General features: G+C 45.1%; 4 protein-coding genes and 1 non-coding gene across 11 annotated transcripts in view; 2 read left to right on the top strand and 3 right to left on the bottom strand.

Moving 5' to 3' along the window:
- The window catches only part of ARL6IP4 (ADP ribosylation factor like GTPase 6 interacting protein 4), a 51620-nt gene extending 30996 nt beyond the window's left edge, over positions 1-20624 (bottom strand). The window contains exons 1-3 of one of the 3 annotated variants that reach the window (XM_040416194.1): positions 20407-20624; positions 18461-18519; positions 8594-8784 (exon numbers count right to left, since the gene is read on the bottom strand). In XM_040416194.1, coding sequence (XP_040272128.1) covers positions 8594-8762 — 169 coding nt within the window. In that variant the 5' untranslated portion in view covers positions 8763-8784; positions 18461-18519; positions 20407-20624. Of the gene's footprint in view, positions 1-8593; positions 8785-18455; positions 18520-20406 lie in introns of all 3 variants that reach the window. The other 2 variants (XM_040416193.1, XM_040416192.1) reach the window with 2 other exon arrangements.
- Positions 20625-24838: 4214 nt separating this feature from the next.
- On the bottom strand, positions 24839-84339 carry OGFOD2 (2-oxoglutarate and iron dependent oxygenase domain containing 2). 2 transcript variants are annotated; one of them, XM_040416181.1, is made up of 8 exons: positions 84119-84339; positions 46562-46704; positions 32904-32960; positions 31383-31493; positions 30190-30289; positions 29769-29893; positions 27088-27345; positions 24839-25233 (listed from the first exon to the last, which is right to left on the bottom strand). In XM_040416181.1, exons 2-8 carry the CDS (start codon positions 46688-46690, stop codon positions 24958-24960), a joined length of 1056 nt encoding a protein of 351 aa, XP_040272115.1. In that variant the 5' UTR covers positions 46691-46704; positions 84119-84339; the 3' UTR covers positions 24839-24957. The 2 variants fall into 2 exon arrangements, with proteins under 2 accessions (XP_040272115.1, XP_040272116.1); XM_040416182.1 differs by lacking the exon at positions 46562-46704 and having other exon boundaries at positions 84134-84339.
- LOC120988608 lies at positions 46832-74630 on the top strand. Of its 4 annotated transcripts, XM_040416176.1 has the most exons (7): positions 58407-58630; positions 59141-59251; positions 59991-60137; positions 68298-68946; positions 69407-69648; positions 71823-71998; positions 72713-74630. In XM_040416176.1, the coding sequence occupies exons 4-7, from the start codon at positions 68595-68597 to the stop codon at positions 74391-74393; spliced, it is 2451 nt and encodes an 816-aa protein (XP_040272110.1). In that variant the 5' UTR covers positions 58407-58630; positions 59141-59251; positions 59991-60137; positions 68298-68594; the 3' UTR covers positions 74394-74630. The 4 variants fall into 4 exon arrangements, with proteins under 4 accessions (XP_040272111.1, XP_040272112.1, XP_040272114.1 ...); XM_040416177.1 differs by lacking the exons at positions 58407-58630; positions 59141-59251; positions 59991-60137; ... (2 more) ...; positions 71823-71998; positions 72713-74630 and adding exons at positions 46832-46889; positions 51663-51762; positions 52909-52991; ... (1 more) ...; positions 56177-56361; positions 56627-56904; XM_040416178.1 differs by lacking the exons at positions 58407-58630; positions 59141-59251; positions 59991-60137; ... (2 more) ...; positions 71823-71998; positions 72713-74630 and adding exons at positions 46832-46893; positions 51663-51762; positions 52909-52991; ... (1 more) ...; positions 56177-56361; positions 56627-56904.
- A 76064-nt stretch (positions 84340-160403) lies between the features above and the next one.
- On the bottom strand, positions 160404-160474 carry TRNAG-CCC. The gene has a single exon. It is a non-coding gene; the product is annotated as a tRNA-Gly (tRNA).
- A 4640-nt stretch (positions 160475-165114) lies between these two features.
- Positions 165115-288149, top strand: ABCB9 (ATP binding cassette subfamily B member 9). Its single transcript, XM_040419666.1, has 11 exons — positions 165115-165784; positions 168461-168575; positions 175804-175934; positions 236882-237087; positions 265037-265234; positions 266325-266453; positions 275063-275251; positions 278943-279116; positions 282499-282658; positions 283970-284106; positions 287520-288149. Exons 1-11 carry the CDS (start codon positions 165115-165117, stop codon positions 287799-287801), a joined length of 2391 nt encoding a protein of 796 aa, XP_040275600.1. The 3' UTR covers positions 287802-288149.
- The last annotated feature ends 209 nt before the right edge of the window (positions 288150-288358 follow it).

Below are 288358 nucleotides of genomic sequence, written 5' to 3'. Positions count from 1 at the left end.
ATCAAGGGTATTGGAGCAGCAGGTGGCAGGCCAACATAAGAAATTATCAATTCTAGTACCAATATGGATATATAAGAAACATAATGGTAAAAAAAAAAAAATTGTCTTGTAGCCTCAAACACAAGCGAAAAAAAAAAAAAAAAAGGTAAAAGAAAAATGTAATAAAATATATTTAAAAAAATTTAAATCACCCCCCGTTCCATAGAATAAAAAAAAATATACATAAATAACAAAAAATAAACATCATGGGCATCACCGCATCCGAAAATGCCCGTACTATTAAAATATAAAAATATTTTTACAATACAGCAAATGGCATAACTGAAAAACAGTCAAAATGGCCGATTTGCCTTTTTTTTTTATCGCTCCTCTTACCCCAAATTTTTTTTTATAAAATGTGATCAAAAAGTCACACACTCCAAAATGGAATCAATAAAAACTACAGATCGTCCCACAAAAATATATATAACTATAAAAAAGTTATGGGGGTCAATATATGGTGATGTAAACGAACAGTTTTTTTCAAAGTTTTAATTTAATTTATTTTTACACTATTTAGACAAAAAAAAACTATACATATGTGGTATCATTGTAATCGTACTGACCCAGAGAATGAAGGGCATGGGTCCGTTTTGCCGCAAAGGGAACGCTCTAGGGATAAAACCCATAAAACTGTTGAGTTGCGTTTTTTATTTCCAATTCCACCCCATTTGGATTTTTTTTTCCAGCTTTCCACTACATTGTATGCCATATTATATGGTGGCATTAGAAAGTACAACTTGTCCCGCAAAAAATAAGCCCTCGTACGGCTATGTGAACGGAAATATAAAAAAGTTATGGCTCAAGGAAGATGGGGGAAGAAAAATGAAAATGAAAAAACCTCTGTTATCTAAGGGGTTAACCCTGCTTCATATTCCCATTTGGTTTATAATGTTGTGCTGGTGTTTTATTTTATTGAGTGGGTGATCCCACATTTTAGCGATTTTGAGAAAAAGTTTTATAATAATTTTTCTAACCTCTATTTGAGCTACATTCTATTAGTCAATGAAAAAAACAAAGTTGGGACTACATTGCTGAGGTCCTCAATCCAGCATTCTCAAGTGGGCTTTGGGGACTGCAGTGTTCAACAGGTTGGTGGTGCTCAGCAACAGGTATACAATAGTCCACAAGTTGAAAGCGGCACTCACAAATGCTAAAAATAAATCCTTTATTGCTGTATACGTAACGACTGTTTCACGTCACAATGCTTCCAAGTTCGAAGTGCAGTGGCACGAAACGGCCATTGTCTATACTGCATTCCTGTAACTCTGGATTTTAATAGAGCAATAAAGGATTGATTTTGTAGCCGTAGAGTGCAGCACTTTGCCTCTTTCAAGTTGTGGACTAGATTTTTTTTGTGTTTAGAGGCATTAGGTTCTGCAGGCCAAATGCTAAAATAAAAATGTGCAAAAATAGGATTTTTTGTGCTTACCTGTAAAATTATTTTTTCGCTGAGTTCATTGGGGGACACAGGAGACCATTGGTATAGCTGCTGCTGCCCCTAGGAGGTGACACTAGGCAAAAAAAAGCATTAGCTCCTCCTGTCAGCTATATCCCTCCGGCATACACTGAGCTAATCAGTTTGTAAAAAAGCAGTAGGAGCAGCCAGGAGAAGCCAACACAAACCAAAATTGTAAGAAACAGAGCTGGAGATGGGTTAGAACCAAGAACAGGTGGGACCCACCAAAAAGAACCAGCAGTAAAGTTACTGGGTGGGTGCTGTGTCCCCCAATCAACTCAGCGAGAAAAGTATTTTACAGATAAGCACAAAAAATCCTATTTTCTCGCTCGTATCATTGGGGGACACAGGAGACCATGGGACGTTCCAGAGCAGTACCATGGGGAGGGAATAAAAGACTAGAACAAATCTAAAGCCGGTCATAAGGCCCCACACAGAAATGTGGGGAGAGGATGCACAGGAAACCGGAATAGGACAGGAAGAGCATGAACCAGGAAGGCTAGCCAGAGTGCGTAGAACGCACTGTGTCTTGGACTGGACAGGAAAACCCAGTTAAATGAAGCCCAAGGGCTCAAGAGGCTTCAGAAGATGTGGATAGCAGCACATAATATCCACAAGAAGGATAAGCATGTCTGACAACTGAAGATGATGTGCGGAAGGTACTTCCGGATAACGAGGACCACAGAATTGCTGTGGGGAGCCAGACTGGAAACCCAGGATGTCTTGCATGGCAATAGGCCCCATGGAAAACCGAGGGGCGTCTACGCAATAGAAATGAGCCTGTAGAATCTGTGTATGCACAAGACCTGGCGAACGAGCAACAGGAAAAGCCAGACACGACCTTACCCAATGTGTAAGCATCAGGATGGGATACTTCAACCCAGGAAAAAAAAAAAAAAAAGGGAAAACTGGAATGAATTACTGGGCAACTCGCAAAGGACTAGTCCTGTAGGGATCTCCCGTGAGACCCCTGTGGGCCAATTTGTAAAAGAAAATAGCGAGTAGCCACTCCCTTGTAAAGAATCCAGCAAGAGAAGAGACTAAGGCCTCATGCACACAACCGTTTTTTTTTTAAGGTCCGCAAAAACAGGGTCCGTAGGTCCGTGATCCGTGTCCGTTTTTTCTTCCGTGGGTCTTCCTTGATTTTTGGAGGATCCACGGACATGAAGAAAAAGTCATTTTGGTGTCCGCCTGGCCGTGCGGAGCCAAACGGATCCGTCCTGACTTACAATGCAAGTCAATCGGGACGGATCCGTTTGACGTTGACACAATATGGTGCAATTGCAAACGGATCCGTCCCCCATTGACTTTCAATGTAAAGTCAGGAGTCCCCATTATACCATCGGATCAGAGTTTTCTCCAATCCGATGGTATATTTGAACTTGAAGCGTCCCCATCACCATGGGAACGCCTCTATGTTAGAATATACCATCGGATTTGAGTTAGATCGTGAAAACTCATATCCGACAGTATATTCTAACACAGAGGCGTTCCCATAGTGATGGGGACGCTTCAAGTTAGAATATACTACGAACTGTGTACATGACTGCCCCCTGATGCCTGGCAGCACCCGATCTCTTACAGGGGGCTGTGATCCGCACAATTAACCCCTCAGGTGCCACACCTGAGGGGTTAATTGTGCGTATCATAGCCCCCTGTAAGAGATCGGGTGCTGCTAGGCAGGAGGGGGCACACCCCCCTCCCTCCCCAGTTTTAAATTCATTGGTGGCCAGTGTGCCCCCCCTCCCTCCCCTGTATTACATTCATTGGTGGCCAGTGGGCCCTCCCTCCCCTGTATTACATTCATTGGTGGCCAGTGGGCCCCCCCTCCCTCCCCTGTATTACTGTACATTCATTGGTGGCCAGTGCGGCCCCCCCTCCCTCCCCTGTATTACTGTACATTCATTGGTGGGCAGTAAGCCCCCCCCCTCCCTATTAAAATCCCCCCCCCCCATAATTGGTGGAAGCGGAGAGTTCCGATCGGAGTCCCAGTTTAATCGATGGGACTCCGATTGGTAACCATGGCAACCAGGACGCTACTGCAGTCCTGGTTGCCATGGTTACTTAGCAATTTTAGAAGCATTATACTTACCTTCGCTGTCTGTGACCAGCAGGGCGCTCCTCCTACTGGTAAGTGAAAGGTCTGTGCGGCGCATTGCTTATAGCACTGACCTGTCACTTACCAGTAGGAGGAGCGCCCGGCCGGTCACAGACATCGCAGGTAAGTATAATGCTTCTAAAAATTGCTAAGTAACCATGGCAACCAGGACTGCAGTAGCGTCCTGGTTGCCATTGTTACCAATCGGAGCCCCAGCGATTAAACTGGGACTCCGATCAGAACTCTCCGCTGCCACCAATGACAGGGGGGGGGGGGGGGGGATTTTAATAAGGAGGGGGAGGGAGGGTGGGCCCACTGGCCACCAATGAATGTACAGTAATACAGGGGAGGGAGGGAGGGCCCACTGGCCACCAATGAATGTACAGTAATACAGGGGAGGGAGGGGGGCCGCAATGGCCACCAATGAATGCAATACAGGGGAGGGAGGGGGGGCACACTGGCCACCAATGAATTTAAAACTGGGGAGGGAGGGGGGTGTGCCCCCTCCTGCCTGGCAGCACCTGATCTCTTACAGAGGGCTATGATACACACAATTAACCCCTTAGGTTCGGCACCTGAGGGGTTAATTGTGCGGATCACAGCCCCCTGTAAGAGATCGGGTGCTGCCAGGCAGCAGGGGGCAGTCATGTACACAGTTCTTAGTATATTCTAACTTGAAGCGTCCCCATCCCTATGGGAACGCCTCTGTGTTAGAATATACTGTCGGATCTGAGTTTTCACAAAGTGAAAACTCAGCTCTGAAAAAGCTTTTATGCAGACGGATCTGCGATCAGTCTGTGTGAAAGTAGCCTACGGCCACGGATCACGGACGCGGATGCCAATCTTGTGTGCATCCATGTTTTTTTACGGACCCATTGACTTGAATGGGTCCGTGAACCGTTGTCAGTCAAAAAAATAGGACAGGTCATATTTTCTGGACGGACAGGAAACACGGATCACGGCCGCGGATGAACAACGGTGCATTTTCCGAGCTTTCAACGGACCCATTGAAAGTCAATGGGTCCGCAGAAAATCACGGAAAACGGAACAACGGCCACGGATGCACACAACGGCCGTGTGCATGAGGCCTAAAAAGTATGGAATATGATCACTCATTAAGACAGAGATAAGGGATGGCCCAGACGGACGAAAAGCCACAACGGGAACCAATTAGAAGTAGAAAATGTAAAAACCATAGACAAATGGGGAGTAGTCTGAGAGGAAAAGACTGTGTCCTCGGGGATCAATAGCATCCCAGCCGTGCAACAGAGAGCAATGCGGCAGAAGAGTGCAGCCAAAGCAACCTCTGCCACTGGACAAAAGGCAGACTGAGTGATGCTGGATCCAGGACCATACCATGACTGGCATTAGACAGCCTGAGGAAACTGAGCAACTGCACTCTTAAAAGAGAGTAGGCTACAATACATGAGAGAGAGCACATACACTCACCGGAATACACTCATGGAAGCCGATCCAAAAGGTAAGGATCGCAGCATACATCTCTGCTTAAAAAGGAAACGTCCCCTAAGGAGCAGGTATTGTGAAAGACAGATGCCCCCAGAGCCGTAGAGGCTTATCGTGAGACTTAACAAAAGAAGCTGCTTGATACTTCACAAACTGCCTGGATCAGGCAGAACCAACTGCAGGCTGAAGAATAAAAATACCGTAGTGATAGGCAGAAGCAAGGCTGACTCAAAAAATATTGGAGGTGTGTAGATTCGTCAGAGACCATCTACTGTCACCAAGTAGTGACTCTGCCTGAAGGGAACAATGCAGTCATCAGCGGAATGCGCAGATTGGTCCGAGATAGGAGAAATACTTCTCCAGGAGAGAATGTGATGACTATGTCTAACGTCACAAAAACATCAGAGAAAATCTGGACCTATATGAAAAAATAGTGCAGGCGTTCCAGAATAGTAAGAACCCAACCTCAGGAGTATGGATACTGGCCTGGTAGACAGAAACATATCCTGGGGGGAGCGCAATCAGTCGTCTTGCGGAGGGGCATAACGTAGAAAGGGTGTTTTTGCCTTCCAGCAACGAAACATCTATTAAATTTATCATTGACAACATGTGACAGCACCATAGTCCCGTCCGGTGGGGGAAGCAGTTGATGCACAGTATGTGCCCTGAATAGGTGTGTCCCCTACATAAGGACATGTCAAATCTATTACTCATCTCTTAAAAGAGGCAGTGTTGATGGTGTCACAGCATCAACAGTTAGTGCCAATGTCCCACTTGAAAGGAGAACCATGTGGTAGACCAATGTCAAAGAAACTAGGGGGTTATGCCAACCAGGGAGAACCCTGCAATAGTGCGCACATGAAGTGAATGGCTCATCAGCTATAGCATACATACTAATGCAAATACCTGGTCAGAGAATGGAAGTACTTTAGATGAACATGTCATCAGGAATGAGTGGACGAATCAGCTAAAACTGCCAAAGTCGGGGTAGACACGTCACCTGGGAAGGAGGCGCTACAGTAGTAGCTATGATCTCTAGTGCTAGCGTAAACACTCCACCTGCGGAAGAGTAGTAGCCATGGAATGGAGTGCTAGCCTTAATACGCCACCTGAAAAGGAGGAGAGCTAGAAGTGGAAACATTATTCAGAGGCAGTGTAATATTCAATTCGCTTGGTAGTAACCACTGAATTCTCATCTAGGGCAGATACACCACCTAAAAGGTGTCGAGTATCATGACCAATCATGTATTGTGGAGTCCCTGTGGGGATACACCCTGGGAGGACAGGGACTGCCATGTCGGCACTCAAAACCAACAACCAAAAACAAAGGGGGTAATGCGGTTGTAGCTGCCGTATCCAGTGGTTGCACCCATATTCCGCTTGTGGGGGAGGACCGGGTAATAGTAGGTACCGTCTCTTGGCATACACCTCCATGGAAGAGTAAGAATATGATAGGAAATATAGCATCTGGTGCTGTGGTAGTAGACATATTATCCAGTGGTGGTGCAATTACTTCACCCGTTCATGTGAATACTGAACTTGTGGGAGTAGGTAACGCAGGATATACTATCCAGTGAGAGAGCAATTACTCTGCCTATGGAAGGGGGTAATGCAACTGGCTGTACTGTATCCAGTGGTTGTGCAATTACTCCACCTATAGAGGGGGGTAATGCGACCGGCTGAACAGTATGGAGTGGTAGTGCGATTACGCCACCTATGGAGAGGGGTAATGCGACAGGCTGTACAGTATGCAGTGGTAGTGCGATTACACCACCTACCACCTATGGAGGGGGTAATGCAACCGGCTGTAGAGTATGCAGTGGTAGTGCGATTACGCCACCTAAGAGAGGGGGGGGGGGGGCAATGCTACAGAGTGTGAGGCATCCAGTGGTAATTACTCCACCCGAGGAGTGAGTAACACAATAGGATGTACGGTATATGTGGGTAGTGCAATTAGTCCGTCTATAGATGGAAGGTCATATGACGGGACGCACGGTATACATTGGTAGTGCCATTACTCCATCTATGGGAGAAGGGGAATATGGATGTACGGATGTACAGCAACCAGTGGTAGTGCAACTACTCCACTTAAGGAAGGGGGAACGCGACAGGATGTACAGCGCCAGTGCGTGTCCGTGGAAGGGGGTTGCATGAAAAACATCCAGTGGACTTGTTGCAGGAAGTGCCGCAGTAACCGCATGAGGGAGAGCGCACATGGACCACCTTAGAGGGGGTTAATTCACCACACTCAGCACTTGATAGTGCCAGGGTACTTTTTATTTATTTATTTTAATACAAACGTATATTTGTGTATTCAAAAACTGACACCTCTGGCCCAACTGGAGGCAAGCCATGTAATGGAGAAGCCAGCCTCAGTGATAAGGGAGATGTCCGGGCGCGAAGATTGTCCAGGGACTCGCGTAGCCACGGGCCGACCAGCAGGACTTCCGGCCAGAACAGAAGGCCGGGAAGAACGGCCGTGGGATTCCTAACCCCAGACCGAGGAGACCTGGGACGGGGGTACTCGACGCCCGGTAGATGGATGCAGCAGTCGCCCCAGGAGCAAATGTGACTGCTGGGAAATGGTACCGGTAGGCCCCAGAGGAAGAGGGTGGAGAGGGGGGGGCACAAGGAGAGAACTCGGGCCGGGAGGGAATGCAGTAGGAAAACAGCACTTGGCCAAGGAATGGAGGGGTGGAGAGGGGAGGAATGGAGAGGGGAGCTGGGGGTGAGAGATTGGGGGAGGAGGTGGATGGAGGGGGTTATACTCACCCCATCTTCATCCCCATCTGTTCACCCCCTCGGGGTACCAGCAGGGTCACCTCTTCAGCCACTAGCACCGAGGTGGTAGTGAGGCTGGAGTCTAGGGGGGACTACCGAAATGCAGGTGACCCCATGGCTGGTGGGATGCAGGGGTGCTGAGCCGCCCTGGTCCACTTTTGCCTTCTTAGGGGAGGTCGGGCGGTGAGGGGAACAGACACCGGCCTTCCTCCCCGGGTAAACAGAGAGGCCGGGCGGTGAGGGGAACAGACACCGGCCTTCCTCCCCGGGTAAACAGAGAGGCCGGGCGTCTCTGTTTCCCGGCACCTAAAGGAAAAAAAAGGAAAAACAACAAAAGAAGAGGCCCAGCAAACCAGGGAGATTTGCCTCCTACAGACACTAAGCTAAAACTGATTAGCTCAGTGTATGCAGGAGGGATATAGCTGAGAGGAGGAGCTAACACTTTTCTTGCCTAGTGTCGCCTTCTAGTGGCAGCAGCAGCTATACCCATGGTCTCCTGTATCCCCCAATAACACGAGCGAGAAATGTGAAAACAGTACAGCAAACTCATAAGCATAGCTAGCTAAGGAGTCCACTGTAGCCATTAATCAGGCATTTCTGCCGCTTCTCAGGGCCATAACTACTCTACAACCAAATCTACTGCCACCCAGGAGGTCGAGGATCGCTGAAGCAGTGCCAGGTTCATGAACATGTGGTGTAGAACAAGGAATACATCCAGGTTGTGTGTGTCCTCTAACTATGTTATCACCAACCTTTCCTAGAGGTATCAGCATGATATTTGGAATGAGATGAGCTCTTCCGTGGAGGTGAAGTACTGCTGCTGCTAACTCGATGGCGAGAAGTAGATTTCTTCTTCACAGATTTATGAGACTCTGAACGACTTCTACTACGGTGTTTTCTCTTTGAATGGCTTTTGTCCATGATGTCTTCTCAGTAAGGATTGCTGCAAACCAAATATATTCTGTTATCAAACCACCATGGTTACCAGTTACCCATGTCACAGCTCCAATGGCAACATGAGACTAAATGCCGGCCCCAGGCGTCCGGGCATACATAAACAGCCAAGTGGGCTGTAGTGAATGATAGCAGAACAAGCTACCCTGCGTAGTACTCATTCACTACAATGGAAGTTACGGAGACAACGGCAGTTTTTTTAAGACTGGCCACCTGGGGCCGGCATTTAGTCCCATCTCGCCATGGAAACAGAGAGATGGAGACAATCCTTTTAATTGACCAGAAACGTCACTAATGACATCAGAAAAATCCATTCAAAAGCATTATTTACATAGCAAATCTAATGCTCTAAAATATTCAATATAGTTGCTACCCAGTTTTTATATACTAGGTACTCTATCAAGGAATGGTTATTGTGGCTAACAAAAGTTCATTTATTTTTCATATTATTTTGAAAGATACTATATAGCAGTGATAGCGAACCTTTTACAGACCGAGTGCCCAAACTGTGACCCATACCCACATATTTATCGCAAAGTGCCAACATGGCAATTTAACCTGAATGCTATATTCCAATCTAGTATATCTTCCATGTACAAACCGGATTCCAAAAAAGTTGGGACACTATACAAATCGTGAATAAAAACTGAATGCAATGATGTGGAGGTGCCAACTTCTAATATTTTATTCAGAATAGAACATAAATCACGGAACAAAAGTTTAAACTGAGAAAATTTACCATTTTAAGGGAAAAATATGTTGAATCAGAATTTCATGGTGTCAACAAATCCCAAAAAAGTTGGGACAAGGCCATTTTCACCACTGTGTGGCATCTCCCCTTCTTCTTACAACACTCAACAGACGTCTGGGGACCGAGGAGACCAGTTTCTCAAGTTTAGAAATAGGAATGCTCTCCCATTCTTGTCTAATACAGGCCTCTAACTGTTCAATCGTCTTGGGCCTTCTTTGTTGCACCTTCCTCTTTATGATGCGCCAAATGTTCTCTATAGGTGAAAGATCTGGACTGCAGACTGGCCATTTCAGTACCCGGATCCTTCTCCTATGCAGCCATGATGTTGTGATTGATGCATAGAAACATAGAATGTTTCTGCAGATAAGAACCATTTGGCCCATCAAGTCTGCCCAATATACTGAATACTATGGATAGCCCCCGGCCCTATCTTATATGAAGGATGGCCTTGTGCCTATCCCATGCATGCTTAAACCCCTTCACTGTATTTGCAGCTACCACTTCTGCAGGAAGGCTATTCCATGCATCCACTACTCTCTCAGTAAAGTAATACTTCCTTATATTACTATATGCAGAATGTGGTCTGGCATTATCTTGTTGAAAAATGCAGGGTCTTCCCTGAAAGAGATGACGTCTGGATGGGAGCATACAGGGAGTGCAGAATTATTAGGCAAGTTGTATTTTTGAGGATTAATTTTATTATTGAACAACAACCATGTTCTCAATGAACCAAAAAAACTCATTAATATCAAAGCTGAATATTTTTGGAAGTAGTTTTTAGTTTGTTTTTAGTTTTAGCTATTTTAGGGGGATATCTGTGTGTGCAGGTGACTATTACTGTGCATATTTATTAGGCAACGTAACAAAAAACAAATATATACCCATTTCAATTATTTATTTTTACCAGTGAAACCAATATAACATCTCAACATTCACAAATATACATTTCTGACATTCAAAAACAAAACAAAAACAAATCAGTGACCAATATAGCCACCTTTCTTTGCAAGGACACTCAAAAGCCTGCCATCCATGGATTCTGTCAGTGTTTTGATCTGTTCACCATCAACATTGCGTGCAGCAGCAACCACAGCCTCCCAGACACTGTTCAGAGAGGTGTACTGTTTTTCCTCCTTGTAAATCTCACATTTGATGATGGACCACAGGTTCTCAATGGGGTTCAGATCAGGTGAACAAGGAGGCCATGTCATTAGATTTTCTTCTTTTATACCCTTTCTTGCCAGCCACGCTGTGGAGTACTTGGACGCGTGTGATGGAGCATTGTCCTGCATGAAAATCATGTTTTTCTTGAAGGATGCAGACTTCTTCCTGTACCACTGCTTGAAGAAGGTGTCTTCCAGAAACTGGCAGTAGGACTGGGAGTTGAGCTTGACTCCATCCTCAACCCGAAAAGGCCCCACAAGCTCATCTTTGATGATACCAGCCCAAAACAGTACTCCACCTCCACCTTGCTGGCGTCTGAGTCGGACTGGAGCTCTCTGCCCTTTACCAATCCAGCCACGGGCCCATCCATCTGGCCCATCAAGACTCACTCTCATTTCATCAGTCCATAAAACCTTAGAAAAATCAGTCTTGAGATATTTCTTGGCCCAGTCTTGACGTTTCAGCTTGTGTGTCTTGTTCAGTGGTGGTCGTCTTTCAGCCTTTCTTACCTTGGCCATGTCTCTGAGTATTGCACACCTTGTGCTTTTGGGCACTCCAGTGATGTTGCAGCTCTGAAATATGGCCAAACTGGTGGCAAGTGGCATCTTGGCACTGCACGCTTGACTTTTCTCAGTTCATGGGCAGTTATTTTGCGCCTTGGTTTTTCCACACGCTTCTTGCGACCCTGTTGACTATTTTGAATGAAACGCTTGATTGTTCCATGATCACGCTTCAGAAGCTTTGCAATTATAAGAGTGCTGCATCCCTCTGCAAGATATCTCACTATTTTTGACTTTTCTGAGCCTGTCAAGTCCTTCTTTTGACCCATTTTGCCAAAGGAAAGTTGCCTAATAATTATGCACACCTAATATAGGGTGTTGATGTCATTAGACCACACCCCTTCTCATTACAGAGATGCACATGACCTAATATGCTTAATTGGTAGTAGGCTTTCGAGCCTATACAGCTTGGAGTAAGACAACATGCATAAAGAGGATGATGTGGTCAAAATACTCATTTGCCTAATAATTCTGCACTCCCTGTATGTTGTTCTAGAACCTGAATATATTTTTCTGCATCGATGGTGCCTTTCCAGACATGCAAGCTGCCCATGCCACACGCACTCATGCAACCCCATACCATCAGAGATGCAGGCTTCTGAACTGAGCGTTGATAACAACTTGGGTTGTCCTTGTCCTCTTTGGTCCGGATGACATGGCGTCCCAGATTTCCAAAAAGAACTGACAATGGTTTCTGGAAGTATTCCTGAGCCCATTCTGTGATTTCCTTTACAGTAGCATTCCTGTTTGTGGTGCAGTGTCGTTTAAGGGCCCGGAGAGCATGGGCATCCAGTATGGTTTTACGGCCTTGACCATTACGCACAGAGATTGTTCCAGATTCTCTGAATCTTGGGATGATGTTATGCACAGTTGATGATGATGGATGCAAAGTCTTTGCAATTTTTCGCTGGGTAACACCTTTCTGATATTGCTCCACTATCTTTCTGCGCAACATTGTGGGAATTGGTGATCCTCTACCCATCTTGGCTTCTGAGAGACACTGCCACTCTGAGAAGCTCTTTTTATACCCAATCATGTTGCCAATTGGCCTAATTAGTGTTAATTGGTCTTCCAGCTGTTCGTTATGCTCAAATTTACTTTTTCCAGCCTCTTATTGCTACTTGTCCCAACTTTTTTGGGATTTGTTGACACCGTGAAAATTGGAATCAACGTATTTTTCCTTTAAAATGATACATTTACTCGGATTAAACGTTTGATCTGTCATCTACGTTCTATTACAAATAAAATATTGACATTTGCCATCTCCACATCATTGCATTCAGTTTTTATTCACAATTTGTTTTGTGTCCCAACTTTTTTGGAATCCGGTTTGTACTTTATCATTTAGCTATAATAGCCTGCCTACATTCAGTGTGCTGTTCATAGTGTGCCCTGTGCTGATGAATGGCAGGAAAAGTCTAAGGCATATTGGTACACCATAGACTTCTTCCAGGGTGCGGGTGCCCACAGAGAGGGCTCTGAGTGCCGCATCTGACACACCTGCCATAGGTTCGCCACCACTGCTATCTAGAAACCACTTCTGAGACTAAACCTAAGAGCTCATGCACACGACCACGGTTTTTGTCCGCATTATTGGCGTTTCGGATGCGGACCCATTCACTTAAATAGGGCCCACAAAGATGCAGACAGCACACCGTGTACTGTCTGCATCTGTATGTCTGTTCCATAGCACCTCCAAAAAAACAGAACACATCCTATACTTGTCCGTTTTATGAACAAGGATAGGACTGTTCTATAGAGGGCAGGACATTCCGTTCTGCAAAATGTGGAAAGCACACTGCCGGTATCAGTGTTTTGCAGATCCACAATTTGCGGACCACGAAACAGGTTACGGTCACATACATGAGCCCTAACATACATCTGAGTTTCACCCTGGGGAGGTTGTAAGATCAAAGCATTTTATGAACATCAAGTTGGACTTTGTATTTCACTAGGGCTGCAATTGTAAATTACCTGACAACTTTAGTAAAATGTTGAACATGGTGGTACGATTGTGATATTTTTTAGCCCCACGGGTGGGCTTTAGCATACAGATTACAGGGGTTTTCTCCAGCCACATAAGACTTAAAAACACTTAGGCCCCTTGCAGACGAGCGTTCCTTCAGCAGCGAGTCCGCAACGCAGCTCCCAGCCTGACCTCCCAGTGCTGCCGGGGTTCATATAGCATTATATTGATTTATGATGCTATGTAACCCTTACAGTTCTGGAATGTATTGGATAACACCGGCATAATGCTCTTAGTGATATCCAATACATTCCAGAACTGTAAGGGTTACATAGCATCATAAATCAATATAAAGCTATGTGAATCCCATCAGTGCTGGCTGGGCAGGCCGGGTGCTGCGATGCGGACTCGCTGCAGGAAGAACGCTCGTCTGCAAGGGGCCTTATTAAGTGATTTATCAAACTGATGTAAAGTAGAACTGGCTTAGTTGCCCATAGAAATCATTCAGATTCCACTTTTCATTTTGCAAAGGATCTGAAAAAGAAAGCTGGAATTTGATTGGTTGTTATAGGGCAACTAAGCCAGTTCTAATTTACACCAGCTTGATAAATGACCCCATTATTATGGTGTAGAACAGGCATGGCCAACCTGTGGCTCTCCAGCTGTTGTAAAACTACAACTGCCACCATGCCCTGCTGTAGGATAATAGATGTAGGCAGTCTGGGCATGCTGGGAGTTGTAGTTTTGCTACAGCTGGAGAGCCTCAGGTTGGCCATCCCTGGTGTAGAATAAAAGAATTAATACATAGAAACATAGAATGTGTCGGCAGATAAGAACCATTTGGCCCATCTAGTCTGCCCAATATACTGAATACTATGGATAGCCCCTGGTCCTATTTTATATGAAGGATGGCCTTATGCCTATCCCATGCATGCTTAAACTCCTTCACTGTATTTGCAGCTACCACTTCTGCAGGAAGGCTATTCCATGCATCCACTACTCTCTCAGTAAAGTAATACTTCCTGATATTACTGTAAAACCTTTGACCCTCTAATTTAAAACTATGTCCTCTTGTAGCAGTTTTTCTTCTTTTAAATATTCTCTCCTCTTTTACCTTGTTGATTCCCTTTATGTATTTAAAAGTTTCTATCATATCCCCTCTGTCTCGTCTTTCTTCCAAGCTATACATGTTAAGGTCCTTTAATCTTTCCTGGTAAGTTTTATCCTGCAATCCATGTACTAGTTTAGTAGCTCTTCTCTGAACTCTCTCCAAAGTATCAATATCCTTCTGGAGATATGGTCTCCACTGTACTGCGCACAATACTCCAAATGAGGTCTCACTAGTGCTCTGTAGAGCGGCATGAGCACCTCCCTCTTTCTACTGGTAATGCCTCTCCCAGTATACACCCAAGCATTCTGCTAGCATTTCCTGCTGCTCTATGACATTGTCTGCCTACCTTTAAGTCTTCTGAAATAATGACCCCTAAATCCCTTTCCTCAGATACTGAGGTTAGGACTGTATCACTGATTTTATATTCTGCTCTTGGTTTTTATGCCCCAGGTGCATTATCTTCCACTTATCAACATTAAATTTTAGTTGACAGATTTTTGACCATTCCTCTAGTTTTCCTAAATCCTTTTCCATTTGGTGTATCCCTCCAGGAACATCAACCCTGTTACAAATCTTTGTGTCATCAGCAAAAAGACACACCTTACCATCGAGGCCTTCTGCAATTTCCCTGATAAAGATATTAAACAATATGGGTCCCAGAACAGATCCCTGAGGGACCCCACTGGTAACAAGAAAATGGTCTGAATATACTCCATTGACTACAGCCCTCTGTTGTCTGTCCCTCAGCCACTGCCTAATCCATTCAACAATATGGGAGTCCAAGCCCAAAGACTGCAATTTATTGATAAGCCTTCTATGTGGGACAATATCAAAAGCCTTACTAAAGTCTACATAAGCGATGTCTACTGCACCTCCTCCATCTCCTCCATCTATTATTTTAGTCACCCAATCAAAAAAATCAATAAGATTAGTTTGACATTATCTCCCTGAAGTAAACCCATGCTGTTTTTCATCTTTCAATCCATGGGATTTTAGATGTTCCACAATCCTCTCCTTAAGTATGGTTTCCATTAATTTCCCAACTATTGATGTCAGGCTTACTGCCCGATTCCTCCCTACTACCTTTCTTGTGAATGGGCACAACATTTGCCAATTTCCAATCTTCTGGGATGACTCCTGTTGCCAGTGATTGGTTAAATAAATCTGTTAATGGTTTTGCTAGTTCACCGTTGAGCTCTTTTAATAGCTTTGGGTGTATCCCATCAGGCCCCTGTGACTTATTTGTATTAATTTTAGACAGCTGACTTAGAACCTCTTCCTCTGTCAAGACACATGCATCAAAAGATTCCTTAGTCTTCTTTCCTAACTGAGGTCCTTTTCCTTCATTTTCCTTTGTAAAAACTGAACAGAAGTATTCATTGAGGCAGTCAGCTAGTTCTTTATCTTCTTCCATATACCTTCCTTCTTTTGTTTTTAATTTGGTAATTCCTTGTTTTAGTTTCCTTATTTCATTTATGTATCTGAAGAATGTCTTATCGCCTTTTTTCCCTGACTGAGCTAATTTCTCTTCTGCCTGTGCTTTAGAAGGTCTTATAACTTGTTTGGCCTCTCTCTGCCTAATCTTATAAATTTGCCTGTCATCCTCGTTTTTTTTTTTTTATATAATTCCTAAATGCTATCTTTTTTGTTTTTAATGATTTTGGCCACTTCTGCTGAGTACCACAGTGGGCTCTTCCTTTTTTTGCTTTTACTGACAAGCCTAATGCAATTTTCTGTTGCTTCAATAGTGCCTCTTTTAAGTAGTCCCATTTCTCCTGGACTCCAATGAACTGTTCCAATCTGATAGGGACTCGTATACTACTAATCTAATTTTAGAAAAGTCAGTTTTTCTAAAATCTAAAACTTTTGTTTTTGTGTGGTGTGACTCAGTCACTGTACTTATAGTAAACCACCCTGACTGGTGATCACTAGATCCCAAGCTTTCCCCTACAGTAATATCATATACCAAATTCCCATTTGTGAATACTAAATCTAAAATGGCCTCCTTCCGGGTTGGCTCCTCAACTACTTGCTGTAGAGATAATCCCAGTAGAAAATTTAGAATATCTGTACTCCTGGCAGAACTAGCTATTTTGGTTTTCCAGTTTACATCAGGAAGATTGAAGTCTCCCATAATGATAACTTCCCCTTCAATGTCATTTTAGCTATTTCCTCAACTAGTAGATCATCTAATTCTTTGACTTGGCTAGGTGGTCTATATATCACACCTACACGAGTTACCTTACGATTATCAAGCTGCAAGGTAACCCAAACTGACTCTAAATTGTTCTCGCTAACTTGTATCAAATTAGATTTTATGTTATCTTTCACATACAGGGCCACCCCTCCCCCTTCTTGCCTTTTCTGTCTTTCCTGTATAGAGAGAACCCTGGTATTGTTATATCCCAGTCATTACTCCCCTTGAACCACGTCTCAGTAACAGCCACTACATCTATATTCTCAGATGCCATTATAGCCTCAAGTTCATTGATCTTATTCCCTAAACTGCGAGCATTTGTAGACAAGAATCTGAGCTTTTCATTTCTTAACCTTTGTGCTACTGGCCTCTTCTGGCATTGTTCCGGGGGGCAGTTGGACTGCTGGATTATCACTCTTTTGCCCCCCTTTCCTAGTTTAAATGCTCCTTAGCAAATACTTGGAACTGTTCACCGAGGACATTCGTTCCCTTGAGAGAAAGATGCAAACCATCTTTCTTGTACAGTTCTTTTCCATTCCAACAAGAGCTAACATGAGACACAAAGCCAAACCCTTGGTACAGACACCATTCACCAAGCCATACATTGAATTCCTTAATGCGCATCTTCCTGTCATGCTGAAGGTTATGCACAGGCAAAACTGCAGAGAGTGAAACAGTTGATGCAACCTCCCGTATATCCTTTCCAAGTGTGTGAAAAGCTTCTTTCACCTTTGAAACCTCATTGCAAGCCAGATCGTTTGTCCCAAGATGGACAATAACATCCACCTCCCTTTCCTGCTTTGCTTGCCTAACAATATTAAGGATCCGTCGTCTATCCCTGCTAGCGGTAGAACCAGGGAGACATCTCAGAACACCATTTTCCTCAAACTTCACACCTCTTATGATGGAATCGCCCACCAACAGCTGCTTACTATCAATCCTCACCTTCTCCTTTTTGTCTTTGGCTGCAGTCTTGCATACTTTAGGCATGGGAGATGATTGTTTCTCACCCACTGTGCTTGAGCCATCCTCCATGTTGCTCTTGCACTCTGAAAGTACTGCAAATGCATTATGGAGAGCCACAGACTGTGGGACATGTCTTCTATCCACAACGCTCAGTCTACCAGAACCTACAGTAACCCATCTTCCATTTCTAGGGGGCCTCTGTGGCAGTGGCATTGCAATGTTCTCAGCCTGAGTTGGTTAATTTACAAATCTCATATTTCAAAAAGGTGATTTCCTGCTGCATTATGGAGAGCTGTCTACAGATCAGACAGTATCCAAACCTCTGAAGAGTGGAACCTGAAATAAAAGCACAACAATCCCTGCACAGAACCAGGTCTTACTTGTTTAGATTGTATCCACCTCCAGATTACCTCCTGAGTATCTCCTGAATATCTCCAATGTACTACTGTAAATCAGCACTTGGAATAGCAGCCTCTTTTAAAACACAGTGTCTGAGTATCCACCAGAAACAGCACTGAAGTTCTGCTACAGTGGAAAAACTCTGAGTTAGGCCTCATGCACACGGCCGTGTTCCATGGCCGAGAGCGGTCCGTGGTAACCCGGCCGGGATTCCTGCTGACAGCAGGAGCGCACGGGGTCATTGGTTGCTATGACGCAGTGCGCTTCATTCAGCCGCTGCTGTACAGTAATACACTCGTATAGATCATACCAGTGTATTACTGTACAGCAGCGGCTGCATGAAGCGCACGGCATCATAGCAACCAATGACGCCATGCGCTCCTGCTGTCAGCAGGAATCCCGGCCTGGTTACCACGGACTACTCTCGGCCGCGGAACACGGCCGTGTGCATTCGGCCTTAGACTAAGTTAGTCTCCTGAATATCTCCAATGCACTTGTAAATCAGCACTTGGAATAGCAGCCTTGGAAAAGCAGCAAGCTACTCACCTTACTGATCTCCTCCTCCTGTTCCAACAATTCCTGGGTCCCACCAATCTTTGCATTAGTACCCCTGGAAACAGATATGTGACACTAATCAATGGCCATAAAGTATGTTCAGATGAGAGCAGTGGGAGGTAAGGCTAGTGTTAATTTTTTTATTTTTCCAGCACTTTTTTTTTTTAAAGGTGTTGACAGCTTTAGTAATAGAAATGCGCTGGATATACAATTTTAACAAAGTTACTAATGTCTTTATCAGAAGCAGAGTTCTGTTTTTGCTCCCTGAGAAGCCACAGCTGCATCTTCCAAGCACATGCCGCTCCAGCCGTTATTATAGCTGCAGATGGGGGAGCTTGTAACCAGACACGTCCTCCAATTTTACACATTACATTCAGAAAACTAGCTCAGGCACAGTGTGTTACAATGGAGGATGAGGAGTGACGTGTCTGGTCACATACTTTCTCCATCTGCAGCCATAGAATGGATGGGAGCAGCATACCGTCTCAAGGAGAATTTCGGATAAAAAAAAAACACATTAGTACAATTATTAAAATAATGTTTCCAATGCATTTCTTAGTGGCCAAGCCCTTTAAAAGAGGTTGTCCTGCCTTTACTAAATAATGGCCTGTCTTCACAATACGCCATTACAAGCTGACGGGTGGGGATCCAACACCCCGGCGATCAGCTGTTAGGGTGTAGCTTTGTCACTGGAAGTACTCAGCACTGTCAACCTTGTAGTGCAGGGAGCATTACTACAGTGCTGATTCCACTGACGTCAATGGGAGCAAAACTGTAGAAACGAGCTCCCTCCACTACAAGGGTGACAGTGCTATGTAGATCCGGTGCCAACTTCCGGCAACAAAGCTACACACAAACAGCTGATCAGCAAGGGTGTTGGAACTTGGACCCCTGCCGATCAGCAAGCGATAGCCTATTGTGAGGGTAGGCCATCACTTAGTAAAGGCTGGACAACCCTTTTAATATTTAGTCACATGTTTTAAGAAGGTTCCAGTCATTCAGCAGTCATTCTAATAGGATCTTCCTATTTAAGTCATTTTTGGTATGCCATAAATCTCTGATCATAGGGGTCCCATTGCTAAGAACCCTGTTGATTGCAAAAAATTGTGGTAACTAGTAAAAAAAAGCGGTCAGTCAATCTCTGTTAAAAGAGTTTTTTTAATAGGTCATCAGTATCTGATCAGTGGGGGTCTGATAACCCGGGCCCCCACTAATCAGCTGTTTAAGAAGGCACTGGGGCTTGCAGTAGCACCGCGGCCTTTTCCGTGCTCACCAAGCACAGTGTCGTACATTATATAGCGGCTGTGCTTGTATCGCAGCTCAGCCCCATTCGCTTCTATGGGAACAAACGGATTTGACTATAATGGTGTCCACTGGCTTCCTGTTCTGGGGTCCGGCATTTTTACAGACAGCCTGTTGTACTATACTGTCCTGACTCCTGACAGAGGCTTTTGATGATGCAGATCTGAACATAGCCTTATACATTTCCCATAGAGCGGCTGCACCAGAAAGGAGGACAGGAAACCTGTGTTCTTGGGATCCCCACGATCAGACATTTACACAATACTAAATGTATTTGCCATAGATAGCTTTCATAGGAGAAGCCCTTTAACAACATACCGCGCCGAAGCAGTGGCTCTGAGCTACGTCTGGTGGACCTCACACATCTACTGGTTTGTCAAGCCTACAAAAAGCAGGCTATGGGGACAGACTGGAAGCTCTGTGCATCAGGTTCTCGCAGTAACTGCTCCTAACTGTACTTGTTAATGGAGAGCCTTTCCTATAATTGAATACAATACACATTCCTAATGACACAGGGCATAATGATGTAAACTAGGGGTCCAAATCATCAGAGACCTTCTTAAACAAACTACCCATGTGAAGAAAATGTTATACATAGAAATAACAGCAATGCTAATAAGCTGCACACTGCCGGCCTCACCGTCCTCTCCACAACACACTGACAACTATCAGCTTGTATCACCCTGCAAACAGGAACTCGGGACGGTCTCTAAGTGGTTCCCCCCGTACCACACAGCACGCATGCGCAATCATCGGCCTACGTTATAAATGCGCGCAGAGCAGCGGAACATGGAAGTAATAGACCCCTCACACCGAAGACAAAATAATGAGCGCCCAGCGTGAAAGGCAGCGTTATTTTGTGCCTTTATTTACCCGACGGAATCCTGGTGCAACATTCATTAATGTCCCCGGATACGTAACACCTTTCTTATAGTTCCGCAACATAAAGGTGTTCGGTTTGTTAAATACAATATTTTAGTGACCCAAGAACAGGGCAATGAAGGAAACTGTGTGGTGAAAATGAACAGCTGCACATTTTGGGGTAGGACTAGACAGTGTAATTCCCAGTTGCACCAAAGTTGTGGGTAAAATTTGTGGACACGATTTGGTTACTCCTTTTTGGCTCCACAAACAATGGATGCTGAAATGAAATCTGCAGACTACAAGGAGGCTGAAGTTGGTTTCTTATTCGCATCATTTGTGTGTATATAATTTTTTTAGGAGACTTTATCCCATACCTCCCAACTTTTGTAAATAAGGAAGAGGGGCACTATGTGCGGCACACAACGTGCGCTGCAGCAAATTTTTTCCGCACTAGGCCACGCCTAATTCCACCCAGTCCCCTAAATGCCCCCACATAGTACAGTAATTATTCCCTCTTTATGCCACCACACAGTAGTTATGCCAGCATTGTGCGCCCTTCAGATTATGCCCAGATATGTGCCCCCTCACAGTAGTTATGCCCACATATGTGCCCCCTTCACAGTAGTGACGCTCAGATATGTGCCCCCACACAGTAGTTATGCCCAGATATGTGCCCCCTCACAGTAATATGCCCAGATATGTGCCCCCTCACAGTAATATTCCCAGATATGTGCACCCTCGTAGTAATATACCCAGGATTGTGACCCTTGCAGTAATATGCCCAGGATTGTGCCACCTCACAGTAATATGCCCAGGATTGTGCCCTCACCTCGTTCCCCAGCAGCAGCAGAGGATACACGGAGCTCCCAGCCGGCCCTGCCTAGATCAGCAGTGTGGAGCACAGACAGGGAGAAAGAATGATGGAGCAGGGACATCATTACAGGCAGCTGTCTCTGCCTCCTATGGAAGCACGGACAGGTGCCAGAGAGCGGGACATACCTCCCCCGTATCGGGACAGCCACTGAAATCCGGGACTGTCCTGCTGGATCCAAGACAGTTGGGAGGTATGTTATCCCAAGTAATAGAAAAAGTTGCAGTCAGCTGTCTTTAAAGTAAATCAATTGAAAGAGGCATTAAAGGGAACCTGTCACCGGGATTTTGTGTATAGAGTTGAGCACATGGGTTGCTAGATGGCCGCTAGCACATCCGCAATACCCAGTCCCTAGCTCTGTGTGCTTTTATTGACTCATCTCACGTACAGGACACATCTCAGGTTAATTTACATATGTATCAAATCAGGTTTTTTTACACAATAAAAGCACACAGAGCTATGGGGACTGGGTATTGCGGATGTGCTAGCGGCCATGTAGCAACCCATGTCCTCAGCATTATACACAAATTCTCGGTGACAGGTTCCCTTTAAAATACAAATGACAGGCATAAAGTAGCCATAAAAGTGGGCACACAAAAGTGTGATTTAAGGAATTAAAGGGGTTTTCCGAGATTAAAAAAAAAAATGGTATCTGATTGGTGGGGGTCTGACACCCAGTACCCCTGCCGATCAGCTGTTCAAGAAGGCAGCAGTGCTCCTGTGAGCTCCGTGGCCTTCTCTCCGCTTTTACTAGGCCAGTGATAACACATTCATCGGTCTTGTGGCCTAGGAGCAGCTAAGCTATAAGCATAGCCGCTATACAATGTACGGCGCAGTGCTCACAGAAGTGCTGATGCCTTCCCAAACAGCTGATCAGACCGGATATCAGACCACCACCAATCAGATACTGATGACCTATCCAGAACCCCTTGAATTTTAAAGCGCTGCTGAATATGTTAGCGCTATATAAAGATTATTATTATTATCATCAGTTTAAAAAAATCTTGTAAAACCCTTTTAAATGATTTTGGGTCAGTGATCTTGCACTGCCAACTAAGAGGGTGTAGCCTAGCATCTGATACAGTTGAGTTCAGCCTGGGCCGAAAGGTTCTGGACCCTTTTCACTGATTTGAATAAGTGGTGTTTTTAAGGGGTTAAATTAATCAAATGCATTACCCTCTGTATGTTGGCAGTGTGAAATCAGAGGCCCGAAAAAGAAACCAACTTCAGCCTCGTCAGACTAGAGGTGTCGAGTGCAACTTTTTGAACCAGTTTTGTTGCTGTGGTATCTACAGTAAGAAAATCATGGGACACAAGTTACCCCTTATCAACATGTTAGTTTGGTGGAGATCTGACCACTGGAACCCCACTAATCAGAAGCAGAGGGTCCAGTACTGCTAAATAGAGCTGCTGGTCGAGCATGTGCTGCATAATTTATTCTGTATGGGACTGCAGAAAATAGCCCAGTGCTGATCTCCGCTATGTTCAGCAATCCCATAGAGAATGGATGCTGCGGCATGGTGCGTACTTGACCAGCTTCTCCATTCATGGGAACCATGTTCTTGTGATGACTGGGGTTTCAGTGGCTGAACCCCCACTGATCTAGTGTTTATCCCTGATAATGTGTTATAAGCAGAATACCACTTTAAAGGGGTTTTCCGGGCTTTATACAAAAACTGTCCTTTCTTCTGCCCTGTAGAAGATAGATAGTTTGGTTAATACTTACCTGTCCCTCACTCTGCCGTCTCTGCTGCACTCACACATTCTGCGGGCTCTTCCACTCGGGTCCCCACTGGATGTGTTCAGCTGCATGGTGCGATGGACATGTACATTTTAAGCAAACTATCATTCTTCTACAGGGCAGAAGAAACTACAGTTTTTTTTAAAAAGCCCAGAGAACCCATTTAAGTAACATTGCAAATAGTTAAGAAAGAATCATTGTAAAAGGGGGGGGAAGGTATTAAAATGATAAAAGAATGTTATACTCCCTATTATGAACCTACTGCGCTCCAGTGCCAGCTCTGGAACAGATGAGGTTCAGAATGCTAGGTATAGCCTATTTAATTTACTGTATTTTTCACTTTATAAGACGCACTTTTTTCCCTCCAAAGTGGAGGGAAAAAGTCAATGCGTCTTATAAACGAAAAGTGACCCCAAACATGCAGGCTGCAGCAGCAGAGGAGCTCTCACTGAAGGCCACTGAGCTGCCATAAAACTGTGGGCGGGCAGCCGGGAGTTAGCGCGGGCTGGCATCAGAAGTTAGCCTTCAGTGAAGCCTCCAGCCCGTGCATACATCGCGGCACCTTGGGCGGGCTGGCGGCTTGGCGGCTTGACCTTCACTAAATGCTAAATGATGCCAGCAGCCCGTGCTTCCGTTAACTATTACTATCGTTGGGCGGGGTGGCGGCTTCTCTGTATGTGCTGTACTGCCGTCAGCCCACACGTCCTACACTTACCTATAGCTCTTAGGGCCCCTGCACGTTTTTTTTTTTTTATCTCTAATAAAACGTAGAAACCACTTGCGTGATGCAGTTCTTGTGTGGGCCACATTTTTTTTTTTTTTCCCTAATAAAAAGATGCCAGGAAAATCACCAAAAGGTTTGGAATGCTGTGTTTTTAAAGAAACAACAAAACCACTAAATATGCCACCTAATTAATAAAAATTCCAGTACCCCAAAAAATCCTTGTGTCCTGTATTTAACATTTTACCTTGACGTTTAAAGAACATCTCGAGCTGATGTTTTTACTGCGAAAAGAACGCACGCACCTGGTGAGAGATAGCTGACTCCTAGACATATGCCCCTACAACACACTAGAAGACATTTTGCCCAGTTGACAGACTTTGGGAGAAGGGTTGCATCACTGGACTGAGGGAAGCACGATGGTCGTTTTGATGAATTGTCTGCCATCTAGGGTGTTCTGACCTAGCTGTTATGAGCTGTTGGGGGCAGTGGTTACATGAGAGCAGGCACACCAGGCTCCATATGGCCCAGACAGACCACACAGGGTTACATGTTAACACCCACCTGATGCTTGAAGTTGTCCAGTGGGCCACAAATGGTTAAAGAGAAATTAGAAAATAATGTCTATGGCTCCAAATTGCGAAAGTATAAAAGCTTATTGTGTGGCATTAATTCTTCTATAGTCAAGCCCCACAAATCCCTACTGCCTGTAGATATGATGACAAGTCATCTTACCCGCCTGGTGGTTGGTCACAATAAAAAACAAGAGAGCCCAGGCTTCACCCTAGGTCACTACTTGCCCGTCACAGCCTGAAGAGCACATAAACTATGTGCAAATTACATGAATTTATTTTAAACAAATCGGAACAATATAAATGTTTCAAAGGTGGACCTCCTCTTTATTAATTTGTTTTTAAAAAGTGCATTTAGATTATTTTAAGATGTAAATGTAAAATTAAAATGTTACATTAATATTTTTACTTTTTCTACATGTTTAGATTACAGTGCAAACATCCACAGTTTCTCCTCCGTCTTCCTTTTTTATCATTGTAAACCCATCTCCTTCTCCCACTGCCTCTACCAGTTGGGGTTCCTTGTTACACATGGGACACAGTTTATTGCGTATGGATGATGCTCTCATCCATATTATAAGATTCCATCTTTCCCCAGAAGTAATGGGAAGCGCTCCATGAACTTGCTGACCTCGGTGAAGTATTCCATGGCCAATGGTATGTTCAACCTCAGTATATCTTCTCTCATTGGATGGCACCTGTAATACGGTAGATAGAGACCATATCAGAAAATTCTGCACTTATAGAGGATGGTCCTCATTCGGTGTCACCCTCAATAGTGCTGTTAGGAACACTCTTGTCTATAATGCTCAGGGTTTTAGGTGCCACTTAATAATTAATTTCATAAATGTCCATTTTAATGATGCGATTCCTAGGAATTAATGAGCTAGTTGAGTGATAATACCTTAGGCTATTTTGGTCTCTATTGTCCCAGAGAGATATATGCATGGTGTGCAATTTGAAAGCAGGCCTTTCGGATATAACCGAAAATGTGCAAAAGTGAAAAATATGACATTGACATGCATGTTAAACGCCATTCTTAAATTCAGATACGCCAGTAATTTGGTGTAATCACACTGATAAAGCTCCCTAAACAAGGAAATTCATGGTAGTTTTGGATGGTGAGGGGATTAATGGCATTATCTGTGGGGTTGTAGGGCCACGAAGGGGTTAATGCACCTTAAAAGGGGTTGTCTCACTTCAGTAAGTGGCATTTATCATGTAGAGAAAGTTAATACAAGGCACTTACTAATGTATTGTGATTATCAATATTGCTTCTTTGGCTGGATTCATTTTTCCATCACATTATACACTGTTAGTTTCCATGGTTACAGACCACCCTGCAATCCAGTGGTCATGGTATAGGAAAAAGCATCAGTCTCTCTGATGGCCGTGATCATGGGAGCGCATATAAAGCTACAGTTTTTTCCTACAGTGTGCAAGCACAACCACCACTGATGGATTGCAGGGTGGTCTGTAACCATGGAAACGAGCAGTGTATAATGTGATGGAAAAATTAATCCAGACAGCAAAGGAAGCAATATGGATAATAGCAATATATTAGTAAATGCCTTGTATTAAGTTTCTCTACATGATAAATGCCACTTACTGAAGTGAGACAACCCCTTTAATTTCATTTTATTTCCTCTATATAGTATGCGTTAGGGTCCATTCACACGTCCGCAATTTCGTTCCGCATTTTGCGGAACAGAATTGCGGACCCATTCATTTCTATGGGGCAGCATGACGTGCTGCCCGGATCCGGAATTGCGGATCCGCAATTCCGATCCCAAAAAATATAGAACATGTCCTATTCTTGTCCGCAATTACGGACAAGATTAGGCATTTTCTATTAAGTGCCGGCGATGTGCGGTCCGCAAAATGCGAAACGTACATCGCCGATGTCCGTGTTTTGCGGATCCGCAAAACACACACGGACGTGTGAATGGACCCTAAGTCAAATATATCGTATTTTTCAGACTATAAGACGCACCTTTCCCCCCCAAAAGTGAGGGAAAATGGAAGTGAGTCTTATAGTCTGAATACTAATGGCTACTTCAATTATGGAAGCAGTCATTAGTATACAGGAGGCACGGGGAGCGGTGAAGGAAGCGCTACACTGGATCTACTCACCCTCCAGGGTCTTCTTCTGGGCCCCACTCTGCACTGTGTCCTGACTGAGTACAGCGTCAGGATGTAGTGCACATAATCATGCAGCATCACCTGACACTGTGCGATGTCAGATCAGAGTGCAGTGTGGGGCGGAAGACGACCAGGAAGCGGTGAGTCCCAGTGGAGTTTTCTGTTTTTTTTACGTCTGACAGGGGTCTAATCAGAGGCTGATGATGGCTCTGATAGAGGCTGGGGGTGTCTGATCTAAGGCTATGGGAGGTTGGTGTCTGAGCTGAGGTCTGATGGATCTGGGGGATCTAATTTTTGGGGTATGATCTTAGTTATTATGAAGAATGAGGGTCTGATGAGGATTGGGGGTGTGATCAAAATCCTAGGTGCATCTTCTAGTCTGAGAAATATGGTACATCTTGTACAATTACCTCTCTCATGTCAGAAAAATACAGGTTTCCATCAGTGAACTCTTTTCCTAGTGAAACATTCAGAGTGACCTCAGAGTTGTCATAGTGGCAACTCAAATCCAAGTCTTTATCCACAGAATACTGTACGACGAAAGCTTTGTGACTATCCAAGCAGCCCCCACCCCAGTCTGGATATAAAACAGAGGCAAGGGGACGCAGATATTTCTCACGAAGAGGAGTAGCAAAGGACTCATCTAAACTAAGCTCATTCAGAAGGACCTAGACACAAAAACAAAACAGGTGAAGTCTGGTATACATTCGACCGCAATTTTTTTTATGATGCATGTTTATACGTCGTGGTCATATTGTGTTTTTTGCTGCGATTTCTTCAAAAGGGTGGAAAAACTCAAATAATGACCATCACAAAAATAATAGTTAAAGAGTAACTACACTTTATAAAAACTTTTGGTATCTCATAGTAACATATCAAAGGTTTTGATTGGTGGGGTCAGAGTACTTAGCCCCCGCTGATCACTAATATGAAGAGTTAAAGGGCTGTCTCTCCTCACTTGTGAAGATGGAAATAAATGTGGCCTCATAGACTTCGGTATTCTGCAGCAAGGAAATACAGCTCTGAGCTGAACACTTCTAACTCCTTATATTAGTGATCGGCGGGGAAATCAGCACTCCGACCACACAAATCAAAACCTTTGATATGACATAGCAAAACTCTACCCTGGACTGAATGGTAGAAGTTTTAGTCCTCTTCATTTGGTCCCCTGCATGATAATCTAAGCATCCCCCAAAAAGTATCTTCTTAAACCTTGAGTTACATTGTGGATGCTTTCAGATGGCCGTAGTTTTGTGCAGTTCATCAGAATAAAAGTTTCGGCAGATCGTGCCGTGTAATCAGTACTCTGCTGTCGGCAGTGATTCAATATGGGAGCAATGGCATTAGTAGGGATGAGCGAATCGACTTGCATAAAACTTTTTTTTTGTGAGCTCCAAACAGTATTATAATGTATTGACTCCGATTAGCCAAAGTTATAACTTCGAGAAGTCTCGCGTACCACTTGGAACCGAACCAGGGTTTGGTACAAAGGTTTTTACAGTAATAATTAATTACCCAAGTTATTACACAAAGTCTCGTGAGACTTCGCAAAGTAATAACTTTGGCTCATCGGAGCCAATACAATCTAATACTGTACGGAGCACAGTCGATTCGCTCATCCCTAGTAATTAGCAATCGCTCCTCCCCATACTGTGGAGGAGATCGCTGCATGTAATAGCAGCGGTCTCCTCCGCTAGCGAGCAGGTGATTCTTGGGAAGGAACGCTTCCCTCCTGACAATCGCCTGCAGAATATGTGGGTGTAATAAGACCATTTATCTTTATTTCTGTTTTACAAAGAAGCCAGGATGATATTCTCCATCACTTTTAGTTCCCCAATCTGCGCCACTGTTGCACCTGACATATGAGCACTGCACCAATAGAACATGTAGTGACTGCTTACAGATTACCTGTCTATATTGTCTCATTCACACTATAGAATTACTGTATGTGACAAAACTACTGAAACTAAATACAGAAAGTAGGGTTGTTTCGATACCAATATTTTGATTTGGTTTCAATGCCATAAAAAAGTATTGCAATACTCAATACCAGGCAAAAATAAAATAAAACACAAAAAAAGCCTTTTGATTATTTAAACGTAAAACATTTATTGAATTAAACAGAAAAACCTGCACCAGATTGTCAGAGTTCGATATTGAATTTGACAATGTAACAATGCTAATGAGGAGCCTTCACCTCTCCTGCGAGACTCCTCTTTAGGCAAATAATTCTGGAGCATTTATTCTATGTTTTACAAACTTAACCCCAACTTTAACCCCATGTTGCCCATTATGTGAGATGGTACACTACTTTGTGGGGTCACTTACTATTAATGTAAGGCACATGGGGTCCAGTCCAAATGTGCCCAGCCTGACATTAAAAATAAGTGACTCCCATCATGTTTAAAACATGGCAGTGGCAAGATTGGGGTTAATGAGTCACATTAACCCCAATCTTGCTGGCTGCCTGATACAAATGTTTTTTGCCTGCCTTCATTTTGAGGCAGGCTAATCATCTAGACTTGCACTGTGCAGGTGTGGGGTACCTTCTATGCTGGCTGTTCAGGGCACTGACTCTGGCGCTCGGGCTGACAGTAAACTGTGCACTCAGGAGGAGGATTTTGCCGCTGCTACCGTTCGTTGAGCTCACTAACTCAGCCGGGCACAGCGGTAACTTTATTACCTCCCCCGCCCCTCCTCCTGCTTTCATTAATAGCCAAACATTCATTGGCGCACCGTGGAAGTGGTGCAGGCAGCTTCAGAGCCCGCTTACTTCATTGTTCTCACAGCGGCCGCGTCATAGGAGGGAGAGATTCCCTCCACCCTTCTCCACTGTCTGCCGAGCGTGGCACACGGCATATTGTCATATAAGAGGAGCGCAGTCTAGCACGGAAAAAACGAACATCCTGATACCGAATCTATACTGGCATAAATGTATTGATTGGGTATCGAAAGTTCGATACCCGAAACAACCCTAACAGAAAGTTTTGTCTGTATGTACCAGCATTCCATATTTTTCTTGATCTTTTTTTTTTTTGTTACTACATAAATAATTATAATTGACATAACCGTGGTAGTGAAAGTAAAATACCCCGTAGTTATTCATTGTATTTGGCCGTCCCTTTTCCAAGTGTGATTTCTCAAAGTGTTCAAGTTCTTCCACAAAGTCTCTGCAGAACTGAGGAACAAATATAGGGAAACTATATATCCTTTTACCTAAAAACAAAAAAAGGGTAATAAATATAAATGTCCACAGTTCCATGGAACTAAACACCTATTTATTTTTGCATCAATGTCGCAACATAGGGTCTTTATTTTCCAAGATGCCAGAGAACCCTGACTATTATGTCATGGTTCAGGAATGGGTCAAAGAAAACCCACTTTTCATTGACATACTGCTCAAAAGGATCTAAGAGGGTTTTAAAGCTTGTATTTTTCAGTAGAGGCACGCTTTCATGTTTTTCTTCAAAAGTTTTTTAAACTGGCATCACACATATCAAAAAGCACACTACCTGGGATTGAATACAGATGGTTTAAGAGACCTTCCAAACTTGCATTAGGAGACTCACAAAAACGAAAAGCTTCCAAAAATTCTTCAGTTAAAAAACACTCCTAAAAAATAAAGACAATTATTAGACAGAAATCCTGTTAGCACCGACATGCATTTGGCTGATAGAAGGTCTGTAACACGTAGCTCTTTATTATATATATTCAAGAAATCCTGCCAAAATAAGATATAGGGAATCAGGAAAAAACAGAAAAGAGTTTAGTTGTCCTTCAGTATGGATTTAACAGCTCACTTTACATTGTATGGCTATCATCCCAATTGCCACATGTGAAGATGGCATATGAAAAACTTACCAAGATCCTCTTTGTCTCTTCCTTAAAGGAGTTTGCCAGTGCTTTTAGGGTCTGGAGTGTTGGAGCTATGCCGATCAGATATCGATGGTCTATCTTGAGGATAAGCCTTCAATATAAGGGTCCGGCTACACGGGGACATGTGTCGTGTGACATCAAGGGGTATGGCTACACGCCTGTGTTGCACAACATTTCATGTAATGAATTTTAATGGTGTTGCTGTGGGACATGCTGCGACTGTGAGGCGAAAGTCACAAAAAAATCTAAGTAGGTTTTTTCTGTGACTGTCGCGTCACAGTCGCAACACCATTGAAATACATTATATTAAATGTCGAGCAACACATGTCACCATGTAGCCATACCCTTTTGTATTGCAAGACTTGATGTCACACGACACATGTTCTTGTGTAGCCGGATACTTATATTAAAGGCCTATCCTCAGGAAAGACCAGTAATATCTGATCGGCAGAGCTCCAACACCCCGAACCCCCACCGATTAGCTGCTCTGCAGTAGCTCCAGTGCTAGAACTACAGAGCTCAGGCCAGAGTGGATGGAGTTGGTTACTGCAGCTCCGAAGCTGTGTAGTTCTCCAACAGGTGTTACTGCAGAAAAGCTGATCGGCCTGGATGCATGCATCGATCACCCGACAATTAGATTTTGTTGGTGTATCCTGAGAATAAGTCATCAGTATAAAAAATACAATTTTTTGCCTTCCCACAGTCTACAGGAGATTATTTTTGGCCATTTAGGATGTCAAGATGCCACTCAAATGAAAAGAGTGTGTGCGAACTAAACTACAAGCATGGAAAAGAGATTTCCACTGCATGCACATGCTTGAAGAATTACCTGCAGAACATATACTTCTGGGTGTAATGGTTTATAATAAAGTGAAATTTCTGCCTTTCTTCGAATTGATTCTTCTGCCAATGTCATTCGTCTCTGTACCTCTTTCTTAACCTGAAACAAAGTTATATATAAATTAATATAAAAACAATGGGATCTTAAAGGGTAACTGTCATATTTTTTTTTTATGTAATTGGATTGGTCTGACTAAGTTTACCTTAGTTCTCTAGTTAATACTTTTGTATAGGTATTGAATTACCTAGTAATTGCAGCATGTTCTTTCCTCCCCCAGGCATTTCAGTGGTGCGGCTAAACAGCGTTGCTAGGTGTCCTCCGTCTCCTATCTTCTATATACATTAGACTGAGGACGTAGTCGTGGGCAGTCCCGAACGCTGCGTGTGCGCTCCCGTCGGACCGGGATAGTGCCGATATTCGCAATAGAATGTTTGCGATCAACTACTCAGGAGGAAGAGGGAGAGTTTAAGTCTGAAAAAGCCAATTGGTTAGGGGGAGGTTGCATGTTCCGGTGATGAGCCAAATGATTTCTGGGTAGTTAGGGAGGGAGGTCTTAGCCTCAGGATAAGGGCATCGGCGGCCATCTTGAGAAGATAATCAGAAAGAAGTCTTGTGAGGAGCAGATGCTATGGACAGAATCTTCTTAAACAAGTGGTATGTGAACACAATGATTAGTGATTATGGATTATCACCACAGCAGCAACAACATATATCAAAATTGAATTTTGAGTGAAAACATGACAGTTATCCTTTAAGTGAAAGGAAGCAGTGCCCTGGAGCTACGGCTGAAGTGCTGCTCGGAAATGGTTGGGGGGTCCTGAGGATATGCTATCAAAATTACAGTATGTTCACACAATGAATTTGTAGCACAGAATTTGACACAAATTACGCCCCCAAAAAAATGCCTAAACTTTTGCAAAAACAGCGCCTGAAGCACAGGCACGGTTTTAGGAGCAGTTTCATACCTCTCATTAAATTTATGGGAATTGTGGGCATGAATTCTGTGTGAAATCCAAGTCAAGAACGGACACGTCACTGCTTTTTTTCCTGTGATGCAGTGTTTAAAACCACGGGGGAGAAAAAGCTCTATATGAATTCACATGCAGATTCCTCATTGAAATCAATGAAGATCTGCATGCATTTGTGGCACGGAATCAGAGCCAGAAACCTGTTGTGTGAACATACTCTAGGAGGACCAGAAAACCCCTTTATTAGTAAATTGTCAACTGATCCAGTTGATTTTGGAAGGTTCCTCCACCATTTATCATGTGTATGGCTGACTTTAGGCAACTAGAGGATTTTAAAGAAAGAAAATTACGGTTTTTATTCACATTTTCACCCTGGTTCTTGAGCAGCACGGTATAAGCTGGTTGTATATCAGATTACACGCTGAATGTGCTTTATTTACATTTTCTGGGAGGGGGAATCTATTTTAAGTTTGTAAGAACCAGTAGCATGTTTAGATATCATTTCAGCAGTAAAAAAGTGTATACCGTCTTTCAGCCATACCGTTTCCAGTAAATGTGCAAACTTCTCGGCGCCATGACATCCTCTGCTTTGTAATGCCTAAAAACCAAATAAACACAGATTATTAAACCCACATTTAATAAAGCATTCAACACCTTAACTCTATGATAAATTGGCTTATGAGCTCCAACATTTTGTTCCTTTTTCTTTTAGATAACTTTTGTGTTAGGCTACTTTCACACTAGCGTTTTTCCTAGATCCGGCAGGGTTCAGCAAAAGCGCTTTCATTACTGATAATAAAACCGCCTGCATCCGTTATGAACGGATCCGGCTGTATTATCTGTAACATAGTCAAGACGGATCCGTCATGAACTCCATTGAAAGTCAATGGAGGACGGATCCGTTTTCTATTGTGTCAGTGAAAACGGATCTGTCCCCATTGACTTGCATTGTGGGTCATAACGGATCCATCTTGCTCCGCATCCCATGACAAAAAGAAAACCGCAGCATGTTCCTGTTTGCTCTCTGGTATGAGAATCGAACGGAATACATTTTGGAGCATTCTGTTCTGTTCAGTTACGTTTTGTCCCCTTTGACAATGAATTGGGACAAAACGGAATCGTAAATAAAAACGCTAGTGTTAAAGTAGCCTTAAGGGTTTGCTGCAGTATTTAATTCATTTCATGTATCCTGCTTACTACACAATTTGGAGGACCAAATTCCATTCAATTGAAGAATGAACCCTTGAATGAGGCCCTAAAGTGACCCTCTGGTTCAAGAAATAAAATTCACATTGACTTAGGAATGATCACTGACCTGGCGCCCTCCTCTTCATATTTTCAGCTGCAGATTTGCCAATTCTTAGGCTCCTATTATGTCATCCAAAATGGCCACCCCTCTTCTAAGAATGCTTGTCCAGTCCTGCTCTTGGATTGACCAATCCAAGGGCAGCAGGAAGTTTCCTGGACTACTAAAAGCATAATTTACATAAAGTAGTCTGAGAAGAGGTGCAGCCATTTCAGATGACAAAAGAGAAGCCCAGGAATTGGCTGGCCTGCAGCTGAAATGAATAAAGGGATTGTCCGTTAATATCAGATCGGCGGACTCCCAGCACCCATGCCAATTAGCTGTTTGAAGGGAATGCAGCGCTCCTATGAGCTCTGCATTCTTTTCACTGTTTACCCGCTCACTGTCAACACTGCAGCGGCAAGCTGTGTTAGGGCTCATTCAGACGGCCGTATGCTGTCCGCAAAAATACTGAATGCTATCCGTTTTTTTGCAAAAAAACGGATCTGCAAAAAAACGGATAGCATTCAGTATTTTTGTGGACCCATAGACTTCAATGGGGCCATGTCCTGATTTTCACGGACAAGTATAGGACATGTTTCATTTTTTTTGCGGATCCGCAAAAAAACGGATAGCATTCAGTATTTTTGCGGACAGTATACGGCCGTCTGAATGAGCCCTAAGGCTAGTTTTACACTGCTGGAGTGAGATCCGGCAGGCTTTTCCGCCAGAGAATGACAACAGGCAGAGATCTTGAAAACTGAGGGAATCCTGAAATGAGGCCAAAGGCTCAGTCATGCACAATTCAGTCATGCACAATTCAGAGTACTAATTGAGAGATTACTGCAACCATGATGTAACCCTGATAAAACACAAAAGAAAAACTCTCCATAGGATATGCCACACATGTCTATGGGTTTCCACCTCTGAAAACAGCACTTATCAGGTGTATGTAGATCTCCTGACCCCGTCCTGTGAGTCCAATCTGCATTTTTTGAGGATTGCACACTGACCCAATCATTGCTATGGGGTCCATACATGTGCTGTCCACATCCGAATGTTTGTTCTACAAATCACAGAACAAGTCCTATTCTTGTCCGTATTGCAGAAAACTCGAAAAATGTGGTTCATGGTTTGTGGACCGATTTAACACTGAGAAATGTAAGGTTATGCACATGGGAAGGAATAATGCAAGTCACCCGTACATACTAAATGGTAAAACACTGGATAACACTGACATGGAAAAGGACCTAGGAGTTTTAGTGAACAGCAAACTAAGCTGTAGAAACCAGTGTCAGGCAGCTGACAGGGGCAATAAGATAATGGGTTGCACCAAAAGGGGCATAGATGCCCGTGATGAGAACATAGTCCTGCCACTTTACAAATCACTAGTCAGACCACACATGGACTACTGTGTGCAGTTCTGGCCTCCTCAGAACAAGGCAGACATACAGTTGCAAGAAAAAGTATGTGAAGCCTTTGGAATGATATGAATTTCTGCACAAATTGGTCATAAAATGTGATCTGCTCTTCATCTAAGTCACAACAATAGACAATCACAGTCTGCTTAAACGAATAACACACAAATAATTAAATGTTACCATGTTTTTTTATTGAGCACACCATGTAAACATTCACAGTACAGGTGGAAAAAGTATGTGAACCCCTAGAATAATGACATCTCCAAGAGCTAATTGGAGTGAGGTGTCAGCCAACTGGAGTCCAATCAATGAGATGAGATTGGAGGTGTTGGTTACAGCTGCCCTGCCCTATTAAAAACACACACCAGTTCTAGGTTTGCTTTTCACAGGAAGCATTGCCTGATGTGAATGATGCCTCGCACAAAAGAGCTCTCAGAAGACCTACGATTAAGAATTGTTGACTTGCATAAAGCTGGAAAGGGTTATAAAAGTATCTCCAAAAGCCTTGCTGTTCATCAGTCCACGGTAAGACAAATTGTCTATAAATGGAGAAGGTTCAGCACTGCTGCTACTCTCCCTAGGAGTGGCCATCCTGTAAAGATGACTGCAAGAGAACAGCGCAGATTGCTCAATGAGGTGAAGAAGAATCCTAGAGTGTCAGCTAAAGACTTACAAAAGTCTCTGGCATATGCTAACATCCCTGTTAGTGAATCTACGATACGTAAAACTCTAAACAAGAATAGATTTCATGGGAGGATACCACAGAGGAAGCCACTGCTGTCCAAAAAAACATTGCTGCACGTTTACAGTTTGCACAAGAGCACCTGGATGTTCCACAGCAGTACTGGCAAAATATTCTGTGGACAGATGAAACCAAAGTTGAGTTGTTTGGAAGAAACATACAACACTATGTATGAAGAAAAAGAGGCACAGCACACCAACATCAAAACCTCATCCCAACTATGAAGTATGGTGGTGGGGGCATCATGGTTTGGGGCTGCTTTGCTGCGTCAGGCCCTGGACGAATTACTATCATCGTAGGAAAAATGAATTCCCAAGTTTATCAAGACATTTTGCAGGAGAACTTAAGGCCATCTGTCCACCAGCTGAAGCTCAACAGAAGATGGGTGTTGCAACAGGACAACGACCCAAAGCATAGAAGTAAATTAACAACAGAATGGCTTAAACAGAAGAAAATACGCCTTCTGGAGTGGCCCAGTCAGAGTCCTGACCTCAACCCGATTGAGATGCTGTGGCATGACCTCAAGAAAGTGATTCACACCAGACATCCCAAGAATATTACTGAACTGAAACAGTTCTGTAAAGAGGAATGGTCAAGAATTACTTCTGCCCGTTGTGCACGTCTGATCTGCAACTACAGGAAACGTTTGGTTATTGCTGCCAAAGGAGGTTCAACCAGTTATTAAATCCAAGGGTTCACATACTTTTTCCACCTGCACTGTGAATGTTTACATGGTGTGTTCAATAAAAACATGGTAACATTTAATTCTTTGTGTGTTATTAGTTTAAGCAGACTGTGATTGTCTATTGTTGTGACTTAGATGAAGATCAGATCACATTTTATGACCAATTTGTGCAGAAATCCATATCATTCCAAAGGGTTCACATACTTTTTCTTGCAACTGTAGCAGAGCTGGAGAGGGTTCAGAGGAGGGCAACTAAAGTAATAACTGGAATGGGGGGACTACAGTATCCTGAAAGATTATATAAATTAGGGTTAGGGTACTTTCATACTTGCGTTTTTCTTTTCCGGCACCGAGTTCTGTCAAAAAGGCTCAATGCCGGAAAAGAACTGATTAGTTTTATCCCCATGCATTCTGAATGGACATTAATCCATTCAGGATGCATCAGGACGTCTTCAGGTCAGTCATTTTGACTGATCGGGCAGAAGAGAAAACCGTAGCATGCTACGGTTTTATCTCCGGCAAAAAAAACTGAAGACATGCCGGATCTGTCCTTCCGGTCTACGCATGTGCAGACCAAAAAAAAGGTGAAAAGAATAAATGCCGGATCCGTTTTGCCGGATGACACCGGAACGACGGATCCGGCATTTCAATGATTTCAGGCATTTTTAAGACTGATCAGGATCCTGATCAGTCTTAGGCCTCTTTCACACTTGCGTTGTCCGGATCCGGCGTGTACTCCACTTGCCGGAATTACACGCCGGATCCGGAAAAACGCAAGTGTACTGAAAGCATTTGAAGACGGAGCCGTCTTCAAATTGCGTTCATTGTTACTATGGCAGCCAGGACGCTATTAATGTCCTGGTTGCCATAGTAGGAGCGGGGAGCGGTATACTTACAGTCCGTGCGGCTCCCGGGGCGCTCCAGAATGACGTCAGAGCGCCCCATGCGCATGGATGATGTGATCCATGCGATCACGTGATCCATGCGCTTGGGGCGCCCTGACGACACTCTGGAGCGCCCCGGGAGCCGCACGGACGGTAAGTATGCTGCTCCCCCGCTACACTTTACCATGGCTGCCAGGACTTTAGCGTCCCGGCAGCCATGTTAACCATTCAGAAAAAGCTAAATGTCGGGTCCGGCAATGCGCCGAAACGACGTTTAGCTTAAGGCCGGATCCGGATCAATGCCTTTCAATGGGCATTAATTCCGGATCCGGCCTTGCGGCAAGTGTTCAGGATTTTTGGCCGGAGCAAAAAGCGCAGCATGCTGCGGTATTTTCTCCGGCCAAAAAACGTTCCGTTCCGGAACTGAAGACATCCTGATGCATCCTGAACGGATTTCTCTCCATTCAGAATGCATTAGGATAAAACTGATCAGGATTCTTCCGGCATAGAGCCCCGACTAAGGAACTCTATGCCGGAAGAAAAGAACGCAGGTGTGAAAGAGCCCTTACACATGCCATCAGTTCACATACGTTTTGCCGGCGACAGAACTGCTTGCCGGATCACTCTGCCGCAAGTGTAAAAGTAGCCTTATTCACTTTATAAAAAAGAGGACTGAGGGGGAGATCTCATAACTATGTATAAATATATCAGGGGTCAGTACAGAGATCTCTCCCATCATCTATTTATCCCCAGGACTGTGACAAGGGGACATCCTCTGCACCTCGAGGAAAGAAGGTTTGTACACAAACATAGAAGAGGATTCTTTACGGTAAGAGCAGTGAGACTATGGAACTCTCTGCCTGAGGAGGTGGTGATGGTAAGTTCCCTAAAAGAGTTCAAGAGGGGCCTGGATGTATTTCTGGAGTGTAATAATATTACAGGCTATAGCTACTAGAGAGAGGTCGTTGATCCAGGGAGATATTCTGATTGGAGTCGGGAAGGAATTTTTTATTCCCCTAAAGTGGGGGAAATTGGCTTCTACCTCACAGGAGTTTTTTGCCTTCCTCTGGATCAACTTGCAGGATGACAGGCCGAACTGGATGGACAGATGTCTTTTTTCAGCCTTATGTACTATGTTACTATGAAACACAGACATGGCCATGGGCATGAGACCCAAGCTGGAGTGGCAAGCAGCAGCCATATTCAGACTATATGGGGGGAATTTATCATTAGGAGAATATTTGAAGTCAGTTTTGCTTCAGTCTGTGTTAGAGAACTTTGTGCCACATTTATCAAATGTCACATGTTGTTTGATAAATTTAGCTTATCCTTAAACCTAACACTTCTGTCTAGAGAAGCTACTCCACTATTCCTACTCTACCCTCCTCCTGGAGTGAGATTGCAACTTTTTAGCGACTTTTAAAAAAAGTCGCAATGATAAATCAGGAGTGAAACTCATTAACATAGCTAACCACACCCACTTTCCCACCCATATTACAAAACTGTAGAGAGTGGTGTAGAAATGCAAAATTTTGCGCAAGTGAGTGTAAAAAGTCGCAAATTTTTGCTCAAGTGAGTGTAAAGATTCGCAAATTTTTGCGCAATCGCATAAATTGTGCGCAAGCGAGTGCAAAAAAAGTCACAAAAGCCCTATTTTGCAATTTTTGGATGCCAGAATTCTGGAGTGAAGGTACGATAAATCAGGGCCAGTAACTTTACGCTCTACCTTATACATACGGGATCAACAGTTAAAGGGGTTATCCCACAGAACGTATTACTATGCAGTGACCAGTGCATTTCCAATGACGTATTATTGCAACATACACTCACCTAAAGAATTATTAGGAACACCATACTAATACGGTGTTGGACCCCTTTTGCCTTCAGAACTGCCTTAATTCTACGTGGCATTGATTCAACAAGGTGCTGATAGCATTCTTTGGAAATGTTGGCCCATATTGATAGGATAGCATCTTGCAGTTGATGGAGATTTGAGGGATGCACATCCAGGGCACGAAGCTCCCGTTTCACCACATCCCAAAGATGCTCTATTGGGTTGAGATCTGGTGACTGTGGGGGCCATTTTAGTACAGTGAACTTATTGTCATGTTCAAGAAACCAATTTGAAATGATTCGAGCTTTGTGACATGGTGCATTATCCTGCTGGAAGTAGCCATCAGAGGATGGATACATGTTCTCATTCTGTTTACGCCAAATTCGGACTCTACCATTTGATTGTCTCAACAGAAATCGAGACTCATCAGACCAGGCAACATTTTTCCAGTCTTCAACAGTCCAATTTTGGTGAGCTCATGCAAATTGTAGCCTCTTTTTCCTATATGTAGTAGAGATGAGTGGTACCCGGTGGGGTCTTCTGCTGTTGTAGCCCATCCGCCTCAAGGTTGTGCGAGTGCATGCTTTGCTGCATACCTCGGTTGTAACGAGTGGTTATTTTAGTCAACGTTGCTCTTCTATCAGCTTGAATCAGTCGGCCCATTCTCCTCTGACCTCTAGCATCCACAAGGCATTTTCGCCCACAGGACTGCCGCATACAGGATGTTTTTCCCTTTTCACACCATTCTTTGTAAACCCTAGAAATGGTTGTGCGTGAAAATCCCAGTAACTGAGCAGATTGTGAAATACTCAGACCGGCCCGTCTGGCACCAACAACCATGACACGCTCAAAATTGCTTAAATCACCTTTCTTTCCCATTCTGACATTCAGTTTGGAGTTCAGGAGATTGTCTTGACCAGGACCACCCCCGTAAATGCATTGAAGCAACTGCCATGTGTCATGACCGGCGTGCCGATCACATACGTGACGCAAAGGGAGGGAAATGGGAAGGCCCTGTCCAAGGGAGAGGGAAAGGTGGTGACCCCTAACTCACCTTGAGGCTGGCACCTGACTGCCCTGACGTCCCTAGACGGGTTTCTCACCCGTACGTCGATCACGTGCCTAAACCCTGGCTTTCCCTGAGATGAGCCCTAGGTAGTGAATAGGGCGGTGGGAACACTAGTCCGCACCACTAATACTAAAGGAAAACACCAAGGAGAGGACAGACAATACAGACAAACACATAATCCCAGGTGGGCGACAACAAAAGCCCAACAGGGATCCGGAGGGTAACACTCTGGAACAACAACCAGGGAACACAGCTACACAGCTCCAGTGGGTCAGTATAGAAGTCCAGGCAGGAAGCTCTATATCTGGCAACCAGAGAAGTGGGAGATGGGAATATAAGGAGGTTGGGATTGCTGGACAAGAAACAGCTGAGGAGAAGCTACGGATCCCTGAGTGAGCCAAAAAGGATTGCAAGGCAAACCCAGAAAGCTACCATTAAGAAACAGCACTATCTTTACACATAGAGCGCGCAGCCACCCGCTGCGACTTCCTGACCCCGGGTATAACGGAGTCAGACGTGGCTCTTGACACCCTCGTGACACCATGTGATTGGTTGACTAGATAATTGCATTAATGAGAAATAGAACAGGTGTTCCTAATAATTCTTTAGGTGAGTGTATATGAAAATAAATGTTAGGCCTCTTTCACACGAGCGTGTCCGGATAAGGTCCGGATGCGTTGCGGCAAAGTACGTACCCAATTGCATCAGTTTTGACTGTGATTGCGTTCCGTTGTTCAGTTTATATTGCGCGGGTTACCTCCCATATTTTTCAAGTTAGCTTGCACCTTCTGCCATACAGATGAAAGAGATGACGAAAACCGTTCCTCTTCGGGAACCCCAGAAGACCCCCCCTCTTTGAAAGTACAGAATTGTGGATGAAAACCATATGCACCAAGAAATGGTGACTTGCCAGTGGATTCCTGACGGCGATTATTTATAGCAAACTCGGCTAACAGTAAATATGATGACCACACCTCTTGGTTTTCAGACACAAAACACCTTAAATATGTCTCAAGGTTTTGGTTGGTACGCTCAGTCTGTCCATTCGACTGAGGATGGAAAGCTGAGGAAAAGGACAAGTGTACCCCCAAACGGGAACAAAAAGCTTTCCAAAACTTAGAAATAAACTGGGTTCCCCGATCCGAAACAACATCGGAAGGGACCCCGTGAAGCTTCATGATTTCACTGATGAATACCTGAGCAAGAGTCTTAGCATTAGGTAGTGCGGGTAACGCAAGAAAGTGTACCATTTTGCTAAACCTGTCTACTACTACCAAGATAACTGTTTTACCGCAGACAAAGGTAAGTCAGTGATGAAATCCATTGACAGATGTGTCCATGGCCTATTGGGAATGACAAGTGGCAATAAAGACCCTGTGGGACGTGTATGAGATATTTTCGCGCGTGCACAAGTAGACACAAAATCCATTACATCCTGACGCAACCTTGGCCACCAAAAACGACGAGACAATAGCTCCAAGGTTGCTTTACTACCCAGGTGCCCAGCAAGTGCCGAATTATGATGTTCCTTTAATAATTTGAGACGCAGGTTTAACGGTACAAACAATTTCTCTGAGGGGCAAGAGACCGGGGCGTCCCCCTGGGCCTCTAACACCTTCCCCTCCAGAACAGAGTGTACAGCCGAGACAACCACTCCTCTTTGTAAAATGGGTACCGGATCACCCACATTACCCCCTCCAGGGAAACTACGAGATAATGCATCTGCCTTGGTATTTTTTGCCCCAGGACGATAGGTGATGAAAAAGTTAAACCTGGTAAAAAATATCGACCACCTAGCTTGTCTAGGGGTGAGACGCTTAGCTGATTCGAGGTACAGAAGGTTTTTGTGGTCCGTAATCACCGTGACGGGGTGGATTGCCCCCTCTAAAAAGTGACGCCATTCTTCAAACGCTAGTTTAATAGCTAATAGTTCCCTATTGCCAATATCATAGTTCTTCTCTGCTGCAGATAGTTTTTTAGAAAAGAAAGCGCAAGGATGCCATTTGCCAGGAGACGGACCCTGAGACAGTACAGCCCCCACTCCCACCTCTGACGCATCTACTTCAACAATAAAAGGCTGGGAGACATCCGGTTGGATTAGTACAGGTGCCGAGGTAAACCTCTCTTTTAGAGAGGAAAATGCACCACTGGATTGTGCGCTACCTACCAACCAGGGAAGACCCAATACCACAGGAGTGGGAAGGCCCTCCAGAACATAACATGATAGACACTCGTTATGGTGGTCCCCTACCCGAAGGTGTAAGTTATGGACAATGTGAGTGAAGTTTCTCTGAGACAGAGGAGCATAAGCAATAGCGAATATGGGAATAGGTCTCTGTAGCGTACAGAGAGACAAACCCATAGTGCGGGCAAAATGGGCATCTATCAAATTTACCCCTGCTCCACTGTCTAGAAAGAAAGAATTAGTCTCCGTCTTAACACCAAAAACAACAACCGCTGGCAACACAAATTGAGATGTTCGTATGGAGGAAACGTATACCCCCCGGCTGACATCCTCCACACAGCCTGGGGTTAGTAGTTCTGACGGTCTTTTGTTTTTGAGAAAGGAAGGACAGACATTAATGAAATGACCCCCCACAGAAAAAACAAACCCCACGCCTACAGCGAGCCTCAGGAGGACGGACCTGACGAGTAGTTCCTCCTAGCTGCATAGGCTCGTCTAGGTCCGTACAGACTAACTGCTGCTTGGGAGGGGTTACCAATTGCTCAGGATTTTTCAATCTGTCCCTAAGACGTCTATCTATTCTGATAGAAAGGGACATAACAGCATCCAGGGAAAAGGGGGTCTCATACAGCGCAAGCGCATCCTTAACCCTTTCGGATAACCCAGAGCAGAACTGACTCCTGAGAGCCGGGTCGTTCCACTGGGTATCCGTAGCCCACCTACGAAACTCTGAGCAATACTCCTCTGCTGGCCTCTCTCCCTGTAGGAGTCTCCGTAATTTCGACTCAGCCAGGGCGACTCGATCAGGGTCATCATATATTAGACCCAAGGCCCCAAAAAATTCATCCACTGACCGGAGAGCCTGGGAATCAGTGGGTAAAGAGAACGCCCAGGATTGCGGGTCCCCCTGAAGCAGGGAAATAGCAATCCCCACCCGCTGTTCTTCATTACCAGAGGAGTAAGGGCGCAGCTTAAAATATAACTTACAGGCCTCACGGAACGTCACAAATTTGTCCCTTCCCCCAGAAAATCTGTCAGGAAGAACAACCTTGGGTTCCGCAGCAACCTGGTTACCTATAGCAACCGCTGGGCTTGCGGTCTGTTGCAATTGCTGCTGTTGCTGGAGGACTGACGCCTTCAATCCTGCCACCTCCAAAGAGAGGCCTTGAAGTTGCTTTGTCAAAGCAGCAATACGATCCATACTGGATTCTAGATAGGCAGAAAGAAATTTATTTTATTTTTTCTTTATTTTTTTCTTTCTACCTACGCAAAATAAAGGCCAGATATAATGTCATGACCGGCGTGCCGATCACATACGTGACGCAAAGGGAGGGAAATGGGAAGGCCCTGTCCAAGGGAGAGGGTAAGGTGGTGACCCCTAACTCACCTTGAGGCTGGCACCTGACTGCCCTGACGTCCCTAGACGGGTTTCTCACCCGTACGCCGATCACGTGCCTAAACCCTGGCTTTCCCTGAGATGAGCCCTAGGTAGTGAATAGGGCGGTGGGAACACTAGTCCGCACCACTAATACTAAAGGAAAACCCCAAGGAGATGACAGACAATACAGACAAACATATAATCCCAGGTGGGCGACAACAGCAGACCACCAAGGCCCAACAGGGATCCGGAGGGTAACGCTCTGGAACAACAACCAGGAATCACAGCTACACAGCTCCAGTGGGTCAGTATAGAAGTCCAGGCAGGAAGCTCTATATCTGGCAACCAGAGAAGTGGGAGATGGGAATATAAGGAGGTTGGGATTGCTGGACAAGAAACAGCTGAGGAGGAGAAGCTACGGATCCCTGAGTGAGCCAAAAAGGATTGCAAGGCAAACCCAGAAAGCTACCATTAAGAAACAGCACTATCTTTAGACATAGAGCGCGCAGCCACCCGCTGCGACTTCCTGACCCCGGGTATAACGGAGTCAGACGTGGCTCTTGACACCCTCGTGACACCATGTGATTGGTTGACTAGATAATTGCATTAATGAGAAATAGAACAGGTGTTCCTAATAATTCTTTAGGTGAGTGTATATGAAAATAAATGTTAGGCCTCTTTCACACGAGTGTGTCCGGATAAGGTCCGGATGCGTTGCGGCAAAGTAGGTACCCAATTGCGTCAGTTTTGACTGTGATTGCGTTCCGTTGTTCAGTTTATATCGCGCAGGTGCAATGCGTTTTGCACGCGCGTGATAAAAAACTGAATGTGGTACCCAGACCCAAACTTCTTCACAGAAGTTCAGGTTTGGGTTCAAGGTTGTGTAGATTGTATTATTTCCCCTTATAACATGGTTATAAGGGAAAATAATAGCATTCTGAATACAGAATGCATAGTACAATAGGGCTGGAGGGGTTGAAAATAAAAAATAATTTAACTCACCTTAATCCACTTGTTCGCGCAGCCGGCATCTCTTCTGTCTTCTTCTTTGAGGAATAGGACCTTTGATGACATCACTGCGCTCATCACATGGTCCATCACATGATCTTTTACCATGGTGATGGATCATGTGACAGACCATGTGATGAGTTTAATATCTCCTCGATTGATAAACCCCTATACACCTGCCTGCCCAAACTGGAGCACAGCAGCCTGTGTCAGGCTTTATGTTTTTGTGCCTATGTGCTGATTGTTGCCCATAACAGAGTGTGAACAGAGCCTTACCTGTAAAAGACAAATTCACACTCGACAGATTTGTTGCACAAATCCAAGTACATACTTCAGAAACAACCCCATTCGGCTGTATGGAAACGATTTTTAGGGTACGTTCACAATTGCGCTAAATGAATCTGGCCTAGCTGGACCCTATTGACTATAATGAGACCCGGGAGGATCCGGCAGCTTTCCGGCGAATTGCTATCTTACGGTCAGACAAAAACAGTTGCATGTAGGGGTGGGCGATATGGCCTAAAATCTATATTGTGATATCATTTTAAGCATGTGCGATATATATCGCGATATATTCTATATTTCGGGGGGGTTAAACTTCATATATATATTTTTTTTTAAGCTTTTTATTTAATAACTATTAGCCTCCTTAGGGGCTAGAACCCTTGTCCTAGTCACCCTGATAGAGCTCTATCAGGGTGAATAGGATCTCACACTGTCCCTGCTGCCCTGTGCATAGTGCACACAGCAGCAGGGAGCTGACTATGGCAGCCAGGGCTTCAGTAGCGTCCTGGCTGCCATGGTAACCGATCGGAGCCCCGCAATTACACTGCTGGGGCTCCGATCAGAAGCTGCCACCCTGGAGCCACTGCCACCAATGATTTAATCGTGTGGAGGGGGGGCCCACAATTAATATAATACTTAGAAGAGGGGGAGTAGAAGGGAGGGGCTGTGGCCACTGCGCCACCAATCAATATAGTTAATATGCCTGAATACAAACCTAGCCTGTATGTGCCGGCCATATCCCATACCTGGCCTCTATTACTGCACACCGTGATCCACCGCAATTAACCCCTCAGGACCTCTCTGTTCTCATTGGTGGCGAAGTGGCCATAGTCCCTACTCCTCCTACTCTGTTCTCATTGGTGGTCAGCGGGAGCCGCACACAGTGGGGATGGAGGGACTCCCTTCTTCTCCACTGTGTTGGCTCAGGAGAACATGGTGCGTGCCTAGAGCAGCGCATACCATGTTCTACCGCAATATAAACTAAATCTCTATCGTTGTCCAAATTTATATTGTTTATATTGCATATCGTGTATATCGCCCATGCAATGTTTTTTTGTTTTGTTTTTGTCCAGCCGAAAACAAGAACTTGTGCTGGTTATAGTCAATGGAGTCCGGGGGTTGAACTCTGGCAGGCTCTTCTCTGCTGGATCCATTTAATGCAGCATTATAGACCCCCCTATGGTCCCCTGGGTTTGTATTATTAGCCCTCCCCCTCCCAGGATTTGAGACTGTATTATACTAAAATGCGTCCACGTTACAATCGTCTGAATGAGGCTTTTACACACAACTGGCCATAGAACAGCCAATTATGACTTCTGGGCTCCTAAAACCTAAGATCCCCACAATAATAAGTAGAGAGATGGAATGGTGGGTCCTGTCCACACAGTGCATCTATGAGAAAGGAAGAGCAGAGGACTACTACCTCCTGATAGTCCCTGGTGAACTGCTGCACGTCTGTAAACCTGACATGAAGCTGGTATTCCTCTATGAAGATGTTATCAGTGAAGAAACAGGCGCAGGAATAAGATGGCGCAGCGCCTCCGCCCGACATGACACACAACTATGGTAGATGCTAGAGTGGAGTTGTTAGAACGAGGTCTGTGACGTCACTGGTCACATGCTCCTTCATGGTCACATGGTCAAGTGTGGGAAGTGCTTATAAACCCAGACTGCAGGAGCTTGTGAAGGAGGAGCTGGATGTGCCTGGATGAGCTGCAGAGCGAGAGTCCATAGGAGCTCATACAGAGGAGGCAGGTACAGATCTATGGGGGGGGGGTCAATCTGTGAGGAGGGCATGTGGTGTATTCTGGGGACATGGGGGTGCAGATCTATGGGGGGGGCATGTGGTGTATTCTGGGGACATGGGGGTGCAGATCTATGGGGGGGGGCATGTGGTGTATTCTGGGGACATGGGGGTGCAGATCTATGGGGGGGGCATGTGGTGTATTCTGGGGACATGGGGGTGCAGATCTATGGGGGGGGGCATGTGGTGTATTCTGGGGACATGGGGGTGCAGATCTATGGGGGGGGCATGTGGTGTATTCTGGGGACATGGGGGTGCAGATCTATGGGGGGGGCATGTGGTGTATTCTGGGGACATGGGGGTGCAGATCTATGGGGGGGGCATGTGGTGTATTCTGGGGACATGGGGGTGCAGATCTATGGGGGGGCATGTGGTGTATTCTGGGGACATGGGGGTGCAGATCTATGGGGGGGGCATGTGGTGTATTCTGGGGACATGGGGGTGCAGATTTATGGGGGGGGGGGGGCATGTGGTGTATTCTTGGGCCCTGAGGGTGCAGATCTATGGGGGGGGGGCATGTGGTGTATTCTGGGGACATGGGGGTGCAGATCTATGGGGGGGGGCATGTGGTGTATTCTGGGGACATGGGGGTGCAGATCTATGGGGGGGGGCATGTGGTGTATTCTGGGGACGAGGGAGAGGGGGGTCAATCTGTGAGGAGGGCATGTGGTGCATTCTGGGGACGAGGGGGTTATGGGGGGTGTATTCTGGTACCATGAGGGTGCAGATCTATGGGGGGGCATGTGGTGTATTCTGGTACCATGAGGGTGCATATCTCTGTGTGGGGGGGTCAATCTCCAAGGGGGGAGCATGTAGTGTATTCTGGAGCCATGAGGGTGCAGATCTATGGGGGGGCATGTGGTGTATTCTGGGGACATGGGGGTGCAGATCTATGGGGGGGGGGGGGCATGTGGTGTATTCTGGGGACATGGGGGTGCAGATCTATGGGGGGGGCATGTGGTGTATTCTGGGGACATGGGGGTGCAGATCTATGGGGGGGGGGCAATCTGTGAGGAGGGCATGTGGTGTATTCTGGGGACGAGGGAGAGGGGGGTCAATCTGTGAGGAGGGCATGTGGTGCATTCTGGGGACGAGGGGGTTATGGGGGGTGTATTCTGGTACCATGAGGGTGCAGATCTATGGGGGGGCATGTGGTGTATTCTGGGGACATGGGGGTGCAGATCTATGGGGGGGGGGGCATGTGGTGTATTCTGGGGACATGGGGGTGCAGATCTATGGGGGGGGGGGCATGTGGTGTATTCTGGGGACATGGGGGTGCAGATCTATGGGGGGGGGGGCATGTGGTGTATTCTGGGGACATGGGGGTGCAGATCTATGGGGGGGGGGGCATGTGGTGTATTCTGGGGACATGGGGGTGCAGATCTATGGGGGGGGGGGCATGTGGTGTATTCTGGGGACATGGGGGTGCAGATCTATGGGGGGGGGTCAATCTGTGAGGAGGGCATGTGGTGCATTCTGGGGACGAGGGGGTTATGGGGGGTGTATTCTGGTACCATGAGGGTGCAGATCTATGGGGGGGCATGTGGTGTATTCTGGTACCATGAGGGTGCATATCTCTGTGTGGGGGGGTCAATCTCCAAGGGGGAGCATGTAGTGTATTCTGGAGCCATGAGGGTGCAGATCTATGGGGGGGCATGTGGTGTATTCTGGGGACATGGGGGTGCAGATCTATGGGGGGGGGCATGTGGTGTATTCTGGGGACATGGGGGTGCAGATCTATGGGGGGGGGGGGCATGTGGTGTATTCTGGGGACATGGGGGTGCAGATCTATGGGGGGGGGGGCATGTGGTGTATTCTGGGGACATGGGGGTGCAGATCTATGGGGGGGGGGCATGTGGTGTATTCTGGGGACATGGGGGTGCAGATCTATGGGGGGGGCATGTGGTGTATTCTGGGGACATGGGGGTGCAGATCTATGGGGGGGGCATGTGGTGTATTCTGGGGACATGGGGGTGCAGATCTATGGGGGGGGCATGTGGTGTATTCTGGGGACATGGGGGTGCAGATCTATGGGGGGGGCATGTGGTGTATTCTGGGGACATGGGGGTGCAGATCTATGGGGGGGCATGTGGTGTATTCTGGGGACATGGGGGTGCAGATCTATGGGGGGGGCATGTGGTGTATTCTGGGGACATGGGGGGGCATGTGGTGTATTCTGGGGACATGGGGGGGCATGTGGTGTATTCTGGGGACATGGGGGTGCAGATCTATGGGGGGGGGCATGTGGTGTATTCTGGGGACATTGGGGGGGGGGGGGTCAATCTGTGAGGAGGGCATGTGGTGTATTCTTGGGCCCTGAGGGTGCAGATCTATGGGGGGGGGGCATGTGGTGTATTCTGGGGACGAGGGAGAGGGGGGTCAATCTGTGAGGAGGGCATGTGGTGCATTCTGGGGACGAGGGGGTTATGGGGGGTGTATTCTGGTACCATGAGGGTGCAGATCTATGGGGGGGCATGTGGTGTATTCTGGTACCATGAGGGTGCATATCTCTGTGTGGGGGGGTCAATCTCCAAGGGGGGAGCATGTAGTGTATTCTGGAGCCATGAGGGTGCAGATCTATGGGGGGGCATGTGGTGTATTCTGGGGCCCTGAGGGTGTAGGTCTGTGAGGGGGTTATGGGGGGGGGGGGGCATGTGGTGTATTCTGGGGACATGGGGGTTCAGATCTATGGGGGGGCATGTGGTGTATTCTGGGGACATGGGGGTGCAGATCTATGGGGGGGGCATGTGGTGTATTCTGGGGACATGGGGGTGCAGATCTATGGGGGGGGCATGTGGTGTATTCTGGGGACATGGGGGTGCAGATCTATGGGGGGGGCATGTGGTGTATTCTGGGGACATGGGGGTTCAGATCTATGGGGGGGCATGTGGTGTATTCTGGGGACATGGGGGTTCAGATCTATGGGGGGGCATGTGGTGTATTCTGGGGACATGGGGGTGCAGATCTATGGGGGGGGGCATGTGGTGTATTCTGGGGACATGGGGGTGCAGATCTATGGGGGGGGGCATGTGGTGTATTCTGGGGACATGGGGGTGCAGATCTATGGGGGGGGCATGTGGTGTATTCTGGGGACATGGGGGTGCAGATCTATGGGGGGGGCATGTGGTGTATTCTGGGGACATGGGGGTGCAGATCTATGGGGGGGGCATGTGGTGTATTCTGGGGACATGGGGGTGCAGATTTATGGGGGGGGGGGGCATGTGGTGTATTCTTGGGCCCTGAGGGTGCAGATCTATGGGGGGGGGGGATGTGGTGTATTCTGGGGACGAGGGAGAGGGGGGTCAATCTGTGAGGAGGGCATGTGGTGCATTCTGGGGACGAGGGGGTTATGGGGGGTGTATTCTGGTACCATGAGGGTGCAGATCTATGGGGGGGGCATGTGGTGTATTCTGGTACCATGAGGGTGCATATCTCTGTGTGGGGGGGTCAATCTCCAAGGGGGGAGCATGTAGTGTATTCTGGAGCCATGAGGGTGCAGATCTATGGGGGGGCATGTGGTGTATTCTGGGGACATGGGGGTGCAGATCTATGGGGGGGCATGTGGTGTATTCTGGGGACATGGGGGTGCAGATCTATGGGGGGGGGGGTATGTGGTGTATTCTGGGGACATGGGGGTGCAGATCTATGGGGGGGGCATGTGGTGTATTCTGGGGACATGGGGGTGCAGATCTATGGGGGGGGCATGTGGTGTATTCTGGGGACATGGGGGTGCAGATTTATGGGGGGGGCATGTGGTGTATTCTGGGGACATGGGGGGGGGGGGGGTCAATCTGTGAGGAGGGCATGTGGTGTATTCTTGGGCCCTGAGGGTGCAGATCTATGGGGGGGGGCATGTGGTGTATTCTGGGGACGAGGGAGAGGGGGGTCAATCTGTGAGGAGGGCATGTGGTGCATTCTGGGGACGAGGGGGTTATGGGGGGTGTATTCTGGTACCATGAGGGTGCATATCTCTGTGTGGGGGGGTCAATCTCCAAGGGGGGAGCATGTAGTGTATTCTGGAGCCATGAGGGTGCAGATCTATGGGGGGGCATGTGGTGTATTCTGGGGACATGGGGGTGCAGATCTATGGGGGGGGGCATGTGGTGTATTCTGGGGACATGGGGGTGCAGATCTATGGGGGGGGGCATGTGGTGTATTCTGGGGACATGGGGGTGCAGATCTATGGGGGGGGGCATGTGGTGTATTCTGGGGACATGGGGGTGCAGATCTATGGGGGGGGGCATGTGGTGTATTCTGGGGACATGGGGGTGCAGATCTATGGGGGGGGGGTATGTGGTGTATTCTGGGGACATGGGGGTGCAGATCTATGGGGGGGGGCATGTGGTGTATTCTGGGGACATGGGGGTGCAGATCTATGGGGGGGGGCATGTGGTGTATTCTGGGGACATGGGGGTGCAGATCTATGGGGGGGGGCATGTGGTGTATTCTGGGGACATGGGGGTGCAGATCTATGGGGGGGGGGGCATGTGGTGTATTCTGGGGACATGGGGGTGCAGATCTATGGGGGGGGCATGTGGTGTATTCTGGGGACATGAGGGTGCAGATCTATGGGGTGTGTGTGGTGTATTCTGGGGACATGAGGGTGCAGATCTGTGGGAGGGGGGGCAGATCAATAAGGGGGGGTGTAAGCCTCTGTGTATGGGGCTGGGTGTATCTTGTAGCTGCTGTGTGGTAACATTGATGTGCATTCACCCAATAGATTTTGTTCTTGAGCAGAATGGCCGAGCAGAGGGGTTGCCATCCAGCAGAGCCAGAGGAGCCGAGCACACCAGTGCTCCTCGCTGTACAGTCTGATAGCAGTAAGTATGCTGTATGCACCACTACAAACTATCTAAGGGGTTGTTGTGTCGCTGCTTGTCATGTCTCGGTGGCAGACAGTAAACAGCATGATTGTGTCAGAACAGCGGAAGTCCTGTGTAAGCTCCTTAGCTGGGATTCAAATTGGTGATGTCAGCTTAACGGCACAGCAGTGTTTCTATGGCGGTGCGGGTGCATTCCAGTGTGCCATTGGCACTTTACTTGTGTAATTCCCCTGGATTCCGATGGCATAATGGCCGGTGTGCTCATGTGCCCATACACCACAGCGTCTAGACTCCGGCCTTACAGCAGACACAGGCTAGCCCTAGTTTGGAAGCAGTGTCCTGAATGTGCTGTCCTAATCCAGCCTTGCTTCTCTACCTTAGGGTGCCCATACTCTAGGATTAGGGCGCCTGACCCCACTAGGCCACACCTAACCATGTTAGGCAATACTCCCTCCGATTCCGCAGCCAATACAAAATAAACTTCATGTCATCTGCTGTGAAGTGACTGAAATATGAGGGATGTCGTTTTTAAACCAAGTTCAGTCGCTGTATTCACAGTGCGCACCCCGCCCATTGGGGAGACGGCACAGACAAGCCAGGATACCTTTCTACTAGGTCATCTAAACTTGGCTTTAGAAAAATACAGCCCCCAACCCCCGAACACATTGGCCTGTCTGTTCTTCTGCTTATCAGTTCATCTGTCTGTGTATGCTCTCCAGAAGGACACAGACAGGCGTTATCTGGCCTGTAATAAACTTTCATGCTGTTTGCTACTTCAGCAGGTAATTACAGGCCAGATAACGCCTGTCTGTGTCCTTCTGGAGAGCATACACAGACAGATGAACTGATAAGCAGAAGAACAGACAGGCCAATGTGTTCGGGGGTTGGGGGCTGTATTTTTCTAAAGCCAAGTTTAGATGACCTAGTAGAAAGGTATCCTGGCTTGTCTGTGCCGTCTCCCCAATGGGCGGGGTGCGCACTGTGAATACAGCGACTGAACTTGGTTTAAAAACGACATCCCTCATATTTCAGTCACTTCAGCTGTCTTGCGCATGGAGGCAGGGTTACCAGGAACAAGAGGCAAATAGCCAATTTTATATACTTACAGTATCATTAACTTTATTTTTAATTTATTTCTTGTAGGTAAAGAAACTGATCAAATTGGTGAAAGTGGCATTACTCGTGCAGAGACTGAAAATGTAATTCTGGAAAAACAGTGTGACATGGTATGTTTTAATTATAAGCAAATTATTTTTTTTTTAAAGCAATTTTCTTTATTTGGCAAACCTATATAGCATACAATACAGAAAACCAAAGCAAGGGGGCACACAATGTAATGAAAGCCAGAGTGCAACCATGACCTGAACAACATAGACTGCAAAGCAGTCAGAGGGACACAAAATGAATGCACATCAAAAATTAATAAGAAATTTTAAAGCAGGTTTATTAAGACGACACTGACACACAAACACGTTTTAAAAGAATTGTATACAATATGACCAGGTGCTGGCATAGAATATAGCCAGCACCTAAGCAGGATCCACAATTGTCTAAGATCATGAGATACAATATGTACCCTGGCTACACAGAATGGATGTCAATGAAATAACATGATATATAACATGGCATCAAGCAAAAAAAGAAAATCAGCAAGTGTAAGCCCTAACCCCTGAGGAAGCCGGACTTACTGGCAATACTCGTGGGACGTATTTTATCTCACATGGATCCACTGTTTCAGCCTTGATTTCAGGTTATGGCTTATACTTGATGATTTTTTTTCCATGTATGTGTTATTTTTGTCCAAATCTGCTTTATAATTTCACATAAATTTTGGATGTGCATTCATTTGGTGGCCCTCCTGACTGTTTTGCAGTCTTTCTTTTCCAAACCTATAAAACATAAGGCTTATTGCCCACTACAACCAATAATGGCTCGTCTTTTATTGAAACGGAAAGCTGTACTACAGTGAGGGTGCTTTCACATTAGCATTATTATTTTCTGGCATTGAATTCTGTCCTCGGGGCTCAATACCATCAAAAAGCTAGTCACATCCCTATGCATTTTCAATGGAATGAAATCTGTTCAGTATGCATCAGGATGTCTTCAGCTCAGTCACTGGTATTTTGGCAGCATGCTGCAATATTATCTCCGTCCAAAAATGCCAAACATGCCAGAAAGATGGATCCGGCGGCATAAATTCCTATAGACATGCATTGTGCTTGATCCGTCTAAAAAAAAAAAAAAAAATCTATCGTTGCATTCTGCACATGTATAGACTTTTAGAACTGTGAAATAAAAATTACGGACGGATCCGTCTGCAAACGGAGAGACTGATCCGTTCTTGCAAAGCATTTGGGAGACTGATCAAGATAAATCTACAAATGCTTTCAGTTGTCATGTGGTATGACAGATCTGGCGGGTAGTTCCGATGACTGAACTATATGCTGGATCATCACAACGCAAGTGTGAAAGTACCCTCATATAAGAAATTTAAAACAATAGATCTAAAAAAATTATTTTTTGTTACATGAGCTTGCACCCAATGTATCACCATTAATTAATGAGTATCTCTAATTAATTCAAGTTCATCTGATGCCAACAGCTTGGAATTTTTAGACTGTTGCGCAAGTCTTTTTAAATATGGGCCAGTATTTTTTATTTAAATTTTTATTCGCTTTAAGGGCTAGAGGGAGGGAGAATTATTTATTATGATGCAGTATACTTTTTTTTTTTTTGTCAAAACTGCTTACTTATGTTCCCGTTAGATGGGGTGACTTAGATTGTTGTGAGGGAAGTGTTAATTCCTAACAATCTGTTGGTCGCTTGAGGAGGAGACTGGTGTCTTTAGGGCGGCTTCACACGGGCGTAAGGCTCCCGTGCCCATATTGTGGACCGCATTTGCGAATCCGCAATATACGGGCACGGGTCTGTAGCCCTTCCACATCACATACAGTCCCATTATTTCAATAGGTCGGCAAATCTTGAGATACGGAAGGGAACACTACTGAAGCACTACTGTCCTTCCACACCGCAAAAAGATAGAGCATGCTCTATCTTTTTGCGGAACGGAGGAATCGCGGACCCATTCAAATAAATGGGGCTGCGATCCCCTTGTGGCTTCCACACGGTATGTACTCGTGCCTTGTGGCCAGCAATTTGCGGGCCACCGCATGGGCGACATACACCTGTGTGAAGCCGCCCTTAAACTGATCTCCAGAGTATGGGGTGCGGTGATCGCTTATGTCATTGTTTTTCCACATACAGACCTGTCTCCCAGCATGAGATATTGTGTACACGGCACAATCTGCCACTGGGAAATAATGATCTTTTGTGCAGCACAAAAGATACAATTACACAATGAAGCATTTTCTTTCTTTATTTTGCTCATTTAAAGATCATTGCTAATGAGCATTCCTAGTAATGCTGTTCAGTGATATTTTCAATTGTCACCTGTGTTAAGGGCCCATTACTCAATTTTTAAATGAATAAATTAAAATGGTTATCCCACAATGTTGCCTCAACTATGACTTTCAAAGCAGTCCTTTTATGTAGATGTAATTTAGTAAACCGATTTCTCCAGTGTGTTCATGTGACCTTGAGTCTGGAAACATTACCCCACTTGTTTGGTTCTTTAACTTTACTTGGGGTCATCTCTATGTGGAATCCTCTCGCATATGAACAGTTCTAATTACCTTAACATATATTCTCTTGCAGCTATTAAATTTCAATATACTAGTTAAATTACTTTATGTTCTACATATTTTTAAAAAATTCCTTCCGTAGGACTTTACAGATGTAACTGATACTCATGTATTGAAGAGATTTGATTCATTACAAAGTGCCACGCAAGCTGTTGCTGACTATGAGGAATACACCATATCAAACTTTGTTGTGTTAGAAAAAAAGAAACTTTTTGGAAATGAAGGTAAACCCCAAAGGCTGCCTAAATTAGATGCCTAGATTTAGATTTTCTTTTTTAAAAACTGCTTTGGTGAGTTTAATGAGACAACATAAACTCTACTGACCAGAGTCGGGAGTGGTTTGTTTCTGGGCTTCGTAAACATGACACATGGTCAACAGAGAGGATCATACATGATGGGCTGAGAGCCAATGATTTAGTAGACACGATCTCACAACTAAATACTTAGATATAACTGGTCATCTGAATGTTATATATGATGGGTTTGTATTTAGAAGACCAATTATTAGGACATGTAAAAGGTTTTATTGTTCAATTAAATGGCGTGCTGTAAACTGAATTTGTTATGGGCCTTTTAGGAAAGTTTTCCTTCATCACTTATTCATGAATACTACATTTTGTCTTGAATTGTGAACTGCATTTTATTCTCATGAATGTGAAGTGAATTACAATTTTATTCCAAATCTTTATTTTTTTATTTTTTTTTTAAAGCATGTCCAATAAGTTCAGCATCCAAAATATACTGGAATGGACCAGTTGTGAATAATGCATCTATTGTAGAATATACTGGGGTCCCTTATATAATAATAGGCAGAAAAGTATTAAATTGTCACCTTGGAAAGGATTTGGCTATCTCCCAAAAGAGACGATATGTACAGAAGCGACAGATAACACAAGTAAATATTGTTTTGTTTACAGTTGATTTTTATAGTGCATTGAATTAGAAGAATACCTTCAAGGTAAATCTTATGTAAACGTGCTAGTAATTTGTATTGGTATATAATACCTAATTTTTGACTTCTTGTTTTATTTTATATTTTATAATATCTGTATGATTAAGTTGAGATTTATGTTTTATATCAATAATTGTTTTTGTTCTTTTCTCTTTTGCTCTTCCCTCTACCTTTTTTGTTTGCTTTTTGGTTATTTGGTCATTTATAGCTAATTGCTTTGTGCTTACAATGTTTCTTTGCATTTGTAATCTACCATCACTTTTATTTGCTGACAAAAGGGTGTGCCTCATTAAAGGAACGTAAGTCTCTGAAGTCATACATTTGTGTGGATGCGTCCTAAAAGTAAAATGTCCACTAACCCTTTATGTTGGATTTGTGGACATGGTTGATTTAGAAAGCGCATATCCCTTTTATCAGCAATTAATTTAGAGTGACTCACCTCGTGTTTCTGCATCTATCATGATCATGCACGTTTGTCTATTTGGAACTTGGTAATTTTTTTTTTTTTTTTTTTTTTTTTTTTTTATCACATATTGGGGAGATTTACAAAGGTAAATGTGCCAGCATTCAGACACAAAATGTGTCCCAAATTTGCCTTGGATGCCTTGCCTCAATTTATATGGTTTTATGCCTTATATGGCAACAGTTGTGGCTGAAAATGCTACAAATTGTGCCTAAATGTTGGTTTTTGGTGCTAATTAAGCCAACATCTTGGTGTTATAAAGTTACACAAGGCAGACCAAATATGCACAAAGGTATCAACTATTCCGAGGCACTGTGATACCTTTGGTCAATTTTTAGACTGCCTTGTCTAAGTTTGTGTTTATATATTAGTAAATTTGCCCCAATATACTCAAAATCCACACTACAATCATGCATGCCCATGCCTTTCTACCTACTATTCTCTACATGTGTGCTGTGTACAAATTCATTTCCTCGCCATGCACTCTTTTCTGTCATACCCCTCTTGAAACAGATTTATACTACATGGGACAACATTTACTTGCAAAAGCACTGCCTCTACATGTGGCAGACAACCAGAGGCATCAGCAGCATCTCCAGTGAATTCTTTATAGGAACAGCTTCATAGCAATTGTTCAGAAAAAATATAGCAATGTTTTGGCTAAGTTCTTAGGGCTCTTTCACACTTGCGTTGTTTTCTTCCGGCATAGAGTTCCGTCGTCGGGGCTCTATGCCGGAAGAATCCTGATCAGGATTATCCTAATGCATTCTGAATGGAGAGAAATCCGTTCAGGATGTCTTCAGTTCCGGAACGGAACGTTTTTTGGCCGGAGAAAATACCGCAGCATGCTGCGCTTTTTGCTCCGGCCAAAAATCCTGAACACTTGGCGCAAGGCCGGATCCGGAATTAGTGCCCATTGAAAGGCATTGATCCGGCCCTAAAGCTAAAGGTTGTTTCAGCGCATTGCCGGATCCGACGTTTAGCTTTTTCTGAATGGTTACCATGGCTTTCGGGACGCTAACTTCCTGTTTGCCATGGTAAAGTGGAGCGGGGGAGCAGTATACTTACCGTCCGTGCGGCTCCCGGGGTGCTCCAGAGTGACGTCAGGGCGCCCCAAGCGCATGGATCATGTGATCACATGGACACGTCATCCATGCGCATGGGGCGCTCTGACGTCATTCTGGAGCGCCCCGGGAGCCGCACGGACGGTAAGTATGCTGCTCCCCCGCTCCCCACTACTACTATGGCAACCAGGACTTTAATAGCGTCCTGGGTGCCATAGTAACACTGAACGCATTTTGAAGACGGGTCCGTCTTCAAATGCTTTCAGTTCACTTGCGGTTTTCCGGATCCGGTGTGTAATTCCGGCAAATGGAGTACACGACGGATCCGGACAACGCGTGAAAGAGGCCTTAGTAGAAACGTTCTTAACCAATATGTTGCTATATTTTTCTACGCACCAAGAACAACTTTTATGCTAAGAAATTAGCCAAAATGTTGCAGTGTCTTTTTTTTTTTTTTTTTTTTCTGTGAAGCTGGTCCAATAAAAAAAACACTGGAAATGCTGCCGATGCCTCTGGTTGCTTGCTGTTCATTGGACTGCTGAGGATCTGTGGTCGTGGTTCGGGCTGATGCATTCTGGTGTGGTCGTGAGGTCCGGTGGTGCTACTCTACACTTTATAGTTCTACTATTTGCATCCACATGTGGGTCCACATGTAAAATGAAGACCGTTTGGGGACATTGAAAAGGTAAAAATCTTTGTATTTTAACAGGCTGCTTAGATGTTGGTTAATATGGTAAAATAAATGCTATAATTACTGCTTTTGATAACTTTTTTAGAAGTGGTACCTCTTGCTCTATAATTTAAACATGCAGAAATAGTTAGTTGTGGTTATAGCCTTCTCAGTTAATCCATGGTCAATTTTATTGCTTGCATAACTGTCTCCTATAGTCTTTAACTTTGTCTTCACACACAGCGGCTACTTCACTGGAGCTGCCCTATGGGTGTCTTCACACAGCATGACTTGCTAATATGCATATGGGATCCCACCCTGACCCTTGTCATGATGGCATAAACTTGCCCTGTCCTACAGATCTGTGACTCAGTAGTCCCCTGTTATTATGCTAACAGCCAGGCTGAGATTCCACCAACGTATATATGCATTGGTAATACACTGTATGAAGGCACCCTATGAATGAAACGGTTTCAAACCTATAACTGTAATTTTTTTTTTTTTTTTTTTACCCAAACATAAAAGATGGAAGACCACAATTTTATCAGAACCAGGAAACTGTATCAAATTACAAAAAAAATGGACTGTCCAGCCAAAATTTATGTGTACCACTTACTCACATTTCCAGATTTTCAGGTATGGACAGTTTCTTGTTTAATATACTTTATAATACAAGATAAGTTAATGTATTCTTGTCTATACAATGTTTGTGATGAAAAACATATTTGCTGTTTCCCATGCCATAATGGCAAACAGGATTCTGTAAGGTCGGAATTATAAGGTGTATTTGTGGAATAGAAGTGCACCAGACTGGTCACCCGCAAAACATCTTGAACTTGAGCGGTCATAGAGATCTGAGTGATTTAGAAAAAAACACATGCTCTGGGATCGATGGCAACAGACTTTCAAAAAACTGAAATACAATTGTGACAAATGAAGCTGCATATCAAGGTTATGTATAATGGAACCATGTCAGTTTATCATGATGGCCTTTGTTAAGGCACCATGAACTGACTGTTTCCTATTCAATTTTCATCTGAACAAGTTTGGTGTACAAAAAAATGGCTAATTTTATATGAATTATGTGACTGTACCTTTGCTCTAATAGGAAACATTCATAAGAGCCTTGAAATGCATATCTGCAAAGGTGCATAGACACTTTAGAGTGCACCAACACATTGTGAACAATGTGTGTGAATTACAATCTTATCTGACAAAAAATTTATCCTAACAAAGCTTTGTGTATTTAAATGGAATCTCTTCCAATGTCATTAATCTGTAGGATTGGACAGATAATCTACTGTTTGTTGGGTTTCTTCCCCCCCCCCCCCTTTTTTTTTATTTTGCTTAACATCGCTCTGTGTTCTTATTATAGATAAATAAAAACACTGAGTGGCTAAAGAGAAGTGCATCAACGAAACTTAAAAATTACATTCAGAAGGAGGACGCCAAAGGAATTAATATCTACATGGTTTTATTCCCAAAGTTGTCTGACCACACCAATCACATCACTTCTGGAGAGGTTGATTTAAATTCTTTTTATTTTTCGGTGATTAAGTATATGAATTTTCAACATATTTGAATGAAGAAAGATGAAAGCGGCACTCCAACATCTGCTGTATTTCTTCGATTTATTGGATCACAAAATCGAAAACATGTGAAATAGAGGACATCGGGTGGACGCCTCCAGCATGAGGCACGCCGAGTAGCTACTCGGCGTGCCTCATGCTGAAGGGGTCTGCCCGGTGTCCTCTCTGTTTCCCAACCAGCGTGCCTGCAGCTGTTGCAAAACTACAACTCCCAGCATGCCCAGACAGCCTTTGGCAGTGCAGGCATGCTGGGAGTTGTAGTTTTGCAACAGCTGGAGGCACACTGGTTGGGAAACAATGCTCTATCTCACATGTTTTCGATTTTGTGATCCAATAAATCGAAGATATACAGTGGTGAGTGCCGCTTTCATCTTTTTCTTCCTTCGAATACATTATAACTGGTTCTTCATTTGGCTGAGCACCACCGTACTTCGTGGTTACCAGTGGTCGCAAGGGACTGAAGCTTGTTAGTGCGCATGGCGTAGTGCTGCCCCGCTCACTCTTCTATGTATTTATATGAATTTCTCGCCCATATTCCTTGGGGGACACAGGAAACCATGGGTATAGCTCTGCTCCCTAGGAGGCGTGACACTAAGTGAAAGCTGTAAGCCCCTCCTCCATCAGCTATACCCTTCAGCCTGGAGAAGAGACTGCTAGTTTTTGCTTAGTGTCCAAGGAGGCAAGACACCCCCTGCTTATGCAGGGTTGTTTTCCTATGATTTTTTATTTTTGCGTTATTTGTTGTTTTTAATTCGATTTTTTTCTACCTACAGGGACAACAGAGGCGCATTAGACCCCTCTGTTTCTCCCGGGGTTGAGTTGCGCCAGTGCCGGTAATTCCGCACTGCCGCCTCCCCCACAGAAGACAAGGTGGACCAGGGCAGCCTCGCTCCCCTGCGTCCCGCCAGCTCAGGGTCGTCCGCACGCCAAGTCCCTCCCCCGGCTTCCTGCCACTGCGGTGCCAGGAGCTGAAGGGGCGACCCCCGCTGGATGGACTGAGGGCGAAGACAGCGTATGGTGAGTGGCTGCTCCAGCCTCCCCTTCCTCCCTCCCACCGCTGCTACAGGCCTCCTGGGCTCCCATGGCCACTGCTACATCCCCCTTGGCCACTGCTACATGGCCACTGCTACATCGTGCAGACACCCCCCCCCCCCCCCCATCGGGACCGTTACCGGGCAGGGGAGTTTATCTGGGCAAGTCCTTGGCAGGGACGCTGCCTTCAGGGGATGGCTGCAGGAAAAAAGCAAGCCGTCTGCCACATCCAGGCGCGGCGGGGGCCGCTTACTTGAACGGCGCCATTTCAGGCCGGCACTTCATCATCCTTGGGGGTTAAAATCATTTTGCCGCGCGCGCGGCTCTGCTTCTTCTTCAGCGCGGCAGAGGGGGGGCGGAGCTTCCTACATGCGCTCCACTACTTCCGGTTTCATCGGGCTCCACTTCTCAGTGCTGTGTGGAATCCTCTCTGCCGTGCGATCCTGAAGCCATTCATCTCCGTGCTGCTGCCTCTCCTCCACAGCCTCCTCAGTCTGTTTCCCTTACCGCTGCCACTTGCATCATCCGGGTCTGGTAGGACTGTTAACCCCCTCCGTGCCACCACTTTTCTTGGGGTCTCCCACTTAAGTGCAACATCCTTTTTTCCACCATGTCAGACCCTTCTGCAGCCGCCAAGCCTTGGTACCATGCCTGTACTGCTTGTAGGGAACCCTTTCCCCGGGGGCAGTCTGATCCGCACTGTACTGCATGCCGAGCTCCACCGCAGCCTCAGTCGCCCGCTGTGTCGCTCCCTGCTTCCTCTGACCCGCCTGACTGGGCTAGATCCCTGTCCCAGGCCGTGGAAAGCCTCACTCATGTCGTGGGCCGCCTAATAGACAGGCCACCTACCCCGCAGGACGCCTCTCTGACTGTCGCGCCCTCCGGGTCCACTGCTTCTGCCGCTGCAGCGGGTTCACTCTCTCTTAGTGACCCCTCCCGAGCTAGGCACTCTCAGAAGCGTTTTAGAGTAGAGCGAGCCTCCTCCTCTGAGGCCTCACTCTCCCCGCCACGCGTGCGCACCCAGACGAGCCTCTCCTCTCCAAAGGATTCGCTCTCTGAAGGTGAATTGGCGGTTTCAGATTTGGAAATGGACTCGGCCCTGCCGTCCAAGCTAGCCTCAGCGATGGGTCAGCTCATCTCTGATATTCGTGACACCTTTAAGGTGCAGGATGATCCCCCTAGCTCTGACGCAGCTAGCGTCTCCTTTATCAGACCCAGGCAGGCCTCAAAAGTCTTTCCAATCCACTCTGATTTCTCCTCTGTAGTGTCTAAGGCTTGGGCTCACCCGGACGCCCGTTTTGTCAGCCCCAAGAAGCTGGACATTTGCGATCCCTTTCCAGCCGATGTCATGGCCACATGGTCTTCCCCACCCAAGGTGGACCCCCCTGTGGCCCGGCTGTCAAAGAACACGGCCATCCCTGTTCCCGACGGGTCCTCTCTTCAGTCAGCGGAGGACCGTCGCATGGAGACCCTTTCCAAGGGCATTTTTGCTGCCTCCGGTTCTGCTCTCAGACCGGTTTTTGCCTCTGCTTGGGGTGCGCAGCTGGAACAGGAGTTGGACTCGGATATCCCCATCCAGGACCTACGTTCCTTGGCCCAGCTTATTATTCGGGCCGGGAATTTTGTTTGTGAGGCCTCCCTTGATGCGGGAGCCCTTATTGCACGCTCCTCCGCCCTGGCAGTTTCCGTCAGGAGGGAGCTCTGGCTGAAGGTTTGGAAAGCGGACGCTGCCTCCAAACGTTCCTTGGCGGGGCTACCGTTTGCGGGTTCCCGCCTTTTCGGGGTCCGCCTAGACGAACTTATTTCGGAGGCCACGGGTGGTAAAAGCACCCATCTTCCTCAACCCCAAGCAAGGGGCGCCCCCCGCGGACGCCCTGGTGCGTCTCGTTTTCGGTCCTCCCGCAGGGCCTCTGGGGCTCCCACCACAGCTGCCGCTTCGGCTCCTCCCCAGGACAAGCGTAGGAAGCCGTTTTTTCGGGCCCAGCCCTCCTGGCGCAAGCCGCAGGCTGCCCGCACACCCGCAGCAAAGCAGTCCTCTGCCTGAAGGCGCGCCCCCACCCACCCGGGTGGGGGGCCGGCTCCTCCTTTTCAGGGACGTCTGGATGGCTCACGTCTCCGACGCCTGGGCCCTCGAAATTGTGTCCTCCGGATACAAAATCGAATTTGCATCCTTCCCTCCAGATCGGTTCTTTCGCTCCCGCCCGCCGCGGGACCCGAAAAGCGCGGCTGCGTTCTCCGCGGCCGTTCAAGCATTACTGGACAGGGGGGTGATTACCCCCGTTCCTCTAGAGGAAAGGTTCCAAGGGTTCTACTCGAACCTCTTTGTAGTTCCCAAGAAGGGAGGTTCGGTGCGGCCCATTTTGGACCTCAAAAAGCTCAACCGTCTTCTCCTCCTTCGACGCTTTCGGATGGAGTCCCTCCGTTCCGCGGTGGCTTCCCTGGAGCAGGGAGATTTCATGTCTTCCATCGATATACAGGATGCCTACCTCCATGTTCCGGTAGCCCGGTGTCACCATCGCTTCCTCCGATTCGCCGTGGGGGACCTCCACTTCCAGTTTGTCGCCCTTCCCTTTGGGCTGGCAACTGCCCCCCGGGTGTTCACCAAGGACCTGTCCCCGGTTTTGGCCTTACTTCGTTCCAGGGGTGTTTTTCTGCTACCGTACTTGGACGATATCCTCATCAAGGCTCCGTCCCTTTCTCAAGCGGTTGCCAGCGTGGATCTCACTCTAGAGACTCTGGCGAGGTTCGGTTGGGTCATCAACTTCCCCAAGTCCTCCCTTCCCCCCTCCAGACAGCTAGTCTTCCTGGGAATGCTTTTAGACACAGGAGCGGCGGAGGTACGTCTTCCCTCGGAAAAACGTCTGACCCTCCGTGGAGCGGTTCGGGGTCTCCTTCTCGACCGTCCTTCCGCTTCTGCATGCGGGTCTTGGGGCAGATGGTTGCCTGCTTCGAGGCGATCCCATTTGCGCAGTTTCACTCCCGCCCTCTCCAACGGGCGATCATCTCCTCCTGGGACAAATCGCCGGAGTCTCTGGATCATCCCTTCCGTCTATCGCCTCCGGTGCGGTCATCTCTCCGCTGGTGGTTACAGTCCCCTCTTCTGGGCAGGTCCTTTCTGCCACTCAACTGGTTGGTGGTTACAACCGATGCCAGTCTCTTGGGCTGGGGAGGCGTGTTTCCTCCCCGATCCGTCCAGGGCATTTGGTCTCCATCGGAGTCCAAACTCTCGATCAATGTTCTGGAGCTGAGAGCGGCCCTTCTGTCTCTACGACACTGGACTCATCTGCTGAAGGGTCATCCTGTTCGTGTACAATTGGACAACGCCACGGCTGTGGCGTACATAAACCACCAGGGGGGCACTCGCAGCGCTGCGGGAGGTCACCAGCATTCTCCGTTGGGCGGAAGCCCACGTCCCGGCCCTATCTGCAATTTTTATTCCAGGGGTGGACAATTGGGCGGCGGACTTCCTCAGTCGCACCACCGTCGACCCCGGCGAGGGGTCTCTTCACCCGGAGGTATTCGAGGCCATTTGCCTTCGTTGGGGCATACCGGACGTGGACCTCATGGCCTCAAAATTCAATCACAAGGTCCCCGCCTATCTGTCCAGGGCCAGGGATCCGGGAGCTTGCGGGGCCGACGCCCTCGTTCTTCCTTGGCGAGGCTTCGCGCGCCCATACATATTCCCTCCCATCCCTCTCCTGCCCAAGGTCCTTCGGAAGATAGCGGCGGAAGGCGTCTCGGTGATTCTGGTCGCTCCGGACTGGCCCCGCCGGTCTTGGTATGCCGACCTCATGCTGCTCCTGGCAGACGCGCCCTGGCCGCTGCCCGCCAGGGAAGATCTTCTCTCTCAGGGACCGATCTTCCACCCGCGTTTAGGGTCCCTACGTTTGACGGCGTGGTTGTTGAGACCACCGTCCTGACGCGTAGGGGTTTTTCTGCGGACGTCGTCCGCACCATGATCCACGCCCGTAAGCCGTCCTCTTCTAGGATCTATTATAGGACCTGGAGGACCTTTTTGGGGTTCTGTGCCGATCTGGGGATTCCTCCGCTCCGCTTTTCTCTCCCCACCGTTTTGTCCTTCCTGCAGAGCGGACTGGCCCAAGGGCTGGGCCTTAGTTCTTTGAAGGGTCAGGTGTCTGCGCTGTCCATTTTGTTTCAGCGCCCACTGGCCCCCCTTGGTCCTGTCAAGACCTTCCTTCAGGGCGTGGCTCACGCGGTTCCCCCGTACCGCCCTGGGACCTGAACCTGGTTCTCTCAGCGCTCCAGGCTTCTCCTTTCGAGCCTCTGCGGACGGTTTCCTTGCGACTTCTGTCCTGCAAGGTTATTTTTCTTGTAGCCGTCACCTCTCTTCGGAGGGTGTCCGAATTGGCTGCACTCTCCTGTCTGGAACCTTTCCTAGTGTTCCACCAGGACAAGGTGGTTCTTCGTCCGGTCCCTTCCTTCCTTCCTAAGGTGGTCTCCGCCTTTCATCTGAACGAGGACATCGTTCTCCCCTCTTTGTGTCCTTCCCCTTCCCACCCGCGGGAGAGGAAGCTTCATCGCCTGGATGTTGTCAGGGCGCTCAAGATTTACCTGGAAGTAACCAGCTCTTTCAGGCATACTGACTCGCTCTTTGTGGTCCCGGAAGGGTCGCGCAGAGGGATGGCGGCATCCAAAGTTGCTATTGCCCGTTTTGTCAAGATGGCTGTTACTGAGGCTTATCTCGCCAAGGGCAAGGTTCCGCCCCTTGGTGTTACCGCTCACTCCACTAGAGCGGTCGGGGCTTCCTGGGCTCAGAGGAATCGGGCTTCTACGGAGCAGATTTGCAAGGCGGCCACTTGGTCCTCCTTGCACACCTTCACCAAGTTCTACAGGGTGCATACTCATGCGTCGGCTGACGCTGCTTTAGGCCGTCTGGTGTTGCAGGCGGCAGTTGATTGATGCCTCTGGTGTTGGTCTAGTTTGTTCTGGTCCCTCCCTTCTGGGACTGCTCTGGAACGTCCCATGGTTTCCTGTGTCCCCCAAGGAATATGGGCGAGAAAAGGAGACTTTTGTATTACTTACCAGTAAAGTCTCTTTCTCGCTCTTCCTTGGGGGACACAGCACCCGCCCTTCATTTGGGTTACAGTTGTGGTTCCGGCTTGGTTGCCCCCGTTGGGGCTCGACAGTTCTTTTTCCGGTTGGTGGTTATCTTTCACTACTTGGACACGCAACTGGCAGTCTCTTCTCCAGGCTGAGGGGTATAGCTGATGGAGGAGGGGCTTACAGCTTTCACTTAGTGTCACGCCTCCTAGAGAGCAGAGCTATACCCATGGTTTCCTGTGTCCCCCAAGGAAGAGCGAGAAAGAGACTTTACTGGTAAGTTATACAAAAGTCTCCTTTTTCAACACCACATGCAATTGTGCTGCCTGGTAGTGTGAGGGTTGTAATGCCGCTACATGAGTATACATTTTTCTATGTTGTAAAGGAATTGTGATGTAAATTAAGACTAGGGGTGGGCGATATGCGATATAAATTTGGGCCACGATATGGATTTTCGCCAGACTGCGATATGATCGCGCTCTCTGCGCGCACCATTTTCTCCTGATGAGCCGGCCGGCACAGTGGAGGGAGAAGGAGAGAGTCCCTCCCTCCCCACTGTGCGCGGCTGCCGCTGAACACCAATGAGGACAGAGTAGGAGGAGGAGAGGGACTGTGGCCACTGCTCCACCAATGAATGTGCGGCCATATCCCACAGGGTCCCCATCCTTCCCCCCCATCATTAGTGGCAGTGGGCAGTTCCGATCGGAGTCCCAGCAGTGTAATGCTGGGGCTCCGATCGGTTACCATGGCAGCCAGGAGTCACGCTACTGAAGTCCTGGCTGCGATGGTATGTTAGTGAGCAGCATTATACTCACGTGCGCTGTGGCCGCTGGTCGCTCCTTCTGTCTGTGCGGCGCATTGCTAATGCTTATAGCATTAGCAATGCGCCGCACAGACCTATGAGAAGGAGCGCCCGGCGGCCACAGCGCACGTGAGTATAATGCTGCTCACTAACATACCATAGCCGCCAGGACTTCAGTAGCGTCCTGGCTACCATGGTAACCGATCGGAGCCCCAGCATTACACTGCTGGGACTCCGATCGGAACTGCCCACTGCCACCAATGATGGGGGGGGGGGGGGGGGGAGGGGGACCCTGTGGCCACTGCCACCAATGATTAATACTGGGGAGGGAGGGGGGTGGGTTTGAGTTACCAAAGGGGGCGGATCAGAGGCTGGGGGGGGGGAAGCACATCAGAGGCTGGGGGGGGGGCAGATCGGAGGCTGTCTGCCATGGTAATCTCCCTGCTGCTGTGTGTACTATGCACAGGGCAGAAGGGAGAGTGTGAAGTCCTATTCACCCTGATAGATCTCTATCAGACACTATTGAAGCGCTGGCTGCCATAGTCGGCTCCCTGCTGCTGTGTGTACTATGCACGGGCAGCAGGGAGAGTGTGAAGTCCTAGTCACCCTGATAGAGCTCTATCAGACTCTACTGAAGCCCTGGCTGCCATGGTAATCTCCCTGCTGCTGTGTGTACTATGCACAGGGCAGAAGGGAGAGTGTGAAGTCCTATTCACCCTAATAGAGCTCTACCAGGGTGAATAGGACAAGGGTTCTAGCCCTTAAGGAGGCTAATAGTTATTAAATAAAAAGAAAAAAATAAATAAGTCTAAACCCCCCATATAGAAAACAATATATCACATATCACACATGCTTTAAATTATATCGCAATATAGATTTTAGGCCATATCGCCCACCCCTAATTAAGACTATAGCTCCCTGTTCATAAATCTATTAATCACTGTCCATGATTATTTCACCATTGTAGTCATTGGGTGTCTGAAGAAAAAAAATACCTTGCATGAACTAAAAACATCTGCAAAATTGATCAGTCATGCCGGTTAGTTGTATGGAATAGGCTCCAAAATGGGTAGCTTAAGAATAATATAGCTATCATTCCCTATTGCTTATTGGTAGATTTAAAATTAAAAATTTTGCTGAACAATGACGACCAATTGTGTGTATGTGTATTGATATATTTTATATTTTAATTTTTTAGGTAGCACATTTGCGTGAGAAAATTGATCCTAGAGTTCGAAATAAAATTCAAGAATTTTACCGCACTGGTATCAGAAAAAAAAGTGAGCTGAAAAGATTGGTGGAACACTTTGTTAAAAAAGATTTATTTCTGAATGTTGAGGTTCCAGAAGACACAAGACGGAGATATTATCCCACTATAAAAGACATTGCCAATATAATTTCACGATCAAGGCATGATGGACATAGCTCATTATTTGATCAAGGGTAGCTACTGCAGCTTATAGAGGAATGGCAACACGAAAATCCTTCTTACAGTATGTTTAGCAGGCCTCATACAGTTTCTGAAGAGCCAAAAGCAGAGCAAAATTTTTTATTTTGCTACCAGTCTGAATGGCAAAAAAAAATACTTGTTCAGTATGGTAATGAAATGACATTACTGGATGCCACATACAGAACAACCAGATATGCGTTACCACTGTATTTCCTTTGTGTGCGCACAAATGTGTGCTATGCAGTGGTAGGGGCATTTGTTCTCCAGCAAGAACGAACTGAGGACATTGTGGAGTCATTAAAAATTATCGCAGGTTGGAATACAGCCTGGGCCCCATCATGTTTTATGGTAGATTTCTGCCTCGAAGAAATTAACGCTATTGAGCAAGTGTTTCCAGGTAAACTTATTTAGCTATTTTAAAATTTAAGTTCAAGATAACTATACTTAATGTTGTCTTTGTTATGGAAGGTGTTCTGTATATAAATTGAAAACTCTAGCACTGTGCGTATGCGTCAAAGAATTTTTCATTTATTAGAAAATGCGGCGTCGTGATGTGACATTTCGGCCACTTTGGCCTTTATCAAACTGTGTGGCAAAACAATACAAAGGGAGGGTGATAATTACAATCATGTCAGGTATCCAACACATGGTGTACAAAATATCTGTAGTAGATACAGGATAATAGGGAACACATATGCCCCACAAATCAATTCAACATATTGCAATCCAGAACATGTTAATTAGGAAAATTGTACGAGAGAGAGAAAAGCACATTAGAGGGAAAGGCAAAAAAATGAGTGATTCTGTATAGAAATTTAAATGTAGAAGTTATAATATTGTTTCTGTTCCTTTTTTAGATGCTGATATTAAACTATGTGACTTCCATCGAGAAAAGGCATGGACCGAATGGTTAAACAAAAAGGACCATGGTGTCCGTGCCCATAAGAAGGAAATTCTTGCCTTACTGCGGAATGTTGCCCTTACAACAAAAATGGAAGATCATGAGCTAGCGTTAAAGGTCCTAACCAGCAGTAACATTTGGAAACAATCGAAAACATTAAGAGCTTGGCTTTCACATAAGTGGTTACCAGACATCAAGGTAATTTTTTATTTTTTTCCGTGCTAAAGACCATTGCAAGTCTTAATTTTATTCCCAGTTTTATGTAATTGAACATTGAAAAGTTTATTTTTTTTTTATACTTATAAGGGATGAACAAAGACTTACAAAATTGGATGATGCATCACTATGATGTGTCAAAAGAGCTGATTAGACTGAAGACTTAAGTTGCTGCTGATTTCCCCCCCCCCCCCCCACTCCCCCCAGCAGTCATGGCAGTTGAACATAATCATAAAGGGCCCCCAGTCAGACATTCATGAGGATGGGCGATGGTGCAGATACAGTAGACGGCTACCAAATGACTCCATAGGATTTCTGCACAGTACTTGAGTTTATCATCCCTCTCAGGTGTAAAAAGTCACATTTTGGCACAAAAGCAAGGGTTGAACATCGTGCAGAGTCAGTAGTTATCCCTCTGTCAAACTCAATGTGTCTGGACATTACCACAAGGGAAAACTGAGGGACTCCCGGCCTCCACTGTATACCGCCACAGTGTGTTGGGGGTCATCAGCCTGGTCTTTCTCATGCTCCTCCTGTTCCTCTACTTTCATTTGTGCAGATAAACCACCTATTTCTTTATACAACTCCTGGTTGAGGGCATGGAGCTGGTTTTAGGGACATGCAAATTAAGTGTGGGGTCATAGGAACCCACCAATTCCTGGATGTCAGCTGAGATGTTTAACTGTGTGACCCATTTCAGGATGGCAGGATTGTTGGTCAAAACATCACTGGACTAGAGCTACTACTGACATTCAGCAGTCGCTCTAGTCCAGTGATGGTGAACCTTTTAGAGACAGAGTGCCCAAGCTGTAACCCAAAACCCATTTTTTTATTTTTTTTATCACCAAGTGCCAACATGGCAATATAACCTGAATACTACAGTCCAGTATAGTGTATCTTCCATGTCCCTTATCATTTAGCTATAATAGCTGCCTACATTGTGTTCTGCCTATACTGTTCATAGTGCGCCGTGTGCTGGCTGATTAATGGTAAGAAAAATCGAAGACCTATTGTTACACTAGACTTTTTTTCCAGGGTGTCAGGTGCCCAGAGAGGGCTGTGAGTGATAATTCTGGCACTACCTGTTCCTTTGGAGGTACCTGCCACCTCTGGACATTCTGTATGGTAACAATAACTTAATAATTTAATTTATTCTGTGTCAGTGTACACTACAATAAACAAGTAGACAGCCTATTCACCCCAATTTCTGATGCAATAAGTAATGAAATTGCTTATCCTATTAAACAAGGTGGACAGTGTTCAATGACATAGCTCTGTGCACAGGGATTAATGCAAACTGCTCTCTTATGGATCCTACCAGCTTCAGATTGGTCTCTGCACTGTCCCTGCACTCCCTTTCCAGTGTTCCACAATTAAAGGCTTCTTGAACACTCTCCCTGGCGCTTGTCACATCTCTCCCCAAGCTCAGCTCACAGTGAAATGGTACCGCATGGGATGAGGCTTTTAAAATGGCTGTGATCTCACAGGAACTGGCTAGCTGCTGATTGGCTATCTGCAGTGCAGTATGGGCGATCTTGAGCTCCCAGGCTTCTTACTTTCCCATGTAGTTGCCGTTTTAGGAATAAAACTAATCTCTTAAAAATTCAGATTTATTGCAGATCGCATTTTGCCTAATCTTCAGCTTGATTTCCACTTAACTTCTATTTGCTCAATACTGTTCATAAGTATAAACTTTTTTGAATCATTTTTGGTACTGTATAACATTATTTTATATTTTTATTTTATAGTCATAAGTCAAGTTAAAGATAACCGTGTAAATGTATTTGGCCTTGATGAGCCCTATAGTGGCCGGTGGATCCTCCAAAGGTATGTATAGGTGAAGGCCTCTACATAACTTTGGTGTATCCAGCTCCAAACTAAATGTGAGCCAGCTTCCTTGCAGTCTTACATTTAGACCATTTTCCACACCGAAGGCGTGAATGGCATGAGATACCTGCCGGCCATCACCACCCAAACCATTTTTATTTATTTATTTTTTTCTTAAGACCCGGCCTGAGCAGGGAATTCAGATTCTGCCATACTATGGTGTGACAGAATCCACACCAGATATAAGACACAAGTGGTGTATATCTGGTAATAAATTAACCACAATATGTGTACTATTTATTTGGATTATTTCTTTAATCTTTTCTAAGAAATGGGCTCACGTGTATAGAAAAAGTACCCAAGTGATTGGTGTTAATACGAATAACGGTTTGGAGCGGCAACATGAGACCTTGAAGTATTCCTATTTGGATGGCTACAGAAACTGCTTGTTAAGCGACATGATCAGTGTTCTTCACCACGGATTCTTTCCAGATACCTTCAAAAAGTAAGATTGAGTTTTCACAATATATATGTATATAGAGATTAATTTTAAATAGGAAATCTATGTAGAATTAAAAGTTTGCTCAAACTTTGACATTTGTCATATCTGTAGATGTGCACACTGCAGCGTGTGGGTCACAAAGGTGGATCCATAACCATCAAAATAATGGCACACATTGTGGTTATGCCATAAATTCCCATGCAAAAAAATTACTAATAGAAATTTAAATTTGGTGTCAAATCAATAGATTATACAGGGTGGGCCAGTAAAAAGGAACCCTGCTCCAGTGATTGTATCATAAGATGAATGACTTCATCCAGGGGATGTGAATGGTTAGTGGACACTCTGGTTTACATTTCCCCATAGATGAGGTGGTTGTAAAACTGTTCAATGATATCCTGTTAAACTGCAGTATTCACAGATCTGAAAAAAATGAACAGCTATTTTTGCTCATGACACTGTACAAACGCCTAAGATTTACTATTGGGCACTTTGATTTGAAAATATTGGAGGTGGGCTACTTTGTTCGGACACCCTGTGGTATGTTTACAGTTACTCCACGTTACAGGTTTTTCTGTACATTTATTATATTGAATTATTTTACTTAAGCAGTTTAACATGTATAGCATACAATGTTAATATAGTATTTTAATATAGTTAGAGATTTTTATATGAGAAAGCATATTGTTATAATTGACTTACTGATTTCTGTTATAGGTATATGGAAAAGAACCTACGCAGTTGTGAGCACTACCGAAAATATGCAGTCAATGTTCCAAACTTCCTCAAAAACCGCCCGCGAGAGATGTTATCACATGTCATGCAGCGCTACTTTAGTAGCTTGGATGAGACTCACATTCTACAAAGGGATGAGCAACATGGGATATTCAAAGTTCAAAGTGAATCGGATAGCAATTTATCTTACAGTCTTGACCTTTCTGGAGAGTTGCCAGACTGTGGCTGTAAGGACTGGCAAAGATACTTGTTGCCATGTAAACACATGTGTGCTGTATTCAGGACAACCTCTTTTCAGTGGGAAAATTTAAACCCTGCTTACACTGGGAACCCACTGTTTGCACTTGACACCGAGTGCTTTAAGACTGTTATCAATCAAACCCCTAAAAAACACAATGTTGGCTTAACTCCTGGGCCATATCCAGAGCTGGCATCTGATTTTTCTGGTGAAGTTTTGCAAGGGTTACCACCACGGCGAAGGAGAAAACGCACAGGTGTCATTAGAGAATGTCGTAAAAGCTTAAAACGACTAGAGGATTTGACATTTGTTTTGGATGACCAGACATTGCAAGACTTTAGTTTGCATTTAAAAAATTTGGTGGTGGATTTAAGTGAAAAGACTCCTAAATCACATGGATTGATCCTACTGGATTCCACCCTAAATATGGATACGACAGGATTCAAAGATCTACCAGAAAGAAGATATGGAAAATCCAAGCAGCCAGAGTTGAAACGGTTTGGCAAAAAAGCTGATCAAATCAAAGAGGATCTTTGTCAGAGAATTGGATTATCTGATGAGCCAGATAGGATATCGTCAGAGGAGGAGACATCACAGTCAATCTGGCTAACTGTGAATAAGTTTAAGTTGACACTTCAAGATAGAGATGTAATATCTAAAGGCCTGTGGTTGGATGACCAGATAATTAATGCTAGTCAGATCATTCTGTCCCAAAAACATGTGGATGTGTCAGGATTTATGGACACTGTTGTCCTTGCACACTCAGAGGTAGCATTGTCTAAGTGTCACCAGGTCATTCAGATACATCATGTTGGCATGCACTGGTTGCTGTCTCATCAGTTTGATGATAATGTTACAATTTATGATTCTTTGGCCACAACCTCTTTTTCAGACACCCTAAAAGAACAGCTAATCAAGCTGTACAGACCATTATTTACTGGTGAAAACAAAACACTAGAAATAAATGCAACCTGTTGTCAGACACAGAAGGGGGCCAGCGATTGTGGTGTATTTGCAATTGCAAATGGCCTAGCTTTGCTGGAAGGGGTCAATTTAAGAAATATACAATTCATCCAGGATGAAATGCGGCCTCACCTTATTTCCTGCCTAGAAAGGGGAGAATTTAGCATGTTTCCCTATGAGGAACAAACAAGGAGGAGAATACCTACAAGCAAGGTAGTACTCACAACATATTGCATTTGCCACATTTATAAAAGTAGAGAGCCCATGATAGAATGCTCTGGGTGCAAGTCGTGGTACCACTTTTGTTGTTTAAATCTTCAAAAAAAATGCAAATATGTTAGTTCCAAAAAGCGTTTTTTTTTGCTCACTTTGTACGAAATAGTACAAGTTCGGCTGTCTGGTCCCTTTTTCTTGCCTTTATTGATGTCCCTTAGGCTGGGTTGTCACTACAAGCGCACCTGATTTCTCATTCAGATATGTCGTCATAAGCCAACATGAAAACAGTGCTCCCTCACCTCCTATTTCCCTGACACTCCAGTCACTGATGCGGTTATGTTGGGTACCAGTCTGTGTGTCAAAGTACTGTCATAGCACTGGAACTAGGTGCTTAGCTACAGTGAGTGGCCAATTTCCTAATTCCTGTCCAAGGCTACTTTCACACCTGCGTTAGGTGCAGATCCGCACCTATAATGCAAACGCTTAGATCCGTTCAGAAGGGATCCGTTTGCATTACCATGATAATGCAAACGGATCCGTTTTGACTTTACATTGAAAATCAATGGGGGACGGATCAGTTTGAAAATTGAGCCATATTGTGTCAACGTCAAACGGATCCGTCCCCATTGACTTACATTGTAAGTCTGGACGGATCCGTTTGCCTCCGCACGGCCAGGCGGACACCCGAAAGCTGCAAGCTGCGTTCAGGTGTCCGCCTGCTGAGCGGAGGCAAAAGGTGCCAGACTGATGCATTCTGAGCGGATCCGCATCCATTCAGAATGCATTAGGGCTGGACGGATCCATTCGGGGCCGCTTGTGAGAGCCTTCAAAAGGAACTCACAAGCGGAGCCCTGAACGCTAGTGTGAAAGTAGCCTTAGTCAATGGGGACAGATCCGTTTTCTATGACCCTATCAAAAACAGATCAGTCTTGAACACTCCTTGCTTTGTTAAAGATAGGGCTACTTTCACACTCGTGTTTGGTGCAGAGCTGCACAAACGGATCCGTTCAGATAATACAACCGTCTGCATCCGTTCAGAACTGATCTATTTGTATTATCTTTAACATTGCCAAGACTGATCCGTTTTGAACATCATTGAAAGTCAATGGGCAACAGATCCGTTTTTCGATTGTCAGAGAAAACGGATCCGTCCCCATTGACTTCCGTCCTGACACACAATGTATTAGTTTGGCTCTGTTTTGTCAGACTGACAGCAAAATGCTGCAGGCAGTGTTTTGGTGTCTGTCTCCAAAACTGAAAGGATACTGATTGGAAGCAAACTGATGCCTTCTGAGCGGATCCTTTTCCATTCAGAATGCATTTGGGCAAAATGGATAGGTTCTGGATTGCTTCTGAGAGCCCTGAACGGATCTCACAAACGGAAAGCCAAAATGTCAGTGTGAAAGTAGGCTAATACAAACAGGTCCGTTCTGAGCGAATGCAGGTGTTTGTATTATCGGTGCGGGTCTGTCTGTCCATGACAAATCCGCACAAAATGTGAGTGTGAAAGCAGCCTAAGCTTCCTTCATATATAAAAGACTGGCGCCGGACACAACCACATTGTGGACTAGTGCACCCAGAAAACAGAAGACAACGAGGAAGCAGTTTATGTACCTTTTTTGAGGTATAGTTTAATAGAAGTGTTTTTTATCTTTAGTCTTATTCCCAGTGCCTTGTTGTAGTTGAGTTCTGTTATTTTTGCTAAACTTGTAATTTTTTTTCAAATGCAAGTCTGTATTTAATGTATAAAACTGTAAATGGTTCTGAAATGTTGGAAAACAAACACTTTAACGGTTTCTCAATTTTTTTCCTCTTTGGTGTTGGGGGGGCTGAAAATAAACAACCAAATGTTATAATTGGTCTCTCAGAACATGTCAACAATTGACATGAAGGTGCAGTGTTCTCAGATATACAGACGCCTGCAGTTATATCTATGCACACACAGGACAAATGGTATTTATTGAAAAGTTTTAAAATAAAGCATATATTTAATAAATAAAGTATGTGACTTTAATTTGTGTGTGTGTATATTGGCTTGACTTCGGGGGTAATTCTCGCATATCTCTGCCTATACAACATATACCCCTACCTTACAGTGTGTGAACACATATGGCTTTCTCAGCCTCACAGTCCTGTAAACTACATGCCAGGTACCTGTTCAGTACCTTTTGGGAAGGGGGGGGGGGGGGGGTAGTGGTAGTAATCCTCCCAACTCTGACCTAGGGACCCTTCCACTGCAGGTGTCACGGCGCCCATGAAGCCGGCTAGAATGGAGTTGTTAGGAGGCGGTTCTCCTGCTCTTGATATTAAATTCTTTACATTCTCAAGGAAACTTTTTTAGAACAATGATTCCAAGAGGAGGAACTCCTTCTAAAAACGCTACAGCTTATACTACTGGCTTCTGACCTCTACAGCTTATATTACTGATAATAGAGGAGGACCTCCTAACACAGGCATCCTCCAACTGCGGCCCTCCAGCTGTTGAAAAACGACAACTCCCAGCATGCCCGAACAGCCTACAGGTATCAGCCTATAGCAGGGCATTATGGGAGGTGTAGTTTTACAACAGCTGGAGGGCCGCAGTTGGAGGATGCCTGTTTTAACACCTTTACAACTTATATTACTGATAATAGAGAAGAACCTCCTAACAACTCTGCAGGTCATATTAATGATAATAGAGGAGCAGCTCCTTCTAACAAATAGTTAAGGCTGCATGCAGCCTGTAATTGTGGGAGGGGCCAGGTCTCCCTTCTTAAACCCCATCGGCCAGTTCATTACACCGCGCTCGGCTACACGTACTTCCGGTGACTCCCGTCACTTCCGGTAAGCACGCCTCCCAGGTAAGCAGCATCTCACGCCTCTCGTCTCTCCGGCCGTCCACCCGCGGGTCCGCTCCTTCTTGCCGCCTCCTGGTCCCCTGCACCTGCGAGCCCCCACCGCCGGCCGGGCCTCTCCTCCATTCCGGCGCATCCAGCCTCTCGCGAGAGGTCGTGTGCATGTGCTGCCGGTTCCGTCTGCCGCACAGCGTGCTGGCCGCCGGGGGGGGATGGGGGAGGGGGAGAAGTAACGCACACCATCTCCGTCCCTCACCCCAAGCAGAGCCACACATCGCTGCATCCCCGCTCCCTGCACAGCTGTGCTGCTGGAAGCAGGAGTTATGTCCCTGCCTTGGTTGCTCAAGTGTTGGGTGACACTGGGTTACATGTGGCTACCACATAATGGGCTCAGCTTGTCTTCACACTACCCTTGCATGTCAATGCTTGACACCTGCACCGTTTGGCATCACTGTCCGCAGAGTCGTCCGTGCCCCCAGATACCAGGTTCCTAACATCGGTGGGAGGTCAGTCCTGTGTTGCATTCAAGAATCGTTTAGTTCCCTTGAACCTGGCTCCTGTGTCTCACCACCTTGCCACCCGCACATAGACAGGTCGGTCCGTGGCGCAGGCTCCACCCGCCTCCGCGCCCACCCAGGTTTGGATCTGTGGCCCTTGGGGCCCTGTCAACGCTCCTGCCAGCCGCACACAATCACGCAGTCCTGCGACCTTCCAGCCTGGCCTTCGCGGGGGTTCCGGCCCTTGCTGCTCCCATCCTCCGGCGCTCACACCTGGCTACACGGCCCTACTTTTTCCCGGACCCAGCAGGCCCGGCCCTCACTCTGTCAAACTCTCACATTTGTGTTCCTTTACCAGGTGCCCGTAGCGTTCGTGGTCCCCGCCGTGTCGTGTCTCGACCTCCGGACGTCAGGTTTAGGTATTGGGCGGGTGTCTTATGTTCTTACAAAAAAAAATATATATTTTTTTTTCAACAGGCTCGGCAGAAGGTCCCTGCCGGGCACTCGAGGGAATTCTCAAGCTTGAGGGTTTTCAGGTAGGTAATTCTGGGCTGCATCCCGTGCTACCTCCCCGGAGGCGTTCTGGGGATGTTTCTATCCTGCTCAACCTGAAGCATTCAGGTTGTCTTCTCTGTACGTCTTAGCCTGGAGCGTTCAGGTGTCTTCCCTGTCAATGTACCCTGAAGCGTTCAGGTGTCTTCTCTGTCCATCTTAGCCTGAGGCTTTCAGGTGTCTTCTCTGTCCATTTTAGCCTGAAGTATTCAGGTGTCTGCTCCGTCCATCTTAGCGTGAGGCGTTCAGGTGTCTGCTCCGTCCATCTTAGCCTGAGGCGTTCAGGTGTCTTCTCTGTCCAGCTTAGCCTGAGGCGTTCAGGTGTCTTCTCTGTCCAGCTTAGCCTGAGGCGTTCAGGTGTCTTCTCTGTCCATCTTAGCCTGAAGCGTTCAGGTGTCTTCCCTGTCTACCGTTGCCGGAAACTTCAGGGTCTCGTTCCTGTTTTCTTCAGCCCACTGCGTGCAGCCGTCATTACTATCATTAGCCGATACGTCAGGTGTCTTCCCGGTCCTACGTAGCCTTCAGCGCTCAGGCAACCCTACTCACATACCCAACCTGAAACGTTCAGGTCGCTCCTCGCCACTCATCCTGGAACATCCAGGCCTCCTTCTCGCCACAGTCTACGACTCCGCCTCCTGGCTCTCCAGACACCCCTCTGTTCTTTGTTTCCATTCATCCACGTCTCTGTTTCCGTTGTTAGCCGGCACAGCGGTGTGTACGTCCGCGTCATCATTGGTTTTCAGATCCCGCTCCGCAATTCTCTCACGTTGCTCCTAACTTTTCCAGTCCTCAGGGCCAGTCGGGTCGTTTCCGTCGATCCTCAGGCGGTAAGGCAAGGGTATTGAATCCACGCTCTCAGGTACGTTCTCAAATACGTTGCTCACGGCCTTAGTAATTACGGTACACGGTCCTCGTGACCTCTCCAGCTGCCATATTTTGTAATTCCAGGTCTGGCGCAAGGTCACTACAATCTTCGGAGCCATGTCACAAGTTTCGGACGTCGACGACGCTTTGTCCCTCCCGGGAACTTCGGTCTCTGGCAAAGGCGGCCCAGAATCCCTCCGAAGATGGACCGTACCAAGGCTCATCGCGGAGTTAAGCAGAAGGGGCATCAGGCACCCAGCATCAGCCGGAAGGCTGAAGGAAAAAAAAAAAGAGAAAGGAAAAAAAAAAATAATAAAATAAAAATCAGCGCCCCAGCGGTCATCCACTACCTGGACGACTTTCTCCTCATAGAACCTCTGCTATGTCAGCCATCCGGGCTGCACTCCCTCCTGGAGCTCTTTGCCGCCCTTCACATCCCAATATCGCAGGGCAAGACCTCGGGGCCGGCCACTTCCATCACCTTCCTGGGTTTTGTCCTAGATTCCGACAGGATGGATGCCAGGCTTCCGGAGGCAAAACTGTCCCTAATCGGAGAAGTCGTTGCAGGGGCCATCACCTCTTCCCAGGTGACCAAGGTCGAGCTTCAGTCCATTCTGGGTAGATTAAACTTTGCCTTAAGGGTGATGCTCCAGGGCAGGGCCTTTATTTCTCGCCTGCTCTCGCTCCTTCCTGCAGCCTCTGATCCCAACAGCATTGTCCACTTGGACAGGGCTGCCATGGCAAACTTGCGCATGTGGGACAGCTTTCTTTCAGCCTGGAACGGGGTCAGACTGTTCGTCCCATCAAGGACCCAGTCCTACGCCAGGGTGTTTTCCGATGCCGCGGCGTCCCGGGGGTTCGCTGCCATCTTCGGGTCCCACTGGTTAGCTGGTCCATGGCCGCCTCAGGTCAGTTCTGACCCTCAGGCCCTCAGTCCGTCTCCATTTCTGGAATTTTATCCCATCGTGGCAGCCGCCTCTGTCTGGGGTCACCTCTGGGCTAATTCCAGTGTCATGTTAATTTCAGACCGTCAAGACTTGGTGGACAACATCTCCAAAGGCCGAGCCAAGTCTGCCAAGATCATGTCCCTTTTGCGCAAACTGGTCTGGCTGTCCTTGATCAATAACTTCCATTTCTCATGTTCCCATATTCCAGGTGTCAGCAACACGGCAGTTGATGCCTTATCTCGTTTCAACTTTCAAACGTTCTTTCAGGTATGTCCAGAAGCAGACCAGACCGGGGCCCGGATTCCTGGCTTCAGCAACCTGATGTTGGATTGAGGTCTCTGCTGGCAACCGCCAAGGACCTCATGCACCGATCCCTCTCCATCAACACTGCCCGCAATTACAGCACAGGTTGGAACCTCTTTTTAAAATTTTCCAGGGACCATCCCCAACAAGATACAGCCTTCGTTTCCAACATCATGGCTTTTATGGCCCATTGCCATGTCAACCTCAAGCTGGCACCCAACACCATCCGTTTGTACCTAGCCGGGGCGCAACATTTCTTAGTTCTGCAGAATCCAGAGGTTCGCTTGGCTTTCACATCTCAAGCCCTTCAAGGCCACACTCGGGGGCATTGAGAAAAGCAGCAAGGACTCAACTCCTTCCCGACGGCCGGTCTCCGGCGAACTATTCAGGCTGCTGTCAGCAACCCTAGATGGCAACCCATTTTGGCCCTTCCTTTAGTCTGGTCATCAAGGCCGCAATGTATTTAAGCTTCTACGGCTTCCTACGCCCAGGAGAATTCTCAGTTTCTTCCCAAAGGGCGACCTTTCTGAAAAGTAAGCAACTATCCTGGAGCCAGGATCACCTGGTGTTAAGCCTTCCTTCCACCAAGACATCCCAAACCGGTCCTCCCGTACAGATTCGCTTCTTTGAGTCCGAAAACGCCTGGTGTCCGGTTCTGGTGCTCCGACGTCTCCTAGACTCCACGCCATCTCCAGATCCTGAGTCTCCTTTGCTTCCATTCCAAGGGAAACCCCTATCCACGCCACAGTTCATCTCACACATCAGATCCCTGGTCGCAGGGGTGGGGATGGACCCCAAAACAATATCTGGTTATTCCTTCCGCATCGGCAGCTTCCAAGCACGGGATGCCTCCGCACGTCATTCGTCACATGGGTAGGTGGAGATCTGCCTGTTTCTCCCGGTACATTCCGGATCCGCTAACTGAAACCCGCCAGGTATTCCGTTCCTTGGCTTTGTAAACATGTTCTAAACATGCTTAAACGACAGCACTTTCCCTACCCGGTGTCTTTTTGGCCCTCTTTTAGGCAGGCCCACGTCCCGTGGCTCCAGGCACACACCAGCCACTGTTAGGGCCCCTTCCAGTCACCTTACTGACCGTGGCCGCGACCACAACTCCATTCTAGCTGATTCTATCGTGAACAGGTTAGATTACTGACTCCAGGATGAGGACCTCCTGCTAACAACTCTACAGCTTATATTACTGATAATAGAGAAGGACCTCCTGCTAACAACTCCATTCTAATATATTACTGACTACAGAGTGTGGACCTCCTCCTAACAACTGCATGTTAGGGCCCATGCACACAGACGTGTGCCTTCCGAGACATAGCATTCATGAGCAGGCCATATGTCCCAGAGCGGCATCAATCATGTCCCATGATAATACGAGTCTGGGATGGTAGTCCCGCAGGTGGCCCGATGTGCACTGCATTATAGTAAACTATGAAGCTATGCGCTCTGGGACATATGCCCTGCTCATGGACTGTATATCTCAGATGGCATATGTTTATGTGCATGGACCCTTATTAGAATAGTGGGTGAAATAAGGTACTCCTTCTGGAGCCAGTAATATGGTAGAATAGGAATGTTAGGAGGAGGGCCTCCTCCTGGAGCCAGTAGGATATGCTTTAGAGGTGTTAGAAGGAGGTCCTCCTCCTGGAGTCGGTAATCTAGCCTGTTCACTATAGAATCAGCTAGAATGGAGTTGTTAGAAGGAGGTGCTCCTCTATTATCATTGCTAGAAGCTGCAGAGGTGTTAGAAGGAGGTCCTCCTCTATTATCAGTAATATAAGCTACAGAGGTGTTAGAAGAAGGTCCTCCTCTATTATCAGTAATATAAGCTTTAGAGATGTTAGAAGGAGGTCCTCCTGGAGTCAGTAATCTAGCCTGTTCACTATAGAATCAGCTAGAATGGAGTGGTTAGAAGGAGGTTCTCCTCTATTATCATTGCTAGAAGCTGCAGAGGTATTAGAAGGAGGTCCTCCTCTATTATCAGTAATATAAGCTGCAGAGGTGTTAGAGGGAGGTCCTCATCCTGGAGTCAGTAATCTAGTCTTTTCTATACAGAGCAGGCTAGAATGGAGTGGGCAGAAGGAGGTCCTCATCCTGGGTCCTCATCCTGGAGTCAGTAATCTAGCCTGTTCACTATAGAATCAGCTAGAATGGAGTTGTTAGAAGGAGGTCCTCCTCTATTATCATTGCTAGAAGCTGCAGAGGTGTTAGAAGGAGGTCCTCCTTTATTATCAGTAATATAACCTGCAGAGATGTTAGAAGGATGTCCTCCTCTATTATCAGTAATATAAGCTGTAGAGGTGTTAGAAGGAGGTCCTCCTCTATTATCAGTAATATAAGCTGTAGAGGTGTTAGAAGGAGGTCCTCATCCTGGAGTCAGTAATCTAGTCTTTTCTATACAGAGCAGGCTAGAATGGAGTGGGCAGAAGGAGGTCCTCATCCTGGAGTCAGTAATCTAGCCCGTTCACTATAGAATCAGCTAGAATGGAGTTGTTAGAAGGAGGTCCTCCTCTATTATCATTGCTAGAAGCTGCAGAGGTGTTAGAAGGAGGTCCTCCTTTATTATCAGTAATATAACCTGCAGAGATGTTAGAAGGATGTCCTCCTCTATTATCAGTAATATAAGCTGTAGAGGTGTTAGAAGGAGGTCCTCCTCTATTATCAGTAATATAAGCTGTAGAGGTGTTAGAAGGAGGTCCTCATCCTGGAGTCAGTAATCTAGTCTTTTCTATACAGAGCAGGCTAGAATGGAGTGGGCAGAAGGAGGTCCTCATCCTGGAGTCAGTAATCTAGCCCGTTCACTATAGAATCAGCTAGAATGGAGTTGTTAGAAGGAGGTGCTCCTCTATTATCATTGCTAGAAGCTGCAGAGGTGTTAGAAGGAGGTCCTCCTCTACTATCAGTAATATAAGCTGTAGAGATATTAGAAGAAGGTCCTCCTCCTGGAGTCAGTAACCTAGCCTTTTCTATAAAGAGCAGGCTAGAGTGGAGTGGGCAGAAGGAGGTCCTCCTGTATTTGCTGTGGCTTATTGAGTTAATATTGGTCCTCTCTGAGAAGTCCTTAATCTAGTCGGCTGTGGAAGATAAAACTGTGAAATTAAAATACATGAAGGGCGTGCTCATGTGGTCGGCGTGGTTTTATAAGTGGCATTTTGATTGACACTTGTGTGTTTTATTGGCAAAACCACACAGCCATTAATGAGAGTGTTAACAGAAAATGGCCGCGCTGTGTGAACACAACTGTAAAACTCTGAATTTGATCATGTCGGCTCAGAATTACATCATTGGTGTAGGAAATTATAAACCAGCCGGGCCACCCCTTCCCCGCCATTCCTCCTTATTTAGAACTGGTGTAAGTGACTTGGAAGGGGAAGAAGTCTTAGATTTTGCCGCAAATCACATTTGCGAAAAAATCTGCACCAAAAATACACCAAAAGGTCGTATATATTTAAAAATAAATGACCCCTTAGTTCTATTTTTATGTATTTGTAAAAACAAGCAGAATGGAATTTTTTCTATTGCATCAATAAATATATATATGAAAAAATTATATAGGGAATTCATAAATCTAGTAAAACAGTTTCCAGAATTAAGAATGCAAAGAATTTAATAAGTAACATGAAGAACAGGAGGACCTCCTCCTAACAACTCCATTCTAGCCTGCTTTCTAGTGAACAGACTAGATTACTGACTCCAGGGGGAGGACCTCCTCCTAACAACTCCATTCTAGCCTGCTCTACACTGAACAAGCTAGAATACTCACTCCAGGGTGAGGACCTCCTCCTAACAACTCCATTCTAGCCTGCTCTACACTGAACAGGCTAGATTACTGACTCCAGGGTGAGGACCTCATTGTAACAACTCCATTCTAGCCTGCTCTACACTGAACAGGCTAGATTACTGACTCCAGGGGGAGGACCTCATTGTAACAACTCCATTCTAGTCTCAACCACACAACTATGAAGACCCCCTGTAACCTGTAGACTCCATTGCGTGTGTGCACAGCCACTTCCGGACACAGCAGGTGACTGCCCCGCCTCCAGGTCCAGAAACCGTCTGCAAACTTCCAGTGCGGAGGTCCAGTCACACGCAGCCTACTTCCCCTGCGCCCGACGAAGCAGCGGTGGAGTTTGACACGGTCCCTTAGGGTTTCCGGTGTTACAGTAAAAGAGGTCCCCCGGAAACATGTTGCGGCTGTCTGCGCAGGGGACATGTCTCGTCGCCTGTCAGTCATTCTACTGTATGCGTTCAGGTACCACTGAGGAGCAGCCATAGGGTGTGCTAGGCATGGAGCCCCTGCAGGTGGCGGAGGAAGTGGTGGAGACCAGTCCTAACAAGCTGGAGGATATCTACAGGCTGCTGGCTGAGGGAGCCTTCCCATCATCCTTCTGCTCCAGCAAGAAGAAGAACCTGAAGAGATACGCCCGCAAGTTTATCCTGGAAGGTGACATATTCCCAGTGGTTCTAGTCATCCCTCTTCATCAGTTCTATACCATACATGGAGGGGGAGGTCTATCAAAACAGGTCTGAAGTAGAACTGGCTTAGTTGCCCTTAGCAACCAACCAGATTCCACCTTACATTTTCCAAAGAAACACTGAAAACTGAAAGATGGAATCTGATTGGCGGCTGTGGGCAACTAAGCCAGTTTTCCGTTACATCAATTTTCCCAAGAATGTATCATACACCACAGTTCTAGTGCACAGGTATGTGCAGGGGCAGTTACTAATCTAGTGTGAGGGTGCATCCCACAATTTTCACAGGCGCGACTGAAAAAATGCCTATTGTCTTCAAAACGGACAAGAATTAGACATGTTCTATAATTTGCCCACATTTTTTGCAGCCCCATAGAAATGAATGGGTCAGCGTGTGATCTGTAAAAAAAAAAAATGCCGATCTGACGCGGTGCAGCAAAAATACGTCTGTGTGAATGAACCCTAAAATGTAGACAGGTCTAAAGAGCCTCCATCTGGTGCAGGGGGGGCAATTTGTCCAACTTTATACTGCCTGTCGGTTTTACAACAGAATTTTGTGCTACACCCACTCACCCAGATAGGAGCAGAATATATATATATGTGTGTGTGTGTGTATACAGTGCTGCCCATAATTATTCATACCCCTGACAAATTTTGACTTCAAGTTACTTTTATTCAACCAGCAAGTAATTTTTTGACGGAAAATGACATGGGTGTCTCCCAAAAGATAATAAGACGATGTACAAGACGTATTATTGTGGAGAAAAAAAACATTTCTCAGCTTTTATTTACATTTGAGTAAAAAGTGTCCAGTCCAAAATGATTCATACCCTTCTCAATCATCAATAGAAAAGCCTTTATTGGCTATTACAGCAATCAGACGCTTCCTATAATTGCAGACCAGCTTTTTGCATGTCTCCACAGGTATTTTTGCCCATTCACCTTTAGCAATGAGCTCCAAATCTTTCAGGTTGGAGGGTCTTCTTGCCATCACCCTGATCTTTAGCTCCCTCCACAGATTCTCAATTGGATTCAAGTCTGGACTCTGGCTGGGCCTCTCCAAAACGTTAATGTTGTTGTCTGCTAACCATTTCTTCCCCACTTTTGCTGTGTGTTTTGGGTCATTGTCATGCTGAAATGTCCACTGGTGCCAAGGCCAAGTTTCTCTGCAGACTGCCTGATGTTGTCGTTGAGAATCCTCATCTATTGCTCTTTTTTCATGGTGCCGTTTACTGTGATTAGGTTCCCTGGTCCATTGGCTGAAAAACACCCCCAAAGCATTAGGTTCCCACCACCATGTTTGACAGTGGGGATGGTGTTCTTTGGGTTGAAGGCTTCTCCTTTTTTACGCCAAATAAGGGAAACCTCATTGTGACCAAACAATTCAATTTTTCTTTCATCTGACCATAACACAGAAGACCAGAAGTCTTCTTCTTTGTCCAGATGAGCTTTTGTAAAGGCCAAGCGAGCTTTTGTGTGCCTTATCTGGAGAAGTGGCGTCCTTCTTTGGGCTCATGCACACAACAGTATTTTGCGTTCAGTATACTGACCGTTTTTTGAGTTCAGTATGCGGTACATATACTGAACCATTCATTTCAATGGTTCAGCAAAAAAAACTGAAGTGTCTCCGTGTGCATTCAGTTTCAGTATTTCCGTACTGTGAAAAGATAGAACATGTCCTATTCTTGTCCGCAAATCACGGTGCTTGGCTCCATTCAAGTCAATGGGTCCGCCAAAAAAAGGAACACATACGGAAATGCATCTGTATGTCTTCCGTATCTGTTCCGTTTTTGCTGAACCATCAATTGGAAATGTTATGCCCAGCCCAATTTTTTTCTATGTAATTACTGTATACTGTATATGGCATACGGAAAAACGGAAACAAAAAACGGAACAACGGATCCGTAAAAAACGGACCGCAAAACACTGAAAAAGCCATACTGTCGTGTGCATGAGCCCTTGGTCTGCAGTGTCCGCTGGATTGTCTGCCTTGAGACATTGCCACCAGCAGATCCCAGATTCACCAGGATGGCCTTGGTGGTGATCCTTGGATTCTTTTTCACCTCTCTAACTATCCTCCTGGCCAGCACAGGTGTCACTTTTGGCTTCCGACCACGTCCTCTGAGATTTTCCACAGTGCAGAACATCTTGTATTTTTTATTTAATACTTTGCACTGTAGCCACTGGAACTTGAAAACATTTAGAAATGGCCTTGTAGCCCTTTCCTGACTTGTGAGCAGCCGCAGGTCCTCACTGAGCTCCTTTGTCTTAGCCATGACTGTCCACAAACCAACTGCAGAGAGCTGCTGTTTTTCACCTGTTGAGTTAATTAAAACAGCTGTTTCCAATTAATCGGGGTAATTAGGATGCTTTAGAACAGCTTGGACTATTTGGAATGGTATAGAACAGGCATGGCCAACCTGCGGCTCTCCAGCTGTTGTAAAACTATAACTCCCACCATGCCCTGCTGTAGGCGGATAGCTGTAGACTGTCCGGGCACGATGGGAGTTGTAGTTTTGCAACAGCTGGAGAGTCTCAGGTTGGCCATCCCTGGTATAGAACTTTGGATTTTCCCACAGACTGTGACAGTTTGTGAAGGGTATGAATCATTTTGGACTGGACACTTTTTGCTCAAATGTAAATAAAAGCTGAGAAATGTTTTTTTTTTTTCCACAATAATGCCTCTTGTACATCGTCTTATTATCTTTTGGGAGACACCTATGTCATTTCCCGTCAAAAAATTACTTGCTGGTTGAATAAAAATGACTTTAAGTCAAAATTTGCAGGGGTATGAATAATTATAAGCAGCACTGTGTATATTATATACACTCACCTAAAGAATTATTAGGAACACCATACTAATACGGTGTTGGACCCCCTTTTGCCTTCAGAACTGCCTTAGTTCTACGTGGCATTGATTCCACAAGGTGCTGATAGCATTCTTTAGAAATGTTGGCCCATATTGATAGGATAGCATCTTGATGGAGATTTGAGGGATGCACATCCAGGGCACGAAGCTCCCGTTCCACCACATCCCAAAGATGCTCTATTGGGTTGAGATCTGGTGACTGTGGGGGCCATTTTAGTACAGTGAACTCATTGTCATGTTCAAGAAACCAATTTGAAATGATTGGAGCTTTGTGACATGGTTCATTATCCTGCTGGAAGTAGCCATCAGAGGATGGATACATGTTCTCATTCTGTTTACGCCAAATTCGGACTCTACCATTTGAATGTCTCAACAGAAATCGAGACTCATCAGACCAGGCAACATTTTTCCAGTCTTCAACAGTCAATTTTGGTGAGCCCGTGCAAATTGTAGCCTCTTTTTCCTATTTGTAGTGGAGATGAGTGGTACCCGGTGGGGTCTTCTGCTGTTGTAGCCCATCCGCCTCAAGGTTGTGCATGTTGTGGCTTCACAAATGCTTTGCTGCATACCTCGGTTGTAACGAGTGGTTATTTCAGTCAACGTTGCTCTTCTATCAGCTTGTATCAGTCGGCCCATTCTCCTCTGACCTCTAGCATCCACAAGGCATTTTTGCCCACAGGACTGCCGCATACTGGATGTTTTTCCCTTTTCACACCATTCTTTGTAAACCCTAGAAATGGTTGTGCGTGAAAATCCCAGTAACTGAGCAGATTGTGAAATACTCAGACCGGCCCGTCTGGCACCAACAACCATGACACGCTCAAAAATGCTTAAATCACCTTTCTTTCCCATTCTGACATTCAGTTTGGAGTTCAGGAGATTGTCTTGACCAGGAGCACACCCCTAAATGCATTGAAGCAACTGCCATGTGATTGGTTGACTAGATAATTGCATTAATGAGAAATAGAACAGGTGTTCCTAATAATTCTTTAGGTGAGTGTGTGTGTATATATATATTACATACACAATCAATATAATACATTTTTTGTTCAAGTTGTGCCAAATTGCTCCAAGATTTTTGGACACATTTTAAGACAAGGTCTTGATTAACCCTTTTTCATGTATATTTTAATTTATTTTTGCACATAATATGTCCCCCCAGGAGTTCATTAAAAGACCCGCTGATCAGCATGTGCAGATAGGACTTATATGCCCAGTGGGCAGTCGGGAAGGGGTTAAGTCACATTTATAATGTGTAGACTGATCCTGCATTACTATACTCATAGTATGTGATTACATTTTTTTTATTTTTAATGGACTTTAGTAAATGATTAGAGTTGAGCGGACACCTGGAAGTTCGGGTTCAATGGGTTCGGCCGAACTTCGCAAAAAAGTTCGAGTTCGGGACCCGAACTTGACCCCGAACCCCATTGAAGTCAATAGGGACCCGAACTTTTAGAGCGCTAAAATGGCTCTAAAAAGTAATGGAAAGGACTAGATGGCTGCAAAAGGCAGCAAAATGTGGTTAAGAGTATGGCAAGTGCTCTGCAAACAAATGTGGATAGAGAAATGACTTAAAGTAACATAAAATATGTAAAAATAAAAAATAATAATCTTGATCTAGGAGGAGGAAGTCCATATGGAGTATGAGGTTGAGGAGGCGGTGGATGTGGCGGTGGAGGAGGTAGCCTACACTGTTTTTTTATTTTTTTATTATTTATTTATTTATTTTTGTTTCAATTTGGGTAGACACCAAAACATTGGGAAATATAAAAAATAAAACAAAGAGAAAGTGCGCTGGAGTACAACAATGGCTGGGTGAGGCCGGTATACATGTCTATTCTTCACAAGGTACGAACAAGTCCTGTGGGATCCATGCCTGGTTCATTTTAATGAACGTGAGCTTGTCCACATTGGCTGTGGACAGGCGGCTGCGCTTGTCTGTGATAACCCCCTCCTGCTGTGCTAAACAAAAGTTCAGACAAGGGGGGGGGGGGCGTGGCTTGCTCATGGCGGAGTAGGACGCACGGCAGAACAGCTCTCCCGCCACGCTGGTAAATTAGACTGTTCTCTCTATCAACAACCTCACTAAACAGTCGGAATGGGGAGGAAAACAGCCAAGGGCCCGGTGGAGACCGACCACCAGCCAGACCAGCCAGGCATTCAAAAGCTCTCAGCCCGGGACCGAGGGACCACAGGCTGCTCCCAAGATGGCCGCCGCTCCTTCTCTTCTGAGTATGGAGGTTGCCGCGCGCACTTCTCCTTCAGATCGGAACTCATGCAGTCCCACTTCGTGTACTTCTGATAGCAGCTGGGATATACGAGCATACCTTCAGGCCTTACCTACGAAGACGGACTTGGAGAACTCCGTCTCCAGACTGGAACAGACTTACAAGGTAGAAATGGAGGCCTTGAAGGGTGAAATTAAACATCTGGGCCATAGGGTGGAGGCCTCTGAGCGCGCCCAGGAGGCCTTTCAGGGTCATCTAGAGGAGCACCATAAGGTGCTGGTTGCTCATTCTAAACACATCTCCCAGCTATTATCTCATCTGGATGACATTGACAACCGCCATCGCAGGAACAATCTGTGGATCAGGGGGGGTCACAGAGCTGGTCCAACCAAGTGACCTGGAGCATACCATCCAAGCGCTGTTTCACTCTTTATTAAAGGAAGAGGCTCCCCCCCCCCCCTATTGAACTGGACCGCGTACATCAAGCCCTTGGGCTGAAATTGGCTGATCCAAGCAGGCCACGTGATATAGTATGCCGCGTCCACTTTTACAAAGTTAAGGAGGCCATCCTGAAAGCAGCTCGCCAAGCAGACAAAGTGGAAGTGGATGGATCCCAAGTCCAGATAATGCCGGACCTCTCTAGGAGAACCCTCCAGCTACGCAGGGCAGTCCGCTCCATCCTTACCTTACTCAGGGGCAGAGACGTCCAATATAGGTGGGGGTTCCCCTTTCAGCTTCATGCAAAGAAGGACGGCAAATCAGCGATTTTCCGAGATCCGGAGGACCTTCCCAAGTACCTTGAGACTTTTTCACTGCCATCAGTCTCCCTTCCGGAATGGCCATCTGTATCTTCTCCACCGCAGCTACCACCCAGGGAGCAATGGTCTTTGATTTCTCCCAGATCGACGAGGCAGAGGAAGGCACCGTGATGGCTTATGTGTCCACTTACCTTTGTTTCTTCTTCTTCTGGACTTCCACCTCCACCCGCAGTTAAGAGGCCCATCCTGACGTCCTTGTTGATGGCCACTGCAGAGGACCTTCTGTGCACATGGACGCCTCGCGCGGGCAGTTGGTTGGGGGTTTGTTATTTTCAGTTCTCATTCATAGTACACATTTATTAGAGTGAGGTTTAATTCCTATATTGGGTTTTTTTTTTCTTTCCTTTTTTCTTTCTTTTGTCAGACAGTCTTAACTGTAATTTTGCTGATGATTTAAGGTGGTGGGAGGGTTGTGGATTTCGTCTGGGCTTTCACTTCTCCCTCTCTAGTTAGGGTAGTGGGATTCGGTCCCATTATTGTAGTTTAGTTACAGGGCCACAGGTTGATGGCTAGCTGGTGTTTTGTTCGTATCCCGTCTTGTCTTGTTTTGTCTGTCTGGCCCATCTCCCCTGGTGTTTTCTCCCCTATGTCCTATTCTCAGACCTCAGGACGCTGCGTTTGTTCTCTTCTTGTAGCATATGATGTACCCTATTAAGATCTGTTCCTTCAACGCCAAAGGGCTAAACGAAACCAGGTTTTATATAATCTTCATAAACAGAAGGTTTCTATGGCCTTCCTGCAGGAGACCCATTTTAAGTCGGGTAATATTCCCTCTTGCAAGAACAGATAGTTTACATACTGGGCGCATAGCACGTTCCCGGAGTCAAAATCTAGGGGCGTGTCTATCGCTATACATAAATCCGTACCGCGTGAGGTCTTGCATGTATCTCCCAATGACATGGGGCGCTACATTTTTTTCAATGTGTCTCTATGTGTCACGGAACCATGAACCAGACGTACAACAAGCGATAAGTGAAAATAAGAAGGCTTTATTGAAAATAAAGCTGTAAAGCAAAAGTCCAAGCGGATGGCGAAACCGAAGCAGAGTCTTTGCGAAGCCAGAGGTCAGGAACCAGAAGGGTAGTCAGACGAGGCCAGGATCAGGAACCAGCAGGGTAGTCAGACGAAGCCAGGATCAGGAACCAGCAGGGTAGTCGGACGAAACCAGGATCAGGAACCAGCAGGGTAGTCGGACGAAACCAGGATCAGGAACCAGAAGCAGCAGCAGTCTAGAAGCATGTGAACACAGGAGGACCAAGCAAGGAACTGAAGCCACAGACCTCCTATATATATGAGCAGGCATCCAGCTCCTCCCAGTGGGAAGGAGAAGCCGCAGGGTGGGAGGCTACAAGAAACCCAGAAACCAAGATGGCCGCCAGCACATGTCAAACGAAGGAGAACAGCAAGAAGGTAAGACCATGACAGTACCTCCCCCTCAAGGGCCCCTCCTCCGCGGAGTAAAGAACGGTTTCTGAGGGAAGCGTGCGTGGAAGGCTCGGAGCAAGGCAGGAGCATGGACATCTGCGGAGGGAACCCAGGAACGCTCCTCTGGACCATAACCACGCCAATGGACCAAAAACTGCACCCGACCGCGGACCAGGCGTGAGTCCAGGATATTGCTCACCTCATACTCCTCACGATTACCCACTTGGACCGGACGAGGCCGAGGAACCGAGGAAGTGAAACGATTACACACCAGTGGCTTCAACAGGGAGACATGAAACACGTTGGAGATCCGCATGCCAGGAGGAAGCGCAAGGGCATAGGCTACCGGGTTAACCCTGCGAAGCACTCGGAAGGGACCAACAAAGCGAGGCGCCAGCTTGGGAGTGGGCACTCGAAGGTTGAGGTTGCGGGTGGACAACCATACACGGTCTCCGACCTGGTAGGAAGGAGCAGGCGCTCGTCTGCGATCAGCCTGGAGTCTCTGGCGCTGCGCAGAGACCTCAAGGGACTTCTGGATCAGTACCCAAGAAGCACGTAGAACGGAAAGGTGATCCTCCACAGCCGGAATATCCTGGGGAGAGAATACCTCCGGTAACACGGCAGGTTGGAACCCATAATTGGCCATGAAGGGAGACGTCCCAGAGGAAGAGTTCACCGCCGTGTTCCTGGCAAACTCAGCCCAAGGCAGGAGGTCAACCCAATTGTCTTGGTGATCGGAGACATAGCAACGAAGGAATTGCTCCAAGGCCTGATTGGATCGTTCTGCGGCCCCATTGGACTGAGGGTGGTAGGCCGAGGAGAAGGAGAGATGAATCCCCAACTGGGAGCAAAAGGCGCCCCAGAACCTGGACACAAACTGACTCCCCCGATCCGACACAATCTCCTTGGGCAAACCGTGCAACCGGAAGACCTCCCTGGCAAAAATCGTGGCCAACTCTTGTGCAGAGGGTAACTTCTTGAGAGGAACACAGTGGCACATTTTGGAAAACCGATCCACAATCATGAGAATGACCGTATGGCCTCGGGATGCAGGGAGGTCCACAATGAAATCCATCCCCAGGTGTGACCATGGGCGCTCCCCGGTGGCTATGGGTTGCAGAAGGCCCAACGGAAGGTGCCGAGGGGACTTACTCTGGGCACAAATGGAGCATGCCGCTACATATGCGGCGATGTCGGAACGTAGGGAAGGCCACCAGAACAGACGTGAAACAGCCCAGGACAGCTGATTCTTTCCAGGATGCCCCGCGGTCTTGGAGTTATGGTAGGTTCGCAACAACCGAGTGCGCAACTCCTCAGGCACAAAACATCTGCCGTTGGGTCTCCCAGAGGGAGCACCAGATTGAGCCGCCAAAATCTGCTCACCCAGGGGAGAGGTCAGGCTGGTGCGAATGGCGGCCAAGATCTGATTCGGAGGTATGACCGAAGTCGGAATCGACTCCTCCCTGGACAGCCCTGATGTTCTTGGAACCGGGTAGGTAGGAGACCACGTAATTAAAACGTGACAAGAACAGAGCCCATCTGGCCTGACGTGGTGTCAATCTCTTGGCCTCAGAAAGGTAGGTCAGATTCTTGTGGTCCGTCAGGATGAGGACCGGAACCACCGAACCCTCGAGCAAGTGCCTCCATTCTTTAAGGGCCTGCACGATGGCCAATAACTCCCTGTCACCAATCTGATAGTTGCACTCCGCGGAAGACAGTTTCCGGGAGTAAAACCCACAAGGAAGCAGAGGACCCTCTGGTGTTCTACGCTGAGACAGAAGGGCGCCTACTCCCGTCTCAGACGCGTCCACCTCGAGGACAAAGGGCAACCCAGGGTTGGGATGCGACAGAATCGGAGCCGACACAAAGGCGGACTTTAGAGCCTCAAAAGCTCGGATGGCCTCGAGCGGCCAGACCTGGGAATTACTGCCCTTCCTGGTCAGATCCGTGAGAGGCTTGGCTAGCATGGAAAAGTCCCTGATGAACTTCCGATAATAATTGGCGAAGCCCAAAAAGCGCTGCAGGGAACGAAGACCACTGGGCTGGGGCCACTGTAAGACAGCCGAAACCTTCTCAGGATCCATGGAGAACCCCTCAGCGGAAATGATGTAACCTAAGAAGGTTACCTGGGATTGGTGAAATTCGCATTTCTCAAGCTTACCGAACAGCTTGTTCTCTCGTAACCGTTGCAACACTCGTCTGACATCCAGAATGTGGGCCTCCATGGATTCAGAATATACCAAGATGTCATCCAAATAGACCACCACACACAGCTGCAACAGGTCACGGAAAACATCGTTGATGAATTCCTGAAAGACTGCGGGCGCATTGCACAACCCAAAGGGCATAACCAAGGATTCATAATGACCGGTCCTGGTGTTAAACGCGGTCTTCCACTCATCGCCCGCCTTGATCCTTACCAGGTTATATGCCGCCCTCAGGTCGAGTTTGGTAAAGACCGTGGCCCCTTTAAGGCGATCAAACAGCTCGGAAATCAAGGGTATCGGGTAAGCGTTCTTGATCGTGATGCGATTGAGACCCCTGTAATCGATGCAAGGCCTCAACTCACCGCCCTTCTTTTTCACAAAGAAAAATCCAGCCCCTGCCGGGGACGAGGATTTGCGAATGTGTCCGCGTGAAAGCGCCTCCCTCACGTACTCCTCCATGGCCTCATTCTCCGCTACCGACAGTGGATAGACTTTGCCACGAGGAGGAACGGCACCAGATTGTAACTCTATGGCACAATCGTATGGGCGGTGCGGAGGTAGGGCAACCGCGCGCACCTTATCGAATACATCCCGGTACTCCTCGTATTCAGGAGGCAACAGAGAGTCCGAGGAAGTACACAGCAACTTGACAGACCCATGGATGCAACTAGCCCCACACTGCGGTGACCACGAGAGGATCTCGGCCGATCTCCAATCGAAAGTCGGATTATGCTTCCGGAGCCAGGGGTACCCCAAGACCACCGAGTAGTGTGGAGACGAAATAACCTGGAGGCAGACCGACTCTCTGTGAACGGGACCAATGGCTATCCCCACTGGAAGGGTCTCATGAGTCACGTGTGGCGGCAGAAGGGGTCTGCCGTCTATCGCCTCAAGAGCCAGTGGGGAACCTCGAGCCTGCAGAGGAATGGAATTGGCGGCAGCGAACACATTATCAATGAACAAACCACCAGCACCAGAGTCCACCAACGCCTGGGTCGTCACCGAGCCCCCGACCCAGGAGAGGACAACAGTGATCAGTGGTTTGTCAACACGGGAAACCGGGGACGAGGAGACTCCACCCAAGATCTGCCCCCGACAGGATCTCAGGGTACGAGCGTTTCCCGGACGGTTCGGACATGCCAACCGAAAATGCCCACCGAGACCACAGTACATGCATCGGCCCTCGCGTCTCCGGAGTACCCTCTCCCCCTCGGACAGGCGAGCAAACCCCAGCTGCATGGGTTCACCCCCAGACAAGTCATCCCCAGGAGGCGTGGGAGGAGAGGGAGGCACGGGTGGGACAGCAAACGTAGGCGCCAATCTGTTAGAAAACCTCCGCAGGCTCTCCTTAAAGGAAGGTCTCTCCCTGAGTCTGGTGTCAATCAAAATCAGGAAAGAAATAAGAGACTCGAGCTCCACTGGTAGGTCCTTAGCTGCAACCTCATCCTTCAAGGCATCCGAGAGACCATGAGAGAAAGCAGCGACCAGAGCCTCATTATTCCAGCCCACCTCTGCTGCCAGGGTACGAAACTCAATGGCGTATTCAGCTACGGATCGTGAACCCTGTCTGATGGACATAAGGAGCTTCGCAGCAGAGGCAGCACGAGCCGGCACATCGAATACCTTCCGAAGAGAAGCAACAAAACCGGAAAACTCGGCAACCACCGGATTGTTGTTCTCCCATAAAGGGCTGGCCCAGGCCAAGGCCTTGTCCGAGAGCAGCGAGATCAAGAAGCCCACCTTTGATCTCTCAGTAGGAAAGGCATGTGGCAGCAACTCGAAATAAATGCCCACCTGGTTAAGGAAACCTCGGCACTGAGTTGGCTCTCCCCCAAAGCGCTGTGGAAGAGGGGCAGAACCGGTCATACCCCGAAACACCGCAGGTGCAACAACAGGTGTCGGGGTAGACTCTGGCGCAACAACCGGAGCGGCAGTAGGAGCGGGCCCAGGAGCGACAACCGACCCATCGGCAACGGGAGCGAAATGAGCCGTGCGTTCAAGCAGGGTTTGCAACGCCACAGCGAACCGACCCAACAGGTGATCCTGCTGATCAAGTCTGGCAACCAGCGTGGGTAGCGAGGATGGCCCTGTACCGTCAGAATTCATGGCTTGGTCCTAATGTCACGGAACCATGAACCAGACGTACAACAAGCGATAAGTGAAAATAAGAAGGCTTTATTGAAAATAAAGCTGTAAAGCAAAAGTCCAAGCGGATGGCGAAACCGAAGCAGAGTCTTTGCGAAGCCAGAGGTCAGGAACCAGAAGGGTAGTCAGACGAGGCCAGGATCAGGAACCAGCAGGGTAGTCAGACGAAGCCAGGATCAGGAACCAGCAGGGTAGTCGGACGAAACCAGGATCAGGAACCAGCAGGGTAGTCGGACGAAACCAGGATCAGGAACCAGAAGCAGCAGCAGTCTAGAAGCATGTGAACACAGGAGGACCAAGCAAGGAACTGAAGCCACAGACCTCCTATATATATGAGCAGGCATCCAGCTCCTCCCAGTGGGAAGGAGAAGCCGCAGGGTGGGAGGCTACAAGAAACCCAGAAACCAAGATGGCCACCAGCACATGTCAAACGAAGGAGAACAGCAAGAAGGTAAGACCATGACACTATGTTCTCAGGTGCTGATTTTAGCTAACATGTATTTTCCTAACACAGGACATTCTCAGTTTGCTTCCACGGTATTGTCAGCCCTGGATGCCTTTGCTGATGGCGCTCCAATCGTCCTGGGGGGAGATATCAATTTCCCATTGGATGCCTCGCTAGATTCCTCATCAGGTAGGTCCTCTTGCCCGGCTGGGGTGGCCCGAGGTTTCCGGAGACACTTACACTCTCTCAGATTAGTAGACATATGGCGTATCTTACACCCCACTGATAAGGACTTTACATTTTATTCTACATCTCACAATGTAGATCACCGCCCAGCGCGTCCCTCCAGCCCGCCCATGTCCTCCTCCATGTGACGCAGCGGACGAGTTCTCGCGCATGCGCCGTGCGCGGCTGTATTCGGCGCATTTGAGATGTCTCAGCTCGGAGCGGTCAGACATTCAATGCGCATGCGCCGAATACAGCCGCGCATGCGCATTGAATGTCTGACCGCTCCGAGCTGAGATCTCAAATGCGCCGAATACAGCCGCATGAGCGAGAACTCGTCCGCTGCGTCACACGGAGGAGGACATGGGCGGGCTGGAGGGACGCGCTGGGCGGCGGCTGTGTATGAAGGTAGACGGAGCCTCTAGGTGCTAATGACGCCCACATAGCACCTAGAGGCTCATTAGCATATTTATAAAAGTTAGTTTTTTAGCAAAACCGCTGCCCCACAAGTGATTATAGTAGGATGGTTGGCCAGAGCAGACACTAGCAGATCGCTAGTGTCTGACAACTAATTATGTCATACGAAGTGATAGAAACCCTTTAATTCTCTGACCACTCCCTGGTGTGGGTGACCCTAGCCATTGGAAGCCGTACTCACTCACAATACTCCTGGAAGCTGAATGACAATATCCTTAGGGACCCGGTCTGTTTAGCTGATATCCGTTCAGCTATCTCGGACTTCTTAGCGGTACATGAGACGGACAACTCTAGTCCCACGATTCAATGGGAGGCGCTAAAGTGTGTGGTGCAGGTGCGGTTCCTCCTTCATGCTTCTAGGCTGAAAAAGATTAGGGCTGGGGAGATGGGTGAGCTCTTACAGAAACTAGTTGTGCTGGAGCGGAGACATAAAGGCTCCCTCACTGGGGTCGTGTACCAGGAACTGTGCGACACTCGACTAGCCCTCAGGAAATTGATTGACCAGAAATATCTGGGCACTAGAGACAGGTTTCACAGACTTATGTACTGACAGGGAGACAAGAGCGGTAAACTGTTGGCCAGAGCTCTGAGACCAAAGCATAGCTCCTCCTATATTCCATCCCTAAATCGGAGGGAAGGGGGTAAGGTCCATTCTACTGGGGACATCCTGAGGGAATTCCATGCCTATTACACTGAGTTATATAACCTGAAAGGAAAGTTTGCCGATCTTCAACCCGAGGCCCGGCTCCAAAAGATCAGAGACTATATCTCTGCCCTTGTTGGACCCAAGTTAACCTCGGGCCCGTAGGGAGGCCTTGGAGGATGTAATCACGACCCAAGAGGTTGAGAGAACCATTAAAGGTTTAGTGGTCGGTAAAAGCCCAGGACCAGACAGGTTCACATCCCGTTTTTATAAGACTTTCCTTGAAGATATATCCTGTCCCTTCACCAAAATGTGCAATTCCCTGGTGGAGGGTTCTTTCTTTCCACCACAGGCTCTAACAGCACATATTTGTGTTATCCCTAAGCCTGGGAAGGACCCCCTGGCCTGTAGTAGCTACTGCCCGATATCACTGATCAATATCGATGTTAAGATTTACACCAAAATATTGGCTGAAAGGTTAAAGCCTTATATGCCCTCGCTGATACACGAGGATCAGACAGGTTTTTTCCCTGGGCGAGAAGCCAGAGACAACACCATCCGCTCTCTGGCCTTAATTTCCCGAGCCACTACGACAAAGTCCCCCCTCTGCCTTCTTTCGGTTGATGCCGAGAAGGCATTTGATCGGGTAGATTGGTCCTTTATGTCGGAAGTCCTTAAGGCCTTCGGTTTTGGTCCCAATATTTTATGTAGAATCACTGCTCTCTACCACAATCCGAGAGCCCAGGTAAGGGTTAATGGCTCTCTGTCGGCCCCATTTCAGATTCATAATGCTACGAGGCAGGGGTGCCCTCTCTCGTCCCTGCTATACATATTAGTTATGGAATTCCTGGCTAGAGCTCTCAGAGCTAATGATTCCATCAAGGGCTTTCAAGTGGGGGGCCTAATATCCAAGATTGCCGTATACGCGGACGACCTTTTAATTTTTTGTTCGGATCCGAGGATCAGTCTTCCTAATGTCTTGAAGGAGTTTGCACTCTTTGGAGACCTCAGTAACTTTAAGGTTAACCTACATAAGTCTGTGATGCTAAACATCAACCTTCCTGAGTCTCTGGTACACGACCTGCAGTCTTCATTCCCATTTCGATGGTCCTCTAGTCACCTCACTTACCTAGGTACGGCTATCCCCTCACTCTTGACAGATATATTTTCCCTCAATTTCGCTCCCCTGTTAGAGGAAGTTCGAAGAGATCTGGAGGCAACTACGGCTGTCGTGGTTTGGGAGAATTCATGCGATTAAAACGAATGTCCTCCCTCGGATTCTATATCTATTTCGCACCATACCGAAACCCTTACCTTGTGGTTTCTTTAAGGCCTTCAGATCACTGTTTCTAAAGTTTATTTGGGCTGGATCCAACCCCCAGATTAGGTATGCGCTTCTTGGTTCGCCATGCTTAAAGGGGGAATGGGGGTCCCTGATCTCCCCAACTATCACAAAGCTGCAATCTTCTCGTACATTTTAGACTGGTTTCACAGTGGTTCTTCTAAGAGATGGGTTCAGCTCGAACGGACGGAAACAGAATTTCCAACCCAAAATTTGCTCTGGTTAGCCAGAACTCAAAGGCCTTCGAAACTCCCCTTTCTAACGGAGTGCATTCTGAAGGTTTGGGACAGGCACGCGGTAACCCTAGGGCTTACCACTTTCCCGGGACAGCTGATCCCCATATTTAATAATCCAGGGTTCCCACTGGGGGAGGGTAATCGGATGATGTTGGGGCTCTGAAGCAAAGAAAACCCACAGGTTAGGCAGTTGATAGCTAGTGGGGCCGTTAGACCTTTGGAATCGTTTGCTGACCCAACCTCTGGGGGGGCGTGGTTACAATATCACAGCATAAAGAAGTTTCTGCACACATTAGTCCCCTTGGAAATCCTTTCTAGAGATCTTACCTCCTTCGAGTCTCTTTGTCTCCAGAATACGCCACCCACACATTTAGTGTCTCTGGTCTACGGGCTACTCCAGGAGGGGGGAGGACCCCTTTCATTCCTACCCTATGTGGGAGCATGGGAGAGGGAGTTGGGTAAATCCTTTTCTTCCGAACAATGGGAGAAGGCGCTCATACTGTCACACAAATCGTCCGTCAGTTGTAGTTTACAAGAAAATAATTTCAAGATTCTTTCCAGATAGTACAAGACCCCTGTTTTGTTGCATTCCTACTACCCCACATGTCCGGATATTTGCTGGCGTTGTGAGAGGGAGAAAGGCACTATGGCTCACGTGTGGTGGCAGTGTGAGGGCGCATTACTGTCCATGTTTCCCGGCTCCCTCTCCTCCCTGAAGGGAGGTCTCCTGAGATTTTTGTGCAGGCTGCCCGCCTGGTTATCCCTAGACATTGGAAGTCTACGGAGACTCCACGTTTCGGGGAATGGCTTAACACATTTGAAAAGATTCATAGAATGGAAGAGGATGGGGGTCATGTGGCTAAATATCTTAAGATCTGGTCTCCTTGGTTGCTCTTCAAGGGTTCCCAGACTTATCAAACGTGGCTGAGCAACGTTTCTACCAATGCATGATATTGTTTGTCCTGTACTGGTTTAGGCATCCTTCCCTCTCCCTTTCCCTCTGTCCTTGTCGTGTCTGTGTATATGTTTCCTTGTGTTCTTGTCCTCTTTTGGGGTAGGGGTCTGATTGTATGCGAATTGTGATACCTTATTGACGGACCGCCTTATCTTTGGTATGCACGCAACCACTCTCTGTATTTTCATACTGCTATGTCATTGAACTGGTATGTTATCTTGGCTTGTGGTTGTATGCCTTTGCACTTACTTTTTGTCCTTAATAAAAAGATTGAACAACAAAAGTTCAGACAATACACTGGCTGCAGGGCAGGCCAGCACCTCCAAGGCGTAAAGGGCAAGCTCAGGCCATGTGCCCAATTTGGAGACCCAGAAGTTGAAGGCGGCAGACCCATCAGTCAGTACGTGTAGGCGTGTGCACACATACTGCACCACTATGTCGCACGTCCTTGTGATGTCCATGATCCAATTGGATATTTTCCCTATTAACTTTCGATGTTCTTTTATGCGCCTACCATGGTGATCACGGGTAACGGGGAATCAGGGTTCAATTCCGGAGATTGAGCTGAAGGGAGGTCAATGGCTGAAATCTGATTGGGTGGAGAGGGTGGGTCAAGTTATTAAATTAAATTCAGCACATGCGCCAGGCAAGAGATGTGCATCAAACCGGCTAGGCCCAGAGCTGCTACGAGATTTCGCACATTATCGCACACCACCAGGCCGGGCTTGAGGCTCACTGGCACCAACCACTCATCGGTCTGTTGTTCCATGCCCGTCCACAGCTCCTGCGCGGTGTGGGGTTTGTCCCCCAAACAGTTAAGTTTCAAAACTGCCTGCTGTCGTTTACTCCTGGCTGTGCTGAAGTTGGTGGTGAAGGTGTTACGCTGACCGGATGAGGAGGCGGTAGAGGAGGAGGAAGCAACAGGAGGCAAAGAGAAACGCCCTGAAATCCTCGGTGGTGGAAGGTAGGGTTGAGCGATATACCGGTATCCACGATATACCGCAATATTAAAAAGCGGCGATATCGCCGTTTCCGAAAAACCGCGGTATTTAATGACGTCATAGGAGTGGTCGCATGTGTGCTGACCTACTTCTAAAATATCCGATTCCACCTACTTATGTTCCCTGGTCACTGGCCTCTGCCTCCTGCATTACTACTAGCACGCGGAGGGCTGAACCTGGCTGCAGGGACGAGCAGGCTTTTTTTTTTTTTTTTCTTCACTTTATTTAAACCTGGGATGGCAACTTTACCAAGACATTGTACAAACATTAACCACCTCAGTCCCCCTAGCTTAAACACCCTTAATGACCAGGCCACTTTTTACACTTCTGACCTACACTACTTTCACCGTTTATTGTTCGGTCATGCAACTTACCACCCAAATGAATTTTACCTCCTTTTCTTCTCACTAATAGAGCTTTCATTTGGTGGTATTTCATTGCTGCTGACATTTTTACTTTTTCTGTTATTAATCGAAATTTAAAGATTTTTTTTGCAAAAAAATTACATTTTTCACTTTCAGTTGTAAAATTTTGCAAAAAAAAACGACATCCATATATAAATTTTTCTCTAAATTTATTGTTCTACATGTCTTCGATAAAAAAAAAAATGTTTGGGTAAAAAAAAAAATGGTTTGGGTAAAAGTTATAGCGTTTACAAACTATGGTACAAAAATGTGAATTTCTGCTTTTTGAAGCAGCTCTGACTTTCTGAGCACCTGTCATGTTTCCTGAGGTTCTACAATGGCCAGACAGTACAAACACCCCACAAATGACCCCATTTCGGAAAGTAGACACCCTAAGGTATTCGATGATGGGAATAGTGAGTTCATAGAACTTTTTATTTTTTGTCACAAGTTAGCGGAAATTTTTTTTTTTTTTTTTATTTATTTTTTTCTTACAAAGTCTCATATTCCACTAACTTGTGACAAAAAATAAAAACTTCCATGAACTCACTATGCCCATCACGAAATACCTTTGGGTGTCTTCTTTCCAAAATGGTGTCACTTGTGGGGTAGTTATACTGCCCTGGCATTTTAGGGGCCCGAATGCGTGCGAAGTAGTTTGAAATCAAAATGTGTAAAAAATGGCCGGTGAAATCCGAAAGGTGCTCTTTGGAATGTGGGCCCCTTTGCCCACCTAGGCTGCAAAAAAGTGTCACACATGTGGTATTGCCGTACTCAGGAGAAGTTGGGCAATGTTTTTTGGGGTGTCATTTTACATATACCCATGCTGGGTGAGAGAAATATCTTGGTCAAATGCCAACTTTGTATAAAAAAAATGGGAAAAGTTGTCTTTTGCCAAGATATTTCTCTCACCCAGCATGGGTATATGTAAAATGACACCCCAAAACACATTGCCCAACTTCTCCTGAGTACGGCGATACCACATGTGTGACACTTTTTTGCAGCCTAGATGCGCAAAGGGGCCCACACTCCTTTTATGAGGGCATTTTTAGACATTTGGATCCCAGACTTCTTCTCACGCTTTAGGGCCCCTAAAATGCCAGGGCAGTATAAATACCCCACATGTGACCCCATTTTGGAAAGAAGACACCCCAAGGTATTCAATGAGGGGCATGGCGAGTTCATAGAATTTTTTTATTTTTTTTGGCACAAGTTACCGGAAATAGATTTTTTTTTTTTTCTCACAAAGTCTCCCTTTCCGCTAACTTGGGACAAAAATTTCAATCTTTAATGGACTCAATATGTCCCTCAGTGAATACCTTGGGGTGTCTTCTTTCCAAAATGGGGTCATTTGTGGGGTGTTTGTACTGCCCTGGCATTTGAGGGTCTCCGCAATCATTACATGTATGGCCAGCATTAGGAGTTTCTGCTATTCTCCTTATATTGAGCATACGGGTAATGAAATATTGTTTTTTCTTTCAGCCTCTGGGCTGAAAGAAAAAATGAACAGCACAGATTTCTTCATTCGCATCGATCAATGTGGATGAAAAAATCTCTGCCAAAAAAAAAAAAGGAGGGGAAAGGCGTCTGCCAGGACATAGGAGCTCCGCCCAACATTCATACCCACTTAGCCCGTATGCCCTGGCAAACCAGATTTCTCCATTCACATCAATCGATGTTGATGAATAAATCATTGCCGGGATTTTTTTTTATATACACAAAGTGTTTGCCAAAGCATATGAACACCGCCGCCTCCTCAGCTCATATGCCTCGGCAAACGTATCTTTTACTGCAGAGGAGAAATCTCGTCTTGCAGCGCCGCATACACTGACTTGTGTGTAATCTGACAGCAGCGCAATGCTTCTGTCAGAATGCACATCAGTGCTGCAGCTAGTCGATCGGTTGGTCCACCTGGAAGGTAAAAAAAAAAGAAAAAACCAGGCCGCAACGCAATTAATTTTATTAACTTTATAATAACTTTTGAACAGAACATATAAACTTTATTTAACTTTTCGAACTGAAATTTAACTTTTTTGCTTACTGGTGTTTTTTTTTTTTTTTTTTTAACCTTTTATAGGACAAACCTCTCCTTCCCCATGGGACAATGTGCAAAGCGCAAATCGCCCAAAGATGTGGCTAAGTACATTATGCACTTTATCCCAGGTGAAAGGAGAGGTTTGCAGCAGCTGTGAGAGAAAGGGCCCTAATAGCCCTGTGTGCCTGTCCTGTGCGATGCAATCTCTATGCTAAGTGTACCTGTGTGTGGTACTTCCGGAAACACTCTCCAAAGCATAGGGCAGGGTGGTCAGGACAGAAATAGCGGGTGTCACGCCTTATTCCACTCCTGCTACAGACACAACATTTTTTTCGGGGTGGCGGTCGGTTTGAGGTACCAGCAACGACACTGGGGAAACGTCGCTCGTGTAGACGGCTCACTACACTGGTGGATGGGGCCACGGAACCTCCTGGATACAGGAGGTTCTCGATGATCTCTTCCTGAAATTTGAGGAAGGATCCTGTTCTCCCAGCCTTACTGTAGAGAACAAAACTATTATATGCAGCCAATTGAATCAAATATACAGACACCTTCTTATACCAGCGTCTGGTGCGTCGGGAAACTAAATAGGGAGCCAACATCTGGTCATTGAAGTCCACCCCTCCCATGAGCGCATTATAGTCGTGGACACAGAGGTGCTTTTCAATGACACTGGTTGCCCGTTCAATTTGGATTGTCGTGTCTGCGTGAATGGAGGAGAGCATGTAAACGTCACGCTTTCTAGGAACAAATGCCTGAAGAGGGGCACACTTGTGTAAAAATTGTCCACATAAAGATAGAAACATAGAAACATAGAATGTGTCGGCAGATAAGAACCATTTGGCCCATCTAGTCTGCCCAATATATCTGAATCCTATTAATAGTCCCTGGCCCTATCTTATATGAAGGATAGCCTTATGCCTATCCCATGCATGCTTAAACCCCTTCACTGTATTTGCAGCTACCACTTCTGCAGGAAGGCTATTCCATGCATCCACTACTCTCTCAGTAAAGTAATACTTCCTTATATTACTTTTAAACCTTTGCCCCTCTAATTTAAAACTGTGTCCTCTTGTGGTAGTTTTTCTTCTTTTAAATATGCTCTCTTCCTTTACCGAGTTGATTCCCTTTATGTATTTAAAAGTTTCTATCATATCCCCTCTGTCTCTTCTTTCTTCCAAGCTATACATATTAAGGTCCTTTTAACCTTTCCTGGTAAGTTTTATCCTGCAATCCATGTACTAGTTTAGTAGCTCTTCTCTGAACTCTCTCTAGAGTATCTATATCCTTCTGGAGATATGGCCTCCAGTACTGCGCACAATACTCCAAGTGAGGTCTCACCAGTGTTCTGTACAGCGGCATAAGCACTTCACTCTTTCTACTGCTTATACCTCTCCCTATACATCCAAGCATTCTGCTGGCATTTCGTGCTGCTCTATTACATTGTCTTCCCACCTTTAAGTCTTCTGAAATTATTACTCCTAAATCCCTTTCCTCAGATACTGAGGTCAGGACTGTGTCAAATATTCTATATTCTGCCCTTGGGTTTTTACGCCCCAGGTGCATTATCTTGCACTTATCCACATTAAATTTCAGTTGCCAGAGTTCTGACCATTCTTCTAGTTTTCCTAAATCCTTTTCCATTTGGCGTTTCCCTCCAGGAACATCAACCCTGTTACCTATCTTTGTGTCATCAGCAAAAAGACAAACCTTACCAGCGAGGCCTTTTGCAAGATCACTTATGAAGATATTAAACAAAATCGGTCCCAGTACAGATCCCTGTGGAACCCCACTGGTAACATGACCTTGTTTTGAATGTTCTCTATTGACTACCACCCTCTGTTGTCTGTCACTCAGCCACTGCCTAATCCACTCAACAATATGGGAGTCCATGCTCAATGACTGCAGTTTATTGATAAGTCTTCTATGTGGGACAGTGTCAAAAGCCTTACTAAAATCTAGATATGCGATGTCTACTGCACCTCCACCGTCTATTATTTTATTCACCCAGTCAAAAAAATCTATAAGATTTGTTTGACATGATCTCCCTGAAGTAAACCCATGTTGTTTTTCATCTTGCAATCCATGGGATTTTAGATGTTCCACAATCCTATCCTTTAATAGGGTTTCCATTAATTTGCCTACTATTGATGTCAGACTCACTGGTCTATAGTAGCTCGATTCCTCCCTACTACCTTTCTTGTGAATGGGCACGACATTAGCCAATTTCCAATCTTCCGGGACGACTCCTGTTACTAATGATTGGTTAAATAAATCTGTTAACGGTTTTGCCAGCTCACCACTAAGCTCTTTTAATAATTTTGGGTGTATCTCATCAGGCCCCTGTGACTTATTTGTCTTCACCTTAGACAGCAAACTTAGAACATCTTCCTCTGTAAAGATACATGCATCAAACGATTTATTAGTCATTCTTTCTAGTGGAGGTCCTTCTCCTTTTTCTTTTGTAAAAACTGAACAGAAGTATTCATTAAGGCAGTCGGCTAGCCCTTTATTCTCTTCTACATACCTTCCGTCCTTTGTTTTTAATTTAGTTATTCCTTGTTTTAATTTCCTTTTTTCATTTATATATCTGATGAATGTCTTATCCCCTTTTTTCATAGACTGAGCTAGTTTTTCTTCTGCCTGCGCTTTAGAAGTTCTTATAACTTGCTTGGCCTCTCTCTGCCTAATCTTGTAGATTTCCTTATCTTTATTGCTCTGGGTTTTTTTATAATTACAAAATGCTAGCTTTTTATTTTTAATGATTTGGGCCACTTCTGCTGAGTACCACAGTGGTCTCCTCCTTTTTTTGTTTTTACTGACAAGTCTAATGCAATTTTCTGTTGCCTTCAATAATGCACCTTTTAAGTAGTCCCATTTCTCCTGGACTCCATGTAATCCGTTCCAGTCTGATAAGGACTCATTTATGACTAATTTCATTTTTGAAAAGTCTGTTTTTCTAAAATCTAAAACTTTTGTTTTTGTGTGGTGGGACTCTTTCACAGTTCTTATATTAAACCACACTGACTGGTGATCACTAGATCCCAAGGTTTCGCCTACAATGACATTATATACCGAATCCCCGTTTGTGAATACCAAATCCAAAATGGCCTCCCTCCGGGTTGGCTCCTCAACCACTTGTTGTAGAGATAACCCCAGTAGGGAATTTAGAATATCTGTACTCCTGGTAGAACTTGCTATTTTGGTTTTCCAGTTTATATCTGGAAGATTGAAATCTCCCATAATGATAACTTCTCCTTTCATTGTCATTTTAGCTATTTCTTCAACTAGTAGATCATCTAGTTCTTTAACTTGACCAGGTGGTCTATATATCACACCTACACGAGTTACTGCATGGTTAGCAAACTGCAACGCAACCCAAACTGACTCTATGTTGGCCTCACCAACTTGTATTAGTTTAGATTTAATGCTATCTTTCACATACAGGGCCACTCCTCCTCCTGTCTTGCCTTCTCTGTCTCTTCTGTATAAAGAGTACCGATTTGTTTCTGCCACAACTAAGTCCAAGAGCTCCGCAGCCAAGAACAGCTCAAAAAATCCCAGGGCTGAACCGATCTGAGCTGTCTCAACCCGAACTCCAGACTGGGTGGTGAAAGGGGGAACTAATGGTGCGGCTGAAGTTGGGGACTGCCAATCAGGGTTTGCCAGCACCTCAGGGACTCTAGGGGCTCTACGGGCCTGTCTTTGCGGTTGCTGCGACGGGGTAACTATTTCACGTGCCACTGTACCAGCTTCAACTGCCCTTCTGGTGCTCGCCACTTCACCATGTTGTACGGCAGTGCTGGTACTAGGTCCAGGATGGGCTGCGCTGCTGGTGTATGCCTCACCACGTGATCCGACAGCGCCAGCCCCACTCTGCTGCCCTTGAAACGGATCCTGCGCAACCTGTGGTCTAGCAACAAGGGGCCGGGTACGCCTGGTGCTATCAGGGACCTCAACCTCCTCGTCCGAACTTTGGGTCAGACTGCCACTGCTTTCTACAGGTTCATATTCTGACCCGCTAGATTCGTCAGCTGAGGGTTCCCATTCCTCATCCGACTGGGTCAGAAGCCTGTAGGCCTCTTCAGAAGAATACCCCCTGTTTGACATTTGGACTACTAAATTTAGGGGTATTCCCTGAGTCTACCTAAGAAAAAAAGCAAGCCTGTCTTACAAAGGGGAGGCTAGCGAAGTACCGGAGGCCGCTGCGATTGATAAAAAATATCAAAACTGATTTTTTTTCGCCGCAGCGCTTGTAAAGTGATTGTGCAGTGATCAAAAAACAAAAAAAATTTTGTCACTGCGGCGGGGCGGGCGTGGGTGAACGCACGTGTGGGCGACCGATCAGGCCTGATCGGGCAAACACTGCGTTTTGGGTGGAGGGTGAACTAAGGTGACACTAATACTATTATAGATCTGACTGTGATCAGTTTTGATCACTTACAGATACTATAAAAGTACAAATACTGATTAGCAATACGAGATCAGCGAATCAGTGAGTCCGGTGGGCTGGGCGCTAACCAACGCTAACTACCTAACCAAGGGACCTAAACTATCCTAAAACTATAAATCAATACCAGTGAAAAAAAAAAGTGACAGTTTACACTGATCACTTTTTTCCCTTTCACTAGGTGATTGACAGGGGCGATCAAGGGGTTAATTGGGGTGATGGAGGGTGATCTGGGGGCTAAGTGTGGTGTTGGTGGGTACTCACAGTGATGTCTGCTCCTCTGCTGGAACCAACCGACGAAAAGGACCAGCAGAGGAGCACAGAATCCATTTAACACATTATATTTATAAGTATAAGGTGTTAGATGGCTTCTGATTTGATTTTTTAAAAATCATCAACCTGCCAGCGACGATCATTGGCTGGCAGGTTGATGACGAACTTGTCTTTTAAATTTTGCCAGCCCGCGATGTGCATGCGCTGGCCGGCTTTGCCCGAAATCTCGCGTCTCGCGAGAGGACGCACCGGCGCGTCCACCCAGAGTAACAGGACCCCCGCAAAGACGCAATTCTGCGTACGGCGGTCCTGAGCAGGTTAAAGAGGACCTTTCATGGGTCCAAAGAATATGAACTTAGTAGCAGGCTGCATAGACCGGCGCCCAGGGATCTAAGTGCACTTACTATTATTCCTGGGCGCCGCTCAGTTCGTCCGCTGTGGCCCCCGGTAATTTCTCAACATTCGGTGCAAGTAGGAGGAGTCGCCAGTGTCCCTCCTTCTCCCTGACAGCAGCGCTGTCCAATCACAGAGGTTTTTTTTTCTCCCTGACTCTGAGCTCTGTGCTGTGATTGGACAGCGCTGCTGTCAGGGAGAAGGATAGACACTGGTGTCTCCTCCTACTTGCACCGAATGTTGAGAAATTACCGGGGGCCACAGCGGGCGAACGGAGCAGTGCCCAGGAATAATAGTAATTGCACTTAGATCCCTGGGCGCCGCTCTATGCAGCCTGCTACTAAGTTCATATTCTTTGGACCCATGAAAGGTCCTGTTTAATATGTGTCACCAACGCATGTGTCTTCACTCCAGTGTCCACCTGTGATATAAATAGAGATGTCATTGTGTACATACATGACGTGTATATATCATGTGTACTGGGCTTCGGTAGACTGATGTTTTACATTGATGGTGTTTTCTGTGTTTTCATCTGCGTCGCCCTTTGTGACCGACAGCCCACTACTGACTGCTAACATAACCCCTGGCTATTTCACTACTCCTCCTTCAGATAATGACTGCAGTCACTGTCTATGGGGGTGATTTATAGGGGTAGGAGAACTTCATATTTGAAGTCAGCTTCCTCATGTAGTGCTATTTTGAGGGTGGAGAGTGACATCACCACAGAATGACCCCCCCCCCCCCCCCACATTACCAGTTGTCACTTCTAGCCAATGTGGAGCCCTGTTCTCTTCTTTAAAATCTCCCAAAGAAGACTTCCTCCACGAATTATCCTAATAGGATTTTACCCCAGTTAGATGGATCATAAGAGGCGTCCCTGCACTATCACACACCACCCCATACAGTATAACGTCTCCTTGTGGCCCACCGCCCCATATAGTATAATGTCTTCTTGTGGCCCACCGCCCCATACAGTAAAACATCTCCTTGTGGTTGCACTATACAGTGTAACGTTTCCTTGTGGCTGCCCCATACAGTGTAACGTCTCCTTGTGGCTGCCCCATACAGTGTAACGTCTCCTTGTGGCTGCCCCATACAGTGTAACGTCTCCTTGTGGCTGCCCCATACAGTATAGCATCTCCTTTTGGCCCCAAGTGTTTTTTTCTGCTAAATGGGTATTTATCGCAATATATATCGTTATCCCGATAAATTTCTTAATATCGTTATCGTGGGAATATTTTTGATATCGCCCAACCCTAGTGGAAGGACATGCGCCAAACTGCTATACGCCTCAGACCCAGCCGCCACTGCATTTACCCAGTGTGCTGTTAGGGAGATATAACGTCCCTGACCGTGCTTACTGGTCCACGTATCCGTAGTTAGGTGGACCTTGCCACAGATGGCGTTGCGCAGTGCACACCTGATTTTGTCCCCCACTTGGTTGTGCAGGGAAGGTATGGCACGCCTGGAAAAGTAGTGGCGGCTGGGCATGACGTACTGTGGGACAGCCACCGCCATCAGATTCTTTAAACTCTCCGTCTCCACCAGACGGAATCACAGCATTTCAAAGGCCAGTAATCGCAGGTGGGTAGGGGGGTACTTCCTCTTTCGTTCCAGTGTTTGGGAGATAGACAGCTGAACGCTTCCATGGGACATTGTGGAGATGCTAGGTGGTGGCGTTCCTGGCACATCCTCTGTTTGAGGGGTGGCAGGTGCCACTTTCACTGCAGCAGAAGAGGAAGCAGAAGGAGCCAGAGACCTTTCTTGGTTTTTGAGGTGTCTACTCCACTGCAGCTCGTGCTTTGCACTTAGATGCCTGGTCATGCAGGTTGTGCTCAGGTTGAGAACGTTTATGCCTCGCTTCAGGCTCTGATTACACAGCTTGCAAACCACTCGTGTCTTGTCGTCAGCACATTGTCTGAAGAACTGCCACTCCAGGGAACTCCTTGGAGCTGGCTTTGGTGGGCTCGGTCCCTTGCTGCAGTGGGCAGTAGGAGGTGTACTGTATAGGGGATGGCTGCTCTGCTTTTGCACCCTGCTCCCTCTTTTGCTGTGCTGGTGGCTCTGTGCGACCACCGCCTCTTCCTCCGAACTACACTGGTCACTCGCATGTCCTTGATTCCATGTGGGGTCGAGGACCTCATCGTCCCCCACATCATCTTCCATCCAGTCTTCACCCCTGCCCTCCTTGTCGGTCTGCACACTGTAGAAAGCCACAGCAGTTGGCACCTGTGTTTCGTCATCATCCAAGACGTGCTGCGGTGGTCTTCCCATGGCCTCATCCTGAAACATAAGTGGTTGGGCATCGGTGCACTCAATCTCTTCCACTTCTGGGGCTATGTGGATGGCCCTGGGAACCCTGCTAGCAGAGTCATCAAAAAGCAGAAGAGACTGCTGCATGACTTGGGGCTCAGACTGCTTGGCTGATTTTCAAGGGGGTGAGGTGAAAGACTGATGGCCATGGGCTGCAGGTGCCAACTCTGAGCTTTCAGCAGGGGACTGGGTGGGAGACAATGTGAAGGAACTGGAGGCACTGTCGGCAACCCAATCTACTATCGCCTGTACTTGTCCTGGCCTCACCATTCGTAGAGCCGCATTCGGCCCTACCAAATAACGCCGAAGGTTCTGTCGCCTACTCACACCTGAGGAAGGTGTTTCACTTGTGCGTGTAGCTGGCACAGATCAACCACGTCCACCCCCTGCAACAGGAGCTCCACCAGCAGCACCACAACCAGGGCCACGTCCCTTGTTTGACGCTCTCCTCACTTTTTGCGGTCACCCACCGCAGTAACATACGTTTTTACTAAATTAAGTTCCTTGTGAACAATGCAGAGCAAGGGTTTTTTGATGGCCAAAATGGGTTAATGTCGCCCAACAATGGAACAGATGAGTTTTTTAAACTTATTGCCCGGTCTGCTATGCAGTGCAGGCAGCAAAGGTACTTTATTGCCAAAAAAAAAAAAAAGTTTTTTCCTCACACACAATGAAACAGATGGATTTAACTGTATTTCTTTAACTACCAGAAATGCAGCACAGGGCTAAAAGGTACTTTATTGCTCCCTAAATGAAACAGATGGATTTAACTGTGATTATATTTCACTCTCACAAATGAAGCACAGGGGTTTTTAACATAAAAAATTGTGGATATGTCACCCCTACAATGGAACAGATGGATTTGCTGAATTTATGTGCCTGCCTGTCACATATGCTGGCCTAAGAGGTACTTTACACCCAAAAATGTGAATTTGAAGCCCAAAAATGTAACAGCGGTATTTAATGGTTTTATTTGACTGACAGGAACGCAGCATAGGCCGCAAATGTACTTTATAGCAACAAAAATTAGAATTTTTCAGCAAAAAATGTAACTGCAGTATTTGGCGGTTTTATTGGACTGTCAGAAATGCAGCACAGGGCAAAAAGGTACCCCTACAATGGAACAGATGGATTTGCTGAATTTTTGTGCCTGCCTGTCACATATGCAGTGCAGGCCTCAGAGGTACTTTACAACAAAAAATTTAAATACAGTCCTGATCAAAAGTTTAAGACCACTTGAAAAATGGCAAAAAATCATATTTAGCATGGCTGGATCTTAACAAAGTTCCAAGTAGAACTTCAACATGCAACAAGAAGAAATGGGAGTGATACAAAACATTTTTTGAGCATTCAATTTAATGAAAACAACTAGGGGTGCACCGAAAATATCGGCTGAAAATGGGCCTAATCCATTTCGGCCGATATTGGTACATATCGGCAGAAAATATGGGGTGTGGGATTTGTCACCCGCGCCGGGCGGGCGGTTTACTTTAAGTCACTGCATCTTTATTTTACCTTACAATCGTGACGCTCCAGTAACAACTCTGCAGGCAGAGCGGAGGGCGGCGTAACGTCACTTACTCACGTGACGTGCCTGCTCCGCCTCCTTCATTCATAAAGTGGGCGGAGCAGATGCGTCACGTGAGTAAGTGACGTTACGCCGCCCTCCGCTCTGCCTGCAGAGTTGTTACTGGAGCGTCACGATTGTAAGGTAAAATAAAGCAGCAGTGAGTGATTAGTCTGCTGTGAGCAGCAGGGCCGGGGCTGTTATGGGTAGGGGGATCGGTCTATGGCACTGCTATGGGGAGGGGGGATCTGTGCACTGTTATGGGGAAAGGGATCTGTGCACTGTTATGGGGAAAGGGATCTGTGCACTGTTATGGGGAAAGGGATCTGTGCACTGTTATGGGGAAAGGGATCTGTGCACTGTTATGGGGAAAGGGATCTGTGCACTGTTATGGGGAAAGGGATCTGTGCACTGTTATGGGGAAAGGGATCTGTGCACTGTTATGGGGAAAGGGATCTGTGCACTGTTATGGGGAAAGGGATCTGTGCACTGTTATGGGGAAAGGGATCTGTGCACTGTTATGGGGAAAGGGATCTGTGCACTGTTATGGGGAAAGGGATCTGTGCACTGTTATGGGGAAAGGGATCTGTGCACTGTTATGGGGAAAGGGATCTGTGCACTGTTATGGGGAAAGGGATCTGTGCACTGTTATGGGGAAAGGGATCTGTGCACTGTTATGGGGAAAGGGATCTGTGCACTGTTATGCCCATAACAGTGCACATATCCCCCCTCCATAACAGCGCCACCCACAGATGAATTTCATTCATGAAAAAGAATTATTAATAAAATCATAAAAAAAAAAAATATTTTAAAAGTATTTGGGCAAAAAGGCAGTTTCGGTTTTCGGTCAAGGGCATCCTGAATTTTCGGTTTCGGTTTCGGACCAGAATTTTCATTTCGGTGCACCCCTAAAAACAACGAATAAACTGAAACAGGCCGTTTTTCAGCTGATCAAAAGTTTAGGACCACACCTCCAAAAAAAAAAACTAAACCCCCCCAAAACAGAAATCCAACTTCCAAACATGAACTCAGTAATGAGTAGCTCCGCCGTTATTGTTTATCACTTCAAAAATTCGTTTCGGCATGCTTGATGCAAGCGTTTCCATGAGGTGAGTGGGAACATTTCTCCAAGAGGTGAAGACGGCCGCACGAAGGCCATCTACTGTCTGGAACTGTTGTCCATTTTTGTAAACTTCCCTTGCCATCCATCCCCAAAGGTTCTCAATTGGATTTAGATCAGGGGAACACGCAGGATGGGCCAAAAGAGTGATGTTATTCTCCTGGAAGAAGTCCCTTGTCCTGCGGGCATTGTGTACTGTAGCATTGTCCTGTTGAAAAACCCAGTCGTTACCACACAGACGAGGGCCCTCAGTCATGAGGAATGCTCTCTGCAACATCTGGACATAGCCAGCGGCCGTTTGACGCCCCTGCACTTCCTGAAGCTCCATTGTTCCACTGAAGGAAAAAGCACCCCAGACAATTATGGCACCCCCTCCACTGTGGCGCGTAGAAAACATCTCAGGTGGGATCTGCTTGTCATGCCAGTAACATTGGAAACCATCAGGACCATCAAGGTTAAATTTTTTCTCATCAGAAAATAAAACTTTCTTCCACCTTTGAATGTCCCATGTTTGGTGCTCTCTTGCAAAGTCCAAACGAGCAGTTCTGTGGCGTTCACGGAGATGAGGTCTTTGAAGACGTTTTTTGTTTTTGAAGCCCTTCAGTTTCAGATGCCGTCTGATGGTTATGGGGCTGCAGTCAGCACCAGTAAGGGCCTTAATTTGGGTCGAGGATCGTCCAGTGTCTTGACGGACGGCCAATTGGATCCTCCGGCTCAGTGCTGATGAAATTTTTTTGGGTCTTCCACTTGACTTTTTTGTTCCTTAACCCTCAGGATCATTTAAGAAATTCCAAATGACTGTCTTACTGCGTCCCACCTCAGCAGCGATGGCGCACTGTGAGAGACCCTGCTTATGCAGTTCAACAACCCGACCACATTCAAAAAGGGAGACTTTTTTTGCCTTAGCCATCACAACGTGTGACTACCTGACAGAAAATGACAATAAATCCACATCTTTGCACAGATTTGGCCTTTTGAAGGCATGTGGTCGTAAAATTTGGATCAGCTGAGAAACAGCCTGTTTCAGTTTAATTGTTATTTTCAATTAATTGAATGCTCAAAAAATGTTTTGTCTCACTCTCATTTCTTCTTGTTGCATGTTGAAGCTCTACTTGGAACCTTGTTAAGATCCAACAATGTAAAATATGATTTTTTTGCCATTTTTCAAGTGGTCTTAAACTTATGATCAGGACTGTATGTCACCCACAATGGAACAGATGGATTTAACTGATTACCGTATTTTTCGCCCCATAAGACGCACTTTATCCTCCCCAAAAATGGGAGGAAAATGCCCCTGCGTCTTATGGGGCGAATGCTGGCAGTTTTACATCGCTGGATGCGATGTACGGAGCAGGGGCCGGGGGAGGGACTGGGAGGAGGAGCTGGGGGCCGGCAATAGCGGTGGAGCGGTGCGGTCACTGTACTATAGCCCCGCCCCACCGCTCCGGTATACTAATATAAAATGTATTATTGAATTAAAAGTTATTAAACATGCTCCCCTCACTCCTAATAGTACCGTATATCTTAATTTCTTCTGTATAATGCCGGCAGTCAGGACGGGCAGGCGGCAGCGTAACTCCCTGATGTCACGTGCCTGCGCCACCTCCTTTATGAATGAAGCAGGCGGCGCAGACAAGTGACGTCACTGAGGGACGCGCCGGCCGCCCGGCCCGCCTGCCGGCATTATACAGAAGAAATTCGGATATACGGTACTATTAGGAGTGAGGGGGGCATGTTTAATAACTTTCAATTCAATAATACATTTTATATTTGTATGCGGGGGCGGGGGGGGCTCGGGGCACACGGAATCTGTGGATGGCACAGTTAAGGGGTGGGGGTCTGTGGATGGCACTGTTATGGGCTGGGGGGGCACTGTGGATGGCACTGTTATGGGGTGGGAGTCTGTGGATGGCACTGTTATGGGCTGGGGGGGGCACTGTGGATGGCACTGTTATGGGGTGGGGGGTCTGTGGATGGCGCATATATAACAGTGCCATCCACAGATCCCCCACCCCATAACAGTGCCATCCACAGTGCCCCCCCACCCCTTAACTGTGCCATCCACAGATCCCCCCCCTGTAACAGTGCCAGCCACAGATCCCCCCCCCCTGTAACAGTGTCCGTCATCCACAGATCCCCCCATAAGTGTCCGTCATCCACAGATCCCCCCATAAGTGTCCGTCATCCACAGATCCCCCCCATAAGTGTCCGTCATCCACAGATCCCCCCCATAAGTGTCCGTCATCCACAGATCCCCCCCATAAGTGTCCGTCATCCACAGATCCCCCCCATAAGTGTCCGTCATCCACAGACCCCCCCCATAAGTGTCCGTCATCCACAGATCCCCCCCATAAGTGTCCGTCATCCACAGATCCCCCCCATAACAGTGTCCGTCATCCACAGATCCCCCCATAAGTGTCCGTCATCCACAGATCCCCCCCATAACAGTGTTTGTCATCCACAGATCCCCCCCATAACAGTGTCCGTCATCCACAGATCCCCCCATAACAGTGTCCGTCATCCACAGATCCCCCCATAACAGTGTCCGTCATCCACAGATCCCCCCTATAACAGTGTCCGTCATCCACAGATCCCCCCATAACAGTGTCCGTCATCCACAGACCACCATTAGTTCCAAACCCACCAAAAGCACACCTTTTGGTTAAAAATTTTTTTCTTATTTTCCTCCCCAAAAACCTAGGTGCGTCTTATGGGCCGGTGCGTCTTATAGGGCGAAAAATACGGTATATTTCACTCTCAGAAATGCAGCACAGGGGTCCCTGAACTCACAGACTGTATTATTTTCCCTTCCCCTGGCACATATGCAGTGCAGGTGCACTTTAAAAATGGGTATATGTCATAGAAACATAGAATGTCGGCAGATAAGAACCATTTGGCCCATCTAGTCTGCCCAATATACTAAATACTATGAATAGCCCTTGGCCCTATCTTATATGAAGGATGGCCTTATGCCTATCCCATGCATACTTAAACTCCTTCACTGTATTTGCAGCTACCAATTCTGCAGGAAGGCTATTCCATGCATTCACTACTCTCTCAGTAAAGTAATACTTCCTGATATTACTTTTAAACCTTTGCCCCTCTAATTTAAACGGCTTCTGACACCCCCCCCCCAAAACGAATTTTTCATTTTTGGGCATATTAAAATCCTTATTGTACGACTATTCCCTATATAGGGCTCTTACCTTGTTCTGTGGCTTTGTTTCATTAAAAATCGAGCTTTTAAAATATGCTGATTACTTCTGGTAGCCGCCGCATCCTCCTTTTAAAAAAACGCCCCCTCCTCCAGTTGATTGACAGGGCCAGCAAGCGCTCGCCTCCTCCGGCTGGCCCTGTCTGCAATTCAAATCCCGCGCCTGCCCCTTACGTGTCTTCATTCGGCGCAGGCGCTCTGAGAGAAGGACGCTCACTTCCTCAGTGTGCCTGCGCCGATGACGTCTTCTCTTTCGGGTTTAGAGGTGACCAGCCGGAGGAGGAGAGCGCTCGCTGGCCCTGTCAATCAACTGGAGAAGGGGGCGTTTTTTTACAAGGAGGATGCAGCGGCTACCAGCAAGTAGACGCCCTACTTGCTGGTAGTGAAGTAATTTTTTAATGAAACGAAGCCACAGAACAAGGTAAGAGCCCTATATGTCCTCTTGTAACAGTTTTTCTTCTTTTAAATATTTTCTCCTCTTTTACCTTGTTGATTCCCTTCATGTATTTAAAAGTTTCTATCATATCCCCTCTGTCTCGTCTTTCTTCCAAGCTATACATGTTAAGGTCCTTTAATCTTTCCTGGTAAGTTTTATCCTGCAATCCATGTACTAGTTTAGGCTACTTTCACACCTGCGTTCAGGTGTCCGCTCGTGAGCTCCGTTTGAAGGGGCTCACAAGCGGCCCTGAACGCAGCCGTCCGGCCCTAATGCATTCTCAGTGGAGGCGGATCCACTGAGAATGCATCCGTCTGCCAGCGTTCAGCCTCCGCTCCTCTCAGTGAGCGGACACCTAAACGCTGCTTGCAGCGTTCGGGTGTCCGCCTGGCCGTGCGGAGGCGAGCGGATCCGTCCAGACTTACAATGTAAGTCAATGGGGACGGATCCGTTTGAAGATGACACTATATAGCTCAATCTTCAAACGGATCCGCCCCCATTGACTTTCAATGTAAAGTCTGGACGGATCTGCTCAGGCTACTTTCACACTTAGAAATTTTTCTAAGTTATAATGCAGACGGATCCGTTCTGAACGGATGCAAACGTCTGCATTATAGGAGCGGATCCATCTGATGAAACATCAGACGGACCCGCTCCGAACGCTAGTGTGAAAGTAGCCTTAGTAGCTCTTCTCTGAACTCTCTCCAAAGTATCAATATCCTTCTGGAGATATGGTCTCCAGTACTGCGTACAATACTCCAAATGAGGTCTCACTAGTGCTCTGTAGAGCGGCATGAGCACCTCCCTCTTTCTACTGGTAATGCCTCTCCCAGTATACACCCAAGCATTCTGCTAGTATTTCCTGCTGGTCTATGACATTGTCTGCCTACCTTTAAGTCTTCTGAAATAATGATCCCTAAATTCCTTTCCTCAGATACTGAGGTTAGAACTGTATCACTGATTTTATATTCTGCTCTTGGGTTTTTACGCCCCAGGTGCATAATCTTGCACTTATCAACATTAAATTTTAGTTGCCAGATTTTTGACCATTCCTCTAGTTTTCCTAAATCCTTTTCCATTTGGTGTATCCCTCCAGGAACATCAACCCTGTTACAAATCTTTGTGTCATCAGCAAAAAGACACACCTTACCATCGAGGCCTTCTGCAATTTCGCTGATAAAGATATTAAACAATATGGGTCCCAGAACAGATCCCTGAGGTACCCCACTGGTAACAAGACCATGGTCTGAATATACTCCATTGACTACAACCCTCTGTTGTCTGTCCCTCAGCCACTGCCTAATCCATTCAACAATATGGGAGTCCAAGCACAAAGACTGCAATTTATTGATAAGCCTTCTATGTGGGACAGTATCAAAAGCCTTACTAAAGTCTGGATAAGCGATGTCTACTGCACCTCCGCCATCTATTATTTTAGTCACCCAATCAAAAAAATCAAAAAGATTAGTTTGACATGATCTCCCTGAAGTAAACCCATGCTGTTTTTCATCTTTCAATCCATGGGATTTTAGATGTTCCACAATCCTCTCCTTAAGTATGGTTTCCATTCATTTCCCCACTATTGATGTCAGGCTTACTGGGCTAAAGTTGCCCGATTCCTCCCTACTACCTTTCTTGTGAATGGGCACAACATTTGCTAATTTCCAATCTTCTGGGATGACTCCTGTTACCAGTGATTGGTTAAATAAATCTGTTAATGGTTTTGCTAGTTCAGTTCACCGCTAAGCTCTTTTAATAGCTTTGGGTGTATCCCATCAGGCCCCTGTGACTTATTTGTATTAATTTTAGACAGCTGACTTAGAACCTCTTCCTCTGTAAAGACACATGCATCAAAAGATTCATTAGTCTTCCTTCCAAACTGAGGTCCTTTTCCTTCATTTTCCTTTGTAAAAACTGAACAGAAGTATTCATTGAGGCAGTCAACTAGTTCTTTATTTTCTTCCATATACCTTCCTTCCTTCTTTTGTTTTTATTTTGGTAATTCCTTGTTTTAGTTTCCTTTTTTTCATTTATGTATCTGAAGAATGTCTTATCGCCTTTTTTCACTGACTGAGCTAATTTCTCTTCTGCCTGTGCTTTAGAAGCTCTTATAACTTGTTTGGCCTCTCTCTGCCTAATCTTATAAATTTGCCTGTCATCCTCATTTAGTTTTTTTTATAATTACTAAATGCAATCTTTTTGTTATTAATGATTTTGGCCACTTCTGTTGAGTACCACAGTGGTCTCTTCCTTTTTTTGCTTTTACTGACAAGCCTAATGCAATTATCTGTTGCCTTCAATAGTGCCACTTTTAAGTAGTCCTCCTGGACTCCATTGAAACTGTTCTAATCTGGGACTCGTATACTACTAATCTAATTTTAGAAAAGTCAGTTTTTCTAAAATCTAAAACTTTTGTTTTTGTGTGGTGTGACTCTGTACTCTGTACTTATAGTAAACCACACAGACTGGTGATCACTAGATCCCAAGCTTTCCCCTACTGTAATATCAGATACCAAATTCCCATTTGTGAATACTAAATCTAAAATGGCCTCCTTCCGGGTTGTCACCTCAACTACTTGCTGTAGAGATAATCCCAGTAGGGAATTTAAAATATCTGTACTCCTGGCAGAACTAGCTATTTTGGTTTTCCAGTTTACATCAGGAAGATTGAAGTCTCCCATAATGATAGCTAAAATGACATTGAAAGGGGAAGTTATTTCCTCAACTAGTAGATCATCTAATTCTTTGACTTGGCTAGGTGGTCTATATATCACACCTACACGAGTTACCTTATGATTATCAAGCTGCAAGGTAACCCAAACTGACTCAAAATTGGTCTCGCTAACTTGTATTAAATTAGATTTTATGCTATCTTTCACATACAGGGCCACCCCTCCCCCTTTCTTGCCTTCTCTGTCTTTCCTATATAGAGAGAACCCTGGTATTGTTATATCCCAGTCATTACTCTCATTGAACCATGTCTCAGTAACAGCCACTAAATCTATATTCTCAGATGCCATTATAGACTCAAGTTCATTGATCTTATTCCCTAAACTGCGAGCATTTGTAGACAAGACTCTGAGCTTCTCATTTCCTAACCTATGTGCTACTGGCATTGTTCCGGGGGGCAGTCGGACTGCTGGATTATTACCCTTTTGCCCCCCTTTCCTAGTTTAAATGCTCCTTCGTAAATACTTTGAACTGTTCACTGAGGACATTCGTTCCCTTGAGAGAAAGATGCAAACCATCTTTCTTGTACAGGTCTTTTCCATTCCAACAAGAGCTAACATGAGACACCAAGCCAAACCCTTGGTTCAGACACCATTCACCAAGCCATACATTGAATTCCTTAATGCACATCTTCCTGTCATTTTGAAGGTTATGCACAGGCAAAACTGCAGAGAATGAAACAGTATATGCAATCTCCCGTATATCATTTCCAAGTCTGTGAAAAGCTTCCTTCACCTTTGAAACCTCATTGCAAGCCAGATCATTTGTCCCAAGATGGACAATAACATCCACCTCCCTTTCCTGCTTTGCTTGCCTAACAATATTAAGGATACGTCGTCTATCCCTGCAATCCGTAGCACCAGGGAGACATCTCACAACACCATTTTCCTCAAACTTCACACCTCTTATGATAGAATCGCCCACCAACAGCTGCTTACTATCAGTCATCACCTTATCCTTTTTGTCCTTTTGTCAGTGTCAGCCACTGAACTACAAGAACAGGATTAAATGATTGTCCCTGGCACATATGCTGTGCTGGTGCACAGCTGTTGCACAAAATGGCCGCCGACGCCCACCTAACTAACAGACGGATTAAATGTTTTTTTTCAGTCTCACTGGGCTCAGGGCAGGGTAGAAAAATGTTGCATTGCACCCCCAAAACAAAAAAATGCTGTAGATCGCTGACTTCACACCAAGTGCAGATATCAGAGTCTTTCCTAATCTCTCCCTCACAGCAGCAGCTCCCTATCCCTACAACTAGTGCGGCGCTACGTGACTCCAGCTTATATAGAGGCTGTTCACATGCTGCACTTGGCCAATCACACCCATGCCATTAGTAGGCATGGCTGTGATGGCTTCTAAGGGCACACTAGTTAAACGCTTGTTGATTGGCTGCCCTGCAGCCTTTCAAAAAGCGCTATTAAATTGCCGAACTCGAACTTTTACGAAAATGTTCGGGTCCAGGTACAAAAATAACTAAAGTTCGGTACGAACCCGAACTTTACAGTTCGGGTTCGCGCAACCCTAATAATGATGTTTTAAAAGAGGCACTGTGTGCTGGACTTTACATTTTTTCTCTTACGCACTCCCTGGCTCCTGTCTGTGCACTTGCATTGTCCTGTGGCAGAGGGGTTGAGCAGGGTGTTTTGTATTTTTTTTTTTGCATATTTTTCAAGTTTTAAGACCAAGTGTAAGTGCAATCACATTAGTAAATGTGGGGCATGATATATGACCCGATATGATATCCCAACATTAGGTGACTGTGTGATACTGCTGCTCTGTGCAATTGCTACCGTAGCCCCGCAAACAGTGATCTATGAATATTATTCTGCGGTGATCAAGTGACCTTTCCATACAAATAAGAGCTGGACTGCAGTAACCTGGCAAAAAAGCCCATCATACATTTCAAAGAACAGAAACAGAAACGGCAGTTGTCTTTAATAAATATGGTGCATATCAGTTGGGTTCAATTTTTTGAATTCACATTTTACCACTTTCATATGGCCTATTTTTTAATCAACGGGGTTATCCCATGACTAATGTAAAAATGCTAGTACCGGCTCAAGGGGAGTGTCTTTTCTGCTGCAGCTCTCCCTATCACAGCACAGGAGGCAGTTGAAGGATAAAACGGAGCATGTGCGGCCTTCTCAGTGAGCCGGAAAAATAAATAAGAAAAAGAAAGAACAGCAGGTGGCTCTATACATATACATTTTATTGAATAACTCAGTGGCTATACACATTTTTTAATTATAGGCTATTACAAAAGTATTTAGATCCAGGTGCTGGTTTGAAAACTGTAGAATAGTTTTTGTGGGTCTGCTCATCGCCATGGGTCCTGCTTCAGGACAGATTATTTGGTCTTCCAGTTTTATATGTGCACACTGTACTGTTGCTTTTTATGTAATTTTTAACTTTTTTGTTGTTGATTTAGCTGGTTGCCTATACTACGTTGGACCAAAAAATGACGAGAAAAGGGAAGTGGTGGTGGACCCAGAAAGAAGACACCATATTTTCCTAGAGAGCCATCTCACAGAGTCCGGTCATCATTTAGGACAAAAGAAAACCGTGAACAGGATTCAAAGCAGATACTACTGGTTGGGGGTTGTGAAAGATGTAATGGACTGGGTAAGCTTCTCTCCACAAGCAATGAAACCAGTGTATACACAAGACCACAGTTTTAGGTCACATCACCCTTTTGGTGTCTGAGAAAAGGGACTCGGTGAAGGGGGGGCTAGAGGATCTATAAAATGCATGCTTGTGGCTCAGTTTCTTGTGAAGCTTCAAACAATGTATCCCAGGAGAGCGGCATTTTCCATCTGTCATGTAGCCTTCACCTCCTTATAAGTTATGGAGTATTGCATATAAAAGCAAAGAACCAAACGTTATAAAACATAGAAGAATTGCACTTTGTATCAAATATCTTTAGGACCGTGGCTGCAGTGGGTACATACATGCATATGAGGACAGGAGGTTTAAAGAGTACCTAAACTTTTATAATAATTTTTAATATGTTGTCCCTAATCCCCTAAATAAAAATTTTCTAATATACTTTATTAATTTTCTATTTTTACTGTACTTTTATATCCCTAAAGCGCACCTTTCAGTGTGCGCTTAAAACTCTGCTCTCCCTACTCTGCTGACAGCTCAGCGATGTACGGAGTACTCCTTTTATGAATGGGGCCACAGCAGCGCAGGGAGTACGGGCAGGAGCGCTCATTGCTGCTCCTGCCCGTGCTCCCCAGACAATTACTAACTCTTGGCATAGCACATGGGTACCCTGTACCCATGTACTATGTCAGGATTAGCTGAGCAGAGTGGGCTCCTGCCTGTGCCTGCTCCGCTAAGCTAAGAGAACTGTCATGCATGCATGTTTTTAGTGCCAGATCCGGTTTCGCAGACCAGACACAAAACGCAGCTTGCAGCGGCTTTGTGTCCGTTAAAAAAAAACCGGAACAGACCGGAACGAAATGCATCCTCATCTGGTTTCTTCTGTGTTGTCCCCATTGATAGTGAATGGGGACAAAATGGAAGCGTTTTGCTTTGGTTTTGAGATCCTCTGCTGGATATCAAAACTGGAAAGCAAAACTTATATGTGAAACTAGCCTTGCATTGCTGTTCAGGATTTAAAGGGGGTGTCTAAGTAAAAAATAAAATTAAAAAAAGCAGTGAAGGTATTAAAAGGTGTGTATTAAATGCAGCCATGACGTCATATATTTGGCTGCAGCGATGACATGCCTGTATACCACACGTGACCACTGCAGTCAATGACTGGCCTCAGTGGTGTACAACATGAGTGGCCTCAGTGGTGTGCACCTGCCAGCTGATGAGTTGACGCTGACGAAGACGCCCTAAATTAGAGTGCTCCAAATCAATGTACCCCCCCAGGGGTTAATATCCACGCGTGGCTGAGAGACTAGACGCTGACACATAGATGGTCAATGCCATCTCTAACTTTTATAACATGGGGTAAGCGTATATACATCTTCAGAAGAGGGCAGTCCTCACTGAGGCTTAAACATTGTTTCATTGGTCAAAAAGGAAAAAGAGATAAGAGAGAGGAGATAATACACCAGCATCTGCGCACTGGGCCCTACTTTGGAATGTGAACTAATGTAAACATCTGGTTACCATCGCCATTTTGTAATGGCTTCTATTCTAACAATAATACTGCATACGTCATATGTGACACTTCAAAGAGGTGCTTCTCTATAGGCAGTGAAGAATATATACATATCATCGAGCCATATAATTGGCTTATGCACTCCTTCACACTCTATATGCCTCCCTTGTTGGGACACCTGTACAAGGATGAGAAATCTCTCACAGCACAGCTCTTTGCCCCCCCTCTCTTCTCCAGTCTTGAGACAAAGAGGGGGGTGGGAGGAACTTGAAAAAGAAAAAGTTAACTCATTACAGTCCTAGAGATACAAAAATATAGAATAAAATTCACACATCTTTAACAACGCCAATGCTTCAGTGAGCTACTAGGCCTTTTTTCTAAGGCCAATGACGTCACGTTCATTGGTCACATGTCCTAGGCGCAGCTCAGCCCTTTTCACGTGAATAGGACTGAGCTGCAGTACCAAGCACTGCTGCTATACAGTGGATGGTATTGTGCTTGGTAAGCTAAGAGGAGGCTGCAGTGCTCACTGAGCGCTGTGCCCTCTTCAAACAGCTGATCTGCAGGGGTTCTGGGAGTCTGGGCCCTGAAAATCTGATATTGTGGTATTGAAAGGCAGAAAACCCCTTTAATATTAACGTTCCTGTTTTTGTTGTAATGCAGATAAAAGTATGTGAGACATGTCAGAATGCTGAGCACCACAAATATCCATTTAAGAAATGCAAACCTGTGAAAGCAGACAGCCCCTGGGAAATCCTGGGTATGACACTGCATGGTAAGTACCTTTCTGTACATACACTGCTGGAGAACAAATGCAACATGACGGCTATAAAGAAAGCATGCGTTTAAAACACAGGAAGCTCCACTTTGTCACTTTGTGCATAGTTTTGAATTCAGTTCATCATCTTTAAAAAAAATAAAAATATATTTTTTTTTAGCTTTTGCTTTTGAGCATTCAGCTTGCATTTAGTTCAGGGCTATAACTTGACTATGGGACCTTGCCGCACACATTTGGCATTACATTCTAAAAATTGTCTTTTTTTTTTACTTTCTAGGGCCATTTCCTACCACTTCTCAACTGCATACCTATGTAATAACAGTAACCGACTTCTTTACCAAATGGACTGAAGCCATGCCAATTCCCACAAATGATGCACTATCTATCGCCAAAGCACTGTCTTCCATTTATTACAGGTTTGGGCTTTGCATGTTGCGCAGTGTATGAATATAAGTAATGCTTAACCACTTCCCGCAACTGTAACGCCGAAAGGCGTCATTGCGGCGGCTCCCCCAGGCTACGCTAACGCCAATAGGCGTCATCTCGCGTGAGCCGAGATTTCCTGTGAACGCGCGCACACAGGCGCGCGCGCTCACAGGAACGGAAGGTAAGAGAGTTGATCTCCAGCCTGCCAGCGGCGATCGTTCGCTGGCAGGCTGGAGATGTGTTTTTTTTAACCCCTAACAGGTATTTTAGACGCTGTTTTGATAACAGCGTCTAATATACCTGCTACCTGGTCCTCTGGTGGTCCCCTTTGTTTGGATCGACCACCAGAGGACACAGGTAGCTCAGTAAAGTAGCACCAAACACCACTACACTACACTACACCCCCCCCCCCCGTCACTTATTAACCCCTTATTAGCCCCTGATCACCCCTGATCACCCCATATAGACTCCCTGATCACCCCCCTGTCATTGATCACCCCCCTGTAAAGCTCCATTCAGACGTCCGCATGATTTTTACGGATCCACTGATAGATGGATCGGATCCGCAAAACGCATACGGACGTCTGAATGAAGCCTTACAGGGGCGTGATCAATGACTGTGGTGATCACCCCATATAGACTCCCTGATCACCCCCCTGTCATTGATTACCCCCCTGTCATTGATTACCCCCCTGTAAAGCTCCATTCAGACGTCCGCATGATTTTTACGGATCCACTGATAGATGGATCGGATCCGCAAAACGCATCCGGACGTCTGAATGAAGCCTTACAGGGGCATGATCAATGATTGTGGTGATCACCCCATATAGACTCCCTGATCACCCCCCTGTCATTTATCACCCCCCTGTAAAGCTCCATTCAGATGTCCGCATGATTTTTACGGATGCACTGATAGATGGATCGGATCCGCAAAACGCATACGGACGTCTGAATGAAGCCTTACAGGGGCATGATCAATGACTGTGGTGATCACCCCCCTGTCATTGATTACCCCCCTGTAAAGCTCCATTCAGATGTCCGCATGATTTTTACGGATGCACTGATAGATGGATCGGATCCGCAAAACGCATCCGGACGTCTGAATGAAGCCTTACAGGGGCGTGATCAATGACTGTGGTTATCACCCCATATAGACTCCCTGATCACCCCCCTGTCATTGATTACACCCCTGTCATTGATCACCCCCCTGTAAAGCTCCATTCAGATGTCCGCATGATTTTTACGGATCCACTGATAGATGGATCGGATCCGCAAAACGCATCCGGACGTCTGAATGAAGCCTTACAGGGGCATGATCAATGACTGTGGTGATCACCCCATATAGACTCCCTGATCACCCCCCTGTCATTGATTACCCCCCTGTAAAGCTCCATTCAGATGTCCGCATGATTTTTACGGATGCACTGATAGATGGATCGGATCCGCAAAACGCATCCGGACGTCTGAATGAAGCCTTACGGGGCGTGATCAATGACTGTGGTTATCACCCCATATAGACTCCCTGATCACCCCCCTGTCATTTATTACACCCCTGTCATTGATCACCCCCCTGTAAAGCTCCATTCAGATGTCCGCATGATTTTTACGGATCCACTGATAGATGGATCGGATCCGCAAAACGCATCCGGACGTCTGAATGAAGCCTTACAGGGGCGTGATCAATGACTGTGGTGATCACCCCATATAGACTCCCTGATCACCCCCCTGTCATTGATTACCCCCCTGTCATTGATTACCCCCCTGTAAAGCTCCATTCAGACGTCCGCATGATTTTTACGGATCCACTGATAGATGGATCGGATCCGCAAAACGCATCCGGACGTCTGAATGAAGCCTTACAGGGGCATGATCAATGACTGTGGTGATCACCCCATATAGACTCCCTGATCACCCCCCTGTCATTGATTACCCCCCTGTAAAGCTCCATTCAGATGTCCGCATGATTTTTACGGATGCACTGATAGATGGATCGGATCCGCAAAACGCATACGGACGTCTGAATGAAGCCTTACACGGGCGTGATCAATGACTGTGGTTATCACCCCATATAGACTCCCTGATCACCCCCCTGTCATTGATCACCCCCCCTGTCATTGATCACCCCCCCTGTCATTGATCACCACCCCTGTCATTAATCACCCCCCTGTCATTGATCACCCCCCTGTCATTGATCACCCCCCCTGTCATTGATCACCCCCCTGTCATTGATCACCCCCCTGTCATTGATCACCCCTATGTAAGGCTCCATTCAGACATTTTTTTGGTCCAAGTTAGCGGAATTATTATTTTTTTTTTCTTACAAAGTCTCATATTCCACTAACTTGTGTCAAAAAATAAAATCTCACATGAACTCACCATACCCCTCACGGAAACCAAATGCGTAAAAATTTTTAGACATTTATATTCCAGACTTCTTCTCACGCTTTAGGGCCCCTAGAATGCCAGGGCAGTATAAATACCCCACATGTGACCCCATTTCGGAAAGAAGACACCCCCAGGTATTCCGTGAGGGGCATATTGAGTCCATGAAAGATTGAAATTTTTGTCCCAAGTTAGCGGAACGGGAGACTTTGTGAGAAAAAAATTAAAAATATCAATTTCCGCTAACTTGTGCCAAAAAAAAAAAATTTCTATGAACTCGCCATGCCCCTCATTGAATACCTTGGGGTGTCTTCTTTCCAAAATGGGGTCACATGTGGGGTATTTATACTGCCCTGGCATTCTAGGGGCCCCAAAGCGTGAGAAGAAGTCTGGTATCCAAATGTCTAAAAATGCCCTCCTAAAAGGAATTTGGGCCCCTTTGCGCATCTAGGCTGCAAGAAAGTGTCACACATCTGGTATCGCCGTACTCAGGAGAAGTTGGGGAATGTGTTTTGGGGTGTCATTTTACATATACCCATGCTGGGTGAGAGAAATATCTTGGTCAAATGCCAACTTTGTATAAAAAAATGGGAAAAGTTGTCTTTTGCCAAGATATTTCTCTCACCCAGCAAGGGTATATGTAAAATGACACCCCAAAACACATTCCCCAACTTCTCCTGAATACGGTGATACCACATGTGTGACACTTTTTTGCAGCCTAGGTGGGCAAAGGGGCCCATATTCCAAAGAGCACCTTTAGGATTTCACAGGTCATTTACCTACTTACCACACATTAGGGCCCCTGGAAAATGCCAGGGCAGTATAACTACCCCACAAGTGACCCCATTTTGGAAAGAAGACACCCCAAGGTATTCCGTGAGGGGCATGGCAAGTTCCTAGAATTTTTTATTTTTTGTCACAAGTTAGTGGAAAATGCTGATTTATTTTTATTTATTTTTTTCATACAAAGTCTCATATTCCACTAACTTGTGACAAAAAAATAAAAACTTCCATGAACTCACTATGCCCATCAGTGAATACCTTGGGGTCTCTTCTTTCCAAAATGGGGTCACTTGTGGGGTAGTTATACTGCCCTGGCATTCTAGGGGCCCAAATGTGTGGTAAGGAGTTTGAAATCAAATTCTGTAAAAAATGACCTGTGAAATCCGAAAGGTGCTCTTTGGAATATGGGCCCCTTTGCCCACCTAGGCTGCAAAAAAGTGTCACACATCTGGTATCCCCGTACTCAGGAGAAGGTGGGGAATGTGTTTTCGGGTGTCATTTTACATATACCCCTGCTGGGTGAGAGAAATATCTTGGCAAAAGACAACTTTTCCCATTTTTTTATACAAAGTTGGCATTTGACCAAGATATTTATCTCACCCAGCATGGGTATATGTAAAATGACACCCCAAAACACATTCCCCAACTTCTCCTGAGTACGGAGATACCAGATGTGTGACACTTTTTTGCAGCCTAGGTGGGCAAAGGGGCCCATATTCCAAAGAGCACCTTTCGGATTTCACAGGTCATTTTTTACAGAATTTGATTTCAAACTCCTTACCACACATTCGGGCCCCTAGAATGCCAGGGCAGTATAACTACCCCACAAGTGACCCCATTTTGGAAAGAAGAGACCCCAAGGTATTCGCTGATGGGCATAGTGAGTTCATGGAAGTTTTTATTTTTTGTCACAAGTTAGTGGAATATGAGACTTTGTATGAAAAAAAAAAAAAAAAAATCATCATTTTCCACTAACTTGTGACAAAAAATAAAAAATTCTAGGAACTTGCCATGCCCCTCACGGAATACCTTGGGGTGTCTTCTTTCCAAAATGGGGTCACTTGTGGGGTAGTTATACTGCCCTGGCATTCTAGGGGCCCGAATGTGTGGTAAGGAGTTTGAAATCAAATTCTGTAAAAAATGACCTGTGAAATCCGAAAGGTGCTCTTTGGAATATGGGCCCCTTTGCCCACCTAGGCTGCAAAAAAGTGTCACACATCTGGTATTGCCGTACTCAGGAGAAGGTGGGGAATGTGTTTTGGGGTGTCATTTTACATATACCCATGCTGGGTGAGAGAAATATCTTGGCAAAAGACAACTTTTCCCATTTTTTTATACAAAGTTGGCATTTGACCAAGATATTTATCTCACCCAGCATGGGTATATGTAAAATGACACCCCAAAACACATTCCTCAACTTCTCCTGAGTACGGCGATACCAGATGTGTGACACTTTTTTGCAGCCTAGGTGGGCAAAGGGGCCCACATTCCAAAGAGCACCTTTCGGATTTCACTGGTCATTTTTTACAGAATTTGATTTCAAACTCCTTACCACACATTTGGGCCCCTAGAATGCCAGGGCAGTATAACTACCCCACAAGTGACCCCATTTTGGAAAGAAGAGACCCCAAGGTATTTCGTGATGGGCATAGTGAGTTCATAGAAGTTTTTATTTTTTGTCACAAGTTAGTGGAATATGAGACTTTGTAAGAAAAAAAAAAAAATAAAAAAAAATCATCATTTTCCGCTAACTTGTGACAAAAAATAAAAAGTTCTATGAACTCACTATGCCCATCAGCGAATACCTTAGGGTGTGTACTTTCCGAAATGGGGTCATTTGTGGGGTGTTTGTACTGTCTGGCCATTGTAGAACCTCAGGAAACATGACAGGTGCTCAGAAAGTCAGAGCTGCTTCAAAAAGCGGAAATTCACATTTTTGTACCATAGTTTGTAAACGCTATAACTTTTACCCAAACCATTTTTTTTTTTACCCAAACATTTTTTTTTTATCAAAGACATGTAGAACTATAAATTTAGAGCAAAATTTCTATATGGATCTCGTTTTTTTTTGCAAAATTTTACAACTGAAAGTGAAAAATGTCATTTTTTTGCAAAAAAATCGTTAAATTTCGATTAATAACAAAAAAAGTAAAAATGTCAGCAGCAATGAAATACCACCAAATGAAAGCTCTATTAGTGAGAAGAAAAGGAGGTAAAATTCATTTGGGTGGTAAGTTGCATGACCGAGCAATAAACGGTGAAAGTAGTGTAGTGCCGATTTGTAAAAAAGGGCCTGGTCTTTAGGGGGGTATAAACCTGTGGTCCTTAAGTGGTTAAAGAGCTGTTCTGTATTATAACATTCCTATTAGGATTGTCATTCTGCGCGTTTGGTCCTTATCCTGCATTGATCAGTGGGTCAATTCAAATTCTATGTGGCTTTCTTGCTATTTTAGATTATTTGTAAGTGTACAAATGCACTTTATGCCAGCCATTCACAGACTGCAGTCTTCATAGAGACCTGCAGGGAAGCAAGGGTTTCATTTCTTTGATGCATTTTAAAATAAAAATATATTCTAGATTTTCTATTTAAAGGGAACCTGAAAATGCAATTTAAGTTACAGACGGCATGTTATAGAGCAGGGGCTGAGCAGATTGATATATAGATTTGTTGAAATAGATTCAGTAAAACTTCTATTTCATTTATCTAAATTCTTGTCCATTCTGGGCTTTGACGTCCAGGAGGCGGTCCTATCAGTGACTGACAGCCTTCCCTCTATGACTATGTATACAGAGATAGCTGTCAGTCACTAATAGGACCGCCTCCTTCACTTCAAAGCCCAGAATGGACAAGAATTTAGATGAATAAAATAGAAGTTTTACTGAATCTATTTCAACAAATCTACATATCAATCTGCTCAGCTCCTCCTGCTCTATAACATGCTGCCTGCAGTTTAGACATCATGTTTAACGTGACAGGTTCCCTTTAAGCAAATGTATAATAATAATTCTGCAACATTATTGAAGGCGTTGCGCAGTGGGTAAATACTGATGACCTATTCTCAGGATAGTAATCAATATCAGATTGGCGCAAGTCGGACTCCTGCCAATCAGCTGTTTGAAGAGAAGGCGGTGCTCATGCGAGCGCTACTTCCTCTCCAAGATTACTAGCACATTGTCTCCAGGATTACCTGTGCATTCAACTGAGTGGGATGAGCAGTTGTAATTACTCTGCCGCATCTATTTAAAGCAGCTGATCGGCAGGGGTGCTGGGAGTCAGACTCCCGCCGATCTGATATTGATGACCTATCCTGAGGATTGATGATCAATACTTACCCACTGCACAACCCCTTTGAAGACAATGAACAACTTAATGAAGAATAACCATTTACTTTATGGTAGATAAACTCAGGGGGGAATTTAACAAGCCCCCTGCACCAGAAAAGCAGTACCAAGGAGGCACAAATTTTTGCGCTAGCTCCCTTTTGCAAAAGTCACAGCTTTTTGCGCATTTACACTGTGCTTGCCAATTTTTTAGAAATGGGAGAGGGTGAACACTACGCAGACCGACAGATTTAAGATTACTTACACCAGAGATGTGCCTCTTATTAAATTCTCCTGTATGTTATATGTGATGATATCTCTTTAAAGGCACCTGTCACCTCTCCTGACATGACTGTTTTGGTAATCATTTGCATTCCCCAAGTAATAACAATTCTGGAGCATCTTTTGATATAACTCTGTGTTGTGCCTTTCTTCTATTATTCCAGCTAGAAGTTTATGAATGAATTGCCAGCAGTTTGCAATGAAGGTCCAGCTAAGTGTTACCAGTTGGGGTTGTGTGCCTGAATGGTCGGACGCTATCCAATCAGTGCTGCCACTGTCACACTATACAGGGATACATTCCCAACTGGTAACACCCAATTGGACTTTTATTGCAGGCTGCTGGCAATTCATTCATAAACTTCTAGAAGGAATAATAGAGGAACATCACAATACAGAGTCATAAAAATAGATGCTCCAGAATTGTTATTACATGCAATTAGTAGTTACTACACAGACCTGTCAGGAGAGGGGACAGGTCCTCTTTAGGTCATAACCTGTCTAAACAATATGGGGCACATTTATTAAGACCGGCGTTTTAGACGCCCTAAACTGACGGAGGATTCGCCAAAGTTATGAAGAGGTGCAGTCCTCTCTATAACTGCCCAAACCCCTGAAGACGCCAGATCTCTGGCGAAACATGTCGGGTGGCAGACTGTGATCTTACTGTTTTAACCAGCTATCGGTTTGCTCAGTGACGGCCCAGCAATGTATATTAGCAAGTAGATTAGCTAGGAACTGCAAACACTGATTTTTAGGATAGCAGACTGTGATGTAACAGCAAGCACCGCACTACACAGTGTTTAGCCGTGTGGAAACAGAGGAGCCAAACAGGCAATCTGCAGTGCTGAGCAGTGATCCAGGCAGCCACATTGCTATATTAGGCCATTTAAAGGTACAACGCAAACGCAGCTGATATTTTTTAATTAAGTGTGTTCTAGGTAGGAATAATTTTAGGGATGCAAAAATAAATGTTATATATTAAATACAAAAAAATTACAACACGTGTCAACCTAGAGACAATCACTGGTCTCAATGACCAACTGTAAATAAAATAACTCTCTATAACTTCGGCACATCCAGCGCCAGTTCTAAATGTAAGACCGCTTCTGAGCGGTCTTACATTTAGACCTTTTTCTACGCTTGAAACCAGTGTAGAAAATAGTGAATGAGATGGGCCTGCTGGCCTGTCCCCTTCCCTGCCCACACCACGCCCACAATTTTAGACTTGGCATGAGCAGGGAGAAGTCGCAGATAGCGGCACAATATCTGTGCCTGAAATACGCCTAATTTATAGTAAATGACCCCCTATGTTTGCACATTTTACATGATATGTGTAAAACATTACTAACTGTAATTTTTGTCATATTCATTTGTTATATTGCCAATGCAGGTTTGGAGCAGCAAGAAACATTTATTTCAATCAAACCTGGAACTTCTGTGAGGAGGTATGAATTGTGGTGGCATAGCAAGGAGTAATACAGAACTGGTATAGTCAGATTATATAATACATACATACAGTCAGGTCCATAAATATTGGGACATCGACACAATTCTAACATTTTTGGCTCTATACACCACCACAATGCATTAGAAATGAAACGAACAAGATGTGCTGTAACTGCAGCATTTGAGGGTATTTAAATCCAAATCTGGTGAATGGTGTAGGAATTACAACAGTTTGCATATGTGCCTCCCACTTGTTAAGGGACCAAAAGTAATGGGACAGAATAATAATCATAAATCAAACTTTCACTTTTTAATACCGTATATACTCGAGTATAAGACAAGTTTTTTGGCACATATTTTTGTGCTCAAAAAGCCCCCTCGTCTTATACTCGAGTCTAGTCTAGCTCCGGTAATAGCAGGCAGTGCGGGGGGCGGCGCTCACTCACTGACGTCACGCGCCTGCGCCGCCTAGTGGGAACAGGCGCGTGACGTCACTAAGTGAGCGCCGCCCCCCCGCACTGACTGCTATTACCGGAGCTAAGACAAAGTACCGGTAAGATATCCAAATAATCAGAGTAAAGAGCTCAGCAATGAGCGATGATTAAAGTTAAAGTACGGTAGTTACGGATTACGGTAGTTTATAAATATACTGCATTAGAAAATTGCATTAGACTTGTCAGTAAAAGCAAAAAAAGGAAGAGACCACTGTGGTACTAAGCAGAAGTGGCCCAAATCATTAAAAATAAAAAGCTAGCATTTTGTAATTATAAAAAAAACCAGAGCAATGAAGATAAGGAAATCTACAAGATTAGGCAGAAAGAGGCCAAGCAAGTTATAAGAACTTCTAAAGCGCAGGCAGAAGAAAAACTAGCTCAGTCTATGAAAAAAGGGGATAAGACATTCTTCAGATATATAAATGAAAAAAGGAAATTAAAACAAGGAATAACTAAATTAAAAACAAAGGACGGAAGGTATGTAGAAGAGAATAAAGGGCTAGCCGACTGCCTAAGGCCTCCTGCACACGAACGTATTTTTTTGCGGTCCGCAAAAACGGGTCCCGTTTTTCCGTGATCCGTGACCGTTTTTTCGTCCGTGGGTCTTCCTTGATTTTTGGAGGATCCACGGACATGAAAAAAAAGTCGTTTTGGTGTCCGCCTGGCCGTGCGGAGCCAAACGGATCCGTCCTGAATTACAATGCAAGTCAATGGGGACGGATCCGTTTGACGTTGACACAATATGGTGCCATTTCAAACGGATCCGTCCCTATTGACTTTCAATGTAAAGTCTGGAGTCCCTTTTATACCATCGGATCGGAGTTTTCTCCAATCCGATGGTATATTTTAACTTGAAGCGTCCCCATCACCATGGGAACGCCCCTATGTTAGAATATACTGTCGGATATGAGTTAGATCGTGAAACCTCATTTCCGACAGTATATTCTAACACAGAGGCGTTCCCATGGTGATGGGGACGGTTCTAGTTAGAATATACTACAAACTGTGTACATGATTGCCCCCTGCTGCCTAGCAGCATCCGATCTCTTACAGGGGGCCGTGATCAGCACAATTAACCCCTCAAGTGCCGCACCTGAAGGGGTTAATTGTACTATCATATCCCCCTGTAAGAGATCAGGGCTGCCAGGCAGCAGGGGGCAGACCCCCCCCCCCTCCCCAGTTTGAATATCATTGGTGGCCAGTGCGCCCCCCCTCCCCCTTCCTCCCTCTATTGTAATAAATCGTTGGTGGCACAGTGTGCGCCCCCCCGCCCCACCCCCTTCCTCCCTCTATTGTAATAAATCGTTGGTGGCACAGTGTGCGCCCCCCCTCCCCCCCCCCCCCCCTTCCTCCCTCTATTGTAATAAATCGTTGGTGGCACAGTGTGCGCCCCCCATTGGCCCCCCCCTCCCTCTATAGCATTAACAACATTGGTGGCCAGTGTGCGGCCTCCCATCTCCCCCCCCCCCATCATTGGTGGCAGCGGGTACAATAGTAAAAGATTCATACTTACCTGGGAGCTGCGATGTTCGTGTCCGGCCGGGAGCTCCTCCTACTGGTAAGTGACAGTTCATTTAGCAATGCGCCGCACAGACCTGAGGCTGTCACTTACCAGTAGGTGGAGCTCCCGGCCGGACACGAACATCGCAGCAGCCGGTAAGTATGAATCTTCTACTATTGTACTATTGCTATGTAACCATGGCAACCAGGACTGTAGTAGCGTCCTGGTTGCCATGGTTACCGATCGGAGCCCCAGCGATTAAACTGGGACTCCGATCGGAACTCCGCTGCCACCAATGATGATGGGGGGGGGGGGGATGGGAGGCCGCACACTGGCCACCAATGTTGTTAATGCTATAGAGGGAGGGGGGGCCGATGGGGGGCGCACACTGTGCCACCAACGAATTATTACAATAGAGGGAGGGAGGGGGGGGCGCACACTGTGCCACCAACGAATAATTACAATAGAGGGGGGGGGGGGCCGCACTGGCCATCAATGATATTCAAACTGGGGAGGGGGGGGGTCTGGCCCCTGCTGCCTGGCAGCCCTGATCTCTTACAGGGGGATATGATAGTACAATTAACCCTTTCAGGTGCCGCACCTGAAGGGGTTAATTGTGCTGATCACGGCCCCCTGTAAGAGATCGGGTGCTGCCAGGCAGCAGGGGGCAGTCTTGTACACAGTTTGTAGTGTATTCTAACTAGAAGCGTCCCCATCACCATGGGAACGCTTCTGTGTTAGAATATACTGTCGGTTCTGAGTTTTCACGAAGTGAAAACTCAGCTTTGAAAAAGCTTTTATGCAGACGGATCTTCGGATCCGTCTGTATAAAAACTAACCTACGGCCACGGATCACGGACACGGATGCCAATCTTGTGTGCATCCGTGTTCTTTCACGGACCCATTGACTTGAATGGGTCCGTAAACCGTTGGCCGTGAAAAAAATAGGACAGGTCATATTTTTTTCACGGCCATGAAACACGGATCACGGATGCGGCTGCAAAACGGTGCATTTTCCGTTTTTTCCACGGACCCATTGAAAGTCAATGGGTCCGCGAAAAAAAACGGAAAACGGCACAACGGCCACGGGTGCACACAACGGTCGTGTGCAGGAGGCCTTAATGAATACTTCTGTTCAGTTTTTACAAAAGAAAAAGGAGAAGGACCTCCACTAGAAAGGATGACTAATAAATCGTTTGATGCATGTATCTTTACAGAGGAAGATGTTCTAAGTTTGCTGTCTAAAGTGAAGACACATAAGTCACAGGGGCCTGATGAGATACACCCAAAATTATTAAAAGAGCTTAGTGGTGAGCTGGCAAAACCGTTAACAGATTTATTTAACCAATCATTAGTAACAGGAGTCGTCCCGGAAGATTGGAAATTGGCAAATGTCGTGCCCATTCACAAGAAAGGTAGTAGGAAGGAATCGAGCAACTATAGACCAGTGAGTCTGACATCAATAGTAGGCAAATTAATGGAAACCCTATTAAAGGATAGGATTGTGGAACATCTAAAATCCCATGGATTGCAAGATGAAAAACAACATGGGTTTACTTCAGGGAGATCATGTCAAACAAATCTTGACTGGGTGACTAAAATAATAGACGGTGGAGGTGCAGTAGACATCGCATATCTATATTTTAGTAAGGCTTTTGACACTGTCCCACATAGAAGACTTATCAATAAACTGCAGTCATTGAGCATGGACTCCCATATTGTTGAGTGGATTAGGCAGTGGCTGAGTGACAGACAACAGAGGGTTGTAGTCAATGGAGAACATTCAAAACAATGTCATGTTACCAGTGGGGTTCCACAGGGATCTGTACTGGGACCAATTTTGTTTAATATCTTCATAAGTGATATTGCAAAAGGCCTCGATGGTAAGGTTTGTCTTTTTGCTGATGACACAAAGATATGTAACAGGGTTGATGTTCCTGGAGGGAAACGCCAAATGGAAAAGGATTTAGGAAAACTAGAAGAATGGTCAGAACTCTGGCAACTGAAATTTAATGTGGATAAGTGCAAGATAATGCACCTGGGGCATAAAAACCCAAGGGCAGAATATAGAATATTCGACACAGTCCTGACCTCAGTATCTGAGGAAAGGGATTTAGGAGTAATTATTTCAGAAGACTTAAAGGTGGGAAGACAATGTAATAGAGCAGCACGAAATGCCAGCAGAATGCTTGGATGTATAGGGAGAGGTATAAGCAGTAGAAAGAGTGAAGTGCTTATGCCGCTGTACAGAACACTGGTGAGACCTCACTTGGAGTATTGTGCGCAGTACTGGAGGCCATATCTCCAGAAGGATATAGATACTCTAGAGAGAGTTCAGAGAAGAGCTACTAAACTAGTACATGGATTGCAGGATAAAACTTACCAGGAAAGGTTAAAGGACCTTAATATGTATAGCTTGGAAGAAAGAAGAGACAGAGGGGATATGATAGAAACTTTTAAATACATAAAGGGAATCAACTCTGTAAAGGAGGAGAGCATATTTAAAAGAAGAAAAACTACCACAAGAGGACACAGTTTTAAATTAGAGGGGCAAAGGTTTAAAAGTAATATAAGGAAGTATTACTTTACTGAGAGAGTAGTGGATGCATGGAATAGCCTTCCTGCAGAAGTGGTAGCTGCAAATACAGTGAAGGGGTTTAAGCATGCATGGGATAGGCATAAGGCTATCCTTCATATAAGATAGGGCCAGGGACTATTCATAGGATTCAGATATATTGGGCAGACTAGATGGGCCAAATGGTTCTTATCTGCCGACACATTCTATGTTTCTATGTTTCTGTGAGCGTCGGGGAGGGGGATCTGTGGATGGCACTGTAGGGGGATCTGTGGATGGCAGTGCCATCCACAGATCCCCCTACAGTGCCATCCACAGATCCCCCCTCCCCTAAACAGTGCCATCATGGCACTGTTTAGGGGAGGGGGGATCTGTGGATGGCACTGTTTCGGGGGGATCTGTGGATGGCACTGTTTAGGGGGGAGATCTGTGGATTCATTTATTTTATAAAAATATCTACAATCCTAAGGCACGGGGGGCACACCAATAATAATGCAAGAGTGCTGGCCTGGTATATGTTGCAAACATAGAAAAAACAAGACAAAGAAATACCAAACAGTGGCCGCACCTCAAAAATACAATTTATTAGAATATATAAAGATTAAAAACATGTACATGGGGCAAACCCCAAGGATGGTACAATAAGAATATATATATGCATAATGTAATACCACATAGGGAGCCTATGCATAAACGGATAAGCAATATAATCCCTGAAAAGACTCCCTCAGTCCTATAGTAGTGGCACAAACATAATGATAACACACAGAGCATACAAAACCCATCCAAGAGGAGTGCACAGAAAACCTGACGCGTATCGCTAGTGCCTGGACTAGCTTCCTCAGAGGTCCATGTGCATTTGAATGCTAGGGACACATCCTATATAGTGAGTAAGATCAAGTATCAAATTACATAAATGGGAATCAGTTGTGGTCATACCTGTTGGAAGCTCATTAGGTCAAAAGGTCAGAGGGGAGCCACAGATGAGTGTCACCTGTATGGGTCCCGGTGCATGGTCCGAGCGCACCTGCGACCGCCGGGGAGCCGGCGTGTTGTCATAGCAGGTGCGCATGCGCAAAATGGCTCCCGGAACAGACATCGGCGCCACGGTGCGTTCCAAACAGTGGAAACGCAGTGGGACGACCGACGTCATATCCGGGAGTCACACCGCAGCTAAGTCCCGGCGAAGCGGGTGTTATTGCAAGAATTTTATGGTCTTATGGTATATCTTATTTGTATACATTACTCGTGCATGAGTAAGCACTGATTTGCACACCCCTTTTTTTAGACTATATTATGGGATATTATATCATGTTATGTGTGTTTTTTGATCACGGATGTGAGGACATATATATATATATATTTTTTAATACTATTGTATAGCAGATATGAATTTTGTATGTCAAAGGTTACATTGCACCCGTATTAATTGTAATTGTATACACATGTATTTATTTATCTATTTATTTATATAAACTGCCAATTTGTGGGGTACAATAATTGTGCAAACTATTATGGCTATTATGCATTTTGAAATCTGAATCCCTCTATGATCATGTATGAGTAAACGCATCTGGATGATCATACTGTATAAAATTGATGCTCAAATTATATCCGCACTATATCATAATTGTATGACTATGTATATATATATATTGGTATATTGTTTTGGGGATATGTAATAATTATGCATTGGCTAATGGTCATTCATGTGCACTCCATGAACAGATATTCAATGCCTGTTGCGCCTGCTCTCATGCGCGCTTTGCGCTTCGCCGGGACTTAGCTGCGGTGTGACTCCCGGATATGACGTCGGTCGTCCCACTGCGTTTCCGCTGTTTGGAACGCACCGTGGCGCCGATGTCTGTTCCGGGAGCCATTTTGCGCATGCGCACCTGCTATGACAACACGCCGGCTCCCCGGCGGTCGCAGGTGCGCTCGGACCATGCACCGGGACCCATACAGGTGACACTCATCTGTGGCTCCCCTCTGACCTTTTGACCTAATGAGCTTCCAACAGGTATGACCACAACTGATTCCCATTTATGTAATTTGATACTTGATCTTACTCACTATATAGGATGTGTCCCTAGCATTCAAATGCACATGGACCTCTGAGGAAGCTAGTCCAGGCACTAGCGATACGCGTCAGGTTTTCTGTGCACTCCTCTTGGATGGGTTTTGTATGCTCTGTGTGTTATCATTATGTTTGTGCCACTACTATAGGACTGAGGGAGTCTTTTCAGGGATTATATTGCTTATCCGTTTATGCATAGGCTCCCTATGTGGTATTACATTATGCATATATATATATTCTTATTGTACCATCCTTGGGGTTTGCCCCATGTACATGTTTTTAATCTTTATATATTCTAATAAATTGTATTTTTGAGGTGCGGCCACTGTTTGGTATTTCTTTGTCTTGTTTTTTCTATTTTATAAAAATATATAATAGCGGGAGAACAAAGAATAGTTTAAAACTATAGGTGCGGTAGGACTCTGGTGGTTGAGATAAGGGTTGCTTCACCCTTATATGCTACCTCCTTAGTGTGTGGATTTGGAAGTTAAAGTCTTTGCGCATGTGCGTAAAATATTATACTGGGGAAGTTTAAGGACCTTGCGCAAGCGCACTGGAGACTGACATAATGCGACGAGAGTATCTGGATAACTAAGGACCTTGCGCATGCGCAGAATACAGGCCATCGGGAAAAGTTCAAAGACCTTGCGCATGCGCACACTCTCTCTCCCAGATCGGAGCATAATGCGATGCGAGAGATAAGTTACAAAGTTAAAGATCTTGCGCATGCGCATAACTTCATCTACTTCCGGATCGGAGGTTAAAGCAGACGTAGGAATACTGAGTAAGTAAGGAAGTGATCGGATGACGGAAGAAATACCAGGAAGACATTATGATTGGGTTACTAACCTGTCACATAAGAAAGCTTGGCAGTGAATGGCCACATAATAAGTAACGACCCTCCCCTAATGTTTAAAAGGGTGCAGCAGCAAAGCATTCTTGTTGACAGTAGCTCCATCCCCTGAAGAAGCCACATCTAGTGGTGAAACATGTTGGGGGAGCTCGTGTGTTAGTTTTTAGATTAGGAGCGGTGGGGACCGAGTGTTATAGCACGGAGTAACTGCAGACTCAATCGTGCTTCAACACTAGTGATTGAGAATTACCTAAGAGAAAAGAGATTGCAAATGCAATGATTTAGGACGAAGGATTAAGTGTATCTCCAGCATTGTTCAAATAGACAAATAAAGTAAGCTCACTGCTGACAAAGCAAGCGTGGGATGAACGAATGCTAGGAGGTAGCATATAAGGGTGAAGCAACCCTTATCTCAACCACCAGAGTCCTACCGCACCTATAGTTTTAAACTATTCTTTGTTCTCCCGCTATTATATATTTTTATAAAATAAATGAAATAAATGTTATGTTTTAACAGACCAGAAACGGGAGTTTATTAGTCTAGGCAACTAGACTATTTGAATTAAATTATAAGTTGATTATCCCGGGTCCAGTGGGTCCTTTGAAAATTATGAGATCTGTGGATGGCACTGTTTAGGGGGGAGATCTGTGGATGGCTCCCTGTATTTAATGCAGAGTGTGTGTGTATATAATGCACACACTCTGCATTAAATACAGGGAGTCAGAGTCAGACTCCCATCAATCTGAGTCACCCTCTTGCAGATGTGTGTATATAATGTAGAGTGTGTGCATTATATACACATACACTCTGCATTATAGCTGCATTTCCCACCCTAGTCTTATACTCGAGTCAATAATTTTTCCCTTTTTTTGGGGTAAAATTAGGGGCCTCGGCTTATACTCGGGTCGGCTTATACTCGAGTATATACGGTACTTGGTTGCAAATCCTTTGCAGTCAATTACAGCCTGAAGTCTGGAACGCATAGACATCACCAGACGCTGGGTTTCATCCCTGGTGATGCTCTGCCAGGCCTCTACTGCAACTGTCTTCAGTTCCTACTTGTTCTTGGGGCATTTTCCCTTCAGTTTTGTCTTCAGCAAGTGAAATGCATGCTCAATCGGATTCAGGTCAGGTGATTGACTTGGCCATTGCATAACATTCCACTTGTTTCCCTTAAAAAACTCTTTGGTTGCTTTTGCAGTATCCTTTGGGTCATTGTCCATCTGCACTGTGAAGCGCCGTCCAATGAGTTCTGAAGCATTTGGCTGAATATGAGTAGATAATATTACCCGAAACACTTCAGAATTCATCCTGCTGCTTTTGTCAGCAGTCACATCATCAATAAATACAAGAGAACCAGTTCCATTGGCAGCCATACATGCCCACGCCATGACACTACCACCACCATGCTTCACTGATGAGGTGGTATGCTTAGGATCATGAGCAGTTCCTTTCCTTCTCCATACTCTTCTCTTCCCATCACTCTGGTACAAGTTGATCTTGGTCTCATCTGTCCATAGGATATTGTTCCAGAACTGTGAAGGCTTTTTTAGATGTCGTTTGGCAAACTCTAATCTGGCCTTCCTGTTTTTGAGGCTCACAATGATTTACATCTTGTGGAACCCTCTGTATTCACTCTGGTGAAGTCTTCTCTTGATTGTTGACTTTGACACACATACACCTACCTCCTGGAGAGTGTTCTTGATCTGGCCAACTGTTGTGAAGGGTGTTTTCTTCACCAGGGAAAGAATTCTTCGGTCATCCACCACAGTTGTTTTCCGTGGTAAGTAAGGAAGTGATCTTCTGGGTCTTTTGGTGTTGCTGAGCTCAACGGTGCGTTCCTTCTTTTTAAGGATGTTCCAAACAGTTGTTTTGGCCACGCCTAATGTTTTTGCTATCTCTCTGATGGGTTTGTTTTGTTTTTTTCAGCCTAATGATGGCTTGCTTCACTGATAGAAACTTCAATAATCCGCAGCACTCGCTCGTAGTTGGTGAATAATGGTGATTTATTTACTCAGACAGCTAGATTACAGCGACGTTTCGACCTTGGTTGGTCGAAACGTCGCTGTAATCTAGCTGTCTGAGTGAATAAATCACCATTTTCACCGACTACTGGCAAGTGCTGCGGATTATTGAAGTTTCTGGAAGAGTCGGGACCCCCAGCCAGGATCCCTATCTGCGTGCACCATTCGGCTTGAAGCCGTTTACTGGTCTGTACCCAAGTATGTGGGATAAGTAGTGCTGCCAATCCCTGAGGTTTTCTACATTGTTGCTTCACTGATAGTGACAGCTCTTTGGATCTCATCTTGAGAGTTGACAGCAACAGATTCCAAATGCAAATAGCACACTTGAAATTAACTCTGGACCTTTTATCTGCTCATTGTAATTGGGATAATGAGTGAATAACACACACCTAGCCATGGAACAGCTGAGAAGCCAGTTGTCCCATTACTTTTGGTTCCTTAACAAGTGGGAGGCACATATGCAAACTGTTGTAATTCCTACACCGTTCACATGATTTGGATGTAAATACCCTCATATTAAAGCTGACAGTCTGCAGTTAAAGCACATCTTGTTCGTTTCATTTCTAATCCATTGTGGTGGTGTATAGAGCCAAAAATGTTACAGTTGTATCAATGTCCCAATATTTATGGACCTGTACATACATACATAGCATCTCAAATTAGAATATCATCAAAAAGTTAATTTATTTCAGTAATTTAATTCAGAAAGTGAAATTCATATTTTCTATAGATTTATTACACACAGAGTGATCTATTTCATGCATTTGTTTCTTTTAATGTTGATGATTATGGCTTACGGCTAATGAAACCTCAAAAATCTGTATCTCAGAAAAATAAAATATTGTGATAAGAGTTCAATATTGTAGATTCATTGTGTCACACTCTATGAATAGGTCATCGGTATCTGATCGGTGGGGGTCAAACACCCGGGACCCCCGCCGATCAGCTGTTTTGAGAACGCACCTGCGCTCCTGTGAGCACCTCAGTCCTCCACGTGCTTACCAAGCACAGCACCGTACATTGTATAGCGGCTGTACTTGGTATTGCGCTCAGCCCCATTCACTTCTGGGGCTTTGCTGCTCATAGGCCACGTGATTGATGAACGTGGAAAAGCTGCAAGAAGGCCGTGGCACTCACAGGAGTGGCGGTGCCTTCTCAAACAGCTGATCGGCGGAGGTCCCAGGTGTTGGATCCCCACGATCACATAGGATAGGTCATCAGTATTAAAATCTCGGAAAACCCCTTTAACTTTTCGATGATATTCTAATTTATTTTGAGATGCACTTGTACTGCATGAAGAAGACAACAATGCATGTGATCGTTTTTTTCAAAATGCGCTAATGCTGGATTTATTTTAAATAGTATATATTTGCTATTTGCACAGTGTGCATATTAATGTCAATAGCAAAGTGGTGGCAGCATGCAGAGTTTTGCCAAAAGATGCTCCAGAATTATTATTTCATGGTAGATGCATGTATTTACTACAACAGACATGTCAGAAAAGCTGCCAGGCCCTCTTTAACCAAGCAAATATCTGCTTTTGTGATGGGTACATAACGTCCTCACGATAGACATCTTTTCTTCTCCTTCTAGGTTAGTAGGCTGCTTTGTGAAAGGTGGAATATTTCTCAAACTCTGACTGCAGCAGACACAGGATTGGACCACACAGGACTGGATGATCGGACATTTGAGTTGCTGGAATCTTCTATAAGGACGGTAGTGAATGACAACCAGGATAACTGGGATGAGCACTTGGATCCCATTTTATTTCAGTTCCGGACACTGGTTAATCCTGTAACCAAATGTACACCATTTTTTCTTATGTTTAGCCGGAATGTCCAAATTTCTAGTACGGTAGGTACCTCACTTTGGTCATATTTGTTATACTACTTTTATTTTTACCAGATAAGCAGTGTACTGGTTTACAGCATACAGTATAGGTATAATCATTATATATTAGTTGTAATCACAGTGACTACAGACAAGGTAGATATGAACATACACTAGTAACAACAACCAATACATGCTTAAAGACACATATCAAAAGGTTAGTTCTGTGGGGGTCTGAGCGCTGAGACCCCCACGATCTCTATATACAAAGAGGGAGAAGCAAGAGCTGCACGAGATGAGCTCTATAGAAGTCTTTTGGCCCAACTCGATTCCATCCTCTGCAGCAAGAAGAGACAGTGCGATATGCGCGCACTTCTTCCCCCCTTTTCTAGAGATCAGCGGGTATCTTAGCGCTCAGACACCCACTAATCTAAACTTTTCATATGTCTCTAATACCTTTCAAAAGGTTTTTGAAAAGTTAGTGACCCTTTAAAATTCTATCTATCAGATCAGTGAGAAGACATGGGATATCTTTTTGATAGTACCCAAAATCCAAATACAAAACTGCATGTTAAAGAGGACCTTTCACCTGTATAAACTATGTGAACTGAGTATGCTGCCATATAGAGCGGCGCCCGGGGATCTCACTGCACTTACTATTATGCCCGGGCGCCGCTCCGTTCTCCCGTTATAGGCTCCGGTACCTTTTGCTTTTTAAGTTATAGTAGGCGGGTCTTCCCTTGTCCTGTGGGCATCTCCTTCTCCTAGGCTGCAGCGCTGGCCAATCGCAGCGCACAGCTCACAGCCTGGGAGGTTTTTTTCTCCCAGGCTGTGAGCTGTGCGCTGCGATTGGCCAGCGCTGCAGCCTAGGAGAAGGAGACGCCCACAGGACAAGGGAAGACCCGCCTACTATAACTTAAAAAGCAAAGGTACCGGAGCCTATAACGGGAGAACGGAGCGGCGCCCGGGGATAATAGTAAGTGCAGTGAGATCCCCGGGTGCCGCTCTATATGGCAGCATACTCGGTTCACATAGTTTATACAGGTGAAAGGTCCTCTTTAAGCAAAGTGAATACAGTAATAACATAAATGCCTCACAAGAAAAGGCAATGAACTGACCTTCATAGGCTTTAATACTAAAGTGGGGTTCTAAATGAAGTGGTAATGTCCCCTTTATGGTTTACTCAGGCACAGAGCCATCTATACATTGGTCAATGTGCCTGGTGCTGCTCACCGATAAAATATTGATGGCAACTTGTTGCAGATTCTGTATAACAGGCCCAAGGAGGCACCCTTCCATGCCAAGGCCACCTCCAAAGTACAGTACAATGGATATGAAGGGAGGCTCACTAAACACCATTCTCCGGAAATAAATCTTTGAGTTGGAGGGCATGCTGTAGAATATGAGGGCATGCTATAGATTATGCTGAGGATCTTTACACATGTGTAAGATGAGATTGCAAACAGTTGGAAAAATAAAGCTTCCCCTAAATGTTGTTTTTTTTTTTTTTTGCTATTGATGATCAGAGCGAAGCTTCGGAAGAATCCAATACTGAAGTTGTGTGCCATAGGAATGATGGATCCGTCCAGCATAGTTCCGGAGTGCAGCTACCGAGGACAGCAGTAGGACAGATGGTGGGTGTCACACGGACAGTAGCAAAAGTATGGAACTGGAGACAGATTCATGAGGCTGGATTTCCACATAGCAGATGCAGGATGGTAGTGTGGCACAGCCAAGAACTGAGTGTCAGAATCACACCAGTTTAGCACGTATTACTGTGGTTTGTGCAAAAGAACAAGTGATGTACATGTTTTTTTGTGTGCTTCACTTGAACTTGCTGAGAGACCAGTTGCTGCATGGAAACCCGGCCTTATCTGCTTTTTAATGCAGTTTTGTCTTAAGGCTGGATTCAATCGAAATTAATTAGAAGGCTAGGGCTCTGTGGTGACTAGGGTTGCATCGGGTATCTAATTTTCAATACCCAATCGATACTGTTGTACCCAGATCGATACGATACCGGGATTTGCTATTTTCTGATACTAGGCTGCGCTGTTAGGGAACATGGGACGCTCTGCTCTCAGCACACACCATTTTTTCCTCATCATCATAGTGGAGAAGAAGGCAGTCCCTCCCTTCCTCAGTTGGTGGCAGCTTCCGATCGGAGCCCCAGCAGTGAAATCACTGGTCTCCGATCGATTACAATGGCAGCCAGGAACCTGCTGAAGCCTTGGCTGCCATGGTAAGCTCCCTGCTACTGTGTGCACAGGGCAGCAGGGACAGTGTAAAATACTATTCACCCTAATAGAGCTCTAGTAAGGTGAATAGGACAAGGATTCTGGCCCCATAAGGGGGCTAAAGTAAAAAAAAAAAAAAAATAATCCCCACCAAAATATAAAAAGTTAAATTGCCCCCTTTCCCAATTTTACATATAAAAATAAAACACAATAAAAAAAATATATTACATAATGCCACGTCCGAAAAAGTCAGAACTATTAAAATATTTTAAAATATCTCCTATGCGGTGAATGCCGTGACAGAAAACAAATTAAAAATGCGATTCGCCATTTTTTAGTCACCTTGTCCCCCCCAAAAATAGGATAGCACTGTTCTATTATAGTCCGGACTTTTCAAAAAATGCAAAATGTACACAGCTTTTTTTTGTGTTTCGTTTTTTTTTCTGCATAGAATCGAGTATCACAATACTTTGGTATCGAAATCTAATCCAAATTTTGGTATTGTATCAGCCTTAATGGTGACACAAGCTTACTGCAACCCCAATGTTTCACTGTGCGCAAATGTTGCAAGTGGCCATTTCGAGGTGTCTAATTATTTGCCTTAGTCACAAGGTTGCAAAGAATGGCAAATAAAGCTTAATGTTATATTGACCAAGAGTGTGATCGCCATGTGAGGTTAGGAAGGTATTTTCTACATTTTAGGGCAGGGTGGATGTTTTTTTTTTGCTTTTCTCTGGGTTAATAGGAGGATGCAGTGGAATGATTTGTTAATCATAAAGTTTCTTATGTGAACCCCTAATGGTATCTTGAACACAATGAGTACAGGGGGCAGGAATTTTTTATTGTAATTTTTACAAAATTACTTTCTGATTCAGAAAAAGTTCTAAGGGCTCTTTCACACCTGCGTTCTTTTCTTCCGGCATAGAGTTCAGTCGTCGGGGCTCTATGCCGGAAGAATCCAAAGCAGTTTTATCCTAATGCATTCTGAATGGAGAGAAATCCGTTCAGGATGCATCAGGATGTCTTCAGTTCCGGAACGGAACGTTTTTTGGCCGGAGAAAATACCGCAGCATGCTGCGCTTTTTGCTCCGGCCAAAAATCCTGAAGACTTGCCGCAAGGCCGGAATTGAAAGGCATTGATCCGGATCCGGCCTTAAGCTAAACGTCGTTTCGGCGCATTGCCGGACCCGACATTTAGCTTTTTCAGAGTGGTTACCATGGCTGCCGGGACGCTAAAGTCCTGGCAGCCATGGTAAAGGGGAGCGGGGGAGCAGCATACTTACCGTCCGTGCGGCTCCCGGGGCGCTCCACAGTGACGTCAGGGCGCCCCAAGCGCATGGATCACGTGATCACATGGATCACGTCATCCATGCGCATGGGGCGCTCTGACGTCATTCTGGAGCGCCCTGGGAGCCGCACGGACTGTAAGTATACCGCTCCCCGCTCCTACTGTGGCAACCAGGACTTTAATAGCGTCCTGGGTGCCATAGTAACACTGAAAGCATTTTGAAGACGGCTCCGTCTTCAAATGCTTTCAGTACACTTGCGTTTTTCCGGATCCGGCGGGCACCTCCGGCAATGGAAGTGCACGCCGGATCCCAACAACGCAAGTGTGAAAGAGGCCTAAAATGTATTCTTCTTACTTTCATAACTATTCTCTCCCTTCCCTTGGTTAAACTTGACTGACTATGTACTTATGTTTTACAGATTTCTAATATATGTTTTGTTTCAGTTCCTCACAACATTCAAGATCTCTGTTTGCTGTCAGTGAATGTAAACATTCTTGTTTGCAGAGGTTGAAAACCTAACCTAAAGCTTCTCACAGCTGTGGTTTTGTTTGAGTTGTATCCAGACACAGCAAAACACATTAGTGCCACAAATGTAATAATTTCTTCCATGTATCAGTAATAAAGATGTGTTGTCTTAGAGCCTAAGCAATTAAGCTGACAAAGCATTACCTAGACTACTGTTGTAGCAAGCTCTCAGATGTGAAAAGCTTTAGTTCTGTTTTCAAGCTATAGATGTAAACGGGAGCATAAAAGTTGCCACAAACTGAAACCTTGCAGTGGACCCTATATTGTCCAAGTCTTTAAACCTGATGACCCATCCTCAGGATAGAACAAAAAATTGAAAACCGCACAATGGGGGTCATTTACAAACCGATATACTCCACTTTTTGGCTGTATCTTTCGCAGATTGCGGTGCAAGTGTTATTTTTTCCATGCTCACTCCAAGTTTAAAAAGGGGGAAGGGGAGGGCCAGCAGGCCTGTCTCATTTATCATTTTCTGTGCCTGTTTTAGGTGTACACAAAGGTGTAAATCTATGCCAGCGTAAATCTGGACAGGTGGTGGGTGGCTTCCACCACCAGCTAAAGGGGTATTAAGACCGGCGTTTTAATAAATGACCCCAAATGTCTCTCACCAATAGAATTGAGAATGCAACAGGTCGTCTGCTGAAGGATCCACACCAGCCAGATAATGCAGATAAAGAAATGTATGGCGGCCTCAGCACACCAGCTAGGGCAGCGCTACTGTAGCTAGGTGTATCAGCTGCACTTTTACAGTAGGTGATGTCCACACACCATCAGCGGTGGTCATCCTTTTTGCCTGTATGTTCACATCCTCATTCTATCTATTAGCGCTCCATAGGCTCCTGATGATTCAGGGCAATCCTTATGAAAGGCGTGTGCTACCTAGGTAGCCAACTCTTTTGTCATGCAGAGTGAACCACCCTTAGATTGTTGTTCCCATTGTGGTTACACTGGGTGTACATTGCTCTAACAGGGGGTGCAGGACTGGCCAGATCAGGTCCAGACTGTGTTTACCACCCTATTTTTGTATACCTTGGAGGATCCAAATGTTAGTCATCCAGGGGTTATTTCAGTATCCCAGTACATTCGCACAGTACTCCTTACAGTACATCTCCAATCGGAGATAAGGTGTGGGGGGTATACTTGCCTTGACCTCTCTACACCTGACTGTGATTCCACCAAGTTATATGCCTGTGATTCCTAGAGGAACAAGCCCCACAAGTGTTTTTTAACTATTATCTAAATTAAGTGTTTATTATTTTCATTTCAGTATCCTTTTTCAGGCAGTGAGTTTTAGTTTTACAAGTGGATAAATACTGTATTTATTCAGCATTTTTCAGTGGCTTTAGTTTCTCTTTAGTACCCCCCACATAGTAGGATGTTCCTAAATTAATGTCCACTAGGATGTCCATTAAGTGTACCCCACACAGTGATGACCCCTTAAATGGCCCCTCAACACAAATTAATGTCTCCTTAAGTGCCCCACACTGAGTAGCATCCTTTAAGTGTCCCCACACAGAGTGATGCCCTCTTAAATGCCCCCCCCCCCACACAGTATGATGTTCCCTTAAGTGGCCCAACACAGGTGTAATGCCCCATATTACCTCTAGTTTAAATACTTATCTACCCCACGTTTTCCAAATGTAATCAGTTGTAACCTGTACATCTATGCGTGTGACAGAACTGTCATTTTTATATCCCTTATTCTGTAGGTTTTGGCAAATTTATCAACTGTAGATGTGCAACAGAGGAAGACTGCTCAGAAGTCCAGAAGACGCGCAGTGCCGATAACCTTCCAAGCTCAAGAAGATGTGTTCAACAGTGTTGCAGACCAGGCTTTAAAAAAGTTTAAGCACAACCACATAGTTTCATTTAAATTTGAGACTGTTTTGTCCCCAGAGGGAAATCTTGAAAAGGACAGTTAATTTTGGTGTTCCTGGGATTGCATTGAAGGGCACATATGAGATGCAAGGGTTGCAAATTAAAAAAAAAAGAAGATATATTAACCATTGCCCTGTCCTTTCACCCCAATCTTCACTGTCTACTCACAATCCAGTCCCATAAGATTTTACTGTATGAATGTTTTGATCTTGTGTGTCAGGGGTGTGCTAACTAGATATTATACACATGCTTTCCTTCTGCTTACGTTTTAGTAAGCAGCAGTGTTATAAGCATCAATCTAAAAATTACAGGTCTCCTGCACACTACAGTGTGGAATCTGTACACAATCTGTCTCCTATTTATTCACCTGCAGATGAATTATGTGAACATTTCCAACCTGCATCAAGAAAGGTCCATGTCCACAAACCACACCACAATAGCTCAAAAAAAGAAAAAAAAGTAGCAGCACTTACGAATCTATAGCAAAAAGTCTCTATGGTGGTGGTGCCCGCAGTGTTGGATACTAGTCTGTAGCATCCCCAAATCATCCAGAATAAATGAAAAATAAAACTGCAGTCTTCAATTCATGCTGGTTTATTCACCAAAAATTGTGACGTTGCGACCTCTCGGTCTTTCTCAAGCAAACAAATGTGTGTGTGTGTGTGTACACGAATACATATACCATCCTAAATGGTCACATGAACATTATGCAAATTGACCACATGATCATTATGCAAACGGTCCACATGACCACTAGGCAAACGGACCACATGACTACTATGCAAACTGGTCACATGATCACTATGCAAATACATGATCAATCATTACCCTTTAACCTATACATCTAGTGATACACAGTGCACAAGATATTAACCCTCAGTGTGATTCTATATCCCAATTCATCAGTGGTAATTGAATATACATAATCTTAACTTATATGATGCTCCTCTGGACATAATTATAAATGTACATAATATAAACTTACAGACATGATGCTCCTGTGGACATATTCTCTCAAGCAATCGCTTCACTAAATGGCAGACAGTGTGCTCAATAGAACGGAGTGCACATGTATTGGAATACTGCAGACTCGGCATGTCCGGCGCGTCACTGATTATAATGTTCATGTGACCATTTAGGATGGTATATGTATTCGTGTATACACACACTTTTGTTTTCTTAAGAAAGACCGAGAGGTCGAAAACGTCGCAATTTTTGGTGAATAAACCAGCATGAATTGAAGATTGTTCAAGTGGAAAAAATCTGCCTTGTAAGCAAATCTGTTATATGGCACCCATGGTTTTCTAAGGGACCCGAGTATACTGCTCTGTGCCTACAATTTCATATGGAGGTTTTTTCCTGTTGGATTCTGTATTAAATTTATGTCATGCTGCATCAGAGGACTTGCTACAGAGGTATCTCGATAATATGGCACAGTACGGAGGCACCATGCAGAAAACACAGCGCCTAAACAGTTTCTGTGCTTCTGTATGGCCTATGTGCATGATGCCTTAAGCCTTTTGGCTCACATATTACAGCCGCAAATCCTGGCCTGTCCATGGGTCTAATCACAAAAGTAACGGCTTCATAGGTCCATTGGATACATTTTTACTTCTGGTGTTTGTTTTAAAGAGGACCTTTCACCCAAAAATGCAGTGCAATCTGACAGCACCATGTGATAGAGCAGGAGAAGCTGAGCAGACTGATATATAGTTTTGTGGGAAAAGATTCAGTAAAACCTGTAATTTATATCTCTGCTTTTTCTATCTTTTGTGAACAGCATCAGTACAGGGTGGAGGAGTTATCAGTGATTGACAGCATTGTGTGTATCAGTTTGTATAGTGAGATAGCTGTCAGTCACTGCTAGCCCCTCCCTCCTGTACCAATAGCTGTTCACAGGGCTGCAGAGCTAAATGTAAAAATTACACGTTTTACTGACTCTTTTCCCACAAAAAAATATATATCAATCTGCTCATCTCATCCTGCTCTATAACATGGTGCTGTCAGATTGCATTGCATTTTTTGGCGACAGGTTCTCCTTAAATTGGCCAAATTCTGATTTCTCTAATATGTTAAGTTGGATACCACCCCTTTATGATTCTTGTATATCACCTGTTTTATGGGGGAAAAAAGTTTCTAGAATTTGATACTGACAATGTTTTGTGATAAAACGTATTAAACGCATTGTGTGTCTCAGTTTCATATCATTACATGTAGTTAGTGGTGTTTGCTTCAGAGTCCTTTGCAAATGCACATAGGAACATCTTGCGGGTGTAAATAATAGTAAATTAGCCCCTTTATGAATACTGTCAGATTTACACCAGTTTTCTGGCGTATATCTGTCGCAGATTGTGGTGCAAAGGTTATTTGCGCCTCAATCTGTGACTTTTGCCTGCTCACACCAGGTCTATAAAAGTGGGCGTTGAAGGGGGCAGGCCCGTCTCATTTATCATTTTCTATGCCTGTTTTAGGTGTAGAAAATGTTCTAATTCTACACTAGCAAGGAACCGGGCATAGATTTAGACTGGCGGTGGATGCGCCAAAGTCATCTAAAGGCCAGCTGCTCTACATTACATCGGTAGATCTACTGCCAGCTCAGGGGTTATTAAGACCACCATCTAAAACGCCGGTCTTAATAAATGACCCCCAAAATCTTTTATTATTTAGATCAACAGAAATAAAAAAAATTTACAAGTCAGCATTTGTTCAGAAGTTACTAACAATCGTATAGTATCATCCTAGGGTTTTGTTTTTTAAATGCCTCCAAGTACTTCTTTTACAGTCCACTTTCACTTTTTTCAAGTTATGTAAATTCTTACCTCATCACTTCCCATTCCTAACCCCACCTCCCGTTACATGAGTGACAGAATCTAAAGATCCTATCCTCCTCCCGAACTCGCGTCCTAAATCCCGCGCATGTGCAGAACCAGTCACCTCACTCACTAATGAAAAAAATCTAAATTATTACGAATTATGAAGATATAGCACTGTATTTTAGATCTTCGCGAATTTTTGAAGTGCTGATATTCGCGATAAAAATTAATGTTTAGAATATTCGCGATCAACACTACTCTTCATCTCACACTGATCATATAATATATACTTGCGCAGCTGCGAGACTTGGAAGAGAAGGGGTGGAGATGAGCAATCGTGGAGGGTGTGTCTTATTCGTTTGTGGGCATGGCTGCACTCCAAGAGTCAGAGAACGCTGGACTCATCTCTGAAGCATGGAGGAGACACGACTCATCTAAGGTGCATTTATATACAGTACAGACCAAAAGTTTGGACACACCTTCTCATTTAAAGAGTTTTCTTTATTTTCATGACTATGAAAATTGTAGATTCACACTGAAGGCATCAAAACTATGAATTAACACATGTGGAATTATATACATAACAAACAAGTGTGAAACAACTGAAAATATGTCATATTCTAGGTTCTTTAAAGTAGCCACCTTTTGCTTTGATTACTGCTTTGCACACTCTTGGCATTCTCTTGATGAGCTTCAAGAGGTAGTCCCCTGAAATGTTTTTCACTTCACAGGTGTGCCCTGTCAGGTTTAATAAGTTGAATTTCTTGCCTTATAAATGGGGTTGGGACTATCAGTTGAGGAGAAGTCAGGTGGATACACAGCTGATAGTCCTACTGAATAGACTGTTAGAATTTGTATTATGGCAAGAAAAAAGCAGCTAAGTAAAGAAAAACGAGTGGCCATCATTACTTTAATAAATTAAGGTCAGTCAGTCAGCCGAGCCGAAAAATTGGGAAAACTTTGAAAGTAAGGGCTATTTGACCATGAAGGAGAGTAATGGGGTGCTGCGCCAGATGACCTGGCCTCCACAGTCACCGGACCTGAACCCAATCGAGATAGTTTGGGGTGAGCTGGACCGCAGAGTGAAGGCAAAAGGGCCAACAAGTGCTAAGCATCTCTGGGAACTCCTTCAAGACTGTTGGAAGATCATTTCAAGGGACTACCTCTTGAAGCTCATCAAGAGTGTGCAAAGCAGTAATCAAAGCAAAAGGTGGCTACTTTGAAGAACCTAGAATATGACATATTTTCAGTTGTTTCACACTTGTTTGTTATGTATATAATTTCACATGTGTTAATTCATAGTTTTGATGCCTTCATAGTCATGAAAATAAAGAAAACTCTTTGAATAAGAAGGTGTGTCCAAACTTTTGGTCTGTACTGTATATGGCGGGAACATTTATTTTAGGTTTTTCTCTGAACTGATAGTAATATCTTTATTTATGAATTAAAAAGTATTTATAGACAGCCCAGACCAAAGTCCTGCCATCGCCAGACTGCGATCTCTCCAGACACAGCCGCCCTGGCTCCCTCAATTTGCATGAGCTTCAGCAAACCACCGCCACACTGCTGCTTCACACAACACCGCAGGTCAGTTCAGAGGGCTCACCCTCCTCACAAAAGGCTCTACAAATGACCCCCAACCCTGCCACGCCAGGAAATCCTACACTGAGGCCCTCAGCTGGCCCCTTTTGGCCCAGGTCACATACCTCTCAACTAGCCATGGCGCTAGATACTCCAGACATCCACCAGGGGCCCCCTTGTGACCAGTTATCACCACATCATAGCTCCCATCTCCTGAAGCAGTTTTGAATCAGAACCAGAGATCCCCAAACCAACTGGCATCCCATGTCCCCTCTCCCCCTGCTGCACAAGACCCCTTTGTCCTACTTCCCGCTCCCCTGGTCCCTCCTTGGTGGCATCCCCACACTGGTCCACCGGCTCTTCATGGGACGACATCCGTTCGCAATTGTCTGGAGCAACCCCACCAGGCATAGGGACCACGACCGACCCTGCGAATATACCCCTCCAGGGATTTCCCATGCACTCCTCCCTGAAACCGCCATCATCTTCTGCATTATTTGATGAGGACCCCAGGCCGCCCTCCATGGCGGATTTGCGCACTCTTATTTGCTCTCTACCTTCTAAGGCTGATCTATCTAGTTTCGTTGCCAACATCCTACAAGAATGTAAACAGGAATTTTCCCATGTCCGATCTGAGATGGCCACGCTCGATATTAAGGTCAACTCTACAAGGTAAAGTCCAAGCTCGCGATGCACAACTATACGCCCTACAACAACACCTAGCGATATTGAAAACCGCAGTCGTCGCAACAATTTGAGGATTAGAGGCCTTCCAGAGTCAATAACAGCGGCGGACCTGCTACCTACGATAGTGGGAATCTTCATCGGAATTCTGGGGGCGCCCGCCTAACTCGCACATAGAGATTGACAGAGCACATAGGGCCCTGAGACCTCCTAACCCTGATAGTGCTAAACCGAGAGACATAATTTGCAGAATCCACTTTTATGCCATTAAGAAACAGATCCTAAATAAAGCACGACAGTCCTCCTCTCTATCCTATAACGGGGTCCCCATCATCCTGCTACAGGACCTCTCACGCCACACTCTGTTGCAGCGAGCTGCCTTACGTCCGCTATTGGATCTTCTCAAAGACCGAGGCATTCATTATCGCTGGGGCTACCCATTTGCTCCACTTTTGCAGCAGAGTTGTTGATTGAGGTGCTGGCAATAAGCCTATGAACTGTAGAAACGTGACATTGTTTAAAAAAAAAACTGTCTGGCTGGCTGTCCATTTACAGGAAAAATGAGGCGACAATAAGTCAAGCGAAAAAAGAGTTAAACTACACTGCAACATTGATGTCACGCAACATTTTTTGTGATGATAGACAATGGTGTCGCACTGCGACATGCAACATGCTGCAACTGTGGTGTGACAGTCGCACAAAAATCCACATAAGGCTACATGCACACGACCGTATGTGTTTTGCGGTCCGCAAAAAAAGGATGACGTCCGTATGGCATCCGTTTTATTGGCGGATCCATTGTAAAAATGCCTATCCTTGTCCGCAAAACGGACAAGAATAGGACATGTTTTGCGGGGCTACAGAACGGAGCAACGGATGTGGACAGCACTAGGAAGGGTGCTGTCCGCATCTTTTGCAGCCCCATTGAAGTGAATAGGTCCGCACCCGAGCCGCAAAAAATGCGGCTCGGATGTGAAACCAAACCACATTCGTGTGCATGTAGCCTAATGCTGTCAGTGTAAGGCCTCATGCACACGGCCGTTACCCGGCCGTGGCCGTATTGCGGCCCGCATAGAGAGGGTCCGCAATACACGGGCAACGGCCGTGTGCACCCCACATCCAAGTATGCACCCCAAAGTGCTTCTGTGGTGTTTCTGTCCGTGCCTCCGCACCACACAAAAATAGAATATGTTCTATTTTTTACGGTGCGGGTGGATCACGGACCCATTCAAGATGAATGGGTCTCGATCCGTCCCGGCCGCCGCACGGATGTTGCCCGTGCATTGGGGACTGTCCCAATGGACAGAACGACCGCACAACGGCCATGTGCATGAGGCCTTATACAATAGATTTCATGACTCTCAGGTCACACAGCATTATAAATCAGTATAATGCTGTGCGATCCTGTCAGAGAAGCGGGGGACAGAACGAGACCTTTCAGTGACACACACTGTGGGTTTATCGCATTCACCTGAGTTGTTTGCTGGCCTAAGAATGGCGTTTCATCCTTCTGAACAAAAGAACCTGCCAGAATCCTGCCTGTTAATTGGCTGACAGAATGAATGTCAACCTCTGAGCGAATCAGGACAAGCCCCCATGGTGTCATGTGATCCTTCATATTCATTCTCCCCAACTATTTTCACTGTAAAATGGCGCTTGTGCCATTTTTTGTGCAATTCGCCTGAAGAGAATTCGCCAAAACTTCAGATTTGTTTGGCAGATTCATTTTTGTGAAGTTCGGAGTGAATCCCATTTGTTTAGAAGCGATTCCCTCATCTCTAATGTATACCTCCTACAGAAAGTCCTGCTGAGGACTTAAACGCAATGTGAATGTCACCTAATACTGCAACTTCTATAATCAAATAACAACTGATCATGATAGATCCTGCAAAAAGGAAAACATATATTTGAACAGAACTGATTAAGAAGAGCTTAAAGGGGATATCCGAGCCTGGAAATGCCCCCCATATGCCCAGGCTCCTCACACTGATTCTACTTACCTGGCTCCCCACGTCGCTCCTGTTCCCCGCAAGGCAGCCGCTGCTTCTCCCTGTGCGTGGATGAAAACATCAGGTGTCAAGAAGGGGGGGAGCAGCCAATGGCAAACGGTGACGGGGACGAGTCTCCCTAGCATTGCAGGTGACGCTATGGAGGCTCGTCCCTGTCCCCGCCTGCCATTGGATGCTCCCTCCAACACCGGATGTTGTTATCTGCGCACGGGGAGAAGCAGCGGCGCGGGGAGCCAGGTAAGTAGAATCAATGTGAGGGGCCCGGGCATATGGGGGGCATTTCCAGGCTCGGATAACCCCTTTAATGAATACAGTCCGAACACAATCAAAATGAAATCACAATGGGATAGATTTATTAAAGGAATTGTCCACCTTTTATTAAATTATGGCCCTTCCTCAGGATAGGCCATCACTTGGTGATCGGTGGCGGTCCAAACCCCTTAACCCCACTGATCAGTTGTTTGGCAATAGCTTCGGTGCTTCAGCTACATCTACCTAGTAGTGGACTGAACTAAGCACTGCAGTGCTGTGAAGGGGAGCAGCGTTGCAGTGCCGAGTTCAGTCCACTACAAGTTAAACGGCGCACTCTGCTTCCAGCACTGGAGCTACTGCTGAGCAGCTGATCAGTGGGGTTGTGGGGTGTTGGCCCACTGCTGATCAGCTAGTGATGGCCTGTCCTGAGGGTAGGCAATCATTTACAGGGAACCTGTCGCCTGTGCTATGCTGGCCTCACTGAGAGGACGGACGCCATCTTTAAAGTGCCCTCCAGTGCCGGTACATCTACGGTGCTGATCAGGGAGGGGTTAAAATATAAAAATATTTATCCGATATGGCGAATGACATAACAGGAAAAAAAATCAAAATGGCAAGTTTGCCATTTTTCCCTCACTTCACTTACCCAAAAAAAACACACTCACTTCAAAATAGTACCAATAAAAACTACAGATTGTCCCACATAACTAAAAAAGTTATGGGGGTCACAATATGGTGATGTAAAAAAAAAAAATATATATATATATATATATATATATATATAATTTGTTTTAGTATTCAAACACAAAACTATACATATGTGATACTGTTGTCAATGTACCAACCCAGAGAATAAAGGGCACAGATCAGTTTTGCGGCACACTGTAGGGACAAATCCTGTAAAACTGTGGCAGAATTGAATTTTTTTTCCAATTCCAACCCATTTGGAATTTTTTGTCACACTTCCCACAACATTGCATGCCATATTAAATGGTGGCATTAGAAAGTGCAACTTGTCCCGCAAAAAACAAGCCCTTATACAACTACGTGAATGGAAAAATAAAAAAGTTATGGCCCCGGGAAGAAAAATTTAAATGCGAAAAATGAAAAAGACTCCAATTTCCAAGGGGTTAATGTTGACAATGTCACAGGCCTTCTCACACTGCAGATTTTTTTGTAGAAATTTCTGCAACATAAAATCAGTTCTATGCATTCGAATGGGGACGCAAGCACGTGTAAAATCTGCAGCCTTCCTTCCATTACAAATGGCAGACAATAAGGTAGGTTTACACGACGACATTTGTCGCGCAACATTCTGTCGCATTAATGTTGCGCGACAATTTTTATAATAGTAGTCTATGGTGTCGCACCGCAACAGGCTGCGACTGCGACACGACAGTCGCAAAAAAACGGATGGATTTTTCTGCGACTGTCGCGTCGTAGCATGTTGCAGTGTGACACCATAGACTATCATTATAAAAATTGTTGCGCATCATTGGTGCGACAAAATGTCGCGCGACAAATGTTCCAGTGTAGTTGTGCCCTATCTGCAGCAACCTTATCCAGCTATATACAGCACCATAGATCACCAGATCCAGCAGTTTTTTTTAATACTACAGTATTTGTCACAAAGAAAATTATTTGGTATAAAAAAAAGACATTTGCGCTAGCCGGGACTCGAACCCGGGTCGCAAGAATGGGAATCTTGCATGATACCCCTACACTACTAGCGCGTATAGAAAGTGACGGCGCTTGCCCTTTAATCGGCGCTGGTAGCTGAGTCTGTGGGTGGGCGTGGCGTGATGACGTCACTTCAGGACGCTGCTGCAGCCTGAGCAGCATTTGCTGGGGGAGCGGCGTCTGCAGGTTGCTGAGGTGAGTAGCTCGGTCCTCTCTGCGCCGTCACGTGACCGCCTCAGCGTTCTGCACTAGCGTCTCCTTACATACAACACTGGTTCTGTCATCTAACGGTAGATGAATAGGTAAGTGTCTCCGCTCGGCTGTGTGTAACATGGTCAGGAGAGAACTGTGGTACTGCACCTTATCTAGAGAGCTGAGCTTCCGTGGTGCCAAGTGTCCTCCTCGGGTAAAATTAGTACCTTCAGTGCCCAAAAAATATAGAAGGAGTCTCCTGATTAAAAATGTATGTCTTCGAAGTAACACGACCCCCGAGGAGAGAACCTGAAACATTATACACTGGCATGTTATACATAGGGGCACACCTTTATACACAGGACAGTGGCATGTTATACACAGGGGCACACCTTTATACACAGGACATTGGCATGTTATACATAGGGGCGCACCTTTATACACAGGACATTGGCATGGTATACACAGGGGCACACCTTTATACACAGGACAGTGGCATGTTATATATAGGGGCACACCTTTATTCAAAGGACATTGGCATGTTATACACAGGGGCACACCTTTATTCAAAGGACATTGGCATGTTATACACAGGGGCACACCTTTATACACAGGACAGTGGCATGTTATATATAGGGGCACACCTTTATTCAAAGGACATTGGCATGTTATACACAGGGGCACACCTTTATACACAGGACATTGGCATGTTATACATAGGGGCACACCTTTATACACAGGACAGTGGCATGTTATACACAGGGGCACACCTTTATACACAGGACATTGGCATGTTATACATAGGGGCGCACCTTTATACACAGGACATTGGCATGTTATACACAGGGGCACACCTTTATACACAGGACAGTGGCATGTTATATATAGGGGCACACCTTTATTCAAAGGACATTGGCATGTTATACACAGGGGCACACCTTTATACACAGGACATTGGCATGTTATACATAGGGGCACACCTTTATACACAGGACATTGGCATGTTATACACAGGGGCACACCTTTATACACAGGACACTGGCATGTTATATATAGGGGCACACCTTTATACACAGGACATTGGCATGTTATATATAGGGGCACACCTTTATACACAGGGCATTGGCATGTTATATATAGGGGCACACCTTTATACACAGGACATTAGCATGTTATATATAGGGGCACACCTTTATACACAGGACATTGGCATGTTATATATTGGGGCACACCATTATACACAGGATATTGGCATGTTACACACAGGGGCACACCTTTATACACAGGACATTGGCATGTTACACACAGGGGCACACCTTTATACACAGGACATTAGCATGTTATGCATAGGGGCACACTTTTATACACAGGACATTGGCATGTTATATATAGGGGCACACCTTTATACACAGGACATTGGCATGTTATACACAGGGTCACACCTTTATACACAGGACATTGGCATGTTATACACAGGGGCACACCTTTATACACAGGACAGTGGCATGTTATATATAGGGGCACACCTTTATTCAAAGGACATTGGCATGTTATACACAGGGGCACACCTTTATACACAGGACATTGGCATGTTATACATAGGGGCACACCTTTATACACAGGACACTGGCATGTTATACATAGGGGCACACCTTTATACACAGGACATTGGCATGTTATACACAGGGGCACACCTTTATACACAGGACACTGGCATGTTATATATAGGGGCACACCTTTATACACAGGACATTGGCATGTTATATATAGGGGCACACCTTTATACACAGGACATTGGCATGTTATATATAGGGGCACACCATTATACACAGGATATTGGCATGTTACACACAGGGGCACACCTTTATACACAGGACATTGGCATATTACACACAGGGGCACACCTTTATACATTGGACATTGGCATGTTACACACAGGGGCACACCTTTATACATTGGGCACTGGCATGTTACACATAGGGGCGCACCTTTATACATTGGACACTGGCATATTACACACAGGGGCACACCTTTATACACAGGGCATTGGCATGTTACACAAAGGGGCACACCTTTATACACAGGACATTGGCATGTTACACACCGGGGCATACCTTTATACATTGGGCACTAGCATGTTATACACAAGGGCACACCTTTATAGACAGGACATTGGCATGGTTTACACAAGGGCATGTCTTTATAGACAGGACATTGGCATGTTACACACAGGGGCACACCTTTATACATTGGACATTGGCATATTACACACAGGGGCACACCTTTATACACAGGACATTGGCATGCTACACACAGGGGCACACCTTTATGCATTGGACATTGGCATGTTATACACAAAGGCACACCTTTATACATTAGACATTGGTGTGTACAGTCGTGGCCAAAAGTTTTGAGAATGACATAAATATTGGAAATTGGAAAAGTTGCTGCTTAAGTTTTTATAATAGCAATTTGCATATACTCCAGAATGTTATGAAGAGTGATCAGATGAATTGCATAGTCCTTCTTTGCCATGAAAATTAACTTAATCCCAAAAACACCTTTCCACTGCATTTCATTGCTGTCATTAAAGGACCTGCTGAGATCATTTCAGTAATCGTCTTGTTAACTCAGGTGAGAATGTTGACGAGCACAAGGCTGGAGATCATTATATCAGGCTGATTGGGTTAAAATGGCAGACTTGACATGTTAAAAGGAGGGTGATGCTTGAAATCATTGTTCTTCCATTGTTAACCATGGTGACCTGCAAAGAAACGCGTGCAGCCATCATTGCGTTGCATAAAAATGGCTTCACAGGCAAGGATATTGTGGCTACTAAGATTGCACCTCAATCAACAATTTATAGGATCATCAAGAACTTCAAGGAAAGAGGTTCAATTCTTGTTAAGAAGGCTTCAGGGCGTCCAAGAAAGTCCAGCAAGCGCCAGGATCGTCTCCTAAAGAGGATTCAGCTGCGGGATCGGAGTGCCACCAGTGCAGAGCTTGCTCAGGAATGGCAGCAGGCAGGTGTGAGCGCATCTGCACGCACAGTGAGGCGAAGACTTTTGGAAGATGGCCTGGTGTCAAGAAGGGCAGCAAAGAAGCCACTTCTCTCCAAAAAAAACATCAGGGACAGTTTGATCTTTTGCAGAAAGTATGGTGAATGGTCTGCTGAGGACTGGGGCAAAGTCATATTCTACGATGAAGCCTCTTTCCGATTGTTTGGGGCATCTGGAAAAAGGCTTGTCCGGAGAAGAAAAGGTGAGCGCTACCATCAGTCTGTGTCATGCCAACAGTAAAGCATCCTGAGACCATTCATGTGTGGGGTTGCTTCTCATCCAAGGGAGTAGGCTCACTCACAATTTTGCCCAAAAACACAGCCATGAATAAAGACTGGTACCAAAACACCCTCCAACAGCAACTTCTTCCAACAATCCAACAACAGTTTGGTGAAGAACAATGCATTTTCCAGCACGATGGAGCACCGTGCCATAAGGCAAAAGTGATAACTAAGTGGCTCGGGGACCAAAACATTGACATTTTGGGTCTATGGCCTGGAAACTCCCCAGATCCTAATGCCATTGAGAACTTGTGGTCAATCCTCAAGAGGCGGGTGGACAAACAAAAACCCACTAATTCTGACAAACTCCAAGAAGTGATTATGAAAGAATGGGTTGCTATCAGTCAGGAATTGGCCCAGAAGTTGATTGAGAGCATGCCCAGTCGAATTGCAGAGGTCCTGAAAAAGAAGGGCCAACACTGCAAATACTGACTCTTTGCATAAATGTCATGCAATTGTCGACAAAAGCCTTTGAAACGTATGAAGTGCGTGTAATTATATTTCACTACATCACAGAAACAACTGAAACAAAGATCTAAAAGCAGTTTAGCAGCAAACTTTGTGAAAACTAATATTTGTGTCATTCTCAAAACTTTTGGCCACGACTGTAGAAGAGAACACAGTGCTTATACTAGACTGCTGATTGGCATGGGTGCTGGGAGTCGGACCCCCGCCAATCTGATATGGATGACCTATCCTGAGGATATCCTGACACAGTACAACCCCTGTAATGCTGGCACTACACGACCGAGAAGAGTCATAGTTACTGCTGAGCTCCCTCTCGCTCTGCCCACCCGCCCATGATTGACAGTTCTATCCTTAGTTTTAGTAGTTGATTCTCTAGCAGTGATTATGTTAGAGAACAATAAGCATTGTGCCCCGATCCAGCCTGCGCTTTTTAGGCTCCTGTCGGCCCTGTCTGATATTTTCTGGGCAACCAAATGGACAGCCGCTGACTATAATGACTGCCTGTGGGGGCACTTGGAAGAAGCTGAGCAGAGGGAGCAGGAGATAAAGCTGCCACTGGTACCAATTTAATTTTGTTCTAGAGTTTTGCAGGAAGTATAGAGGTTGGGGCTCCGCTGGTTGGGCATTCTTGGCATATCCCAGCAATGCGCCACCAATGTCTGTAATGCGACAACCGGTTTAATATAGTGAACAATGTCTCATGTTCATTTACAGGAGTATCACAGAAGATGTACCTCACATGGTACTAGAGAAGCTGCCGTGATGAATCCTCGTCATGTTATGGCTTGCACCCTCATATTCACAGCCTGCGACCTTACTGTGTCCTCCCTGCTGTACATCTGTAGCTGTAAAAAGGCAAGTATTACCCAGGACATAGCACACTTTAACATATTTCATTCTCTGCTGGATGTCTGGGGAACCTCTTTGTTGAGAGCCTCCATATGTCTTGGAGCATTATTAGGAGTAGCATGGAATCGGGTGAACGGTCCTCAGAGGCTGCAGGCGTCCCTAATGCCTATGACCTTGGTGTGCTATCTCATTGCCTCCTATGCCATGATTAAGATCTTGCTGTACTCTGAGGAAGAAAAGCCTGTTCAAGATCCTTGGTTCTGGAGCCTTCTGGTGTGGACATGGGTATCGTCGGCTGTCACGCTCTTAACATGGAGACAAATGGGTGAGATGACCCTTTGCAGACAGGAGGGAAGATCCTATTCTGAAGTGTTTGAGTATCAGGAGGGCAGACAAAAAACGGATACAGAAAGTCAGATATCAGGAGCAACCGTAGGAAGATTATTATCTTATTCGAAACAGGATTCTGGGTATTTGTTGATTGCATTTCTCTTCTTGCTTTTATGCACATTAGGTAAGTGATGATTAAATCCTTGGCATAATTAGTAAATTCAGAAGCTGCTATTGTGACATGTAGATATTCAGTACTTACCTTCTCTCATTCTGTAATTGAAGTGGATACAAAGGCTGAAATATAGCACTTGTATGTGGAAATAGCACTGACTCCCCTGCCCGTCACTGAGCTACTTCAGGAAGGCAGTCAGACTACTTTAAAGATACCTGTCTGAAACAAGTCTTAAAGGTGTTGTACAGTGCTACAATATTAATGACATCCTCGGGATAGATCAGGCAGGGATCCATCTCCCAGCACCCCCGCTGATCAGCCGTATAAAGCAGCAGTTGCGCTCGTAGAGGCGATGCAGTGTAATTACAACTGCTCGTCCCATTCAAGTGAGCGGAGTGTTGTTCCAGCCTACAAAGCGGCCTGGTATAAGATGTGCCAAATTGATTAACAGGCACATCCAGGAGATCTATGCTTTAGATATAGAAAGCTAGGACAGCTAGTAGCTGACCTAAATTTCTTGTTGGTTTACTTAGGCCCCTCTCACATTTTATAAAAGTGATCCCGAAAGTGGGAAAAGTCAAGTTTTTGTGCAAAAGGGGTCTTGTGCAAGTATTTGCTACTTCGCATTCCAGTACTTTGTTCATGCAGAGGAGCAGCATCCAAGAGTTGTCATATCTGGGATAGCTGGATGCTGCAGTTGCCTGCCTGATGCTGCAGGGACCTGCCAGATCCCCATTCACTATAATGGGATCCGTCGGCTGTCTGGTAAGAATGTTGGAAAATAAAAAATTGCATGCAAGCTGCAGCGGTGCTGTGCCGGATGCAATTCCGGAACACTGCTCCTCTGACGGTTCAGAGTCCCGGAATGTTATAATATAGATTATGTAGCCTAAGCTGACAGATCCACTTTAAATGTTGGAACAACCCCTTTAAAGGGGATTTCGGGTTGTTTTATACTGATGACCGATCCTCTGAATAAGTCATTAGTATCTGATCGGTGGGGTCTGACTTCCAGGGCCCCCACCGATCAGCTGTTTAAAAAGCTATCAGTACTCGCAATAGCACCACAGCCTTCTTTCAGCAAACCAAGCAGAGCAGCCTACATTGTATAGCGGGTGTGGTATCACAGCTCAACCCCATTCACTTCAGGGGACGAGTTGCTCTAAGGCCATGTGACCAATGAATGTGACGTCACTGTCCTGGGGAGAGCTGCAAGAAGGCAGCAGAACTATTGGAATTGCTGGTGCCTTCTCAAACAGCTGATCATCTGGGGTCCCGGATGTTGGACCCCCACCGATCAGATACTGACGTCTAGGGATGAGCGAATCGACTTTGGATGAAACATCCGAAGTCGATTTGCATAAAAAACTTCGTTCTAATACTTAATTTGTACTGTAAAAAAACATTTCCCGAACTCGGGTTCGTTTCCAAGGTACCACTTAGAACCAAACCTGAGTTCGGGAAATGTTTTTTTACAGTACAAATTAATTTATGAAGTTATTACGCAAAGTCTTGCTCCTGCTCCGTACAGTATTAGAACAAAGTCTTATTCGAATCAACTTCGGATGTTTCATCCGAAGTCGATTCACTCATCCCTAGTCGTCAGTATCTGATCTGTGGGGGGTCCAACATTCGGGACCCCAGAGGATCAGCTGATAGAGGATAGATCATCAGTGCAAAACTCCCGGAAAACCCCTTTAATTTTTCCTTCCTAGTATGCAAGTCAGTTAGTTAGCCAGTTGGTTCGGGACTTTAAGAGCACCTTCACACGTGGTAGAAAAATCTGCCAGAAAATACACAACATAAAGACTAAGAGTACTTTCACACTTGCGGCAGAGTGATCCGGCAAGCAGTTCCATCGCCGGAACTGCCTGCCGGATCAGGCAATCTGCATGCAACCGGACAGCATTTGTAGACAGATCCGGATGCAGATCCGTCTCACAAATGCATTGCAAGAACGGATCCATCTGTCCGTTTGTCATACGGCAAATTAATCAGTTTCTATATTTTTTCAAATTTTTACCGGTCTGCGCATGAAGGACGGATCTGGCATTGCGATATTTTGAATGCCGGATCTGGCACTATTACATTCCTATGGAAAAATCACATTCAGGCAAGTGTTCAGTTTTTTGGGCCGGAAATAAAGCATGCTGCGGTATTATCTCCGTCCTGAACAGTCAAAAAGACTGAACTGAAGACGTCCTGATGCATCCTGAACGGATTGCTCTCTATTCAGAATGCATGGGGATAAAACTGATCAGTTCTTTTCCGGCATAGAGCCCCTAGGACAGGACTCTATGCCGGAAAAGAAAAACGCTAGTGTGAAAGTACCCTAACCTAATGTTTTTCAACAAAATCTGCACAAAAATCCACAGCTTTGTAGAGCTTTTAAAGGGTGAGACAGGATGGCATTTATAGGGGGTTTTACTTCCCTCTCCTTCCCCACACAAAAGTAAAGGGGAAGAGACTTTGCCAAACCTGGGCGCAAAATATTACAATGTAGACCTTTACCTAATTGGATCATGCTATGAAAAAGGCATTCTCTGATGATATTCTTTTTATATATAAATTCTTAATAGAATTGTTCCGTAAAAACTTGTTTCACGGCCAGGGTGACAAACTGGAGCTTCTTGTTTGAGAAGGGGCTTGTTGGCAGTTGACAAATGCGGTTTTCTTTTATAACAGGAGAAATTTTCAGTCCATATTACACAGGACTGGTCATAGATGGTATTGTCGTCCACAGAAGTTTGAAGCAGTTTTCCAATGCGGTTGTAATACTAGCCGTCCTGGCTGTGGGAAGGTAACTTCTAATTCATGTCTCTGGTGTGATAAGGTCTGATAAACAATATAGCGGAGCATACTTTATGTGATATTGGTTTATGTAGTATACTACATGTGATATTGGTTTACGTAGTATACTATATGTAGTATAATATATATATATATATATATATACATACACTCACCTAAAGAATTATTAGGAACACCTGTTCTATTTCTCATTAATGCAATTATCTAGTCAACTAATCACATGGCAGTTGCTTCAATGCATTTAGCGGTGTGGTCCTGGTCAAGACAATCTCCTGAACTCCAAACTGAATGTCAGAATGGGAAAGAAAGGTGATTTAAGCAATTTTGAGCGTGGCATGGTTGTTGGTGCCAGACGCGCCGGTCTGAGTATTTCACAATCTGCTCAGTTACTGGGATTTTCACGCACAACCATTTCTAGGGTTTACAAAGAATGGTGTGAAAAGGGAAAAACATCCAGTATGCGGCAGTCCTGTGGGCAAAAATGCCTTGTGGATGCTAGAGGTCAGAGGAGAATGGGCCGACTGATTCAAGCTGATAGGAGAGCAACGTTGACTGAAATAACCACTCGTTACAACCCAGGTATGCAGCAAAGCATTTGTGAAGCCACAACACGCACAACCTTGAGGCAAGGGGGCTACAACAGCAGAAGACCCCACCGGGTACCACTCATCTCCACTACAAATAGGAAAAAGAGGCTACAATTTGCACGAGCTCACCAAAATTGGACTGTTGAAGACTGGAAAAATGTTGCCTGGTCTAATGAGTCTCGATTTCTGTTGAGACATTCAAATGGTAGAGTTCGAATTTGGCGTAAACAGAATGAGAACATGTATCCATCCTCTGATGGCTACTTCCAGAAGGATAATGCACCATGTCACAAAGCTCGAATCATTTCAAATTGGTTTCTTGAACATGAAAATGAGTTCACTGTACTAAAATGGCCCCCACAGTCACCAGATCTCAACCCAATAGAGCATCTTTGGGATGTGGTGGAACGCGAGCTTCGTGCCCTGGATGTGCATCCCTCAAATCTCCATCAACTGCAAGATGCTATCCTATCAATATGGGCCAACATTTCTAAAGAATGCTATCAGCACCTTGTTGAATCAATGCCACGTAGAATTAAGGCAGTTCTGAAGGCAAAAGGGGGTCCAACACAGTATTAGTATGGTGTTCCTAATAATTCTTTAGGTGAGTGTAGGTCAGAATAATAACAGGCAAATTGAGTACAAATATCACCTGGTTGGGAAAACTGAATTCCCTCCGCATTAATAATGAGGGAGACCACTGTCTAAGGATTTTGTGCTAAATAAGCCAAAGCCCTCCCGTTTTTGTCCCCTTCCGAGAACACCACTTGTTTCTGATACAATAGCTTCTTCTGAGTATATTCCAACAAATGAAGATGATATCTCCTTTGGGCCTCTTCCCACACCCCTCGGGTCTCTGGGCTAGGGCTCTGAGTATATTCATATTCTATGTTAGCTATCTCTTCTTCTAGTTTCTTCCTAGTACTCACTAATTCTTTCCTATGCGAGGCAATGACTGGCCAAGCATGTCTCCAGACATAAACCCTATTGAACATATGTGGGGCATCCTTACAGGATTGCTATCGGTATTATACTCCCCTGGGATTACAACACGGTTCTACCGACTGGAAGCTGGTGGGCCCAGGGTGGGTGGAAGACGGCGAGATCCCAACCAAGCTGCGGCGGTTCGTGGGGTCGGCAGTGCTTCCGGTGTCAAGTGGAGTGCTTGGAGTCCTCGGGAAGCACTAGGAGCATCCATCAATGGAGGTACCCAGTCAGGGTGCCAGGAGATCCGTTACATTGGTGGCAAGCAGTGGGATGGCGTCCTAGTGTGAGGAGAAGCAGCTCGGAGACACCGTTTGTGGATTTACAAAGTTGAGGGCAACGCTAGTGCCCATACAGTGCCCCTGGCTACAGCAGTATGGAATCAGCTAGTTGTCGAACAGTGTTCCACTACGAGGAGGAAGATGACCCGGACTGGAGGGATGCAGTCCAGAAAGGCGTCTGGCACAAGGCCCTGGAGGACGTACAGCGTCGGCGGGGCGAGAGTTTCCCCAGTAAGGAGCGGCGGTTGCAGATGCGAGTGGCCCTGCGAATGCCCCTTCTGGGAGGGCAGTCCCTGGATAAGTGGGTGACAGAACTCTAGAGCCTGGTATGGAAGGAGCTTTATCTAGACGACGCCTACCAGGCACTCTGGTGGTACTTGATTTGGCACTCCCCCTGGATGGCTGAGCACAACATGCCTGAGGATGAGGATTACGATGGCCCTGACCTGTTGTTTGAGGCCTTCGTAGAACCAGAGTTCGGAGATGCTGGAGAGTCCCAGTTCTGGGATATCTATGACTACAGGGAGGCTATGCATGATTGGGCTACAGCGAGAGAGGTGAGACAAGACCTGGCATCTCTAGTGACAATGGAGTGGGAGCTAGAGCAGGATTACCAATACCTCCTCAGCTCAATCTGGCCCCAATATAAACTGTAGGAGAGCTGGGTGGCAGTCCCAGACCTACAACCCTACAGCTGGGAAGACCCGACTGAGGTATCCCCTGCTTCACTACCAGCTGCGGAGGTAAGGGACCTCATAGACTGTTCCTGGGAGGACCCCCAGTCGGCAGGTGGAGATGGGACCGAGGTCTCTCTACCGGCCCTTCAGGGATGCTGGGAAGCCGGCCCAGATCCACTACAGCCAGAGTTCCCAAGAGTAGGGACAGTCGGTCCTGCTCCCCAGCGGCAAAGTATATTATTGGGAGAGCAGACAACCAGTCTCTCCCCCCAGCGGCAGTCAGCGTCACAGGGAGAGGAGATTGTAGGTCCCTCGTCCCCGCAGCAACAAGCATCACTGAGATTGGAGACGGTCCCACCACCCAGCACCAGGCAGCATTACCGGGAGTTGAGACAGTCGGTCTGACTCCCCAGCGGCAGCTTACCCTAGAGGGAGAGGAGACAACCGATCTCTCTCCCCAGCGGCAGCCTGAAATATCGGAAGAGGAGACAGCTGGTCCCTCTTCTCAATTACAGAGGGACCTCAAAGACTGGTCCTGGAGGAAACTCCAACTGGCAGGTGGAGATGGGACCAAGGTCTCTCTACCGGCCCTTCAGGGATGCTGGGCAGCCGGACCAGATACCCAACTGCAGCTGGAAGTATCAGGAGGGAGGATAGTCGTTCCTACTCCTCAGCAGCAGATGCTCAACCGGGTCCTTGGGGTATTGGAGGAGACAGCAATACTCACTGACCCCATCCCAGTGGAAAAGCTGGCATTCGGGCAGAGAGCAGTTGGCCTATGCCCACCAAGTACCCACAGTTCGAAGCTAGAGAGCAACAATGCAGCAAGGAGTAGCAGACGCACACTCAACAGCTGGGGACATACAGAACAGAGCCAGGCCCCAGAGTTCAACAGGACCAGTGTATTTTTTATGGGTAGGCTACTCGACTAACTCAGGCACCGACCGACAAGAGGTTAGGTACCTGGTTAGTCTACTGTTGGGAGGGGAGAAATGTGACGGACTGAACCGTCACTGGGGCTGCTGGAGAAGCCTGAGGGCTAGCCTCCTTCTTACGGACTATGGACCCAGAACTATGGAGACCCCCTCAGACCTTTTGGGGTTACAAGAAACTATGAACCCTGATTTATGTGTGGAGTTTATAAGCCACATATTTACTATTGCCCACTAAGGCCCCTTTCACACGGGCGAGTTTTCCGCGCGGGTGCAATGCGGGAGGTGAACGCATTGCACCCGCACTGAATCCGGACCCATTCATTTCTATGGGGCTGTTCAGATGAGCAGTGATTTTCACGCATCACTTATGCGTTGCGTGAAAATCGCAGCATGTTCTATATTCAGCGTTTTTCACGCAACGCAGGCCCCGTAGAAGTGAATGGGGTTGCGTGAAAATCGCAAGCATCCGCAAGCAAGTGCGGATGCGGTGCGATTTTCACGCACGGTTGCTAGGAGACGATCGGGATGGAGCCCCGATCATTATTATTTTCCCTTATAACATGGTTATAAAAGAAAATAATAGCATTCTGAATACAGAATGCATAGTAAAACAGCACTGGAGGGGTTAAAACTAAATAAAAAATCATTTAACTCACCTTAATCCATTTGCTCGCGTAGCCGGCATCTCCGTTTCTCTTTTACTGTATAGGACCTGTGGTGAGCATTAACTATAGTTCAAGGACCTGGGATGACGTCACTCCGGTCATCACATGGTACGTCAGATGATCTTTTACCATGGTGATTCACCATGGTAAAAGATCATGTGACGTACCATGTGATGACCAGAGTGACGTCATCCCAGGTCCTTGAAGTATAGTTAATGCTCACCACAGGTCCTATACAGTAAAAGAGACAAACGGAGATGCCGGCTACGCGAGCAAATGGATTAAGGTGAGTTAAATGATTTTTTATTTAGTTTTAACCCCTCCAGTGCTGTTTTACTATGCATTCTGTATTCAGAATGCTATTATTTTCCCTTATAACCATGTTATAAGGGAAAATAATACTATTTACAGAACACCGATCCCAAGCCCGAACTTCTGTGAAGAAGTTCGGGTTTGGGTACCAAACACGCACAATTTTTCTCACGCGAGTGCAAAACGCATTACAATGTTTTGCACTCGCGCGGAAAAATTGCGGGTGTTCCCGCAACGCACCCGCACATTTTTCCGCAACGCCCGTGTGAAACCAGCCTAAAGGTTCAGGGTGTGAATCCAGCAACACAAAAAGGGTTAACTCTGCACTGAGACTCCCACTGAATGTGTTAGTGATGGGATTAAGATAGCTGACTCTAGGAGTAGCCGACTCTGGTGTAGATGAGTAGATCACCCTATGATACACTCAGGAGATAATCCCATCACATGTGTCTCCTCTTTCCCTATTCATTCATTAAGATACTAAGGGGGGAGATGTCTGTTTGCATGCTGTTCATAGTTGATTGATTTATGTTGTTAGACTTCTTGAACTGTATATATACTGAGTTGGTCTTCAATAAAGTCAGTTCCTGTTTTACCCTTACGGGCACCAATTGTGGGGCAGCCGCATGCGGATTGCAGACCCATTCACTTGTATGGGGTCTGTGATCCGCATTCGATGGTCTGAACCGCAAAAAAGTAGTGCATTCACTACCTTTTTGCGGTGCGGAGGCACGGCCAGAAACACCACGGAAGCACAAGTAGTGCTTCCATGGGGTTCCGATCCATGCTTCCGCACCGCATCTCCGGTTTTGCGGACCCATTGAAGTGAGTGGGTCCGCATCCGTGATGCGGGGTGCACACGGCTGGTGCCCCGTGTATTGCGGACCCGCCGTATGCGGGCCGCTATACGGCCACGGGGGGCAACGGCCGTGTGCATGAGCCCTTAATACGAGGCACTTACTAATGTATTGTGATTGTCCATATTGCTTCCTTTGGTGGCTGGATTCATTTTTCCATCACATTATACACTGCTCATTTCCATGGTTACGACCACCCTGTAATCCAACAGAGGTGGTTGTGCTGGCACAGTATAGGAAAAAGCATCAGCCTATGTCCTACGGTCCCAGCCATTAGAGAGTCCAGTGCTTTTTCCTATAGTGTGCAGCCATAACCACCAGTGATGGATTGCAGGGTGGTTGTAACCATGGAAACGAGCAGTTTATAATGTGATAGAAAAAAATGAATCCAGCCAGCAAAGGAGGCAATATGGATAATACCAATACATTAGTAAGTGGCTTGTATTAACTTTATCTACATGATAAATGCCACTTGCTGAAGTGAGACAACCCCTTTAAGGCAGTGCTGGAAAATAATGATGGCCACACAAAATCGTGACACTTTGGGCACAATTTTGCCATTTTTACTTAGGGGTGCACTCACTTTTGTTGTCAGTAGTATAGACATTAATGGCTGTGTGCTGAGTTAATTTGAGGGCACACCAAATTTACACTGTTATACAAGCTGTATCCTGACTACTTTACATTGTATCAAAGTGTCATATCTTCAGTGTTGTCCCATGAAAAGATATAATAAAATATTTACAAAAATGTGAGGGGTGTACCCACTTTTGCGACATAGTGTATATATATATATATATACAGTACAGACCAAAAGTTTGGACACACCTTCTCATTCAAAGAGTTTTCTTTATTTTCATGACTATGAAGGCATCAAAACTATGAATTAACACATGTGGAATTATATACATAACAAACAAGTGTGAAACAACTGAAAATATGTCATATTCTAGGTTCTTCAAAGTAGCCACCTTTTGCTTTGATTACTGCTTTGCACACTCTTGGCATTCTCTTGATGAGCTTCAAGAGGTAGTCCCCTGAAATGGTCTTCTAACAGTCTTGAAGGAGTTCCCAGAGATGGTTAGCACTTGTTGGCCCTTTTGCCTTCACTCTGCGGTCCAGCTCACCCCAAACCATCTTGATTGGGTTCAGGTCCGGTGACTGTGGAGGCCAGGTCATCTGGCGCAGCACCCCATCACTCTCCTTCATGGTCAAATAGCCCTTACTTTCAAAGTTTTCCCAATTTTTCGGCTGACTGACTGACCTTCATTTCTTAAAGTAATGATGGCCACTCGTTTTTCTTTACTTAGCTGCTTTTCTCTTGCCATAATACAAATTCTAACAGTCTATTCAGTAGGACTATCAGCTGTGTATCCACCTGACTTCTCCTCAACGCCACTGATGGTCCCAACCCCATTTATAAGGCAAGAAATCCCACTTATTAAACCTGACAGGGCAGTGAAGTGAAAACCATTTCAGGGGACTACCTATTGAAGCTCATCAAAAGTGTGCAAAGCAGTAATCAAAGCAAAAGGTGGCTACTTTGAAGAACCTAGAATATGACATATTTTCAGTTGTTTCACACTTGTTTGTTATGTATATAATTCCACATGTGTTAATTCATATGTTTGATGCCTTCAGTGTGAATCTACAATTTTCATAGTCATGAAAATAAAGAAAACTCTTTGAATGAGAAGGTGTGTCCAAACTTTTGGTCTGTACTGTATATATATATGTATATTTTTTATATATATCCATTTACATTTCTTGTTGCAATCTCTAATACTATCAAAAATTCCCATCCCAATAAAGCATGAGCAAGCAATTTATCTAAGCAATAAGCCGTCAGTGTTTTTCTTCTAATCTGATATAATCATATATCTTTTCATTTTAGTGGATATGTAATTTTTTTTTTCCAGCTCATTTTCTGCAGGGGTGCGAGGTGGCCTTTTTACTTTTACATTTGCAAGGCTAAATATCCGAATTCGCAATCTACTCTTTCGCTCTCTAGTATCGCAGGAGATTGCTTTCTTTGATGAGAATCACACAGGTCAGTATTTCCTGTTGATGGAAGGCAAGACTAATTGTACAGATATGTTCACCAAAATTTTCTTTCCTGTAAGAAAATAAATAAATAAATAACAAGTAAAGATGAGCGAATTTCATTTTTTGAAATTTGTTTGCGCTTCGTTTGATGGTAAAAGCAGAATTGCGTTATGGATTCCATTACCCATTACCACGGACCATAAGGCAATTCTATGATGGAATCCAGAACAGAATGCCTTTAGTGGCATTCCGTTATTCATTCCGGCATAATAGAAGTCTATGGCCTGCATAACGGATCCGTCCCGTTTCCGTTATGCAGGGGAGTGCATATATCATCCTGTCTACTGATGATGTTATGAATATTTTTTAAGCTGTAGAAATATAAGGAACAGATATTTCCTGCTTGAAAAGAAAGTTGAAAACCTTCAAAGGACTTTCTTTTACTGGAGAAAATAATGCAGTTGTTTTTACTGCTATTGGCAGTAAACAGTTTTAGCTTTTTAGATGTAAAGACTATATCCATTTTATTCCTAAATGTAAGATTGAAGAGGATCAGTCCCCAGTTATATGGTGTCCTAACTAAGGGCAGCATTAATTGGTGTCAGACACCCTTAGCAAAATGCAGGGGCACACACTTAAATGAACCCAGCTATTTTGCTAAAACATGTAATGGAACAACTCTAGTGCTAGAGCGCATGCTGGTGAGTCCTCATATCCATAAGGTCCTGCATCTCTCCGCTCTCCTAATGTCACGGTAGATAAGCGGGGAAATAAAAAAACACGGGAAAACAAACAGAATAAACGACTTGGGAGAAAAGGGACACCTCCTAGCCATCCCTAAAAGCTTTCCCTAAACTGCTGTGCCCATGTGCATACCCTTAGGGTGGATATGCACATGCCCTCGTGCCTAAACCTGAACACCCTGGGCAAACCCTAAGCAGCAGGGAAAAGGGAAGAGGCAACCTGCTTCTTCAAACCAGGAAGAAGCAAGCGTCTCCCTAGAGGCCTAGATAAAACACACAAAGGGAAATGAAGGAGAGGACTTATCTTGAGCAGAGCTGGAGCAGACGATCCACCACAAATCAAGTGCTCCCAGGAAAGAACTATAACCCGCACAGGCCACTGGGAGAAGGAGGAATAAATAGCCTCGCTAATAATCAACCCAGTACACCTGAGGGAAGGTGGATCCAAACCAAAACCAAAGAGAAGAATCAGACATGTGCAGCCAGCCTCGCAGATCACCGCACATTCACTGGGCAAGGTCTGACAGTATCCCCCCTTCTACGGGTGACCTCCGGACACCCCGGACCAACTTTATCCGGGTGTGCCCTGTGAAAGGCCCACACCAGGCGGCTAGCACTAACATCAGAAGCCGGAATCCACATTCTTTCCTCGGGACCGTATCACTTCCAGTGCACTAGGTACTGGAGGGAACCCCAAAGAACACGTGAGTCGAGAATCCTAGAGATCTCAAACTCCAAATTGCCATCCACCAGGACAGGGGGAGGTGGCAATGGAGATGGTTCCACAGGTTCCACATATTTCTTCAGTAAGGACCTGTGAAACACATTATGGATCTTCCAGGTCTGCGGAAGATCCAGACGAAACGCCACCGGGTTGACCACAGCAGAGATTTTGTAAGGGCCAATAAATCTTGGACCCAGTTTCCAAGATGGTACCTTGAGCTTAATGTTTTTAGTGGACAACCACACCAAATCACCCACACACAGGTCCGGACCAGTCATACGTCTCCTGTCAGCCATCCGTTTCACCCATCTTTTCACCCAGCTTTCTGATTCTCAGGCCGGTCCCATTCCAGTACCGCCATATCTTTCACCCATCTTTTCACCCAGCTTTCTGATTCTCAGGCCGTCCCATTCCAGTACCGCCCGGACCTTTTCGGGGTCCATACGAAAACCAAAGTCAGAAAGCAAGTATCCCAAAAACGGTAGCTCCTGGACAGCAAATACACATTGTTCCAATTTTGCATACAATTTATTCTCCCGAAGGATTGACTACACCTGTCTCACGTGATCCTGATGGGTCTCCAAATCGGGTGAGTAAATTAGTATGTCATCAAGATAAATAACAACAAGCCTTCCCACTAAATGATGGAAAATATCATTGACAAATCGCTGAAAGACTGCTGGCCCATTAGTTAAACCAAAGGGCATGACGAGATTCTCGAAATGACCTTTGGGTGTATTGAAGGCCGTTTTCCACTCATCTCCTTCCTTTATTCTGATCAAATTATAGGCTCCTCTTAAATCCAACTTGGAGAACACCTTGGCTCCGACAATTTGATCAAATAGATCAGAAATCAAAGGAAGAGGATACGGATCACGGACCATAATAAGATTCAATTCCCGGAAATCCAAATACGGTCTAAGTGATCCGTCTTTCATTTTTTACGAAAAACAAGCCGGCGGCCACAGGGGACTTGGATTAGAAAAAATTGCTGCACACAGCTAGTTCAATTTGCCATTGATTAGTGAAATTTATTATTCACAATTATTTCATGTTGCATACATGATCCAGTGGATGCCCATATATCTCAGTCATATTGCATGAGTACCGTACGTTTCTGCCTGTTTCGGCCTTCTTCAGCGGTATACGATCTATGATAATATAAATATCTTGTAAGTTACAAGAAATATGGACTGGATGCTTAAGAACTGCAAACATGTATTACATAAGGGTTGATGTTAATCATGGAAAAAAATATATATATACATCAAATAATTGAAAATTCTTAGTTAAACTACATAGGTGCACCAGAAGGGGGTGCTAAACACTCATAAAGGTCATAGCTCCTTAGTGGGGAATATTGTGAGGAGAAATAATAATACAGAAGATATTCCAGAGGCATCAATGGTTACTCAGTATCACAGAATAACATAAGGATCAGGCATGAGGTAACAGGCATCTAAGGTATATGATCGGTTCATATAAAAGGAGTTTACCTGGCAGTGACGGCGGGCAGGAGCGCTGGATCACAGGTGAATATCCTGTGCACGCTTTCCTTTAAATGTATGGGCTATTGCGACGTCTCCGGTGCGTGACTCGGAAGTCACGTGATCGCGGCGACGCTACGCTGCGTTCCACCTGCGTGTCACGCAGCCTCCGAGCCACTGGGAGGCGTCGGGTTCGGCGTCCAGAAGTCACATGGCCCAGGCGACGCAGCGCTGCGTTCCACCTGCGTTCCAAGTGGCTCCGGCTTCCGGCCCGGCGTCTGTAAGTCACATGGGGCAATAGATAGAACGGCTGCCACATATTGATCGCCTGATCATATATTATCTGAGATCTACAGATTTATATAATTAAATAAATGCTATAAAATAAAGGAGATTATGTTAATAATGGTATTAGTAATTTTAAATCACATAACAGGGGTACATTTACCTAGCGACTTTTTGCACATACCGAGCTACGAATTAAAGTTTCAGGATTATGAGAGAGATTGCAGACGATTGATCGGATGGCAACTACACTGTAGCACTCTCACTGAATATCATAAGAATAACCGCATTCCGAGGGGTCTTCGTTCTGGACTTAGACCAACTCTTTTTGCGGATAACTCCGAATTTTGTGCACGTTTTGAGAGCATTCTAAACAAATGTTCATTCGACTTAATCCTGCTCACTATTGAACAACTACAGAAGTCAATTCAAGACCTGTCCAACAAGATCGCATCCACAGAGGCGGCATTAACATCTACAGCGCCAGAGGAGGAGTGGAAGAAAACAAAAGAGAAAACAGACAAGCAACTTAACGATTATAGAAAAATTACGGAACAAACCAACGTCAGAAATTCATAAGAGACTCAGAAGACTATAGACTAGATACTGTATACAAGTGGAAAGGGAATCAGCGTTACAGCTCCTGGGACAACAGATATCCATACTATTCGGGTCAAGGATCCTCATCAGAGAGTGATAGATCTGGAAACTACAGACGACAGCCCCGTTTTTTAGGACGACAGAGAAGAAAAGGCAGACCAGGAAGAGGCCAACTAGGAGAGGTGGGAGAAAGTGACCAAGGGGAACGCATCCAAACAAGATCCCAGGTGAGGAGAACAACTTAGTGGTCAATATTTCCTCACATAATCTTTCTCCAGCACAGATTCACATATTACAAAAAGGCTTATCATTTTGTCCGACACCAAACTTCAATACATTTACACTAGAACAAGAACTTCAAAGGTTCTATCGTACATTACGATTGAAAGTCCATTTTGACGCATCAGAACAAAAACCAATCACTACCATCAGTTCACCCAATCCACTAGCCATTGAAACACTGGGATTAAGAAATAAAAGCTCATTTATGCCTCCACGTAACAAACATCCAGTTGAGACCTTTATATCCCTGGCCCAAAAAAGCATACAGGACATCCTTAGTCAAAACACTCTAGGACAGTTCAAACATACAAACAATCTATCCACTGAGGAACATATAGCCCTTAATTCTTTGCAAAACCACAAAGATATTATCATCAAACCAGCTGACAAGGGCGGAGCCTTAGTTATAATGGATAAGACAGACTACCTGAGGGAGATTATGCGACAACTAACGGATAGTTCCACTTATGAAGTCCTACATCAAGATCCAACTAGACACATTCAGGGCCTGATTTCTAATATTATTCAAACGCATTCCAGCTCGGGGCTCATTGATATCAAAACAGCCACTTTTCTTACAAAACAAGATCCAATCATACCAGTTTTTTATACCTTGCCAAAGATCCACAAAAATCTCAATAATCCCCCTGGACGCCCTATAGTGGCCTCCACGGATTCCATCTTCTCACCATTAGCCATCTACATAGAAAAAATCCTTACACCGCTTATCAAAAAATTACAATCCTTCATACTAGATACCTCAGATTTTTTATCCAAGATACAGAGATTAGACAAAATACCGAATTGTACATTATTGAGGTTTGATGTAAATAGTCTTTACACGTCAATAGAACACGAGAAAAGCATAAGAGCAACTGCTAAATTACTACGTACACACTCTGCATTGGAGGTTACACAACAAGAATTTGGGTTTGGGGATACCTTTTATGGTCAGAAAAGAGGCACCGCTATAGGGTCCAATGTGGCCCTTTCATAAGCAAACGCGTACATGATGACATTTGAAGAAGAATTTGTTTACACACATCCCTTATTCAATCAATTTTCCATAATTTGGCTTAGATTTATTGACGATGTCTTTTGCATATGGAGGGGCCCCATGTCCACCATTCATGATTTCGTGCAGGACCTGAACCAGGTCTATCCAGAACTGAGCTTCACGAAACACATTAGCCAGGAAGAAATTAGTTTTCTTGATACAACAATTAGACTTGACGCAGGAGGTAATATCACAATAGACCTGTTCCAAAAACCAACTGATCGTAACAGCCTTCTTCATTATGACAGCTGTCATCCCAGAGCCACTAAAAATGCAGTACCTAAATCCCAATTTATACGGGTAAATCGAATAGTATCTGACGACGAGACTAGAAAGGAAAGATTAGATGGGATGATATGTAAATTTCAAGAAAGGGGATATCCACAAGATATTCTGGACACAGCCAGAACCGATATGCAACAAGTAAGTCTACCCCGCACTAACATCACAAAACGTATATCATGTGTCACCACATATCATCCCCTTGTACCCAAAATCCATCAAACTCTGAGGAAACATTGGCCATTACTTACAAAAGCGTACCCGACAATTGAGGAATTTCACCAACCACCCTTGACATGCTATAAAAGACCACATAATATCAAAGATAGACTGGTCAGGGCAGATATTGGCAGTTTTACAAAACTACCTAAACAGTTATTTCTTAGGAGCCAGCGACGGGGAATCTTCCCCTGCCTTCATTGTGCACAGTGCTCAAATGTAATCAAATTATTCATCCACACACCGGACAATCATTTCCTGTGAAAGGATTTTTCACATGTGACTCAAGCTATGTGGTATATTTACTTAAATGCCCATGCGGACTAGCGTACGTTGGTGAAACACTACAACATGTCCAGGATCGAATCAGTAAACATAAGTCCACCATTAGGCTAGAACAAACCATGTTACCCGTCCCACAACACTTTAAAGAAAAAAAACATTGTGTATCGCAATTACGGTTCCAAATACTAGAGCAAGTGGATTTACCAAGACGCGGCGGTAACCGGACTTTGTTGCTTAGACAGAAGGAAGCCTATTGGATCCATAAACTCGGAACTTTATCACCAAACGGTTTAAATCGGGAATGTGACTTGAACAGAGCTTAGCCGCGCCCACGCTAGTTGATACTAGTCGTGACGTCAGTGGGCCGGCGGCCCGATGGTAAACAGTGAGAAGGCGGCGGCGCTGCTGGAGCGCCGCTGCCTTCTCAAACAGCTGATCGGCGGGGGTCCCGGGTGTCCGACCCCCGCCGATCAGAAGCTGATGATCTATCCAGAGGATAGATCATCAGTTAAATGAAAGTGCAGAACCCCTTTAAGTATATACTGGACTGTATTATATGCAACCGATTTGTAACTAATTTGTTTTCCATTTCCTTTACAGACTCGCTGATATTTACCTACATCTAGTTTGGTGAGATATCATCCTCCCTTCCCATTAGACCCCTTTGTTATATCACACTAACACCACTGTTCATGATAAAATTAAAAAAAAAATTTATTTTTATTTCCAGTTTTATTTTCTGTTTTCCAATATAATGCCAATATACTGCTAAATTCTCCCCATAGTGTCTATTCTATTAATCGTTTCCCCTGTTATGTCATTTAAAATTACTAATACCATTATTAACATAATCTCCTTTATTTTATAGCATTTATTTCATTATATAAATCTGTAGATCTCAGATAATATATGATCAGGCGATCAATATGTGGCAGCCGTTCTATCTATTGCCCCATGTGACTTACAGACGCCGGGCTGGAAGCCGGAGCCACTTGGAACGCAGGTGGAACGCAGCGCTGCGTCGCCTGGGCCATGTGACTTCCGGACGCCAAACCCGACGCCTCCCAGTGGCTTGGAGGCTGCGTGACACTCAGGTGGTACGCAGCGTAGCGTCTCTGCGATCACGTGACTTCCGGGTCACGCACTGGAGACCTCGCAATAGCCCATACATTTAAAGGAAAGCGCGCACAGGATATTCACCTGTGATCCAGCGCTCCTGCCCGCTGTCACTGCCAGGTAAACTCCTTTTATATGAACCGATCATATACCTTAGATGCCTGTTACCTCATGCCTGATCCTTATGTTATTCTGTGATACTGAGTAACCATTGATGCCTCTGGAATATCTTCTGTATTATATAACTAGAAGACTGGCACTCTCAACACATGGGATCGTATGGTTAGATGCAAATCACAATGTTTATTAATACATACATAAAAGAATAAAAAGATAAAAGTGTGCAATAGCACTGAATATTTGTTATAAGGTTTCACACAGTATTATGCTGATTATACAATGATATCATGAATCATATGTTTGAACATCCAATGTTCAATATTGGTCCTTATATTATTTTGTTTAAGTGACCGCTATAGGAAAAAAGACCATGAGTGTTCACATATAAGTTCCTGGAAAAAAGGAAAAAGACGTCCTCTTTAATTCTGTCCTGAATGTAGGCAGACAATGCGAGATGGTATTCGCTGGGATAAAGTCAATATTTGTGTTGTAAATGACTACCTTTTTCCCATATAGGTATCGCTTAGCGATTAGCAGTAAAAATACTCCTGATGATCACCCACTTTGTGGGCTTACCTTTCCTTAGTGCCGGTCAGTTGGTCAGGTTCCTCGGGGCTCGCTGGATGCCGGCGTCCCGGCTGTTTCACTGTCAGCATCCCACGTGGGTTTGGAGGAAAATTCGTCGCTCCGGAGATGACGTATCGGCACGTAAGATGGTGTTCAGTAATTTGCTCAGGCTCGGCCGTTCGTTGTGGCGGCCAAAGTCAAACTTACAGTGCACTGTAGTTGGAGTTTTTGCTTCTCACAGATGGGTCATATTCTGATCTCCGATTTGGATCTCTTAAAACCAAACGCGTTTCGGGGAACGCTCTCCCCTTCTTCAGTGGTAATGACCCAACTTCTTGTCTGATTCGTTTTTATACCCTCCGTTGGTAATTGCCAAAAACAGACATGGAATATATACATTTTTCATTTTTGTCTATTTTTAGTTATTTACAACATGATTATTAGATGTCTGCTATCTTTCACATCTCTTTTCTACATAGTTCTTTTCATATATTTGATTTTTCTTCAGTTTTTCCACTTGCGGTTGTGTTGCGTTTTTAATGCGTTTTATTTTTGACACATGCGTTTTTTTTGTCAAAAGTTGCAGTTTACCTTATAGTGCAAGATCCATAAAGGGTTTTATTGCACGGGCCATAGTTGGCCTTATATATCATTTATTATAGTCTGTTCTATATATATGTGCAGATGAGCCTACATTTGCATCTGTCAATATATATTTGGAATATTTCCATCATTCTTTTCAGTATAAAAGTTTTATTTAAAAATATAGACATAAAATCAAGATAAAATTGTGGGTTGCATATTTAATACATTGTGAGTCTTCATATTTTTGTTGATTATTATATATCAACATACAACATTGTACATATTTCAATCTATACATTCTTTCCCAAAGTATAAAAGACATACATTGATGTTATTTGGTGGTTTGTAATCAAATAAAGATACATCCGCAAATTAATGCGGATGTACCTATATGTTTTTCTCTACATCTTGTTTGCAGAGTTTTGAAAAGGTTTTCTGGGACATTTCTTTCTTTCCCAAGAAACGTTTTGTTAGATGAGGGAAACCCCCATAATCCACCTGGGGAAATATCTATTTCAGATACATTTAAAGAACTTGAGTGGGTCATGCAAAAACAACTCAGGCAAATTTGGGAAATACGTTCCTTAACTCAATAAGGATTACAATTAACTAAAACACCAGCACAAGACCTACTAGGAGATGAATTTGATAGGGAATGGGGAGAGCTCCTTATGAAACAGTCACGTTCACTTGTTGAACTGATTGTCAAAAGGAGATCCGAAATTCTAGCAAATCTCTCTGAAAAAATTTCTGAACTCAAAGTTGTTCTAGACAAACTACCGAAAAATGAAATATACAATATGTGGCAAGAAAAACTTTGCAAAGGGTTGGATAGAATGGAACAAGAAATAATCTTAAAGAAAGCCAAAAAATACAAAAATATATCTAGGCCCAATAAATATGAGAATCAAACAAATAGAGTGGAACCAATAAGAGAAATACACGACTATGTTCAAGAGGAAGAATTAGAACATAACAGATACAATATACCTACTCAAAACCGTTATGAAACCTTGACACAGCACTCTTTTTTAGACCAAACTCCCCCTCACCATCCACCAAAAATCTGACGGAGGCAGTCACGTTCACCGGAACAGAACACAACAACACAAACCCCACACAGACCACCATACAACCTGAGACACCGAATTTCACCCCAAGAACAGAGGAAACCCACATATGCGAAGGCACATTTACGGAAACACGAGCACAATGCACAGAACAATTATGCACAAGACAGTCAGCAACAACACCACAAACAATATCCTCCAAAATCAAAAAGACAAGAAGAGGAAAGAAGAAAGTTAGATTACAGAAGACACTACTAAACACTGATTCTAATAATATTATTAATCTTAGCACAATTGATCTTAGTTCACAACAGATCACTTTATTAAACAAGGGACTTAAATTTGCCCCTACCACTAAACTAAATAAGTTTAATGTATACATAGGAATTCAAAAATTTATCAGAAAACTATGTTTAAAAAAAATATATATATATTTTCTAAAAAATCTGGTAACCACTGACAACGAAACAAAAGAGTTATTTACACATACCCAACTAAAATGTAAATCAAAAGAATTCCCCAGAGCGGAGTAAAGTCATGAAATGATGACTTTTCAAAAAAATGTTGAGGCAGATTTAGAAAAAATAAAAGAAAAAAAGTATGGTAGAAATAACCTAACTAGAGGAGAAATTAAAGCTCTACAAGAACTCCAGAAAGAAAACAACATAATAATCCGCCCCGCGGATAAGGGGAGTGCCATAGTTATCTGGGGTAAAGAGGAATACTATAACGAATGTATGAAACAACTTACAGATCAGTCTACATACAAACCTATTAAAGGAGATCCGTTGCCAACATTTAGGGCCTCTTTATTGGAATACTGCGACAGGGGTTTACAACAGGGAATCCTGAAAGATTATGAACACAAATTTATTATGGGCACACCAGGGAGATTACCAATATTTTATTGCTTACCAAAAGTACATAAGGATCCAACTAATCCCCCTGGTCGCCCTATCATATCAGGAATAGGCTCCCTGACGTCCAACCTGTCGCAGTATCTGGACACTTTACTCCAACCATTTGTTAAAAAAACTAGGTCCTACATTAGAGACACGACACAAATTATCAGTGTGTTAGAGGGTCTGGACGTCCAACCAGATTGGATCATAAATACATTGGACGTCCAGTCCCTATACACTGTTATTGACCACAAACAGGGAGTAGAGGCCCTTAAAAACCAATTGAACGGAAATACTTCTTTAAAATCAGAACAGATAGATTTTATTTTGGAAGGAGTGGACCATATTTTACACCACAATTATTTCATGTTTGAGGAGGAGTTTTATTTACAGTTAAGGGGCACCGCCATGGGGACCAGGTTCGCCCCCAGTTATGCCAATTTGTTTTTGGCCCAGTGGGAACAGGATATCATCGGCCCTAGACTGGGGGAGGACCTGGTCCTATGGCGACGCTATATCGACGACATTATTTTTATCTGGCGTAAAGACGAAACTAGCCTTTTAAAATTTATGGAGGATCTAAACAACAATATATATAATCTACGCTTCACATCTGGACCAAAGACAGAAAAGGTAGATTTTTTGGATATCCAGATCACTAAAAACGGAAACAAATATGTCTGCAACACATATCACAAACCTACAACCAAAAATGAATTTATCCTTTTTTCCAGTTGTCATCTACCGAATTGGCTTATCAACATTCCTTTCGGACAGTTTCGTCGTATCAGAAGAAACTGTACGGAAGACAGCCAATTCGAAAAGGAAGCCTCTATAATGAAAACACAATTTAGAGAAAAACTTTACCCAGAAAAACTACTGGGAGAGGCACTTGATAAAGTAAGGAAATTAGACCGAAAAACCTTTTTTGAAGAAGTAAAGACACAAAAACAAAATCAAAATTCCGAATTTAGAATGATCCTACCATATAGCGTCCGCTCCAAACAAATAACTGGAATTATTAAACGCCATTGGCACCATTTCTTCCAGGATAAGATTATAGGTCCACTACTACCAATAAATCCCCTTATAACATATACCAAGGCACCAAACCTAGGGATTCAAATAGCACCAACTGTCAAAAAAAAGTGCAAAAAAATAATAAATCAAAGCTGGTTGAAACCTGATGGTTTTTTTAGATGCGGATCTTGTATCGGTTGTAGAAAAACCAAATTTCCTAAAAAAAACACAAAAGTCTCTTCGACTCAGAATCTGTTCTCAATGACAATTAAGGGCCTCTTAACATGCAATTCCTCCAGCGTGATCTATTTGATCCAGTGCCCATGCACTAAACAATATATTGGGAGGACAAAACGACAATTAAAAGTACGAATATCTGAACATCTTAATAACATAGCTAAGGGCTGTGACAATAATGCCCTATCAAGACACTTTAAAGAGGTCCACAATAAAAACTGTGAGGGCCTGTCCTTCTCAGCGCTGGAACAGATAGATCACGACTGGAGAGGGGGTAACCACATTGAAAAAATGTCAAGGGCAGAGTCCAAAAGAATATATGACTTTGGAAGTCTCATACCAAAGGGATTAAATGCTGATTTAGAGATATTTGGCTTCCTTTGAGTCTATGGGGCATTCGCCTTTTTTCCAATGGAGGATCGCATGTTTGGCTGTTTACCAGCACTGCGACCCTCCCTCGGGGAAAGGCGCATGTACCCTTCCCTCATCTAACAAAACGTTTCTTGGGAAAGAAAGAAATGTCCCAGAAAGCCTTTTCAAAACTCTGCAAACAAGATGTAGAGAAAAACATATAGGTACATCCGCATTAATTTGCGGATGTATCTTTATTTGATTACAAACCACCAAATAACATCAATGTATGTCTTTTATACTTTGGGAAAGAATGTATAGATTGAAATATGTACAATGTTGTATGTTGATATATAATAATCAACAAAAATATGAAGACTCACAATGTATTAAATATGCAACCCACAATTTTATCTTGATTTTATGTCTATATTTTTAAATAAAACTTTTATACTGAAAAGAATGATGGAAATATTCCAAATATATATTGACAGATGCAAATGTAGGCTCATCTGCACATATATATAGAACAGACTATAATAAATGATATATAAGGCTAACTATGGCCCGTGCAATAAAACCCTTTATGGATCTTGCACTATAAGGTAAACTGCAACTTTTGAAAAAAAAAACGCATGTGTCAAAAATAAAACGCATTAAAAACGCAACACAACCGCAAGTGGAAAAACTGAAGAAAAATCAAATATATGAAAAGAACTATGTAGAAAAGAGATGTGAAAGATAGCAGACATCTAATAATCATGTTGTAAATGACTAAAAATGGACAAAAATGAAAAATGTATATATTCCATGTCTGTTTTTGGCAATTACCAACGGAGGGTATAAAAACGAATCAGACAAGAAGTTGGGTCATTACCACTGAAGAAGGGGAGAGCGTTCCCCGAAACGCGTTTGGTTTTAAGAGATCCAAATCGGAGATCAGAATATGACCCATCTGTGAGAAGCAAAAACTCCAACTACAGTGCACTGTAAGTTTGACTTTGGCCGCCACAACGAACGGCCGAGCCTGAGCAAATTACTGAACACCATCCTACGTGCCGATACGTCATCTCCGGAGCGACGAATTTTCCTCCAAACCCACGTGGGACGCTGACAGTGAAACAGCCGGGACGCTGGCATCCAGCGAGCCCCGAGGAACCTGACCAACTGACCGGCACTAAGGAAAGGTAAGCCCACATAGTGGGTGATCATCAGGCGTATTTTTACTGCTAATCGCTAAGCGATACCTATATGGGAAAAAGGTAGTCATTTACAACACAAATATTGACTTTATCCCAGCGAATACCATCTCGCATTGTCTGCCTACATTCAGGACAGAATTAAAGAGGACGTCTTTTTCCTTTTTTCCTTTTTTCCAGGAACTTATGTGTGAACACTCATGGTCTTTTTTCCTATAGCGGTCACTTAAACAAAATAATATAAGGACCAATATTGAACATTGGACGTTCAAACATATGATTCATGATATCATTGTATAATCAGCATAATACTGTGTGAAACCTTATAACAAATATTCAGTGCTATTGCACACTTTTATCTTTTTATTATTTTATGTATGTATTAATAAACATTGTGATTTGCATCTAACCATACGATCCCATCTGTTGAGAGTGCCAGTCTTCTAGTTATATACGTTTTCTTGCATTTGTGAAGGGTGAATCATTTTAGACTAGAGCACCTCTCTGTGGCTGTGAGAGGGTGAGCTATTTCCCATTTTTTATCTTGTTTTGAATTCTATCTTCTGTATTATTATTTCTCCTCACAATATTCCCCACTAAGGAGCAATGACCTTTATGAGTGTTTAGCACCCCCTTCTGGTGTACCTATGTAGTTTAACAAAGAATTTTCTTTTTTGAATCAGATTCTTTTTATTGAAGATTTTTCATTTTAACAAAAGACAGAGCCCTGTCTCCCACTTTTCCCCCTCCCTCCCTCCTCCCAACATACCCCATGAGACAATTAGGAGTAGAAAACATTGCATCATTATATCTGACATATCATTATCTTAGTTTTGCGTTATCTCAGTACCTTAATTCAGAACCATGCAGTTATGTGCCATGTGACATGCTTTACTTAAATACTCAGAAATGTATAGACGTATCGGTTATCCCCCTATTTCCGAAACCCTTAAAGCTATCTATCTTATTTATGTTCTCCGCCCCCCCCCCCCTTCTATTTCTTCCCATACTACACACATTCTCTTGCACACTCTCTCATTCTGTTACAATTGCAGATTGTAATGTTGAATCCATAACGACCATATTTTCTCAAACTTTTTTAAGCAGTTCCTTTTTTGATATACATAATTTTCAAGACTAATCAGCCCATGTATTTTTTTTACCAATTCTTCCACTGATGGCGATTGCCTATCTATCCAATGGAAAGCTATTACCTTCCTGGCCTGATATAAAACCCTGATGATAGCTAATCTTTTTTCGGCCATTGAGTTCGGCATACTCACTCCTCCTAACAAACACACCGATACAGTCATACTGAGCTCAACATCAAAAACATTTTTTACCAATTCACTCACCCCTTCCCAGTATCTTCTTAATCTAGGGCAATTCCACATCAAGTGAATGAGGTCTGCATTCGCAACATCACACCTCGGGCAACAATCATCACTTCTATATCCCATTTTTTTCATCATAACAGGAGTTTTATATACTCTATGTAGTAACAGGAGTTGGGATACTCTTTGAGCCTCACTCACTGCAACCTGAGTGAAGTCCTCCAGGACAGTGTCCCATTGTTCCTCCGTTAAGTCAGGGGCATCTCTCTTCCACTTATCATATAATTGAAATTGTTGCTTCTTAAATTGTGCTTCCATAATACATGTGTAATTTAGGGATATCACTCCTTTTGTACCTCCACTAGATTTTACTAGATCTAATACTGAATTCTTCTTTGCAGGGTTTACTACTACTATCTGGTCCTGAGCGCGTATCGCGTGTCTAAGTTGCAGATATAAATAAAATTGAGACTTTTGCAACCCAAAATCTCTCTGTAGACTTGAGAATTCCTTAAGTGTATTATTATCAAATAATTGGCCCATGTATTTCAATCCCGAAGCTTTCCATACTTTTACCCCACTAATCTTGTTTACTTCAGTATACATATAATTCGGCCAAATAGGAGTGATGTCTGAGTATCCTTGAATACCTATTATTTCTCTGGCCTTCCACCATACATTATGAATAGCATTAAGTGTTCGATATATCTTACCCCTCTCTTGAAAAGTACCCTCCTCCAGAGCAGATCTTAGGTTTTGACATCCCGCCAATGTCTGAATTATTTTGCTGGCCGTATCCAAGCCATCCGTCGACTCCCATCCCCTCATATGCTGCAATTGTGCCGCCAGATAATATGCCCTTGGGTCAGGGACCCCTAGACCTCCCCCATTTTTTGGTCTGCATAAAGTTTCCAATTTAATACGAGGCGCACCTTTCTTCCAAATAAGTTCCCTGAATATTGCATTTATTACATAAAAGATCCTAAGAGGGAGCCATATAGGAGAATTATGTAGCACATAGAGTAGTTGTGGCATTAGTATCATTTTTATCAGATTCGTTCTGCCTATGATCGATAGTGTTAATTTTGTCCAAGCGTTAACTTTCTGCCTAAACTTTTGAAGCAGTGGGATAATGTTCAATCTCTCAAAGTCTAGCTCATTGTTTGAAACCTGTATACCTAAATATTTGAAAGATTGGACAACTTGCAAACCTTCTATGCATGAGTTGATGTTATTGGCAGTTCCCTTTAGTGGCATCAGTACAGATTTAGCCCAATTAATGCACAAGCCTGACATCTTCCCAAACCTATTGATTACTTCCATTGCCACCGGGAGAGATTCCCTCCAATTATCCATAAATAGCAACAGATCATCGGCGTACAACGCTACTTTCTCCTCTAGTGACCCATATATAAAGCCCTTTATCTCTACCGAAGACCTAATTTCTTCCGCTAGTGGCTCAATTGCTATTGCAAATAATAGAGGTGACAGAGGACATCCCTGTCTTGTTCCTCTATGAAGTGTAAAACTGTCAGATAAATCTCCATTTACCCGGATCCTAGCTGACGGCTTGTTATATAAAAGTTGGATCCACCCTATAAAGGTCTGTCCAAACCCTAAGTTCTGTAATACCTTCCACAGATATCTCCATTCTACACTATCGAAGGCTTTGGCCGCATCAAGGGATGCGACCGCCGCCTCCGAAGTGTGTCTCTGGCTTTGAATATTTAGATATAGGCGCCTGATGTTGACCGCCGTAGACATATTGGGCATGAACCCAGCCTGATCAGAGTGAATAAGATTAGTGATAATCAAATTAAAGCGATTCGCTAGAACCTTTGCTAGTATTTTAAGGTCTACCTGAAGTAGTGAGATTGGTCTATATGATTCTGCCTCCAAAATATCTTTTCCTGGCTTCGGTAGAACCACAATCGTTGCCTCAGTCATACTAGCAGGTAATTTTTTCTGTGTCATCGCTTCCTTAAAAACCTCCAACAACTGTGGTAGCATAACTGATGCAAAACGCTTGTAAATCTCCACTGGCAGGCCATCTCCTCCCGGGGCTTTATTGTTAGACATACTTGCCAGAGCTATTTCCATCTCAGTGATAGTTATAGGGGAATCTAATTTGGCACACTGATCTGATGTGAGCATAGGCATGTGCAATCTCTCTAGGAAGGAGTCTATTTCTTCATTAGGGGCGGATAGGCGAGATACATACAGCCCAGAGTAAAATCTCTTCATAATCTCTAGGATTTGTTCCTGTCTATTGCATATATCTCCATCTGAGTCTCTGAGAGCTGCAATATAATTAGATGGACGTTGAGCTCTTGAAATCAGGGCTAGCATCCTCCCTGTCTTCTCTCCTTCCTCATAATACCTTTTGAAAGAACTGTTTGTTCCTGGCATTAGTTAATAACCTATCGTCCAACTCTTTCTGTGCCCCCTTCCATAATTCCCTGTGTCTATCTATTGGTTCTTTTATGTAAGTAGCTTCAGCCATCTCTAGTGCTTGCGTTAAAGATTGCACTTTAGCTCTAGTTTCACTTTTCTTTTTATTAACTTGTGCTATAAGTAGCCCTCGTAAGAAAGCTTTCATAGTGTCCCATACTATTAATATTGTGGTTGTAGGCAAATTGATTCTCAAAAACTCCTCCAACTGTCCCTTGATGTTACCAATCTCTGGCAGAATAGGCAGCCAAAAAGGGTTAAATGACCATGTAATACCTTTACCCATTCTTGCTGGCCTAATGGCAGCAGAGACCAAAAGGGGGGAGTGATCTGTCAGCCTTCTAGGCAGGTACTCAATTTCCTGAATTACTTTTGCCATTTCTGTATTTACTAATGCTAGATCAATTCTAGACAGCGAGTTAAATGTACTGGAGCAGCATGAGTATTGTCTTACCTGCGGATTCCTTTCCCTCCAAATATCCACTAAGAATACTTCCCGTAAAAGTCTCCCAAATGCAGTGCAATCTCCCGATACTCTCGTCTGTGTTCCTATTCTATCAACTTCAGGACAGACCACATTATTAAAGTCTCCCAGTATAATTGATGGTACCCCTGGAAAGTCTGACATAAAAGATAGAACTTTCCTAATCACAAGCGGGGAATATGGGGGTGGGATATAGACTCCACACATCACACAAGGCTGATTATATAGCGTACCATATAGGCACACATAACATCCGTCAGGGTCTACTTTGCTGGACAAACAACAGAACGGAATATCCTTATGTATCAAAATACTGACCCCTCTAGCGTATGTAGAATATGTGGAGTGATATCCCGCCCCCACCCATGCCAATCCAAGTAAATGTACCTGTTCCGGCAACAGGTGTGTCTCCTGTAGGCAGCATATGAGGGGATGTAGCGGACGGACGCTGTCCAGAATCGCCTTCCTTTTAGTATTTTCTTTAATCCCACGCACGTTCCAGCTAAAGATTTTAACACAGTTAGCCATTAGTAATGTAGCATAATCTTTTACCCACATTAAGGATCTCAATCTTTACGTTAAGTCTTGTACTCTTTTGCTCTGGAGGACGGTACTTCCACATCCATTCCATACTCTGTCACACTTCCACACATACCAAATTTTGCATTGTCTCATACCCATTTCCAAAACTTCCCTAAACCTTAAACATGCCATTAAAAGGCAAAAAACTCTCTATAGCCAACTACAGTTCACTGGGCTAACCGATTGGTCCTACACCACGCCCCAGTACTAGGCCCGTGGGATTATCCTGTACCAATCGGTAAGTCTAGCAGAATTCCCCAGCTAATATATAATCTTAGCAGGGGGAACGTACCCTTCACTTACTACTTGTCTTTTCAGTAATAACTTAGAGACTTTCAAACTCACTATCAGAAATATACAATCCCCGTTTAGCTTCCCGCATCTCACCCGAGAGTGTGTATCATATTTTAAAGCATATTCGTACCACCCTGAGTGAGATACAGGATAATTCAGTGCAACACCCATATTATTCTGTTCTATATCTTTTTTGTAAACAGTTGAAAATATCTTTCTCAGCTTCTGAGATGGACAAATATTCATGTATATGCAATACGTTATAACAAACCTATAACTTAGCACAGTTACTCTCCACCTTCGCTACCCCCTTAACATTCCCTCATAAACATATATATGTCTTGCAATATAAGGCAATATGCATATAAAACATTTGTGCCTCCTTCTGTATGAAAGAAGCAAAGTCCCCTCAAGCAGGAGGTGGTTGATGATCCATTCTTATCTGTCGCTCATTTCTGTTCCGCCATCTTGTCGCCTCTCTAGGATCCTCAAAGAAGCTGGTGGTATTTAAAGCCACAACACGTAGCCTAGCTGGATATAGCATAGAATATTGAGCATCTAGGCTTCTCAACCTCTTCTTAATGTCCAGAAAGCGTGCCCTCCTTTTTTGGACCTCCATAGAATAGTCCGGGAATAGCGAGATTTTATGCCCATCAATAGATAGTTCCTGCAGCTCTCTTGCCTTGTGTAGAAGAATGTCCCGGTCTCTATAATGTAGCAGTTTAGCCAGGACCGTTCTCGAGGGTGCTCCAGGAGGTAAGGGCCTTGTCGGCACCCTATGGGCGCGTTCCACAGCAAATAGTGGGGTCAGAGTATCTTGCCCCACATGTTCTTTCAGCCATGCTTCAAAATATTCTGTGGGATTTCTCCCCTCCACTTTTTCAGGTACACCAACAATGCGTACGTTATTGCGGCGTAGGCGATTTTCCATGTCGTCTTGTTTTGCCGCCAAAACATTTAACATTCTATCATGTTCTGCATTATTTCTTTTTAAAGGCTGTATTTCGTCCTCCATCTCCCCCACTCTATCTTCCAGTGCAGTAGTGTGCTCCGCCAATTTTCTAAAGTCATGTCTAATAATAGAAATGTCCTCTTTGATAGCGCCTACCTGGACTGTGAGTGCACTCAAGGACTTGCCACATTTAGTAATAGCATATAATACATCCTTTAGAGTGGGTTCCCCAGGGTCCGATTCGCCTGTCTCCTGCTCCAGCTCTTCACTATTCCCCCTCAGGGCTTCATACCTGTTGGTGCTCTGAAGCGTACTTATGGCCTTCTCCGGTTCTTCAGGCTCCGATTCATCCTCCTGGTCAATTGAACCGGTGTCCTGGATCTCTCTGCTCTGTTTGCTGTTTTTTGTTTGCGATGGCCTTATATATTGGCTCAGCTTCACTGCCGCTTCTTTCTGTATCTCCGCGGCTCTTTCCCGCCTCCTCGGCGTGCTGATCCCGGCGCCATCTTGGGATTCCCTGTCCGCGCCTTTGCCTTCTCTTTTCCTCGACATACTGGTTGTTTCTTTTCCACAGCACCTCCGATTTTTCCACCACACTTCTTCCCAACTGTTTAAGCTAATAAGGTTTGCAGATTTCGGTCGTTTTCAGGGTATTTGCAGGATAAATAGCCGGGCAGATGCGGGAGCTCTCACTGCGTGCGACCGCTCACATGCCTAGCTAGCCACGCCCCAACTAAGAATTTTCAATTATTTGATGTATATAAATTTTTTTCCCATGATTAACATCAACCCTTATGTAATACATGTTTGCAGTTCTTAAGCATCCAGTCCATATTTCTTGTAACTTACAAGATATTTATATTATCATAGATTGTATACCGCTGAAGAAGGCCGAAACGTACGGTACTCATGCAATATGACTGAGATATATGGGCATCCACTGGATCATGTATGCAACATGAAATAATTGTGAATAATAAATTTCACTAATCAATAGTAAATTGAACTAGCTGTGTGCAGCAATTTTTTCTACTACAGATTACGGCTAACAAAGTATTTTGCTAGCACCAGCGACAACGGTGTGCAGTACTTCATTCTGAGAATACAGGGGACTTGGATGGCCTAATATGTCCCTTTGCCAAACTCTCGGCAATATACTTCCGCATTGCCTCTCTTTCGGGTTGGGAAAGGTTGTATAGCCGAGATTTTGGCAGTTTAGCTCCAGGGATGAGATTGACCGGACAATCATATTCTCGATGGGGGGGAAGCTCCTGAGCTCCACCCTCCAAGAATACGTCCACAAAATCAGAGAGAAACTGAGGTAGGACCGAGTCACTCCAGCTACTGATTTGTCTTGTTTGCAAGTCAATAGTAGGGTTATGCTTTATCAACCATGGTAAACCTAGAACTATCGGAGCAGGCAAACCCCTCATAACAAAACAAGAAATGGACTCAACATGTGAATCACCCACCCTTAACTGAATGTCATGAATGATATGAGTTAGAGTCTTTTGTGAGAGAGGGGAGGAATCAATAGCAAACACTGGTATTACCTTTTCTAAAGTGCTAGTTCTAAAACCAAGATTTTGGAGGAACTGAAAATCAATAAGGTTTACCCACGCACCACTGTCAACAAATACCTCAAAATCAAAATTTCCTGAGTCTAGCGCCACCATGGCAGGCAGGAGGAAACGGGTATTGCAGGGAGAATGCATATTTACTTGCTCAGACTCCCCATTCACACTACCAAGAGTCAGGGAAGTATTTTATTTTCTCTTTATGGGAATACCTCCGTAGTTTTTCATTACCGCTTTGAGGTTTAACCAAAGGACATGCACAAACAAAATGACCTTCTTTTCCACAGAAGTAACATAGGGATTTTAGGAAGCTGAATAAGCTATCACCTGAGCGAAAGGAAATCTGGCCTAACTGCATAGGCTCCTCTCCTGCCCCAGATTCAAAAGTCATATTACCCCGGGGACTAGGTGGGACGGATCCACTTACAGACTGGACCCCCCCGCTCGAGAGGAATCTTATACCTTTCTCTAAGACGTCTATTAACCACCTCAGCTCCCCTAGCTTAAAGAGGACCTTTCACCAGAATAAAGTATCTAAACTGACTATACAGACGTGTAGAGCGGCGCCCAGGGATCCCCCTGCACTTACTGTTATCCCCGGGCGCCGCTCTGTTCTCCGGTTATAGCCTCCGGTATGTTCATAGTTAGGCTCCACCCAGGGGAACCTGCCACGGTCTCTTTCTCCTATGCTGTAGCGCTGGCCAATCGCAGCGCTCAGCTCATAGCCTGGCTATTAGATGAGCGCTGCGATTGGCCAGCGCTACAGCATAGGAGAAAGAGTCGCCGGCAGGTTCCCCTGGGTGGAGCCTAACTATAACCGGAGATCGGAGCGGCGCCCGGGGATAACAGTAAGTGCAGGGGGATCCCTGGGCGCCGCTCTACACGTCTGCATAGTCAGTTTAGATACTTTATTCTGGTGAAAGGTCCTCTTTAAACACCCTTAATGACCAGGCCACTTTTTACACTTCTGCACTACCCTACTTTCACCATTTATTGCTCAGTCATGCAACTTACCACCCAAATGAATTTTACCTCCTTTTCTTCTCACTAATAGAGCTTTCATTTGGTGGTATTTCATTGCTGCTGACATTTTTACTTTTTTTGTTATTAATCGAAATTTAACGAAATTTTAGCAAAAAAATGAAATTTTTCACTTTTTAGTTGTAAAATTTTTCAAAAAAAACAACATCTATATATTAATTTTTCTCTAAATTTATTGTTCTACATGTCTTTGATAAAAAAAAAAATGTTCGGGTAACAAAAAAAATGGTTTGGGTAAAAGTTATAGCGTTTACAAACTATGGTACAAAAATGTGAATTTCCGCTTTTTGAAGCAGCTCTGACTTTCTGAGCACCTGTCATGTTTCCTGAGGTTCTACAATGCCCAGACAGTAGAAAAACCCCACAAATAACCCCATTTCGGAAAGTAGACACCCTAAGGTATTCGCTGATGGGCATAGTGAGTTCATAGAACTTTTTATTTTTAGCGGAAAATAATGATTTTTTTTTTTTTTTCTTACAAAGTCTCATATTCCACTAACTTGTGACAAAAAATAAAAACTTCCATGAACTCACTATGCCCATCACGAAATACCTTGGGGTGTCTTCTTTCCAAAATGGGGTCACTTGTAGGGTAGTTATACTGCCCTGGCATTTTAGGGGCCCTAATGTGTGGGAAGTAGTTTGAAATCAAAATGTGTAAAAAATGCCCTGTGAAATCCGAAAGGTGCTCTTTGGAATGTGGGCCCATTTGCCCACCTAGGCTGCAAAAAAGTGTCACACATCTGGAATCGCCGTACTCAGGAGAAGTTGGGCAATGTGTTTTGGGTTTGTCATTTTACATATACCCATGCTGGATGAGAGAAATATCTCGGTCAAATGCCAACTTTGTATAAAAAAAATGGGAAAAGTTGTCTTTTAGAGAGATATTTCTCTCACCCAGCATGGGTATATTTAAAATGACACCCCAAAACACATTGCCCAACTTCTCCTGAGTACGGCGATACCAGATGTGTGACACTTTTTTGCAGCCTAGGTGGGCAAATGGGCCCACATTCCAAAGAGCACCTTTTGGATTTCACAGGGCATTTTTTACAGATTTTGATTTCAAACTACTTCTCACGCATTAGGGCCCCTAAAATGCCAGGGCAGTATAACTACCCCACAAGTGACCCCATTTTGGAAAGAAGACACCCCAAGGTATTTCGTGATGGGCATAGTGAGTTCATGGAAGTTTTTATTTTTTGTCACAAGTTAGTGGAATATGAGACTTTGTAAGAAAAAATAAATAAATTTAAAAAATCATCATTTTCCGCTAACTTGTGACAAAAAATTTAAAATTCTAGGAACTCGCCATGCCCCTCACGGAATACCTTGGGGTGTCTTCTTTCCAAAATGTGGTCACTTGTGGGGTAGTTATACTGCTCTGGCATTTTAGGGGCCCTAATGTGTGAGAAGTAGTTTGAAATCAAAATGTGTAAAAAATGCCCTGTGAAATCCGAAAGGTGCTCTTTGGAATGTGGGCCCATTTGCCCACCTAGGCTGCAAAAAAGTGTCACACATCTGGTATCACCGTACTCAGAAGAAGTAGGGCAATGTGTTTTGGGGTGTCTTTTTACATATACCCATGCTGGGTGAGAGAAATATCTCGGCAAAAGACAACTTTTCCCATTTTTTTATACAAAGTTGGCATTTGACCGAGATATTTCTCTCACCCAGCATGGGTATATGTAAAATGACACCCCAAAACACATTGCCCAACTTCTCCTGAGTACGGCGATACCACATGTGTGACACTTTTTTGCAGCCTAGATGCGCAAAGGGGCCCAAATTCCTTTTAGGAGGGCATTTTTTGACATTTGGATCCCAGACTTCTTCTCACGCTTTAGGGCCCCTAAAATGCCAGGGCAGTATAAATACACCACATGTGACCCCATTTTGGAAAGAAGACACCCCAAGGTATTTAATGAGGGGCATGGCGAGTTCATAGAATTTTTTTTATTTTGCCACAAGTTAGCGGAAATTGTTTTTTTTTTTTGGTTTTTCTCACAAAGTCTCCCTTTCCGCTAACTTGGGACCAAAATTTCAATCTTTCATGGACTCAATATGCCCCTCAGCGAATACCTTGGGGTGTCTTCTTTCCAAAATGGGGTCATTTGTGGGGTGTTTGTACTGCCCTGGCATTTGAGGGTCTCCGCAATCATTATATGTATGGCCAGCATTAGGAGTTTCTGCTATTCTCCTTATATTGAGCATACGGGTAATGAGATTTATTTTTTTCCGTTCAGCCTCTGGGCTAAAAGAAAAAATGAACGGCACAGATTTATTCATTCGCATCGATCAATGTGGATAAAAAAATCTCTGCAAAAAAAAGGAGGGGAAAGGCGTCTGCCAGGACATAGGAGCTCCGCCCAACATCCATACCCACTTAGCCCGTATGCCCTGGCACACCCGATTTCTCCATTCACATCAATCGATGTGGATGAATAAATCATTGCCGGGATTTTTTAATTTTTTTTTTATATACAAAGTCTTTGCCAAAGCATATGAACACCGCCGCCCCCTCAGCTCATATGCCTCGGCAAACGTATCTTTTACTGCAGAGGAGAAATCTCGTCTTGCAGCGCCACATACACCGACTTTTGTGTAATCTGACAGCAGCGCAATGCTTCTGTCAGAATGCACATCAGTGCTGCAGCTAGTCGATCGGTTGGTCCACCTGGAAGGTAAAAAAAAAAAGATAAGAAAAAACCAGGCCGCAACGCAATAAATTTATTAACTTTATAATAACATTTGAACGGAACATATAAACTTTATTTAACTTTTTGAACAGAACGTTAACTTTTTTGCTTACCGGTGATTTTTATTTATTTTTTACCTTTATAGGACAAACCTCTCCTTCCCCATGGGACAATGTACAAAGCGCAAATCGCCCAAAGATGTGGTGAAGTACATTATGCACTTTGTCCCAGGTGAAAGGAGAGTTTTGCAGCAGCTGTGAGTGAAAAGGCCCTAATAGCCCTGTGTGCCTGTCCTGTGAGATGCAATCCCTATGCTAAGTGTACCTGTTTGTGGTACTTCCGGAAACACTCCCCTAAGCATAGGGCAGGGTGGTCAGGGCAGTCAGGACAGAAATAGCGGGTGTCACGCCTTATTCCACTCCTGCTACAGACACGACATCTTTTTCGGGGTGACGGTTGGGTTGAGGTACCAGCAACGACATTGGGGAAATGTCGCTCGTGTAGACGGCTCACTACACTGGTGGTTGGGGCCACGGAACCTCCTGGATACAGGAGGTTCTCGATGATCTCTTCCTGAAATTTGAGGAAGGATCCTGTTCTCCCAGCCTTACTGTAGAGAACAAAACTATTGTACATCGCCAATTGAATCAAATATACAGACACCTTCTTATACCAGCGTCTGGTGCGTCGGGAAACTAAATAAGGAGCCAACATCTGGTCATTGAAGTCCACCCCTCCCATGAGCGAATTATAGTCGTGGACTGAGAGGGGCTTTTCAATGACACTGGTTGCCCGTTCTATTTGTATTGTCGTGTCTGCGTGAATGGAGGAGAGCATGTAAACGTCACGCTTGTCTCTCCATTTCACCGCGAGCAGTTCTTCGTTACACAAGGCAGCCCTCTCCCCCCTTGCAAGACGGGTGGTAACGAGCCGTTGAGGTCGCACGGTGCCACAGCAGCCAATCTGTTCTAGAAACAAATGCCTGAAGAGGGGCACACTTGTGTAAAAATTGTCCACATATAGATGGTACCCCTTGCCAAATAAGGGTGACACCAAGTCCCAGACTGTCTTCCCACTGCTCCCCAGGTAGTCAAGGCAACCGACCGGCTCCAGGGTCTGATCTTTACCCTCCTAGATCCGAAATTTGTGGGTATAGCCTGTGGCCCTTTCACAGAGCTTATACAATTTGACCCCATACCGGGCACGCTTGCTTGGGATGTATTGTTTGAAGCCAAGGCGCCCGGTAAAATGTATAAGGGACTCGTCTACGCAGATGTTTTGCTCAGGGGTATACAAATCTGCAAATTTGTTGTTGAAGTGATCTATGAGGGGCCGAATTTTGTGGAGCCGGTCAAAAGCTGGGTGGCCTCTGGGACGAGAGGTGCTGTTGTTGCTATAGTGCAGGAAACGCAGGATGGCCTCAAATCGTGCCCTGGACATAGCAGCAGAGAACATGGGCATGTGATGAATTGGGTTCGTGGACCAATATGACCGCAATTCATGCTTTTTGGTTAGACCCATGTTGAGGAGAAGGCCCAGAAATTTTTTTAATTCGGAAACTTGGACCGGTTTCCACCGGAAAGGCTGGGCATAATAGCTTCCCAGGTTGGCGGCTATAAATTGAGTGGCATACTGATTTGTTTCTGCCACGACTATGTCCAAGAGCTCCGCAGTCAAGAACAGCTAAAAAAATCCCAGTGCCGAACCGATCTGAGCTGTCTCAACCCGAACTCCAGACTGGGCGGTTAGAGGGGGAACTACAGGTGCGGCTGAAGTTGGGGACTGCCAATCAGGGTTTGCCAGCACCTCAGGGACTCTAGGGGCTCTACGAGCCTGTCTGTGCGGTGGCTGCGATGGGGTAACTATTGCACGTGCCACCGTACCAGCTTCAACTGCCCTTCTGGTGCTCGCCACTTCACCATGTTGTACGGCAGTGCTGGTACTAGGTCCAGGGTGGGCTGCGCTGCTGGTGTATGCCTCACCACGTAATCCGACCGCGCCAGCCCCACTCTGCTGCCCTTGAAGCGGATCCTGCGCAACCTGTGGTGTAGCAACACGGGGCCGGGTACGCCTGGTGCTATCAGGGACCTCAACCTCCTCATCTGAACTTTGGGTCAGACTGCCACTGCTTTCTACAGGTTCATATTCTGACCCGCTGGATTCGTCAGATGAGGGTTCCCATTCCTCATCCGACTGGGTCAGAAGCCTGTAGGCCTCTTCAGAAGAATACCCCCTGTTTGACATTTGGACTACTAAATTTAGGGGGTATTCCCTGAGACTACCCAAGAAAAAAAAGCAAGCCTGTCTTACAAATGGGAGGCTAGCGAAGTACCGGAGGCCGCTGCGATTGATAAAAAATATAAAAACTGTTTTTTTTTATCGCCGCAGCGCTTGTAAAGTGATTGTGCAGTGATCAAAAAAAAAAAGTTTTTTTGTCACTGCGGCGGGGCGGGCGTGGGTGAACGCACGTGTGGGCGACCGATCAGGCCTGTTCGGGCAAACACTGCGTTTTGGGTGGAGGGTGAACTAAGGTGACACTAATACTATTATAGATCTGACTGTGATCAGTTTTGATCACTTACAGATACTATAAAAGTACAAATGCTGATTAGCTATTCGCTAATCAGCGAATCAGTGACTGCGGTGCGGTGGGCTGGGCGCTAAACGATCGCTAACTACCTAACCAAGAGGCCTAAACTATCCTAAAACCTAACAGTCAATACCAGTGAAAAAAAAAAGTGACAGTTTACACTGATCACTTTTTTCCTTTTCACTAGGTGATTGACAGGGGCGATCAAGGGGTTAATTGGGGGGATGGGGGGTGATCTGGGGCTAAGTGTAGTGTTGGTGGGTACTCACAGTGATGTGTGCTCCTCTGCTGGAACCAACCGACCAAAAGGACCAGCAGAGGAGCACAGAAGCCATTTAACACCTTATATTTATAAATATAAGGTGTTATATGGCTTGTGATTTGTTTTTTTGAAAATCGCCAGCCTGCCAGCGACGATCATTGGCTGGCAGGCTGGTGATGTAATATCCCTCTAACTTTTGCCGGCCCGCGATGCACATGCGCGGGCCGGCTTTCAGCGAAATCTCGCGTCTCGTGAGATGACGCGCCGATGCGTGACTCTGCCTGAGACTGCCGCCTCCGGAACGCGATCCTGCGTTAGGCGGTTAAGCCGCACTGCCAAAGACATGGCTGTCTCCAATGAATCGGGATACTCATGAAAAGCAAGGGCATCTTTCAACCTCTCAGATAGCCCCTGACAAAACTGACTCCGGAGTGCAGAATTATTCCACCCCGAGTCAGTTGCCCATCTTCTAAATTCTGCACAATACGACTCCGCAGTACGTTCTCCCTGTAACAAACTGCGCAGCTTAGATTCAGCCATAGAGACGCGGTCTGGGTCATCATAAATCAAGCCCAAGGCTCTAAAAAATTCATCCACCGACCGGAGGGATGCTGAACCGGTCGGCAAAGAAAAAGCCCAGGACTGCGTGTCCCCTTTGAGCAGAGATATAATGATCCCCACTCTTTGATTCTCGTCACCAGATGACATCAGCCGCAGACGAAAATACAACCTGCAGGACTCCCTGAACCGTATAAAGTCATCACCACCCCCTGAGAACCTATCAGGGAGAGCGACTTTAGGCTCTAAGCAGACCTGATTTTGTCACGGATGTAGTAGGAGAGAACACCAAAAGACAACAAGACGGAAGGGAAAAGACACTAGGCCTCACCGCTAGGGAAGGAAATGGGTCACCACCTATGAAACCCTGCTCTTGGCCCTAACTCCTATCCGTTTGGGCACATCTCGATAGTAGAGATGCCTATACACAGGAACCTAGAAAACCCTGGTGGCCCTCAAATGCCCTAGACTTATGACCGGGCAGAGACAACCCGTTCCTTCCCGGGTGAAGGAACCAGCGTCTCACTGAGGACTAGTAAGCAACAGAGGGGGGAGGAATACAAAACACAACAAGCGGAACACTTAACTTCTAAGGATGATGGATGATCAGGACTTCAACTAGAACCACACTCCAGCTCTTCCAACACCAAATGAAGCTATCCAGAGCAAGGAGTGATGGGTGGAGTCCAACTAAATAGGGGAAGGTAAAGGTCACATGATCCACACCTAAACAGGAGGTGTGGACATACAAGCAACACACAGATAAAGTGAAACCAAAAGATGCTGTCAGATCACTAATGAGCAGATAATCTTTCAGATCTTCTCAAACCTGTCACCGGTGTGACAGTACCCCCCCCTTCTACGGGTGACCTCCGGGCACCCAGGGCCAACCCTATCAAGATGAGCTCTGTGGAATGCTCTCACCAGACGACTAGCATTAACATCGGTCGCTGGAACCCACATCCTCTCCTCTGGTCCGTACCCTCTCCAATGAACGAGATACTGGAGGGATCTCCGGAGAACTCGGGAGTCCACAATCCTGCTGATCTGAAATTCCAAATTGCCGTCCACCATGACAGGAGTGGGAGGCAAGGAGGACGACTCAACAGGTTCAACACATTTCTTTAACAACGATTTATGAAATACGTTATGGATTTTTAATGCCTGAGGAAGTTCAAGACGGAAGGCTACAGGGTTAACAATGGCAGTGATCTTATATGGACCAATAAATCTTGGTCCCAAAGAAGGTACCTTAAGTTTAAGGTTTCTTGTAGACAGCCACACAGAATCACCCACTCTCAGGTCCGGACCACTCATACGTCTCCTGTCAGCCGCACGCTTATAGCTGTTGCCCATCTTTTCCAGGTTATTTTGGATTCTCCGCCAAATAGAAGACAAAGAAGAGGAAAATCGTTCCTCCTCAGGAATGCCGGAATTATGAGCACCAGAAAATGTACCAAACTGTGGATGGAACCCATATGCCCCAAAAAACGGCGACTTATCAGTGGATTCCTGTCTACGGTTATTTATAGCAAACTCAGCTAACGACAAAAATTAAGACCACTCTTCCTGATTCTCTGAAACAAAACATCTCAAGTAAGTCTCCAGATTCTGATTAGTGCGCTCCGTCTGTCCGTTCGACTGAGGATGAAAAGCCGAAGAGAAGGGCAATTGTACACCCAGACGAGTACAGAACGCTCTCCAGAATCTGGAAACAAACTGAGTCCCTAAGAGGGAATGCCATGTAGTTTCACGATGTTGTCGACAAAAACACCTGCGCAAGAGTTTTAGCATTGGGTAGACTAGGTAATGCAATAAAGTGTGCCATTTTACTAAAACGATCGACAACCACCAGAATCACGGTCTTTCCTGAAGAATTCGGTAAATCTGTGATAAAATCCATGGACAAATGGGTCCAAGGTCTGGACGGGATGGGCAATGGAAGCAGAGATCCGGAAGGCCGAGTATGTGTCACCTTAGCACGTGCACAGGTACCACAGGCTGACACATAGTCCTCAATACACGTACGCAACCCCGGCCACCAGAATCTGCGAGAGATGAGATCGATAGTCAATCTGCTCCCAGGGTGCCCAGCAAGCATCGTACAGTGATGTTCCTCGAACACCTTGTGATGTAATTCGGGGGGAACAAACAATTTCCCCTGAGGACAAGAGTCCAGGGCATCCTCCTGTGCCTCCAACACCCTGGCCTCGAGATCAGGATAAAGAGCGGAAATAACTACCCCTTCAGATAAAATGGGACTAGGGTCATTAGACTCACCCCCCGCCCCAGGAAAGCTACGTGACAAAGCATCGCCTTGACATTCTTTTTTGATTCAATAATTTTTTATTAAGTTTAACAAGGTATAAAGGAACATAAAAGCCTCGGGCATTCCCGATTGGCAAACAATATAATGCATCACTTTAATACAGTAAATGCCTGTTATCAGCGAAGTTAGCATTGATTAGGAGTAAGTGGCTACCTAAGTCTACTATTTCCGAAGCCAATGGCCAACCTTCCCAACTTCCAACAAACCTTTCCCAGCCCAAGACAATTGCAGGCTCGCCTGCTTGCAAAGGGGCCTCCCTATATCTCGTCCGTAATGTTAAAATTGGACACTGTAACTAGAGTCTGCCCACGGTTTCCAATTTAGGAGGAATTTACTATACCCCGCTCCTCCCATAGCTATAATTCTCTCATACGTATAAGAAGTGTTAATTGCAGCTGTCAATTCAGCTATATCTGGTATATCTTGGGACTTCCACTTACGTAACAATAGTAGCTTCGCTGTTACACAAAAGATACAGTGAATGGCCCTTAAGCGGACCGGTAAAGCGTCAAGACCTATTAATAGTAAGACCATTTGCGGTGACCAAACCACTCCCCGTGGCATAAGTTCAGCCAATAACCCTTTACATTGCGACCAATATGCTTGTATCTCAGGGCATTGCCACAAAATGTGGTACAAAGTACCTCTACCCCCGCAGCCTCTCCAACATCTATCTGAGACCGAGTCATACATTATTGCTAGTTTATCCGGGGTATAATACCACCGTAGAACCGTCTTAATAGCAGATTCCACATGGGATACGCACTTTAAATGTTTGTGTATCATTCCGAGGGCCTGCAGCCATTCCGTTTCAGAAATAGACAGATTCATGTCCTTCTCCCACGCCACCATCAAATGCGAACGTTTAAAGGACTCTGAGTGAAGAATGGTATTGTAAAGGGATTTCAGGCCTTTCAGACCACTGGTAAGATACAACCTAGCCAATCTGTCCACTTTTACTCCGGATGGCCGCAGGCCCTGCAGAAAGTGACGAAGCTGGAGATACTTGAAGAACTCTTGGTTAGGAATAGAGAACTTGTCCCTGATCCACTGAAATGGTTGCAACACCTCTTGCACCAATAAATCTCCTACAGTTAGTATACCCGCTGACGCCCAAAGCGACAGATCTGTTTGGGGAAGCAATGCGCATATAGTTGAAAAGGGGAGAGAAGCAATTGTAGGGGGACTATCTGCGTCTGCTAGGACGTGATACCTGGACCACGCCTTCAAGGATGCTGACACCACCGGGCCTAACTGTGTGGGAGTGGGTATTGTCCAAAATGGCAGGTTTAACAGACCCTCCAAGGAATACGGAGCAGCCTGGGAAGCCTCGAGCTGGACCCATGGTAGATCTTGAGAGGGTTTAGTCCACCCCTTTAACATGGAGACTAGCGAAGTAATGTAATACATTTTCAAATCAGGTAATGCTAGGCCCCCCCTATTGCGTTCCCTTATCATTATTTCTCGAGCTATCCTAGGATGCTTCCCGTTCCATATATATTTAGATAACAATGAGTGTGCTTTAGAGAAAAATTTATCAGGGATGGAAATTGGTAGGGTGCGGTACAAGTATAAGAACTTGGGCAGGACAAACATTTTGAACGCGGCAATCTTCCCCAACCACGAGGTGTCATATTTGGCAAAATCCGAGAGTTCCCTTTCCGTGGATTGCAATAAAGCCTCATAATTCTGGGTATACAGCAGGCTTTGGGATGAGGACACATTCACTCCTAGATACTTAATGCTATCCAATCTCCAGTCAAACTTCCATAAGTTGTGCAAAGTTCCTACCTGGTGACCCGGCATATTAAAAGGCAAGGCCTGCGTTTTGGAGGCATTCAAGTGGTAATATGAAAGGACCCCATATTGGGAAATTTGAGCCATTGCTTCCTTTAGAGACACTAGAGGGTTGGTTAGGGTTAAGCAGACGTCATCTGCATACAGGGAAATGACATGAGAACATCCACCTATAGTAACCCCTGTTATGTCGTTGTCCCTTCTTATCGCCTGAGCCAATGGCTCCATGGCTATTATAAATATAAGGGGGGAAAGGGGGCACCCCTGACGCGTCCCATTTGTGAGCTCAAATATATCAGATAAGGCACCATTCACAAATGTCCTAGCCGTAGGATTGCTATACAGTGCCTTAATGGCTGTGAGTATGTGTCCCGTTATCCCCATAGTTTCCAGTACTGAGAAGGCAAAGGCCCAGCGTAGCCTATCAAAGGCCTTCTCCGCATCGAGAGCAAGAGCCAATGTAGGGATCTTATATCTCTGGACGTGGTGCAAAATACCTAGGAGGCGTCTTGTATTGTAATAAGTCTGCCTGGTCGGGACGAATCCCGCTTGGTCCACATGAATGAGTGCTGGGAGAATTTTAGCTAAACGAGTGGCCAGTAATTTCGCGTAGATCTTTACATCCTGGTTTAGCAGGGAAATTGGCCTAAAATTTTTGGGCCTGTCCGGTTCTTTGCCAGACTTGGGGAGAGTTATTATTAGAGCTTGCAAATTCTCCGCTGGCAGGGAACCACGATTCATAGCTGACTGACAGAACTCTTTTAGAAAGGGGCTAATGATCTGTTTTAGTTCCTTATAGTAGTGACTGGCAAAGCCATCCGGGCCAGGCGCCTTGTCTCTTGGAAGGGACGTGATCACTGCTTCCACCTCCCCGGCCTCAATCGGAGAATTAAGACCTAGAAGCTGGGAGCTATCCAATGCGGGTAACTCCAGGGACCTAAGATAGTGGTTAACTTGAGCATTGATCTCATCTGGCGTAGGTTGGGTATTACGCAAGTTGTACAAATCAGCATAATACGCCTTAAAGCCATTGGCAATATCTATTGGGGAATAGATCTTCTCCTGCGTATGTGGATGAATAATATGAGGTATTCTACTTTTAATACACCGGGCCTTAAAACGCGAAGCTAACAACTTCCCCGCCTTATTATCTTGTGAATAATAGGACGCCTTCGATTTTCTGTGCATTTTTTCAAAGGTGGAAAGCATATATCCTCTCAACTCCTGTCTGAGGCCTTTTATTTCCTCAGCCAGCCAGAAGTGGAGAAGGTCTCGCTTTGTTGTCAGTTTCCACCAGACGCAATCTGGCCAATATGTCTGTCATCTTGGCTTCCATGCGTTTTTTCCTAATCGCCCCCTGCTGTATAAAGGAGCCCCTAACGAATGCCTTATGGGCGTTCCACAGAGTTACGGGGTCTGTTTGCGAGGGATCATTTAGTTGGAAAAACTCCTTCACATCTGCCTCTATTTTGGACCTATATTGGGGATCAGCTAACAGGAATGGACTACTTCTCCACATATATGTTTGAGGAGTACTAACCTTTTCCGAGACTTCCAGAGTTATAGCCGCGTGGTCCGACCATTTGATATTTTCTAGGGAGGAGGCTTGCGCGTGTGGGAGAAGTGCTCTGTCCACCAGAAACATGTCCAGTCTGGAGTACATATTGTGAACTCCCGAGTGGAATGAGTAGTCCCTGGCGGACGGATGGTGTATATGCCATACGTCATAAAGTTCTTCTCTCCAGAAAGTATCTGCTAGGGAGGGGGTGGCCCTAGTTGTGGGCGAAGATGTGTCAACCATAGGGTCTGCGGTTACGTTGAAGTCCCCACAAACCACCAGTTTCCCCTGTTGCCTTTTTCTAACCACCTTCAAAACCTTGCGGAGGAAATGTAATTGACCCTTATTGGGTGCATATAATGCTACTAATGTGAACATCACGTTGTTTAGTGTACATATCAGTATAACATATCTCCCCATAGTATCCGCATGGTCCGCTATATGCTTAAACGCAACTGTATTCTTAACTGCTATCATGACCCCCCTAGATTTCGTATGAAAGTGTGACTGAAATATGTGGGGGAACAGAGGGTGCTTTAACCTAAACGCATCACTTTGAATCAAGTGTGTTTCCTGAATTCCCAAAATGTCACATTTCAACAGTTTAGCTTCCCTCCACAGATGGGACCTACGCATAGGGCTGTTTAAGCCATTGGCATTCAGACTAGCAAAGGTTATTACCATTATATATCAGAATAAACAGCAATTGCATAGTAGTAGGTAATAAAGTAGAAATCAAACACGGAACGACTCCCAGCGAGGACGTCCGCGTCTTCCTGACCAAGGTAGCACTTGTAGATACAGGCAAATCGTTAATACTCAACATCTGCAGCCCCCCAAAACAGAGGAGGTACGACAGCAATAACATCTCAACATAAAACAGACAGAGCCTAATAAGACTCCTTACCAAGTGTAGGGCAAATGTCCTGTCTGCAACCTAGGACAAAAAGGCATGCAAGGATGACAAAAACCTGTACTGACGTACAGCACCTGATTGGCAAGGTACACTCGCCCTGAAAGAGGCTGTATTCAGCGAACTCTCGACCAGTCTTTCCTGACTTTAGCAGGGGCCTGGTGTGAAGTTTCCTCAGCTGCGTGGACAGGGATGTTCCATCTTTGTAGTAGCTTCAGCCCTTCTTCCAAAGCCTTAACAGCATGGATCTCTCCCCCATGATGGATCAACAGGCGTACCGGGAAACCCCACCTGTAAGGTATGTCCGCGCTTCTAAGGGACGCTGTGACTGGTAAAAAGGCTCTTCTCAGTCGCAGGGTAGCCGCAGACAGATCCGCATATATGAGCACCTTGTGGAAAGGCGCAGGAAGGCCTCCGTTTTTCCTCGCAGATGCCAGCAGCTGTTCTTTGATTTTGAAGAAATGCACCCTAGCTAGTACATCTCGGGGTACCGACTCATCCAGGTGGCGTGGGCGCGGTACACGATGCGCCCTGTCTATTTCCAGATCTCTCTCGTGACAGTCCGGTAACACCGCTTTCAGGAGAGACCGCACATAATCCGGGATATCCTTGGGGGACACCGACTCTGGGATCCCTCTCAGCTTGATATTGTTTCGCCTGCTTCTGTCTTCCAGGTCGGCCATTTTGGCTTTAATGCTCTCCACCTCTGCTTCCAAATCAGCGTGCGCGTCAATCAACGCATTATGCGAGGCCGCAAAGTCCCCAAATTTATTTTCCAGATGGTCCGTCCGGGCCCCCAGATCAGCAATGTCTGAGCGTATCGGAGCTATTATGGACTTTATGTCCAATAACATTGAGCGCCTCTGTAGGATCAGCATGTCCCTCATGGCAGTGTCTGTGAGGGCAGTATTAGACACTGGTAACGCTTGCAGCGCCGCTTCCCCCTCATCATTTGGGGTTGTCTGGACAGGCTTAGTGGCCCCCCCCCCGGAGGTGTAGAAACAGTCCCCCAACTGGTCTGTGACCATGTAGTGTCCTGATGGCCCGAGGCGAGGTCCCGCAAAGTCCCGCCAGGTGAGTGGACTCTGCCCCCCTGGCCATATGCTTCGGTCCGATTTGCGGCTTCGTCTGGACCCCCGCCTACGTCCGTTTCTCCGTCCCCCAGACCCAGCTGGGTATGAAGCGCCGAGTCTGAAAGTGATCTCCGCAGGCTCGGTGCAGGGGAAGTCAGCGGCGCGTCTGTAGTCACTGCGCGCTTACCGGGAGGGCCTGTGTCATTTCCGGCGCCATCTTGGATTTCTCCGGCGTCTCTAGAAAAGTAAAACTTCGTGAGTTTAGGCTGCTTGGCCACCTTCTTTCTTCGCCCCGTCATGTCTGGGGATGTTTCTCCCTGCTAGGAAGTACAGTTGGGTCTCAGTGTTAGATGAGAAGTCCGCTTTTTGTCGCTTTAGACGGTGCTGGAGCAGGAGCTCAGGCTCTACACACCCATCCGCCTAGGCAGCCAGACCACGCCCCTTCGCCTTGACATTCTTAACCCCAAGGCGGTAGGTGACGATGAAGTTAAATCTGGTGAAAAACAATGACCATCTGGCCTGCCTTGGGTTCAGTCACTTAGCCGACTCCAAGTAGGCCAGATTCTTGTGATCCGTAATTACCGTAATAGGATGAATTGCTCCTTCCAACCAATGCCGCCATTCCGCAAACGCCAACTTAATGGCCAGCAATTCCCTATTCCCCACATCATAATTCCTTTCAGCAGTCGAAAGTTTTTTTAGAGAAAAATGCACATGCGCGCCATTTACTGGGTAAAGGACCCTGCGACAATACAGGGAGTGCAGAATTATTAGGCAAGTTGTATTTTTGAGGATTAATTTTATTATTGAACAACAACCATGTTCTCAATGAACCCAAAAAACTCATTAATATCAAAGCTGAATATTTTTGGAAGTAGTTTTTAGTTTGTTTTTAGTTTTAGCTATTTTAGGGGGATATCTGTGTGTGCAGGTAACTATTACTGTGCATAATTATTACGCAACTTAACAAAAAACAAATATATACCCATTTCAATTATTTATTTTTACCAGTGAAACCAATATAACATCTCAACATTCACAAATATACATTTCTGACATTCAAAAACAAAACAAAAACAAATCAGTGACCAATATAGCCACCTTTCTTTGCAAGGACACTCAAAAGCCTGCCATCCATGGATTCTGTCAGTGTTTTGATCTGTTCACCATCAACATTGCGTGCAGCAGCAACCACAGCCTCCCAGACACTGTTCAGAGAGGTGTACTGTTTTCCCTCCTTGTAAATCTCACATTTGATGATGGACCACAGGTTCTCAATGGGGTTCAGATCAGGTGAACAAGGAGGCCATGTCATTAGATTTTCTTCTTTTATACCCTTTCTTGCCAGCCACGCTGTGGAGTACTTGGACGCGTGTGATGGAGCATTGTCCTGCATGAAAATCATGTTTTTCTTGAAGGATGCAGACTTCTTCCTGTACCACTGCTTGAAGAAGGTGTCTTCCAGAAACTGGTAGTAGGACTGGGAGTGGAGCTTGACTCCATCCTCAACCCGAAAAGGCCCCACAAGCTCATCTTTGATGATACCAGCCCAAACCAGTACTCCACCCCCACCTTGCTGGCGTCTGAGTCGGACTGGAGCTCTCTGCCCTTTACCAATCCAGCCATTGGCCCATCAAGACTCACTCTCATTTCATCAGTCCATAAAACCTTAGAAAAATCAGTCTTGAGATATTTCTTGGCCCAGTCTTGACGTTTCAGCTTGTGTGTCTTGTTCAGTGGTGGTCGTCTTTCAGCCTTTCTTACCTTGGCCATGTCTCTGAGTATTGCACACCTTGTGCTTTTGGGCACTCCAGTGATGTTGCAGCTCTGAAATATGGCCAAATGGGTGGCAAGTGGCATCTTGGCAGCTGCACGCTTGACTTTTCTCAGTTCATGGGCAGTTATCTTGCGCCTTGGTTTTTCCACACGCTTCTTGCGACCCTGTTGACTATTTTGAATGAAACGCTTGATTGTTCGATGATCACGCTTCAGAAGCTTTGCAATTTTAAGAGTGCTGCATCCCTCTGCAAGATATCTCACTATTTTTGACTTTTCTGAGCCTGTCAAGTCCTTCTTTTGACCCATTTTGCCAAAGGAAAGGAAGTTGCCTAATAATTATGTACACCTGATATAGGGTGTTGATGTCATTAGACCACACCCCTTCTCATTACAGAGATGCACATCACCTAATATGCTTAATTGGTAGTAGGCTTTCGAGCCTATACAGCTTGGAGTAAGACAACATGCATAAAGAGGATGATGTGGTCAAAATACTCATTTGCCTAATAATTCTGTACAGGGTGTATTGCTCCTACCCCAACCTCTGATGCGTCAACCTCAACAATAAATGGCTGAGACACGTCCGGTTGCACCAGAATAGGGGCCGAAGCAAAACATTCTTTCACAGCAGAAAAGGCCTGTAATGCCTCATCAGACCAGATAGAAATATCAGCACCCTTCCTAGTCATGTCTGTTAAAGGTTTAACCACGATGAATAGTTCAAGATAAATTTACTGTAGTAGTTAGTAAACCCCAAAAACCGCATAAGCGCTTTCAGATTTTCAGGTCGATCCCAGTCCAACACGGCACGGACCTTCTCGGGATCCATACGAAAACCTGAGGATGAGAGCAGGTAACCCAGAAATTGCACTTCCTGTACAGCAAATACACACTTTTCCATCTTAGCATACAACTTATTCTCTCTTAGGATCTGTAACACCTGTTTCACATGATCCTGATGAGTCTCCATATTAGGCGAATAAATTAGTATGTCATCAAGGTATACAACGACAAACCTCCCCACCAGATGATGAAAGATGTCATTGACAAAGTGTTGAAAAAACGCAGGAGCATTGGTTAACCCAAAGGGCATGACCAGGTTTTCAAAATGACCCTCAGGGGTATTAAAAGCGGTCTTCCACTCATCCCCCTCCTTCATCCTTACCAGATTATATGCCCCCCTCAGATCCAATTTAGAGAACACCTTGGCACCAACAATCTGACTAAACAAATCCGGGAATCAAAGGAAGGGGGTAAGGATCACGGACGGTAATACGATTGAGCTCACGGAAGTCCAGACATGGTCTCAGGGTACCATCCTTTTTCTTTACAAAGAAAAATCCAGCAGCCACTGGGGACTTGGATGGTCTAATATGTCCCTTTGCCAAACTCTCGGTGATATACTCTCGCATAGACTTTCTTTCGGGTTCCGAAAGATTATACAACCGAGATTTGGGCAATTTAGCTCCGGGAATAAGATTGACGGGACAGTCATACTCCCGGTGCGGAGGCAACTCCTGATTACCATTCTCAGAAAACACATCAGAAAATTCAGAAATGAACGAGGGTACAATTTTAGTGGTAACCATAGAGAACGATGCATTAAGACTGTTGTCCATGCAAAAATCACTCCACTCGAGAATCTGTCTCGCTTGCCAATCGATGTTAGGGTTATGTTTGCTTAACCATGGTAAGCCCAACACCAACGGAGCAGGCAGACCCTCCAACACATAACAGGAGATAGATTCGTGATGCAAATCACCCACTCTTAAATTAATGTCATTCACTACCTGCGACAGGCATTTTTGGGCGAGAGGTGCTGAGTCAATTGCAAAGACAAAAATACTATTCTCTAATGCATTAGTAGTCAACCCGTGAATGCGTACAAACTGTCCATCAATCAAGTTAACTCCTGCCCCACTGTCGATAAAAGCTTCGATTTTCACAGTTTTGGACTCTAGCGCCACCTCGGCTGACAGGAGAAAACGGGTACTACCAGTCAAAGACAAAAGTAGGTTTTCTTGCTGCCCACCCACACTTCCAATAGTAATTTGGGGATTAAACTTTTTTTTTCTTTGGTTTACACCTTGATGCTGCAAGTACGGACAAATATTCACAAAATGTCCCTTCTTGCCACAACAAAAGCAGACTCCTTTCACATGACCCAAGCTTTTGCCAGTAGTACCAGGAGTAGCTCCTCCTAACTGCATAGGCTCATCACAAGGCACAACCACCCGAGTCTCTCCACCATAAGTGTCAAAGGAAGCAGTACCCTTATTGGACAGTACGTTCTGAAGGTGAGGACCCCTAGATCTCTCCCTCAGGCGTCTATCAAGACGTACAGCAAGGGACATAGCTGCTTCCAATGACTCAGGATTTTCATGAAAAGCCAATGCATCCTGCAGTCTCTCAGAGAGACCCTGGCAGAATTGGTTACGGAGAGCAGAATCGTTCCACTCTGTATCCGTAGCCCATCTCCTAAATTCAGAGCAAAAGGTCTCCGCAGAACGTTCTCCCTGCCGCAAACCCCGTAACTTGGTCTCGGCCTGAGAGATCCGATCCGGGTCATCATAGATTAGACCCAAGGCTCTAAAGAATTCATCTACCGACTGGAGGGCCGGTGATCCGGTCGGCAGAGAAAAAGCCCAAGATTGTGCGTCCTCTTTAAGTAATGAAATAATCATACCCACACGTTGACACTCATCACCAGAAGAGTATGGACGAAGCCCTAAAGTATAATTTACATTACTCCCTGAACGGATGAAATGGTCACTACCCCCGGAAAACCTGTCCGGGAGAGCTACCTTCGGTTCAGGGCAGGCCTGGAACCCACCACCGGAACCAGCAGCCTGTGGGCTCTGAATTTGCAAAACCATCGCACGGAGGTCTGCTACCTCCAAAGTCAGATTCTGCATCTGTTCAACCAGTGCAGTCATAGCATCCATAGCTGCACAGATCAGAACAAAAAAATGGCGGTATTGGCTCTGGATAATGTCACGGATGTAGTAGGAGAGAACACCAAAAGACAACAAGACGGAAGGGGAAAGACACTAGGCCTCACCGCTAGGGAAGGAAAAGGGTCACCACCTATGAAACCCTGCTCCTGGCCTTAACTCCTATCCGTATGGGCACCTCTCGATGGTAGAGATGCCCATACACAGGAACCTAGAAAACCCTGGTGGCCCTCAGATGCCCTAGACTTATGACCGGGCAGAGACAACCCGCTCCTTCCCTGGTGAAGGAACCAGCGTCTCACTGAGGCCTAGTAAACAACAGAGGGGGGGGAGGAATACAAAACACAATAAGCGGAACACTTAACTTCTAAGGATGATGGATGATCAGGACTTCAACTAGAACCACACTCCAGCTCTTCCAACACCAAATGAAGCTATCCAGAGCAAGGAGTGATGGGTGGAGTCCAACTAAATAGGGGAAGGTAAAGGTCACATGATCCACACCTGAACAGGAGGTGTGGACATACAAGCAACACACAGACAAAGGGAAACCAAAAGATGCTGTCAGATCACTAATGAGCAGATAATCTTTCAGATCTTCTCAAACCTGTCACCGGTGTGACAGATTTCCTCCAACGGCGCCAGACGCCAGAGCATTGTGACACCGTGCAACAGAACTGCGGAGATCAGCAACCTCCAGCGATAATCACTGCATGCGATCAACCAAAGCATCCATAGCCTCCATTTCGCAAACAGCAGGGATATGACAGTTTTTTGGGGTGGGTTATAATGTCACGGTAGATAGGTAAGCGGGGAAATAACCAAACACGGGAAAACAAACAGAATTAACGACTAGGCCCAAAAGCTAGGGAGAAAAGGGTCACCTCCTAGCAATCCCTACTGTAAAAGCTTTCCCTAAACTGCTGTGCCCATGTGCATACCCTTAGGGTGGATATGCACATGCCCTCGTGCCTTAACCTGAACACCCTGGGCAAACCCTAAGCAGCACGGAAAAGGGAAGAGGCAACCTGCTTCTTCAAACCAGGAAGAAGCAAGTGTCTCCCTAGAGGCCTTGATAAAACACACAAAGGAAAATGAAGGAGAGGACTTATCTTGAGCAGAGCTGGAGCAGGCGATCCACCACAAATCAAGAGCTCCCAGGAAAGAACTATAACCCGCACAGGCCACTGGGAGAAAATAGCCTCACTAATAATCAACCCAGTACACCTGAGGGAAGGTGGATCCAGCTCAAACCAAAATAAAGAGAAGAATCAGACATGTGCAGCCAGCCTGGCAGATCTCCGCACATTCACAGGGCAAGGCGTGACACCTGCTGCTGATTGACATATTATTTTCCATTCACGCATGACCGAACCATAGAGAGAGAGAGGGATTCGACCCCAAAGCTGGACCGGAAGCCTGAGAGCAATTAAAAAGGGAACATCCACTTCCTCCTTCAGTGGTTCCGTGTCCTGCGGACAGAGGAGCCTGGGGCATGTGGCATGTGGCTTACAGGGCGACGAAGCAAGGATTGAAGTCAGGATCTACAGTGAATTTTCAAGGCTAGTAGTCTTTTCCGTTGTGAGTGTAGCTTAGTAGTGTGGGTATCCTTAGTTTGCCTCTGTGTTTAGTTTGGTGTGGATGGTGCCGTCTATGTGGTTTGTCGATGACTGCATCGGAACCTTGTTGACTTGCAGTTCCTGTGAGGTTTAGGTTCACTAATGCTTTACTTTGCTTTATTTTGTGGATGCTCTGTTTCTATAATTTTCATTTGCAGCTATGCTTGCTTGGATGATTTGCTTCCATAGCTATGCCTGCTTGGATGATTTGCTTCCATAGCTATGCCTGCTTGGATGTCTTCCTCAGTAGCTATGCTTGTTTGGATTATTGACTTTTACAGCTGTGCCTACGTGGGTGATTGACTTCTACAGCTATGGCTGCTTGATTGATTGTGTCCCTGATCAGCGGGTGTGAACCCACTGTGCATTGGCTGGCTATACTCTGGAGGGGAGTGTCTAAGCAACTACCTGGTTTTCAGTAGAGCCTCGGATGGTGAGGATAGACTTGAGCCGTTAGGGTAGTTGTCAGGGGCTACTCCAGAGCAATCCCTGAGTCAGTGGCAGTTGGTCTAGGTGGACCAGGAGATACCTGGGTAGGTACCAGAAGTACACGCATAGTCAGGGCTGATTGGAAGCTGTGGAGCGGAATCCTCAAAACCAATACCACCTACAGAAACAGAGCCCGGGACCACAGCGGCGAAATGGGAAGCACGGACCACAGGTCACCGCTGAGCATGGCGCCCGGGACCGCGGCGATAAGTGGGGTGTCTTCTTTCCAAAATGGGGTCACTTGTGGGGTAGTTATACTGCCATTTTAGGGGCCCTAATGCATGCAAAGTAGTTTGAAATCAAAATCTGTAAAAAATGGCTTGTGAAATCCGAAAGGTGCTCTTTGGAATGTGGGCCCATTTGCCCACCTTGGCTGCAAAAAAGTGTCACACATGTGGTATCGCCGTACTCAGAAGAAGTTGGGCAATGTGTTTTGGGGTGTCTTTGTACATATACCCATGCTGGGTGAGAAAAATATCTCGGCAAAAGACAACTTTTCCCATTTTTTTATACAAAGTTGGCATTTGACCAAGATATTTATCTCACCCAGCATGGGTATATGTAAAATGACACCCCAAAACACATTCCCCAACTTCTCCTGAGTACGGCGATACCACATGTGTGACACTTTTTTGCAGCCTAGGCGGGCTAAGGGGCCCACATTCCAAAGAGCACCTTTCGGATTTCACAAGCCATTTTTTACAGATTTTGATTTCAAACTACTTCGCACGCATTTGGGCCCCTAAAATGCAAGGGCAGTATAACTACTCCACAAGTGACCCCATTTTGGAAAGAAGACACCCCAAGGTATTTCATGATGGGCATAGTGAGTTCATGGAAGTTTTTATTTTTTTGTCACAAGTTAGTGGAATATGAGACTTTGTAAGAAAAAATAAATAAATAAAAATCATCATTTTCCGCTAACTTGTGACAAAAAATTAAAAATTCTAGGAACTCGCCATGCCCCTCACGGAATACCTTAGGGTGTCTTCTTTCCAAAATGGGGTCACTTGTGGGGTAGTTATGCTGCCCTGGCATTTTAGGGGCCCTAATGCGTGCAAAGTAGTTTGAAATCAAAATCTGTAAAAAATGGCCTGTGAAATCCGAAAGGTGCTCTTTGGAATGTGGGCCCATTTGCCCACCTAGGCTGCAAAAAAGTGTCACACATCTGGTATCACCGTACTCAGAAGAAGTAGGGCAATGTGTTTTGGGGTGTCTTTTTACATATACCCATGCTGGGTGAGAGAAATATCTTGGCAAAAGACAACTTTTCCCATTTTTTTATACAAAGTTGGCAATTGACCAAGATATTTATCTCACCCAGCATGGGTATATGTAAAATGACACCCCAAAACACATTCCCCAACTTCTCCTGAGTACGGCGATACCACATGTGTGACACTTTTTTAGACATTTGGATCCCAGACTTCTTCGCACGCTTTAGGTCCCCTAAAATGCCAGGGCAGTATAAATACCCCACATGTGACCCCATTTTGGAAAGAAGACACCCCAAGGTATTCAATGAGGGGCATGGCGAGTTCATAGAAAATTTTTTTTTTTGGCACAAGTTAGCGGAAATAGATTTTTTTTGTTTTTTCTCACGAGGTCTCCCTTTCCGCTAACTTGGGACAAAAATTTCAATCTTTCATGGACTCAATATGCCCCTCAGCGAATACCTTGGGGTGTCTTCTTTCCAAAATGGGGTCATTTGTGGGGTGTTTGTACTGCCCTGGTATTTGAGGGTCTCCGCAGTCATTACATGTATGGCCAGCATTAGGAGTTTCTGCTATTCTCCTTATATTGAGCATACAGGTAATGAGATTTTTTTTTTCGTTCAGCCTCTGGGCTGAAAGAAAAAATGAACGGCACAGATTTCTTCATTCACATCGATCAATGTGGATGAAAAAATCTCTGCCAAAAAAAAAAAAGGAGGGGAAAGGTGTCTGCCAGGACATAGGAGCTCCGCCCAACATCCATACCCACTTAGCTCGTATGCCCTAGCAAACCTGATTGCTCCATTCACATCAACCGATGTGGATGAATAAATCATTGCCGGTATTTTTTTTTATATATATACAAAGTGTTTGCCAAAGCATATGAACACCGCCGCCTCCTCAGCTCATATGCCTCGGCAAACGTATCTTTTACTGCAGAGGAGAAATCTCATCTTGCAGCGCCGCATACACCGACTTTTGTGTAATCTGACAGCAGCGTAATGCTTCTGTCAGAATGCACATCAGTGCTGCAGCTGCTTGATCGCTTGGTCCACTTAGAAGGTAAAAAAAAAAAAAAGGCCGCAACGCAATAAATTTATTAACATTAACTTTAGATAACATTAACTTTTATAAACTTTTAAAACAGAACAATAACTTTTTTGCTTACCGGTGATTTTTTTTTTTTAAATCTTTTTTATAGGACAAACCTCTCCTTCCCCATGGGACAATGTGCAAAGCGCAAATCGCCCAGAGATGTGGCGAAGTATATTATGCACTTTGTCCCAGGTGAAAGGAGAGGTTTGTGGCAGCTCTGTGTGAAAGGGCCCTAAGACCCCTGTGTGCCTGTCCTGTGTCACGCAATCCCTATGCTAATAGTGTACCTGAGTGTGGAACTTGCGGAAACACTCCCCTATGCATAGGGCAGGCTGGTCAGGACAGTCAGGACAAAAAAAAGGTGGTGTCACGCCTTATTCCACCCCTGCTACAGACACGACATCTTTTTCTTGGGGAACGTTGAGTTAGGGTACCAGGATAGACAGACGGGAAGTGTCTGCCATGTAGCCGGCTCACTACATCAGGGCCTTGGGGCATGGACCCTCCTGGATACAGGATTTCCGAAATGATCTCTTCCTGGAATTTTAGGAAGGATCCTGTTCTCCCAGCCTTACTGTAGAGAACAAAACTATTATATGCAGCCAATTGGATCAAATATACAGACACCTTCTTATACCAGCGTCTGGTGCGTCGGGAAACTAAATAGGGAGCCAACATCTGGTCATTGAAGTCCACCCCTCCCATGTGAAGGTTATAGTCGTGGACAGAGAGGGGTTTCACAATGACTCCAGTTGCCCTTTCAATTTGGACAGTCGTGTCTGCGTGAATGGTGGACAGAAGGTAAACGTCCCTCTTGTCCCTCCACTTCACCGCGAGCAGTTCTTGGTCACACAAGGCAGCCCTCTCCCCCCGTGCAAGTCGGGTACTAAAGAGCCGTTGGGGGAAGCCCCGGCGACTAGGTCGCGCTGTGCCACAGCATTGAATTCCGACTAGATGTAAGTGCCGAAAGAGCGCCACGCTTGAGTAAAAATTGTCCACGTATAAGTGGTACCCCTTGTGACGTAAGGGTGACACCAAGTCCCAGACAATCTTGCCACTGCTCCCCAGGTAGTCAGGACATCCGACCGGCTCCAGTTTTGAGTCTTTTCCCTCATAGACCCTAAAACGATATGAATAGCCTGTGGCCCTTTCACAGAGCTTATACAGTTTGACCCCATACCGGGCGGGCTTGCTGGGGATGTACTGTTTTATGCCAAGGCGCCCGGTAAAATGTACTAGGGACTCGTCTATGCAGATGTTTTGATTAGGGGTATACGCATCTGCAAATCTGGATGACAAATGGTATATGAGGGGCCGAATTTTGTGGAGCCGGTCATAAGCAGGGTGGCCTCTTGGATGACAGGTGTTATTGTCAGCGAAATGCATAAAGCACATGATGACCTCAAAACGTGCCCTGGACATTGCAGCAGAGAACATGGGCATGTAATGTATTGGGTCTTTAGACCAATATGACCTCAATACATTTTTTTTTGTTAGACCCATGCTGAGGATAAGGCCCAAGGCTGGGCATAGAAGCTTTCCGGATTGGCGGTAATAAACTGTGTGGCGTAGCGGTTGGTTTCTGCCACAACTAGGTCATAGAGATCCGCGGTGAAGAACAGCTCAAAAAACTGAAGGGCCGATCCTAAATGAGCCGTCTCTACGCGAACTCCAGACTGGGCGGTGAAAGGGGGCAATACGGGTGCGGCGGAAGCAGGGGAGTGCCAATTAGGATTTGCCAGCACCTCTGGGAGACTAAGGGTTCTATGAGCCTGTGAACGCGGTGGCTGCGACGGGGGAGTTATTGCACGTGCCACCGTACCAGCTGGAACTGCCCTTCTGGTGCTCGCCACTTCACCAGGGAATATGGCAGGGCTGGTAGAAGGTCCAGGATGTGCGGCGCTGCTGTTGTATGCCGCACCATAAACAAGATCAGCGCTAGCAGCACTCTGCTGCAAATGAGGCTCATCATGCGGGGTATGCAAAACCCTGACATGGGATCGGGTACGCCTGACCGTAGCAGGGACCTCTACCTCGTCATCTTCGCTAGCGGTTAGAGTGCCACTACTGTCTACAGGTTCATATTCTGAACCACTGGATTCAGCGGGTGAGGCGTCCCCATCGCTTTCTTCCATCACGGCCAGAATCCTGTAGGCCTCTTCAGCGGAATACCCCTTGTTTGACATTTTGGGTTCACTAAATTTAGGAGGTATTCCTCTGAGACTACCCAGGAAAAAGAGCAAACCTACCTAGTAAAAAGGAGTGCTTGCGAAGTAAAGCTGCGATCGCTAATAAAGTTTCAAAAAGCTCAAAAGTGATCTTTATAGCGGCGCAGCGATTTTACAGTGTTTTTGCAGTGATCAGAAAAAATAAAATTCTGTCACTGCGGTGGGGCGGACTGAACGTAAGTGTGCGCACAAGATCAGGCCTGATCAGGCGAACACTGCGTTTTGTAGAGCTTAAGGTGACCCTAATGTACTTATATAGATCTGAATGCGATCAGTCTTGATCACTTACAGATACTATATACAGGGAGTGCAGAATTATTAGGCAAATGAGTATTTTGACCACATCATCCTCTTTATGCATGTTGTCTTACTCCAAGCTGTATAGGCTCGAAAGCCTACTACCAATTAAGCATATTATGTGATGTGCATCTCTGTAATGAGAAGGGGTGTGGTCTAATGACATCAACACCCTATATTAGGTGTGCATAATTATTAGGCAACTTCCTTTCCTTTGGCAAAATGGGTCAAAAGAAGGACTTGACAGGCTCAGAAAAGTCAAAAATAGTGAGATATCTTGCAGAGGGATGCAGCACTCTTAAAATTGCAAAGCTTCTGAAGCGTGATCATCGAACAATCAAGCGTTTCATTCAAAATAGTCAACAGGGTCGCAAGAAGCGTGTGGAAAAACCAAGGCGCAAAATAACTGCCCATGAACTGAGAAAAGTCAAGCGTGCAGCTGCCAAGATGCCACTTGCCACCAGTTTGGCCATATTTCAGAGCTGCAACATCACTGGAGTGCCCAAAAGCACAAGGTGTGCAATACTCAGAGACATGGCCAAGGTAAGAAAGGCTGAAAGACGACCACCACTGAACAAGACACACAAGTTGAAACGTCAAGACTGGGCCAAGAAATATCTCAAGACTGATTTTTCTAAGGTTTTATGGACTGATGAAATGAGAGTGAGTCTTGATGGGCCAGATGGATGGGCCCGTGGCTGGATTGGTAAAGGGCAGAGAGCTCCAGTCCGACTCAGACGCCAGCAAGGTGGAGGTGGAGTACTGGTTTGGGCTGGTATCATCAAAGATGAGCTTGTGGGGCCTTTTCGGGTTGAGGATGGAGTCAAGCTCAACTCCCAGTCCTACTGCCAGTTTCTGGAAGACACCTTCTTCAAGCAGTGGTACAGGAAGAAGTCTGCATCCTTCAAGAAAAACATGATTTTCATGCAGGACAATGCTCCATCACACGCGTCCAAGTACTCCACAGCGTGGCTGGCAAGAAAGGGTATAAAAGAAGAAAATCTAATGACATGGCCTCCTTGTTCACCTGATCTGAACCCCATTGAGAACCTGTGGTCCATCATCAAATGTGAGATTTACAAGGAGGAAAAACAGTACACCTCTCTGAACAGTGTCTGGGAGGCTGTGGTTGCTGCTGCACGCAATGTTGATGGTGAACAGATCAAAACACTGACAGAATCCATGGATGGCAGGCTTTTGAGTGTCCTTGCAAAGAAAGGTGGCTATATTGGTCACTGATTTGTTTTTGTTTTGTTTTTGAATGTCAGAAATGTATATTTGTGAATGTTGAGATGTTATATTGGTTTCACTGGTAAAAATAAATAATTGAAATGGGTATATATTTGTTTTTTGTTAAGTTGCCTAATATTTATGCACAGTAATAGTCACCTGCACACACAGATATCCCCCTGAAATAGCTAAAACTAAAAACAAACTAAAAACTACTTCCAAAAATATTCAGCTTTGATATTAATGAGTTTTTTGGGTTCATTGAGAACATGGTTGTTGTTCAATAATAAAATTAATCCTCAAAAATACAACTTGCCTAATAATTCTGCACTCCCTGTAGTACTAGTGCTGATTAGCGACAGCGATACTAGTGCTGATTAGCGACAGCAATGACGCTAATCAGTGACTGCGGTGCGGTGGGCTGGGCGCTAAACTACCTAGCAGTAGCTAACTACCTGGCAGGGATGAGGGACCCTTACAGGAGGGTGATCAATGACAGGGGGGGTGGACAAGGGGTGATCAGGGTGATCAGGGAGTCTAATATGGGTAATCAGGTGCTAAATAAGGGGTTAATAAATGACAGGGTAATGTCTAATATGTAGTGTGGTGATTTGGTGCTACTTACAGAGCTGCCTGTGTCCTCTGGTGGTCGATCCAAGCAAAAGGGACCACCAGAAGAGCAGGTAGCAGGTATATCAGACGCTATTTTCAAAATAGCGTCTGACATACCTCTTTGATTGGTCATTTCAAAAATCCACAGCCTGCCAGCCAATGATCGCGGCCGGCAGGCTCCAGATGAACTTGTGAACTGCGCGATCCTGTGAGCGCGCGTTCACAGGAAATCTCGGCTCACGCGAGATGACGCCAATTGACGTCAGTGTGACCTGGCAGCGCCGCAGCAATCACGCCTTTCGGCGTTAGCGAGACGGGAGGTGATTAAAGGGATTCTGTCAGCTAGTTTGAGCCTACAGAGCTGTGTACATGTGCTGCTAGATCACCACTAGCTTGTCCACAATATACATTTCACATAGCTCTGAGTGCTTTTATTCAGTAAAAAAAAACTAATTTATATATATGCAAATAAGGCTAGTAAGGAGCCCAAGGGGCTCTTACCAACGTTTCAGGAGCCCAGCCCCCATATCCTCCGAATCTCCTCCTTGCTCCCAGAGTACTCCGCATGTCAGTGCCGGCATAGTGTTCCTTCCCTGTGCTGGCATCAACCTCAGGGAATGTTGGTAACAGCCCCTTGGGCTCCTTACTAGCCTCATTTGCATATATATATAAAAAGTTTTTTTTTTTTACTGAATAAAAGCACTCAGACCTATGTGAAATGTATATTGTGGACGTGCTAGTGGTGATCTAGCAGCACATGTACACAGCTCTATAGACTATAAAACTAGCTGACAGAATCCCTTTAAGTCTCAATGATAAATCTGGAGTGAAACTCATTAACATAGCTAACCCATTTTTCAACCCACATTACAAAAGTGGAGTGAGTGGTGTACAAAATGCGAAAAGTTTCAAAAATTTTGTGCAAGCAAGTGTAAAAAGTTACAAAAGCCCTATTTTGCTACTTTTTGAAGCCAGAATTCTGGTGTGAAGGAATAATAAATCAGGACCAATATTTCCAATATCTTTTTCTAGAAAACAAGGCCCTGCAGAGTATTTTATTATCAACAAACATAATTAGGTGGCATTACAAATTACATTCATCAAATGAAGTTCAGTGTAAAGCAAAACTACATATTTATCTATGGTGTAAAGACTAGATATTGACACAAATCACATATGCTAAAGGAAACATTATACATATCCGGGATTGGGCTGACCACTCCATAACGTCAATCTTGTCGGTCTGGACCCAAGATGTTGCACGTTTACTGGTGTGTTTGGGGTCGTTGTCTTGTTGGAACACCCATTTCAAGGGCATTTCCTCTTCATCATAAGGCAGCATGACCTCTTCAAGTATTCTGATGTATTCAAACTGATCCATGATCCCTGGTATGCGATAAATAGGCCTAACACCGTAGTATGAGAAACATCCCCATATCATGATGCTTGTGCCACCATGCTTCACTGTCTTCACAGTGTACTGTGGCTTGAATTCAGTGTTTGGGTGTCGTCTGACAAACTGTCTCCGGCCACTAGACCCAAAAAGAACAATCTTACTTTCATCAGTCCACAAAATATTGCGCCATTTCTCTTTAGGCCAGTCAATGTGCTCTTTGGCAAATTGTAACCTCTTCAGCACATGTCTTTTTTTCAACAGTGGGACTTTGCGGGGGCTTCTTGCAGATAGTTCGGCTTCACATAGGCATCTTCTAATTGTAACAGTACTCACAGGTAACTTTAGACCTTCTTTGATCTTCCTGGAGCTGATTGTTGGCTGAGTCCTTGCCATTTTGGCTATTCTTCTATCCATTTGAATGGTAGTTTTTCACTTTCTTCCACATCTTTCAGGTTTTGGTTGCCATTTTAAAGCATTTGCGATCATTTTAGCTGAGCAGCCTATCATTTTCTGCACTTCTTTATATGTTTTCCCCTCTCCAATCAACTTTTTAATCAAGGTACGCTGTTCTTCTGAACAATGTCTGGAACAACCAATTTTCCTCAGAATTTCAGAGAGAAATGCACTGTAACCAGCATGTACAACATTTGCTGCCTTCCTTCCTTAAATAAGGGCAATAATTGCCACCTGTTTTTCAAAGAATAAAAGACCTCACTCATTGAACTTCACACTATTATTTTGAACATGCCCCTTTCAATAAGTGATTGAATTACAGAGAATCAGCAGCATGCATGTCATGACTTTTGGGTCTGTTGGGTTTCTATTACTCTACTACACCTGCTAGTAAATTATTTGCCATGTAGAAATATCATTTCTACCAAAAACAGTGATTGATAGGTTAGTGATGTCTGACTGCTATTATTTTGAACACAACTGTACATTGACAGCCAACTACTTCCCACTATTTTATTGGTAGCAGGGGGACTTTCCTAACTCATCAGCCATTCATTGAGCTGTTTTCTGTATGTAAACAGCATCATATATCTTAGCAAGTTACAAAGTAAAACCTGCAGTATTCCCAAAATTCAGCCCCCAAAATGTTTACATTTACTAGTACTAGATGATTGTTCACAAACTTATTGTCCCAGACATTATATAACACATTATAGAGTCTGTGGTGGCAGCATGATCAGTCCCAGCAGACACACTATCAATGAGTGCATCCAGGTTTTAAATCGTGAATTCACTGCATACAGGATCTGGGATGGAAGGAAGAACATGGTTATGAGTTTTAATTAGATGCTCATGCCGTTCCTAGACATACTAGGATAGTGAGCCATGAGTGGCTTGCAGCTTCTGGTCAACCCTGTCTTGGGGACGCTCCCAAAGAGTATCTCTTATGGGGAAAGTTTTTGTCTCCCTGTTGGGGTGGTCCTGACAGAATACAAAGCAACAGGTAAACGTTCCACCTATGGCAACTGAGTTTCCTCCGTACAATTCAGAATTTTCAATTTGCCTGATTTTAAAATATCGCTCCTGCGCCCTGCTGTGCCCCACTGTATTTTTCCCCGCTCAGTATGCTAATACTGAGCATCGGTACAGGGAGGAGGAGACACCAGGGTTTCTCAATGGGCGTCTCCTTCTCCTTGGCTGTGCCGTGATCCAATTACAGCGGAGAGCGTCGCAGCCAGGGAGAAGGAGATGCCCATTGAGAAACCCTGACGTCTCCTCCTCCCTGTACAGATGCTCAGTATTAGCATACTGAGCTTGAAAACTGCGGGGGGGGGGGGGGGGGGGGGGCACAGCGGGGCGCAGGAGCGATATTTTAAAAAATTAGGCAGTGCGGCTGCAACACTGGTCTCAACTACAAAGCCCCCTTTGTGTGATATCCTTGAAACATTTATACAGCCACCCAGCTTTCCTGAAGACACATGCACACCACACCAAGAAACTGACTATTATCTCAGGAATAGATAATGTCAACATCTTCTCTCCTACAAACAGAAAGTTATACAAACAGTAGAAAAAACGCGTAATAAAATAACAACATCAATACAATGCTACGTGGACATAATGATTATATAAGGGATATTCCATATCATATGCAAACATTTGTCATTGAAACCAGTTAGTCAATTATTATATAAGTGCAATGGTTTTATATATATATATATATATATATATATATATAAAAAGTTGAAGAGCAGCACATAAATAAAAGCTGGTGCAATTCCTTGAAGCAGACCACGGACCCGGTCCTGTTAGATATATGCAAAAAAGGCCAAGGCAGCACTCAAATATCAGTGAAAAAAAGGGTATTTTATTCACCCATGTGGTAACAGCAACGTTTCAGCTCACTCCATGGACAAAGGCTCCATGGAGTGAGCTGAAACGTTGCTGTCACCACATGGGTGAATAAAATACCCTTTTTTTCACGGATATTTGAGTGCTGCCTTGGCCTTTTTTTCGCATATATATATATATATATATATAATGTGACACAGTGAGGGGTTGTGTCTGGCAAGGCAGGTATTTTCCTCCCAGCATGTGCGGCTCGGCTGGTTTCCAGCCAGGTGAGGTCAAATATCGGACCGGAGTTACCTTAAATAGGCAGCTGGGATGTCTTTGTTTTTGGGATCTGAGGCTTTGTGTCGTGCTGGATGGCTGAGAGCTGCATGCTGGGGAAACAGGCCCCCTAAAGCCTACTGTGGACTACTAGAGGCAGAACTGCAAGCAAGGTGACTTGTGTTATATGAACTTTTCATTGTGTGTGAATTAACACCAAGACTGCAAAGTTACGTGCAGTTTTGTGCAATTGCCTCAAGTGTGAATAAAAACTGACGTTGAGTTAAGAATTTGTATTTTGCCTCTGTACTGCGCCCGCTTACCCTATCTACCGGAGCGAAACCCCACAATTGGTGGAGGATGCAGGCAAGAGCAATTAGGCTGGCGTGAACGCTGATATTTTTGGTTTCTGCATTTTTCAGGCACGGTTGTATGTCGTACATTAAAGCAGCTGTATTACAACCAGTGCCCTTGACAAAATGGAGGCTGTTGTTGAAGCCCTCATGGAGGCTAATCTGCAGCAGTGAGAGACAAACCTGCAGCAACGCGAGGCTAATAAGCAGCAGCAGGAGACTAACCAGTTGCTGCTACAACACGTGATGGCTTTGCAGACAGTAGGAGCAACCCCTAGCGTCCACGATGCCCAGAAAGCAGTCCGTGCCGCGATTCCCAAGATGACCCCCGCAGACGACATCAAAACCTACCTGGCGATGTACAAGAAAGTGGCCATCAGGGAAAAGCTACCCCGTGACCAGTGGGCGGAGGTCGTCGCTCCGTTCCTGCATCCAAATCCCAGCGTGTGTATTTCGAATTGCCAGACGATCAAGTGGTCGACTACCAGAAAATCAAGGGTGAGATTCTGGCAAGACTGGGGGTGAATGTGTTGGTCCGGCTGAGCCTGCAAGACCCTAGTATTATAACTTACTTAACCTCTTGCAAGAATGGCTAAAGCCTGACGTGCTGAGTCCCACTGCTATGCTGGATCGTCTGTTAGCCGATATGTTCTGGAGGGCTTTGCCATACCCTCTCCAGCACTGGATCATCAGGTGTCTCCTGGCAATGCCCTTGAGATGGTGGTGTCACGGCGGACAGGATACAAGATACACAGATGATCAACAAACAAGTGTCTAGGCAAGAAGCTGGGGATAAGGTCACCTCCTGACAAATCCCTACCAGCTTTCCCTAGACTTCTATGCCCACGTTCAGACCCTGAAGGTGGGAATAAACGTGTCCTCGTGCCTAGGCTGAAGATTCCCTAAAATCCCTAAGATGGTGAAAGAGGCAGCCTGCTCCCTCAGACCTGGAGGGGGCAGGCGTCTCTCTAACAGCCTAGACAGAAACCACAAGATAAACAAAACCAACTTATTTTTTTACTGAGCAGCAACAGTAAATCCTTCCTTCCTTCCTTCCTTTGAGCCAGACAGAAGCTATAACCCGCACATGACACTGGGAGTGGGCGTAATTTAAACCGACCCCACCCAGTGCACCTGAAGGGAGGCGGATATAGCTCAACGCCAAAACAAAAACAAAAGGCTACACACGTGCTGCTAACCTGGCAGACCTCCGCACATAGCCTGAGCAGGGCATGACAGGTGGACCTGGTAGAACGCTATGAAGCTACCAGGAATCTAAAGGAGGGTTCTGTCGAGAGGGAGGTCATCAAACCCCGTAAATCTCCATCCCAGACCCGGCGACTTGTACCAGCCAAACCCACCCAGATTGTACCCTCTACGGACCTGGCTCCAATAGTCTTCTGGCGGTGTCAGGAGCCAGGCCTTGTAAGAGCTGACTGTCCCCATCAGGTGGAACCCATGGATACTAACTATGGCTACCGTCAGTCGTTATATGCCAGGAAGCTGTGTGCAGCAGGTAGCCCAAAAACTCTAAACCACCTGTGCCAGGTGGAGGTAGGAGACACTCCAGCGGACGCTTTGCTGGACTCAGGGAGTCTGATGTCCCTAGTAAGGGCTCCCCTGGTACGGTCAGCGGAGTATACTGGCTGGAAAGTCGGGGTCATGTGCATCCATGGAGACTTAAAAGACTATCCCACCGCCCCCTGGTGTCTCTAAACACAGGGGCTGGCAGATGGACTCACGAAGTCGCAGATGCCCTAAATTTACACTACGAACTTATAATAGGGAGAGACTTCCCGGGATTCCCGTCACTGTGGCTTGCTATGAGAGTGACTGATTCCCATGAGACAGGGGTAACCTTAGCAGAGTGGCCCGGCTCAGGGGGGAGACCAGAACCCTGGGAACCTGAGACCGAAGGGCCAGTGGTAGGGGTGACCGCCTCTTCGGTGGAAGAGGGGGAGACAACCCCGCTAAGTGTGATGGTGGGAGACGTGGAGGACTTGCCGCCGGGTCCTGAATTGGCAGACCTCAAAGTCTCCGGGGATAATTTACAGTAGTTATGCCCTTATTGTGCCCCCCTCACAGTAGTTGTGTCCTCTCTGTGCCCCCTTCAGAGTAGTTATGCCCTCATTGTGCCCCCCTCACAGTAGATATGCCCTCATTATTCTCCCCCTTCACAGTAGTTATACCCCTATTGTGCCCCCCCACAGTAGATATGCCCTCTCTGTACCCCCATAACAGTTGTTATGCCCTCTCTATGCCCCCATTCAGAGTAGTTATGCCTTCATTGTGCCACCCACAGTATTTATGCCCTCTCTGTGCCCCCTGCAGAGTAGTTATGCCCTCATTGTTCCCCCCTCACAGTAGATATGCCCTCTCTGTGTCCCCATAACAGTTGTTATGCCTCTTCACAGTAGTAATGACCTTTCTGTGCCCGCTTCATAGTAGTAATGCTCACATTGTGACCCCCCTCAGAGTTAATAAAAAAAAACAAAAAAACAGTAACTACTCACCTTGTCCCATTCCTGATGATCAGATCCCCTCCAGCACTCCCCTGCAAGCACAGGTCGTGCCTGCAGCACTGTGTGTGAGGAGTGTACAGGCAGATTCCCGGGCTTACATGATCCTCCTACACAGTCCGGCAGTACCATAAATGTTTCAGGGGTTTGTAAAAATTACAGGTACGTGAAGGTGGGGTACACATTTTTCTGGATTTACTGTGAGTAATCTTATTGAGGAGTATAGGCTTCTCCACTACCTAAAACAGATTAATTGTCATACAGGCAGACAATAGGTACTCACCCAACATCTGCTATCCCACAAAGAACATATTCTTGGTTAAAATTCTACTTTTTTAACATGTGTTTAACCATTTAGATAGCATAACACCACACCCATTTGCTAAGAGCACATTTGTCTCCAAGCCTGTGAGTCCTGCATCTGGGCATGCCAGCCATGGATGCCCATATTCTTCCATTTAAAAAAAATGTATAGTTGTTTATTTTTGCAGGATGCTTCTGCATAGAAAAGCATAGTCTACTATACTTTTCTCCAGTAAATAAAAAAGGTATACCTTACCGATGTATAGTGGCCTGATGTAAGCCAAAAGTACAGTTTTTGACCTCTGTCAGGTGAATGAAAGCTTATGGACATGCTTGACAAACATACAGGACATTTTACCAGAGTATACAGCAGGCAAAGGGTCATGACGTGATGTGAACAGGACCTTAGTTCCACTTCTTTTGACTGCATTTGTATCTATGTTCATTGAGTCAAGCAGCTCATTCCTATGTGGAGCAACCTTGATTATCTTCAACAGACAAGAATCTGATATAAAGATGCAGCAGACATATGTATGTCTTGGACAATAATAACCCACTTAATGAATATTCAATTAAGTCTGTCACACTCCACAATCTACGATGAGAGGGTTACCTTTTCAAAAGATTGACTGTCTCCCCCGATGTTCTGAGATAGGTGATTCTTAGAAGTCAGTTGGAATTGTAATTGTTTTTATAAAATGCATGATCCTGCAGACATTTAATTGTCGGACATATGCAATTACAGAATATATCTTGATGCTTTTACAAACAGAATATATCTTGTTGATGCTTTTACTTGCTTCATTTCTTGAAGTGCTGCTGAATATTTTCCTGGCCGCCCGGCTCTCCTTCTTCTTGTAATTTACAGGTCTGTGCGGCGCATATGCTTATAGCAATGCGCCGCACAGACCTGTGAGTTACAAGAAGAAGGAGCGCTGGGCGGCCACAGCGCATGTAAGTATAATGCTGCTAAGTAACTGACCATGGCAGACAGGACTTCGGTAGCGTCCTGGCTGCCATGGTAACCGATCGGAGCTCCATCATTACACTGCTAGGACTCAGATCGGAACTGCCGCTGCCACCAATGATGGGGGGAGGGCGCACTGCCCACCAATGATTTTAATACTGGGGGGGGGGGGGGGGGCCCTGACTTAGCATACAATGCCTCAGACTCTGAGCCAACCAGTCAACCTGGTCATTTCACTGCTAAAACACCTTTATTGGTTGTCTAGTACTACATGTTCTGTACTGCCCCCTGTCTGTGCCAGGATGACATGCTCCTTTGGACACCAGGAGTGGCGGCTTCATTTTATTTTTCTGGTACATGTATGTACTATGCAAGACCCTGAAGAAGATCCTGCCCTCACCATAGAAAGTCATTTGCAGCTTCCAGCATCGATTCCTGTCTGTTTTATGTAAGGACTTACTATATCTGTCTTAGTTATCTGCTTAATTTTCTTAAAACGTAACTTTTTCTTATTCTGGGCTGACATTTTTGGGCTTTGGAACCAATTTATGGTTTTCCATAGAGTTACGGACTCAAGTTACAATGGTTATCCCAGAACCAATTTAATATTGTAACTTAAGTGAGCACTGTACTATTATTTGTTTTAGTTCTTAGTTATTTTTATTACATTTGTTTCACAGTACAGGTGTTGGTAGCTAGGAACAGCATAAACAAACTCACAAGCTCAATGTGGCTCCCAATCCAAATTGTGGTTACAGTAGGCCTATATTATAGTTGTAGACTTGTTATTTCAGAATTCTGGCCGAAAGGGGTATTTCCATAAGAGACATTTATAGCATATTGACGGGCTATGCCCTATGTGTCCGGTGGTTTTACACCTCTGAGACCCTCTCCAGTCTCCAGAATGGAGCCCTGTTGCACCTGGCCAGGAATGTAGAGGCAGCTGTGTACGCTCGACTCTCTACATTAACTTTAGTAGCACCATGTGTACTATTAGAGTGAATAGAGAGAGAGCCATTCATCTTTGGCGACCTCTCCATTTCTGGCTACTTAAGAGAGGAAGGCTCTCGGAGGTGGGATCTGTATCTATTGGACATTTATGGCATATCCTGTGCATATGCCATAAATGTCCAGATGGAACAAACCCTTTTACATAGGACGACGATCGGGCAAACAAACATCCCTATGAGGATTCACTCCTGATTATTGCTAATCCAGTCGATCTGTCAGTAATTGTTCACTCATTTGTTGGTTGATTGTGCCTGTTCATCCGTTTTCTGCGCATGCTCCAAAACTGTGGCGTTCCTCATTCACTTTGCATATTGTCAGCGGCACATCCCTTGTTTCCACAGGGCGATGTGCTGCTAACAGTCAGTGATTAAAAATGCGATCACCCGACAAATTAACCTACTTTCACATCAGCGTTTTTTCCTTTCCGTTATTCAGATCCGTCATAGGATCTCAATATCAGTTTTGTCCCCATTCAACAATAGGGACTAAACGGAACAGAATGCACCAGGATGCATTCCGTTCCAGTTGGTTGCGTTCCGATGCCGGACAGAAAAACGCTGCAAGCAGTGTTCTTGAGTGCATCATGGAATGCAAAGTAAGGCGGATCCGGCATGAAACACAATGTAAGTCAATGTTGCCGAATCCTTTTTCTCGGACACAAAAGAAAATGGGTCCGGTGCCCATTGACTTACGATGGTTTTAGTGCCAGATCCGTCTTGGCTATTTTACAGATAATACAACCAGATCCATTCACAACCGATGCAGCCGATTGTATTATGATAACGGAAGCGTTTTTGCTGATCCATGACACATCCAGCAAAAATGCAGATGTGAAACTAGCCTTAGGCCCCTTTCACACGGGCGAGTATTCCGCGCGGGTGCAATGCGTGATGTGAACGCATTGCACCCGCACTGAATCCTGACCCATTCAATTCTATGGGGCTGTGCACACGAGCAGTGATTTTCACGCATTACTTGTGCGTTGGGTGAAAATCGCAGCATGCTCTATACTGTGCGTTTTCCACGCAACGCAGGCCCCATAGAAGTAAATGGGGCTGCGTGAAAATCGCAAGCATCCGCAAGCAAGTGCGGATGCGGTGCGATTTTCACGCACGGTTGCTAGGAGACGATCGGGATGGAGACCCGATCATTATTATTTTCCCTTATAACATGGTTATAAGGGAAAATAATAGCATTCTGAAACAGCGCTGGAGGGGTTAAAAAAATAAATAAAAATGTAACTCACCCTAATCCACTTGATCTCGCAGCCCGGCTTCTCTTCTGTCTTCTTCTTTGCTGTGTGCAGGAAAAGGACCTGTGGTGACGTCACTCCGGTCATCACATGATCCATCACCATGGTAAAAGATCATGTGACGGACCATGTTATAAGGGAAAATAATACAATCTACAGAACACCTATCCCAAGCCTGAACTTCTGTGAAGAAGTTCGGGTTTGGGTACCAAACATGCCGATTTTTCTCACGCGCGTGCAAAACGCATTACAATGTTTTGCACTCGCGGGGAAAAAACTTGCATGTTCCCGCAACGCACCCGCACCTTTTCCCGCAACGCCCGTGTGAAAGAGGCCTTAGTGGTTAGCATGTTTATCAGGTGATCTGTGGCACCTTTACACTGGCCAGTTATTAAGAACGAGTGTTTTCATGGCCTCTTCTGTATGCAGTAGATAATTTGTCTGCAGGAATTTTGTTGTCTTGCAGTTACAGCAGTCTTCCACAAGGTGGCAGCAAAGGACTTTAATTGTTTCTGTTCACATTAGTGATATTTAGTACCTTTATGAACAAAATCAGTTGTGAATTATATTGTATGAAAATGACCACTCATGATTACCTTTGTGTACGTCATGACTGTACAGGTGAAACTCGAAAAATTAGAATATCGTGCAAAGTTCATTTATTTCAGTAATGCAACTTAAAAGGGGAAACTAATATATGAGATAGACTCATTACATGCAAAGTGAGATATTTCAAGCCTTTATTTGTTATAATTTGGATGATTATCGCTTACAGTTTATGAAAACCCCAAAGTGACAATTTTGAGGTACCCTTTGCTCAGGGGATATGGATTAATTAGCTGCTAGAGTGTGACCCTTTGAGCCTAGAATATTGAACCTTTTCACAAAATTCTAATTTTAAGCTGCATTAATGCAATTCCTTTTAAAGGGGACCTGTCACCGGGATTTTGTGTATAGAGCTGAGGACATGGGTTGCTCGATGGCCGCTAGCACATCCCCAATATCCATTCCCCATACTGTAGCTCTGTGTGCTTTTATTGTGTAAAAAAAAAACGATTTGATACATATGCAAATTAACCTGAGATGAGTCCTGTCCCTGACTCATCTCACGTACAGGACTCATCTCAGGTTAATTTGCATATGTATCAAATCGTTTTTTTTTACACAATAAAAGCACACAGAGCTACAGTATGGGGAATGGATATTGGGGATGTGCTAGCGGCCATCTAGCAACCCATGTCCTCAGCTCTATACACAAAATCCCGGTGACAGGTTCCCTTTAAGTTACATTACTGAAATAAATGAACTTTTGCACGATATTCTAATTTTTCAAGTTTCACCTGTAGTCTTTAGGTGCTATGTAAGTTACTGTTTCAGAGCTTCAAACAGGATATTTACCTGATAAGAATGGTAATGATAGATATGTTTCATTTTTAATCCCAGGTGACATCCTTTCTCGACTAACTTCTGATACAACAATTGTGAGTGATATGGTTTCTGAAAATGTTAATATCTTCCTGCGCAGCGTTGTCAAAGCTATGGGAGTTATAGTCTTCATGTTCAGCCTGTCCTGGCAGCTTTCAGTGCTGACCTTCTTGGGATTTCCCATCATCATGTTGGTTTCCAGGGTGTACGGCAGATATTACAAGGTGTGCTGCTTCCCTTGTTTTTTTCCTAGCGTAATAAGTCTGTTATTTTCGCTTCTAATGAGCTCAATTCCTTGCATGCTTCCAGTGACTGCCCTTGGGATGTGATGTGCTTGCATTGATATGCTTTCAAATGGAAGTACTAGTGTGTTTTTGTAAGATACATTTCCTTCGGACAGCTTAAAGGAGCTGTGCCATCTGAGTTTTCATGGCTAGAACTGCAGTAAATTCCAGCCAGGGGAGGCAGAGTTACCGAAATGGCTGAGCAATCCGCAATCCACTGTTTCCGTAACTCCCATAGCAGTGAATGGAAGCTATTCAGACAGCATAGCCAGCTCTGCTGCACTGGTTACATAGCTCCCATTCACTTACTATGGTTATTGTGGAACAACCCCTTTAATGTCCCAAATCAGAGGTGTTACTAGTAAGCAAAAATAAATAAATAGCAAAAACAAATAGTTTACCAACAAGAAAATGTTAAAATGTTATATGTGCAAATATAAATGTACATAGAGGTAACTATAAGACACAGAAGTGGGTGCCCCTGAGGTGGGGTGACATTATTATGTGGAGCCTACTAGTCCAGGAGCACAGGCAAATGCAAGAGAGCATCTGGATCAGCCATACTGTCAGAACAGAGCAGTTGGGGAGTCCATCAGTAGCTCAGATTGATTGATAACTATAAATATTGCTAGGGATAGGGGGTATGAGGGATAATCAGTTTTGTGGCTTATAAAAAGTGACATGTAAGTGTATTCTGTTCTGTGGATGTAAACCATGATCAATCTGTTCTTTGAATACAGCTGAAGGCATCTGTGTTGGTCCTATACTCATATGTACCCGCATTGCTGAGAAAAATGATGTTTTATTATATGCAAATGAGCCTCTAGGAGCAAGGGGGCGTTGTCAATACACCTAGAGGCTCTGCTCTCTCTGCAACTGCTGAACTCTCTGCACTTTGATTGACAGGACCAGGCTTGATGATGTTTACACTGCCTGGCCCTGTCAAAGTGCAGAAGGCGTGGCAGTTGCAGAGAGAGCAGAGCCTCTAGGTGTAACAGCAACACCCTCGTTGCTTCTAGAGGCTCATTTGCATATAATAAAACTTTTTTTCTCAGCAATGCGGGGACATATGAACATGGGACTAAGGCCTCATGCACACAAACGTATTTTATTTCCATGTCCGTTCCGTTTATGGACGTCATCCGTATTTTTTGCGGATTTGTTTTTTGCGGACCGCAAAATACATATAGTCGTGTGCATGAGGCCTAACACAAATGCCTTCAGCTGCCAAGTGCACATGTAACAGGTCAGCCAGTGTCACAGGTACAAATCTGATGACAGATGCCCTTTAATGTCTGATGTAAATTCAGATGACAGTGATTTGCATTTGTGTGCTATCTGGACTCTATACGCATATCATACAGACCCTTTAGAGCGCCTTCACACATGGGAGATTGTGTTGCAGAAATTTTTGTGACTGAAAATCAGTTCCATTTAGGGCTCATGTACACAAGCTTTTCTGCCCCGTTGCTGCGGACCACAAATAGCAGTCCACAAGGCACGGGTACTGACTGAGTGCATGCCGCTTGCAGATGCAGAGCCATTCACTTGAATGGGTCTGCGATCAGCAAGATATGTTCTGCACCGCAAAAAAATAGAACATTATTTTTTTGCGGTGCGGAAGCACAGACCGAAATCCCATGGAAGCTCTTTGTAGTGCTTCTGTGGGCTTCCGATCCGTGCCTCCACTCCGCACCGCACCATATCTTGCGGATTGCGGCCTACTCAAGTCAATAGGTCCACATCTGCAGTATGGCCTGCACACGGCTGGTGTCCGTATTTTATGGACTTGCTGATTGCAGGCTGCAATACAGGCACGAGGCACATGGTTATGTGCATGAACCCTTATCTGAATGGAGATTGCAGAAATCTATGTGCTGGTCATGGTCACCAAATTTAAATGAGTGAAACTGATTTTCAGTCGCAGAAATTTCTGCTACAAAATCTGCCGTGTGTGAAGGCAGCCTAAAATTCAACTATGCCCTTCACAAAGTCTGTGCGGAGGCTGCTATGGTGAGATGGACAACAGTAGGAACACGTCAGCATCTGTTTTAATGGATCATCATTCTGGTCTGTCCTGAACGAACCAGATTTATCTGCGTTGTGTAGTTAGAAATCAGAAAGGAAGGGTCTGAATCAGGCCTTAAAGTTGTTGTCAGGCCTCTAGATATTAATGACCTTTTCTAGGAATATGAGATCGGTGGGGGGTCCAACATCCGGCACCCCACCAATCCAGAGCCTGAAGCAGACCACTTCACCACAGTGTAGTGGACATGCTCAGCACCCATTCAAGTCTCTGCTTTCAGCTTTGTCCGCTGTGTTATTTCCAGCACTGGCAACTGCCGAGCACAGCCATTCAGTGATGTCGGACCCTGGCCGACCTGATGTTGATGACCTGTCCTGAGTATAAGCCATCAATAACTAGAACCTGGACAACTCCTTTCATGTTCTTCTGTGGAAGAGTCACATTTATTGATTGTCTGCTGATCACGATCCTGTTCATGAAGACCAACTCTGAACAATTCACAACCTTTTCTTCATTTGCACTAATTCACTATTCTGCTTATGGAAAGCATTAAATGAACCACTGTATACAATTTTATTTTTGCTATTTAAGTTTTCATTCATTTGCACTGGAACAGTAAATGTGTAGTGTAAGCTGGTTGTATAATAGCTACCTGACTCCCCGACCTTCTTCCTGCTATTAGTCAGAAGCCAAATATAACTTCTGCATTAGACCATGTAATGTGAGACCCAGGAGCCACACCTAGAGAGTGTACTTTAGTAGAACATGCACAGTTGGCTCCTGCTTCCAAGTATTCATGTCAGTGTTTTCTTCTCTTTCCTTCAACGTTTGTATTTCCAACTTTACACGATTTAAGGCCTCATGCACACGACCGTATGTATTTTGCGGTCCGTCAAAAACGGATCCGCAAAAAATACGGATGACGTCCGTGTGCATTCCGTATTTTGCAGAACGGAACAGCTGGCCCCTAATAGAACAATACTATCCTTGTCCGTAATGCGGACAATAATAGGACATGTTCTATTTTTTTGCGGAACGGACATACGGAAACAGAATGCACATGGAGTAACTTTGAAATGAATGGTTCCATATACTGTCCGCAAAAAAAACACGGAACGGACACGGAAAGAAAATGCGTTCGGCAGATTTACACGCACAATTCTCAGGCCACTCGTTGATAATAGCACCTTGTAAATGTGCTGGCCATCATCCGATGAACAAACAAAACGCTTGTTTATCGGGTGAACTAATTGTTCTGTGTAAGCAGCGCTCTGCTGCCCAGAAACAATTAATATGTATGAGGACGAGCGCCAGTGGTAGCCATCACTCCTCCTCATACAGTTTGAGGTGATTGCTGCCTGCCAGGTAGGGCAGTGTAAGACCAGCATAAAGTTTACATATAGATAAAATGTACAGAAAAAGTTAAATCTGTCATCAGATTTGTACCTATGAAGCTGGCTGACCTGTTACATGTGCACTTGGCAGCTGAAGGCATCTGTGTTGGCCCCATCTGTACCCACATTGCTGAAAAAAATTAAGTGTTAATATATGGAAATGAGCTTCTAGGAGCAACAGGGGCGTTACCATTACACCTAGGGGCTCTGCTCTCCCTGTAACTGCTGCAACTTCTGCATTTTGATTGACAGGGCCAGGCAGTGTAAATGTGATCACTTCTGACCCTGACTTCTCCAAAACCCTCACGCTGTGCTGTGTGCTTCATTATCCGGCACAGGCGCAGTACAGGAAAGAGGCGTGCTGGCAGTTCTCTTCTATACTGTGAGCCTCTTTCTTATACTGCCCCTTGCCTGGATACTGAAGCACATGACATAGCGTGAGACTTTAGGAGAAATCAGGACCAGGTGTGATCACAGTTAGGCTCCATTCAGACGTCCGTATGTGTTTTGCGGATCCGCGGATCCGCAAAACACGGACACCGGCAATGTGCTTTCCGCATTTTGAGGATCCGTACATTGCCAGAACTATATAGAAAATGCCTTTTCTTGTCCGCAATTGCGGACAAGAATAGGACATGTTCTATATTTTTGCGGAACGGAAGTGCGGACCCGGAAGTGCAGATCCGCAATTCCGGATCCGAGCGGGACAAAGTCTGTCCCCATAGAAATGAATGGGTCCGCAATTACGTTCCGCAAAATGCGGAACAGAATTGCGGACGTGTGAATGGGGCCTTAGGGTCCATTCACACGTCCGTAAGTGTTTTGCGGATCCGCAAAACACGGACAACTGCAATGTGCGATCCGCAATTTGCGGATCCGCACATCACAGACACTATAATAGAAAATGCCTTTTCTGGTCCGCAATTGCGGACAAGAATAGGACATGTTCTATTTTTTCCAGGAACAAAATTGCGGATCCCGAAAAAACGGATGCGGATCCCGAAAAAACGGATGCGGATCCAGGAAATGTGGATTTGCATCCGTTCCAGCCCCATTAAAAGTGAATGGGTCCGCAAATTGCGGAACAAATGTGGACCCAAATTACGGACGTGTGAATGGACCCTTACACTCATGGGTGGACTGGCCATAGACCCCACACTGAAATTTCCCAGTGGGCCGATGCCCAGAGGGCCGCCCAAGCCTTCCTCTTGGCCGCCAGATTGGTACATAAAGCTCTGATGCTCTCAGCATTAATTGATGTAGGCAATAATTTGTGCTGCACTATGGTATTTGGTTCTGCTGGGACAGTATTTGGTTCTGTACTGTTGCTGGCCCCGCCTACTTCTGTAGCCCCACCTTCAGTCAGTTTGGACCCGCCTACAACACTGGGCCACTTTGAGGTGTTTTTTGCCAGAGCCACTTTACACAAGTGCAGAGGGTGCAGCAGTTTCAGAGAGAGCTAATCCTCTAGGAGTAATGACAACACCCCCATTGCTCCTAGAGGCTCATTTGCATATATTAAAACATCATTTTTCTCAGCAATGCGGGCACATATGAACATGGGACCAACACAGATGGCTTCAACTGCCACATGCATATGTAACAGGTCAGCCAGTTTAATAGGTACAATTCTGCTGACAGATGTCCTTTAATATCTGATGTAAATTCGGATGACAGTGATTTCCATTTGTGTGCTATCTGGACTCTATACGCATATCATACAGACCCTTTAGAGCGCCTTCACACATGGGAGATTGTGTTGCAGAAATTTCTGTGCCTGAAAATCAGTTCCCTTTAGGGCTCATGTACACAAGCATTTCCGCCCCGTGCCCGTGCTGCGGACCTCAAATAGCAGTCCACAATGCACGGGTACTGACTGAGTGCATGCCGATTGCAGAGCCATTCACTTGAATGGGTCTGCGATCCGCAAGATATGTTCTGCACCCCAAAAAAATTGAATTTTTTTTGTAAATACATTGCAAATATACATCTGATGAATCTGATGTTCAGATAGGCACTCGATTACCCTCAAGGGTCACCTAACAGATACACTGGTACTTTTTATCCATTTGTTTTGAAATTACTAGCATTTACACAATGCACATTGTGGCTCATTTCATACAAAAGATTTTAGAATATAGTCTTTGTTCACATCTACTTTATTTTTTTTATATAACCCCAGCACCTGATACCTTTAATGATGGAAATTAACAGCACCCAATGAACCCCCATGGAGCCCAGAATTTAACTGAGCCTCCAATGCCGATGAGAATGAAGTGTAAGGGCCCTTTTACATCAGCCAATGATCAGGCATTCATAAGAACGCTCATTCCTGATCACTGCCTAGTGGGAATAGGACAGAAGTTGTCCTTCAGATGAGCAAACGTTCATTTGTTCGCTGATCGTATTGTTTATGTGAACACAAAAATGCAGTACGTCTTCCCATGCAAACTTTCAGCCTGTTTAGGCCGGTGTGATGGCAGTTTAAAGGAGTGGTCTAAGGCATGGATAGAATTAGAGGTTGGCGGTGTTACATACAAGTCCTCATGGTATTGCCTGCTGATCTCCATGGCTATGGAAACCATATGCACTGTTATTATATATAGTTCTAACAATTGCTCCTCAAGCTCAGTGACCTATAGGAATAAAAGTTCAGGTTCAGATTAATCTATTGTGCTAGAACACATAGGACGTCATCGCTGTGATTGCTTTTCAGGGTGGGGACAAAGGTATTGTTATGTATCATTATATGGTTCGTTTTCAGTGACACACAAAGCTGCTTTGTGTACTGTAAGCATTAAAGGATGTATAGATCTACTGTACATCACCAGGAAAATAACAGCCTAAAGGGTATCTCACTAAGAAGTGGGTGTCTGAATGCTGGGACACTCGGGGATCATGAGAAGGGTGTCCCGTGTCCATTGGGAATGTCACAGAGGTGCACGTGTGACCACAACTGCAAGCTCTGTACTCGGCAGTCCCATAGAAGTGAATAGAGTGATGATCGTGCACGTGGGCAACTGCTCTATTCTCAGGGGGGACTCAGCATCATTTGCAGCCCTCTGTTCTTATGAATACTGGCATCCCAGCGGTTGAACCCCCATGATCAAATTCCTAATCCCGTATCTTGTGGATAGGAGATAAATGTTATTAATGGGACAAGCCTTTTAGGGCCTGGTGCAAGCAACTATATATACACTGCTCAAAAAAATAAAGGGAACACTTAAACAACACAATGTAACTCCAAGTCAATCACACTTCTGTGAAATCAAACTGTCCACTTAGGAAGCAACAATGAGTGACAATAAATTTCACATTTTGTTGTGCAAATGGGATAGACAACAGGTGGAAATTATAGGCAATTAGCAAGACACCCCCAATAAAGGAGTGGTTCTGCAGGTGGTGACCACAGACCACTTCTCAGTTCCTATGCTTCCTGGCTGATGTTTTGGTCACTTTTGAATGCTGGCGGTGCTTTCACTCTAGTGGTAGCATGAGACGGAGTCTACAACCCACACAAGTGGCTCAGGTAGTGCAGCTTATCCAGGATGGCACATCAATGCGAGCTGTGGCAAGAAGGTTTGCTGTGTCTGTCAGCGTAGTGTCCAGAGCATGGAGGAGCTACCAGGAGACAGGCCAGTACATCAGGAGACGTGGAGGAGGCCGTAGGAGGGCAACAACCCAGCAGCAGGACCGCTACCTCCGCCTTTGTGCAAGGAGGAACAGGAGGAGCACTGCGAGCCCTGCAAAATGATCTCCAGCAGGCCACAAATGTGCATGTGTCTGCTCAAACGGTCAGAAACAGACTCCATGAGGGTGATATGAGGGCCCGACGTCCACAGGTGGGGGTTGTGCTTACAGCCCAACACCGTGCAGGACGTTTGGCATTTGCCAGAGAACACCAAGATTGGCAAATTCGCCACTGGCGCCCTGTGCTCTTCACAGATGAAAGCAGGTTCACACTGAGCACATGTGACAGACGTGACAGAGTCTTGAGACGCCGTGGAGAACGTTCTGCTGCCTTCAACATCCTCCAGCATGACCGGTTTGGCATTGGGTCAGTAATGGTGTGGGGTTGGATTTCTTTGGAGGGCCGCACAGCCCTCCATGTGCTCGCCAGAGGTAGCCTGACTGCCATTAGGTACCGAGATGAGATCCTCAGACCCCTTGTGAGACCATATGCTGGTGCGGTTGGCCCTGGGTTCCTCCTAATGCAAGACAATGCTAGACCTCATGTGGCTGGAGTGTGTCAGCAGTTCCTGCAAGACGAAGGCATTGATGCTATGGACTGGCCCGCCCGTTCCCCAGACCTGAATCCAATTGAGCACATCTGGGACATCATGTGTTGCTCTATCCACCAACGTCCCGTTGCACCACAGACTGTCCAGGAGTTGGCAGATGCTTTAGTCCAGGTCTGGGAGGAGATCCCTCAGGAGACCGTCCGCCACCTCATCAGGAGCATGCACAGGCGTTGTAGGGAGGCCATACAGGCACGTGGAGGCCACACACACTACTGAGCCTCATTTTGACTTGTTTTAAGGACATTACATCAAAGTTGGATCAGCCTGTAGTGTGTTTTTCCACTTTAATTTTGAGTGTGACTCCAAATCCAGACCTCCATGGGTTGAAAAATTTGATTTCCATTTTTTTTATTTTTGTGTGCTTTTGTTGTCAGCACATTCAACTATGTAAAGAACAAAGTATTTCAGAAGAATATTTAATTAATTCAGATCTAGGATGTGTTATTTTTGTGTTCCCTTTATATTTTTGAGCAGTGTATATTGCTCTGTCTAGAGTTTTAGGCATAATCACATTAGTGATTTCCATCAGTGATTGGAAGCCAAAACCAGGAGTGAAGCCTACACATAAGGTATAAGGGAAACATTTGCACACTGACTGAAGTATGAACTAGGGCTCACAGAGTAGTATTAAGGGCCCATTACACGGGCCGACAATTGAAGAAATAATCGCTAACCAGTGTTACTAGTAATGCTCGTTAGCGATGATCTTGCAGTGTAAATGCACCGCCGATTACCGCCGATTACCCGATGAACGAGTGTTCCGCTGGGTCATCGGGTAATTGTATCTTTTGTGAAGCACAAAACATCATTTCTCAGTGGCAGATGGTGCTGTGTAAACACGATCTGCTACCGGCAAACAACGAGACAGTATGGGGAGGAGCAATGGCATTAGCGATCACTCCTCCCCATACTCTGAAAGAGATCGCTGCATCCCAGATTGTTGGGAAGGAACACTTTGTCGTCCCATGTAAAGGGACCTTTACTTAGGTTGGTTTCACACTGCCGCCACAACCTTGCAGCGGCAGGCTGTTGGGGCATAGAATGCTGCATAGTCTGATACTGCAATTATACTCACTTCCATGTGTCCCCTGATTCCTCCTAACATACATGTGTTATAGTTATACAGAAAAACCTCTAAAAATATCCTCTTTGAGAAGACCATCCCCTTCACACGCTGCAGATCTATGTGCTTGCCACCCCATTCAAATTTATGTAACTGATTTTCTGTCACAGAAAATTCTGCAACAAAATCCGCAGCTTGTGAAGATGTCCTTATCTTGACCAGGGTTGCTGTGACAGATTTTCAGTTCTACCATATATTATGTATACTGCACTAGCCATCTTCTTTGACCATTCACTAGAAGAACATGCAGTTTTGAGAGCAGGCACCTTAAAGTGAACCTGTCACCAGGATCCTGGACTATTATTTGCAGCATTATATGAGTAGTCCTGCAGATAAGGAGTCTAGATCACTATATATTTTTTTTTACTTTCCTACTGCCCCCCATTCCCCTCACTGTCAACTCTCAAAACTGTGCTGAAATACACAATCGGGATAAGGGCTCATGTACACATTTTTTGCGGCCTATATGCGGAGTCCAAATACATTGTTTTGTCAGATGGGTCCCTTGTGGTGACAAGCATTTGTGACCATGGTCCCCTGATGAAGCCATGCAGATGGCGATAAACATGGGGACTCTGCTCCCCCTCCTGTCCCATGGACAGGTCTTTTTGGTTTTATTTAGTTACTGTAGCACTTTACCTCTATGTATTCGTAAATTTTTCATCACATTAATTATATTCCTTGATATTACAAATTTCTGTGTGGTCTATAGCTGGGCTTCATAGATACATGTATAGATACCTGTCATGGACACATGTGATATTGTCCTTTGAGCAAGCAGGGGCCCTTGGACCTTATTTGGAGTCATGTGGCAAGTGCTTTGTTCCATTTGTTTGGACGTTGCTTTAAACTCTAAAGTTTGATATCTGTGTGCATTGTTTATAACATGGTTGTACAGTCAACTTTTGCAAGTATTTTGTCTCTTTGACTTAACCCCTTCCCGACACATGACGTAATAGTACGTCATGGCGGCAGGTGACTTGCCGCATTTTTACGTACTATTACATCATGGTGATCGGGCGGGCACCGGAGCAGTGCTCGCCCGATCAGTGCAGGGGCCCGGCAGTCACTGATAGCTGGGCCCCTGCTGTATCCACCAGCATCGCTGTAGAAGCTGATGCTGGCGGATTGACCACTTCTATGGCGCGGTCAGCGCTGACCGCGGCATAAAAGGGGTTTGCGGTCAGTGAAGGAGCCCATCGGGTCCCCGCGCAGATGTAGCCTTGCAAGGTATCGGGACCTGCCTTCTACAGAGGCCTAGGAGATCCATCCCTAGGCTGCATCTCCTAGGCAACCTGTTAGTGTATTACTCCAGGGCTCGACAAATCCCAGGCGCCAGGTCGCCATGGCGACCAGGAATTTAGTCCTGGCGCTTGGGTATTTGTCAGCCCGTTTTCAAAGGTGCCCGGGCGATGGGTGCGGAGCGCCGTTCTGTCTGGAAGCAGCACAGGAGTGGAGATGAGCGGAGAGCTGTGTGACGGTGCCTTAGGTTCCCTATACCCGGCTGCTCTTTGGACACGCTCCCCGCCCATGGCTGAGCGGACGCCACGGAAGTCCACTGTGACAGATGTGGCGGCGCTCGGTTCGCGCTGGTGGCGGCCCCGGGGTGTGATGAGGAGAAGCTCCGTCCTGCCCCAGGCGGGCTCTGGCTGCCCATCTGCTCTATAAGCGGAATGCAGAGTCTGGCCTGGCAGCACGTTAAGCGGCTGCTGTGTCTGATGGGCCGGAGGCCTGACCTGCTGTGCTGACCTGCTGTGCTGACCTGCGCCCTCCTCGTGGCTCTCAGGTTCACCTGCAGGTAACTACCCGCCCCCAGTGCAAATTACTATTACTCTCATCCAAGTGAGGCAGGAGCCTGAGGTGTCAGCACATGTACACTGTATGCCATAGTCCTATATACTGTACATATATCATGGTCCTGTATACTGCGTATGTAACATAGTATACAGCACGTACACTGAATGTCATAGTCCTATATACTGTACATATATCATGGCCCTGTATACTGCATATACCATACTATACAGCACATGTATACTGCATATGTAACATGGTATACAGCATTATTGGGGGGGCTCTATGGAGAAGTGTGGGGGGGAGCACTATGGGGGCATCTACTGGGGACTTTATGACACGGCTTCGCCTGGCTCCTAACTTTTTTAGCTGGCTCCTAGATTCCAAGGAAATTTGTCAAGCCCTGTGTTACTCAGTGTAATACACTTAACAGGCATGCAAAAAAATATGGTGTTCAGAAAATGGAGACACAAAAACATAATTTTTTTTTCAAAAATGCTTTATTATGTAAAAGTAAAACAAACAAAGTAGACATATTTGATATCACGTCTGCAACAACCTGCTCTATAAAAATAGCACATGATCTAACCTGTCAGATGTACGTTGTAAAAAAACAAAAAATAAAAATGGTGCCAACACAGCAATTTTTTGGTTACCTTGCCTAAAAATAGTACCAATAAAACTGTCACCTTATCCCATAGTTTCCAACTACTTACAGCAGTTTACCACCACATGTGTTTCTATAAATCGCTGAATCAGGGTAATAAATATATTCATCTCCATTTTTCCTTAAACTTTTGTGGAATACCTAAAGAGTTAACAAAGTTTGTAAAATCAATTTTGAGTAACTTGAGGGGTGTAGTTTCTAAAATTGGATCATTTATAGGTGGTTTCTACCATGTAAGCCCCACAAAGTGACTTCATAACTGAACTGGTCCTTAAAAAGTGGGTTTTGGAAAATTTCTAAGCCTTCTAAATTACATTTACAAAATTTTGCCAACATAAAGTAGAGATATGGGAAATGTTAACTATTAAATATTTATGAAGTATCCCTTTCTGTTTTAAAAGCAGAGAAATTGAAATGTTGAAAATTGCGAATTTTTTGAAAGCTTGGGTAAATTTGGTATTTTTTCATAAATAAAGGTTAAAAATATTGACTTAAATGTATGATTGTCATGAAGTACAATGTGTCACGAAAAAACAGTCTCAGAATGGTTTGGATAAGTAAAAGTGTTCCAAAGATATTACCACATAAAGTGACCCATGTCGGATTTGCAAAAAATGGCCTGGGCAGGAGGGTGGAAACTGGCCTGGGGTAGAAAGGGTTAAAGGGATTGTGCAGGTATGGGGGGGGGGGGGGCAACCCCCTGTTCCCCCCACTTGGCCAGACCTGTAAAAGGAAGATATCTTACCTGCTTCCCGGCGCAGGCTCCTCACTCCTCTTCCTGGTCTGCGATCCTCTGCTCCTTGCTATAAACATCCAGTTTAACATCACCGCAGCCAATCACTGGACACGTTGGTGACCGGCTCCCCTTATGTCATGACAAATGGTCACATGACGTAAGGGGATCCAGTCTCCTCCGCGTCCAGTGATTGGCTGCGGTGATGTCAAACTGTATGATTTCAGCGAGAGAGCCAACCCACCATTCTTGCACAGCCCCTTTAACTGTGATTTTTGGTTCTTTGCAAGCATTCCATTTGCATTAGTGCTCATGCACACAACCATGTTTTTTGTCTGCATCCAATCTGCATGGTTTGCGGCTTGGATGAGGACCCATTCACTTCAATGGGGCTGCAAAAGATGCGGGCAGCACACCGTATACCACACCAGGATAGGACTGGTTTAAAAATGTCAGGACGTTCCGTTCTGCAAAATTCGTAACGCATACACCCACTATGCATGTTTTGCGGATCTGTGAACTGCAAAAATGGCTACCGCCACATGCATGAGCCAATTAATCTCCTTTTTCGACTCAGACCTCCATTCTTATGAGAAAACCATGTGTTACCATGTCACCAGGAGTAACCTTCCCTGCTGCCTCTATACCGCCATGACCAACTTAACCCGCACCTACTGTGTCCTTCTCCCATACCATGTAGATTGTAAGCCCTCACGGGCAGGGCCCTCTCTCCTTCTGTACCAGTTTGTAACTAGTCTTGTTCATGCTTAGTGCAATTGTCTGTATTATGTATGTATACCTCTTCTCATATGTACAGCGCTATGGAATGAATGGCGCTTTAATAATAAATAATAATAATAATAATAATAATAATGTCAAACCGTGTAAGGGTACATTCACACAAATCGCTTCTGTGGGCTTCCAATCCGTGCCCCCACTCTGAACCTCGTCGTATGTTGAGGATTGTAGACTCATTCAAGTTAATGGATCTGCATCTGTGATACGGAATTCACACTGCCGGTGCTCGTATATTGCGGTCCGCAATACAGGCAGGGATGGCCTACGGTCGTGTGAATTTAGCATTAAAGGGATTCTGTCATGAGATTTGAGGCCTATAACCTAAACATATGGCCAGGTCCCTACTAATACCCTGAATCCGAAACTGACCTTATTAAATGTGCCTGTGGCTCTATTAGCATATAAAACAGGTTTTTATAACCTGTCACTCACGTACCAAATGTGTCCAAGGGGACGTCTCATCATGCAGGGTGCCAGGCTGCAGCTGCCTTCCGACTAGAAATTGCCGCCCTCCCTTTCAATAGAGCCGCCTCCCTCACCTCAGCGCCGCCTCCGAAATCGTCCGCTCCCCTCAGCCAGATCCCGCGCGTGCACACTAGGTATAACTAGAAATAGATCAAAAGGGAGCCTCTGTAGAAAAGCAGCCTGTGCGCTCCGAACAGCTTTGCACCCGGCTGTAAGAGGTTGGATGGCTGCAATAGGGCGGTCAAGGCAGGTTTGAGCGAAGTGCGCCGGCCGGCGCATGCGCACTTCGCTCAACGAGGCCGCTGCCAGGAGTCCGCACGGGCGCATCAGGTTATACCTAGTGCGCACACGCGGGATCTGGCTGAGGAGCGGGATCTGGCTGAGGAGAGTGGACGATTTCGGAGGCGGCGCTGAGGTGAGGGAGGCGGCTCTATTGAAAGGGAGGGCGGCGATTTCTAGTCGGAAGGCGGCTGCAGCCGGGTACCCTGCATGATGAGACGTCCCCTTGGACACATTTGGTACGTGAGTGACAGGTTATAAAAACCTGTTTTATATGCTAATAGAGCCACAGGCACATTTAATAAGGTCAGTTTCGGATTCAGGGTATTAGTAGGGACCTGGCCATATGTTTAGGTTATAGGCCTCAAATCTCATGACAGAATCCCTTTAACTTGACTATAGGTGGCACAATTGTTCTCAGATTTCACTAATTTTGAGAGGATTTACTATTAATGTAAATTGTATAGGGGTACCCAACTGTTCCCCTGTATCTAAACATGGAGAATTGTACCCAGTCAGCATGAAAATTAGATCTTACTTGGATCAGGACTACTTGCTACAGTTTTATGCAGTTCTGTTAAATGTTATTATATCTTTTTATTATATATTTGGTATTAGTGTGCACTTTTTTCTGCATTTTCTTTTGGCAGCTGTGGTAATGTGTATGGTAAAGTGCACAGTAGAGGTATGGGGGGGGGGGGGGGGGGGGAGGGGTGGTATCTCGCCCAGTTTAGCTGGGTGAGAACTGAAATCCAGAAATGGTATGGCTTCAGCAAGGTATAGTTGCTGGAGCTGTTTTTTATTTAAAGTTGTATGGGCTGGATTTCTTTGGACTGGGAGACAGGTTGGTAGTGGTCCACACCCAGGGCCGGATTAACGTAGGGGCTGATGGAGCTGCAGCCAAAAGGCCGTCGGGAGCGGCCCGCGCTAAAAGTCCTTTGTTGTACACAGCGCAGCGTGCAGGAGGGATAACCGCGGGCACACTGAGGTCTAGTGATGACTGTCAGTCACACAGCGCACAGACAATGCAGAGACGCTCAGCTCACGCTGGCAGCAGGGAGCCTGAGGGAGGGACTCGGGAGGAGCGTAATCTGATCCTAGAGTGGAAGCTGCTTCTGCCAGCCCCTCCCCTCCCCGCCCACCAACCAATCAGAGCTGAGGCAAGGCAAGCACTAGCAGCTCTGAGTCGTCTGAGTAGTACAGGGAGTCTAAGAATAGAAATGAATCGAATGAGTCACAAGTTAAAAGAATCTAAAGATCCGACTTAGTTTGTGACTCATTCGATTCTTTGAGTTAAAAGAGCGGTGAGCAGTGGCGTAGGGATTGCCATAGCAACCATAGCAGTGGCTATGGGGCCCTACGCCACTGGGGGCCCGTACGGACTGCATTAATTTTTTATTTTTATTTTTTTTTATTTTTTTAGTAACACACACAGGCACTGGTAGCCAGGCCTGCCCGCCCGCCTCCTTGTCTCAGTCTCCCGGCGGCCGGCGGCGTAACGTCACTCACTCCGACGTCACGCGCCTGCTCCGCCTGCTTCTAAAGTGGGAGGAGCATGCGCGTGCGGCGTGACGGAGTGAGTGACGTCACGCTGCCGCCGGCTGCCTATTTTGAAAGTGAAGAGTGGGAGCCTGCCTGCCCGCCCGTGCCCAGTGTGCCTAACTGCCCATGCCCAGTAGGCCAGATATGAATGGAGAGAGTCCTGACTGTCCCCAGTAAGTTAGTGAAGTGTCAAGTGATAGATAAGGATTATTAGATAGTAGTATACATACTAGTACATACTTTGCACAAGTTTATTATTTACAACTTAAAGGGAACCTGTCACCAAAGAAATCGCTTATTAATCTGTTAATACTATTAACAGCTTAATAAGCGATTTTTTTTGGTGACAGGTTCCCTTTAAGTTGTAAATAATAAACTTGTGCAAAGTATGTACTAGTATGTAGTACCTTATAGTGCTGCATAGTAGTTTCCTAATGCACTTTTTCTTCGTTTAGCCGCATTTAGCCTCCTTGAGAAATCAATGTTTTATTCAGTCGCTGCCCCGTGCTTCAAGTCAGGTTTGAAGTCAAGGGGGCAGCGGCCTAGGTGTCTCCAATGCTGCTCTCCCCGCCTCCCGCCGCCTTTATTGACAAGCCGGCTTCAGTTTCGCTACTGCGCATGCGCCCGGCATCTTCTGTAACTGCGCTAGTATGTAAGGCTGGCGGGCGCATGCGCAGTAGCGAAACTGAAGCCGGCTGAGTGTACGAGCCGGGATCGCGCTACAGGCTACAGCAGCCCTTTGCTGCGCATGCGGGCTGGGAGCGCGGTCCCGGCACTGAGATCCGGTGTGTCAATAAAGGCGGCGGGAGGCGGGGAGAACAGGATTGGAGACGCCTAGGCAGCTGCCCCCTTGACTTCAAACCTGACTTGAAGCACGGGGCAGCGACTGAATAAAACATTGATTTCTCAAGGAGGCTAAATGCGGCTAAACGAAGAAAAAGTGCATTAGGAAACTACTATGCAGCACTATAAGGTACTATTAACAGCTTAATAAGCAATTTTTTTGGTGACAGGTTCCCTTTAAGCTCACTTACATAAGGAACGCGGGGTCCGTCTTACAATAGTTGCCGGCCTCCACCCCCTGTTGGGGGTCAGTCACTGTCAGGGACACTGTTATGGGGGGGCCATAAAAAATTTTTTCTATGGGGCCCATGCATTTCTAGCTACGCCCCTGGCCGTGAGTCAGACTCTAGAACAGGTTACACTGAGGCTGTCGGCTCTCAGCTGCTTTTGTTGCAGCAGTGATAAGATTAAGGCATCTCATTCAGTAGCTATATAACTAAGGGTGGGTTCACATCTCCTTTATGGATTCCGTTAAGTGGGGACTGTGGGGACTATTTTATTATCAGCCAGTGACTGTATTACTGTAATACTGTTATCAATTCAGCACATAGTTTTCCCTGTGCGTGCATTCACATTTCACTTCACTTGGTTCGTTGTACTACTGTCAGTGTCAGACTGTTGTCACTGTGGGTAACAATGCACAACAGACAACAATGCACACCACAGTGACAGCTCCTGACTCCTGTCCGGCGTCAGCCTCAGCTTCCCTTCACTATCACTATAATCAATCACTCACTCTTCCTGATCCTGACTCACTCATTAGAGAGCTGAAGAGCCGACTGAGTCAGCAGCAGCAAGTGAATCGAATGGATAGCATCTGCGCATGCGCACCGGCACCTAGAGTCTTCGGTTCACTTGCGAGTCAGCTCAGCAGTCAGTGACTCAGCAAGTGAACCGAAGATCCGATTCATGAACCGATTCATCTGAAAGATCCAAACTTCCCATCACTACTGAGGTGATATCCGGCGGGCCGGCATTACAGGAGCAGCTGGTGCGGTTCCTGTAACGCCGGCCCGCCGGATATGACCTCAGTGCGCCCGCGGTTATCCCTCCTGCACTCTGCGCTGTGTACAACCTGCTCAGCAGTTTCGACCAGCACACGGCCCACAGCGCTCAGCCACACCCACCCGCGAGACAGCAGGAGCTTCTGGAGCAGGGCAGGTATCAGATAAACTCATCCAGTTGGAAGGGAGGGCAATCATAGTGCTGTTATGATTTATGGACACAGCTCTCAGCATGCTTAGCCAGCCTTCTATCTGGCTTTGCATCTTGATAGTCACAGTCCACAGGCTGTTTCTGAGCCTGTGGACTGTGACTCTCAAGAAGCACAGCCAGATAGAAGGCTGGCTAAGCATGCTGAGAGCTGTGTCCATAAATCATAACAGCACTATGAAAATTACTGACTGGCTAAGCATGCTGAGAGCTCAGTCTAAATAACATAACACATTAAATAAATTACTGTTTCTAGCTGCTAGTCCACAGCAGCTAGAAACAGTAATTTCTTTAAAGGGATTCTGTCACCAGGTTTCACCCCTGTCAGCTAAAAATATGCTGATGTTCAGGGCGTCTTCACGATTCCTAATGTGGGCTTATAAATGTCATCTGTGGGCTTATTTAGCTAAAAAACAGCTATTACTAACCTGTCAGTCAAACAAATAAGGTGCCCAAGGGGATGTTAATGGATGCAAGGTGCCGGCCGCACCCACTGCCGTTCGTGCCCAGCGCCGCCTTTCCGGACTTCTGCGCCGCCTCCTAATCCTCTGTGCCGCCTCTCGCTCTCCCTCCCTCCCCCTGTAAGGCTAAATTAGGCCCTTTGCCTAAATGTGTCCCACAAGATTTCGGTGATCAGCTTGAATTAAGCCCTATTCGGTACCGAGAGAATGAATTAGATGGAGACCAAAAACACGTGTCTTTCTCTGATCCATTCTGGTTTATTCACTGCGTGCCAACACTTAATATAGGGGAGGATTGACCTCCCATTACATCCAATCATATGTTAGCATTAGCCTTATCGTATGGCCTGAATACACATGAGCTCTGCATTTACAGAAATAGATGTTTCATAGTAGCGACAGTTAATCATTCAGGTATAAACATGAGAATGACCTTGTGAACTAAGGCTGGTTAAACAAATGTATGTATGCATTTTCTAATCTGGTCTCAATACTACAGAGGGAGAAAGACACAAATGGAAATCTTAGAATAGTGCACTGGCCTGATGCAATCGTAATACATGTGGCTGAATAAGACAAAATGGAGTTACTTATACGCCATCAATCCTCTCTTTAGAACCTTATATTTATCTTAAACTATATGGTTCTTTCTCTGCTCTTCCTTGGTTTGCTTGTAAGCCTTTAGGTATTCCATATACCCTTCAGGAGTATAATCCTCAGGCTTTGTTGGGGTTGTGTTTGCCTCTTCTACCTCTACCGGAGTATAGAGGAATGTTGAGTGTACCCCTCTTTCGGACACATTTCTACATACGGCCAGAAGGGAGGGCACACACTGTAGACAACAGCAGAGACCCACTATTGCAGCGATCACGGCAAATGCCACTCCTACAACATATCTTATTTGACCAAAGTCAGGTATCCAGCCAAAAAGCCAGTCCCACCAACCTTGGTCAACATCTTGTTTTATATGTTTAATCATGTCTTCTAGTTGGCCTATTTTATCTTTTATACCACGGGAGTGATCTGATAAATTGAAACAACACATCCCTGCGAACGCTGAGCATCCTACACCATGTTGGAGCAATAAATAGTCAATAGTTGCCCTATTCTGCAAGATAGCTTTTTTTATACGATTGTATATCCAGAAGCATATCTTGCAGAATTGCACTAGTGACATTTATCTGTTTTACCATAAAACAGGCAAGTTTTGATATTGTCCTGTGGTTATATATGGCCAACCCTGGTACTCCTACCAAAGACATCCCTAAACTCATATATTCTGATCTAGAGGGGAGATTCACATTATAATCACAATTTTCTGGTAGCTGTAGGGAAGTGTCTCTCGTGTGTCGTGTCTGCATTGCTGGGAATAGTGGTATCATTGCTAATGTCAGCCTAGCTATTGTACAGGGTCCCTCTGTAATATTGGCCGGTATGTATGTGTGACTAGTATTTCCACAGGCCAATACCCATCCTGCTGGTAGAGGTACATGTTTGTCTAGGGATGGTACTGTTTTAGTAATATTACATTGCATATTTTTTCCTGATACTATCTTTTTACAACTATCTATATCTCTATCACAAATATTTGGCTTAGTCTTATTCTGCATTTTTGCTTGTATGCAGGGAGGCAATAGTGTCTCATCACAGGTGAAGTTATAACATATTTCTGCTGCTGTGACAAGACCTGTAATTATTTCTATCATATTACTCTGCAGAGTCTCATATGTAGGACAGTCATAACAAGCATGATAAGGATTTACATATCCATATTTAACATCATGATCCTCCAAATCAGTGTCATTCCATTGGGAACGTAGGAGCCCCGTCCATACAGCTACTGGGGTGGGGACTGCTACCAGACATGTCTCCAAAATGTTAGATGCCGATAAAGTGGTTCGGAGACAAAAGTCAGTTAAGTTCAGAGTTTTGGCCAGGTACAGCCATAAGTTCTCCTTTGTCTTCCACAGATTGTCTTCCCCTCTGCATTCTGTTTTCAGGTATATCTGTCTGTCCCACAGCCATGGGACAGTAAGTAGGAGACACAAAATTGCAATTATTAAGGCACTGCATCTCAGCCATCTCGAGGAATTTCCCAACTGCGTCATCTCGTTGAGGGTCAAGGCTGTCTGCCTCCGTTAGTACCCCTTCTGTATCTTCTTCGAGGTCAAGGCTGTCTGCCCCCGTTAGTACCTCTGGGCCTCGTTGGAGGTCAGGGCTGTCTGCCCCCGTTAGTACCTCTCTTTTCTTCACCAACTTAATCCTTGTGGCGTGGATCCACGTGGGTGACTGTTCAGTGAGGACTGCTGTTCTGGTGATCGCGACTACCTCGGTGGGTGGTCCGTAGGTGAAGCTTCCTGGTTCCTTTCCCTTCTTTAAGATCTTGATCATCACCTGGTCGCCTACCCGGAATGGATGGGTTGGTTCCTGTGAAAGAGAAGGAGACTTACAAGCAACTTTTTCTTCAGTTTTACTGAGGACTTTGATCAGATTAGTAACATACTCCTCTCTGATCAGGTCCAAGTCCCCTTCCTGCATTACCAGGGGGCGTCTTGCCCATGGTGTGGGGAAAGGCCTACCCATCAGAATTTCAAATGGTGAAATCCCTAACTTCTTATTAGGCGTCATTCTAATTTCTGCAAGTATTATGGGTAGGATTTGTTTCCATTTTTCAAATGTACCAGCAGTGGCCTTCCTGAGTTTGTCTTTAACTGTCCTGTTCATTCTTTCCACAATGCCTGAGCTTTGTGGGTGATACGGAATATGATATTTCCATTCCACCTGTAACAGTCTAGCTACCTCCTTGTTAAGTTTTGAGGTGAAGGCCGGCCCCTGGTCTGATTCAATAACCAGAGGACAGCCCCACCTTGGGATTATTTGCTGAGTCAGAATTTTGGCTGTAGTTTTAGCATCTTCTGCCTTTGTAGGGAAGACTTCTGGCCACCTTGAGAACATGTCCACTATCACTAATGCATACTCTTGTTTCCCTTTTGTTTTAGGTATATGCGTATAATCCACCTGCAAGTGGGTGAATGGTGTAGTGGGGTAGTCAAGGTGTTGGTGAGATATTTTCAGTGGGTTGTTAGGGTTGTTTCTTAAGCACGTAATACATCTGTGTATGTAGTCTGTGACTAGCTGTTTGCTATCAGTAATGTAAAAACTTTGGCTCAGCAACATGTGGGTGGTTTGTATGCTGTTGTGTCCTACACCGTGAAAGTGTGCAATGAAGATGGATGCACTATGCTGAGGTATGCAAGGCTTCCCCTCCTTGCAGATCAATCCAGACTTTGGATTTTTCTGCAAGATTGGATAGCACCAATCCTTCTCCTCTGTTTCAGTGGCATACCTTTGTAGGTCTGTTAGCATGTGTGTCAAATCAGGTGAGGGTGGGTGTAAGACTGCCATTTCCCAATTGTCATGATTCATTCTATTTGGATTACTCTTGGCTGTGTCTTTAGCTACACTATCTGCAAATGCATTACCTCTTGAAATTCTGTCTTTTCCATTTGTGTGTGCCCTGCAATGTACTATAGCTAAATCTGAAGGCAATCTGATTGCAGCCAAGAGGTCCGTGACTAGCTGTGCATGTGAGATTCTCTTACCGTCTGCTGCAGTGAATCCTCTCCTCTGCCAAATCATTCCATGATCCCATACTACACCATGAGCATATCTGCTGTCTGTGTAAATAGTGACAGGTTTATTGGTGTGTAGTATGCAAGCCCTTGTGAGTGCAATGAGTTCAGCTGCCTGTGCAGACTGGATGGGAATTGGATTTGCTTCCAAGACTATATCTGGCAGCATAACAATAGCATATGCTGCACAGAATATAGTATCAGTGGGGCGAGAGCATGATCCATCAACAAAAACTTCTGGTGCATCAGGTATGGGAACAGTTGATAAGTCAGCCCTAGGTGACGTCTCGTGATTGAGCACCTGTAAGCAATCATGTGTGTCAGGAAGGGCATCTTCTGTTCCTTTCAGCCCTAGTAATGCATTCAAAATAGGTGCTGGTCCTGTAATGTTGGATGCATATTTAATCTGGAGTGAAGGGTTACTGAGCAACAGGATCTCATATCCAGATAATCTTTGCGCTGACATGTGTTGTGTATGTACACCTCTGAGTAAACCTACAACATCATGTGTAGTGTGCAAGAAGGTTAAATGTCCCAGGGTGAAAGTAGTTGCTAATTCTACCATCATTGCACAGGCTGCAAGGGAACGCAGACATGCCGGCATCCCCTGGACAGAGGTGGGCATAACCTTTGAGAAAAACGCACAAGGACGCAACTTGCCTCCGTGTTCTTGTGTCAGTACCCCCGCCATGGTTTTACAATTTTGGCGTGCAAACATGTGGAAGGGCATATTATAGTCAGGGAGGCCCAGCCCTGGACTCGACATGAGTGAACATTTCAGACAATCAAATGCATTGTACATTTCAGAAGACCATTTAATCAGATCTGGATTTCCATCCAGAGTGGCTTGCCTCAAAACATTGTCGTAGTAAGAACAATCAGGAATCCATTGTCTACAGTAATTTATCATACCAAGGAAAGATAACATTTCTTTCCTGGTGTGCGGGGCGACCAAACCCGCAATAGACTGGACTCTTTCTGCGCTGATTCTCCTTTCACCCTTTGTGAGGACAAAGCCCAAGTATTCAACCTGCATTTTACACCATTGCATTTTCTTAAGTGCCACTTTGTGACCACATCCTGACAACCATTTTAACAGTGATAAACCATCCTGAATGCTGGCCTCCGCTGACATGCTACACAGTAACAAATCATCAACATATTGCAGCAACACAGAGCCTTGGGGGGGGTACCATAGTTTTAACGTGGCTTGGAGGACTATGCTGTACACTACAGGTGAATCAGCAAATCCCTGAGGCATTCTGCACCAGGTCAGTTGTCGTCCATCAAAGGAAAAAGCAAAAAGTAGTCTGGTTGCCTTATCAACTGGGATAGAAAAGAAAGCATTTTTCAGATCTATCACACTGAAATAGACAGCGTCTGCAGGAATTGCAGAAAGAAGTGAGGTGACATCTGGGACAATAGGAGCAATAGGCACAATGATATTATTTATTGCCCTTAAATCCTGCACAAAGCGGGTAGTACCATCTGCCTTTGTCACTGGATTCACGGGCGTGCTGTAGGGTGAAATCACCTCTTCCAGGATTCCCTTTTGTAGGAATTCCTTTATCATTGGCCTAAGTCCATCAAGTTTCTCTTTTGACAGCGGGTATTGTTTCTGATATACAGGTGTACTGCCCTCTTTGATGGTTGCTTTGTATGGTGTGCAGTCAATGAATCCTGTGTCATAGTCCCCCTTTGCCCACAATGATGGGTCTATATCCTCTAATTCTGAGTGATCTTGTAAGTTTGTAAGGATCAGAGGTGTGGGGGTTATTATGGGCAAAGCATCAGAGTATATACTGATGCCATTGTTCTCAACAGTGATTTGCAATTCTAACTTAATGAATAAGTCTCTTCCCAGAAGGCTCACAGGACATTCAGGTATGATGCTAAAAGCATGATCTGTAATGTATTCCCTATCAATGGTTTCTACTGGTAAGGAATCTGTTCTGTATGTCCTCGTCAGTACCCCATTTATTCCCATAGAGGGCGCACACTTCCTTAAAGGCCCTTTGTACATTGAGTTGTTTAACACACTAGAAGTAGCTCCACTATCTATAAAAAATCCCACTTTTCTTCCTCCTACTCTAAGTAGAATTACTGGTGTGTCCTTCCAATGTGTGGTGACCTGCGTGAAAGCGGGGCTTTGTCCCTCAGGGCATCCTCAGTATGAGTTTTGCTGATGCCAATCTAATGGGAATCTGGGCTGACTCTGTGGACCTTGTCTGTGGTTTATCTGACTTGGTTGGTTGTTTTGTGACTGAGTGTCAGGTTTCTGTGTGTTGTAATCTTGACCTTTCCCCTTACCCTTTTTTGGTGCGCGGCATTGACGTGCCCAATGTCCTTCTTTTCCACAGTTATAACAACAATTATTTGGCAATGAGTCATGTCTTCCATTGTAGGGTCTGCTATTATTCCCACCCCTCCTCCCCCTGCCTCTGCTAGTATATGCGTGTGTGGGGGATGTTGCTTTCCTTATCTCAAAGCATCCTGCTGCTTCTTTTTCAAAGAGATGTTTCTCAAACTCATCAGTTGTATCTGAAGTCCAAGAGGACACATTTTGTTTCACAGTTAGGATCAATTTATCTGATAGATTGTTTACAAATGTGGAGATAATCAAACTGTCATTGTCACGCACAGGTAGACCCGCCTCGGTCTTCCAGCAATCAATGAATCTTTTCCAGAATTCAGTGACCGTTTCAACAGATTTCTGTTTGCAGGCTACTGCTACGGGCAATGAAGATTTTTGTTTGAATACCTCATTCATATGTTCCTCAATCTCCGCCCATATCCTTTTCTGACCCACTTCTGTATTACATACATAATCTAGAGCATCACTGCGTTGTGTAATAGTAGATATGGAGCTAACCTTGTCCCAATTCCAGGTTGTGTGTGTTCCTATAATACCATCCAGGATAAGCCTTAAATCTTCCTGTGTGTAGTTGTGCCCTCTACAGGCCTTTTTTAGGTATGTAATAGTCCCTAGTGGGGCTATGGAAGGTTTGGGACAATACTTTATAATTTTGTTGAGATCCTCTATTTCTATGGGCTTTTTTACTAAGTGTTGTCCTACTGTCAGAAAGGGAGCGATTACTTGGACTCCTTCCTTTGATTCACCCTGTTCTGTTTCATCTTTCATTCTACTTGTACTGCGTGTAGTATAACTAGTATGTGGTGTGCCAGTATTTAGACTGCGCTCTGCTATGTTTCCAAATGTTGGCATGGGGGGTCGGTATTTTTCTTCTAGTTCTAATGGTATAACCGCTGTTACAGCATCTTCCTCAATCTGAGTCAGAACTGGGTACAGAGGTGCCGTGGGGGTGGATTTATTATAAGGTGGAGGGGATTTCTGACTTCTCTTCTTTGTGCCTACCTCCTGTTCTATTTCATGTAGAGACCTATCATTTTTGGGACTTTTTAGATTCTTATTCTTCTTGCTATTACCTGCATCATACCAGTGGGGGGCTATTTCCAGCCATTGTTCCGCACCCCTGGACATGTACTCCATGTCCCAGGAAGGATCGGCATTGAAATGCGGCCAGGCTGTTTTATCACCTAGACATAGTCCTTTGACCATATCCATATGATAAATACTATTATCACCGTCCCTGGGGAATGGATCTGCAGCATCCATTACCTCAGTCCAGCCTGCTAGATTATCTACCCACGGGTTGATCAGGTAATAGTTTGTTGGACTAACACGGGCTACATAGACTTTGCAAGTTTCTCCTGGTTCTGGTTTAGGGAATTTAGTTTTAGACCCTTGTCCTCCCATGTTAGTATTTATAGTTCAAAGAGTAAGTGAGACAATCGCTGTCAGGACTGGCTGTACTGCACTGAAATAGCGCCGACAAGACCTGTCAACTGATCAGCTGATTCGTATCTTAATGTCTCTCTATACTCTTTGGACCCCTATCGACTATTGTTGTTTCGGACCGCCACTTGCGTTCAAATTTTTCGGGTCAACAGATTACTCTTAGCCGAAAAACTGGGGCGTCTTGCAGTCCTCCACAACACAAACAATTTTACACATTAACAGTAGTTTAACCCAAAATACATCAATTTGATAATAACAGTGGGATGCGACCGTACACTTACCACCCGGTCAGTATCTCACACAAACAGATAATCTTATTACTTCTAAAATACTTATACTATATATATATATATATATATAGGAGTTAATCCAAGCTTGTAACCTTCTGTTCCCGGAACAGATTATTCATATTCATAGTGCACTTTTTATATCTCACGATATGGACTCCCGGAGCCTCTTACAATCAACTTTTGCGTGTGCCCCAGACACCCCAGACACCGCAATTCACCGAAATCATAAATAGATGGTTCAACTTACTTTAAGTCGAGATTTTGGTCAGTGCCTCCAGGTCCGAAGAAGACAATTGATGTCTCTTGTACCTAAAGATGGCCCTCTCGATCACGGACGAGCCGCCAAAAGCTGTAAGGCTAAATTAGGCCCTTTGCCTAAATGTGTCCCACAAGATTTCGGTGATCAGCTTGAATTAAGCCCTATTCGGTACCGAGAGAATGAATTAGATGGAGACCAAAAACACGTGTCTTTCTCTGATCCATTCTGGTTTATTCACTGCGTGCCAACACTTAATATAGGGGAGGATTGACCTCCCATTACATCCAATCATATGTTAGCATTAGCCTTATCGTATGGCCTGAATACACATGAGCTCTGCATTTACAGAAATAGATGTTTCATAGTAGCGACAGTTAATCATTCAGGTATAACATGAGAATGACCTTGTGAACTAAGGCTGGTTAAACAAATGTATGTATGCATTTTCTAATCTGGTCTCAATACTACAGAGGGAGAAAGACACAAATGGAAATCTTAGAATAGTGCACTGGCCTGATGCAATCGTAATACATGTGGCTGAATAAGACAAAATGGAGTTACTTATACGCCATCACCCCCCTCCTTCTGCTGTAAGATCTTGCGCACAGGGCTCTGCCTGATGCGCCCGTGCGGACTTCTCCATTTGGCTTCTTACAGCGAAGTGAGCATGCGCCGGCACTTCGCTCAACCCCTGTATGCGCGAGATCTTACAGCAGGAGGAGGGGGGAGGGAGGGAGAGCGAGAGGCCACAGAGGATTAGGAGGCGTCGCAGAAGTCTGGAAAGGCGGCGCTGGGCACGAACGGCGGCGGGTGCGGCCGGCACCTTGCATCCATTAACATCCCCTTGGGGTTGTTTGACTGACAGGTTAGTAAAAGCTGTTTTTTAGCTCAATAAGCCCACAGATGACATTTATAAGCCCACATTAGGAATCGTGAAGACGCCCTGAACATCAGCATATTTTTAGCTGACAGGGGTGAAACCTGGTGACAGAATCCCTTTAATGTGTTATGTTATTTAGACACAGCTCTCAGCATGCTTAGCCAGCCTTCTATCTGACTGGCTAAGCATGCTGAGTGCTGTGTCCATAAATCATAGCACAGCTCTATGAAAATTACTGTTTCTAGCTGCTGTTGTCCACAGTCCACAGCAGCTAGAAAACAGTAATCTTCATAGTCATGTTAAATGATCACTATAGTGTCAGGAAAACAAAGCAGTTTAGATAGACGCCAAATGAAGGGGTAGTTACAGGAACAAAATACTTTAATGGTATCGATAAAATATATATGTAATTAAGACACTGAGTGCAGTTCCATAAAAAGGCCCAGCAATATCCTCAGCACCAGGCCCATGATGCTCTTAATCCGGCCCTGTCCACACCCCTAATCCATTACAGGTTCCCTGGTCCCAGGTGAGGCCAGCTGGGTTGATCAAGGAGGGATAAATCAACCCTCAGTGTAGGAGTCTGGAGGAAGAGGAAGGGCCCTACAGAGAGGGAAGCCTGAGAGGCTTGTGTGGTCACAGCCAGGAGGGCTGCTAGACCGTGCGGCTTAGTGAAGCTGGATCTCTCCCCTGGACTTGTGTTTGGTGAGCTGACTGGCATAGTGTAAAAACCTGAGACCCTGTGGGTAAACTGCGCTTTAGAGGTTCGTCAGGGAGAAGACCTCTGTATTAGCTAGGGCCCAGACGGGCAGGTGTTTAGTTTGGTTTGGACTTATGTTTGTGGTGGTGCTAAAGTGCCAAAATAAAGCACCTTTTGGACTTGAACCCCGTTGTCAGAGGAGAAGTCTGTGATTGCGACCCCCTGAGAGAGAGCTATCCCCTTACACAGCCCATGAAAAAATACAAATGTTTCTACCTAGGCAGTTCATAGGCTTTTTTATCCATTGTTGTAATCTCTACCAATTTCAGGTCAAACCAGGGACTGAATTTAGTATAGGCGAGGGAGGACAAGTGTACAGATGCTTATAGTCCTTTGTATGTGTTGCTATGGAGGTCTGCACATTCTGCAGACCATAGATTGACAACATCCTATTGACTTTTCCATTATATTCCCTGAAATGTGTGTAGTGTGCCATTTTCGGTGACAAGCCCTGTGGTATACATACGTACCTCCTAAACTGCAGACGCGTGGCAGCATTAGGCCGATAATAATGGAGATCTGTTTTTGGAATTGATTCTGTCTCAGACTGAGAAACTTCACAGATGTATCCAAAACCTTTTTTTCTTTCTCTCTTCTTTTCCCTTCAAAGAAACTTTCCAAAGAAGTTCAGACCGCTTTAGCAAAGGCCAACAGCACTGCAGAAGAGACCATTTCTGCAATCAAAACTGTCCGCAGTTTTGCCAATGAAGAGACAGAGGCTAATGTGTATAGTGAAAAACTGCAGCAAGTTTACGCTCTGTACAAAAAGGAAGCTGTCGCTCATACTTACTATGTGTGGTCTACTGGAGTGAGTATGTCGTCCTGTATGCTATACCTCTGCATTGTCATCACTGGACTTGTTACATTAAGTGGTCATAACTACAGTACAGACCAAAAGTTTGGACACACCTTCTCATTCAAAGAGTTTTCTTTATTTTCATGACTATGAAAATTGTAGATTCACACTGAAGGCATCAAAACTATGAATTAACACATGTGGAATTATATACATAACAAACAAGTGTGAAACAACTGAAAATATGTCATATTCTAGGTTCTTCAAAGTAGCCACCTTTTGCTTTGATTACTGCTTTGCACACTCTTGGCATTCTCTTGATGAGCTTCAAGAGGTAGTCCCCTGAAATAGTTTTCACTTCACAGGCTTGCCCTGTCAGGTTTAATAAGTGGGATTTCTTGCCTTATAAATGGGGTTGGGACCATCAGTGGTGTTGAGGAGAAGTCAGGTGGATACACAGCTGATAGTCCTACTGAATAGACTGTTAGAATTTGTATTATGGCAAGAAAAAAGCAGCTAAGTAAAGAAAAACGAGTGGCCATCATTACTTTAAGAAATGAAGGTCAGTCAGTCAGCCGAAAAATTGGGAAAACTTTGAAATTAAGGGCAATTTGACCATGAAGGAGAGTGATGGGGTGCTGCGCCAGATGATCTGGCCTCCATAGTCACCGGACCTGAACCCAATCGAGATGGTTTGGGGTGAGCTGGACCGCAGAGTGAAGGCAAAAGGGCCAACAAGTGCTAAGCATATCTGGGAACTCCTTCAAGACTGTTGGAAGACCATTTCAGGGTACTACCTCTTGAAGCTCATCAAGAGAATGCCAAGAGTGTGCAAAGCAGTTATCAAAGCAAAAGGTGGCTACTTTGAAGAACCTAGAATATGACATATTTTCAGTTGTTTCACACTTGTTTGTTATGTATATAATTCCACATGTGTTAATTCATAGTTTTGATGCCTCCATAGTCATGAAAATAAAGAAAACTCTTTGAATGAGAAGGTGTGTCCAAACTTTTGGTGTGTACTGTATATGTACAATGCAAGATAAAGGCATTATTTCCTCCACTTGTATTTATACTTATTTTATTTATTTTTTTCCCCCAGTTTACCCAGTTAGTTTTACAGATTAGTATTCTGTACTATGGTGGACACCTTGTGATATCCGGACAGACGACAAGCGGTAATCTGATATCCTTTGTTATTTATGAATTTCTACTGGGTGACTGCATGGAGGTAAGAACAGAAGTGACGGCACATTTCATGACATTTTATCAGAGAAAGTCCCATTCACACGACCATAATTGTTGGTTTGCATCCGATCTGCATTTTTTGTGGATTGGATAGGGACCCATTCATTTCATCGGGGCCGCAAAAATGCGGAACAGCACAACGTGTGTATGTCCATGACATGTGCCTGCAAAAAAGATAGAATATGTTCTATTCTTGTCCAATAGGCAGTTCTAACAGAGGGCAGGACGTGCCTTCACATGTGGTGGAATTTTCTGCCAGAAAATTCACTAAATTAAGACTTCCTATGGGGCTTAAAACTGGTTATTCCTGCATTGTGTCCGTGGCAAAAATTTACATTCTCCAGTGTAAATAATGTGGATTTTCTGTATGAGAATCTCTCCATCCAATTCAATGGGAAACTGATTCTGCAGTGGAAAATGCTGCAGAATCCATTTGCCATTGACTTGAATAGAGAGATTGTCATATAGAAAATCTGCAACAAAATCCACACGATAATTCACACCACAAAGTCCGCAACTTTGTAAAAATCTGCACCTGCATATTTTCTGAAGACACCCTAACAGGGGCGTAGCTATAGGGGGTGCAGAGGTAGCAGTTGCTACCAGGCCCAGGAGCCTGAGGGGGCCCAAAGACCCTTGTGCCACATAAGAAGTATTATAGAAAGTGCATGCTGGTCAAGTTGCACCACTGGCTGGAGGGAAGGGGTCATTTTTTACTTGGGCAGCATGAAGGCTATGTGCTTCCCTGGCCACAAAGCACTAAGTTAAGGGGGCCAAGCTGAACTCTTGCACCAGGGTCCATGAGCCTTTAGCTACACCTCTGCACCCTAAAGGTTACTATTTTTAAAATGAGGAGTTATGCATGCATTGCACCTGTGTGCCCATTGTCCATCTTCCATCTTTTGACCAAGACAGATTTTAACCTGTTCCCAACCACCTTACGACTATACGTCAGCGGTTGGGACTTTCAATATGGCACTCGCTTGCGAGTTAAGCAGGTGCCATAGCCGCCAGATGCCTGTTGTTTTAAACAGCAGGCACAATCATAACATTGATCGCATACATTAAACCCCTCAATATAATGATTGCTTGTTATAGTTCCCTAGGGGAACTATTAAAGTGTAAGGAAGTTTAAAAAAAAGAAAAGGGTTTTTAAAAATATTTTTAAAAAAATGTAAAAATTCTAATCACCTCCCTTTCCCCAAAATGAAAAAAAAAATACATAAACAATTAAAAATAAAAAAAAGGGCCATGGTTGCAATGCAAAGCCGCACATACTATTAAAATCTGAAAATATTTATTCCATATGGCAAACGGAAAAAAAATGCAAAATGGCCAATTCACCGTTTTATGGTCGCTTTACCTCCCACAAAAAATAAATTATAAAAAGTGATCAAAAAGTCATACATACTCCAAAATAGTATTAATTAAAAGTACAGATCGGCCCGCAAAAAATGAACCCTCACACAGATAAAAGTAAAAAAGTTCTGGGGGTCAGAATATGGCGATGCGGGGGGCGGAGCCAGCAAGTCATGGTGTAGGACGTGTCTGCCGGAGCTCCTCACCGCTATCCCAGCTTCATTAGCTTTTAAATCGAGTGGACGCAGATCCAACATGGGGAAAACCTCTAGAGATAAAGAGGGTGCATCAGGGAACACCCTGAAGACAAAAAAGACGCAGGGGGACCTGGCAAAATACCTCAACAGGAGATCTTCCTCGCACCCTGACGGAGGCAAGATGGCGCGGGAGGCGCGAATCAACTCCGAGAGAGAAGGAGCTGACTCAGAGGCCGACAGCTCAGACGCTGAAACCTACATTGGAGGTGAGGTTGATTCCCTCCCTCTCACCCGCGGCTTTTTGCAGCAGTCCCTGGCCCAAGCCCTCTCACCGGTCATGAAAGAACTCTCAGATATCAAGACCGAGTTCCTACAGCTAGGCCATCGGGTTGAACGCCTGGAGGACAGCCACGACCTCCTTGTCCAGCACGAGAAAGGGGTTCACTGTCACTTATCGGCCATGTCTAAAATGATAAATACAGCCTTCTTCAACCTGGAGGACCAGGAAAACAGAGGCCGGAGGAAAAATGTCCGGCTGCGGGGTATACCCGAATCAATACAGGCTGAAGACCTGATGGACACAGTCCGCCGCCTATTTGCCACCTTAGTGGGCGAGGAACAGGCTGCCGCCATTACTATTGAAAGGGCCCACAGAGCCCTTAGGCCCAAACCTGCCGCGGGAGAACCACCTAGGGACGTGGTATGTGCCCTGATGAACTTTCTGGACACAGCGGCCGTCTTGAGAGCGGCCAGAGAAAAAGGAGACGCCACCCTAGATGGCCATAAGGTTCTTTTATTTCAGGATCTGCCGGCTAGTACATTAGCCAAACTAAGGAACCTGCACCCGCTGACCTCGTTATTGAGAGATAAGAAGCTGCCGGTCAGATGGCTCTTTCCATTCGGCTTATTTACTTCGATCGGAGGGAAGCAATTCACGGTGAGAACACCGGAGGACTTACCGCCTGTGTGGGAGGCCTTAGGAATCAAGGCCCTGGACATTCCGTCTTGGCTCCCCTGTAATCCATCCCCGGACCTTCCTGGCCTTCCGCAGCCGGAGGAATGGCGTCTGGCACAGAAGAAAAAATCGCCGAAAAAAAGAGCCTTTTGAAATGCCTCTATCCGAAGATAAGGAAACAATCTTCGACATAAATAGAAACTCTAAGATCCAGCGTCATTGAGATCGTACGACCGCACCGCCATCTGGCAGGACTCAGGTTCTATTTAGCTCATTTAACCCAGTGCCTTATTATGGGGCTACCTTCTTTTAGACCTCTGTTATTTTCACTAGCCGCCTGGCTTTTATTTTTTCTGCTACTTAGACCCTTACCCACCTCTCCTTATTTGCTTTCCCTCTCCCTTCCCCCCCCCCCCCCCTCTTATTTCCCACATGCCTTTTTCATACCTTTTCCATCTCCTACTGCCCCCATCCCCTCCTTTTTCGCTCTACAATACCTTTTACTCATTTACATACTGGCAGCTGCCTACAAGATTTGCCCCATCCAGGTGTGATTGGAGTCAAAAGCGACAATGCTTGATGGAATTGTAGAGCACTTTTCTAACTAGGGGCCTCGTGTTTAAGCTTCTTATTGCTTCATGTATGTCCACTCTATGCATTTGTCTTTACATGTTGGGTTTAGTGTGTGGGACCTGGTCATTTAGGTACGTCCACACTAATTTCCCCCCCTACTGAGGTTTCTTTTTAACCTCATAGACACTGCAGGATGACTTTCTACAGTGTACAATGTTTATATTTCTTTTTATGTATTTTTGTTTTTATGTTACCCTGTGTCACCTCCTGGCTAGTTCTTCAGAACAGATCCACAAAATGGCACCATGTCTGATCTAAAGATCGTGTCATTTAATGTAAATGGCATGAACACACCGCAAAAGAGGAGTCAAATCTACCATTTGCTTCGCAGAGAAAGGGCTGACTTGGTTCTTTTACAAGAGACCCACGTCCCTAATGTAATTAGTAAAAACTTCCCTGTTTGGTATCATGCTGCATATTCCTCAGCAGCTAGAGGAGTTTCAATAGGCATAGGGCAGAATTTCCCATTCACTTTAGTGTCCAAGCTAATAGACCCTGAGGGCCGCTATTTATTTTTAAAAGGTAAGGTAGCGAACTCCACGTTTACTTTAGTCAATCTCTACGCCCCGAATAGTGGCCAATTCACATGGTTGCTCCGCACTCTTGGAGTTCTAAAGACCTTTAGAGAAGGTCATCTTGTTCTAGGTGGAGACCTCAATCTTACTCTTGATTCCTCTAAGGACTCAACCTCTGTAGGCCGCCCCCCCTCCAAAAAGCAAATGAGAAGGCTTCTTCTCACACTCACGGATCTCAGGATCTCGGACGTTTGGTGCATCCTACATCCAGAAGATAAGGATTACACCTTCCACTTGCGGACGCATGATACATATCAACGCATTGACTATCTTTTTATAACTAACCAATTATTGCCCTCGGTTTCTGAGGCCAGCATTGGGAACATAGTTGTCTCCGATCATGCGCCGGTGAGTGTGAAGATGAGATTGCATGACATCCCTCCGAGATCCTGGGTCTGGAAATTAAACGAGACGCTCCTGGAAGACGAGTCACACAAGAAGGAGATAGAACAATGTCTCAAAAATTACTTTTTGGAAAATGCTAGAGGTTTAACTAATGGGACGACCTTATGGGAAGCTCATAAGGTAGTAGTTAGAGGGGAGCTCATTAGCCTGGGCTCTAGAGTTAAGAGAAATAGGCAGAAACAATTAGACTCCCTCCTTCAGCAGATCTCCACTCTTGAAATCTTACACAAGAGGGCGAGATCAGTTGAGGTCTTGGAATCTCTTAAACGATTAAGATACGAGGTCACTGACCTGCTGAATGTGCGAGCGGCTAGAGCACTGAAGACATTGCGCTTCAAGCAATATCTGCATGGAAATAGGGGCTCCGAATTAGTCTCTAACCTTTTAAAAGGTCAAAGGAACAGATCCTTTATTTCAGCGATTAAATCAGCCACGGGCTCTCGACTCATCAACACTCCTGCGATAGCTCGAGAGTTTTGCTCCTTTTATTCAACTCTGTATAACCTCCCGGCACCCCTCAGGGGTCAGCAGCTTGATAGACATATTACAGAATTCTTAAGCTCTATTGCCATCCCGAAACTTTCCGCAAATGACATAAGCGGGCTGCTCCTGCCCTTTTACGGTGGAAGAAGTAGACCAAGTCCTATCCTCTATTCCTTCGGGCAAGAATCCAGGGCCTGATGGGTTCCCTATCTATTATTACAAAAGGTTTAGAGAGACTCTCATACCCCACTTTGTAGATGTTTGTAATACCCTCCTGAAGAGTGGTTCTCTGACCCCACAGGCCCAGGAAGCACACATAACAATTATCCATAAAGAAGGAAAGGATAGAGAAGCTTGTGGCAATTATAGGCCAATTTCATTGCTAAACACCGATCTGAAATGGTGGGCCAAGCTGCTTAACAACAGTATTTCGAAGTTGCTTCCTGGGCTTGTGGGTGAAGAACAGGTGGGCTTTGTGGCGGGTGGAGAGGGTAGACACAATATCAGTAGAGTGGTACACGCGATTACGCACGCTATCAAAACCAAGTCCCCCCTGGTGCTCCTAGGCACGGATGCTGAGAAGGCGTTCGATAGGATCAGCTGGAGCTATATGGAAAGAGCCTTAAATGCTTTTGGCTTTCCTGAAGTTTTTATTAGAGCCATATTTACTTTATACTCGGCACCTTCTGTGAGAGTGATGGTGAATGGGACCCTATCGGACGCCTTCCAAATCAAAAATGGCACCCGCCAAGGTTGCCCGCTATCCCCTACCCTGTTTATCCTCGTCCTAGAGACATTGTTATTAAAATTACGCCAATCCCCTGTGATCAAGGGTGTGAACTTGGGGAAGTTTAACCACAAGATGGCGGCCTTCGCGGACGACCTTCTGCTTTTTATGTCTAACCCTGAGGAGGCTTTACCGGAGGTTATGCAGATATTTGAATCCTTTGGTCAACTCTCGAACTTTAAGATAAACTTTGATAAGTCAGAAGCCTTGAGTATTTCTTTATCACCTGCCTTGCGTAGCAGAGTTAGGACTCTCACCCCATTTAAGTGGCCTCCACAGGCAATCAAATATCTGGGTGTCATGATCCCAATAGATCCCAAACTCCTATTTAAACTTAATTTTCCTCCTTTTACTCTCAAAAGTGGCTTCCATCCTCTCAAAAAGCTCCTCGCCGTTTCTCACCTGGCTAGGTAGGAAAAATGTCCTGACCACCTATATTCTCCCATTGCTTATGTACACCCTTAGAGCCCTTCCCATATTAATTCCTGGCAACTTTATAAATAGAGTTCAATCAATTATGAGTAAATACCTCTGGAATGGAGGTCACCCTAGAATGTCCTTCCGCTTGCTCTCTCGCAGGAAAAAACATCTCTCTCCCGGATCTTCCAACCTATATACAAGCCATTAACCTAGAAAGATGGCTTTCACTGACCAGATGTGAGTCTCAATATATGCATATCGACTTGGAGTTGGCCCTCTTGGGCAAAGACTCGTTTCATAGAATATGGCTACCTGGGGGATCCGGGGGAGAGACCAAAATTGACAGTGTACTCACCAGAGGAATGCTACACACCTGCCACAGATCAAAGGAACTTAATTCAGGGCAAAGTAAGATTTCCCCCCTGGCTCCTATCTCAGTATTACCCACTCTTTTGTGCCCCCAAATTAAATATCCCTCTGATATATGGCTTTCACTGTCAAATCATAGATTGGGAGATTTAGGGAGACTTGACGCTACTGTTGATTTCTTCAACACCCTTTCAGGCGATATAGACCTGGGGAAAAACTTTATTCAGAGAAATGATTTTGAGTCCATGTGTAGACAGTTCAAGTCCTCCAAGCTTGTCCCTTTAGCAGACCCGACGTGGCTGGAAAATTTTGTTTTACTCCCACGTTTGCCTCATAAATGCACCACTCTCATATACAGACAAATCCTCAATGCCAGGAACTCCAAGCCCCCGCCATGGGTAGCTGACTGGGAGAGGGAACTGCAACTCACTTTAAATGAAGCCGATAGGAAATGGATCCAAAAGTGTTCACACGGCTTTTCTAAATGTATAAAAATACAAGAAAACTCTGTTAAGGTAGCATTTAGGTGGTATAGGACACCTGAATTTCTATATAAAATCCAGTTGCTCCCCACAGATTTGTGCTGGCGATGCAATATTGCCACTGGCTCCATTTCTCATATTTGGTGGACGTGTTCAGGCATCCATAATTTATGGGTGGAAGTGGAGTGTACTATAAATACGATTTGTAGCACATCTTTGAAGCTCACAGCCCAATTAGTACTACTCTGGTTACCTACCCCAGTTTTTCGCCCTGGGAAACATAACCTGACCACACACTTGCTGATGGCTGCTAAACTTCTGATCCCTATAAAATGGAGGTCAGTAGACCCCCCGACCCTGGATATGTGGAGAGATAGGGTCCACCAGATATGCCAAATGGAGGAACTGATTGGGTGGACATACCATAACAGAGACCGCTTTCTACAGATCTGGCAGCCTTGGCTGCACAATAGAGCGGAATACCTGAACTCATTGCAACCCGGTACTACTTAACCTATGAAAAGCGAGATGTCCATTCTGGCCACTTTTTGAGACCCCCCCCCCCCCCTTGCCTCCTCCCAACATACCTGTTTATCTCTCTCACTAATAGGTTTTGACCAGAACTGATATGTTTGAAGATTTAGTTGAAGCAATAAGCTATATTTTCATTCTCAAACACTATGCGGATTGTAGTTTATTACATGAGGTGACACAGTGTTAGAGCCGTTAGCTCTGTTCACTTGTTCTGTACAACATTCTTGTTTCTGTAAGATCATTTATCTAATGAGACTATTTGGTCTCAGATGAGTGGTCACCTCGTGTTTACGTGTATTGTTAGGCTATGCCCTTGATGATGTATGCCTTGCTTCCATAACGATGTGACTCACTCAATTTTGGATTGCTTTATTGAATTATGATTTTTGTTTGTCTAATAAAAAGAGATTTCAAACAGAATATGGTGATGCAAAGAGAAAAAAAAAAATTCCAAAGTTTTGTTTTTGTTTTCAGTATTAAAACGAAAAAACAAAACAAAAAAAAAAAGACACGTGTGATCACTGTAATCGTACTGACTCGGAGAATGAAATTAACAGGTCAGGAAATGCTGTAAAAACAAAACGTATAAAACTGGCGGAATATTATAATTTTTTCATAATTCCATTCCTTTTCGAATTTTTTTCCTGCTTCCCACTACATTGCATGCAACTGTAAATGCTGCCATTAGAAAGTGCAACTTGTCCCGCAAAAAAAACAAGCTGTTGACTTTGGGAAGGCTGGGAGTAAGAAACGAAAATGAAAAAATTGAAAATTGCCTGGTCATTAAGAGTTAATCTACCTGAAGTAAACAATTAAGGTTGCCACTGAATGACGGCAAGCAGAAATTCTGAAAAACGCCAGGAAATGAGCCAGAGTCCTCTCCTGCATAACGGAAACTGGACAGATCTGTTATGCTGGCTATAGACTTCTATTATGACGGCATACATAACGGAATGCCTTCTGACATGGAATTGCGTTATGGTCCGTTGTAACGGAATCCATAACGCAATTCAGCATATACCTGAACCCGAACTTCAAAACTTGAAGTTCGCTCATCCCTACCAGAGACTATATTGGAAAAATTGTTTAACTTTTCATTATACAAAGAATTACCTTCATAAGAATTACCTTCATTTGCTGAAACTATATTACCGTTTTCAAAGGCATTTTTATGTTTTCTCATTTTAATTACCATTTCCTGTTGCAGCTATGTGTATATCCATTTCCCCTCTCTTGGATCTTTTTAAACATGTATTATCGTTTATTTCTTTTGTATAATAAAGAGTGACAGATTTCTCCTCCTTCACCAACACTGCTCACTTTTCTGAGTATGATTCTGATTGTATTTTATTATTCCTGTCTAATTGTTTTTTTTGTGATTTATGTGTTGCAGTCCATTGGATCAGTATATGGAGGGCTAATGCAAGGTGCTGGTGCTGCAGAAAAAGTATTTGAGTTCATAGATCGCAAACCAACAATGGTTAACCATGGAACCTATGCTCCCGAACATATGGAAGGGAAGGTAGAATTCCGAAATGTTACTTTCTCATATCCTACCCGTCCAGCGGCACAAGTACTAAAGGTATGTCATATGGTGCTATATTTACCATATGCCGTAAAGCAATGCAATAAAGATATCTTAGGTATTCTGTCATTAGAATTCAGATTGTCAGATTTCTGTAGTAACACACTTTATTCAGGCCTCATGCACACGACCGTAAACTAAATGCGAAAGTAGTCTGTGTGCCATCCAAACTTTTTTTTTTTGCAGACCCATTTACTGAAAAAGGTCCACAGTCCACATTTTGCAGATAAGCATTTTTTAGGGTTGCATTTCTTAGTCACATTTTTTTACCTATAGAGAAGTTTTTGGGTAAACACATGGAACATACCATACCCAGAGCATGTTGCAATTTGATAAAAATGCCAAGGGACAAAAAAACACCAGGAAACTGCCTTAAAACACAAGATAAAGATGTAAATTATATTTCTTACTTGCCACGTTTTTCACACAAGAAATGTGCGACCACCCTAAATGTGGTTTATTGCAGCCAACCTGATGTGTCGGTTTATTTTTAATATAGTGTAGAGACAGGGATGGTAAACATTTTTGTGATATAAGTCATTAGGGAAAGATGTTTCTTTGTGCTAGAAAACAGGGTGTAAACAGTCTTCTTATCAAGACATTATATGCATGTCAGCGGAACCTGCTGATTTTGGCCGGACTGGATGACCGTCTAAGGCCTCTTTCACACGGGCGAGATTTCCGCGCGGGTGCAATGCGTGAGGTGAACGCATTGCACCCGCACTGAATCCGGACCCATTCATTTCTATGGGGCTGTGCACATGAGCGGTGATTTTCACGCATCACTTTTGCGTTACGTGAAAATTGCAGCATGTTCTATATTGTGCGTTTTTCACGCAACGCAGGCCCCATAGAAGTGAATGGGGCTGCGTGAAAATCGCAAGCATCCGCAAGCAAGTGCGGATGCGGTGCGAATTTCACACACGGTTGCTAGGAGACAATTGGGATGGGGACCCGATCTTTATTATTTTCCCTTATAACATGGTTATAAGGGAGAATAATAGAATTCTTAATACAGAATGCATAGTACAATAGGGCTGGAGGGGTTAAAAAAAATAATAATAATAATATAACTCGACTTAATCCACTCGATCGCCCGGCTTCTCTTCTGTCTTCTTCTTTGCTGTGCACAGGAAAAGGACCTTTGATGACGTCACTGCGTCACTTGATGCACATGATCCATCACCATGGTAAAAGATCATGTGATGGACCATGTGATGAGCGCAGTGACGTCATCAAAGGTCCTATTCCTCAAAGAAGAAGACAGAAGAAATGCCGGCTGCGCGAACAAGTGGATTAAGGTGAGTTAAATTATTATTTTATTTTTTTTTAACCCCTCCAACCATGTTATAAGGGAAAATAATACAATCTACACAACCTTGAACCCAAACCTGAACTTCTGTGAAGAAGTTCTGTTCTGGGTACCACATTCAGTTTTTTATCACGCACATGCAAAACACATTGCACCCGTGCGATAAAAACTGAACAACGGAACGCAATCGCAGTCAAAACTGACTGAAATTGCGTACCTACTCGCGCGGGTTTGCCGCAACGCATCCGGACCTTATCCGGACACGCTCGTCTGCAAGGGGCCTAATGTGTACTCCCCAGGTAGCAAATGTGGTGGAAGATGAGGATTGGTCATGTTGGATTTCAACTGCCCAATACATTTGTTCTTTGGGAGATAAGCCACTGCCAGGGCAGTTTGGCAGCAACATCCACCCCTCTTCCTACTGAGGACACATACTTCTATGGCTAAAATGTTGTATTTGACCGAGTTCACATTATCGGTTAGCTTTCCTTTCTTCTGGTCCTTCAGAAAAATAAGCTAAAAATGGATCCATTATTTTTAGCCTCAGTTAGGCTACATGCACACGAACGTTGTTTGTTTCCGTCCCCGTTCCGTTTTTATTGCGGATAGGATGCGGACCCATTTATTTCAATGGGTCTGCAAAAAACGTGGACAGCACACCGCGTACTATCCGCTTCCGTATGTCCGTTCCCCTGCAAAAAAAATAGTGCATGTACAATTTGCGGACCGTAAAACACATACGGTCGTGTGCATGTAGCCTTATGATCAGTTTGTGTCACGTCCGTCAGAGATCAGTTATTCTTGACATGTAGTACTTTTTGTCCCATCAAAAATAACTGATCTCTGACAGAAGTGACACAAACTGATGCTATGCATAACTGATACTCAAAATAACAGCTTTTTTATAATTTTTTCCTGTTCTTCTGACGCATCTCCGTTGTGAACTCCGGCTCTGTAATCCAGTCACTGTATCCCGCGTACATGCTGTCTTTCAGCCGGACAAAAATTGCTACATGCAACATATTTTGTCCGTCCGAAAGTCTACATACATGTCGGAAAACGTCCGGATTATCGCCAGATCCTGTTACAGTAAATGGACATCCGGCGGTGCACGTTGTTATTCGGCGATGCCAGACATGGTGAATTCCGGAAGTCTGTTCCTCCACCGGAACAGACTTCTGGATTTCATTACAGATGTGAGCCCAGCCTAAACGGTGAGGATGTGAACCTGGCCTTAGCTGCTCCAAATAAAGCAAGTTAAAGTGCATTTACACGGCCCGAGAATCGGGTCGAGAAACGATCATTCCCGACAATCCGGCCATGTGAATGTGCTGCTCATCACCCGATGAATGAGAGAAACGCTCATTCATCGGGTGATCCTGTTGTTCATGCAGGCACCTCCTATCAGTTTCTGGGCAGCAGATCTTGTGGTCTAAACATTGATCTGCTGCCCAGAAACCATGAATCTGTATGAGGACGAGGGATCGCCATAGTCATCCCTCATCCTCATACACTGAAGGAGATCTCTGCATGTAACTGAAGCGGTCTCTTTCACTGAATGAGCAGCCGACTATCGTTAAGGAACGCTTCCTTCTCAACAATCCGACACTCAGTTGACCTGTAAATCCAGTTTTACACTTGGAGAGGTGATGATCCTGAACAGATAACCCCCCCCCATGATTATGTGCTGCTGAATCTCTCTGCTCATCGTTTCTGACAGATTTTCCCTTGGGAAACCTAACTGCCCTCATCCAGTTAATTTCCAGTAGTATGAAGTTGGCTTAGATCTGCAGCAAGACAGGCATTTCTTTCATTGCAAGAACCATCAAAATATCTTTCTGTGACAGAGCACAAAGCTGAGGTTCAGTCTCCTAAAGAGCACATTGCCGCAGCACACAGCACTTGTGTTTCAGTTCTGGAGACAGATGATAAAAGAAACCTGTCTTTTCACAGGGCATATAATACTTCTGTATTCAGGAGGATTGTATTTTACATCCTGCCCTTTTATCTACACCTGACTTTGGTTCCGTGTAATAATGATTGCGCACCAGCTTAGGAATGGCACACCATACTAAATTTGCAACTTTTTTTCAAAAACGGAATGTATGAAATGAATGTTAGGCTCTGTTCACATCTGTGTTATTTTTTGTCAGGTTTTTGTTACTTTTTAATGGTCAGATTAACATAGTGTGCTGCAACATTCAATAGAGGGGAAAAAATGGAAACCCAATGGACTCATTTTAGGTCACTGGAAGTAAGAAAAAAATAATGACCACCATATCTGCAATTGAATCTGTAAAAATGCCATGACACCAGTGTGTACATTTGACTGTTTACTGTATGTATAATGTGTATGTTCATTTTGACTTTATATAGAATCTGTCCTTCACACTGTATCCTGGTAAAGTGACTGCATTGGTGGGTCCATCTGGTAGCGGGAAAAGCTCTTGTGTGAACCTTCTGGAAAACTTTTACCCTGTGCAGGAAGGAGAAGTCGTTCTTGATGATCAGGAAATTAAAATGTATGACCACAAATACCTGCATGCAAGGGTATGTGATTAGCTACAGGTCTATCAGTCCCTTCTTCATATCCGTATCTAAATATGTTCATATAGACAACAAAAGTAGGGAACCTGTCACCCGATTTGGCACTTTAAACCACCAGCTTTTAATAGTTCTACAAGCATGCCTGTAGCTATTTCTGAATAACAGAAATGGTTCATGTGCTGCCACTAGTCATCTGGATGGAGGCTTTGGCCGCAATAGTCATGGACTCCCCTGTTTAGTGAGCTAGTTGAGGCATTGACTTTCCAGAGAAGGTCCAATATCAGTAGAATCACTTGAGAACTTGGGGACACAGTGCATGCACGAGATTTCAGTAGTGATTTTGCTGACGTCGGACCCTCTCTGGAATGTAAAGCGTGCCTTAGTGGGTGTGGCTACAGCTGGGACTGCATGATAACAAGGGCCAGTGGCTCCTCCCAGATGACTATTACCAGTGACTTATAATACAGCACATAAATGATCATTTTCTGCATTATTCTGTATCAGACAGAATAGGCACAGGCATGCTTGTTAAAGAGAATCTGCCACCAGCTTTTAGCTATCTTAACTAAGGGCAGCATAAATTAGTTACACACCTCCCTAGCAAACCACTGGTTCACTTTCTTTAATTAATCCAGCAATTTTGCAAAAATCTTGTACTGAACACTTCAAGCCCATGCCAAGTCCTAATATTCATGAGAACCTGGCTCTCCCCATCTGCAGCTGATTTTCATATTTTCCCTATAGCATCAGTTTGTGTGGGAGGAGGATGCAGGTCCTCAGGAATCTCAGGACTCTTTGGCTCGTGCTGCATTGTGTACAGCTCTAGGGCTGGAACTGTTCAGTACAAGATGCTGGGTCAGTTGAACAGTGTCCAGCATTTTGCTAAGGGTGGGCATTATGGCATGTCATTATAGGTTCCGTTTATAACGGAATTCCTGGACGGAATGCAAAACGGAAGCCTTAAGGACGCATTCCGTTTTGATCCATCATAAAAGAAGTCTATGGGCAAGCATAACGGATTCATCTGGTTTCCGTTATGCAGGACGGAAACAAAGTCTTGTCTGTTTTGACTAGTGACATATCCTTTTTTATAAGTTGATTTTTAGTACAAAATGCAGCTGGCAGGTTCCCCATATAACTTTGGTACAATTAGAAAGCAATTATGAATCCCTGACCACTTTTCAATACATTTGTGTGTATCTGAAAATGTGGCTCTGGGCCCTTTCTAATATGGTGTAGAGATATTCACACCACAAAACTGCCATTAATACACTGATAGCCCTTTTATCGTACACATTATGGTGTTTAATTTATCTTTGTCCTACGAACAGTGAGATCGATCTCCTGTAGCATACACTATCTAATATCCTGTTAAAATACAGCTGTAGGAGGTGTTCACACTGCCCAAGCATCAGGCAAATCATAGGAATGCTCGTTAGTGATAATCTGCCACTGTAAATGTGCCACCGATTACCGTTTTGCTTGTTCATCTGGTAATAGGATCTTTCATGCAGTCACCTAAATCATTGCTTGCTGGCAGCAGTTCGTGCCGTCTAAACAGCCTCTGCTGCTAGCAAACAATGGTTCGCTATAGAGACGAGCGATGGCATTAGCGATTGTTCCTCCCCATACTGTGGAGGAGATTGCTGCATTTAATAGCAGCCGTCTCCTTCACTGACGAGCAGGCGATTGTCAGTGACGCTTCCTTTCCAACAATCGTCTGCTCAATTGAGCAGTGTAAATGGACCTTAAAAGGAATGTGTCATCAGAAAATGACCTTTTGTTTAAATCACATTTTTATGTTTAAAGGGATTCTGTCACCAGGATTTACCCTATAGATATATTTATATGTGCCCATCAGTCTCCTTGTTTTGTATTAAATCATCCCACTCTTACTGCTCTGTGTATCTTTTATTCTTCCAAAAAGCAATTTTATAGATATGTAAATTACCTTGCTAAGGAGCCCAAGGGGTTGTCCCATGATCCGTTGGAGCCCAGCCGTGCCCATTGTTCCGGAGCCCAGCACCGCCTACCAGTTAATTTATTCACTGCACTTGCCCTGACATCATTCCTTCCAAGCGCCGTAATCTCGCGCAGGTGCAGTGTAGACAGTAGTCTGCGCCCGTGTGGACTACTGGTACAGGCTTCGTCGATCCAACTGTGCATGCACCGGCTCCTTGCGTACACGAGATTACGGCGCTTGGAAGGAATGACGTCAGGGCAAGTGCAGTAAATAAATTAACTGGTAGGCGGTGCTGGGCTCTGGAACGATGGGAGCGGCTGGGCTCCAACGGATCATGGGACAACTCGTTGGGCTCCTTAGCAAGGTAATTTACATATCTATAAAATCGCTTTTTGGAAAAATCAGACACACAGAGCAGTAAGAGTGGGATCATTTAATACAAAACAAGGAGACCGATGGGCACATATAAATATCTCTATAGGGTAAATCCTGGTGACAGAATACCTTTTAACATATTTAGAAAGGAATTTTGTTTTATATATATATATATATATATATATATAATTTTATACAAAAAACATAAAATCCTGCAGTTTTTGCACTGACCACTGTCTGATAATAGGTGCCACTTCTTGGTCTGTACAGATCACTTTACTGCAGTTATCTTTACTTACCTGTCATTCTAATCCTGCCTGTAATGGTATCACCTCTGTATATAGATAAGACAGGATCCACCATTTACAATAGATGATTGTCAAAGCTTATCTATTCTTTCCTTGTACAATGACCCCTGCACAGGTCACAGATCATGCCTAGAAAACTCTCCATAGAAGTCAATGAGGTCCCCTTCTGACCATTGTGTCTATGGTCCATGGGGCTGCCGTAAAGCAATTTTCTTAATGCTGTGTAAATGCCATTAAGAACAGCTCGGGCAAGATGGTCGCCCCCATAATCATGTTCAGATATAGAATAAATAAATCTGCAATCAGAAAATAAAAAGAGATTAGAATAAAAGAATGTGTCACTATCGGGTTTTAACTGGCATTTTTGGTGACACATTTCCTTTAAGGAAGGAGAGGTCAGTGAAGTCACAAGCATTGATACTTTCTTGGAGTCTGCCCTCACCATACTTCTGCAGAGCTTCTTCCAGCTACTCAGTTTTAACATATTTTTCAGAGTCTCGGGGGTGTTTTAGAGCAAATAAAAACGTTAAAGGGCAGGGAAAATCTTAAAATCACCCATTCAGACCTCCTCCGCTCCACTTCCACCATTCTGATCCTGTCCTTATTATTATCGTTATGTGATTAGCGCAGTGGCTGCTTCTTGTTACTGTTCGGTCTTAGTATTATTGATGCTTATGTTTCAATGTTGCTTTGCTAACACTTGGGATTTCTCCTTTATTTTTTTCTCACTTTATAATAGGTTTCAATGGTTAGCCAGGAACCTGTGCTATTTGCCCGTTCCATTCACAATAATATTTCCTATGGTCTAAGTTCTGTCCCTCTGGAAGTAATTACAAGTGCTGCCAAGAGAGCCAATGCCCATAATTTTATCATGGAGCTTCAGGATGGGTATGACACAGGTATTTGCTTATTATGTAGATTTGTATTTCTCATAAAAATGTGATAAATGATTGAATTTATCAAGTTGATAGTGAATGGGAACCCCAAGGATATATGCTGTGTGGCATCTCCAGTAGCAAGAAGCATTTTTTGTTGAATTTCTGTATAGAACAGCCGTGCATGTGGATGGCGAGAATCAAAGCATTACACAGTAAATGTGTTGTCTGGAAGTATTCTTGGTGATGAAAATGGGAGATTGTCATGAGTACCAATGGTAGTCGGTCAGTGGGCAATCAGAAATTGGTTAGGTTGATTGAAATGAGAGAATGGATATGAGAAGATGCGGCACTGTGGGGACTCTTTTTAATGATGGTTGAGGAAACAGGCATAATGAATGAATGGAGACATCAGTATAACCACTGGAGAGACATCACATAGACTGAGGGGGTCATTTACTATCCTGAAGTACGCTTATATTAGGTGTATTTAAGACGCAGATTGCCCCGATCATGCCAGGTCTAAAACAGTGGGCGTGGGAAGTCTTAGGCGTAGAAAATGGTCTAAATGTAAGCCAGCAAGGAAGATTTAGGCTTATATTTAGACCAGCGGTGGATGCGCCGAAGTTATGTAGAGGCTGGTGCCTCTTCATAACTTCAGCGGATCCACCTCCAGATATAGGGGTTATTAAGACGGGGTTAGGGGTTATTAAGACGGGGTTTATTAGATCCTCTATTAAGGTTTTAGATTGAACTGAAGATGTTGGAAGTAAGACTATAAGAAAGCATGAGAACAGAAATGATGTGTATGAGATAACTGCCCGATCCCAGAGTCATTCGCTACTTTGCGTCTCATGAATGACAATGCTATGTGCCTTGTGGGGGATTGTTCATATGAATGATCAGAAGTATGACTGATGGGATTGATGTTTAAAGTAGAGAATTCAAGACAGAAGAGGAAATTAATGATTATGTGGAAAGGAAGGAATTTTAGAGACGCTAGATGTGAGGGAATGGGATTAAGAGAGAAAGTGTCTAGAAAAGCTGAGGAGAGAAGTGAAAAGCAGTGACTTCATCTTCCAAGATAGGGCATGTGAAGATGGTAATCACTACTGCTTCTGGGAGAAAGTAAATGGAGCAGCATTGCAGTTCCCTGCACGGTGGATAGATGAGCAGAGAACAAGCCAACGGGGCATAAAGTCCCAATGTTTTCAGGATCACCAAAAGCCCCATAATTGTAATACAGCTTGATGCAGAATAACAAGTAAAATGAATACTTGCAGTAAACTTTACTATTAATATATACCATACCCTTCTTGCTTTTCTGTGCTTCAGAAACTGGAGAGAAGGGAGCACAGCTCTCGGGGGGTCAGAAGCAGAGAGTTGCTATTGCTAGGTCTTTAATCCGGAACCCTAGGGTGCTTATTTTGGATGAAGCTACCAGTGCACTAGATTCAGAGAGTGAGCATGCGGTAAGTCCAATGCATTTTTAAGCTGCTTTCTATAGCACTTCTCAGCTACTATAAAAAAAAATTATCCTCAATATACAGTATTACTGCAGTAGTGGTAGATACAAATCTCAATAATGTAAAACCCCTTTTAGTTTCTGTTAGGTGAGTATGCAAAATCTTTCTTGCTAAGAATGCAAATAAAAAGTACAATACCCTGGGGTGTGTGTTTGTCGTGGGTTTCACAGCAGTTTCTAGTTTTGTCACATTGTTGAATGTTTCTGGTTTAATACAAGAAGGTTTCTCTTCCTTTCATTCACTTCACCTTTTTATGTGCTACATTTTTCATTTACTTAATGTGTTTCCCAGTAGTTTGTATTTTAACTAGATTAGGCAGAAAAATATATCTCTGCTTTATATCTGGATATGTTTTTTAAGGGTACTTTCACACTAGCATTTTTCTTTTCTGGCATAGAGTTCCGTCCTAGGGGCTCTATACTGGAAAATAACTGATCAGTTTTATCCCCATGCATTCTGAATAGAGAGCAATCTGTTCAGGATGCATCAGGATGTCTTCAGTTCAGTCTTTTTGACTGTTCAGGACGGAGATAATACTGCAGCATGCTTTTATCTCCGGCCAAAAATCCGGAACACTTGCCTGAATGCCATAGGAATGTATTAGTGTCGGATCCGGCATTAAAAATACTGCAAAAATTAGATTATTATCTTTTTAAACGGATCCGTTTGTCCGTATGACAAAAGGACAGACTGATCCGTTCTTGCAATGCATCATCCGTCTACAAATGCTGTCCGTTTGCATGCAGATTGCCGGATCACTCTGCCGCAGGTGTGAAAGTACCCTAAGATTGTTACAACAGTAATATACACTACTAAGTTAGGGATATTTGGCTTGTGGGTGAACTTTCAGGATGAACCTAAAATGCACTCTAACCTTTACAGGTGAACTTAATGTGACCTTCTCTAAACTTTTGATCAACTGTTCAATGTTTCAGTACTTTTTGCACAACTTGCTGTTCTCTAACAAGGAGCTAAGGCTAGTTTCACACTTGCGGCAGGACGGATCCGACATGCTGTTTACCATGTCGGATCCGTCCTGTGGCTGTTCGCCGTGCCCCCGCTCCGTCCTCATTGACTATAATGGGGACGGGGGCGGAGCTCCGGCGCAGCACGGCGGTGCACGGAGAAAGCCGCCGGACTAAAAAACCTGACATGCAGTAATTTTAGTCCGGCGGCCTTAAGCCGTGCACCGCCGTGCTGCGCCGGAGCTCCGCCCCTATCCCCATTATAGTCAATGGGGACGGAGCGGCGGCCCGGGGGCACGGCGAAACAGCCGCAGGACGGATCCGACATGGTGAACAGCCTGTCGGATCCGTCCTGCCGCAAGTGTGAAAATACCCTTAATGGCAAAATTCACAACATGTGTTTAATCCATGAATGGCCCCAATAAACTTTGTGGTTCAATTAGAATAGATATTTAAACAGTCCTCCTCATCATGCTGTTCACATTTTGGCATAATGAGACCAAGATGACACCTAATAACTGATCAACAGTACCTCGGCATTGCGAGGCTTCAAATAGGATGTTCGCAGATGGAAGTGGCCACTGAGCTTAGAGTGTCAGAGTGTCATCAGCAGGTTGCAACAGAGATAGAGAGACTGAAAGAGTCACAGAAAGACATAGAAGTGGACGTCCTTTGGCCACATCCCACACTGATAACCTCTTCATTATGAAAAATGCCCTGCGGAACCGGATAACGAATGCCAAACAACTCCGGGCACATTTAAAGAGGACCTTTCACTACTGTATAAACTAAAAACTAACTATATCAGTGGGCAGAGCGGCGCCCAGGGGTCCCCCTGCACTTACTAGTATGTCTGGGCGCCGCTCCGTTCGCCCGGTATAGGCTCCGGTGTCTGCGCTCCCTCTGACTGATTTTTTGTATGAGGCGTGTCCCTTGCTGCAGCGCTGGCCAATCGCAGCGCACAGCTCATACAGTAGTGAAAGGTCCTCTTTAAGGGAGGTGAGAGGCACCCAGGTGTCATGTCAGACCATTCAAAACCGTTTACATCAGTGTGGTCTGCGTGCTAGATGACCTGCAAGGGTACCTGACCACAGGCGTCATCATCTTGCATGGGCCAGGGAGCATCTACGCTGGACGAGGGACCAGTGGACCTCAGTGCTGTTAACTGATGAAATTCGATTCATGCTGAGCAGAAATGATGGCCGCCAACTATGTTGGAGACGTCAAGGAGAGCGCTATGCATTAACCATTGTTTGCCTTTGGTGGTGGTGTTACAGTGTGGGCAGGTGTGTCTAGTCAATACAGAACTGCCCTACACTTTGAATGGTACAGTGACAAGCCCATACTACTTGAATAACATCATTAATCAAGTCATTGTGCCCCTGCATGAACAACACAGGCCTAATTTCATCTTCATGGACGACAATGCGCCAGTTCATCGAGGTCGCATCATTAGGGAACGGCTACTGGAGACTCGGGTACCTCAGATGGAGTGGCCTGCACTTTCTCCACACCTGAATCCTATTGAAAACCTATGGGCTCAGCTGAGTCGCCATTTAGAGGCTCATAACTCTGTACTCCAGAACCTCAATGACCTGTGGGCCGCCCTTCAAGAAGAGTGGGATGCCATGCCTCAGCAGACAATAAGTCGACTTGTGAACAGCATGAGACATCATTGTCAAGCTGTAACTAATGCTCAAGGCCACATGACAAGTTACTGTGACACTTTTTAGTGGAGGTATACCCACCTCTGGTGTTGGCTTTTGTTTCAATAAATTGTTTGACATGAGGAAATAACCATTGCATGCTTCTACTTAAATGCCCTACTTTCATGATAGAATATGACTGTAGCGTGAACTTTTTAAGTTTTCCATAAATTTCACCAGAAAGCCAAATATCCCTAACTTTTTATGAGTAGTGTAAATTGTCTTAGTGTGAATGCACATGTGTTTTTGTGCGTGGATTTTGACACAGATCCATGGTTTCTGCTGCGGCTTTGCAGTTTGAATTAGCTCCTTCAATGCAGTTAATCTGCAAGCAGACCCCCCCCCTGCGATTTTCGGCAGTGTCTGTGTGGAAACCGCGCCAAGGAATGCCACGTCCTTTCTTTACGTGGTCTGGAAAACCGAACAGAAATAAACTGTGGCTTTATGAACGGCAGTGCAGGCTCATACTGAAAACAATGGGAGGCAGCTTCCACACAGACACCGCATGGTATTAGCACAGAAGTCTGCGTACTGAGTAACTAAGGCCTTAGTATGCTTTATTTTCCATGCGCCTCTCTGTTACTTTTATGCTGCTGATAGTCTTGAATAAACATGAGGCACTGGTGTTTAGGAGGTTTAACACATATTTGCAACACATAAGGAACTGTTGATGATTCACTCTTCACAGATCCAGCAAGCGATGAACAGCGATCTGCAGGAGCGCACAGTGTTAATAATAGCACACAGGCTGAGCACTGTGGAGAAAGCACACAACATCATTGTTTTAGACGGAGGCACAGTGGTGCAGCAAGGGACTCACAAAGAGCTGATGGAAGAAGGCGGACTGTATTCCCAGCTTGTCCAGCGTCAAGTTTCTGGTTTTGGAGCCGAAGAGAAAGATCATACCAGATCACTGCATGTTCCCACAAAAGAGTCAGAAATATCTGAACCAGCCAGTGTACTGGCATAGGGAAACCGATTTAGGCCTCATGCACACAACTGTATTTTTGACCGTATTCAATCTGCATTTTTAGCGGCATTCATTACTATGGAGCTTGCGAAAAATGCAGACAGCACACACATGTCATCCGTGTGCTGTCTGCATCCGTGTGGCCATGCCGCTAATTATATTCCTGTCCGTTTTGCGGGCAAGAATAAGGCTACTTTCACACTAGCGGCAGCCTTCTCCGGCAGGTTGTTCCGGCGGGTGAACAGCCTGCCGGATCCGTGCTTCCGCTAGTGCGCGGGTGCCGCCGGAGGTCCGCCCCTGGCCCCATTGACTATAATGGGGGTGGGCCGGAGTTCCGGCGGCAGCAAAACAAACATGTCCTAGTTTTATTCCAGCCGCCTCTCGGCATGTTTGCCATGCTGCCGCAGATTATGCCTATAGAGCTGTTTATAGGTTATGGTAGTTCTTCTATAGCATGTCATAACTATACCAGTGTAAAAATTTATGATTGCTTTAGTTTTGCCATAAAATCGTTTTTATATACCTGTCAATCAGGTTTGAAAAGAGTCCATTTCCTG

This window comes from Bufo bufo, chromosome 2 (genome assembly GCF_905171765.1).
Source record: "Bufo bufo chromosome 2, aBufBuf1.1, whole genome shotgun sequence".
In the NCBI taxonomy this organism is placed as follows: domain Eukaryota; kingdom Metazoa; phylum Chordata; class Amphibia; order Anura; family Bufonidae; genus Bufo; species Bufo bufo.
Note: the sequence above shows the minus strand (reverse complement) of the source record. Positions and strands in the feature narration are given on the sequence as shown.

Bases quoted from the DNA above. Each gene is read 5' to 3' on its own strand.
- OGFOD2 (XM_040416181.1), bottom strand. From the start codon at position 46,690: ATGTCGGGCGGAGGCGCTGCGCCATCTTATTCCTGCGCCTGTTTCTTC. The intron at 30,290-31,382 runs GTAATTCTTCAA...TTTATTTTTTAG, and splicing joins CAGAAGTATATGTTCTGCAG to GAGTGTTTTTTAACTGAAGA. The intron at 27,346-29,768 runs GTATTTTACTTT...TTTTGTGTCTAG, and splicing joins ATACAATGAATAACTACGGG to GTCCTTCTGAATGAGCTTAG.
- LOC120988608 (XM_040416176.1), top strand. From the start codon at position 68,595: ATGTTTAGCAGGCCTCATACAGTTTCTGAAGAGCCAAAAGCAGAGCAA. The intron at 69,649-71,822 runs GTAATTTTTTAT...ATCTTTTCTAAG, and splicing joins AGTGGTTACCAGACATCAAG to AAATGGGCTCACGTGTATAG. The intron at 71,999-72,712 runs GTAAGATTGAGT...TTTCTGTTATAG, and splicing joins TTTCCAGATACCTTCAAAAA to GTATATGGAAAAGAACCTAC.
- ABCB9 (XM_040419666.1), top strand. From the start codon at position 165,115: ATGTCTCATGTTCATTTACAGGAGTATCACAGAAGATGTACCTCACAT. The intron at 237,088-265,036 runs GTGTGCTGCTTC...TTCCCTTCAAAG, and splicing joins TGTACGGCAGATATTACAAG to AAACTTTCCAAAGAAGTTCA. The intron at 275,252-278,942 runs GTATGTCATATG...GACTTTATATAG, and splicing joins CAGCGGCACAAGTACTAAAG to AATCTGTCCTTCACACTGTA.